The sequence below is a fragment of the Entelurus aequoreus genome, linkage group LG08 (genome assembly GCF_033978785.1).
Source record: "Entelurus aequoreus isolate RoL-2023_Sb linkage group LG08, RoL_Eaeq_v1.1, whole genome shotgun sequence".
NCBI lineage: Eukaryota > Metazoa > Chordata > Actinopteri > Syngnathiformes > Syngnathidae > Entelurus > Entelurus aequoreus.
The window spans coordinates 20,132,156-20,370,781 of record NC_084738.1 but is presented as its reverse complement, the minus strand read 5'-3'; the positions used below and the strand labels follow the sequence as shown (position 1 = coordinate 20,370,781).

The 238,626-nt window shown below is 39.0% G+C and overlaps 9 protein-coding genes across 18 annotated transcripts; 3 read left to right on the top strand and 6 right to left on the bottom strand.

Moving 5' to 3' along the window:
- Nucleotides 1-4,175: 4,175 nt before the first annotated feature.
- Nucleotides 4,176-29,526, bottom strand: LOC133655592 (actin-binding LIM protein 1-like). 6 transcript variants are annotated; one of them, XR_009827017.1, is made up of 20 exons: nt 29,015-29,521; nt 22,434-22,577; nt 19,910-20,093; nt 19,710-19,819; nt 17,748-17,874; nt 15,993-16,086; nt 15,764-15,851; nt 15,630-15,688; nt 15,499-15,555; nt 13,349-13,426; nt 10,569-10,736; nt 10,346-10,375; nt 10,153-10,273; nt 9,955-10,017; nt 7,912-7,959; nt 6,149-6,207; nt 6,042-6,075; nt 5,721-5,795; nt 5,513-5,593; nt 4,176-5,442 (listed from the first exon to the last, which is right to left on the bottom strand). XR_009827017.1 is itself a non-coding variant. In XM_062055887.1 (20 exons), the coding sequence occupies exons 1-20, from the start codon at nt 29,334-29,336 to the stop codon at nt 5,329-5,331; spliced, it is 2,007 nt and encodes a 668-aa protein (XP_061911871.1). In that variant the 5' UTR covers nt 29,337-29,514; the 3' UTR covers nt 4,176-5,328. The 6 variants fall into 6 exon arrangements, 5 of the variants coding, with proteins under 5 accessions (XP_061911871.1, XP_061911869.1, XP_061911867.1 ...); XM_062055887.1 differs by lacking the exon at nt 15,499-15,555 and adding an exon at nt 5,935-5,942 and having other exon boundaries at nt 29,015-29,514; XM_062055883.1 differs by lacking the exons at nt 4,176-5,442; nt 5,513-5,593 and having other exon boundaries at nt 5,731-5,942.
- A 142-nt stretch (nt 29,527-29,668) lies between these two features.
- On the bottom strand, nt 29,669-43,641 carry LOC133655593 (major facilitator superfamily domain-containing protein 1-like). Of its 2 annotated transcripts, XM_062055888.1 has the most exons (13): nt 43,490-43,641; nt 43,073-43,173; nt 40,390-40,499; nt 40,250-40,305; nt 36,323-36,466; nt 36,094-36,252; nt 35,900-36,015; nt 33,836-33,936; nt 33,638-33,749; nt 33,428-33,565; nt 31,297-31,436; nt 31,114-31,225; nt 29,670-31,051 (listed from the first exon to the last, which is right to left on the bottom strand). In XM_062055888.1, the coding sequence occupies exons 1-13, from the start codon at nt 43,500-43,502 to the stop codon at nt 30,923-30,925; spliced, it is 1,431 nt and encodes a 476-aa protein (XP_061911872.1). In that variant the 5' UTR covers nt 43,503-43,641; the 3' UTR covers nt 29,670-30,922. The 2 variants fall into 2 exon arrangements, with proteins under 2 accessions (XP_061911873.1, XP_061911872.1); XM_062055889.1 differs by lacking the exons at nt 40,250-40,305; nt 43,490-43,641 and having other exon boundaries at nt 29,669-31,051.
- A 6,496-nt stretch (nt 43,642-50,137) lies between these two features.
- mfsd1l (major facilitator superfamily domain containing 1-like) lies at nt 50,138-56,503 on the bottom strand. The gene is made up of 13 exons (XM_062055866.1): nt 56,292-56,503; nt 55,723-55,823; nt 54,739-54,848; nt 54,613-54,668; nt 53,455-53,598; nt 53,206-53,364; nt 51,633-51,748; nt 51,452-51,552; nt 51,270-51,381; nt 51,061-51,198; nt 50,837-50,976; nt 50,642-50,753; nt 50,138-50,575 (listed from the first exon to the last, which is right to left on the bottom strand). The coding sequence occupies exons 1-13, from the start codon at nt 56,311-56,313 to the stop codon at nt 50,435-50,437; spliced, it is 1,452 nt and encodes a 483-aa protein (XP_061911850.1). The 5' UTR covers nt 56,314-56,503; the 3' UTR covers nt 50,138-50,434.
- On the top strand, nt 56,502-66,078 carry LOC133655586 (crossover junction endonuclease EME1). Of its 2 annotated transcripts, none has more exons than XM_062055869.1 (8): nt 56,502-57,364; nt 57,429-57,550; nt 60,019-60,111; nt 60,179-60,270; nt 60,342-60,405; nt 61,355-61,470; nt 61,658-61,847; nt 65,493-66,078. In XM_062055869.1, the coding sequence occupies exons 1-8, from the start codon at nt 57,004-57,006 to the stop codon at nt 65,646-65,648; spliced, it is 1,194 nt and encodes a 397-aa protein (XP_061911853.1). In that variant the 5' UTR covers nt 56,502-57,003; the 3' UTR covers nt 65,649-66,078. The 2 variants fall into 2 exon arrangements, with proteins under 2 accessions (XP_061911853.1, XP_061911854.1); XM_062055870.1 differs by having other exon boundaries at nt 56,505-57,364; nt 60,345-60,405; nt 65,493-66,073.
- Nucleotides 66,079-66,318: 240 nt separating this feature from the next.
- Nucleotides 66,319-87,179, bottom strand: LOC133655585 (SPRY domain-containing SOCS box protein 3-like). 2 transcript variants are annotated; one of them, XM_062055868.1, is made up of 8 exons: nt 87,036-87,179; nt 83,226-83,393; nt 82,008-82,146; nt 74,453-74,645; nt 74,199-74,386; nt 74,029-74,131; nt 71,503-71,628; nt 66,319-67,522 (listed from the first exon to the last, which is right to left on the bottom strand). In XM_062055868.1, exons 2-8 carry the CDS (start codon nt 83,264-83,266, stop codon nt 67,062-67,064), a joined length of 1,251 nt encoding a protein of 416 aa, XP_061911852.1. In that variant the 5' UTR covers nt 83,267-83,393; nt 87,036-87,179; the 3' UTR covers nt 66,319-67,061. The 2 variants fall into 2 exon arrangements, with proteins under 2 accessions (XP_061911852.1, XP_061911851.1); XM_062055867.1 differs by having other exon boundaries at nt 83,226-83,332; nt 87,036-87,159.
- nubp2 (nucleotide binding protein 2 (MinD homolog, E. coli)) lies at nt 86,662-92,750 on the top strand. The gene is made up of 7 exons (XM_062055871.1): nt 86,662-86,799; nt 88,594-88,709; nt 88,784-88,982; nt 89,049-89,206; nt 90,033-90,143; nt 90,215-90,284; nt 91,121-92,750. Exons 1-7 carry the CDS (start codon nt 86,784-86,786, stop codon nt 91,258-91,260), a joined length of 810 nt encoding a protein of 269 aa, XP_061911855.1. The 5' UTR covers nt 86,662-86,783; the 3' UTR covers nt 91,261-92,750.
- On the bottom strand, nt 92,723-103,920 carry atp6v0cb (ATPase H+ transporting V0 subunit cb). The gene is made up of 3 exons (XM_062055872.1): nt 103,639-103,920; nt 98,268-98,451; nt 92,723-93,028 (listed from the first exon to the last, which is right to left on the bottom strand). The coding sequence occupies exons 1-3, from the start codon at nt 103,709-103,711 to the stop codon at nt 92,824-92,826; spliced, it is 462 nt and encodes a 153-aa protein (XP_061911856.1). The 5' UTR covers nt 103,712-103,920; the 3' UTR covers nt 92,723-92,823.
- A 2,900-nt stretch (nt 103,921-106,820) lies between these two features.
- tbc1d24 (TBC1 domain family, member 24) lies at nt 106,821-117,675 on the bottom strand. Of its 2 annotated transcripts, none has more exons than XM_062055863.1 (7): nt 117,565-117,675; nt 114,171-115,233; nt 111,160-111,318; nt 111,014-111,077; nt 110,831-110,926; nt 109,396-109,642; nt 106,821-107,639 (listed from the first exon to the last, which is right to left on the bottom strand). In XM_062055863.1, exons 2-7 carry the CDS (start codon nt 115,151-115,153, stop codon nt 107,485-107,487), a joined length of 1,704 nt encoding a protein of 567 aa, XP_061911847.1. In that variant the 5' UTR covers nt 115,154-115,233; nt 117,565-117,675; the 3' UTR covers nt 106,821-107,484. The 2 variants fall into 2 exon arrangements, with proteins under 2 accessions (XP_061911847.1, XP_061911848.1); XM_062055864.1 differs by lacking the exon at nt 117,565-117,675 and adding an exon at nt 117,398-117,558.
- Nucleotides 117,676-124,611: 6,936 nt separating this feature from the next.
- On the top strand, nt 124,612-155,311 carry LOC133655977 (alpha-1,6-mannosylglycoprotein 6-beta-N-acetylglucosaminyltransferase B-like). Its single transcript, XM_062056667.1, has 17 exons — nt 124,612-124,637; nt 124,740-124,858; nt 124,924-125,050; nt 125,131-125,267; nt 132,271-132,335; nt 134,617-134,790; nt 134,862-135,032; nt 135,095-135,264; nt 135,329-135,460; nt 138,718-138,851; nt 148,345-148,469; nt 148,544-148,699; nt 148,768-148,914; nt 148,987-149,103; nt 152,125-152,199; nt 152,319-152,479; nt 155,095-155,311. Exons 1-17 carry the CDS (start codon nt 124,612-124,614, stop codon nt 155,309-155,311), a joined length of 2,253 nt encoding a protein of 750 aa, XP_061912651.1.
- Nucleotides 155,312-238,626: the final 83,315 nt, after the last annotated feature.

Here is a 238,626-nt window from a genome sequence, read left to right as displayed (position 1 = left end):
CGACCACTCTTCTTGACAAAATTGGTGCAGTTCAGCTAAATGTGTTGGTTTTCTGACATGGACTTGTTTCTTCAGCATTGTCCACACATTTAAATCGGGACTTTGGGAAGGTCATTCTAAAACCTTAATTCTAGCCTGATTTAGCCATTCCTTTACCACTTTTGACATGTGTTTGGGGTCATTGTCCTGTTGGAACACCCAACTGCGCTCAAGACCCAACCTCCGGGCTGATTATTTTAGGTTGTCCTGAAGAATTTGGACGTAATCCTCCTTTTTCATTGTCCCATTTACTCTCTGTAAAGCACCAGTTCCATTGGCAGCAAAACTGGCCCAGAGCATAATACTACCACCACCATGATTGACGGTAGGAATGGTGGTCCTGGGATTAAAGGCCTCACTTTTTCTCCTCCAAACATATTGCTGGGTATTGTGGCCAAACAGCTCCATTTTTGTTTCATCTGACATCACATAAACGAAGATAAGACCTTCTGGAGGAAAGTTCTGTGGTCACAACTGTATATATATATTTAGATATATACACACAGACAAAATGTATATATTTAAAAAAATAGCTGTTTAATTTACAAAGTTCTTCACAGACTTTCCCTACTAAACTAATGGTTCTCAAATATTTTCTGCCATACCCTCTCCTTAATTAAAATTTTGTTAAGAAGCTGACAATATGTATTAATGTATCTGTCAAGCTAATTGCTCCAATCTAATTCTAAGGCTATTAAATATCTTCATTACTTAACGCAGGGGTCGGCAACCCAAAATGTTGAAAGAGCCATATTGGACCAAAAATACAAAAAACTAATCTGTCTGGAGCCGCAAAAAATGAAAAGCCGTATATAAGTCTAATAATGAAGGCAACACATGACGTAAGTCTATATTAGCTATAATAGCCTACTATCAAAATGACTATGTGTCGCAGGCTGAAGCAAATCTTCGTTGACAAAATGTTGAAATTTAATATTTATTGTAAACATTTATACAACTTTAAAAACCATTAGTAAATCAGAGGCTACTTAGAAGGTGAGATAGCTCCTGGAAATTACTGTCTTTTAATGGCCAAAGGTATAGATATTGTCTGGAACAACATGGCACACACACAACTATCTGAAATGCAGCCAATATTACATACAGATAATGTGTCATGAGACATGCAAAACTAAATGATATACAAAGAGGATACAACTAAAGGAAATTAAATTAGCTCAAATATACCTACAAACGAGGCATAATGATGCAGTATGTACATACATACAGCTAGCCTAAATATGCCCGATTAGCACTCCAACAAGTCAATAACATCAACAAAGCGCACCTTTGTGCATTCACTCACAGCATAAAACTTTTGGTGGACAAAATGAGACAAAGAAGGAGTGGAAGATTTTACATGTAAACAAACTGTTGTGTCACAGTCCACACTATGGTGATTTCAAGAACCACCGAAATTAGTAGGACAACACGATGTTCACCAAGTACTCATATTAAACATATTAAACAGTGGGCATTCTAACAATTGGGAAGGTGTGTGTCATGTTTGTTCTCAAACAAAAACCATACTAAAAAAAAAATATATTTTTCCCCATCTTTAATCCTTTTTCAAAAATGCTCCAGGGAGCCACTAGGGCGGCGCTAAAGAGCCGCATGCTACTCGAGAGCCGCGAGTTGACTGGTCAGCCTGTTGATTAATTCAAGCACTGCTGTCACCTAGGGGGAGTCTTGTGTATTGTTCAAGCATGACTAAATACAGGCACTCTCCCTGCCTCTCACACCCCTAAGTAATTTCTATGTCAAACTTTACTAATATTTATGTTTTCATTTATTTTACCTGACTAAAATACCGTCTTCCACTTTGCTACTGCAACATCTTCCCGACTTGCTACTCTCTATTATTATCAATTGCTTCTTTTATCCAAATTCATTGAAATATAATCTCCCTCTTTCTTACTTTCATATTCTTTTTCTATTATGATCATTTCAATGTCGGACTCCAAAGACATGCACCTGGGGATAGGTTGATTGGCAACACTAAATTGGCCCTAGTGTGTGAATGTGAGTGTGAATGTTGTCTATCTGTGTTGGCCCTGTGATGAGGTCTCGACTTGTCCAGGGTGTACCCCGCCTTCCGCCCGATTGTAGCTGAGATAGGCTCCAGCGCCCCCCGCGACCCCGAAGGGAATAAGCGGTAGAAAATGAATGGATGGATGGATGTTGGACTATTCTTTTTCTTACATTTTTTGGTTTGTGTGTGTTTTATTTGAAGTGGAGAGATAATGATCCACTGTAAAAATTGGAGAAATAAAATCAAGAGCATTGTCATTTTTATCAATGTTGATGCTCAAAGCATAAATGCTATTGTTTGCATTTGTTCAGCTTAATCTCTTTATTGCTTTAGCTGACCCTTTGTTTTGGAGACCGCGGTGCAAATCTTTTCAAGTCCGCAATAACAGGACACAGGAGATGCAGGAAAGATGACAAGCGTGTCAAAACACACTTTTTCAAATGTTGGCGGTATCATTACAGTACAGGTTGCTGAAAAATACTCAAAAACATGTGACTTCATACAAGGGAGGAGAAACCCAAGCAATGTACCAAATGTGAAATGTGTATGTAGAAGATCCTCCAAATTTGGCTGGATGATATAGAACAGGGGTGTCAAGCTCATTTTAAATGGGGGGCCACATGGAGAAAAATCTACTCCCAAGTGGGCCGGACTGGTAAAATCACGGCACGATAACTTAGAAATAGAGACAACTTCAGATTGTTTGAAAAAAATTAATGTTGTTGTTTTTTACACTTACATGTTGCGGTTAATATTATTCTATCTTTATTTGTCGTTATTTATACTTTCAGAATAAATTATTTGATAATGTTCATCAGTCAACTCATTGGTGTTAATTTTCAATCTATCAAGATAAAAAAATATCAAACTCAAATTACAGGAAGTTATTTATGTCGTTTGCTAATTTTCCTCGACTGGTACACTAACATCATGTGGTTTATTTTTTTTAAACATATGTAGCATAATCTACAAAGATACAAAGAATTGTTATTGCGACATCTAGTGCACACATTTAGAATAGCAGTTTCTTTTATAAAAAAAATTTCGGCCCCTTTTTATACTTTGCGAACTCATCCGGCGGGTCAGATAAAACCTGTTTGTGAGCCTGATACGGCCCGCAGGCCATACGTTTGACACCCCTGGTATAGAAGGACTATACTGCAAGATGTATTTTCTAACATACAGTATAGTGAGTGTAATTTAAGTTTGTTCAAATAATCTGCAGACAGGATAATGGCCTTGAAAGAGGTATCCCTGCACAGTATAAAGCAGATCTGAATAGCTGTCATCATACTCTTTGAGGTCCACATGAAAGTAAGGACAAATGCATACTTTTCATTTTAAAAGGTAATGTCTAACCCAGGACAAAAATGTGCAAATAAACTCACCTAGAGCAAATATAATGGAAAATACACATATCAGCCCTTTTTATTAATGGCGCGTGAAGTTATTGTGAAACAGAGGTAATTAGTCTTGCCTATTTTTATACCTGCTATGCTACTAATATGGTGCATGATAAATGATTATCATAATAGCTGACACAATGTCCTGAGTCCAAATATAGTGGCCATCATGTGTTCACAAGTAGTCATATACCTTTAAAACAGTTTTAGAAAAGCCAACTGAAAAAGCCTACTTTAGTCTTTGCTTTGAACTTTTGTGAAGGCAAGTACAACTGTGCCATTGGAGATGGAGACTTTGAGATCTCCCAGATTGCTTTAACATAACATTCCATGCACAAAACATTTCTATGAGTCAGCTTTTAGCTCAGATAATTTAATCCTTGGAATCCTCGTGCACTAAGCGAGTTTGCATAAACGTTTCTAATGTTTTTGTCGCTCTGGCGCCCTCATCAGTAAGATTAAAACATAGCACCATTTCGAGCACTTGCTGTGTTTTACTGTGTGTTTTCTGACATGTATTTCTGCAAATTAGAGTAAAATAAATGTGCATGAACAGCACTGAGCTTAATTATCCAGAACTAGCTGAATATATGCTGCAATTTATAGTTGTCCCTCATTTATCGCTGTTAATTGGTTCCCAACATGACCACTATAAATAATATAATTATAAATCAAACCTGTTTATAAACTTTTAAATATGCTTTGTTTTTACATTAAATGACATTCTTTAGTCACCTTTTAGACACTTTAATTGCAATATAGTAATGCTGTCTGAGGCTGAGCCAATCAGTGCTCACGATACTGAACAGCACGCTCTGATTGGTTTGGTCTCATCTCGTGGTCAACTATATTGTTGTAAAGATATTAGTTTATTTAGTCATTTTTAAGCTTGAAAATGCTTGATTTATGATTAACATTTTTTAATATAAAAAAACCCAAACCAGTGAAGTTGGCACTTTGTGTAAATGGTAAATAAAAACAGAATTCAATGATTTGCAAATCCTTTTCAACCTATATTCAATTGAATAGACTGCAAAGACAAGATACTTAACGTTCGAACTGGAAAAGTTTATTTTTTGCCAATATTAGTTCATTTGGAATTTGATGCCTGCAACATGTTTAAAAAAAGCTGGCACAAGTGGCAAAAAAGACTGAGAAAGCTGAGGAATGCTCATCAAACACTAATTTGGAACATCCCACAGGTGAACAGGCTAATTGGGAGCAGGTGGGTGCCACGATTGGGTATAAAAGCAGCTTCCATGAAAAACAAGGACGGGGCGAGGGTCACCACTTTGTGAACAAATGCATGAGCAAATTGTCCAACAGTTTAAGAACAACATTTCGCAATGAAACATTGCAAGGAATTTAGGGATTTCCCCATCTGCGGTCCGTGAAATGAACAAATGTGTTGCTGCCATTAAATTCGAAGTTAATGATTATTTGCAAAAAAAAAAAAAAAGGTTCTCAGTTTCAACATTAAATATCTTGTCTTTGCAATCTATTTAATTGAATACAAGTTGACAAGCAAATCATTGTATTCTGTTTTTATTTACAAATTACACAATGTGCCAACTTCCCTGGTTTTGGGTTTTGTACTTGTATTAAAAAATATTTTTAAATATCCCCCAAAAAATCTGCGACGTTGTGAAGCCGCAATATTTGAAGCGCGATGTGACGAGGGACGACTGGAAAGGAAAAGACTGTTGCTAATCCCCAAAATAGACAGTCGAGATGTTCACCGTGAATAAAACGGCCTGTAATCGTTGTAATAAATAATTTTTAGGCAAAAAAAAAGATATGAATAATTTCTGATCCAAGTGCAAATAAATAAATATACATTCATAAAACACGCATTTAGAAAAGATTGGCTTTTTTCTTCATGTCGTTACGTTTCCAAAGTGGAAGTCTATCAAATTGTTGTTTCGCCATGCCAAATATTTCAAAGAAGGAGTCAGGAGACAGGTGACGCTGAAATGGAATAACAGAAAAAGCAATAAGCATACAATATATTGGATAAACTAGGGGTATGTCATTTTACCTCAAGTCTTGTTCTGTCAACCTCTCTTGGAAGCTTCACACGCCCCCTGCTGGTAACCGTGAGCATCTCATATGGATACACCTTAACAAACCAAAATACTGTGTTAAAGCCCAAACATGTACTGTATATTTTCTACATGCATGGTTAGTAATTGCAAAAAAAAGAAGAAAAAAAAAAAAGGCTCCTGCATTAGAGAAAAAATACTTGCTTTTGGCTCCAGCAAGTTAGGTAATGACACTCCTCTGTCTATTCGTGCAAATGGATGTGGGCTCTCATGGAGCAGCTACAGACACAAGCAAGCAGGGTTAATGCTAACATTGCACGAGCAACACAGTCATTAACAGTGTAGAATGCACGCTTAAGCCAGATGCAGTCAGAATATGCATTCATACTGAATGGAGCCCACTAATCCTCTCACATACCTTGAAATCTACAGGAAAAAAAAGACAAGACAAAACACTTACTTGCAAGATCATTACCAGGAAAATAATTATTTCAAAATAGAAAATACAGGCATTTTCATGCATACCTCTAAACGTGTCACCACTGCTTGCTGATTGTGGCTGAACACAAGGAAATGTTGATGTAATTTTGATAAATCATGTAAATTAACGCCTCGAGAGGACATTCACTTACCGGATTGAGGCCATTGCAGCCATATCCAGGCAAAGAGGATGTATGGGAGGAATTTGGATCTGTGTCAAAGTCAGATGGCAGATAGATTAATTCAGAATTACATTTGCACAATACAGAATTCATATGTATTGCTGACATTTTAAAATGTTCTCCGTTTGTTTATTTAGATCCCCCATTAGCTTCTGCAATAGCAGCCGCTAAGTCTTCCTGGGATCCAACATTTCAAAAATTGATACATGTACACTAATAGACACACTCATACATGAAGAATACAACACAATAATTACATACAGTCTTTATGCTAGTATGGATCACACAATGGCCATGAAAATATATTTGTTGTTTACAAAAAAGGTACACATTATTTGCACGTAATCCAGTTAGAAAAGAAAAATAGACCAAAAGAACACGGAAATCATTTTAATTCTTAAGTAGATATATAAAGTCGTAATCTTTTACAAAAAGTTACGGAATTTCTTCCCATAAGAAATTGAGGAAGTAAATTCCAACCCACCATTGCTCTCCAGTGCAACTCTTCTGCATTAAAATTGTGCGGAAGAGGTGTTAAAAAGCGACTTTCTGCCAACTGACGCATGAAATGTTGATTAATATTTATTTTTTTAAAAATGGCAGTTTGCTGCAAAGCATTATTGGCTTTTTTGTTGTAATAGTTTCCCATAATAACATTAATAATATATTAACTGGTCCTACACTTTACAGTCTGTTAACCAAGCCAGCCAATGAATTTGCATATCACTCGTCCTAAGTGGGCAATTTAGGACAACACTAGCAGTAACTTGCACTTTGCTTAACCCTTGTGTAATGTTCATATTGTTGTTACTCAGCCAGTGTTTGTGGGTCTGATGGACCCGTTGCATTTTGTGGCTTTTAATGCCTCACAATCAAACACTTTTATGTTAAAATACTGAACAAATGTTTACCTTATCCCTATAAACATCTGTGGGTGTGGGTGGGTGCATGTGGTACACAGAACATCAATTTCCACACTTCTATTAGCCCCGGGTCCAGTGGACCCGGACATCTTATATGTAATAGAAATGTGTAGGGGGGGTGTATGGTGTGTGGTCATTAAATATGTATTCTGATATATGTTCTTCACAGAAAATGAGCCAAAGTCAGCGAGTCTCAGTTTGAAAAATTAATTGATTGAATCATTTTTCTTTGAATAAAAAATGAAAACGGGTCCCACAGCCCTGAACACCACACAAGGGTTAAATTCATTTCTGTGGTACAGTATATGACCAAATAACAGAACAATAATATAAAAGTGACAAAACTAAAGATTCATCTTTTGAATTGTCATGACACTATTGAGTATACATTTTTACAGTGCTTTATTACTGCCATACATTTCAGCAACATGGTATTATTTTGATTGTTCCAATTTAACATATTGACAACATTGACAACAAAGAGCTTTACCTCAGAAACCTGTTCAATGACTTTAATCTTCAACTCAAGTGAGCCAAGTTAACAGACATGACGTAAATACATTAAATCCTGTGCATTTAAAATCGAAATTCTTTTAAAAACTGCAGCTAAAGTCCAACATGCGTGTGTACTTTCTTACTATAAACCAGGCACAGCAATTGTAAAGCATTTACAAGTTCATAAGACTGTCAGCAACAAGAGGGTGAAAGGTTGTCAAAGGTTCAGTCATTTTCGCCAATAAAATTTGATAAGTTCATGCTGGAAAAACATGAATAATGCCGCAGATTTGTGTCAGAAAATTAATTGAGTACCTTGCTGTTTGTAAATTGGAGGCCTTTTGTACATGTTGAAACCTTGATCTGCAGACAGAAAACAACATGGAATAAGCAATAATTACATGTATCTTTTTGGGGAAAATACAATACATTAATAATAAAAAATAAAGATTCAAATATTGACTTCTTTATTATTATTGACCACTAGATTACACCAGGTATAGATTAAGCTAAATCTCTTATTTAATGGCCATACTTATGTTTTAAAATTTAAAGCAACTGTGTATAAAATGTACATATTAGGGTAAAGGAAAATTGCAGGGATAAAAACAGGTTTTCCCAAACTTCCTTACAAGGACCCAAAGGTATCAAAATTGACCTAAATACAAGATAATTTTCCCTATAAAATCTCTCAAAAACTGGGCTGTCTTTTATGATGCTAATGGTTACCATGGAGGCAGAGTCAACAAACAACTGTCAAGAATTAAATGAAATTCACAAATGACCATGGCGGCCATTTCCTACAGGCAAAACATGAGTGGTGCTTAGGGCCGCACGATCTGTGGGGGGCCCCGCTTTACATGAAGAAGCGCATTTAAAATGTCAATTAATGAATGACAGGGCACTTCATATAAAATTTTACTGCAAACATATTCCTAGCCCATTCCTGCTTCACTATTGATAAGAACTAGGGCTGTCACCGATAACGCATTAACTATAATTTCCTTTAATGGCGCACATTTTTTTGATGCACGATTACCGTGCGCGTGTCCTGTCTGACCCTAGGTCCATTATGTAGCGTGGGAAATTTGTATCTGCGCTCAGTTACTGTTGAGCCATGAGCAGGGAACAAATAACAAGCAGAAATGGACAAAGAAAAGGGTACATTTTGGAAAGCCCAGGTCCAAAGCCATGGTAAATGAGCCATGAGCCATCATCACTACAGCAAATGCCAGCAGGAGTGCTTTCATCCAGAGAGGTGGTGCTTCACTTTTGCGTTTGGATTACAATTTACTGCATTGATAACAATAAATGTACATTGTTACTGTAACTGCTTTAACAAGATGGGATACAAGCTCAGCAGAAATGTAAGATGGAAGGCAGGAAGTCGAGAGGCATTTTCTTTTTCTGTCTGTCGTCAAAACATTTCAAAACACTGCTTCTCAAACCAGTCATACACTTCCGGCCTTAAAGAACATTAACAGAATGTTTAACAGGCTGAATATTACACTTTCTTAAGACATTGTCATGCAGTGATATGAATACCATTAACTTGTACAACATATAATGTACAGAATATCAGAAGCATTTATTCAGGTAGAAATATTCCAGATTACATCACCAAACATCTTTGAAAAAACAAACAATGATCGTAGCAATCCACATCTTGTGTTATTAATGCTCGAAACTGGTATCTAAACATGGAAGTGTAGCTCCTCACCTCTGAATGCAAGTGCTCCTACAGCAGGAGTTTAAATTCTGTTGGGGATACACCAACACACTGCAGGTATTTGTTTTATTGTCATTAAAAGCGTGATTATGTCCATTTTGTGTTGATTTGTTTAAAAAAAGCAGAATGTTTAATAAACACATTTTCACTCATAGTTTTAAAAAATAGAAAATTGTCTTATTAACGATGAAAAATTGTATCTATTCAGGATTAATTTCTAGTTAACTATGAACAAAATACGATTAATCGCGATACACATTTTAATCGTTTGACAGCCATAATAAGAATAAAATGGCACCATTCTCTAGTGGCGTACAGTTTTAGCGCTGGGCTGGTATTTTTGACATACATGGATCAAATATTATGTTCAATTTGTTATTTTACGCTAAAAACATGCATTTTTGAACAATGTACTTCCAATGATTTTGTTGTAGTACAAAACATGCATCAAAATAAACTCAAGTTTGACAAAAAAAAGTATAAAAGTTGTTTGACAAATAAAAAAGTGTGAACATTTTCTGTAATGGGGGACTTCAAAATACAATTCTGCTTAGAGTCTGACCCTCAGTATGGGAAACCTTGAAGTAGAAAGGTGAAAAAAGGGGATAGCAGAGGCTTGCCTGCCTTACCTTTGTTGTCAGGGTGATGGGAAGAGAGGGAGAGCAAGGTGTCGTTGACAGAAAATAAAGGGCCTATTTGTTATTCCAGGAAAAAAGTGAAGGAATGGAGTGGAGGATGTAGAAGAGAAGGTGGTGAGATAGAGAACAGGTGAGTCACAGGTGAGCAGAGGGGACAGTACAGACCAAAAGAACCTTGGCTCTTCTTACCGGGCCGGTGGAAGTGCTGAGGGGATCGGATGGGCGTGTAGCTGTGATGACTGTAGGACTGAACACCGAACGATCCGTGACTTGCCGACTTGGGAATGCTCTTTCTCATCTCAAAGCTCTCCTTGACAAATACAAAGAGGACACACATGGAAGATGAGCACACAGATTATTCTTAATTAATTAATATATTTACCTCTGTGGTCTCTGATACATTTGCTGGAGACTGGAAAGAAAAGATCACCAATTAGGATATTTTCAAAAGGGTTTATCTTGTTACACTTTTTGTTTCAAATGAACTCATCAGTTTTCTCCTTACCGCTGTGACAAGATTGGTTCTTTTGCAGCAATATACTTGATACATTTTCTTTTCCACTTTCAGTGCCCCTGAATGACTTTTCCACGTTGAACAACATTACCTGTGCAGAACTCTGTCTGTCCTGAGGTTGTGTGGTGCCTTTGCCGTCCGAGCTGAGGACGTCACTCTTATAGGACATCATATCAGGATGCTCTATGTCATAAATAGCCTTGACTCTGGGAATTGCTGCTAAGTCTCGGTAATCAATGATCTCATCATCTACTTTAGCCTGGGAGTGGGAGAGTGAGGGGTAGGGGGAAGGAGAGAGAGGAAGGGAGAGGATGAGGACAGAAGAGGATTGAGAAGAGGAGCAGAATTATGGGTTAAGTCAGGTGAAAGGTAAAAGGCTGGTACTGCACTAAAATCCCACAATGCCAGGTTGGTCAATGGGGGTTTAGGTGAGGTGAAAGCTCATTCAATGACACAGACTACTGTACAACCGTTTTTATGGCTCAAAACACAATTTTGTTTGTGGTCCCATTTCAGTCTTTAATAATACTTGTGTGAACACACTAGTGACTATAGGGCTGAATGCAGCCTAATGAGTGTTGTAATATGTATTTCTGGTCTTGTCATCCTCGTCCGACTGAAGGGTGACACGGCAGTGTGGCTGGATCAAAAGAGACATCGGAGACGCAGTACTGACCTAAAAATTGATTTATTACAAGCGAACGTCATTATACAGGACTGCAGTTCCTGGAGGAGGCAAGTCAAAAATGAGGCACTCCTAACTTAGAGAAGTCAAACTATCAGTTTTATAGTCCTCCTTCCTGTCTCTGGGTGTGTGCTAAGTGCTAACTCAGGACAGCACACCCTGACCATAAAAGGAGATGTTCTTATTTAAGTGTCTGGAAAGACAACAGATTTAGGTCGTATCTTGGATGCTGGTATGAAGCTAAACATGTAGTCTCTTCTCACAGATAGGGCCATCACCTTTGCATACCAAGGTCCAATTGTATTGCCTTTTCTTCCGCGAGAACTAATCCAATCCACACACAAATGTCAATACTAAAGATCCCTATGTTATTATGTGCCAAACTGAAATACCTACTATTTAAACTGGTGATTTGCTTTGTCAAAGATTATTACAAATATTCACCATATGCAGAACATAATATGAGTTCATTGAATCCCTTCAATTGTAAGAGTCGTCCTCGCCACATTGCGCTTCCAGGTTTGCGGCCTGTGGGTATTATTTCATGTCTAGAGGGCTTTCGTAATTCTAAAACTTTATTTAGAAGGTTGTAAATGTTTTTTTAAGCTCTAGCTATAAAAATATTTCATTAACAAATAATAATTTGTACTCTGTGGAAATGTATTTACCACAGCCAGCCAACCAATTAACAGCGATAAACAGAGGTTTACTGTGAATCAAGGGTCTTCAGGGAATGAGCACGGAGCCCCTATTAAAATTGTGATTGTGTTTTAAATCAAACTGGTCCTAAAGATTGCTTGTTATTGTGCAATATTATACTAAGATATTCAAACAGTACAGTATAATGCCGCAAAGAGCTCACTGACAACTGGCGTGTTAATTGCTGGCTGGAGACTAGCGCTTTAATCATTTGCTGGCAACTGGTGCACAAATTGCTGGTTGCCAACTAGCACGCTAATCACTAGCTGGCAACCACGCGCTAATTGCTGGCTGGCAATTAGGCCACTAATTGCTGGCTGGCAATTAGACCACTAATTGCTGGCTGGCAATTAGACCACTAATTGCTGGCTGGCAATTAGACCACTAATTGCTGGCTGGCAATTAGACCACTAATTGCTGGCTGGCAATTAGACCACTAATTGCTGGCTATCTTAAATGCTAACATGAATACAATAATATAATTATTCATGTTCAATCACCAAAATGATTCCGTAGCGCGGCCACCGCTGCTGCTCACTGCTCCCTTAACCTCCTAAGGGGTGGAACAAGGGGATGGGTCAAATGCAGAGGGTATTTTCACCACACTTAGTGTGTGTGTGACTATCAGTGGTACTTTAACATTAACTTTAATTTAATGTTTTTACAGTGGGTAGGGTGGCCGTGCCACTGTCATTTCTAAAAACACTACTAAGTATTGGCTTGGAAAATTGCAGCGGGAATATAAAAAGTATATATATTAAAAAAGTCTAATCAATTAAAAAGTTCACGGACCCCCTGTTAAAGACCTCTGCTGTAAATTACTATTGACAACCAGAAGTAGATTTGGCTGTAGGAGCCTCAGTGTGTGCATAAAAGACACAAAAGCAGTTAATGTAAAATAGGTTATAGGTCCAAGGGGGACTAAACTGCAGTGAAGCCAATTCAAAACTGCTATGCCGCTTCGGCAACAATTAAGGAAGTAAAATAAACACTAAAAATGGGCAAAAACTATGAAAAAAATAATGTTCTTTGGACTTTATATATTTAGGGAAAAAGTTCAGCTACAATAAAACCTTGACTAGAACTGTTGTTTTAGAAATATGGCAATAAATCTATCATGATGACAGATTTTGAAGCGGTGTTAAATTAGCAATTATCTCTACAGGCTTTTGTACGATAGCAGCCGCAATGCCGCTAAACCGAACTAAAACGATTACAAAGGACATGTTGACTCATCGCTGAATAAAAGTTTAACAGAAACAAAATGTAACCATGAAGCAATTCAGCCCATTATTATGAAAAAGAACAAGTAACAGCTGCAGAGCACGACGACCACCGTGATGATCAGTTACTGAAGTGACCAGACGCCATCATCATGTGGCCCGCCAGTGGTGGTAGCACTACTGTTTATGCCAGGGGCTGGCCCTGACAATATCAACTGATATATTGCGTTGAAGGTCTGATTCAAATAACGTCATGTGACTTACACATATGTTGCGACTGGGGCTTCCAGGTATACAGGAGTTTGGTCTGGAGCAGGAGCTTTCAGATGACGATAGAGTTGACTGAGGAAGAAAATAAACTTTTTTACATTAGATGTCTCCTTCGATGAACAGCATCATTGCACACAACAATGAAGTCCTCATGCCAGACATTTTATTGTGATCCCAGCCAAGCATGCTGCAATGTGATAGGCGCACACTACATTAGGCACACCTACACAAACTAATGATATCCAAAAAAAGCGCTTCATTCAAAATGATGCCATTAAGATAATTATGCTGAGGAAAGAATTATGTGGTTGTAGAAAATTGGGGGCATATTTAGGTAAACAGAATGATTCAGTATTGGATCTCATTGGATAATGCAGGTGTACCTAATGCTAATGAATGTATATACTATAAAAAGCATGTAGAAATATGCTGATTATGCACATTCACACATAAACATTAAATGAGAATGAGACCACTTTGATACAGTTTGTACATCAGGAATATTTAACCAAATTGTTTTGGGGGCCACATTTCGCAAAAGCTAAGGACCCTTCAGTATTAGTCTTATTTTGTATATTCCGGAGAACCAGCATTCTCTACAATAGACATTTGATTTTTGTCTATTTATTTTGTCAGAGTTACAGGAGCGCTCTGTTGTTTTTAAGGATTTTCTGCAAAAAAGTTAGTCAAAGATCATCTCTTTGACAGCACTCCAGTGTTTTTAAGGATCTGCTGCAAAATTGTGAGTCTCTCAAGTTTTTTGAACTGAACTCCCGGGCCACAAGTTGAATAGCCCCAATGATGAAAAAAAAAGACCTAAAACGGAACCGTGAGAAACACTCAAGTTGAACAAATGACTACTGACTACATCAGCAACATCTTAGTTACATAAATCGTATTACAAAAAAAATGTGTAACTGCCAAAAAGAGTGGACTTAAAGGGGTGCCTTGAGGAACGCCTCAGTTATGTAAATCACAAGTTAAGGACCCCAGTGGTCTAGGTTTGCTTGCAAGGTTAAAATGTCAATGCAAGGATCTGCCAATGTGTTTACAGTGATCCAAGTTCCTCCATACAACAGGAGCACTCTCGTGTTTTAGGAATTTGCTTAAAGATTATGTGTCTCCCAAGTTTTGAACTGAACCCGCCAGTCGGTATGATGTCATTCCAGAGCCTTTTGAAAAGCTCTGTTGTACATTAAAGATGCTAAAATTAATCAAATATTGCTCAATATGCTAAGCTATCGGGACAAAATATCAACATTGTAGCTTTGTGTTTTGGTGACAAAGCAATTTAATGTCATATTTAATCATCTACGTTTATTTGGTTTTTATAACGTCCAGAGGACCAATAAAAAAATGACCTGCCGGCCAAAAATGCCTCTTGGTCATACTTTGGACATCCTTGCCTTAGCCCAGTCCTTCTCAACTAGTGGCGCGGGACCCCATGGGAGGGTGCAGTGCGATGCCAGGGGCCATGTATCATGCTTCAAACCCTGCAACATGCTCATTGTAGCCATTAATCCTGACTTCCTCATTTTTATTCATAAAAAAAGTAAATCAGCACAAATTGTTTTATTCATTTTTGTGTTTTTTTATATTGTGCTGCTGATTTAATGTTGCTGATCAATTTGAATTCATTATTGTTTGAGGTTTTGTTTTATTTTATTCTTCAGCTTAAAATGGCTCAAGTCTGTCAAAAAATGTTATAGTTTAATAAGCATTACATTTATTTTTCAATTCTAGGCAAATTGATCCACTTTAAATCTTTTCTGTTACAGACTAAAAAACTATGTAAATAAAGTTATTCTTTGTTGTAATTTGATCTATATTTATTTCATATTTTTTGCTTTGCATAGGTGTACATATAACAATTTTATAGCCAAATGGTACTATTTATAGTCACAGTGGAGCGTGGGGGATGTGCATGACATCTTTTGTTCTTCTTCGGTGGTGCGTAGAGAAAATAATTGAGAAGCACAGCCTAAATGTATGTGAACTATAACTCATGCATTTGATCATGTGATTGTTGAATGAGAGCATATGGGAGCTAACTCGTGCAGGGCAACTTAGTGTTAAAATGACAATGCTGCTGGATCTCAAACTGTGAGATTACAAACAGCACACAATCACCGTACAGCATTAACCTTAAGTTCACTCGGGGGGTAAAAGAAATCAAGACAAGGTGCTTTGGCTCTTCTAACCTAAGAGGAAGTAGATTAGACTGCATCAAAGCCCATGTTGGAAGATAAAGATACTTCAATCAGTATGCACTTACCCTGTAATTGTCATTGTTTCTGCTTCTTTCTCTGCAGTGTGGGTGCCACACTGTTGATCCTGTTCAAAATAACAATTTGATTAACTTTACAGACTAAAGTGTTGCATTTATAGCAAAGCAAATGGACAGATTACCTTGCAGATACAGTTCTTCTCCCTCTGTGAACGTTATATCACATCGGCTGCATCTTGCACATTCCGGGTGATAGTGTTTGTCCCCTGCCTTTAAAAAAAAAAAAAGAATCATTTTACAAAATACAAAAAACAGTCGCTATACGGACAGATAAGAATGACAATCAATACCCGATAGCATTGTTTATGTTCAATAATGCATCCATCGATACAGTACATTCTCTTCTCTCACCTCCAGGACTTTGCCCGTTATAAACTTCTGACACGCTTCACATTGCACGCCGAACTGAATCTGGTAGTCTCTCTCACAATATGGGACACCATCCCTGAAAAACACAACATGCAGCATGAATATGTTAAAAATGCAGTTACTTCATCGGGCACACCTACACATTTTAAATAATATACAGGAGTTTCATCAAAAATACAGCATTTTCCAAACTAACAAGAAATGTATGGTATTACTGTACATACATACATACATTTGCAACTAACAACACAAGCATTTTTTAATAAGACCTTTAAAAAATGGCTGCTTGAGAGTCAAAATTGTAATCGTAGTTTATAGGCTGTTTTTATTTATTTGTGTAATTTGCAAGGTGATTTTGTGGCAGTGAGTGTCCACAACAACACTTTTTGCACTTAAACCTTGGAATTTTACAATTTGATATTGTTCATCTGTGTACTATGTTTTGAGTGTCATTGTCTAAATTTTAACATCAACTTGACGAGGGACTGGAGATGGAAACTAGCCATTGCCTATAATCTGTCAAATTGTCATTATTATGTATTGTCCCCTTTTAAATAAACAAAATCTTGTAGAGCATTACAATATACCCCATCAGGCATTCTCCAGTTATGTCACTATGTTGTTGACCCAAATATAAGACGACCCTCAACATCCCCCTCTGTTGTTTAAGTGGATCAACCTTAGTATTGCCACTATATCACTGGTGTATGTGGGTGACAGGAAAAATAGCAGAAAAGCTCTGACTTGTTTGGGGAGTGCTGCTTTGCATGTATAAACAATCTCCCCAGGATTCCTAAAATGCCTGAATTCATGGTGGCGTTTTTAGAAAGTTGGGGCAAAAGTTGCGCTGTATTGAGACTTTTTTTTTTCAATAAAATGTAACAAAGTTGTGATTTTATGAATGTGTTCTCAATGTTTTAAGTGTTTCTTGTAACCTTAAACCCAAAAAGCACAGGATTTCAACCAAAAAATCATGTATGGATGTTGTAGTTGTAGACACCAGATGGCAGTAAAAGCACATACTCAGAGCTCATTGTCAAATAAGTAAAAAATGTATCAATTAGTTATAATTACAGCAGTGCTTCTCAATTATTTTCTGTTAAAACATTGTTTTTTAAGCCTATAACAGTGAAGGTTTAAAGTACAATAATTTGCCTGAAATAAAACAAAAAAGTAATCCTTATTTACACTGTAAACATTTTTTGGCTGATTTGAACCATTTAATACTGATTTTTTAAAAATGTTTTACATAAGTTCAATAAATAATAATACATTCAGAAGCACAACACAGTATATAAAACACTTTAACCTACAAAAAAAATAAAAATAGAGAAACAATTTGTGCTGATTTTTTTTTTTTGTTTGATCAAAATGAGGGAGTCAGTATTAATGGCTATGATGAGCATGTTTTGTTGTGCACAGCTTTTGAAGTGGGGTTTGAAGCATGATACTGATAAGGCATGCTCCCCAAGGTCACACCCACCCCCTATTTGAGAAAAACTAATTACGGGAAGAAACACCACCAAAGGCTTTCTTACTGTCCGCTGTCTGCTCAGTCTTCCACAAATTGCAGACATTCTCCGTGTATGTTTTACGCTTAAAAAGTGTTTGACCATCTTGAACACTGGACTTGTTTCTCATACAGTATTCAGGTCATGAAAGTGTCAACTGTCTTGTATTGATATCAATATAATCATTATAAATTGGTATAAAAAAGGGACATATTATTGTATTTACTTGCTGATGTATTCTCCACTGAGCATTCTTTGGCAGATGTTGCACTTGAAGCAGCCAAGGTGCCACTGGCTCCCCAACGCCAACAAAGCCTGGCCGTTCTTGATGTCTCGGCCGCAGCCGTTGCAGTCTGACAATGGACACAAATATGTTATTCTTGTGATGTCTCGTGTGTAATATGGTTATCGTAGACTTTTGAATAAAATCAATTATTAAAATACCACAAATAAATTCAATAAAAAACAAATTAACGGACAGCAAATATTGAATTAGTAAAAAAGAAGTAAACAGGGATTCCGAAGCTTCTGCACTCAGTGTTCAAAGAAAATATTCATGTGCAAATTTAGATGTGAAAGTGACTTTTTCTTGTCTCATTCAGTCCAACAGAATTGCCTCCTTAATCCCTGCGGCATTGTATGTACAGTTCCAAGTGACTCAAGGTCAAGCTGAGGTCAGTCTGTAATAAGTCACTATTTTGACATGTTGCCTAGCTTAGAGGATGGGTGTGTGTATGTGTGTCAACACAACTAAATATAGTCCAGGAGGGGTGACTTAATGCAAAAATATCAACATGTTTGTGTTCCAGGAAAAAGAGATTATGCCAGATGTGGACTTCAATTTCAATCTAAGCAGAACATGAACAAAATAATTCAAAAACAAAAAAGGGCAGCTGGCTTTGGTATCACTGCATAATCCTTCTGATACGGATTGAAATATCAATTCATTTTAGAAGGATATTAAATTTGTTATAATACCAACTTCTTTAATTTATGTGACAACATGTGCACAAATACAGTTCAAAGTCTGTTCACAATGTTCCCTAAAGGGTGAACGTAGCTCATGTGACATTACATATTTTTGTTTATTACACTCATACTCTAAAGCAACTTTGTATGAAAAATAATTAGGATAAGCGTCCCGAGTGCCGCTGGGATAGGTTCCAGCACCCCCATGACCACGAGAGGAACAAGCGGTAGAAAATGGATGGATGGTGTTGAATTTATAAAAAAAAAAAAAAAAAAGATATTACTGATGTAATTATGTAACTCATAAGTGACCTAACTAGTGACTGTAAGATAATGGTTGTATTTAGAATTCATTGATTTAAGATGTTAAATCACCAAAAAAGATTCCCGGGGGCGGCCACCGCTGCTGCTCACTGCTCCCCTCACCTCCCAGGAGGTGATCAAGGGTGATGGGTCAAATGCAGAGAATAATTTCGCCACACCTAGTGTGTGTGTGACCATCATTGGTACTTTAACTTTAACTTAATGTGTTACAAATTGAGAACAGGAAGTGAACATATGTGTAGGTGTAAATAAGCTTGGTTTTCCTACTCCTTTTCGGACAGGTTGTAAACGGAAATGAAAGTATTTGAAATATGTGATGTATCATATCATGCTAAAATCGTATGCATGTTCAAAATAAACTTCCCCCAACTAACTTCATCCAACCATTTTGATATATATTTTTTTATTTTGGTAAAAAAAAGAACATAAAACAGGCATATGTAATGATATTTTCTAAAAAAAATTTAAATAAATGAATACAAAAAAACAGTCATATATATTTAAAATCAAAACTTTGTGTTATAGGTGACAAAATATAATATTAGTTATTAGTATCAAAACTTCAGCTTTTTCTCAATACATAACCTCTTTTTGTTCTTTTTTGTAAACTTTTTACTGTTTTATTTTTTTCTCGAGTTGCGGGCCGCAAATGGCCACTGGGCCGCACTTTTGACAGTCCTGCTCTATAGCCTCAAATGTGGGATTTTTAATTATGCAGATGGAAAACATGTGTTACCACGGCAACATCATCACTTGTATGCAATGCCTTTACGACTGTATTACCAATTGCATTGTAAATGCTACCTGCTCGGAATTTAGAATATCCAAATAATCGCCCTCTGCTGGCTCATATCAACACTTTTTGAGAGAGAAAATGATATTAAAATGTACTTACTGTTAGAATATCTGATACCAGTAGGGGGAGGAGACAAAGGGCTAACACACCGTTGGCAGATGCAATCTTTCCCACTGAAGGTGACACAATCACCAGCCGGAAATGGTTTCCTGTACGGTGAAAGTACACAATTATAAAAACTTTGACTAGGGTACACTGTATTTATATATACTGTATGTAATTTGTGTATTTATTTTTACTTGCAAATGGTGCACACAAAGCAAGCGGGGTGGTACGTCTTGCCCAAGACGGAAACCACCTCTCCCTCCACAAATCCCCCGCAGCTGTTGCAGAGGGTGCCATGAAGTCTCTGGTAGTCCAGCGGACAGAGAGAGTCTCCGTTCTTCAAGAAGAAGCCGGAGCGCGCCAAGTCGCAGCCACACACTGCACAAACACACATGGAGTGTAACAACAAAGGAATTTGGATCTCCTAGAAACTTTTGGAAGTTCTCCATTAAGCCTTGAATATCAGAATGTTTTACCTCACTTGAACACAAAGCACTCTCCTTATGTTATATGATAGCACCAAACCCAGTTTTGTCCATCTGAACCCTGCCACAACGCATCCAAATGCCAAGGACAGTTATGTGCTCGTCTATTTCCATCCAGAGAGAAACTTGTCATGTGTGTAACCGTTATTTGCAAATATTTCCAAAGCTATTGTTAAATTACGGCAATTAAAGCTGAATAAATATTTGGTAGTCAAGATTTTACGGACCACTGAGACTAAATCAGCTGTATTATTTGCTAATTCCCCTTTAATTTGAATCCTAATTTATTTACCACAAAAGCAAACAATTTGAACGATGCGCTTTTCTCTTTGTTGATTAAAATCCTGGGAGCATTCATGAGGCATTCCATTTTCTGAAAGTACATTTTTATTGTTTTTATCTTGTGAGGTAAACACAGCGCAAGGGCAACAACACTAGAAGCCTGTCAGGGTTAATTAGGTGAGGACAATGGCCTGCTGGCTAAACATGAGTCGCATGAAGCAGTAACTCCTGTGCATCGTTGTCTGGTAACCGCGAGGGAGGAGGGGAGGGGACGGACATGTTTTCAGTACATGGAATGGCAGCAGTGCATGCTCACTTTAAAGCCACAATATGTAGTAATATTACCGTAAATAACAGCTTCAAAACCAATTAGGATGATGCACAAGTTCTAAAAAAAGGGGTATACTTTATGATCAACGTTATTGCTCACTCACTTATTGATCTGTAACATTGGTGGACCGCCGGGACACATCTCATGTTGTTATTTACCAAAATGTTGTACAATTAAACAGTTTGTTACGCATGTTCATTCGTCAGCATAGTTTCTCCAATTCCAATAATGATCATAATAATTAGTATCATTAATAGATAATTTTTATGAATTAGTATAAATAATGATCATTATTATAATTATTTTTTACTATATAATTAATACCAGTACACATTATAAACATAACAATTATTAATCATTTAAACAATATTAATATCAGTAAATAGTTGTGATTATTTGTTTTTGTTTTAAGTTGTAGAATATAATCAAAAACGGATCAAAGAAAAGTATGTACATATTTATTGTGAAATAAAATTACAAAAATATGTTCCTATAGTATTAGTTTGGTATTATAACAATAATTACTATAATTGTTGCAAATAATTATAATATATAATAACAATTACAATTATAATATAATGTAACATGTAATGGTTATTTTTGTTACATTATACAATCATACAACTAAATTAACACAAATTATTACTGGTAGTATACATCAGTGGTCCCCAACCACCAGGCCGCGGCCCAGTACCGGTCCGTGGATCGATTGGTACCGAGCCGCACAAGAATAAAAAAATAAAATAAAATAAAAAAAGTTGTTTTGTTTTTTTTAATTAAATCAACATAAAAAACACAATATACACTTACAATTTATTTATTACAATTTATTTATTTATTTATTTACAATTAGTGCACCAACCCAAAAAACCTCCCTCCCCCATTTACACTCATTCGCACAAAAGGGTTGTTTCTTTCTGTTATTAATATGTCTGGTTCCTACATTATATATCAATATAAATCAATACAGTCTGCAGGGATACAGTCCGTAAGCACACATGATTGTATTTTTTTCTGACAAAAAAAATAAATAAATTAAAATAAATTTAAAAAACGCCGGTCCGTGGGACAAATTTTCAAGCCTTGACCGGTCCGCAGTTACAAAAAGGTTGGGGACCACTGGTATACATCATAACAGTTAACAAAATACAATATTAATATTAATATTAATAAACAATTATAGTTATTCATTTTTTATTTTAAGTTGCAGAAATTAATCAAACAAATTATTATTATTGTAAAACAAAATTACAAAAATGGTTGTCCTTTAGTATTACCAGACAATAAATTACTGTAAAGGGTGACCTGGGACATTTAAAATGATTTAATGCTATTGTTCATGTTACTATGGCTTCTACTTCATACTTCAACTAAAAAGCTTCATTATCATATTGCCCCGAATCTAAAACGATGTCTTATATTCAGTGTCTAGAAATTGAAATTCAACTTCGACAGGTAGCACCAAGGGAGTCAGAGCTTTTCTTCCTGAAACCCACACACACATGGGTTCATTTTATATTCGGTGTCATCTTATATTGGGGCTGATACAGCATAGAGCATAGTGTACTATTTACAACTGCTCAACAGTTTTGGGAAGTATATTATGAATGGTTTTCTGACCCTTGCAGGTGAAGCATCTGATGTGGAAGTGACTTGACTGGACTCGCAGGACCTCCCCTTTGCAGACCTCCCCACATTTCATGCATCTGATGACCTTCTTGACTGCAGGGGTATGAGGCTGACGATCGCTCCGGGTGTGAAGCACTGCGGTGGAGGGTGGAACACACTGTAAGTCATTAATCATTCGCTTATCATCAGCATGTCATTATAAAAACTGCTGAGATCCCAGTTATCTGTAAACAAGAGACTGATGGATATTCCTGAGCGTGATGTGTGTTCCCAGCAGAGAGTTAGCGCCTCGCTACAGGTCAAGGGCCCGGACCCCTGAGAGGGAAACGTTATGTCACAATGCAGCACGTGGTCCAGGCACATTCTTCTTCATCTATCTCTGTCATGCTAACTGGCAGCCAGGGAGAGTGGACGCTTGTACAATCTAATCACAGGCAACTGGACGGGCCGCGCCTGTGATTGGAAGAGGAGACGCGGGGAAAGAATGTGACACACTGACAATGTGTCCCACTGTGTGTGTGGACCGCTTATTGAAAAAGGTCCTACTTTCTCGTGTATTGTATGATAACAAAACAAACTTTTATTTCAGCAGGGATTTTCTTCCTGTTGGACGCATCAGTGCTTACAACAAATTTGCGTGACTCAGCCTCGTGAAAGCTAATGAAATTGAGACAAGAACCATCGGTATGTGGCCCCAAATCTGCCCCGCAACAGGGGAGATTTGTCACCATGGTAACAGGCATGTGCATAGAAACAAACAAGATTACCAAACTACGGTAGTCTTTCCAAAGGTTGAATGAAGTCTTTGAAGATATCCTTGGAAGAGAGGCACTGGTCATCGTAATCTTTATGATTATTACCTTAGGCTTTCAACACACTTTGCTTCGGATCTGCAAGGAAACTCATAACATTTTGGTGAAAATCTGGATAAATGTGCAATGTATTCAATTATTCAAAAGTTCATGAACGATCACACCCATTTGAAATGGTCATAATAGACATGTATGTATGTATTTTGTTTAATAATATGTTGCAGTGAATTACTATGGAGACATTTATGAAAAAAAATATGATTCGAGGATCATAAAAATGTTTATTATTATTCGTGTGAGCCAGCAGGCAGAAGCCAATGACTTCTCCCCAAATGAGTCAGAGCTTTTTTTTTTTTTTTTTACTTTTGTTTGACTTTTATTCCTGCCACTAACACACCAAAGAATGCATTTCCCCACGAAAATAGTATGCGTTAGACAGGTCGTCATATCTCGGGGTGGAGAGATATATGCATGCAACCCAGCCGGCAGAGGCAAATGACTTCGCCTCAAACGAGTCAGAGCTTTTCTTCTTGCCACACAAACACCCCAGTGAATGCATTTTCCCACGAAAATTGTTTACGAGAGACAGGTCGTCTTATAGTTGGGGTGGAGAATACATGCAAGCCAGCATGCAAGGCAAATTACTTCTCCCCAAACAAGTCAACGCTTTTCTTCCAGTCACTCACACACACCAGTGACTTTGAGACCCACTCAAAAAAGCAGCTCAAATGTTAACAAGTTAGCAAACACTGAAAGAGATAAAATGCTAATTTTAAAGGCCTACTGAAACCCACTACTACCGACCACGCAGTCAGATAGTTTATATATCGATGATGAAATCTTAACATTGCAACACATGCCAATACGGCCGGGTTAACTTATAAAGTGCCATTTTAAATTTCCCGCGAAACTTCCGGTTGAAAACGTCCATGTATGATGACGTATGCGCGTGACGTCAATGGTTGAAACGGAAGTATTCGGACACCATTGTATCCAATACAAAAAGCCCTGTTTTCATCGCAAAATTCGACAGTATTCTGGACATCTGTGTTGGTGAATCTTTTGCAATTTGTTTAATGAACAATGAAGACTGCAGAGAAGAAAGCTGTAGGTGGGATCGGTGTATTAGCAGCTGGCTGCAGCAACACAACCAGGAGGACTTTGACTTGGATAGCAGACGCGCTATCCGACGCTAGCCGCCGACCGCATCGATGATCGGGTGAAGACCTTCGTCGCTCCGTCGATCGCTGAAACGCAGGTGAGCACGGGTGTTGAGCAGATGAGGGCTGGCTGGCGTAGGTGGATAGCTAATGTTTTTAGCATAGCTCTGTGAGGTCCCGTAGCTGAGTTAACTTCAATGGCGTCGTTAGCAACAGCATTGTTAAGCTTCGCCAGGCTGGAAAGCATTAACCGTGTAGTTACAGGTCCATGGTTTAATAGTATTGTTGATTTTCTGTCTATCCTTCCAGTCAGGGGTTTATTTCTTTTGTTTCTATCTGCAGTTAAGCCCGATGCTATCACGTTAGCTCCGTAGCTAAAGTGCTTCGCCGATGTATTGTCGTGGAGATAAAAGTCACTGTGAATGTCCATTTCGCGTTCTCGACTCTCATTTTCAAGAGGATATAGTATCCGAGGTGGTTTAAAATACAAATCCGTGATCCACAATAGAAAAAGGAGAAAGTGTGGAATCCAATGAGCCCTTGTACCTAAGTTACGGTCAGAGCGAAAAAAGATACGTCCTGCACTGCACTCTAGTCCTTCACTCTCACGTTCCTCATCCACGAATCTTTCATCCTCGCTCAAATTAATGGGGTAATCGTCGCTTTCTCGGTCCGAATCGCTCTCTTGTAAACAATGGGGAAATGTGAGGAGCCTTTCAACCTGCGACGTCACGCTACTTCCGGTACAGGCAAGGCTTTTTTTTATCAGCGACCAAAAGTTGCAAACTTTATTGTCGATGTTCTCTACTAAATCCTTTCAGCAAAAATATGGCAATATCACGAAATGATCAAGTATGACACATAGAATGGATCTGCTATCCCCGTTTAAATAAAAAAAATTAATTTCAGTAGGCCTTTAAGATAATAGTGACCAATAAGGCAGTGCAAGTTAAAACTTAGAAGCAGCTAAGAAGTATATTTTGCAAAAATACCAAAATCATAATAAAAAAATTAAAAAATCCTAAAAATGTATTTCATTTTGTTTTAAAAATATTTTACATTCAGGGTTGTTTTATATTCCAAAAGATATGGAACATTAGTGGGTTTGATATTTTTATGCCTTCAATAACAGTTCCTCTGAGGCGGTATTTGTTTTTAGAATTAACACTGATGGCAGGATGTAATACTCTCGTATACGCCATAGGTCACCCAACCCTTTGCTTTAAAGTGTATTTAAGAAAATATGGGACACATGTTTGCACAAAGAATAAATAACATATGCAAGATTACCGGTCTTTCCAGATATTGAAGCTGATCTGCTGTCAAGTATTAGCAAACGTTAAGTTTAGAATGACGGCAAATGGACAGAAACCTGAGATGAGCCCTTAATCATGTACACTACCATTCAAAAGTTTGGGGTCACATTGAAATGTCCTTATTTTTGAAGGAAAAGCACTGTACTTTTCAATGCGGATAACTTTAAACTAGTCTTAACTTTAAAGAAATACACTCTATACATTGCTAATGTGGTAAATGACTATTCTAGCTGCAAATGTCTGGTTTTTGGTGCAATATCTACATAGGTGTATAGAGGCCCATTTCCAGCAACTATCACTCCAGTGTTCTAATGGTACAATGTGTTTGCTCATTGGCTCAGAAGGCTAATTGATGATTAGAAAACCCTTGTGCAATCATGTTCACACATCTGAAAACAGTTTAGCTCGTTACAGAAGCTACAAAACTGACCTTCCTTTGAGCAGATTGAGTTTCTGGAGCATCACATTTGTGGGGTCAATTAAACGCTCAAAATGGCCAGAAAAAGAGAACTTTCATCTGAAACTCGACAGTCTATTCTTGTTCTTAGAAATGAAGGCTATTCCACAAAATTGTTTGGGTGACCCCAAACTTTTGAACGGTAGTGTATGTGCATGCATAAGCACTTCAGTACATGAGAATCTATATGAAGTAATTTGAAGAAATTATTTAAAAATTATTCTAAGAAAAGGAGGAAGGAAGGGAGGCGGTTATGAGTCACAAAATGATAGTGTTATTGTGAGGCAAGATGGGAGTACGGAATAACACAGGAGATTTCTGTGGAATTTATCAGGAAGGCATGTGGAAGGAGGAGGTAGTTTTAGCGGAATGAGAGCATTTTTTCCCTACTTATCACTGCGAGTGAAAGTAGCCTCCCTCTGACTAAGTAGTTAAGTCACAAAAGAACATTCATGTGTGCCTTCCCGCTCTCAGGAAATAGAATAATGGAAGGGTTTTTGTTTTGGTTTTTTTCAATGCAAATGTGACATTGCTGCTCTATGTTTAACTCTGACAGCTGAGCTTGCACTTTTACACACTTGGCAAATACAGTGTGTATTTTCATGCTTTTGTGTTGATCATTTCTTGGATTGTCTCTCTTAAAAATGCTGAATGATAAATTTTGGAGTGGAGAATGACAAATTGCTTTTACTCCTTTTTTTTCCTTACTTCCGTAAACGTTGCAGAATTGCATACATCTGGAAATTCAATTTTAGTAGTCTAAACCTAAATAAATTATTATTTTTTAACAGAAAGTGACCTAAACTGCATTTTAATAGTCTCTTTACATAAGGCAACATCTATAAATGACCCTATAGGAGAAAATGCTACTTCAGTGAGGCAATGAGAACTTGAGAAATATGAAAAAACATGCCCATTGGACATTACTACAGGAAACAATACACTTAATGTGTCAATAAATGCTAGCAGTTTTCAAAAGTTTGACACATCTTCTCATTCAACAGCATGAAAACATGTGTCCAAACTTTTGACTGGTACTGTATGTAGGAGCTACACAAAAACAATCACCCACACAAACACACACACACACACAGGAGAGGGGGGTCTACCTTTCTGTTTCATGCTGGTGCTGTCTCTGTCTTTTGGAGAGGCCAGGATTAAGTGCAGTGGATCAGAGCGAAGAGAAGAACAAACTCAACTCCTGCTTCATGATAAAAAGGGGCGGCCCAAACATGCAGAGGGCAGGAGTGTGTGCGTGTGTGTGTGTATACGTGCAAGAGTGTTCTAAATGAGGACTGTGGGTACAACCAAAACATGACATCATCCACTGACTAGTAACTATGTGTCCTTTTCTTCAGCTTTGCACATACAGAAATAGATACATTGTACAGATAAACTAAGCTATTTTTTAAAATATTTGGACTCTCTCATGTACCGTAGCTAAAAAGGTAATCAAAATAATAAACCAATCCCAATATGATGGAGTTCATCTTTTTTACAGTATTGCAAAGTACAACCACAATAATAAAACTACTGCTAAAATTTAAGAAATGTAAGCATTGTTATTTTTCTACTCATGCACACAGTATGAGCGAGTATGGCAACGTATAGATTAAATATTAAATGTTTTTGCATGCCAATGTAAATTTACAATACCAAAATACTAGTCCTATATTTAAATTTGAGGTATTTTTCCTATTTATATGTATATGACCTGTGTTTAATCTTTGTTGTAGTTGTTGATTCTGGCTTTTGGTGTGACCCCAAAATGCAGCGACAGCAAGGGGACGTGCAGGAAAAAGGTCATTTTAGTAGAGTAAAGCAGGAAGACACATGGCTGCAGCTGTGGATCAAATGCTTAGGCAAGGCAAATTAAGGAAAGACATAATCACCAAAAGGCACACTATGAACAGTCAACAAACACCCAGTGTCGTAAGAAAGGCGACACTGGCAGATAAAACCTCCTGATTAGTGATCAGAGGCAGGCGACTCCCCTAATCACTACTTAAGAGCAGGTGTGGAGATAAGCACTCACAAGCAAAAGTGAAGTCACTACTCAAAAGCAGGTGTGGAGATAAGCACTCGGAAGCAAAAGAGAAGTCCCAGCGAGACAGAGCAAAAACAGAAGGAGAAAAACCAAAATAAGAGCACTGGATAGGAAAAAACACTTAAGACAGAAAAAACAACACAAACGTCATGATGGTTCATGACACGCGTGTGCGTGTTTTATATTTTTCGGCACAAACTTGACAAAAATGTGTTTAAAAACAACAAACTTGGATGAAACTGACCCACAATCTGCGCCTTTGTGATATCAATTGTGGTTTTAATTTAGCCAAAACGTGCAGTAGCTCAAACAAAAGACTGTAAAACAGGTTGTCCTATGTTCAGATTCTACCAAATAACACATGTAAACCAACGAACGATTTATCCCAAAGCGAATCAGAGCTTTTCTTACTGTCACTCACACACCGGTGACCCGGCAAGATACAGCTGCAACCCGCTTAAAAAAAAGAGTGTCTCCTAGGTTATTAACAAGTCATTTTTTAAGACAATGATGCTAGCTAAGAAATACGAGATTGTTTTGTTTTTTTTGGGGGGGGGTGTATATATCAGTTGTGAACACCTGATTCTTCTAAAATTACTCATTTTGTCTATGAAAATCTTTCAACTTTATAAGAGAGGTCATCTCATCTTATATGCGGGTCAATACGATCTAACATGAATTCCTCATAGGCCTTTTTTGTTGTAACATCGAAAAAACAAGTGAACTATAGAGAATATAAAGTGGTAGTGGAGTGTGTGTTGTGTGTAAGTGTGTGTGTACCTGACACATCCGCAGGTATGGCCGCCAGCTTCTCACACAGAACATAGTCGTTGGGGTTTAGAAAAGGCAGCTGCTCCATCATGCAGTTCTTGGGGATCAGGTAGAGAATCTCGGCTATTTGTCCATCCTCGATGATCGACATGCGCCTGACCGAGTTCTTCCTCTTGACCCGGTCCACAATCACCATGTCGCTGCCGCGGCTGTTGCCGCGGCTGTTGCCGCAAATCCTGCCCAGGCTGTTGAGGTTGAGGCGGGTTGACATCTCGTCCAGGGGCTCAGCCAAACAGTCCAGGCTGCACAGCCCCTCCAGGCGGGAAACCATAAGCACAGACTCTGGAGATGATGAAGCCGTCAGGTATTAGGTTGCTCTTAAGGCTCCCTCGCCGTGTGTGCGTGGCCCATCGAGCGGCGCACAACCTGTAAGCAGATTAAGGTAGGTGTATTTTTAGTGTTTATCTTCACAGTGAACAGAGGATTTTTGCAAGTCTTGCAGTAAGAGTCGTCCAAGTATGTCACTAGAAAAGATACACAGCCATCTAACTACAGGACAGTGGGGACAACCCTGTAATCAATTTGGAGCTTTTTTCTGCATGATTACCACAGAACATGGACCAACTACATAATGCATCTCAAAGAAGCTTTGAACGATCAACTGAAAAACATTAACTATGATTGTTTTGTTCTTTTTTGGCAAATGCCTAGCTCAAAAAAGTCAACAACCTGGGCCCTGGAGAGTAGTAACACAAATAATACATTAAACATAAACTTTTAATTATTCACTCGAAGTGATACAGCATGATGAGCAGCCAGCAAAAAACAATGTCGTGTAAACAGCCTGAAGAGCAGCCATCAAAAAACACGGAGATGTAACCTCTGCATTTTTTGCAGTCTTATACATTTTAATCCAGGGGCTTTCAAATTGTGAGGCACTGCTCCCCTCAGGGCCATGCTAAGATTTTGGCAGCTTTAGAAAAATTAAGAAAATATTGCTGTCAAACCTCCTAAGCTATTGTCAGTTATGTTTAAAGGCAAAAGCAATTGATTTTTAGTCCCTATAATGAGAGGGTAACATTAGAAGAGATGAGCGGAAAACTCCTCCGGGGGAGGCCCCAAATGAATTATGTTCTTTCAGGGGAGGCTCACTATGCCATACTTTGAATAGCCCTGGTTTAAACAAACGTCATGGCTCCGCCTAGTGGTTGCTATGTATAAAAATAATGGTGAAAATACTGTATAATTACAACATTTAGGCACATACACGCTGGAATAATAATAATAATGACAATAATAATAAATAATAATTATGTGCACACATGATAAAAGTATATTACTACATACACTACTGTTTTTCCCCTTAATGTATATAGTCGTTATTTGAATTTGCAAGATACTGTATCTATTGTATATCTTGCATATGTGCATTCATTCTTAAACTGAAGTACAAGTAGCACTGGTGGCACAAAGGTTCCATTTCATATTTGAACCAAATCATACTTAGATAAGATAACAACATTGCACTTGCAAAGCAAAATATTTATGAAGTGGTAAGGTACTGTAAAAAAAAGTTTGAGAAACATTTATATACAGTAAGAGTTACAGTGATGCAAATGTAGCTGTTTTTTAAACAATAAAATCCTTGACAATGCCAATAAACAATAAAATAGTTCAGTAAGAGACTTTCAGTTAGTCAGTCATTTCAAAAGTTGCTTTTCTCATGAATATTTTCAGTAATATAGGCAAATTGTTACAATAGGATTACATTTTCTAAGTAAACAAGTAAAAATATATTTTAGTATAAATAGCAACAAAAAAATCTAAAAATACTCAGAAGCAACCACATTATTCTGGTTTTGATATAAAATATTGTTATCAAAAAGGAGGTGAAGAGAAAAGTTCAAACTTGAGAAGTCATGAGTTCATGGAGTGGGATGGGAGTGCTTCATCTCCCTCATCCTCACTTTCCTCTTTGAGTGTCTCTCTGTCAGACTCTCTCTCATACTGTCCTGCTCTTGTTGTCCTCTTGTTCAGTGTCCCACCCTAAACAAAACACACATTATTTAACATTTAAAACAGACAAATGGAGGTGAGGGATGTGTGACCTGTCTGTGATCGATGATGTTGAGCAGCGCTGAGGTGACGATGCAGCCGACGGTATTGGCCAACATGAAGATCATCATCCTCTGCCAGCGCCACAGTGGAATCTTAGCGTCACTAAAGTATAACAGCAGAGATTTTGTAACATTGCCAAGCATCCACACGGCGCAGCCCGAATGTTTTCCTACCTGGGCTTGGTGCCTAAAATCTGCCCCACGACAAGGTTGGAGACGCCAACCCCAAACATGTGAACTGAACTAGCGAGGCCCCAAGCTGTGCCGATGGTGGCTTGTGGCACGACGAGAGGGAGAGACGACCACATGCTCACCTGCAAAATAATGTCAATTATAACCTGATTTCCAATTCAATTTATAGTCCTTCCAAGTATTTGGTGAGCTTGTTTGTGATTGTTGCTGTCTAAAATGCCTGATTTTGTGGAAGCATTTTCTAAAAGTTGTCCCAAAAGTTGCCATGTTTTAAGGCTTATACTTTTCAATAACATTACATCTGCTTGTAATTTTATGAATTTGTAATTTGTGTTTTATGTATTTTTTGTAACCCCTAACAACACAGAATTTCAAAACATCTAACAATTTATTTTTTTTCCACCTTAAAATAAACCTTTTTGAACACTAACAGAAATGTATCAGTCCCTCCAGGATCTTGCGGGCTGTTTTTGATATGCCGAATTCGCATAAGTTCTTCCAAAAAATAGCCATGGAAAGTGCAGGTGTTTTTTATGGTGTTTGTTGCAATAAAATTGCATGAAATAGTGAACCTTGTCATAAATTGTTGTGATTTTCCCTCTGTAAATAAAACATGATTTGCTGAAGAAAAACTAATTAACCAACACATTTAAACGTAATGTCTGAGAAAAGCAACATGTACCAACATGGCACACAAAAATGTGCAAAATAGGTGCACACAATATATACATCTTCCATCCATCCATTTTCTACCACTTGTCCCATTCGGGGTCACATATTTACACAAATACATTATTATACACATAGGTATATACTGTATATACATCTATATAATACATATATACACATACACTACCGTTCAAAAGTTTGGGGTCACATTGAAATGTCCTTATTTTTGAAGGAAAAGCACTGTACTTTTCAATGAAGATAACTTTAAACTAGTCTTAACTTTAAAGAAATACACTCTATCCATTGCAAATGTGGTAAATGACTATTCTAGCTGCAAATGTCTGGTTTTTGGTGCAATATCTACATAGGTGTACAGAGGCCCATTTCCAGAAACTATCACTCCAGTGTTCTAATGGTACAATGTGTTTGCTCATTGGCTCAGACGGCTAATTGATGATTAGAAAACCCTTGTGCAATCATGTTCACACATCTGAAAACAGTTTAGCTCGTTATAGAAGCTACAAAACTGACCTTCCTTTGAGCAGATTGAGTTTCTGGAGCATCACATTTGTGGGGTCAATTAAACGCTCAAAATGGCCAGAAAAAGAGAACTTTCATCTGAAACTCGACAGTCTATTCTTGTTCTTAGAAATGAAGGCTATTCCACAAAATTGTTTGGGTGACCCCAAACTTTTGAACGGTAGTGTACATATACACATACAGTATATATATTACATATACACACACACATATGCATACATGTATATACACACACATACATACATACATACACAAACGTATGTACATACACACACACATATACACACACACATATGTATATATATATATATATATATATATATACACACACATATATACGTTTGTATGTATATATACACAGACATATAGACATATATAGACATATATATATATATATATATATATGTCTATATATATATATATATGTCTATATATATATATATATATATATATATATATGTCTATATATATATATATATATATATATATATATATATATATATATATATATATATATATATATATATATATATATATATAGACATATATATATATATATATACGTGAAAGCCTAGAGGGACTGGATTTGTATATATTTGTATATTTTGCTAATATGGTTGACATCATATTAGTGTAAACAACTCAATCTCATTACAATATTTTAGTTTTCCAGCTGTGGTACTAGTACCAAAGGTACAGTAGTGCGCGGCCTCCAGATCTGTACAGAAATATAAAATTGTTGTACAAATAAATAATTGTATGCACCAATGATAAGCATCCTTTACTGAAATATTTATGTTTAACTTACATCATTTGCAACATATTTAAAGTGGTAGCAAAAGTAGTTGTAGTAGCAGAGCAAAATACTGTATTTTCATTTCAGTGTGTACAAAACAGAACTCACAGAAGCACAAGGATAAATGACTCCAAGCCAAATAGTGCAGACAAGAGGAGGGACAAATGTGAAGGCTAGAAGTCCAAACACGGGCAGAGCGAGGATGGCACAGGACATGGCAAAAATCCCACGCAGACCCACGCAATCCTGAAACACACCAGGAACCATATTAAATGTATTGTTTATACATTTAGATTGGCGCCAAGAGTCCCAACTTACTATAAGAAAGCCGATGCCAGCAGAGAGGATGAGTGAACTGTCGTAAACGGCCCCTGCGATGTAAGCAGCCTCCTCGTGAGTGTAACCATTGTATTTATCTTGAATGAACTTACTGGACAGGAAACAACAGTTTAAGGTAGAATGTTTTACTCTTCCAACATCAATTTGTTGTTTGCTTTCATTCTTGTTGCTGCCTACCTGGCATCAGCAACAAAGGGGAAGATTCCATTGTAAAAGAACATGATGGTGAGAACCAGCAGCCAGTATCTTAGCGACAGCAGTTTTACGTCCTGAATTCTCTGTAGAAGAGAAGTAAAAGTAAAAGTAGGAGACGTTGTTCCGGAAGGAGCCCTAGAAAGGCACCTGAAAGTCACGACTATCTTGCAGCATTGATTTGATGAATGTACACACCAGATTTAATGTCAATTGGACGCACTGGTGGCGCTGTATACAATATTATAACATTTCATGGGTGCGACTGAGAAGGCTTTGCACATGCAAAATTTGATGAGGTTTTTCAGTATTATAAACATGTCAAAAAGGCCATTTAATGGTCGAAATAATCATGGTTAACACGAAATACTCTAAATATAGTACAGTTGTTCTTTGCCACATCGTGCTTCAAAACTTGCGGCTTCACCACATGGCAAAATTGTATTGAGGTTTTTTTTTTTTTTTTGGAAAGCATAGTCTACAATTTTGGGGGACCTAAAGAAGCATTTTCAAGGATAAAATGGCAAAATATATTAAAATGATCAGTTCAACAGTAGCATTTTTCGACTGTAGGAGACCTAACTAATCAGAGCATACTGTTTAGTATTGTGGCCACTGATTGGCTCAGCCTCAGGCAGCATTCCTGTACTGGATTAAAAAAGTAAGTAAATGGTGGTATTTCATGTCGAGATTGCTCTCATGTTTGTTCTTTTTAGAAGCTCATAAATATTTGTTTATGCTCTAACTATGAAAATATTAGATTTATAATGAATGATTACGCCTTCCGCCCGATTGTAGCTGAGATAGGCTCCAGCGCCCCCCGCGACCCCAAAGGGAATAAGCGGTAGAAAATGGATGGATGGATGGATTACTACTTTGCAGAAATGTGTTTATCGCGGTCTTTTCCGGAACTAATTACAGCGATAAACGAGGGACGATTGTAGTTCAAAATGGATTGATGTTGGAAAAAGGTTGGATCAGTCCCAGGACACAAGAGGTACAGAACTGGGCAGTAAAACTCCTTCAGAAAAAGGGGTCGAATATTTTATATTTAAATTATATTTTTTTGCAAATAACTATCACAATAAAACGAAACTGTTTGCAAAGTGTTTGTTTATAAAAAAAAAAAAAAAATTTTATACAATTAAATGGATCAGATAGCCATGTCACTAGGTAAAAAGGAAAAAATATGTTTGTTTAATGCGGGAAGTCCGAGAGGGACAAGAAAATGGATGGATGGCATATGGTAAATGGGTTATACTTGTATAGCGATTTTCTACCTTCAAGGTACTCAAAGCACTTTGACACTAATTCTACATTCACTCATTCACACACTGATGACGGGAGTTGCCATGCAAGGCGCTAACCACGACCCATCAGGAGCAAGGGTGAAGTGTCTTGCTCAAGGACACAACGGACGTGATTAGGATGGCGGAAGTCAGGGATTGAACCAGGAACCCTCATGTTGCTGGTACAAATTTTAAAACAATTACAGAAATTAATTATTTTTAAAGGATTATTGGCGAAACTAACAATTGTTTTTGATGAATACATAACAGTCAATTATCATTCGCCCGTTGTGCACACACAAGGATTCACGCTATGCTCTTCTCTCGTGTACCAGCTTAAGGCTCGCATTGTTAAGTTAAGTTAAAGTTAAAGTACCAATGATTGTCACACACACATTAGGTGTGGTGAAATTTGTCCTCTGCATTTGACCCATCCCCTTGATCACCCCCTGGGAGGTGAGGGGAGCAGTGAGCAGCAGCGGTGGCCGCGCCAGGGAATCATTTTTGGTGATTTAACCCCCAATTCCAACCCTTGATGCTGAGTGCCAAGCAGGGATGTAATGGGTCCCATTTTTATAGTCTTTGGTATGACTCGGCCGGGGTTTGAACTCACAACCTACCGATCTCAGGGCGGACACTCTAACCACAAGGCCACTGAGTAGGTTATAAGTCAGTATCTTTTGTTGTGTACTTTAGCTTGTTTTCACATCTTAAATGGAAGTAGAATTACTTTTATACGTTTTTCATAAGAGTGTTGTACCACTTTGCGAGACTCCTCCTGGATGGCACCATCAAGACCCAGCTGCCTCGTTCCCACCTTGTCCAGAGTGCTGACTATGATGGCAGACGTAAAGCCCAACACACACAAGAAGGCCCCTATGAAAACCAAAAGTCATGTGACATAAGCACCTAATCATGGTACTGTTTTATGACACAGATTCCTCCACTACTTACCTCCCCACAGGGTCCACTGCAAGCCAAAACTTTCTTCAAACCTTTGCGTAAAGAAGAAGTTGAGCACAGATCCCAAGCGAGAGAACGCTAATGTCAGCCCAAAAGCGAAGGCCAGTTCTTTCCCCTTGAACCAGAAGGCAGTGATGCAATTCTGAACAACTAAAGAGGATCCAAATAAACATATTACATATAGCTTTCAGCAAGTGTGGTTTTAACATTACACACTTACTGCTCAGAGATCCGTTGCCTGATCCGAACAGAAATCGTCCTGTGAGCATGAGTGGCAGCAGGTATGGAGTTCCTCTGAAGTGGGAACCCAGGGCGAACAAAGAGGAACCCGAAACGCACAAGAAAGAGAAGAGGAATACCCCGACTGTGGAAAGAGAGAAATAAAAATCTAACCAAGTTGTCTACGAGCACAACCCGCGCCAAATCAAAAGTGTCCAACCTTGTCCACTGAGGGACGCATCCTGAAATATCAAAGAATTTGGAGGGCCAGTTTTGTTTTCTAATTGTATTTCTAAAATGTGGCGCAGGACAACAAAAAAACTGATTTTGGATTCCCCTGCACTTTAGACACTCCTGCCCTAGAATTAGTATGCCTTCTAGTAGCTGTGACCAGTATAGAGCTTTGCATCATTGTTTTTTCTCACAGATCTCATCTTGAACCTTATAGTAAGAGGTGGGTAGTAAGGCGCTTTTACATATAGTGCATCCGGAAAGTATTCACAGCGCTTACATTTTTCCACATCTTGTTATGATACAGCCTTATTCCAAAAGGGTGTGAAGTGAAGTGAATTATATTTATATAGCACTTTTCTCTAGTGACTCAAAGCGCTTTACATTGTGAAACCCAATATCTAAGTTACATTTTTAAACCAATGTGGGTGGCACTGGGAGCAGGTGGGTAAAGTGTCGTGCCCAAGGACACAACGGCAGTGACTAGGTTGGCAGAAGCGGGGACCGAACCCGGAACCCTCGAGTTGCTGGCACGGCCACTCTACCAACCGAGCTATACCGCCCCCATTTGAATTCATTTTTGTCCTCAAAATTCTACAGACAATACTTCATAATGACAACGTGGAATTTTTATTTGCAATTTTTTTATTTTTTTTTTAAGTAAAAAAAAAAATCACATGTACATAAGTATTCACAGCCTTTGCTCAATACTTTGTTGATGCACCCATCCATCCATCCATTTCCTACCGCTTGTCCCTCTCGGGTCATGGGGGGGCCTTTGGCAGCAATTGCAGCTTCAAGTCTTTTTGAATACGATGTCACAAGCTTGGCACACCTATCTTTGCACAGATTTACCCATTCCTCTTTGCCCATTCCTTTGTTCAGCACCTCTCAAGCTCCATCAGGTTGGATGGGAAGCATTGTTTTTTATCCAGGATGTCTCTGTACATTGCTGCATTTATCGATCCCTCTATCCTAGGGGTGTCCAAACTTTTTCCACTGAGGGCCGCACACGGAAAAATTAAAGCATGTGGGGGCCATTTTGATTATTTTTCATTTTCAAACCATAACAAAATATATGCATTTTTTATTTATTTTACCTTTAGGGATCACGGGGACCATAAAGGGTCTCAGTCATTAAAATGTTAAAAATAAGTCAGATTATTATTTTTTTTTAATTATTTAATGCTTACAGTAAATCTCTATATCAACTTCAAGTTGATATAAAGTAATACAAATTAAAAAAAAATGTTTTATGGCTTTTCTGTCAAAAACAACTCAGTTTTTTTATAAAACTGAAATATGCAGTATTTAGTAATTAGAGCCCTAAGATCAATAATGCAGGACACCATTGATTTGAATTATTTCATATTTTTGAGTAATCACAGTGAAAAGATAAATAAAAAAATCCCTAAATATATTTGGGATCCAAAAGGTGCCCCACTCATAAAGTGATACATTTTTATTAGGTTTTTCTTTTACTTTCAACACTTAAGTTACGAGATCAACTTCAGATATATCTGTCGATTTTATGCTGGAACTATTATTTTGTTTGTTTTATGCGCTTTTGTCAAAGAAAACTTTGATGTTTTTATATGGCTACTACACAATATTTGCAATACTTACCACATAAAACATTTTAAAGTGAAATATTTGAAGTAATTGGAGCCCTGAAAATAATTCATTATAACATGGATTTTTTGTCGTTATTTTTTTTTTTTGAGCAATGGCAAAAAAAGAAAAATGAAGAAAGACAAAAGAAAAAAAACCAGCCTGCATGGCAGCTTTTTCTCGTTAGATTTCACCTCATTCCACTTTTTTTAATGTTCTTTTTTATTTTTACAATATTATTTCCAGAATGTGTGGCGGGCCGGTAAACAATTAGCTGCGGGCCGCAAATGGCCCCCGGGCCGCTGCTCTATCCTGACTGGTCTCCCAGTTCCTGCCGCTGAAAAACATCCCCACAGCATGATGCGGCCACCACCATGCTTCACTGTAGGGATGGTGCTGGCCTGGTGATGAGCGGTGCCTGGTTTCCTCCAAAGATGACGCCTGACATTCACGCCAAAGAGTTCAATATTTGTCTCATCATACCAGAGAATTTAGTTTCTCATGGTCTGAGAGTCTTTCAGGTGCATTTTGGCAAACTTATTTGGTGGAATGGCTTCTGTCTGGCCACTATACCATACGGGCCTGATTGGTGGATTGCTGCAGAGATGGTTGTCCTTCTGGAAGGTTCTCCTCTCTCCACAGAGGAATGTTGAAGTTCTAATACAGTGACTATCGGGTTCTTGGTCACCTCCTTGACGAGACTAAGATGAATGCAGCAATGTACAAAGACTTCCTGGATGAAAACCAAAACTTCCCATCCAACCTGAAGGAGCTTGAGAGGTGCTGCAAAGAGAATTTCTGCGAAACTGGGCAAAGATAGTTGTGCCAAGCTTGTGGCATCGTATTCAAAAAGACTTGGGGCTGTAATTGCTGCCAAAGGTGCATCAACAAAGTATTGAGCAAAGGCTGTAAACACTTACAGTATATACATGTGATATTTGTTTAGTTTCTTAGTTTTAATACATTTGCAAAATGTTTTACACTGTCATTATGAGGTATTTTCTGTAGAATTTTGAGAACAAAAATGAATGTATTCCATTTTGGAATAAGGCTGTAACATAACAAAATGTGGAAAAAGTGAAGCGCTGTGAATACTATCCGGATGCACTGTAACCCTCAGAGTTTTTACAAAGGTTGCTGGAATGACTGATCGACCTCCCCCCAGAACGACGGCCATGACCAGGATTTGACAAATACAGAGGTAAAAAAAAATGGTGTTCCAAGAGGAGCTTTGAAAGGCTAAAATCATGGGTTTTCCCAGCACCATATAAATAATATTACTTTGAGCAACACAATGAACAATCCACTGTTTTAATTACTATGCTTAAGTTAGGCGTATTAAACAATTTCAACATCATCAAAACATAAGTTTGGGTACTTTACTTAAACTCGGACATGGATTTTAACTCATGACCTTCTGCCTTGAAGCGCATGTCCTAGTCACGCGGGCCACGAGGGCTACTGTAAGATAAATTTATCTTAATATTCTAAGTGACAGAGCATGATGTGTCTAGGAATATTTTGGGGCTTAATTGTCATAAGAATGGCCTTGTCATTGAATATTTGCATTTGACATGCGCTTCTTCACACAAAACGTCCGCACCCTGCGGTTAGCGAAGCTCTATGCACAGCGAACCGAACGGGCACCCTCTCTCTCACACACCAACTATGGTTGCAGTGCAAATACCATTAAAAAACAGCTACTGAATAAATCAAAAGTTGAGTGAGCGAGGAATGCTTGAAGAACGCACTACTGACCTGATAAAGTCCGAAAGAGAAAGAGATGATAAAGTATCATCCGCTCACAGATGCTACCTGGTGGTTGTTACAGCACACTGCATCTAGCCCTGGATAATCCCACTCCTTAATGCTTCAGTCACACGCAGGATTCTCACAGGAGTGAAGGCAAAAATACAACCTTACCTACTCTACTCAGTACTCTTACTTGAGTGTATTTTTTGACTACACTACCCACCTTTGCTTATAGAACAAAAAGATGAAACATTGCGTAATATATCCCTGTACTCAATTAGGTTTTTTTTAGAAATTAAGTGACAATTTGTAAAATAATGTGAAGGCATCTTACAGCGGTTTCCCAATTTGTCAATAAGGAATCCAGCTAGGATCACCACTACTGCATTCCTGATGATGAAAAGTAATAAAGCCAAGTTTACGGTTCACACACAGCATTGCGTTCAAGGCATGTCAATGTCTGCGTGCACTTACGTCCATGCACAGATAGCATAGAGAAGATTGTACTGCTGAGGGGTCATCCCCAAGCCCACCACACAGTCCACCGTCCCATTGATCACTGTCACATTGGGACATGTCAGGTTCTGAGAGAATGAGGACAACGATAAAGGTTATTATCGCGTGATTAAATTGTTAAAGGGGAACTGCACTTTTTTTTTCCACAATCCCTATGTAAAACAAAAGAGCACGTTTTTCTTTTTTTTTATGCATTGTAATTCGTAAAATACGGCAAGTAAAAGGTGGCTCAGAATGCAGCTAATGGGAGTAGTCTATTTCACCCATAAAGCCCTCCAAAAATACATCCAAACTGCCAACAATACTCCATTTACATGTCATGACCTGAACACTAACCAAATATTAGCATTATTGTTATTGAACTATTTTTAGCAGCGCTGTGATCACAGAGAGGTAACTAGCTCACGCAGCTACAGTATTGAGATACTGAGCTGCTGCTGCTGCATCGCCTCTGAGTTGGTGAAAGTTAATTCTAGATTATAAATCATGCCTCTCACTTACATAGTAGAATGTTGTTGCCACAACCCAAGACGTTGGTCCACTTTGACATTCAACTTATACCCGACGAGAAAGACACAAAGAGGCGCTCGATTGTGGCACTTTTCTTTAAACCTGTGTGAGGATTATCCTCAATGTTTCAACTAAACAGGAAGTAATAAACATACCATCAGTCGGCATCCCAGTAAGAGCAGACATTGTACAGTAAGGGCCCGATTTACTACGATCTAAATACCTTGAGCTAAACAGAGTGTGCAGTCAATAAAATAGTGAGTACTATGTTGCTTGTTGCGTGTGATCTACTAAGACTGCGTATGTAATTGAAAAGTGGCGCAGACCGCCTTATTTAAATAAAGATTTTTCGTGTACTATACGAGACATCACCACCGAGACACTTGATCATTTCCTGCACATTCATGTTATCATTTTGCTGTGTTTTCAAACAAGCAGGGGAGGGACATCTACCACTTTTTATGGGCATTTTAGAAGCAGTTGTGCAGTGCATCTTTGACACCACTTTTTTTTTCTCTTCCTTTAACCTACCGCTGAAGGTGCATGGGAGGGAGGCTGCACTAATGTTCTCAAGACGTAAAAATTGCAGACTTCCAGAAGTTTTTTGTCATATAACATATTGTCCCATTTACTCTCCGTAAAGCACCAGTTCCATTGGCAGCGAAACAGACCCAGAGCATAATACTACCACCACCATGCTTGACGGTAGGAATTGGTGTTCCTGGGATTAAAGGCCTCACCTTTTCTCCTTCAAACATATTGCTGGGTATTGTGGCCAAACAGCTCAATTTTGGTCTCATTTGACCTGATCTGATATCCCTAACCTCCTTGTATTCTTTCGTAGCCTCCCTGAGTTAAAGAGGATATCTTTTGTTGGACCTTTTTTGTGCTCAGTGTGCCCTGGTCTATCCCCCCGCCAACCACTGAGGATCCTGTTTGGTCTGTGATACATGGTGTGCGCTTCTGCCCTATCAGCTCAATTTTTGTTTCATCTGACCATAGAACTTTCCTCCAGAAGGTCTTATGTTTGTCCATGTGATGTCAGATGAAACAAAAATTGAGCTGTTTGGCCACAATACCTAGCAATATGTTTGGAGGAGAAAAGGTAAGGCCTTTAATCCCAGGAAAACCATTCCTACCATCAATCAATCAATCAATCAATCAATGTGTATTTATATAGCCCTAAATCACAAGTGTCTCAAAGGGCTGTACAAGCCACAACGACATCCTCGGTACAGAGCATGGTGGTGGTAGTATTATGCTCTGGGCCTGTTTTGCTCCCAATGGAACTGGTGCTTTACAGAGAGTAAATGGGACAATGAAAAAGGAGGATTACCTCCAAATTCTTCAAGACAACCTAAGATCATCAGCCCAAAGGTTGGGTCTTGGGCACAGTTGGGTGTTCCAACAGGACAATGACTCCAAACACACGTCAAAAGTGGTAAAGGAATGGCTAAATCAGGCTATAATTAAGGTTTTAGAATGGCCTTCCCAAAGTCCTGACTTAAACATGTGGACAATGCTGAAGAAACAAGTCCACATCAGAAAACCAACAAATTTAGCTGAACTCCACCAATTTTGCCAAGAGAAGTGGTCAGCAATTCAACCAGAAGCTGCCCAGAAACTTGTGGATGGCTACCAAAAGCGCCTTATTGCAGTGAAACTTGCCAAGGGACATGTAACCAAATATTAACATTGCTGTATGTATACTTTTGACCCAGCAGATTTGGTCACATTTTCAGTAGACCCATAATAAATTCATAAAATAACCAAACTTCATGAATGTTTTTTGTGACCAACAAGTATGTGCTCCAATCACTCTATCACAAAAAAATAAGAGTTGTAAAAATTATTGGAAACTCAAGACAGCCATATAAATCCCTTTCCTACTGTACTTACATGTATATAAACCATTGATGGAGGTTTTTGGAGCGCTTCACAGGTGGAATAGCTCTAATCATATTACCTCCATTGTTAGCTGACTCTTGCTAGCAATTATTTATGATTTATAATGCATTAAAAAAGAAAGACATTTGTGTGCTTGTCTTACCTAAAGATTGTGAATGATGGGCAAAATTCCCCCCCAAAAAACGCAGTTCCCCTTTAAGGTAAAGTGGAAACATCCCCATACCTCTTGAAACTGATCCTGCAGAACACTGGGGATGTCAAAGCAGAAGTAGGAGCCAAACGACAGCAGGCAGTTGAAAAACAGCACCAAAAAGCGATAGCGTTCTAAAAAAAAAAAAAAAAAAGACACAATTGTGACCTGTGATTTGCTGTAAAATGAAGATTACATGGAAAACATTTCTCCTGTCAGCACAGTCAGCCTGGACTTCATTTCATTGTCAGTGTAGTTCAAGTTCAACAGAATTGCAGACAAAAAGCATTAACATTAGCATGTACCCAGTCAGACATTAAACAAGCTAAACATGCTAAACGAGTGATGATGTCATGTCATTGATTGACCCACTTCTAGAAGAAACAGTAATGTCTGGCAGTTGAGTCCACGACAATTCAGTATTAAAAACACAAAAGTTGTCATACTTACCGTCCAAAGCCATGCTAGGAAGATATACTTAAAACACAATAACTGTTCATTTACATGATTGTGTGTTGTTTTTCGTGGACATAACAGGATACAATTGTGATGACTGCGTGTCAGCAGCCCGATTAAAAAAAACAGATCTACAAAGCATGTGGATGCAGCGTCACAATGGAGCAGTGCGTGTACAAGTCTGCGCAGGCGCGGACTGAGCTCAGGCAGCGCTCACGTGAACTTTTTCAATAATAAAACTTTATTGACAATTCTAGTTGTACTGTTTTGCTTTCTGTCGATGTGTATCAGACTAAGTGTTATCCGTGGTAAAATAGTTTAATGAGCATCTAATAACTTTTTTTATAGTGTAAATAGGGTATTTTTTAGTTGCTTTGGTAATATGTTCAATACACAGGCGCAAATCGTCTGTAAAAAAAAAAAAAAAACAGCATGAAAATAGGGAAAAACATGTTTTCATGGTTTATTACAGCCAGGGGTCCGCAAACTACTCACAACAACAAAAAAATAGACAACATTAATATTGGGAACATTTTTCAACCCGAGGTAGTAAAAAAAGATAGTTAAAAGATAGATATAAGGTAGTTAATAAAAAAAAGTTTTTATTTTTATTTTTTTAACTTGGGACTTCCTGCCAATCAAACTGCTTAACCTACTCATTGACCTAGTGGTTAGAGCAGAGGTGTCCAAAGTGCGGCCCGCAGCTAATTGTTTATCGGCCCCCCACACATTCTGCAAAAATAGTAAAATTGATAGTATTGCAAAAATTAAAAAAAACATTTTAAAAAAGTGGAATGATGTGAAATCTAACGAAAAAAAGTTGCAATGTTGACACAAAGCTGCCATGCAGGCTGTTTTTTTTTTCTTTTGTCTTTATTTATTTTTTGCCATTGCTCAAAAAAAAAAGAAAACAAATCTCTGTTACAATGAATTACTACTTAAAAAATGTCACTTTAAAATGTTTTATGTGGAAAAAATATTGCATAAATTGTGTGGTTGCCATGAAAAAACAACGTTTTATTTGACAAAAGAGCATAATACAAACTAAATAATAGTTCAAACGTAAAATCGACAGATATATCTGAAGTTGATCTCGTAATTTAATAATTTAAGTGTTAAAAGTAAAACAAACCTAATAAAAATGTATCACTTTGAGTGGGGGACCTTTTGGATCCATAATATATTTAGTAGGATTTTATTTAACATTTCACTGTGATTACACTAAAAAATATTAAAGAATTAAAATCAATGGTGTCCTGCATTATTGATCATTTAGGGCTCTAATTACTGAATACTGCATATTTCAGTTTTACTATAAAAAACAAAGTTGTCTTTGACAGAAAAGGCATAAAACTTTTTTTTTTACTTTATATCAACCTGAAGTTGATATAGAGATTTACTGTAAGCGTTAAATAAAAAATGATAATAATTTGACTTATTTTTTACATTTTAATGACTGAGACCCTTTATGGCAACGACCCAGCTCCAGGCTGGGTCGTTGCCTTAGATCAGACAACCAGATGACCCTGAAGGTCCCACGGTCAAACCTGGTGACAAGGGGAGACCGTGCTTTCTCAGTGATGGCACCTAGGTTGTGGAATAAGCTCCCCCTGAGTATTAAGTCCGCCACCACTCTGGACTCTTTTAGAGCACGGCTTAAAACTCACCTTTTTACCGCAGATGACTTTTAATCTATGTTTTCATTGTGAGTCTTAAATGTTTAGTTTAGATTCCTTTGTGTGTCTCAGTCTCTGTTTCTGTTTTTTTGTTTCTCCAGTCGGGCTGCGCCCCGGGCTGATGTAACAGTTGGTTGGGGGGCGCATAATAAATGAAAATAACATAACATAACATAACATGGTCCCCGGGAGCCCTAACGGTTAAAAAAAAAATCCATATATTTTGTTAAGGTTTGAAAATGAAAAATATCAAAATGGCCCCCGCATGCTTACATTTTTCCGTGTGCGGCCCTCAGTGGAAAAAGTTTGGACACCCCTGGGTTAGAGTGTCCGCCCTGAGATCGGTATAGGTTGTGAGTTCAAACCCCGGCTGAGTCATACCAACGACTATAAAAAAATGGGACCCATTACCTCCCTGCTTGGCACTCAGCATCAAGGGTTGGAATTGGGGATTAAATCACCAAAAATGATTCCTGGGCGCGGCCACTGCTGCTGCTCACTGCTCCCCTCACCTCCCAGGGGGTGATCAAGGGTGATGGGTCAAATGCAGAGAATAATTTCGCCACACCTAGTGTGTGTGTGACAATCATTGGTACTTTAACTTTTTACTGTAAGGTCGGCCGCCGCCTCCTTCCTGAAGCTTCTTTTTGGAACTACCTCAAAAAATGTTTGTTTTTTTATTTTTAAAAAATCTGTCCTTTCTAATCCATTTTCTACCGCTTGTTACTCTCTGTGTCTCCTAGCCGCTCAGGCAAATCATATTGTCGAAAAATGCATTTTCCCATCGATAACGTGACATCATTGCGCCGCAGTGTAAGAAAGTGCGCGCTCTTTCAGTCAATTAGTGCGCAATATATATATATATATATATATACTGTATATATAGTCAAGGTTTCTGTGGTTTATCCGTTATACTGTGCTCAATACCATCAGACAACATGGAGAAAATTATAACTGGGGATCTGAACACAGATATTCAACGCAAAGATGCGCCTGTCTTCAGATCCTTCAGCAAGTTTTGTAATCTGCACGGTCTTTCCCAGCTAATAGCGCTACCCACAAGGGTGTGTGATTCCACCCAATCAACCATAGATCTCATTCTCACTTCAGACCGGCCTAAAATAAAAAATAGTGGGGTCATGATCTGTGGTCTTAGCGACCACTATCTAACCTTCTGCACCCGTAAAATAGCTAAACCTAAAGCCAATGGCCACATAACAGCCCAATCCAGACCCCTCAAAAAATACTCCAATGACAATTTCAATTTAAAATTAGATGAGTGGGACTGGTCCCCTGTGCTCGCGAGCAACCTGGTCGATGTCGCTTGGGATCGCTTCAAAACGGCGTTCCTAAAGATACTAAATGACATGGCTCCCGTGAAAACAGTCAGGATCAAAGCCCGCTCGGAACCATGGATGAATCCGGACCTATTAGCTGCCATAAAAGACAGAGACAGGAAATACTCTGAATACCAAAAATGTAAAACAGAAGTAGATAAACAACCCAATAATATCAACCTCAAATTACTCCTTTCAACTCTCAAAAAGCAATGCAATAAATTAAGAAATAAGTCAACCAACCTGACTAAATCCTTAAAAAAAAATTACATTAACGACAAAATAGAGGAAAACACGAATAAGCCACGTGAGCTCTGGAAAATTCTCAACAACCAGCTTCCTGGTTGCAGCCAGAAACTTAAAACAAGACTCACCAACATCAGCATCAAGGAGGGTGACTCCCTCATTACAGACAAAATGGAGGTAGCTAGCAGACTTAACGCCTTTTTCACCAGCATAGCTGCAACTCTTGTCAACAAGCTGTCCCACCACTCTGGTCGCTTTGGTGTAGAACACATTAAAGCCTTCTACAGAAAGCTAGGAGTATCCAACAATGATTTCAAATTAGAAATGGTCACAGCTGATGAGGTGTTTAAAAAATTGAGCGCGCTCCACCCTAACAAGGCCACCGGCCTTGATAATATTCCCTCCAGATTCCTCAGGGACTCTGCCTCCATCATTGCCCCGATCATCACGCACATAATAAACCTATCAATTACACAAGGCCAAGTACCAAAAGATTTTAAGATAGCAAGAGTAACTCCCCTCTTTAAAAAAGGAAGCAAATTGGAACCTGGCAACTACCGACCTGTTTCTATTCTCAGCTCCATTTCGAAAGTAATGGAGAAAATAGTTTATGAACAGGTCGATAGTTACCTTGCCACTAATAAACTCATGTACAAATTCCAATCCGGCTTCAGAACTAACCACTCCACTGACACATGCCTTCTCTATCTGACCGACCACATCAAACATGAGGTGGACGCGGGCAAATACTGCGGCATGGTCATGCTGGACCTTCAGAAGGCCTTTGACACCGTTAACCACGCTATACTGTTGGATAAGCTCAGAGCAATCGGATTTAACAAAACCTCTTGGAGCTGGATGCAGTCTTACTTGGAGGGGAGGGAGCAGGTGGTAGAGGTGAACGGCACCGTGTCCCCCCCCCCTCTCGGTGAGCTGTGGAGTCCCCCAAGGCAGTATATTGGGACCTTTACTGTTCCTAATATACATAAACGACATGTCATCGGCATGTGACTGTGAATTGTTTTTGTTTGCGGATGACTCTGCCCTGCTGGTATCCGGCAAGGACAAGTCACAGGTGGAGAAAATCCTCAGTGCTGAGCTCTGTAGAACCTGCACCTGGCTCGCTGACAACAAGCTATCCATCCACTTGGGTAAAACAGAATCCATCCTGTTTGGGTCCCACATCAAACTTAAGAGAGTCAATCACTTCACCATAAAAGTAGGTGACAGTGTCATCACCAGGAAAGATGAGGTCACCTACCTAGGTTCCATTCTAGAGGCTAACCTTTCCTGTGATAAAATGGCAACCAAGGTAATCAAAAAGGTTAACCAACGAACGAGATTTCTCTACAGAATTTCCTCTCTGGTCAACAAAAGCACCTTGAGGATTCTGGCGGGAACTCTCGTTCAACCCTTTTTCGATTACGCATGCACCTCCTGGTACCCTAGCACCTCCAAAACCCTCAAATCTAAACTCCAAACATCTCAGAACAAGCTAGTCAGGTTACTTCTAGACCTCCACCCCAGATCCCACCTCACTCCTACCCACTTCTCTAAAGTGGGCTGGCTCAAGGTGGAGGACAGAGTTAAACAACTTGCACTGAGCCTAGTCTATAAAATCCGCTACACCTCCCTGATACCGAAGTACATGACAAACTACTTCCTTAACGTAAATGACCGCCATAACCACAACACCAGGGGGTGCTCCACTAACCACGTTAAACCCAGATTCCGAACTAACAAAGGTCTTAACTCATTCTCTTTCTATGCCACATCAATGTGGAATGCGCTCCCAACAGGTATAAAAGAAAGGGCATCTCTATCCTCCTTCAAAACCGCTATAAAAGTTCACCTCCAGGCAGCTACAACCCTAAACTAACACCCTCCCCGGATTGCTAATAATCAAATGTAAACAATCAAATGCAGATTCTTTTTCTTATGCCTTCTGATCTCTCTCTCTCTCTCTCTATGTCCACTACTTGATGTCCATATCCCCCCCCCCCCACCCCCCCCCCCCCCTCCACACTCCTGATTGTAAATAATGTAAATAATTCAATGTGATTATCTTGTGTGATGACTGTATTATGATGATAGTATATATGATAGTATATATCTGTATCATGAATCAATTTAAGTGGACCCCGACTTAAACAAGTTGAAAAACTTATTCGGGTGTTACCATTTAGTGGTCAATTGTACGGAATATGTACTTCACTGTGCAACCTACTAATAAAAGTCTCAATCAATCAATCAATCAAAAAACCGGGGTAGAGCGGAATATACGTTAGGTCAGGAAAAAACACAAGAGGCTATATCATCCCTACAAGCCTGTTTCGCAGATTTCCCAGGCTTGTAGGGATGATATAGCCTCTTGTGTTTTTTCCGAGTCAAAAAGTTTGGCGTCCCCTGGTTTATTCAGTGGGGAGATGTTCTGTTTAGCGCAATTGTGCACACAATTCCAAGTAGATAAGAACGTATTAGTTACAACTGGGTTTTCTACTGTTTAAAAGTTTTACACATTGAAATGTTATGAGAAAAAAAAAATATATTGACTGTTATTGACTATGAAGCTATTTTACATAATTATACAAATAAATAGCAAAGGAGAATGAGGAGGTGGTGAGCCGCAAGGCAAAGCTCTCCAATTACCAGTCGGTCTACGTTCACAACTTCACCTATGGTCATGAACTTTGGGTTTATGACCCAAAGACAAAATCACAGGTAGAAGCGGCCGAATTGAGTTTCCTCCGTAGGGTAGCAGGGCTCTCCCTTAGAGATATGGTGGAAAGCTCTGTCATGCGGGAGGAGCTCGAAGTAAAGCCGCTGCTCCTCCACATCGAGAGGAGCCAGATGAGGTGGTTCAGGTATCTGATCAGAATGCCCACGCCTCGGATGTCTCCCTGGGAAGGTGTTTGGGGCACGTCCGACCAGTAGGAGGCCACGGGGAAGACCCAGGACACATTTTGGGAAGACTATGTCTCCTGGCTGGCCTGGGAACGCCTTGGGATCCCCCGAGAAGAGCTGGACAAAGTAGCTGGGGAGAGGGAAGTCTGTGCTTCTCTGCTTAGGCTACTGCCCCCGCGACCACACCTCGGATAAGCAGAAGAAAAAGGATGGATGGATAGATAAATAGCTCAGATATATGTTGTTTCTTTTTTTTTTTTTAGCATTTTTGAACTACTTTGGATTGCTTTTCGCAGGTTTCAAAACATAAAATCTGCCCCAAGTCTTCCATTTTTCAACAAATGTCATAGCTCTACCTAGTGGCAAAGGTATATGCTGACATATATAAACACAACAAATTAGTCAGTCTGGATGAATAAATAGTGCTTAAAATAGCATCTCTGCATAAAAGTTCGGTAAAATAATACCATCGCAAGTTTTTTTTTAAATAGATGTATTTTTGCAAGAGTTATGGTTGCAAGAAATGTGTACAATACAAAACATTAAGTCCGTTTGTGCCTACAATACATGTGTGTAGTGTCCTACTTGGCCCAAATTATTTGGGCTACAAATGTTATGACAAATCCCTTCTTCAAAGACATATTTAAAACACTGGCCACGGTTTTAAAAAATTGTCTTTAAAAGCCAGATTATTAAAAGAAAGATAAAAACCTCTCTAAAACTGGCATCGCGCTTAAAAAAGGCGGTACAATGAAACTTAAGACCACTTGGAGAAGTTAAGAGTTGATGGAGTGGGATGGGAGTGCTTCATCCCCCTCATCCTCGCTTTCCTCTTTCTCTTCTTGGTTGAGCGGCTCTCTGTCAGGCTCTCTCTCCGCCTGCCCTGATCTTTTGGTCATCTTGTTCAGCATCCCTCCCTAAACAAAAACATCAGTGCCAAATAGAATACGATTGAAGGAGAAAAATAGTGGCAGATGTGTGACCTGTCTGTGATCGACCACGTTGAGCAGCACTGAGGTGATGATGCAGCCGACGGTGTTGGCCAACATGAAGATCATCATCTTCTGCCAGCGCCACAATGGAATCTTAGTGTCACTAAAGTAGGCAGAAAATTTGAAAAAAAAAAAAAAAAAAAGTCAAAAGACTGCGAGCGCTTACTGATGACAAATATTTCCTACCTGGATTTTGTGCCTAAAATCTGCCCGACGACCAGATTGGAGATGCCGATCCCAACCATCTGGACGGAGGTAGCAAGGCCCATGGCGGTGCCGATGGTGGCTTGAGGCACCACGAGAGGGATGGAAGGCCACATGCTCGCCTGCGGTACAGCGCAGGAATTCAAAGTACAAACTCCTCTCACAAATTGTGTTCCGATATAAAAAGGCAATCAATTCCAACTCACGGCAGCAAAGGAGTAGGTAACTCCCAGCCAGATGGTGGAGACCAGAGGAGGGACGAAGGTGAAGGCCAGGAGTCCAAACACGGGCAGCGTGAACACGGCGCAGGCCACGGCGAAAACCCCCCGTAGACCAACGTAATCCTGAAACACCGCAACTTTTTGTTTTGTGCTTTAAATCAACACTTCGACTGGCATCAGGAGTCATGACTTACTATGAGGATGCCGACGATGGCAGAGAGGACGAGGGAGCTGTCGTAAACGGCCCCGGCGATGTAAGCCGCCTCCTTCTGAGTGTAGCCAGTGTATTTATCCTGAATGAACTTACTGGACAGAGAATCACATGACTTACTCATCAAGTCTTCAAAAGCACATTTGCTATTTTATGGTTTACTACCTGGCATCGGCAATGAAGGGGAAGATTCCGTTGTAGAAGAACATGATGGTGAGAACCAGCAGCCAGTATCTCAGCGACAGCAGTTTTACATCCTGGATTTTCTGCGGACGAAAATTCAATACAGGGTGAATAATCACAATGTGGGAAGACGGTTTTACAGAGACTGGAAGAGTTTTTGTACCACTTTGCGAGACTCCTCCTGGATGGCACCGTCAAGACCCAGCTGCCTCATTCCCACCTTGTCCAGACTGCTGACTATGATGGCAGATGTGAAACCCAACACACACAAGAGAGCACCTGCAAAAAAAACACCAAAAAACAAAAGGTCTGCTATTATGCAAAATTTATTTTTAATGATGCTCTAACAGAAACATGTTTATGAACACCAAACATAAAAATAACCAAAAAAATCCAGAAAAAGGCAGGCTTTGCTACACGTCATAAATAAAGCCTTGCGCTCTGCCATGTATCTGTCAGCCAGTTACAGCCTGGGAGCTGTAAGTTGTATAATTTTGTTCTTTGTCATTAAATAGGCTAATCGAGCACGATGTTGTTAGGACCCATAGAAGACAGATTGTTTTTAATGTATTTTTTGCTGCGGAAAATTAATATGATCAGTCAGTTCTTATAATATTTATTGGTTTTTGAGTAATAGGTAGATAACTAACTCCACTTGCAACGGCCCTTTTCCATTGCCAGACTGGATATGTCGCCCTGTTTTTGGTGTGACATCGTCTACAGATCTGGAGCCCATTTCCCCGCATAGACAGTGTGGATAAAAGCATACAATTATTATTTTTCATCACTTATTGCATGTTTTAGTCAACCTGGTCCATGATTATTTTCAAACTAATATGGTTAACTTCATGACAAACGTACAAGTATTAAAGAATTGCCATTTTCAGACATCCCTGCTCTTCCATCTTTTCTTCCACTTTCAGCATTTCCTCAATCATCTTGAGGAAAACATCAGTAGAAGAGGACGCAAAACAGAATACGAGCGGCTTACCCTCTTTTTCTCTCATTTCTGTTTTTCCGCAGTTTTTAACTAAGTCTTTCTCCCCTCGATGAAGCTTCTGATTTTCAGGTTTGCATTTGGCTTGAGTCTTTTTCAATGTTTTACATCTGAAATCAGACCAAAACCCTTAAAATGATCGCTAAAAATTACACTCTTCTCGCTTGGTGCGTCCCATTTTGCGTGGAGAGGTCCATACATTCCTCATATTGCCATCATTTGGAAATGTATGCAAGCTGACCCCTTCTTTAGTTGTATTGCTACAACTTGCAGACATATTTGATAAATCCTTAAAAGAACATGATTTGGGATGACTATGCAATATGAAAATTGCCTCCAAAAATGTGCTGAACCTTGTTAGAAAATAAGCATAAAGTCACTATTTTATATATTTTGCAGGGATTTTTACATGTAGACAATATTTGTAGGTCCTTAACTGTGAAATAAGTGCCAATGTTGCCAGCATTAGGGGCCTTTTAGTAGAATGTGAGTGTAAAGTTTAACGCACATACTTTAGCTATTCTAGTGTCGTCTTGTCCCGCTCCATTACCTTACGTTGTCGTCCATGACATATTTAATTTATAACGTTTCACAAAGTGTATATGTAAAGGGGCTACTACATTTTGGACAACACAGTTTGTGGGACCTCTGAGACTTATCAAAAAACTGTTGATATATAGTCTAATATTGCATTTTTAAGCACAGAAACCTCATTTTGATAGATTCCTCCACTACTTACCTCCCCACAGGGTCCACTGCAAGCCAAAGCTTTCTTCAAACCTCTGCGTGAAGAAGAAGTTGAGGACGGACCCCAAGCGAGAAAACGCTAAGGTAAGCCCAAAAGCTAAAGCCAGTTCCTTCCCCTTGAACCAGAAGGCAGTGATGCGGTTCTGGACGACTAAACAGGAAGTTGATAAGAAAGGAGTTAAACAGTAGTTACTCAGAATGGAGAGTATGGCAGGAAAGTAACGTAATGCACGGCACTTACTGGTCAGAGAACCGTTGCCTGATCCGAACAGGAGTCGTCCTGTGAGCATGAGCGGTAGAAGGTAGGGAGTTCCTCTGAAGTGGGAACCCAGGGCGAACATGGAGGAACCCAAGACGCACAGGAAGGAGAAGAGGAACACCCCGACTGGAGAGACAGCAAGAAAAATCAAATACAGAAAAAGCAAATTCATAGCAAACCTTGGATATCATAAAAATATGTACACACTTTGAGTAGTTCAATATGTGTATTATCTATGGATGTTCTGATCAAGGTTCTATGCTGCCTATTTCAATACCACCATATGTATCAACTGTACATTTTCCAATGTATGTATGGTGAGTGCTATTGACAATTATACAATATCAAAACAATATTTAAACCACTTCCTTATTCTCTTTTATTACATACCTTTTTTTCGAGCACTTGCCATGTTTATTTTCGTTCTCCAGTGATAATGATACAGTCTATACTAAGAAATGCAGTTTATATGCCGTAATGGAGGTGATTTGTTATTCGCTTAGGGGAGCGGCTCCCCACTGTGCTGCTAACCGCTTGTCAGCCGGAGGACTAAAAATAAATGTCAGCCAGAGGGGATTGGCGAATGTGATTGGCTTTAAAAAGGCATTCACAATGGCAATCATATACTTTGTGGACGACCAATCAGCACATCCCTGGTATTATTTCATTTAGAGTTTTTTAAAAAAGACAGAAATTGACATTTATTTTAAGAGTTTTAACAAGCAAATTGCTCTGGTGATCTAGTGGTTAGAGTGTCTGCCCTGAGATGGGTAGGTTGTGAGTTCAAACCCCGGCCGAGTCATACCAAAGACTATAAAAATGGGACCCATTACCCCCCTGTTTGACACTCAGCATCAAGGGTTGGAATTGGGGGTTAAATCACCAAAAATGATTCCCGGGCGTGGCCACTCCTGCTGCTCACTGCTCCCCCCACCTCCCAGGGGGTGATCAAGGGTGATGGGTCAAATGCAGAGAATCATTTCGCCACACCTTGTGTGACAATCATTGGTACTTTAACTTTAAGGGTCCAAAAGTATTTGCACACTTCTCCTGCACCGGTTTGTTACGTTGAAATTAATAAGCATGACAAAAAATGTAAGCACAACCCCATTTTGTACTGTGAGATTGAAATGGCCTTACAGCGGTTGCCCAATTTGTCAATCAGGAAGCCAGCTAGGATCACCACCACCGCGTTCCTGATGATGAGAGAAACATGATTAGTTTAACACTCTTGAACACAATTTACGTAACAGTGCATGCACTCACGTCCACGCATAGATAGCATAGAGAAGATTGTACTGCTGAGGGGTCATCCCCAAGCCCACCACACAGTCCACCGTCCCATTGATCACCGTCGCATTGGGACATGTCAGGTTCTATCAGAGGGGGCAACGCAGTAATTAGTGTTATCATTTGATTATATAAATAGAATATATAAAGGGAAAATATCCAAATCCATTTCTATTCTTTATAAAGTAAGACACATGCTGAATAAGAAATGTCTGCATGTTATATTATTATTTTATTTTTCCATATCTAACATATTGTGTTGAAGTTTGGGGAAATGTTTATAAAACAAACACACCAAATAATTAAACTTAAAAAAAAAAGGGAAATTAGAATAATACACAAAGCGTGCTACTATGAACCTCTTAACATTTTCAGATATTGTGTTTTAAAAAAACAATGGACATTTTTTTTCGAGTAAAGAACAACAGCCTTCCAGCTTGTATTCTTAGGTTTTTTAAATTAAGAGGAAAAAATTGTAATTTATGGGGGATATTGATTTTTGAAATATGTAAAAATACAAATGTATTTCAGTTTTAGGAGTTAAATGGTGGCACAATCTCAGTGATGAGTGGAAGACATGTAGTTATTTCTTAAGGTTTAAGAAAGCCTTGAAAGGTGAAATAAAGGAAAATTACAAAATATAGCAAAGATTACTTTCATCCTGTTGATTTTTTCAACGTTGATGTTCCAGGTAATCTAATTATCAGTGAATGTATAGGATAGAAATAAACTCATTTCATTCATTCATTCATTTGATCACATTTATAATCTATTGGAAAGAACGTGATAGAAACAGGAACTACCTTTTTGATTGATTGATTGATTGAAACTTTTATTAGTATATTGCACAGTTCAGTACATATTCCGTACAATTGACCACTAAATGGTAACACCCGAATAAGTTTTTCAACTTGTTTAAGTCGGGGTCCACGTAAATCAATTCATGGTAACCATACTAACCCCTTGAAACTGATCCTGCAGAACACTGGGGATGTCAAAGCAGAAGTAGGAGCCAAACGTCAGCAGGCAGTTGAAGAATAGCACCAAAAAGCGATAATAACCTGCAAAATGTCAAAATGGAGATTTCTGTATTAGCAATACAGTCACTGTCAAACACATTTATGGTACATTGATTCACTAACATAAAGACTTAGTCTCCTAAGTATGTATTTCAGAATCAGAATAGTTTTTATTAATATATTATTATTTAGATCCATTTTTGTCTGAAATAATGACTGACTTGATCAGATATATGTTGGCATCACAAACAAATGAGGCAACATTGCATTGAGGATTTATTACTGAACGAAAGGTTGCCATTCAGTCATTTTGGTCCCTTTTACAGCCGCGAAATCTGCTGATTTAACCATTGTTGTGAGCCAATTCTAAAGGAAAAGCGAGAAATTCGCTAATTTCACAAATCAGAATCGAGTTTTGTGGATAAAAACGTTAACAAATTGGAACAATTTCCCTTGTGGAGCTATAAAGCTCGTCTTAAGTATAAGTTGAGTCTAACAAACGTACGGTACCTTTCTCTGCGGGTTGTGCCATGCTGACGAATGCTTGAAGAAAAGTCAACACATTTGGTTTTGTTTACATGCGGACAAGCTAAATTAGCATGGGAGTTGTTTTTTTTTAAACAACAACAAATCTGTCAAGTATGCGGATGGATATTTTGTAGTAACATGGCTGGGCAGCACTTTTATATATCTGTTAAAACCGCGCAGGCGCAAACATGGCTGTTTTGGTCACGCGGTACCTTTTTCTCTTCGCCGAACTTTATTGACAATAGTATTTGTTTTAACACAATTATGCCTCTTTGATGAAGAGTATCAAACTATTGGTGAATATTAGTGGATTACCCTTTGATAGTTGGCTTTTATAAGTATGTTGGTATAGTTTTTGATAGGATTAAGTGGTTTTATGCTGGTTTGGCATGCTTGTGAATCTGGGCTACCCATTAAGTAAGACTACTTATTATGTTGAAGGGGGCAGGAAATATATAATTTCCTTCATCCGGTTCCTTCTCAAGCATGGGTGCGTAAATATGTGTTTAGTTGCTAAAGTTTAATTGTCTATTGATCAATAAATGCACATCAATGAACGAGATAAAAATAAAATAAAAAAATCCCAGCTTTTGGACCCTCACCGGACACCGTCACCGGAAAATGCTGCGTTCAGGGACAAGCGGTTGCACACTAATGTTGCACAGAGTCGCTGGGAAGTGTTAAACGGCTAAAAATGACCACTTTGCCCACTCCTAAAATATGGGAAATATCAGATTCTGATAACGACGGCGACGAAGGGGCTCGATGCGATTTAAAAGGTAGCAGTTGTGTAAAGTTCGCTTTAGCTCCGCCGCGATCTGATGGCTGTGAGCGGCCGAGTCCGTCTAAAAAACGCCGCTCCAAGCAGGAGCTGGAGGCGGACAAGGAGAAAGCGAAGGAAAGGAAGGACGCTAGGGAGAAGAAGCGAGCTGCTAAAGTGCTAGAAAGGGAGGAGAAGAGGAAGGAACTGCAGAAGAGGAAAGAAGCTGCAGAACATGTCAACAGTTTGAAGCCAGAGAACTTCATTAAATGTTTGACCGTCTGCATAGATCCAGGTATGATGCCTTCAGGTGCTGACAGAAAGTTTGCATTTTTGTTTTAAACTATCTTTCTTTTCAGTTGTTCTGCAGCAAGAAGGCTCTGACATTCTGCTGGGCACCTTGTCGTCAAATGAGTGGAAATACAGAATTGAACAACAGCAACTTCCTAACAGCATCACCTGGACCAGAGATTTACCTCAGGTAAGTTTATCTCATTTGTGCTTACATTGCATTTATGCTTATGTCACTGCTTCCTATAATTAGACCTCAACGTAAAATATAATCTTTTGAATTTTCAATAAATATTTTTTTCACATACACTACCGGTCAGATGTATTGCAACCCCTCATCTACAGCAATACGAGTTTTATTTAGTTATATGGTCTCTTGGGTAGTTATGATTTAAGTTACGAGCAAACATTTGAGTTACAAGCATTAGTTGGCGTAGCGAATGTCACAGTGAAGCCGGTAAGATCCGACCAAAACATCTGGTCTTACTCGCTAGCATTAACTTACAGCTATGTTTTTCAACCATGGGAAGGAAGGAAGTGAGTGTCAAGGACAGTGATGACAAGAAGAAGTGGATAATATTTATTGAATTAAGGAGAGAAATCATCAAAAACACGACCGAGTGTGTTTGGTCAAACGTGTCACCGCTAGTCTGCACCAGACTGAAACATAATGAGGCTAACGCCAGCCAAGAATGTTAAACATAATATTCAAACCACGGACATTTATCCATGAAAATATGGAAAAGCTGCTGATGGTGTGTTTGACTGCAAAACAGCTGCAAGGAGATCTTATAAAAGTCCACTCCAAGGTAAATCTGTACATTATTATTATTAAATGACTTCAAAAAAACACTGTAGTTGTTAGTAGTGCATTGTTTTCATGTTTATTTAAAAGTGTGTTTTTCTTTTTAAAGGGCATGTTACATGTTAAAATTGTGCTGTTTTTCAATTGAATTAATTTAAATTCATTTCAATAAGAGACGTTGATTTGAGATACAAGTGTTTTGAGTTAAGAGCTCCGTCACAGAACCAAACAAACTCGTAAGTTGAGGTACTACTGTACATACCTGTATTTCACTGGTGCGTCAAATATAACCATCATTTTAATGCTGAATATCCACAGCTGTCAATGTTATTGTTTTGTAAACTCGGCTACTGTGAGGACCGCAAGTATTTGGACAGTGACCGTTTTTTTTTTAAATTATTTTGCCTTTTACAGTAAACACCACCACAAAGAATTAGAAATAAATCAGCATGCAAATAAAGTGGACACTTCGGCTTGAATTCAAGAACTGTGAATATAAATAAACTAGGGCTGCAACAACTAATCGATTAAAATCGGTTATAAAAATAGTTGCCGATTAATTTAGATCTATGCTATGCGCAGAGGCTTTTTTTAAAAATTACTATTTAAAAAATGTTTTATTTATTTATTTTTTATTTTTTTGATAAACCCTTATTTATAAACTGCAACATTTACAAACAGCTGAGAAACAATAATCAAAATAAGTATGGTGCCAGTATGCTGTTTTTTTTTCAATAAAATACTGGATAGGATAGAAATGTAGTTTATCTCTTTTATCCGATTATTAATCAATTAATCGAAATAATAATCAACAGATTAATCGATTATCAAATTAATCGTTAGTTGCGGCCCTAAAATAAACATATCCAAACACACTGACAAAGCTTAACCTATTGTTACTATAACAATCTACAAGGTTATTATAGTTAGCTTCTCTTTCTTCCCTTCCATTTATCTGCTTTCTGTTGTATTTCAAGTTATCATTACATGTATGTATTGTTGCATTTGAACAATTGTATTGTTAAAAATAGAGGTAATTATTGTTATTAGTCATTATCAATAGTGTTATTTCTATTGGTATTTGTGTTGCTCCATTTGTAGTGTAATAATGTTCATTGTCATTTCTGTATTATTTATTTCACTAACTGCTTCTTTGCTATCACTTTTACTATCATATTTGTACATATCATATTTGCTGATGTTGTTGTTGTTATTATTGTTGTTTGCTGTCTCTCTGTCTTATCCCCCTCTTGTCCCCACAATTTCCCCCTCTGACTTCCTTTTTTTCTCTTTCTTCCACCTCCTGCTTCGGCCCGGCTGCACCAAATACTATAAATCCATTTAATAAAGTCAAATACAAATAAGGCAACAAGATAAGTATCCCACACTTCTCTTTTGTAAAGTAAATTTGTACAGCAAATATGGGCATCTACATCAACTGTATGATTTGCCTGAGTAGCTGGACAGGACAAATAAATAAATAAATACATAAAAATATCAATATCATCATACACAATCTCAACACAGTCATGTTCACTTGTTTTTTTAATGTTATTTTTTAAATCTACATTTGTCAAATGACTAATGTGCTCCGTGTCGAAATGCTATTAGCATAAATATTTCATGTATTTGATAATTCTATGCTTAAAACTCACTCCGTTACTAAAATGGGTCAATGTTGCCATGGCAACCTAGTCCAAATAAAAAAGTGGCCTCACCCGTTTTGAGTTGTTCAATGTGTGCATTATCAGATTTAGAGTGGGGTTGAGGGGAGACAGAAATGTATTTTGAGAGATTTATAACATGCAAATTGCTGAAATGGTCGCTTTTATGAGCATGTGTATCCTCCGCAGGGTGAGGATGGCGGTGGAACAGTGGAGGAGGACCAGGTGGTGCAGGTGTTAGGTGCAACGGAGTTCTTGGACATGCTTATCTCTGTGAAAACAGTAAGTTGCCTTAAAAATGGTATTTTGTTGAATATCACATTTAATGTTTCAATATTGTGCATGACAGATGATTGACAGTAAAGGGGAGGATTCCACTCTATGTCAGGATGCTGCCAAGGTGGTTTCTCTCTTAGTAACAGACGCTCGGTCCAGTTACAAGTGGGTGTGTCTACCAGTGGAGATGTCACATGTCTAATTGAATAATTTAATCATTCTTTAATTGCATTCAGCAGGAGGTGTGGTTATAAAACAGTACAGTCCAAATATGGCGGGGAGAATGTGGATGTCGAAGAGGTGAGTGTACGGTAGCGCAGTGTTTTTCAACCTTTTTTGAGCCAAGGCACATTTTTTGCGTTGAAAAAATCAGGAGGCACACCACCAGCAGAAATTGTTAAAAAACGAAACTCGGTTGACAGTAAAAAGTCGTTGTCGCGATTGTTGGATATGACTTTAAACCATAACCAAGCATGCATCAGTATAGCTCTTGTCTCAAAGTAGGTGTACTGTCACCACCTGTCACATCACGCCCAGACTTATTTGGAGTTTTTTGCTGTTTTCCTGTGTGTAGTGTTTTAGTTCTTGTCTTGCGCTCCTATTTTGGTGTCTTTTTCTCTTTTTTTGGTATTTTCCTGTAGCAGTTTCATGTCTTCCTTTTGAGCGATATTTCCCGCATCTACTTTGATTTAGCAACCAAGAATATCTCAGTTGTTTTTATCCTTCTTTGTGAGGACGTTGTTGATTGTCATGTCATGTTCGGATGTACTTTGTGGACGCCGTCTTTGCTCCACAGTAAGTCTTTGCTGTCGTCCAGCATTCTGTTTTTGTTTACGTTGTTGCCAGTTGAGTTTTAGTTTCGTTCTGCATAACCTTCCCTAAGCTTCAATGCCTTTTCTTAGGGGCACTCACCTTTTGTTTATTTTTGGTTTAAGTATTAGACACTCTTTTACCTTCACACTGCCTCCCGCTGTTTCCGACATCTACAAAGCAATTAGCTACCGGCTGCCACCTACTGATATGGAAGAGTATTACACAGTTACTCTGCCGAGCTCTAGACAGCACCAACACTCAACAACAACACATCATTTGCAGACTATAAATTACTGGTTTGCAAAAAAATATTTTTAACCCAAATAGGTGAAATTAGATAATCTCTCAGGGCACACTAGTGGTTGAAAAACACTGCTGTAGCGGCTAGTGCTCAATGCTTAAATGCTCTAAAAGTCTTCCTCTGGTCTCCGTCCAGGTTCTGGTGTACCTGCAGTTGCATAAGAACGTGTCTGTGGTCTTCCTTGACGGCTGGCAAGAAGTCACCGATCACATCTGTGCCGTCACCAAGTCCTTGTCCAAGCGGCCGTCAAAGTACGCGTCTACCGCGGTTGGAAGCTGCATGTTTCGCTGCGAGATAGAATAGAATAGAAAGTACTTTATTGATCCCTGGGGGAAATTCAGCACCACAGTTCACTCACAATAGACAATAAATACTATGCAGCATTATTCACATGTGAATAATATAAATATATTATGTCACCTTTTCCCGTCTCGCCAGGTTGCTCTCGGAGAAAGTGGAGCTGCCGTTCTGTGTGGACGGCTCCTGGGGCAGCGGGGCCCGCGTGGAGAAGGACGGCTCCGGGTTGAAACACGTGTGGAGCAAACAGATCCAACAGCTGAACAGAGTGAGTCCGGCTGTGGCGTCTTGTGTGAGCGCCGCCTACCCGTCGCCTCAACTGCTGCTGCAGGTACGTCCGCACCCCACTGAGTCTTTGAAACTGTTTTATATACTTTTATCTCTTAAAAACTATATGAGCCTAATAAAGATATCATACATTCTTGCGAGAATTAAATAGACTGGTATTACTGTATGGACCCCAATATAAGACCACCCCCTTTTTTTTCTTCAATTGTTTTAAAAATACATGTTTTCCAAAGTATAACTAAACATTTTTACATAAAGAGAAGTATAACTGTATGAATATAGGACGACACATTTTTCATGACCCGCTCTTGCAAATAGGTATCAAATTTTAAGACAAAATCAACAGTATTCCAAAGAAAGGGATGTATTACCGTGCTGCCCCGAATATAAGACAATGTTGAGTGTAAGACAACTCGTTTTTCATGTCTGGTTTTTGAGGAATTATCTCTTAAAAATTAAATCGACAGTATTACACAGAGAAAGGTATTATCGTATCAGTCCGAATATAAGACAACCACTTATTTTCTTGATGTTTTTGGGAAATTATCTTTAAAAGACAAAATCAACAGTATCACACAGATCCGAATAGAAGACAATCACCTATTTTTGTTGAATTGTTTTAAAAATAAATGTTTTCCAAAGTATAAATAAACTGTATCACATAAAGAGAAGTGTAACTGTATTGACCAGACTGTAAAACCACACTGAATATAGGACGACAACTTTTTCATTACCCGGTTTTGCAAATATTTATTTAATTTTTAAGACAAAATCAACAGTATTCCAAAGAAAGGGATGTATTACCGTGCTGCCCCGAATATAAGACAATGTTGAGTGTAAGACAACTCCTGTTTTTCATGTCTGGTTTTTGAGGAATTATCTCTTAAAAATTAAATCGACAGTATTACACAGAGAAAGGTATTATCGTATCAGTCCGAATATAAGACAACCACTTATTTTCTTGATGTTTTTGGGAAATTATCTTTAAAAGACAAAATCAACAGTATCACACAGATCCGAATAGAAGACAATCACCTATTTTTGTTGAATTGTTTTAAAAATAAATGTTTTCCAAAGTATAAATAAACTGTATCACATAAAGAGAAGTGTAACTGTATTGACCAGACTGTAAAACCACACTGAATATAGGACGACAACTTTTTCATTACCCGCTTTTGCAAATATGTATTTAATTTTTAAGACAAAATCAACAGTATTCCAAAGAAAGGGCTGTATTACCGTACTGCCCCGAATATAAGACAATGTTGAGTGTAAGACAACTCCTGTTTTTCCATGACTGGTTTTTGGGAAATTATTTCTTAAAAATGAAGTCGACAGTATTACACAGAGAGCGGTATTATCATATCGATACGAATATAAGACAACCGCTATTTTTCATTGCCGTATTTTTCGGAGTATAAGTCGCTCTGGCCGAAAATGCATAATAAAGAAGGAAAAAAACATATATACACTACCGTTCAAAAGTTTGGGGTCACCCAAACAATTTTGTGGAATAGCCTTCATTTCTAAGAACAAGAATAGACTGTCGAGTTTCAGATGAAAGTTCTCTTTTTCTGACCATTTTGAGTGTTTAATTGACCCCACAAATGTGATGCTCCAGAAACTCAATCTGCTCAAAGGAAGGTCAGTTTTGTAGCTTCTGTAACGAGCTAAACTGTTTTCAGATGTGTGAACATGATTGCACAAGGGTTTTCTAATCATCAATTAGCCTTCTGAGCCAATGAGCAAACACATTGTACCATTAGAACACTGGAGTGATAGTTGCTGGAAATGGGCCTCCATACACCTATGTAGATATTGCACCAAAAACCAGACATTTGCAGCTAGATAGTCATTTACCACATTAGCAATGTATAGAGTGTATTTCTTTAAAGTTAAGACTAGTTTAAAGTTATCTTCATTGAAAAGTACAGTGATTTTCCTTCAAAAATAAGGACATTTCAATGTGACCCCAAACTTTTGAACGGTAGTGTAAGTCGCAATGGAGTTTAAGTCACATTTTTGGGGGAAATTTATTTGATAAAACCCAACACCAAGAATAGACATTTGAAAGGCAATTTAAAATAAATAAAGAATAGTGAACAACAGGCTGAATAAGTGTACGTTATATGAGGCATAAATAACCAACTGAGAACGTGCCTGGTATGTTAACGTAACATATTATGGTAAGAGTCATTCAAATAACTATAACATATAGAACATGCTATACGTTTACCAAACAATCTGTCATTCCTGATCGCTAAATCCCATGAAATCTTATACGTCTAGTCTCTTACGTGAATGAGCTAAATAATATTATTTGATATTTTACGGTAATGTGTTAATAATTTCACACAAGTCGCTTCTGAGTATAAGTCGCACCCCCGGCCAAACTATGAAAAAAACTGACTTATAGTCCGAAAAATACTGTACATGGTTTTTGAAATATGTATTTTTAGGACAAAATCAACGGTATTACACAGAGGGTAGTATTACCGCACTGAGCCAAATATAAGACAACCCCTATATTTTAAGATAAAATTAACAGTATTACACAGAGGTATTCTATCAATCCAAATGTAAGACAACTACTTTTTTTTTATTACCTGTTTTTATGAAATTATCCTTAAAATACAAACTCAACAGTATTACACACAGGATAATGTATCGATCCGAATATAAGACAGCCACTATTTTCCGAAATAAGTGTTTTTCGGACAACATCAAGAGAGGGAAGTATTACCGTACTCACCCAAATATAAGACAACATGGATTGTAAGACTACACCTATTTTTTAAGACAAAATCAGCAGTAATAATTTTTTTTTTTTAATAGACAACAGTATTACACAGAGATGACTTGTCGTATTGAACTAAATATAAGATGACCTCTCCTTTGCACGACCATTTTTTTTTTTTCAGAAAAAATATTTTTTAAAGTTCAAATAATAGTATTACGCAAGGAGAGGGATTACCGATTACCCTCTTTTTCAAGACCGGTTTCTGCAAAAATATTTGTCATTGATAAAATCAACAGTATAGCATCATGCTATTGATTTGAATATAAGACAACCACTCATTTTCACAACTCGTTTTTGGAACATGATATATTATGTATTTTAAGTAATAACAGTGTTACACTAAGAGGTATTACCGTATTGACGGCCGGAATATAAGACGCTGAATAAGACACTTTTCTACGACCTGTTTTTTTTTTATAGTCAACAGTAGTCCCCAAAAAGATACTACCGTATTTAACCGAATATAAGACAACTTCTCCTTTCTAAAACCTGTATTTGGAAAAAAAAAGTTTTGAATTAGAAATAATATTACACAAAGAAAGGGATTACTGTATTAAATATATTATTTAAAGTAATAACACTGTTATACTGTATTGTCGACCGGAATATATGACAACTCCATGTTTTTCTATAGGCAACATTTCACGGGGAGATGTATTACTGTACTGACCCAAATATAAGACAATGCTGACTGATGATAGAAATAAGCCCTGTTAGAAAATATTTAAGTAAAAAGAAAGTATCATATCTGTAATGATTCGGATATAAGACTACTTCAAATGTTTTGTGTAAAAAAGAAAAATCTCATTGTGCAGATGTCCTGAGTAAAATATTCAAAGCCATGACACAAACATGAATTGTTTAGTGACTTCCTGTGTTGTGTTGCAGGCGTACAAAGCCTCCAGCTCGGAGGAGGACAAAAAGAAGCTGCTGGCCGATCTGGTAATAAAGGGCGAAGGAAAAGACCGGCGGGTCGGGCCGGAGATATCTGCCAGACTTTATCGCTGCTTCTCTACTCAGAACCCTGAGCTGGTCCTGGACTAACTGGAAACTCTGCTCTTACGGCTGCTGAACGTCAAAGTGGATTATTTGGCGCTAATGTAAATGTACACACGGATCATGTGACCAGGAAGTCTAATAATCATGAATGATTTAATAATACATGTGGAGCAGAGCTTGTCTTTAGGCTTTTATTTTCTTGGATTGCCTGAGTAAGAAAGTTGATAACAAACTTGGCAGATACAAAAAGTATAGTATCAAAAAGCTTTTGTTTTTGGTCTAATCTGTCAAGTATGCCTTATACTGTACAATTATTACAAAACATGAAGATGTGGCCTAGCTATAACCGTATTGACCCGGATATAAGACTGTCTATTCCAGGGGTCCCCAAACTTTTTGACTCTGGTATATATATATATGTCTTAATTAGATTATCCAAAAAATAGTGCTCGATACCGTGGTAGAGCGTAATATGTATGTGTGGGAGACTATTTCATCTCTACAGGCCTGTTTCATGAGGGGTTTACCTCAATCCTCAATCCTGAGGTTTACCTCAACCCTGAGGATTGAGGTAAACCCCTCATGAAACAGGCCTGTAGAGATGAAATAGTCTTGTGATTTTTCTCCCACACATACATACATACATACACATACACACATACATACACATATATATATATATATATATATATGTGTATGTATATATATATATATAATATATATATATATATATTCCTCGCGCACTAATTGACTTAAAGAGCGCACTTGCTGCATGTCACGTTATCGATGGTAAAATGCATTTTTAGACAATATGATTTGCCTGAGTGGCTAGGAGAGGATAGAAAAAGGACTAGTAAGGACAAATTACAAAAAATAAAAATAAAAAATAAATGTTTTTTTTTTTTTTAACTTGGGACTTCCCGCAGGCCGGATTTTGGACGCTGGGGGGCCGTATCCGGCCCGCGGGCTGTAGTTTGGGGACCCCTGGTCTATTCCTTTAGAATTTTTTTTTTTTTTTTTTAAACTGCAAACCCACCGGCAGCCACGACTTCTCTCCAAGAAAGTGAGCTTTTCTTCCTGTCACATTTTTTTTCTTAAAAATATTTTTTGGGTCGTCTTATATTCGGGTCAAACCGGTAGGTAGTATTTGACATCGTCTTATTTCCAACAGGAAACGCAGAGTTTAAAAAGGTGCAGTTCATGTAGGTTTTGAGTTCAAACCCCGGCCGAGTCATACCAAAGACTATAAAAATGGGACCCATTACCTCTTTGCTTGGCACTCAGCATCAAGGGTTGGAATTGGGGGTTAAATCACCAAAATGATTCCCGGGCGCGGCCACCGCTGTTGCTCACTGCTCCCCTCACCTCCCAGGGGGTGAACAAGGGTGACGGGTCAAATGCAGAGGATAATTTCACCACACCTAGTGTGTGTGTGAGACAATCGTTGGTACTTTAACTTTATGTCCAGCGGCATCGTTTGCTCTGGTAATCTTCTGGCTCAGAGCCGCAGCTAGGGGGCGTCGGGGGGCAGCAGCAAGTACAAGAGGATGTAGAACAGGGACACGGCTGCAGGGCGGCGTCAGGGAGCGGACTGGTGCGGGCCCTGGAAGGGGGGCGTGTGTCGTCGCTGTGTTGCTCAGAAGCTTCCATGTTGCTGCTGCTGGCGCTTGCAACGGTGTTGGAGATGGAGAAGACCCAGCCGAGCTGCGAGCGCAGGAGGGTGCACAGCCCCGGCGGTAACTCCAGAGCGGCTGCTATGTCAGGGCAGGCGGGGAACATTTGGCGAAGCCGCGTGCAGCAGAGGTACTGCAAGGAGGTGGGCGTGTAACAGGCGCGGATCACCTTCATGCTGCTCTTGGCTGCCGTGGAGCACACCATGGGGTACAACTTCTTGTTCTGCAGCCTGGTGGCAGCCACACCTGTGCACAACGTGCCAGCCAAGAATGTTAAATTATTATCTAAATGCAGTACATTTATCAAGAAAGTATGAAAAAGCTGCTGATGTAGTGTTTGACATAAAAGCAGCTGAAAAGAGATTCCTTAGAAGTCTTCTCTTCAAGGTGAATGCTGTACAATATTAAAATGACTTGATAAAACTACTGTAGTTATTAGTAGTACATTCTATTGTATTGTTTGCATACAATATTTATTTAATTTTTTAAAGGGTATGCTAATGTCAAAATGGTGCCGTTTTGGGGGCCCAACACCAATTACCGTATTTTTCGGAGTATAAGTCGCACCGTAGTATAAGTCGCACCTGCCAAAAATGCATAATAAAGAAGAAAAAAAAACATAAGTCGCACTGGAGTATAAGTCGCCTTTTTGGGGGAAATTTATTTGATAAAACCCAACACCAAGAATAGACATTTGAAAGGCAATTTAAAATAAATAAAGAATAGTGAACAACAGGCTGAATAAGTGTACGTTATATGACGCATAAATAACCAACTGAGAACGTGCCTGGTATGTTAACGTAACATATTATGGTAAGAGTCATTCAAATAACTATAACATATAGAACATGCTATACGTTTACCAAACAATCTGTCACTCCTAATCGCTAAATACCATGAAATCTTATACGTCTAGTCTCTTACGTGAATGAGCTAAATAATAATATTGGATATTGTACGGTAATGTGTTAATAATTTCACGTATAAGTCGCACCCCCGGCCAAACTATGAAAAAAAACTGCGACTTATAGTCCGAAAAATATGGTACATGGATTTCCATTGATTTGACAAACAAGTGTTTTAAGTTAAGTCACATAACCAATTAAGCTTGTAAGTTGAGGTACTGCTGTAATACTTCTACATCCATGGTGGCCATTGCAAAAGTACACCGCACATACTGCTCTAATGTAACAATATTTTTTATCCTTGTACAGAACTTGCATCACAATCTTCCCTCCCCACTTCACGTTTCAAGTTTTGATTCTTTACTTTCACACGTTTAAAAAAAAAAAAAAAAGTCATTACACTTCCTCTATGTTTTTATCAGTGAACAATCTGCATATATTTATATACATAAATATAAATGTATCTTCAAGCATAAAATGTCTAGATTACCTAAAATCAGGGGTGTCCAAACTTTTTCCACTGAGGGCCGCACACGGAAAAATTAAAGCATGCGGGGGCCATTTTGATATTTTTCATTTTCAAACCATAACAAAATATATGGATTGTGTTTGTTTTTTACCTTTAGGGCTCCCGGGGACCATAGAGGGTCTAAGTCATTAAAATGTTAAAAACAAGTCAAATTATTATTTATTTATTTATTTAACGCTTACGGTAAATCTCTACAGTATATCAACTTCAGGTTGATATAAAGTTTAAAAAAACAAAAAGGTTTCATGCCTTTTCTGTCAAAGACAACTTAGTTTTTTATAATAAAACTGAAATATGCAGTATTTCCCCCACTGCCCAAAACATTCAGAACGCAATGTTTGATGTGAAGTAATTAGAGCCTTAAAAAGATCAATAATGCAGGACACCATTGATTTTAATTCATTATTATTTTTGAGTAATCACAGTGAAAAGATAAATAAAATCCCATTAAATATATTTGGGATCCAAAAGGTGCCCCACTCAGAAAGTGATACATTTTTATTAGTTTTTTTTAAACTTTCAACCCTTAAGTTACGAGCTCAACTTCAGATATATCTGTCCATTTTACGTTTGAACTATTATTTTGTTTGTTTTATGCTCTTTTGTCAAATAAAATGTTGATGTTTTTGTATGGCAACCACACAATATATGCAATATTTCCCACATAAAACATTTTAAAAGTGAAATATTTGAAATGATTGGAACCTTGAAGAGGTCAATAATTCATTATAACATTGATTTTTTTTTTTTTTTGGAGCAATGGCAAAAAAAGAAAAATAAAGAGACAAAAGAAGAAGAAAAAAGCCTGCTTGGCAGCTTTGTGTCAACATTGCAACTTTTTCTAGTTAGATTTCACCTCATTCCACTTTTAATGTTTTTTTAAAATTTTTGCAATAGCATTTCCAGAATGTGTGGCGGGCCGGTAAACAATTAGCTGCGGGCCGCAAATGGCCCCCGGGCCGCACTTTGGACACCCCTGCCTTAAATGTAAGATACTGTATTGCACAGCAGGTCATCAAAGAAGTTGCTATATTTTCACAGGTTAGTATTCTAGTGTGTGTGACGTTATTGTACAGTATGTCTTAAATGTATTACAGTAAAGTATTGGTCTTATTTTCTATAATGTCTACTGTACAGTAGTCCCTCGTTTATGGCTGTTAATTGGTTCTGGACATGGCTGCAATAGATACGTTTCCGCTAAGTAGGAATCATATATAAGTCATACTTCCATAAAACAACTTTCTCAACACAGTTTTTAACATCATGATAACTCCAGGGTCGAGACCAGTGATTCTCAAACTGGCACGCGGGCTCCATCTAGTGGTACGCTGAAGATTTGACTCATTTAAGTACAGGGTTATATTTTCCTATATTAAAACGCAGTGTTACTGTTCGAATTGTGTGTAATGTTGCAGTGGCCAAAATCGAAAATATATTTGTTAAATAAAACCTCTGCCTTGTTTTTACTAAATACTAAGGCCCACTACTCTGCTGTATTTTAAAGGTGATACTTGGGGGGGGGGGGGGGGGGGGAATGTTTTCTCAGGCGGTACTTGGACAAAAAAGTTTGACAACCACTGTGTTAGACGTTAAATAACACCCTTTAGTCACAATTTTACACTATTTTCATCCAATATTATAATGCTGCCTGAGGCTGAGCCAATCAGTGGCCACAATACTGAACAGTGCATCTTTATTGGTCTGGGCTCCCCTAGTGGCCAATACAGTACTACTGTAGTGTTGATATTTTTAGTTTATTGAACCATTTTGTGCATGAAAATGCTTAATTCAGTCCAAAAAAGTTTGTTTTTTTAATACTGGATGTTATGAAGCCGCAATATTTGAAGCCGGACGTAGTGAGGGATGAGTGTAAAGGTGCCAATAAGGGGGATAATTGCTGTCTCGAGGGCTCTAATCGTGTTAAAAACATATTTAGAATTTCACCAGTAAATTTGTGTTTCCTCTAACAATGAACATTTTTCATTTATCAATAATCATATTTCACAGAAATTCACTTTTACACACACACACCTCACTTCAATGCGTTTTCTTTATTTTCATGACTATTTACATTGAAGATTGTCACTGAAGGCATCAAAACTATGACACCTGTGAAATGAAAATCCTTTCAGGTGACTACCTCTTGAAGCTCATCAAGAGAATGCCAAGAGTGTGCACAGCAGTAATCAGAGCACAGGGTGGCTATTTTGAAGAAACTAGAATATAAAACATGTTTTCAGTTATTTCACCTTTTTTTGTTAAGTACATAACTCCACATGTGTTCATTCATAGTTTTGATGCCTTCAGTGACAATCTACAACAGTGGTGCCCAACCACCGTGGACCGATTGGTACCGGGCCGCACAAGAAATTAAAAAATAAATAAATAAATGTTTTTAAAAAAAAAAAATCAAATCAACATAAAAAACACATTAAATACATTATATATCAGTATAGATCAATACAGTCTGCAGGGATACAGTCCGTAAGCACACATGATTGTATTTCTTTATGCCAAAAAAATAAATAAAACATTTTTTTTTTTTGATGGGACACATCTTCAAGCGTTGACCGGTCCACAGCTACAAAAAGGTTGGGGACCACTGATCTACAATGTAAATAGTCATGAAAATAAAGAAAACGCATTGAAGGAGAAGGTGTGTCCAAACTTTTGGCCTGTACTGTATATATAACATTTAACACTTTTTGGATCATCTTGCTGCTGTAACAGTAATTCCTGAAATAAGGGTCAATAAAGTCTAATTTTAAAATGTCCCCTGGAAGACCACTCACCTATGCATCGTCGATTCTTGTAGAAGGTCAAAGTACCGTGCCAGGTGTCCAGGTGCATTCCAATGATGGAGCCTTGGCCGAACTGCGAGGAGAACTTGGTTTTGTCCCCTTTGTGCTGGAAGAGACCTTTGAAGAAGACAGAATCTTGCAGAACGCTGCAAACGTCTACGCAAGCATGCCAGCACTTTACGGTACAAAACCAGTGACGTTGGCATACTGTGTAATTCGTAAATAAAAACAGAATACAATGATTTGGAAATCCTTTTCAACTTATATTTAATTGAATAGACTGCAAAGACAAGATATTTAATGTTCTAATTGAGAAACTTTTTTTTTTGTGCAAATAATCATTAACTTAGAATTTAATGGCAGCAACACATTGCAAAAAAGTTGGCACAGGGGCATTTTTACCACTGTGTTACATGGCCTTTCCTTTTAACAACACTCAGTAAACATTTGGGAACTGAGGAGACCGATTTTTTAAGCTTCTCAGGTTGAATTCGTTCCCATTCTTGCTTGATGTACAGCTTAAGCTGTTCAACAGTCCAGGGTCTCCATTGTAGTAATTTAGGCTTCATAATGCGCCACACATTTTCAATGAGAGACAGGTCTGGACTACAGGCAGGCCAGTCTAGTACCTGCACTCTTCTACTATGAAGCCATGATGTTGTAACACATGCAAAATGTGGCTTGGTGTTGTCTTGCTGAAATAAGCAGGGGCGTCCATGATAACGTTGCTTGGATGGCAACATATGTTGCTCCAAAACCTGTATGTACCTTTCAGCATTAATGGTGCCTTCACAGATGTGTAAGTTACCCATGCCTTGGGCAATAATACACCCCCATACCATCACAGATGCTGGCTTTTGAACTTTGCGCCTATAACAATCCGGATGGTTCCTTTCCTCTTTGGTCCGGAGGACACGACGTCCACAGTTTCCAAAAACAATTTGAAATGTGGACTCGTCAGACCACAGAACTGTTTTCCACTTAGCAGCAGTCCATCTTAGACGGCGGCGTTTCTGGGTGTTGTTGATAAATGGCTTTCACTTTGCATAGTAGAGTTTTAACTTGCACTTACAGATGTAGCGACCAACTGTAGTTACTGACAGTGGTTTTCTGAAGTGTTCCTGAGCCCATGTGGTGATATCCTTTACACACACGCTTTTTGATGCAGTATCCCCTGAGGGATCGAAGGTACGTAATAGTAATTAAGTGCAGTAATTTCTCCAGATTCTCAAAACCTTTTAATAATATTACAGACCTTAGATCAGGGGTGTCAAACTAATTTTAGCTCAGGGGCCGCATGGAGAACCATCTATTCCTACGTGGGCCGGACTGGTAAAATCATGGCATAATAACTTTAAAATACAACTACGGCAACTTCAGATTGTTTTCTTGGTTTTACTTTGGCCTAAAATAGAACAAGCACATTCTGAAAAAAGGACATATCACATATGATCCTCTTGACAAAACAATTCAAGTTAGTTGAAAAATCTGCGGAAAAAAATGGTACAGTTTCAAAAACTCCATGAAGAACACAATGAATTTAGACTTAATCTCAGTGTATCTACAAAGCAATTCAACTTTAAGTCACAGCCCATGTAGGATTGAACAAAAAACATAAGAAAGCATAAATAAAAACTCCTCTATGTATCAACTACCTCATTTGTCTTTCCACTGTTCACTTTCTTTGAATTTTCACAGAAGAAACTAATTTTCACAGAACCATATCAATGTGTCTCATGCAGCATTTTAAGTGGGGTTACCAATTGTTTATTTTACTCCTGTGTGTTTTACGTTGGGTCAGGGGGGAGGAGTCCCAGCCCCGTTACTGTGTACCTCTTGCTTGGTATACTTGCTCGCCCCAATATAAACAATTTGCTTGCCTAACAGAATTGCTATTGCGACATCCAGTGGACACATTTAGAAAAACAGTTTATTTAATTTTAAAATGCAGCTCAATTTTACACTGACTCATCTCGCGGGCCGGATTGAACCTGTTCGAGGGCCTGATCCGGCCCACGGGCCGCATGTTTGACATCCCTGCCTTAGATGGTGAAATCCCTAAATTCCTTGCAATAGCTTGTTGAGAAATGTTGTTCTGAAACTGTTGGACAATTTGCTCACGCATTTGTTCACAAAGTGGTGACCCTCGCCCCATCCTTGTTTGTGAATGACTGAGAATTTCATGGAAGCTGCTTTTATACCCAATCATGGCACCCACCTGTTCCCAATTTAGCCTGTTCACATGTGGAATGTTATAAATAAGTGTTTGATGAGCATTCTTTAATTTTCTCAGTCTTTTTTGCCACTCGTGCCAGCTTTTTTGAAACATGTTACAGGCATCAAATTCCAAATGAGCTAATATTTGCAAAAAATAAAGTTTAGTATCTTGTCTTTGCAGTCTATTCAATTGAATATAGGTTGAAAAGGATTTGCAAATCATCGTATTCTGTTTTTATTTACCATTTACACAACGTGCCAACTTCACTGGTTTTGGGTTTGTAGATGTAGGATTCTCACCTGTGTAGGAGAGCCCCCAGCTGTCTTCATCGTGACCCAGCAGGCTTCCAAAGTTATATTTGAATTTCTCCAGGTTGACCTCGGAGGTTCCTACTCCCACCATCTATGCGAACAACGCAAATCAGATGTGGAAAAAAGCCGCCAGATTGCAATGGCCGCCTCCTGTATACCATGTCCGTTCCATAGACGGGGGACGTCATCTTGACTTCCCAGAAGTGTTGCCCGTCGCTCAGCTCCCTGGTGCCTCGGATGGCGGCGGTGCCGCAGCTGTAGTCTGAGTGGAAACTCACCTTCCTGTCGTCGCAGCTGAGGAAGGCGCCTGACGACTTGACGTTGCCGTCCCACACCCAATGGAAGCCTGAGAGCGACATGTTTGTTATTTAGGGCCGCCCACTGAGACCAGGTCATCTCGTGCTCTTCTGACCGTGGTCCTCCTCGCCGCACAGGCATTCTGTGGTGATGCCCGAGCCTGGGCTCAGCTCGTCTTCTTGGACGCACTGGCAGAAGGACTCCCCGACCACCGGCACCAGGCTGGGCGGGACCTCCGCCGCCTCCTCCGCCGCCTCCCTCGTCACCTCAGGGACAGTCTGGGAGCACGTCAGCTGATCCGCCTCAGACTTGACGCAGAATAAAAGTGTAACCATGATCCAGAGAAAGCAAGACTAAAAGACTTTTCTCACTCCTCGAGACCGTAGGTTAGGATATTTTGGAGGCGTTCTCTTATTGGTTGAGAGTCACATTTAGACCCCTTCCAAAAATACTGAATATGTCTTTCACACAAGGAGCTTTCAGCAAGCATCTTATCGTCGTAAGGTATTTTAGAGTAGTCCGTGTACAGCATCTATCAATTTACTAGTCACTGAAACGGGGTCAACATCACAATATTGGTCTAAATGTCGGTAGGGCGTGAGTTCAAACCCCGGACGAGTCATACCAAAGACTATAAAAATGGGACCCATTACCTCCCTGCTTGGCACTCAGCATTAAGGGTTGGAATTGGGGGTTTTGGGTTTTGTACATGATTTCTTGTATAAAAGTTTTTCTTTTTAAAAAAACATGTTACATTTTAAAATTGTGCTGTTTTGGGGACCAAGCATTGATTTCAATTCATTTCAACAGGAGACCTTCATTTGAGATACACGAGTTTTGTGCCCTGAGATGGGTAGGTTGTGAGTTCAAACCCCGGCCGAGTCATACCAAAGACTATAAAAATGGGACCCGTTACCTCCCTGCTTGGCACTCAGCATCAAGGGTTGGAATTGGGGGTAAAATCACTAAAAATGATTCCCGGGCGCGGCCACCGCTGCTGCTCACTGCTCCCCTCACCTCCCAGGGGGTGAGGGTGATGGGTCAAATGCAAAGGATAATCTCACCACACCTAGTGTGTGTGTGACAATCATTGGTACTTTAACTTTAACTTAAATCAGTGATTCTCAAACTTTTTTTCACCAAACACAACCATTGACATACAGTAACGTAGTACGCCCAAGTATTCATTAAAAACCTGGCAAAGGCTTTATTCAACAATTATATTTAATATTTTGCCCACTGTAACATTACACACAGTTTGAACAGTAACACTGTGTTTGAATATAGGAAAATAAAACACTGTAATTTAATCAAGGGATTTATTTTTTGGCATACCACTAGATGGAGCCCGTGTACCACTACCACAGAATCTCACTGTTCTAAATTGTTGGCAACGCAGGTGAATATGTCCAAATTTAGTGTAAGCATCACTTTGTGGCCCAGTTTCTCCTTTAATGAACCACAACTACACCGTGCCGGCAGCACTCATGCAGCCCCAGACTAGACAAAAATGACTAGGAATGTCCCCATACAACTTTTTCACATCTGATACGACACCGATATTGGCGCCTTGAGTGTTGGCCGACACCGATACGAATCCGATATACGGTATCAGCACGGATCATAGTACATACTTTTATTATTTTGTAGAGCGGAATGTTAGAAAAGGTTTGATCAAGTGGAATTAAAAAGGTAGGTATGAAAAACAGTAATCTTATGACAGATCTATGCTTTTGAATTAAAGTGTAGCCACAATAATTCATGACGTTAAGCTCATGGTGTAGGAAGTTGAATGATGCGGACACGTTTGTTACTGGATACTTTCTAATACGCTTCTCCCTTGGAGACTTTGGATGTGTAGGTAATATGCAACTATAATTTGATACTTGTTTATATTGACAAATGGTGTTTGACACTGCAATATTGTTCAATTAAGGACACTCATTACGTATGTCTGGCTTGTGTGCTATTGTTTACTTAGCTGTTGTGTAGCCTATAGCCCAGTGGTCCCCAACCTTTTTGTAGCTGGGGACCGGTCAACGCTTGAAAATGTGTCCCACGGACCGGGGGGATGGGAGACTTTTTTTTTTTTTTTTTTTTCATAAAGAAATACAATCATGTGTGCTTACGGACTGCATCCCTGCAGACTGTATTGATCTATATCGATGTATAATGTATATAGTGTGTTTTTTATGTTGATTTAATTTTAAAAAAAATAAATAAATATATATATATATTTTTTTTAAATTTCTTGCGCGGCCCGGTACGAATCGGTCCGCGGGCCGGGCTGCGGCCCGGTGGTTGGGGACCACTGCTATAGCCTACCATGTTTACCTATTGTAAATGACCTGACTAAAATACAAGACAAGACCAAACGTGCTGCAGGACTGCTTGTATAAGAACTTAAATCTGAGATTTTACATGCAAGCCGATATCATTCAATACTTGTTTTTTAGCTGACATCGGACCGATATCTGTTGACGCATGTTCAGTGCATGTTCAATCAATATACAAGCTATACACCAGGGATACTCAACTAAATTTTTCTAGGGGCCACATTTTTTAGAAAACTAATGACAGTGGCGCCAAACTTCTCCCTTCACTATAATTCTTACAAACCCCGTTTCCATATGAGTTGGGAAATTGTGTTGGATGTAAATATAAACGGAATACAATGATTTGCAAATCCTTTTCAACCCATATTCAATTGAATGCACTACAAAGACAAGATATTTGATGTTCAAACTCATAAACTTTTTTTTTTTTTTTGCAAATAATTAACTTAGAATTTCATGGCTGCAACACGTGCCAAAGTAGTTGGGAAAGGGCATGTTCACCACTGTGTTACATGGCCTTTCCTTTTAACAACACTCAGTAAACGTTTGGGAACTGAGGAGACACATTTTTTAAGCTTTTCAGGTGGAATTCTTTCCCATTCTTGCTTAATGTACAGCTTAAGTTGTTCAACAGTCCGGGGGTCTCCGTTGTGGTATTTTAGGCTTCATAATGCGCCACACATTTTCAATGGGAGACAGGTCTGGACTACAGGCAGGCCAGTCTAGTACCCGCACTCTTTTACTATGAAGCCACGTTGATGTAACATGTGGCTTGGCATTGTCTTGCTGAAATAAGCAGGGGCGTCCATGGTAACGTTGCTTGGATGACAACATATGTTGCTCCAAAACCTGTATGTACCTTTCAGCATTAATGGTGCCTTCACAGATGTGTAAGTTACCCATGTCTTGGGCACTAATACACCCCTATACCATCACAGATGCTGGCTTTTCAACTTTGCGCCTGTAGCAATCCGGATGGTTCTTTTCCTCTTTGGTCCGGAGGACACGACGTCCACAGTTTCCAAAAACAATTTGAAATGTGGACTCGTCAGACCAAAGAACACTTTTCCACTTTGTATCAGTCCATCTTAGATGAGCTCAGGCCCAGCAAAGCCGACGGCGTTTCTGGGTGTTGTTGATAAACGTTTTTCGCCTTGCATAGTAGAGTTTTAACTTGCACTTACAGATGTAGCGACCAACTGTTGTTACTGACAGTGGGTTTCTGAAGTGTTCCTGAGCCCATGTGGTGATATCCTTTACACACTGATGTCGCTTGTTGATGCAGTACAGCATGAGGGATCGAAGGTACATGGGCTTAGCTGCTTACGTGCAGTGATTTCTCCAGATTCTCTGAACCCTTTGATGATATTACGGACCGTAGATGGTGAAATCCCTAAATTCCTTGCAATAGCTGGTTGAGAAAGGTTTTTCTTAAACTGTTCAACAATTTGCTCACGCATTTGTTGACAAAGTGGTGACCCTCGCCCCATCCTTGTTTGTGAATGACTGAGCATTTCATGGAATCTACTTTTATACCCAATCATGGCACCCACCTGTTCCCAATTTGCCTGTTCACCTGTGGGATGTTCCAAATAAGTGTTTGATGAACATTCCTCAACTTTATCAGTATTTATTGCCACCTTTCCCAACTTCTTTGTCACATGTTGCTGGCATCAAATTGTAAAGTTAATGATTATTTGCAAAAAAAAAGAATTTTTTATCAGTTTGAAAATCAAATATGTTGTCTTTGTAGCATATTCAACTGAATATGGGTTGAAAATGATTTGCAAATCATTGTATTCCGTTTATATTTACATCTAACACAATTTCCCAACTCATATGGAAACAGGGTTTGTACTTTGAGAACCAGTATTCTATGTCGCAGATATTGTTTTGGTCTGTTTCTTTAGTCAGAGTTACATATTTCATCAAAAATCTTGTTAGTCTTCTGCAGTGAAATGGGTTCCCGAAGCAGATTTTTATACTATTTAAACTAAACTTGGATTTAATTAAATTAATATTTTGGACCTAATTGAGAGTTATTTTGGATGCAAAACATTTTTTTGTACATAAATCCGCAAACATTTCAGCCACAACTCACACTGGTGATAGAACCCAATACATCTAGCTTACAAAGCAGGCAGCTTAGTCATGTGACATTTGCTATTACATCCTAAACAGTGATGGAGCTGGAGGTAAAATTCCACATGAAGCGCCTTGTCATTTGTTAAATTGACATTTTTAGCGTGTAATGTTACACTGGCCAAAAATATTAAATAAAACAGCGGCCTTGTTTTTAATGAATACTTAGGCCTACTACGCTACTGTATTTATATTTGAGAACCACTGCTCTGAAGTATAAAAACACTTCTATAGTACTGTCCCTGCAGAAGATATTGCAGTAAAAATGGTATTGATGTAGGTTGTTTTCGAACATGCAGAACAATTTACATGGACGTACATCACATGTTTACAGTTACCTGTACACTATTCAAACGAAAAGGAGTAAGAGGAAGCGGATCTTTTTTTAATCCTGCCTCTTTCCTCCGTGTAGCAGTTAGTGCTAGTTTGGTGCTAGTTTGGTGCCTTCCTGTGTTCAACATGTACCAGTTATTTTAATAGTAAAAGGATAAGGATGCATAACCGTTGAGACCTTATTCAGTGATGAATAATAAATAGATAAATAAAGGAGTGTGGTTTACATAAATAAAATATTTGCTCAGTAAAAAAATGTTAAATAAGTACAGGATTTGTAAAAACATTAGCATCAATAAATACTGAAAAAATAGAAGAGGAATTAGTAAATACTGGAGTATAACTATAACAATAAATAAATAAAAAGTATTATAGTATTGATAAAATGGACACACACAGTACAGTAAACCAATGTTTTTCAACCTTTTTTGAGCCAAGGCACATTTTTTGCGTTGCAAAAATCCGGAGGCACACCACCAGCAGAAATCATAAACTTAGTTGACAGTTTAAAGTCATTGTCGCAATTGTTGGATATGACTTTAAACCATAACCAACCATGCATCAATATAGCTCTTGTCTCAAAGTAGGTGTACTGTCACGACCTGTCACATCACACCGTGACTTATTTTGCGTTTTTTGATGTTTTCCTGTGTGTAGTGTTTTAGTTCTTGTCTTGCGCTCCTATTTCGGTGGCTTTTTCTCTTTTTTTGGTATTTTCCTGTAGCAGTTTCATGTCTTCCTTTGAGCGATAATTCCCGCATCTACTTTGTTTTAGCAATCAAGAATATTTCAGTTGCTTTTTATCCTTCTCTGTGGGGACATTGTTGATTGTCATGTCATGTTCAGATGTACATTGTGGACGCCGTCTTTGCTCCACAGTAAGTTTTTGCTGTCGTCCAGCATTCTGTTTTTGTTTACTTTGTAGCCAGTTCAGTTTTAGTTTTGTTCTGCATAGCCTTCCCTAAGCTTCAATTACTTTTCTTAAGGGCACTCACCTTTTGTTTATTTTTGGTTTAAGCATAAGACACCTTTCTGACACCTCTCTGCATTTACAAAGCATTTAGCTACCGGCTGCCACCTACTGAAATGGAAGAGTATTACACGGTTACTCTGCCGAGCTCTAGACAGCACCGACACTCAACAACAGCAACACATAATTTGCAGACTATAATTACTGGTTTGCAAAAAATTATTTTAACCCAAATATGTGAAATTAGAACATCTCCCTCCCACGGCACACCAGACTGTATCTCACGGCACACTAGTGTGCCGCGGCACAGTGGTTGAAAAACACTGCAGTAAACAGATGAAATAGAGAATGGTCAATAAGATACAGATACAACATGTGAGGGTTGTACTCACTTTTGCAAGATAGGGGGAGAAGGGGCCGGTTGTTGTTGTTTGTTTTATATTGCCACTAGAGTGTGCCGTCTCTCAAATTGTTGGAAGGAAATTTACAGAAATAAGTATCAGAGCTCACCTACATCGTCTTCTCTAGAGTAAGACGACAACTTGTGGCGAGATGACTTTTTGTTGTGTTTTTCATGACAAATTGTAAATATCCATCTCGTCAGTATTTGTCTTAAGTCTTATAACAAAACTATTGTTCCCCTAAAAAGTGTGAAGGGAAAGCTATTGTTTACATCAGTGGTTCTCCAACTTTTTTCACCTCAGAAAATACTTGGCTCTCCAATTACCACCATAATGGCCAACATTAAATATAGAGTAGCATAGTAGGCCTAAGTAATCATAAAAAACAAGGCCGTCGTTTTGTTTAACAAGTATATTTAATATTTTTGGCCAGTCTAACATTACACACAGTTTGAACAGTAACACTGGGTTTAAATATTTAATTGATTCTTTGGCATACCACTAGATGAAAAAGTTTGAGAAGCACTGACATGTATAGTAGGCTGGACTAAACATGTGTCCCGTGCTCATTTAGTCTGCGGGTGCATTAAGTTATGCATTTGTCAACTTGTCAATACAATACAATGGGGACGGCATGGCACAGTTGGGAGAGTGGCTGTGCCGGCAACCTGAGGGTTCCTGGTTCGGTCCCCACCTTCTACCAACCTAGTCATGTCCGTTGTGTCCTTGAGCAAGACACTTCACCCTTACTCCTGATGGGTCATGCTTAGGGCCTTGCATGGCAACTCCCGTCCTCAGTGTGTGAATGTGTGAATGTGGAAATAGTGTCAAAGCGCTTTGAGTACCTTGAAGGTAGAAAAGTGCTATACAAGTATTACCCATTTACCAATATAGGAGTTTTCCTTTTAAAATAACATTGTGACAACTGACCCCATCACCTCTTCGTCACAATAGGTTGGAAAAGGAGTGGGATAAACATTCCAAGCTTCAATTTAATGCAGGAATGACTAATGAAAGATGCTTGGATGATCAGCAATTCTCACTATAGACCAGTGGTTCTTAACCTTGTTGGAGGTACCAAACCCCACCAGTTTCATATACGCATTCACCGAACCCTTCTTTAGTGAAAAATACAATTATTATTTTTTTCAAATTCAAGACAAAGTTACATGTTTTTTTTTACTGGCGCACAACATGAATTGTGCATGAACATCACCTTGTTCAAAGAACAAAACCAACACAGTGCATGAACTCACAACAAATTACACACCTGCAAATCAGATGGAAAAGTAGAGGCAACATTGTTTGGTGGTATCCATAATACGCCGATAGGGAGAAGTTTTTATTTACACGATGAGTCGGGTGTGTCTTGACCCGCCGAACCCCTAAGGCCGACTCACCGAACCCCTAGGGTTCAATCGAACCCAGGTTAAGAACCACTACTACAGACTAAAAAGTGTGACATAATAATGCCTTGTGTTGGTCTACCTGCGTTGTTGTCCGCCTTTCCCGGTCGTCTTCTCCGCATGTCGTCGTCATAACCGCCAAGGAATCCGTCCCGCGCCGCATTTCAGTCCAGGCCAAATGTCGAGCCCGGCCGCTCCGTCCTCTCCTCAGCATGGAAGCTCTGAGTAACCAGCAGACCATGAAGGCACCTGTCGACCTACTTTCTCTGTGTTTTATTCTCATTGTTGTATTGTTCTTTATCCTGAATCAACTGTATGGATTTTTTTCCCCTCTACGTTTAGCCAGCATATGTGAGGGGAGCACCATGTGTCACAATTGGCAGCAGGACGCATGCGTATTTGTGCCACCTCTAAAGCCAACCTTCTGCTTTGCTACTGGGGCAAGATGTCTGCTAGTGCAAGTGCACATGTGCAGGAATGAGGTCAAGCGTGCATGAACAGCCATACTTTTAACTCTTTATGTTTGCATTTTGGTATACAAGCTATATGCCGAGCAATACATGCATGTCTTGCTCGGACAGCAGCTGGTGGCTTCTTTGCTTAACAGGTGCAGAAGATAATTGCCAACAATTTAGATTAGTTAGTCTGGAGCCAGTTTCTCTTTAAGTGGGCTTTGGCCTAAATACTCTAAATGCATCATCTGGACAGCTGACTCGTGAGCAGGGAATATGGGCGAGGTAAATAATATAATTCAAAATAGTATAATAAATGACTTTAAATAACCAAACCAAATTTGTATGCTAAGCACATGTTGCACTACATTGCATTATACATGAGACTAATGTCTGGTTGGCGGGCAGCACGGTGGCAGAGGGGTTAGTGCGTTTGCCTCACAATACGAAAGTCCTGAGTAGTCTCGGGTTCAATCCCGGGCTCGGGATCTTTCTGTGTGGAGTTTGCATGTCCTCCCCGTGACTGCGTGGGTTCCCTCCGGGTACTCCGGCTTCCTCCCACTTCCAAAGACATGCACCTGGGGATAGGTTGATTGGCAACACTAAATTGGCCCTAGTGTGTGAATGTGAGTGTGAATGTTGTCTGTCTATCTGTGTCAGGCCCTGCGATGAGGTGGCGACTTGTCCAGGGTGTACCCCGCCTTCCGCCCGATTGTAGCTGAGATAGGCTCCAGCGCCCCCCGCGACCCCAAAGGGAATAAGCGGTAGGAAATGGATGGATGGATGGATGTCTGGTTGGCTTGAGCCGCATTTTAAAAGAGCTTTTAAATATTTAGAAGCAGTCCTACCTCACTGAAGTCTTCTTGTCGCCTGTCTTGCAGTGACTCATCGGACTATCCGGGTGCCTCTACTGTGACAGGTGATCTTTACACGGAGGTGGCCCACTTCTCAAGCTCTGCGGGCCAGACGTAAACATTACTTGGCCACGCCTCCGCCGTCACCTCATTGGATAACACCTCAGGGGCGGAGAGGTTGCGTTTGAGTGACTCGTTTTCAATAGGTGCACACGACTGCAATATTTCGGTTAGGTTAAATTAGATTTTAATAAATAAACTAGATGAGGCAATTGCGTGTGAATGCTCCAATGCTGAAGGTGAACTTGAAATCTTGGAATTTTTTAAAACATTTTTTTAGAATTGTTGAAGTAGAGCAGTGTTTTTCAACCTTTTCTGAGCCGAGGCACATTTTTTTTCATTGAAAAAATCCCAAGGCACACCACCGGCAGAGAACATTAAAAAATGAAACTCAGCACCCGATATCGACGGTAAAAAGTCGTTCTCGCAATTGTTGGATACAAATTCAAACCATAACCAAGCATGCATCACTATAGCTCTTGTCTCAAAGTAGGTGTACTGCATACTTGCCAACCTTGAGACCTCCGATACCGGGAGGTGGGGGGTGGGGGCGTGGTTAAGAGGGGAATATATTTAAGCTAGAATTCCCCAACTCAAGTATTTCATATATATATATATATATATATATATATATATATATATATATATATATATATATATATACATACATACATACATACATACATACATACATACATACATACATACATACATACATACATACATACATACATACATACATACATACATATATATATATATATATATATATATATATATATATATATATATATATATATATATATATATATATATATATATTTATTTATTTTATTATACATATAAATAAAAGAAATACTTGAATTTCAGTGTTCCAGTAGATGGCAGTATTGTCCTGTTTAAGAGTGTCACAACATTGCTGTTTACGGCAGAAGAACTGCTTTACGGTAGACTAAACGTGACTGCTGTTGTTGTGTGTTGTTACCACGCTGGGAGGACGTTAAGGAAACTGCCTAACAATGAACCCACATAAGAAACCAAGAACTCGCCCTCGATCATTCTACAGTTATGACATCATTCGGCAGGCAAGCTGTTTATATTGTGGGAAAGCGGACGTGAGAACAGGCTGTCCCAACTCAGGTCCGCATTGAGCTGGAGGGGGCGTGGCCTCCAGCTCCGGCTGAATACCGGGAGTTTGTCGGGAGAAAATTTCTGCCGGGAGGTTATCGGGAGAGGCTCTGAATACCGGGAGTCTCCCGCTAAAAACGGGAGGTTGGCAAGTATGGTGTACTGTCACCACCTGTCACATCACACTGACTTATTTTGAGTATTTTGGTGTTTTCCTGTGTGTAGTGTTTTAGTTCTTGTCTGGCGCTCCTATTTTGTTGTTGATTGTCATGTCATGTAGTAATGTACTTTGTGGACGGCGTCTGCGCCACAGGCTGTAAGTCTTTGCTGTCGTCCAGCATTCTGTTTTTGTTTACTTTGCAGCCAGTTCAGTTTTATTTTCGTTTTGCATAGTCATCCCGAAGCTTCAATGCCTTTTGTTTATTTTTGGTTTAAGCCAGTGGTTCTTAACCTGGGTTCGATCGAACCCTAGGGGTTCGGTGAGTCGGCCTCAGGGGTTCGGCGGAGGTCAAAACACACCCGACTCATCGCGTAAATAAAAACTTCTCCCTATCGGCGTATAACGGATATGGCAACAGCAGAAGTCAGACTGATTTGCAAGTGCGTAATTTGTTGTGAGTTTCTGCACTGTGTTGGTTTTGTTGTTTGAACAAGGTGATGTTCATGCACGGTTCATTTTGTGCACCAGTAAAAAAACATGGTAACACTTTAGTATGGGGAACATATTCACCATTAATTAGTTGCTTATTAACATGCAAATTAGTAACATATTGGCTCTTAACTAGTCATTATTAAGTACTTATTAATGCCTTATTCGGCATGGCCTTATTATAACCCTAACCCTAATCCTAACCAACTAACTCTAAATTAAGTGTTTGTTACTTAGAATATGTTCCCTTCGTGTCCAAAAAACTCTAAATTAAGTCTTTGTTACTTAGAATATGTTCCCCATACTAAAGTGTTACCAAAAACATAACTTTGTCTTGAATTTGAAAAATGTTTTTATTTTTATTTTTCACTAAAGAAGGGTTCGGTGAATGCGCATATGAAACTGGTGGGGTTCGGTACCTCCAACAAGGTTAAGAACCACTGGTTTAAGCATTAGATACCTTTTTACCTGCACACTGCCTCCCGCTGTCATCTGTACATTGTGATCACGACAAATCATGTTCCTGACGTCTACAAAGCAATTAGCTACCTGCTGCCACCTACTGATATGGAAGAGTATTACACAGCTACTCTGCCGAGCTCTTAAAGATTAAGATTAAGATTAAAGTACCAATGATTGTCACACACACACTAGATGTGGTGAAATTTGACCTCTGCATTTGACTCATCCCCTTGGGGAGCAGTGGGCAGCTTGACAGCACAGACAATAATTACTGGTTTGCAAATAATATTTTTAACCCAATTAGGTGAAATTACATAATTTCCCACGCCACACCAAACAATATCTCACAGCACACTAGTGTGCCGCGGCACAGTGGCTGAAAAACACTGAAGTAGCGCACACAATTCCTGAACAAGCTGTCTTCAATATTTTGAAGTTGGAACAGTTGAATCAGATGAAAAATGTGGGAGTTGTGGAACTTTGAAGAACGTCCTATTCATGCATTTTCCCCATTTAAAATGAATTGGCCAATTTTCAAACTTCCACAACTACCACATTCTTCAACCCATTCAAACCATTCCACCTTCAACACATTCCACCATTCTGGAAATTCAAACTACCCTTTTTCCAAGTTCCGATTTTCCCAAAATTCCCTAATACCATTTACTACTTCAACACTTCTTGCCCGATTTAAACAATTCCAACATCAGCCAATTCAGCTCATTTAGGACATTCGTGCTCCTAATCATTTTCAAAAAATCCCACTTTTCCCAAATTTCCAGAAAGTTCCCATTGAAATGAATGGGACATTTTTCCAAGTAGCACAATTCCCACATTTTCAACCTATTCAAATCATTCCAACATTAACACCTTCCACTCATCCTGGAGATTCAGACTAACACGTTCCCAAGTTCCAAACCAAATTCCGGTTTTCCTGGAAATTCAAACTCTTCATCATTCAAACCATTCCAACATTCAAACTATTCTTACATTCATACTAACGTCATGTCGACTCCAGCATTGGAGCATTCACACGCAATTCCTTCAGGAATTGCCTCATTTAGTTCTTCATGCAGTTTCCATTTTAAAATACGAGCATCTTCAGAGCACATGAACGCACCGTAAGGCACTCTCATTGGTGGAGTTGGTGTTGCCTGCGCCATGTGATTGGCCAAGTCAGGCGACCATTTACGGAAGTATTCGGCTACTACTATAATGCGCATGGATGCAGTTTAATTGTTAAAATAACAGTTATGGAACAAAACAATGGTAAGTTGCTATTAACTTATTGATTTGTGTAAATATTTTGTGTTCCAGCAGTTAATAACATGAAAATAAGACGCAAAACTTATAGTGTGTACAGTAAGTTAAGAAATCGGGTAGTGTTAGCTAACAGTAACAGGAAATGTGTTTATATATATATATTCCTGTCAACCCAACGGATAAAATTAGCGTCATTGGCTGTGACACACTTTCACAAGGACTCTAAATAAACTTCAACCTACTTTTGTGGAATTTGTGGTGTCCGGTGACAAAACGTGGACGCAGCTGACGTGACGGTGGTGCTTCACTGCCTTCTTCAAACATTAAAAACAGGGGTGTCAAACTCGTTTTATAGTGAGGACCCCACTCTAGTTATGGAGGGCCACTTTATATGTATAATAGCCTCGTTTGCATAGGCAATTGTGTTTATTATCATTTACCAACAGTTTGATGGATAACTTGCTTTGAAATTGAAAGTCACGGTGACAAAGCAGATATTTATGTTTTTTTGTTTTTTTGTAATAACCCCCAAAATAATGCTTGGTCTATTTTGTTGCATGTAAAATAATAATAAAAATCAATATTTGTATTAATTCCGCTTGTAAATCGATTACAAATTTTCGAGAATCGATACAATTAAATTTTTTCCGACCAATTATGCTTTTATTAAATAATCTTTTTTTTGTCATTTAAATTTTATTGACATCCAGCATCAGACATTCCTATCCATTAAATCATATTTGCATACGTCATATATCTATTGTCTGCCCTAAATGGCAAAATATTTAGACAATAAATAGAAAAAAACAGCTAGCAAACAAAACGAAGTAATAATAATATTTACAGATAAATCAATTAAGTAAATAAATAAAAAATAATAATCAGAAACAAAATACAACAATATAAACAGATAATAATAATTTCAAAAATATATATAGACCTATAGGGAGTAATCTTTTTTTTTTTTTTTAAACAGTACAATCACTAATTTGAGAAAATAAAATCAGGCTTATGGGGGCGTGACATAATTGACCCAGTTTTCCCAGTATGAAGTAATTTCTCCAATTTATAATTAATAAAAGCAGTTATCTTCTCCATTTGATATATGTCCATTGTGATTTCCATCCATTGCTTCAAAGTTGGGCTCTCCTGGGATATCCATTTCCCAGTAATGGTCGTTTTACAATAATCCTTTTTTGGATTAAAAACATAAAATAAATATTATTGATACTGTTGTTTAGCAAATTTAGTTTTTCCTTTTTTTAGTATGATATTTTTATGTTTTCTCAATAGCTTTGTAAATTTTTACCCTGAGTATTTTGAAGCTCGGATTGGGTTGGAGTTCGGTTTGCTCTATTTTCTTTAATTAGATTAACATTCTGGAATTTTTGTAAATAAAAAAGATAAAAAACACATGGAAAAAAAGACGTTTTTAACACTGTGCGAATAAATCATATGTCAGCAGCCAATAGGAGCTTTTGTTTCGAAAAGGTTTGAGTAAAATGTATATACCAAATAATATATTGCAAGAAACGTGTTGAATCGAATCACCATCCGAAGAATCGGAATCGAATCGTGAGGTGCCCAAAGATTCCCACCTCTAATATAATTGCAGTATTTTTTTTCTGTCAAAATTAAAATAACAAATACATTTTGCCAAAAAGTACTTTAATACAGCATATTATTTCCAGCCTTTTGCAGGCCACATCTGGCCCCCGGGCCTTGAGTTTGATACCTGCGCATTAAAACATATTATTAATGATGGAAATAATAAAAACACAACCTGTGTTTATCTTCCAGATGGCAGCCTGGCCCAAGTGCGGCACATCGTCTTGGTTCTGTCAGGAAAAGGAGGCGTGGGGAAGAGCACCATAACCTCTGAGCTGGCTCTTGCCCTGAGGCATGCTGGGAAAAAGGCCTGTAATAGTTCATTATTTCACTCCAGGTGGTAACTAGCCATTCAATAACAACTAACATCTAAACCTCACAGGTTGGCATCCTGGACGTGGATTTGTGCGGCCCCAGTATTCCACGCATGCTGAGCGTGGGTCGACCCGATGTGCACCAGTGTGACATGGGGTGGGTGCCAGTCTACGCCGATGCGGAGAAAAACCTCGCCCTTATGTCCATTGGCTTCCTATTGGATGACCCGGATGAAGCTGTGGTGTGGAGAGGCCCCAAGAAAACAGGTATCTACAGGTATAGATATGATGGCTAATAGAACTATACCTAATCCTAGTCTTTTGCCCCTGTAGCTATGATTGGCCAGTTTGTGTCAGATGTGGCATGGGGCGAGCTGGACGTGCTGCTGGTGGATACGCCACCGGGCACCTCTGATGAACATTTGGCCATCTTGGAGAACATCAAGAAGCACAAGCAAGTGGATGGAGCTGTTTTGGTCACCACACCACAGGTACACAGCGCATCTCACATGGCGTCTTCTGACATTATGACTATGTTTACACTGCAGGCGTAAGTGGCGGGAATCCGATTTCTTCCTATACTGCAAGTGAAATGTGATCCGTATCACATTGTGGCCTCGACGTCACTTGCATGCACTCTTCAATAAAGTAAAAACAAAGGAAGTTGACCGGATTCTGTAAATGAACAAGGAAGTCGCTACTACTACTTCCACAAAATAAAAGTTGCCACCATTGATATGGACCGCCACATCTAAAAATAACTTTTTTTTTTAATGTGAAAAGCAATTCAAGAAATATAATGTATGAATGGATGTATATAGTTAGATATATTTCGGAGGGTTCTAATCTTTTTATGGCTGTTAAGTAGAGGAAGCACGGACATCAGCGTGGATCAACGTTAGCTTTATTTTTCAACTCACATGTAAGCAAATGCGCCACAGCGTCAACTGCGGTCCTATAACAATCGCTATTTCTTCTGAATCAAAATATATATTCCTATATTACATGTAGCATATTATTTGCGCACTTTTGGTCTTTACCCTCGCACAAGAATGATGTAGCTAGCCCAAAGCTGACTAAAAAGTCACATATTGGTCTCATTCAGGTCTCATTGTGTTGAGACTGAAGTTTGAAGAGATCAGATTACAAATCGGATCTGGACTGCTTTCTGATGTGGTGTGAATCGGCTGCAAACAGATCAGATTTGAAGCATTCTTGGAGCGTTTGGACTGGCAAAAAAAGTTGCTCTGTGTCACTTGTGGGGAAAAAAAATCCCATTTGGTGTGCAGTGTAAAGGGGGCCCATGTTGTCTTACAGGCGGTTTCAACAGGGGATGTGAGACGAGAGGTCACTTTCTGCAAGAAAACAGGAGTGCGGATCCTCGGCATCATAGAGAACATGAGCGGCTTTGTTTGCCCGCATTGCTCTGTGAGTTCGCTTTTTTAGTTCTTTGTCAGAGCATTTTTTTAAATCTATTTGTTTTTCTTTCTTTTTTTTAGGAATGCAGCAATATTTTCTCCAAAGGTGGTGGTGAGGAGTTGGCCAAACTCACAGGCTCAGTTTTCCTTGGTGAGATGTAATGTCAGCTTCCAGCCACTAAGTGTCACTACTCTTTAATTATTAGCCACACTTTTAACAGTGCAGCAGTTCTCAAATATTTTTTGTTGTGCCCCCCCCCCCCCCTCTCCACGCAACTACAAATAGTATCATTTGTCTATAAAATGGGTTATAAGTACACCTCTGCAAAACATTAAAGAAAAAATAAATATAGATCAATTTACAAATAACTTTAAAATTCATCGATTTGCCTGACATTCCCCCAGAATATACTTTTTTTTACAAACTACAAACATTTTTGACCCACTTAAACCATTTGATACTGACAAATTCAATTAAATAAACTCAATAAAAATTCAAAGTACCAATGATTGTCACACACACACTAGGTGTGGTGAAATTTGTCCTCTGCGTTAAGACCCATCCCCTTGTTCTTTAAATTGATCAGCATCATTAATCAGGAGCACAATATATAAAACACTTTAACCTACAAAACAAAAAGGAATAAAACAATTTGTGCTAACTTTTACTCATCAAAATAAAGAAGTCGGGATTAATGGCTACACCAAGAATGTTTTGTATAGTGCACATCTTTTTGAAGTGGGGTTTGAAGCATGACACTGATAACGCATCCCAAAGGTCACATGCGCCCCAGAATTTAAGGACGGCAAGGCAGCAACAACTTGGAAATGTGTTAAAAGTACATATACGATGTATATATGTTTAAGTCTGATGCTCAGGAAGACCAGTAGTTATCCTTTTAAGTACAATAGAAATATTTTAATTATACGACGCTGTAAGAAATTAGCATCACCGTACTTGTTTTAAGTCATCACTATCCCATTCAGGTTCCGTGCCCTTGGACCCGAAGCTCAGCACCTGCATAGAGGAAGGCAAAGACTTCCTAAAGTCATTCCCAGACAGCGCCACCTTCAGTGCCATTAGCAGCATTACGCAGACTCTCCTCAGCAGCCTGCAGGCCGCCTAAGCAAGCGTCGCTCAACACTGCATTGTTAATAATTGATGGACCACGACTACTGTGCAGATATGTCAATCTTAGGTCTTGCTCACTAATAAATGTATAATTCATTTATGTATTGTGTTGTAGAATTAAAAGGTCACATTTAATTACTGCAAAGTGAAAATATAACTTTAGATACCGGAGACAAAAGCCATTGAAAAACTTAAGATTCGATATAGTACGGTAATTTGATTACATTTTCACAACTGAATTATTTTTTCAAATATATTTTATTTTATTTTCAAAAGAGCTATTATCATGGCTATATATTAAGTTTTGCTACCAAGAAACATTCTAATAGAACAGGTGCAGCTACAGTGCTTAAGGTGAGAATCACTGCTGTGTGAAATCTAACAGATACTATAATTGTGTGGAACAATTGTACTGGGAATAGCCAAACCTGAACAAGAACACAAAAGGAAATATTTAACAAGCTTTGACTGTGTTGGGAAGCCACGCAAATCTAAGTTGGATTCTTTAATTTGCTTGTGGACACATGAGGATAATAGCAGTGGGCAGTACAGGATTGTAATGACAATTGAACAGCTCCAAATGATCCAAACAGTTTTATGGGGGAGAGTAAACTGGAAAACATTTCCTGCAACCCTTCAGCTTTACATCCAATAATAGTAAGGAAACACTCAAATCCATGCAGGACAGCTGGAATGTAAGGAATAGAAGAAGAGGACAAGAGAGAGCGCGCTGAAGGGGAGATGCAATGTTTGGAAAATATGCTTGAGACCCAAAACTGGGCACACACCCCTTTAATGCAAACATCAGTACTACAGCAACACACACAAGTTTGGAGAATGTTTGCGTCATAGATTTTGAATACAGCTACACACACCTGCCACCCAGACAGCGACACACTAAAAGGCATTTGTAATGATTTGAAGCAATTACATCCAGAATATTTCCAACCACTTAGCACAAATAACCCACAGTGCAGAAAATCTATCTAGTTATCTTTACGTTATTTATATATATATATATATATCCTGGGAAGTTAAAGACTTGATGCATTTCAACAATTTAATGGACATTTTTTTATAAATAAAATCAGTGGCGGAAAAAAAAAAAGAAAAGGTCCATACATTTGTACAAATAGATCCTCAAGATTTATGCAACTCCCAGTTTGGAGGAGGAAAAGCTGCACGGCCCTTTGGTCAGCTCTATAAGACAGAGCTGCCGCAGTCAGCCTCGAGGCCCCAAATAAGTGGTGTGGGGGGAAAGGAATCTTTATCATACAACTATTTTGAAACAAACTTGCGCGCACACACACACACACAACAGACAAATCACTACATTGCGCATTTACAAGTTGACTATCAAATTTGTACACATTGAGACCCTATCATGGGACATTTTCACTTCATCTTCTCTTCTTCCAACTAGTGTTGCAGACATTTTACAATTTTTTCTCTCCCCCCCCCCCCCCCCACACACACACACACACACAATTTACACTTTTTATTCCCCGGCAGCGACACGTCAAGAACAGATCTTGTAGTGGAGATGTTGGGGCTGGGTTTATTTCGTGGACAGAATGAGGGCGACGATGAGCCCGTAGAGACCCAAGACTTCGGCGAAAATCAAGATGAGGATCATGCCCACAAAAAGCCGCGGCTGCTGAGCCGTGCCCCTGACGCCCGCGTCACCCACTATGCCGATGGCAAAGCCGGCCGCCAGCCCGCTCAGGCCCACGCTCAACCCGGCTCCCAAGTGGAGGAAGCTCCTTGAAGAGAGACAAGATATGCAGGAGGTCAAATCAGCCATTTTGAGAATTAGCAGTAACAGTAATATTGAGGGTACGGGTTGTGGGGTTAAACGTTATGACTGCCACAAAACTGACATTAAATTCATAATGCAATATAAAGCGTTCTGAAACATTTAAAATATGTATAAACATTCATCCAGAATTCGATTCATAACATGCAGTATGTCATTCTGCTGTAAGTTATTTACTGTAAATGCTTTTCTTATAGCCGGGGCATTCATTACCTGAGCTAAGAGGACGAGGGGTTTATTGGAAGCAGGCGATAATTGGAGTGATGCTGTTATTTCCTAAAGTTTGAAACTCATTACTTCTATTTTCAACTTTAATAATGGTTTACAATGCTCTAACTAAAATTATTCCAATACAAATGGCTAATTAGAATTTATGTGACACCGGCGGAATCAAATATAACAACATATCCCTTATACCTGTTTTTAATATACAGAAGCTAAAGGAACATTATTTCAGGTCATGTAGGGTGATTAAAACATTTTGGGAAGAGATACATTATGTAATTGAAGGAGTTACTTCTTAAAAAAATAAAAAAATGTAAAAAAATAAAATCACACTGGATCCAATTTTTTTTTCTGTTGGGATTATATCCAGATAAGCATAAATATAGTAAAAATTAACAAACATAACTTGGTGTGTAGTGACTGCAAAGAAATGTCTTGCATTGATAATGAAAGTCTAGCCAAACATATTATTATTAGGCAATGGATGAATCAAAAGTTAGTGCTACCTTCGGCAAGAATAACATACATTTTAAAGAAGATATTGCATATAAAAGTGAACTGATAGGCGTTTGATCTGTTCCCTCGTTTTCTTGTCTTATGTTTGTTCAAATAAAAAAAATGTTTTGCATATAAAAGTGAACTGATAGGCGTTTGATTTGTTCCCTCATTTTCTTGTTTTAGGTTTGTTCAAATAAAAAAAAATGTTTTAACTAGAACTATTTGTTAAAAGAGAAGATTTCTTGTGTTTGTATTTATTTTGTCTTATTTTTGTTGTTGATGTGCTACAAAAATTGTAAAAAAATAAATAAATAAAATAAGTCTAAACATTGATGAGGAAAACTAGTTTATAGAGTGCATGAGAAAGTTGTTATCTTGGAGCAACAGAAGCAATGGTTGTAATAGCAGTTAGGAGCAAACTGCTCAGTTAGCATTACTACTATGGTTGAGTTGATTCAAATATTGGCTGCACTACTCAAAGGTGTGTTACACTTGCACAGTTATAAAAGTTTTTTTGAAATTTTGTCTATCATCCACAATCTTTATGTGAGACAAGGACACATGTTTTTATTTGTTTATGTATTCTAGATAAATGCTAGCTAGAGTCAGCTAACAATGGAGGTAATGGAATTCGCTCTATTCTACATATTAAGCGCTCTAAAAGCCTCCATCAAGGTTTTTTATAGGTGGGTTGAAATCACGTGACCTGGAGGCACATCCGGGTAATTCCAGGTTTTAGGCAATGGTCAAAGCCCCATTAGGCTACTGTTTATTTATCTGAATCAGTGCAGATTTGGGCATATTTTAAAGGTTTAGAGGCAAATATAAAAGTGATCATGAAAAAATATTTAAAATGGGATGGAGTGGATTTTTACACTCTTAAGGAAAATATATTCTTTAAAGATTTAAATCATTTATCGTCACCAAGAGGTTACTGCTACCTCACTTCACCTGACACTTGTGGTATTTACAAAAGAGAAGATTGGAAGCACATCATGTCTTCACAACTGGAGAGGGCCACAAATTAAGCATTAATCCATGAAAGACAAAGTTGAACTTATGTTTGATTGACATAACGATTGCTGAGCTGCTGTGATCGTGACGCTAATGAGAAAAATTATACATTTGTTTGCAGTTTAATTCCTACGACAAATATTAGTCTCATCTACAATTCATGTCTGCAGTTGTTTTTATGGTTTGAAGTTCATATTTTGTCTCATTTAGCTATAAACGTCCCTGTTGTTCAGCAATGTTTGCTGGCGATATCAAGATTCATTATATGAATGAGCCCACGGTAGATTTATTCATCTACTTTATCAATACTAATTAGGATATTTTCTTTAAGCTAACAAATATCACCAAGGACGCTGTAATGTGGTCATCTGTGTCGAATAAAGCACTTAGTTTTCCCGCACAACAACAACTAAGCTTTTAGTTTCTGTTGTGAAAATCGACAAAAATATGGTGTATTCGACCAACAATCACAATATTTATTACTAAGACTTAACATGACGTTAGTTTATTTGCACAACCAGATCTTTCTAGTTATATTTAGGCACAGCAACCACAAAAGAACACAAACTAATGCGATCTATTGTCACTTCCTTACGTTTAATTCTGCTATCAAACACTAATATAGTAGAGAACAAACTTGATTGCATCACAGAAAGTTTCTCAAATATTTTACAAAGTGATTGCTATAGACACGAGCATGGTCCGATTGTAGTCCACAAGATGATGAAAGTGATATTTTTAAGAGCCATTTACTTCGACGCACGTTCGTTATTTCCTGACTTTATTACCATTATGACCCACTTCTTTCGGGACTCCGTAAAAGCTATTTCCAATCTCTATTTGAACGACGAACACCTAAGAACAGAACAGCAATGCGGCATTTTCTGATCAAACTACACTCTCACTTGTTTGATGCTACGCTCAACCTGCTTGACCATCATGTGAATTAAGCCGTGAAGAAGAAAAATGAATGTAACGTCATGCAACCCTAATATGTAATATTTACATATTTTGCTCATTTTAAGCATACCGTGGCGCATTCATTTCACAGACGCATCACAACATTCGCTTTTTCCTTAAACAACACTTCTGCTCATGACAGATTTCATGCGAGACAACAACGGCAGCTAGTAGCAGTATTGCAAAGTGCTAAACAAGAAATGAAAACTTCGAACATAATAAAACAATCACTTACTCTACAATGCGTGCTCTCACTGGGATGTCGACTGATGCAATGTTCAATTCCTTTCCATTTAGATAAAATAAGTTATCATAATCCTCACAGGTATACAAAAAAAAGGCGGGCGCTAACAGGCGTCTTTTCGTCTTTCTCACCATTATTGGGTTTAAATTGAATGTCAAAGTTGAACAAATTCTCGGTTTATAGCAACAACCTTGTAGTATAAAAGTGAGAGGCAATGCATTAGCTAACTGTCTCAATATGTCAATATTGCAGCATAAGCTTATTACCTCTTGTGATCACGGTGCCGCTATAAGTAGTTCCTTAACGTTATCGCTTATAATAACAATATAGCTAATACTTGGTTAATATTTAGGTCACGACATGTAAATGGAGTATTGTTGGCAGTTTTTAGATGTTTTAAGACAGTTTTATGGGCACAATCGATGACCCCCATTAGCTTCATTGTTAGCCACCTCGTAATCAGAATGCATAAAAAAAAGACAGACATGTGTATTCGTCTCTTACATAGGGACTGTAAATGATATGCAACATTGGGCAAAGCTATTGGGGAGCTTTTTTATTCCATTATTTACAGACCAGACATAAAATTACACATTTACCTCATGTATGCTTTTTGTACACAAATGAACAAGTTTACTGGTTTTAAAGGGGAACTGCACTTTTAAAAAGACTTCTTTTGGAATTTTGATTAGCATTCACAACCTCCTATGTAAGACAAGAACACGTGTGTAGAGTGCCATATAGGCGGAATAGAGCAAATATTACCTCCATTGTTTGTTGACTTGTTTTTTTTAACGTTGATTTACTTGTTAAAATAAAAAAAATTTAATTTAAAAAATGTGTTCTTGTCTTGCATAAGGATTGTGAATGATAAGCACAATTCCAAAAAAAATGCAGTTCCCCTTTAACAACAATACAAGGGTAACAGTTGTGCAACCAATATATTAAAGCCCACAGAAAGGAGCTAAATGCTGACCAGTCATGATAGCACCATCTTGTGGTGTTATTAAAAACACAAAGCAGCCGGCGACTCCTGTGGTCTTTCTTAGGGTTGGGTATCGTTTGAATTCGAACGATTCTGATTCAGATTCTTTGTTTCGATTCCGATTCCTGACGATTCTCGATTCCGATTCTTTTAAGAGGCAGGGTCAAAAAAAAGTTTAGGATATTTTAAATGAGCTAGCTAACCTACAGTCTTTCTGAATGAAATAGTCTGACATTCTCCATCAATTTTAATTCTATTAACTTTTTATGAACTTTACAATAAATTCCTCACAGGGCTGTTTTCAGCTAGAATATAAATATCAAATCTATGAACTTGAATATAAATATTATAAATTATGAATACATTTTCCAAGGGGTGCACTTTCCTCAAGAGAGCTTTATTTTTGAAAACCTCATGAAAACACATTTACACACACAAGTGTATGATGCTGCGGGTACTTAAAAATGTTACCGTGCTCCCACTGATGGGCTAACCTGGTGCAGAAAAGCAAATAAACAATAAGAAACAACTTGCAAAACCCAGTCCAGATTAGCAGCAGGTACAGTATAAAATCAGAGACAGTTCTTGTCTAGGAAAATGACCATATCCGCCTTCTCAGGCAGGATGCGTGAGCGTTCTGGACAGATAGTGTCTCCTGCTGTGGAAAATACACGTTCGCTAGGTGTGGAAGAAGCTTGTACGCATAAATAGGAGAAAGCTAGATCTGACAGCAAAGGATAAGTCTTTTGTTGGTTCCACCGGACCACCACCATGTAGCAAGGTCGTCAGACATTAGTATCGGTGGAACGTCCTGGTACATCTGCAGCTCTCTCTCCACTCGTTTCTTGATGGACATGGAGCTCTGTTATTTCGCGGTTATTTCATTTTTTTTTGTAAAGTAAAGCCACACTTTCGACCGCCGACGCCCGCTATCCATGCTTGAGCTTGACTGACTCGCTATGCTAACACTTCCGGGGGTGGGCGCTTCTTCGTTGGTGTTCAGCGGCTTCTTCTTCCGGTTCGGCGGACATATTTGTTTCCGGTCGGCGGACTAAATTGGCGTGACAGCATCGAAAATAGGAATCGAAATTTAAACTTTTGAACGATTCCGGGAGAATCGGAAAGTTAGTCCCGGTTCCAATCGATACTCGATACCCAACCCTAGTCTTTCTTGGTGGTGAATTGAATTAAGGTGTTGATTGGCGCATTTTCAATAGTATGTAGTGTATGATGTGTGTTTTGTGGGAAAGGAGTACTCACTTGTAGAGTGTGACCTGCTCGGTAATGTTGTTGGCAATCAGCACTGCTACAACGAGGCCATAGATGGCGATGATACCCGCCATGACCACGGGGATGATGGACTTCATGATGAGCTCTGGCCTCATCACGGACATGGCGGCGATGCCTGTGCCGCTCTTGGCCGTGCCGTACGCTGCTCCCAAGGCTGGCAGAGAGAGGGAAGCAGAAACACAGCGATGTGAAGTAACCATTTTAGTTTCAATTCCCCTCAAAAAGTTGGTCATAACGACATCTGGGAAATTTTTCACCGCATCAGCCTGCGTCTCGTTTCCTCTATCAATTTTACTGTCAAAACTTAATGGACTCTACAGTGTGCTATAAGGTGAAGAATCGACTTGACAAAGATGAACTAGCAAAGTGCCACAAAAATACACATGCATGGATGAGCGAGAGCTGCTTCAACACAATTTTGTTATTAAATGGTGCCAGTGTCAGAGCGACGCTACAACAAAACCAGAAATAAGGTAGCGGGGTATTGATCACATTTTCCATCATCTTTTTAAAGCAGCAAGAAAGCAAACATGTTTCTATTTACTAACGCAGGCTGCATCATTTGCTTGGCATATGTACAAAAGAAGGTGGTTTGCAGTTTCCTCTTAATTTTATCTGAAAGGCCCCCAGAGACGTCTTAGTGAAGCAGCCCCAGGCCTGCTGTTGCCGGTTAACTCGTTTATAGGGACAACGTGCTGAGAGCAAGCTTGGACGTGTAGCAGAGTCGATGCTAAGATTAGCAATAAAGCTTTCTAACAAATGACGCACACCAAGCCGGCCAATCTATAAAATGTATGATTAAATTGATGTGGTCGGTAAAAGGCTGTCCGTTTAGAAATGAGTAGGACTGGCAAATAATAGGAATATTGCCAAACGTGTCCCTGAGGTACCCTTTTTTTTTTTTTTTTTTTTTAAACCGAGGTACCACGATCATAATAACCTTGAACCAAAAGAATAGTCAAGATATTCATTATTATCCTGCAAGGTGATAAATTAGCTCAAAAATCTCTGCCACTCATTATTTCTAGGTATGTGTGTGAATGACAGGAGACAACACGGAGTCCTTAAACAAAACATTTGTTCACGGTCTATGAAATGAGTCACGTCTGGCAGCTCCTGCAGTGGTGTGCAACTACAACCTCTGGATTTTTAATCCTAATCCCTTCAGATCAGGCTGAGAGCTTTTACATTTTTTACTCCGTGGCAATGATTTGCTATGTGGGAAGCCCCTGTGACGTCAAGGCACGGGTGGTGCCTGGAGCTACACAGGCGGCCGGCTGTAGATTGGTCGGTAGTGCAGAGGCGGTTGAAAAAAGGGAAACACTGGTCCAAATGTAAGAATCAGTAGTAAAAAAAAAAAATTGTGCTTTTATTTAACGACGAGCTGCCGGCTGTGCAGGGATTAGGCTGCAGCATTTATGAGTTACACTGAACGCTTGCGTCTGACGCGATCTGAATCTGCTGCCACATGCATATTTTGTTTTAAACAAATAAAAAAATAGATGCTGCACATCTTTGATGGACTTGTCAAATAGCTAAATAACTGATCGCCAAGACTGTTGATTGCGTGGATTTGACCGCATCATGAAGCCAATGAAAAGAAATGGAGTGCAGTTTTTGGCTGCAACCACCAGAGGCGCTATTGATTCAGCCTCAACAAGTTAGGATCTAAGCAGCTGTGTCTGTCTGTCTGTCTGTCTGTGTGCCATTGACTAAATCAGTGGTTCTTAAACTATTTTCACAAAGTGCCACCGCAGAAAACACTTGGCTCTCCAAGTACCACCATAATGACCAACATTAAAATACAGTAGTGTAGTAGGCTTAAGTATTCATTAAAAACTAGGCAGAGGTTTTATTCAACAAGTATATTGAATATTTTGGCCACTGTAACATTACACATGGTTTGAACAGTAACACTGTTTAAATATAGGAAAATAAAACACTGAACTTTAATCAATAGGCATCTACCACAACACAGAAAGTAACGTTACCTTAGCTGTGGATGTATTGTGAGATTAGCTTGACATGAAAAGATTCCAAAGAAATTTTGACATGTAGGGGCAGAATCTTTCAGAAACTATTCCCAGCTGTGCCAAAAGTCGTGTCACCAAAGTGAGAATGAACGCAACACAACCTTATAATAAATCTAAGTGTAATAAATGATAAATAATAATGATAAATGGGTTATACTTGTATAGCGCTTTTCTACCTTCAAGGTACTCAAAGCGCTTTGACAGTATTTCCACATTCACTCACACATTCACACACTGATGGCGGGAGCTGCCATGCAAGGCGCTAACCAGCAGCCATCAGGAGCAAGGGTGAAGTGTCTTGCCCAAGGACACAACGGACATGACTAGGATGGTAGAAGGTGGGGATTGAACCCCAGTAACCAGCAACACAGATTGCTGGCACGGCCACTCTACCAACTTCGCCACGCCGCCCCTTGTAATGAAAACAAACATAAAACAAGCATTGTTAAGTGTTACACATCATTGTCAATAAACTTCAAAACTTTGCTATCATTGATAAATTGCCATTTTTGTGTGCGTTTGTTTTCTTCATATCAAGGGGGTTCACTCGTTGCTCTCAGCACCTGACCGCGTTTATTAAAAAGCAGAATTAAATGGAGTGAATCGTCTTGTCAGCCATTTGCAATCTTTGTCTCTGTGGGAGGAGGTAGGACAGCGACACACACACACACAGAGAGAGAGAGAGAGAGAGAGAGAGAGAGAGAGAGCGAGCGAGCGAGCGAGAGAAAGCGAGAAAAGTGAGAAGCACCGCAAGGTAATCAAAATTAAGAGGGAAACAAAGTTGATTGCAAAGCCAAATGTCCACTAATTATTGAAGTCCATTTTGTGCTATGAGATTGAGAGTAAAATTTATTTGTACTGTTTGGTTACTTATTTAAGATAATAAAAGTTGGCGTTCCAATTACAATGGTAAAAATAGTAATTCAAAATCAATGTTTATTGCCTTTGAAATACATAGTGGCATTATAATTATATATTATGATTACATTCATGCTTTATTTGATCTCAAAATGACACTGACAATGTTGCAATAATTGGCGTAGGGCTGGGCGATACATCGAGTTTGCAAAACATATCAATATATTTTTAAACAAGAATATGAATTAAGAACATATTTGTAATATCGATATAATTTTTTGGGGCGGTATAGCTCGGTTGGTAGGGTGGCTGTGCCAGCAACTTGAGGGTTCCAGGTTCGATCCCCGCTTCCGCCATCCTAGTCACTGCCGTTGTGTCCTTGGGCAAGACACTTTACCCACCTGATCCCAGTGCCACCCACACTGGTTTAAATGTAACTTAGATATTGGGTTTCACTATGTAAAAGCGCTTTGAGTCACTAGAGAAAAGCGCTATATAAATACAATTCACTTCACTTATTTCACTTTAAAATTACCAAACGCCACTTATTTGTTGTGTTCCTTGTTTCCCCCGCTTCCCTCCACGGGATACTAAACCCCTCCCCTTCCTCCTTCCAAGACGTGCTTGCACTATAAGAACATGTTTACTATGATGGGTCACGATTGGTTTGAGTATGGCCAATCAAAGGCAACATAGGGCGTGTCATCGAACCAGGAAGGGAAATCACAACAGACATCCCAAATGACGACAAGAGAGTTGTAGAAGAGAAGAGGGAATTTTCAAGCGAGTGATTTATATATTAAAAAAACTAGTGGAAGATGGCAGAGGGATTCTCTTCCTTAGATTTTTCTTTCAGCGATGTAGACGACGTCCAGGAAACCCACAATGCGTCTATTTAGCACATTTGGACAAATGTATGCGTCTGGACAATACATTCATTTGAGTTGTTTACCATGTAAACCCAAATCAAAACTGGAAGAGGTGGAATACACATTTAAGAACACACATGATTGTGGCAGACATGTGATGACTTATGCTACACAGTATAGCCTGTCTAAATGCTACATTTCATTTTCATTGGTGTTTTACAACAAGACAGTAGCTGACATTTTGTTCATTATTTCTACCCTTTATATTTCAACATTGAATAGTTTAATCATTTTGAAACAAACAGCAAGATCATAGTCGCACAATTAAGTCAAGTCACCTACTTGGCGCTGACCAGACGTGTGGTCTAGTAGGACCACAGAACCGTATGCGTGTGACAGTCCATTACATCGTCGACTTGGAATTAAAAAGTGCCTGTCTGCAAATGTATTTTTTTATCCGAGTTTGATACATGTTGTATTATTTGCACAGCTATGTTATTTAGTTTACGTAGAAATAATATTTTTCTATTTTATTTATGTTATGCAATTTTGTGCTACCCAGTTTCTTTTCTGTGCTGTTAATACCCATCTTGACTAACTGGGTTAATAAAAGTGCCACTGACTGTCATTCACTTCAATTTCAGTAAATTTCCCTCAAAAATGAATATCTTTGTATAAATATTTTAACTGGAAAATATATCGAGATTTATATCTAATAAAAAAGTAAAAATATATTGAGATATACTTTTTCGTCCACATCAGCCCTAACTTGGCGGACAATACATCGTCCAGCAAAATGGACTACCTGCCCAGGCCTATCAAATATGTAATGTATGTGCATTAAAATGGAAACTTCACTAGACAAGTCAAATGGTTACTCCAAGTCAGAAGGCACGTCATGTGACTATCATGTGACCAAGTGTCATCCCTTTCCAACAAGAAGGAAGTCACCCTTTGGAATTGATTTTCAAATGGTTCCCTAAAGACAACGTTACGTCCAAAGATGGAATTAAATTTAATGGCAGGTAACACTAAAAAGTAAACGGGCAGGGGGGGCAATGCGTAAAAACGGTGTCAAATAAATAAATAACACCTCCTAACTGCTTGTTAGCTTCATTGCATCCCAGGCCGTGTTGCAATCACCGCAATGAAGCCAAAAGGCTGGATGGTGAACTCCTTCAACATTTTTGGTTTACTTATCAAGCTACATCAAGTCAATTATACAAATACGTCATAAAGCACATTAATTCATATGACGTCATCGAGCTAGCCTGGCACCTTTAGCACAATGGCTATAACCACGTTCACAATGAAAATGTAAGCGCGACCATTATTTAGACACCGTTCAAATAAACCAAAAGCGGTTTAATTGTTTTTATAAAGACGTCATCTACAGGAAGTAAAAAAATGGCGTTTGCAACAAGGTGACATTTACGAGCTAGCTTAGAGGGAAGAGCTCGCCGTTAGCGTGCCAAATGACGGATGAAACACATATATAGCCCCGTAGCCATCTTTGATGGAAAAAATATATATATATAAATTAAATTAATTTGTGGAAGATGAATAGAGACTGATAGTTACCGCTAAACACCATGGCAGCAGAGGCACCCATCACCGCGAAGAACGGGGAGTATTCGGGACTTGCGGCCGACATTCTTCCTCACGCAAGAAGGTAAATATATACTTGTATAAAAATATTAACTAGGAAATAGTCAATAACGTCGACTAAATGGGGGTAACCCGTAAACTGGGAATGTGAGGACACGAAGGAAGCTGCGGCTAACTAAACTAGCATTTGAGTGGACACGAGATCGAGTCACGACTCGGCGATAAATACTCGGCACAAAATGGCGACGGGGGGAAAAAAAATCACCTGACTAGCCTGGAACATACCAAGTCTCCTCCTAAAGAGGGTACGCTTGGCTAAACATCCACGTTCAATCCACTCTTCTACACAACGCACGCTTTAAATTTCACATTTATTGATTGTTTCCATCTACTTTGGGGGGAACATATACGTTGTTTGTGTGCTTAATTTACCGAAGCCACCCCCTTCTTTGAGTAGTCCACTTGGTACGGTCCGCTGCGGGCTTCCTTTTGATGGAAGGTTCAAAGATTTGACGCCTTTACTGGCAAAACATGACCCAATCCATTCAATTGATAGTCTGTCATGTTTAAAAAACACATAAATATGGATATACGCAATACTACATGTATACACACCGCCGAAGTAAACAGTATGATATTGTAAGGTCAAGTGCATGTGTCAGCTGGGTTAGGATCCAGCATCCAGCTCACCCGGTGACCATAACAAGGACAAAATGGATGGATGGGTGGATGGATTGACATTTTGCACCAGTGCTCGACTGTGCATTTACATCGAGCTGTGACATGCTGCAAGGCGGGCCACAAGAGTGAGAGAATTGAAGGCAGCCGTGTGCATGGATGGAGGGGAGGGGGCGAGTGCAGAGAATCCCCCCTTCTCAAACACCAGGTAGCAGGCGAGGGAGAGAAAAAAGGAGAAAAAAAAGCACCACCTCCTCTTCCTCAATCTATCCCTCCATCCTTCCTCCTCTGCAGTCCAGTCATCACTAGGAAACCCCCACCCCCCTCTTAAAGTGACACGTGATGCCATTTCTACACCTATGGCATATTGGGCCTCTGTACAGAATTGCATTGCAAGGTTCATTCAATATGTGGTTAGGATGATCATGCACACAACATTTGTTTGTGTAAATAGTCCTCGTTAAAAGAAGCTGTTTGCAGCCAAATGTGACAAATTCTCAGTAGGGCAGTGAGGTAACAGCATTGCTCTAAATGCAGCATAATCTTGTTTTTTTGTGTAAAACTCTGGATTGTCTCCTGTCGCCATTATAAGCCCTTGTTTACTAACATGAAGGGGCTGGGGGCTGGTGGAGAATGGACTCAGTATGGGTTAAGACATAAGCATCTTACTGAGTGTGGTCTTCTAGAGATGCACCAACCAGACCAACACCCCAAGCATGGAGGCTAAATATAGACGTGCATGTGTGATTAGCCGAATCCTGAATGAACGGCACAGCCTTGGCAGGCCGGAGTCAATGCCACTTATCGTAAAGAGGGAATTACTACGGCACTTTGTCGGATGCTTGCAGGATGCAAATGAAGTAGATGTTTTAACAATGATTTAAATGGATGCGTTAACTGTCATGTCTTATACATGAAAATTATAATCAGACACATTTTTTTAAATAAAAAAATGGACTGTTCTAATAAATAAAAACTATTTGATTTAAAATGTAAAATGATTTAATAATTAAAATAATTTAGAAATATTTATTGAAATATTTGTATATATTTTTTACATTTGTTAATGATTTTTAATTGTGTCAAAAAATACTTTAAAAAAGATGCTCTATTTTCATCACCGTCGTCCAGTTTGGCATATTCAATGTATTTTTGGCCTTAAGTAAGCATTTACAAGTGTTATAAAAAACATCAATACTACAGTAGTATTGACCGATTACCAATCATTAGAGTGTCCGCCCTGAGATCGGTAGGTTGTGAGTTCAAACCCCGGCCGAGTCATACCAAACACTATAAAAATGGGACCCATTACCTCCCTTCTTGACACTCAGCATCAATGGTTGGAATTGGGGGTTAAATCACCAAAAATGATTCCCGGGCACGGCCTCCGCTGCTGCTCACTGCTCCCCTCACCTCCCAGGGGGTGATCAAGGGTGATGGGTCAAATGCAGAGAATAATTTCGCCACACCTAGTGTGTGTGTGACAATCATTGGTTCTTTAACTTTAGCACACTCTTCAGTATCAGACTCACTGATTGGCTCAGCCTTAAGCAGCATTACTATATTTCTTTGTACTTTGTGAACACTTGTAGTTTGGATTAAAACAAGTGTAAAGGTGACTATGTGGGTGTGTAGATGTTTAGAGGGCTTCCATAATGTTCAAAAACGTACTTAGAAGGTAGTTAATAGTGTTCTTAATGTTCTATGAAAATATTTAATTTATAATGAAGTATTTCTACTTTGCGGAAAATCATTTATACAGTCATGCTCAAAATTAATTAGTGATAAACGTTCTACATTGTGACAAAAAAAAAAAATCCTTCCCTTTACTGAATAGAAACGCCCCCCCCCAAAAAAATTTTTTTGTCAGGGATGTAAACATATGTAAAAAAAATAATTCAATAATGAAATAAAATATGGTTAAAAAGCTGAATACATGTATCTGTATAAAGAGTATAAAAGCAAAAACCAGTAGATTACGATATATTTTTTAAAACAATATTTCCTATTTTATAAGATACTGTCAATATACTGTATTTTCAAAATGTAAAGATGTATACAAATAAAGAAATATAATTTTAATATATTTTGCCACTTTTTTGTGAGATACACCGCCCCTCAAAACGTCCTGTGTAAAAAATTCCAGTCACACAATTCAAAGTCAGAAGCTTCCCCAAAGACAACAAAAATAGACAAACCTATGTGACTAATATTTTCCCCAAATGTCCATTTATTCTGCTTAAAAAGTGTATTAAAACAAGAAGGTATTTAGATCCTATATTGTTTTAAAAAACTATATAGTAATAGTGAAGGAAAAATGAGCCGAAACAAACACAAAGATGAGGATTAGAGGGTTAGATTCCTGGTCAGCTGACTTCAAAAGGCATCTGGCATACTTCTGTAAGTCTGAAGACGTGATTTTGGCAAAAAAAAAAGAAGAAAAAAGTGAGCCAACAAGACAAGAAGACAAGACAGCATGAATCTGTACATTCACATGGAAATTACACCTGTGATGTTTTAATTGCCATTTAATCATACAGATGAATATGAAAAAGTTGTGTGAGAACATTTTGCCACCATTGTGGAAACTTTTTTAAACTCATAACGGACGGAAAGTGATAAGATACGTCACATTGTTTGTTAACCAAAAACACACTTCACAAATGATAGAAAAAAGCGCAAACGAGGCTTGCTAGTTAGCTGTCAATTGACAACCTTGGCATGAACAAAGTGCAAAATTGCAACGCTCCATTTTACTACATTGTTTTCACAAGCACACATCACATATATGAATTTAAAGCTCATAGGTATATGTACCACAAAGTGACAAAGTTTTAGCTGACTTGGATGAAGAGATTAACGCAACATCATAACAATATCTGATATTTAGGACCGTGGTGGTTGTTTTACTCACAATACCACTGTGCACCTGAATGCACCACAGCTGACAAAACTGTACACTCACGCTGGAAATACAACATACAGGTACAAAAAACATAACATTTTTTAATGATGAAATGAGGTTAACAAATAACATTTTGTATTCATTTGCAGGACGGTTTCAGGTATGTTTTGTAAAACACATTTCCGGACTTAGATTATGTTTGAGTAAATGCTAATCGCTGTGTGAAGTGCATGCCATTAAGTGGCCATGGTGTCCTGGAAGCCCCACACTTCCAGCAGGGACACCTGGAAGCTCTCGGCGCACAGGGGCGGGTTGTCGAACGTGGTGCACCGACCAGTGCGCCCGTGGTTTAGCTCCGAGTCAATGTACAGAGCGTTGCCTTCGCCGCCACCTGATCGGCGATAAGAGGGCACAAGTAAAGATTAGTAGGGCTGTGAATCTTTAGGCACCACACGATTCGATTAAGAATCGTTTGATTCAAAACGGCTCTAGATTCAAAATCAATACTTATTTTAAAATAAAATTGTGTGCCGGTTCTATGATTGACTACATTCCTCCATTAAATAGATAAACAGCTATGATATATTTCTATATAACTTAAAATAAAACAGATTTTGTTTAATAAAATTCTACCCAAACCCATTTAATAAAGTCAAATACAAATAAGGCAACAAGAGAAGTGTCCCACACCGTACAGCAGATATGGCCATCTACATCAACAATATGACTTGTCTGAGTGGTTGGACAGGACAGATAAACATATATACAGTCGTGGTCAAAAGTTTGCATACACAAGTTGTGAAGGACATAATGTCATGGCTGTCTTGAGTTTCCAATAATTTCTACAACTCTTATTTTTTTGTGATAAAGTGATTGGAGCACATTCTTGTTGGTGACGTAAAACATGCATGAAGTTTGGTTCTTTTATGAATTTATAATGGGTCTACTGAAAATGTGACCAAATCTGCTGGGTCAAAAGTATACATACAGTAATGTTAATATTTGGTTACATGTCCCTTGGAAAGTTTCACTGCAATAAGGCGCTTTTGGTAGCCATCCACAAGCTTCTGGTTGAATTTTTGACCACTCCTCTTGACAAAATTGGTGCAGTTAAGCTAAATTTGTTGGTTTTCTGACTTTGACTTGTTTCTTGAGCCATTCTAAAACCTTAATTCTAGCCTGATTTAGCCATTCCTTTGTATGACCACAGAAATTTCCTCCAGAAGGTCTTATCTTTGTCCATGTGATGTCAGATGAAACAAAAATTTAGCTGTTTGGCCACAATACCCTGCAATATGTTTGGAGGAGAAAAGGTGAGGCCTTTAATCCCAGAAACACCATTCCTACCGTCAAGCATGGTAGTGGTAGTATCATGCTCTGGGCTTGTTTTGCTGCCAATGGAACTGGTGCTTTACAGAGAGTAAATGGGACAATGAAAAAGGAGGATTACCTCCAAATTCTTCGGGACAACCTAAAATCTTCAGCCCGGCGGTTGGGTCTTGGGCGCAGTTGGGTGTTCCAAAAGGACAATGACCCCAAACACACGTCAAAAGTGGTAAAGGAATGGCTAAATCAGGCTAGAATTAAGGTTTTAAAATGGCCGTCCCAAAGTCCTGACCTAAACGTGTGGACAATGCTGAAGAAACAAGTCCATGTCAGAAAACCAACACATTTAGCTGAACTGCACCAATTTTGTCAAGAGGAGTGGTCAAAAATGTAACCAGAAGATTATGGATGGCTACCAAAAGCACCTTATTGCAGTGAAACTTGTCAAGGGACAAATATTAACATTGCTGTATGTATACTTTTGACCCAGCAGATTTGGTCACATTTTCGGTATACCCATAATAAAGAACCAAACTTTATGAATGTTTTTTGTGACCAACAAGTATGTGCTCCAATCACTATCACAAAAAAAGAGTTGTAGAAATTATTGGAAACTCGAGACAGCCATGACATTATGTCCTTTACAAGTGTATGTAAATTTTTGACCACGACTGTATATATATTTAAAACATTTAAAAAACTGATTAAGAATTGTTACAAACAAGAATTGTGATTAATTCAAAAATCTATTTTTATCTTTTAAACTCCTAGTAAAGAGTGTTGCGTTTAAAGTGGCTTCTCCTTCTTTCTCCTTCACTCACCTACAATGATGGAGTCAAAGTTCCCCGCCATGAACATGGAAGTATTCTTTGAGTTGAGGTTAAAGTGGCGGGCGGACAGGAAAGGTGACAGCTCGCCAAGCGGCTTCTCTGGCTGCGGCAAGATATTGCTGTCCGAGTTTTGCCCCTCCGAGGCGCCCGTGTCCTCATGGCTCTGATTTTTGACGGCGGAGGCTAACTCGGGATGGCGGATCACCACCCACTCATAGCGCTCCATCTCTGGCTTCAACTAGCAACAAAGGGGAAGGCTTCAGTAACAGCAAGCACTCATAGAACACGTCATAAACCCGCATGGTGTGACCTGATAAACAAACATGCATTTTAACACAGTGTACACTAGATGTCATCTTTACACTGCTACTTCAGGTGTCAGGTGATGCCCCACTGAAATACAACCGGATCAGGTTACGGCAGTTTCCTATACGGACGTGCCTGAATATGCGAGGATGTCTGCTCGTGTGCAGAGAGCTCAAAAGTCCACACGGAGAGTGTGTGTAAATAATTCACACACACAGGGCATCTGAGAGATAATATGTTCTATTTATATCATGGCAACGTTTGAAATGCACCACAACAACAGACAAAACTGGTAAATAGTTGTTTTTTTTTAAAGCTGGGAAATACAGGACAACATAGTAAATGTGATTCACCAAATTTGAGGCCAATGATGTTAAAGTCATTGTGCCATGTAAAGCAATAGCACCCTCTGCTGGCAATAATCCGGCATTGCAAAAAAAGACCCTTCCTCATACAGGGTGGCAAAAACTAAAATCTTTAAGATAAAGTATGCTTTGTACGCAATATCTGAAGAGCATGGAAAAAAGCATTTCACTGTGGTGTACTCTGCCTGTGACGAATAAAACTTAACTTTTGGCTCGTGAGTTAGCATAAAAATAACAATTTTTGATAGATGTTTTTTTACCATCCATCCATCCATCCATTTTGTACCGCTTATTCCCTTCGGGGTCTTTATATTAAAATACTATTAGTAGAAAATGGATGGATGGATAGTATTATTATTCAACCTTATTCAATACATCGATGTATATAAATGCATTTGTATCATTTTATAATAAAATAATATAAATAAATCAAAAATTAAAATAATCATTGCGGTTTCAATCAAAACTAAAGAAAATACCCTTTTGTAGCACAGCCAAAACTAAAATATTTAAGCAAAATAAACTTTTTTTTGGCTTGTGAGTAAAGAAAAATAATATATATTTTTAAATATTATATATACTATTTTAATATTATTACTCATCTTTATTCAATCATTTTTGTAGTTATTTTAGATATTTATTCATTATTAGATTATTATTATTTTTTAAAAATAAATATTTCTACTATCAAATTAAAAAAAAATAATAATGATAAAAAGCCATTGCAGTTTTAATAAAAACTCAAAATAACTCACCCTAAAGACGAAGCACTCCCCTGTGCCGAAGAAACTTAGCTTATTGCCACCTCGCTTGCGTTCTTCCCAATCTGTTGACAGGAAGGCTCCACATACCTGAGGCCAAAAGAGCGGAGCCATCGTTCTTTCTGCAGCGTTTTTAACAATTTTTGCAAACCCCAGTTCTTTTATTTGCTTGCTTACATCGCCATCTGTGGTTCGGATGAGCAGCAGAGTGGGCTCGTAGCCTTCACAGTGCGAGTAGAACCTGGGTGAAGATGTCACAGTCGATATTCACTAGTAATTCAAGGCAGTATGAAAATGCACATGAGTGATGTAAAATAGTGCACCTGCTCAGGCTGCAGCCGTGTGTTGAGGTGGTGAAGAGGAGCTGAGGTTGGCACAGAGCGAAGCGCTCGGGGATCCACGACCAGATGTCTCGCATCTCCTTGGCGCTGACAATCTCTGAGGAGAAGGTCTCTGGGTTGAGTGCCAGCTGCACGTTATTCCTGATGATGCGAGAAGGAATATATAGCATCTTACCAAGGGACAATAGACTACCAGAATATACTTTAGAGTAGTCAGTGTACAGCAGTATGGATTTGCTACCCACTGTAAATGAGTCAACACAGCCATCATTGTCAAAATAGCTGGCAACACAAGTGAGCACCATGGTAATTGTATCTTGGTAACAGTCAAACGTGATGGGATGGGGCTGCATGAGTGCACTGTTAAGTGCCAATGATTGTCACACACACACACTAGGTGTGGCAAAATTATTCTCTGCATTTGACCCATAACCCATGATCACCCCCTGGGAAGTGAGGGGAACAGTGAGCAGCAGCGGTGGCCGCGCCCGGGAATCATTTTGGTGATTTAACCCCCAATTCCAACCCTTGATGCTGAGTGCTAAGCAGAAAGGTAATGGGTCCCATTTTTATAGTCGGGGGTAGGAACTTGCAACCTACCGATCTCAGGGCGGACACTCTAACCAGTAGGCCACTGAGTAGGAGCTGCAGTTCATTGAGGTAAACCATGCACAAGTCCAAGAAGATCCAGTACCTTGCCAAAAAAGCGGAAGATGATGGAGTGACAAAATATGCCTCCTCCAGACCTGTACCCACTTAGAATTAGGAGGACGGTGAAGGAGTGCAAGGTGTCTAACATCCAAAATCTCAGGAATGATGCAGTGCGAGATGGTTCGCACACTGAATATCGATGATCAGTTGTGTTGCAAGCTATTCATTCAATAATGTCAGTCTTATGCCTCATTTTCAGTGCTTAGTACATATTTCCTGCTATACAAGCTGCACAAGGACTACTCTAAAGCACAGTACATCCCCACCTATTCGTGGTTCAGCATTCACAACACCCGCATATTCAAAAGTTTTCTTTTCATCGCTTTAAATTGTAAATATTTAGATTTACTTATCTGCAGGGAGCAAAAGAGAGTGCTGCAGCTATAAATATAGCAGAGGGCGCTGACTCAAGTCAATTCAACATTTTCTAGCAGGAAGACACTGAGTAATGATGCATACCTCATGTTTTGCAAGTACAATACAGTTTACGGTAATTGTTTAATGTGTAAAGCTACATTTAAAATGTATTTACTGTGAGTCATATTATAGGGTTTAGAGCACAGCTGTCAAATTCAAAGGCCGGGGGCCAAACCTGGTCCACCACATCATTTTATGTGGTCCACACATTATCTCATGTGATCCGGCACATAATTTATGTGGCCCATCATGTCATTTCAATGTAGTATGGCACATTATTTCATGTGGCCCACCATGTCATTTATATGTAGTCTGGCACATTATTTCATGTCCCATCATGTCTTTTATATGTAGTCTATGTGGCCCATCATGTCATTTATATGTAGTATGGCACATTATTTTATGTGTCCCATCATGTCATTTATATGTAGTCTATGTGGCCCATCATGTCATTTATATGTAGTATGGCACATTATTTCATTTGTCCCATCATGTCATTTATATGTAGTCTATGTGGCCCATCATGTCATTTATATGTAGTCTATGTGGCCCATCATGTCATTTATATGTAGCCTGGCACATTATTTCATCTGTCCCATCGTGTCTTTTATATGTAGTCTATGTGGCCCATCATGTCATTTATATGTAGTATGGCACATTATTTCATGTGTCCCATCATGTCATTTATATGTAGTCTATGTGGCCCATCATGTCATTTACAGTATATGTAGTCTATGTGGCACATCATGTCATTTGTATGTAGTCTGGCACATTATTTCATGTGTCCCATCATGTCATTTATATGTAGTCTATGTGGCCCATCATGTCATTTATATGTAGTATGGCACATTATTTCATGTGGCCCACCACATCATTTATATGTGGCCCAGCACATTTTCATGTGATCAGACAAATTATTTCATGTGGCCCAACATGTCATTTACAGGTTATGTGGTCTGGCACATCTATTTATCTGACCCACCACGTCATTTTATGTGGTCCAGCACACTATTTCATGTGGCTGATCACGTCTTTTTTTGTGGCCCAGTACATTCATTTATGTGGCTAGCCACGCCATTTTATGTGGTCCAGCACATCATTTCATGTGGTTCACCACATGATTTGTGGTGGTATGGTACTTTCTTTATGTGGCCACCACATCACTTTATGTGGCCTGTGAAAAGATGGAGATAATAAAGCACTTTTTTGCTAAATGTATTTGTTAATTCATTTTTGCTCGAAAAATGTATGCATGCAGTTGCCTATGTTCTACACTTGCATATTAACTGATCATGAAACAATAAACTCCAGGCATTTGTTTTGTTATCCAAAATAAATACTTAAATATCTGCATGTTGCTTTGACTTATGATTTTAAAGCAAGTTATCCATCAATCAAAAAATATCTGAAAAATATACATCAAAAACAGTTGCCTATGCAAAACAAGACTATTTTACGTTTAAATACATATATTTGCGGTTACAGTCGGCCCTTTGAGGGCAGCCATAATTGCGACGTGGCTGTCAATGAATACAAGTTTGACAGCCCTGGTTTAAACTATCAAAAATATATATTTTCTTTGGCTTTTAATGGCCCTTTATCCGCGGCTTTTCGGCATTTGTGGAGGGTTATGGAACGTAAACCCAGCGAAGAGATCTACTATACGTGTATCCTGTACGGGAAGACGATGCAACAGACAATGAATATAGATGGTAGAAGAGAGGATAGAACCCACCTAATGCTGAACCAAAAGGGGAAAGGAGTGAAGATGAGATGCATGGAAGGAGGCACAAACCAAATAAAGATGAAAGAGAATGTGAGTGAGTGAAACCAAAGAAATATGAACGTAAAAAATTTGAGAGCACCTCTTCTGCTTGACAGTGATGCCTTTTTGCTGCAGGGACTTTTCATTGGTGAGCTGCAGCAGAGTGATTTCCTTGCGACTCAACAGACGAATGGAGAAGGCTTTCTCCAGGAGTTTATCAGGCGTGACGACGGAGGCGATTCCTTTGATAAATGCCTGAATGTCCGACCTGACTTTGCTGGAATCCTGCTGCTGGTTCGCCGGCCCTGCCGCCGCCGCCTTGTGCTTACGGTAGAACTTTAGTAACGCTATGGCCACACGGTACAGAATCTTGTAGCCCTCCACCATGAAGACATCCAGCACACGGACCATATGGCTGAAGGGCAGGTCGCCGATCACCCAGCGCTGCCAGTCCGAGTACACCTTCAGCACGTCCTGCGCCGTGGCCACGATCAGCTTGTGAGCTGGCGCGCAGTACTTGTTGGCAAGGTCCCCGAAGGTCATGCACCCCGACTCGTAGGCCAGGAAGGTCTGATCAAGGAGCCGCTTGCCTGGCTCGTTGCACGCCAGCATGCGGCTCACGTGCTCAAAACACTGGGCTTCGTCGGCACTGAAGTGCAGGATCAAGGACGTGATGGCCGGAAGGGACGGGCAGTAGGAAATGTCGGGAAACTGGCCAGCCACACAGTTAATTATGCGGTGAGCGGAGCCTACTGCGTCTGCTTTCAGACAGTAGTGAGGCACGGAGGCCCCATCCACAAACTCCGGCAGCGGGATGTTGGAGGACGGCTTTTTAGTGGTGGCGCTTCCCATTAGGTCTCGATACACCTCAGCATCCGGCGTCACTGTGCGACAGGGAATGCTTTTGATCAACTGCTGGTACACCTGCGCCCGGAGTTTATGATTCTTAGCCCAGTAACCCTGGCGAGCCATCTGCTTGAACTCTCTCAGGTCCTTGCAGTCCACCTTGGTGGGACCGCCGCTTTTCGACAGATCCCCCATCTGATTCCAGTCAACAAAGGTGCCATAGTCCTCTTCAGCCATGGTGGGAAACTGTGACGTTGGGATTGAAGGTGTTAATGAACTCCTCCTATTTTACATAGCAGCCCATGGCAGCCACTGGACTGAAAACAGGAGGGTGAAAGGGAGAAATTAGCACAAAAATATTGTATTGCGATATAGCAGCATGCCATGGTAAAAATGTACTTCCTAGTTGCTCCAAAACATTATCCCAATCTTTAACTAAGTTCTCATGTATACATCCTTGATGCTGTACTAAAGCTTGTCACATGGTTCGAGGCATGGGGGCATGTCCAAAGATCAGTGGCAATATACTGAAAATAACCTTCAGGTTTATTCGTTAACGCTGCTCATTTAATTTAATCTGTTACATTTTAACTACTTACATAGAACCTTTTGCACATTCAAATGTACCAATAAGATGAAAATGTCTTTTTTCCTGTATCATTTTTTTTTTGTTTCAACCAGACTAATTTGACGTGCAGCCACAGCCAGCATATAATTCAATTAAACAAGAGGACCCACCCTACGTTGCTAAGGAAAATGCCTGCACATAATTCCAAACAGTGACTAAACATAACATGTCAAGTCTACAGGGTGATCCAGACGAAGATGTTTGAATTTCATGCAGTTAAAAATAATATGGAAATAAAATCTTGAGTCAATGTCAAGTAGTAGCTGCATATTATAGTACAATACAAATAAAAGCAGATCTTGCCCCAAGTGGAGGAGTTCAAGTACCTCGTAGTCTTGTTCACGAGCGAGGGAAGAGTGGATCGTGAGATCGACAGGCGGATTGATGCGGCATGTTCAGTAATGCGGACGCTGTATCGATCCGTTGTGATGAAGAAGGAGCTGAGCCGGAAGGCAAAGCTCTCAATTTACCGGTCGATCTACGTTCCCATCCTCACCTATGGTCATGAGCTTTGGGTTATGACCGAAAGGACAAGATCACAGACGGGTACAAGCGGCCGAAATGAGTTTCCGCCGCCGGGTGGCGGGGCTCTCCCTTAGAGATAGGGTGAGAAGCTCTGCCATCCGGGAGGAGCTCAAAGTAAAGCCGCTGCTCCTCCACATCGAGAGGAGCCAGATGAAGTGGTTTGGGCATCTGGTCAGGATGCCACCTGAACGCCTCCCTAGAGAGGTGTTGAGGGCACGTCCGACCGGTAGGAGGCCACAGGGAAGACCCAGGACACGTTGGGAAGACTATGTCTGGGAATGCCTCAAGATCCCCCGGCAGGAGCTGGACGAAGTGGCTGGGGAGAGGGAAGCCTGGGCTTCTCTGCTTAGGCTGCTGCCCCCGCGACCCGACCTCGGATAAGCGGAAGAAAACGGATGCATGGATGGATGGGATATTTGTGGAATATATATAGTTCACTGATCCCTGCTACCTCACCAACCTGCTTCATGCAGCCTCCGCTCTTCTGATGCCAACCTCCTCTCCCCACCACTCAGAACCAAGCTCCGGACCTGTGGTGATAGAGCCTTCTCCATCGCTGCTCCCACCCTCTGGAACTCTGTTCCCAAACCCATTCGTGACTGCTCAGACCTTTCTACCTTCAAAAGCCAGATCTGCTTTTAACCAGTGATTAGTGTTCTGTGTCTTGTAATGTCCTGTCTTGTAAATGTACAGTATTATGCATTTTACAATGTACTGCTTTTATATTTCCTGTATTTTATATTATTACTTTGAACTGTTTTATATTTTAATTTTTTATTCTGTAAAGCGTCTTTGAGTACTCTGAAAAGCGCTATACCAAATCAAATGTATTATTATTATTATTATTATTATAAGTGTCACAAAAAATTGCAAATAAATTAAAAATTTAAGAGTTTACAGTATATTAAATAAATTATTTTTCACTTGGTTGCATGTGTTACAGTGCAAAAAAATATCCAGATTTAATTAAAATTGACGTATAAGTGTCACAAAAAATTGCAAATAAATTAAAAAATGTAAGAGTTTACAGTATATTAAATCCATTATTTTTCACTTGGTTGCATGTGTTCCAGTGCAAAAAAATATCCAGATTTAATTAAAATTGACGTCATCAAATCTGACTATTGCTTTTCCATTCATTATTGCCGAGTTAGCATTAGCTAGCCGCCGCTGCAATACAGAACCTAAAACAATACCAGCCGTACTCACAACTAACGACAACTCGCACAGAAAACGAGACAAACAGCCCAAATTAAAGAAATATTCTAAAATAATTTCAATGTAAAAAACGAGGTAGATAACGCTGGCTAGCATACATGCTAACCTACCTCCACATTATTCTGCAGGGCGAAGCTATCCCGTCTGAATTTGTGAGAAAGCGACATTCGCACATCTCGCTGCCGGTGTCAGGAATAAGCCAAAGTGCTTATTTATGGCACCGAATGTCGGTGAGAATGTGTTAAATCGGTATCACTCATGCTGATGTTGCCCCTACCTGGATGCATGAAATGTCTTGAGACGTGAAGCGACATCCATTCACGGGAAGCACTCGCGCATGCGCTCTTGCTCCAAAGCCACACAGCACAAACAGACTGATTAGAATTGGGGAAAAAAAACTCTTAAATGACCCCCTGAGGTACATACTAATATTTAGTATCAGAATACAAGAAAATGAAAGTTTTATTTTAATATAAGAATGCATAAAACATATTGACTTGTTTACCTCCAGTGGTGGCAGCAGGACAGGAAGAACCCTAACAAACATGTCTCTGTGCTGTGGTCAAAGCCATCACCAAGACACATGACACTTATTACAGATAATTACATTGTGGAAGCCTCGTTTGCCTTTTGCAACAGGCTTGTGTGCACACAAGCAGTTACTCACTTGCACATTTTAAAACGTTTTGCACCCAGATAACACCCTTTGCAATGGAGAGTGCAATGTGCATGCATTTGGGGTTTGTTAGTAATTGTGAAACATTTGAGGTAAAATAAGAAGTAGGTATGTGTCAACATGAGAGTGTGTGTGTGTGGGTGTGAGAGAGAGCAGGAGAGAGAGAGAAACAAACAGATGGGTCTAAAGCCAGTAAGCCTTTAGGGCCTAGCTTATGCAGGTTTATGCTCATCAAATCTTTCACTCCCACACATTGCGTGACATCACCGCGTCTTCCTACCATTTCATGTAGTAGTGCACAAACACAAACACTTTGTTATTGAAACATTTGGAGTGCCTTGTCCAATAAAGTACTTTTTTCCTATAAGTTTTACTCACTAAAAAACCCCCAGGCTCAAAATCTTTCATCCCATTTGACTTAGAGAAATCGGTGCTCTCTGCCAATCAGAGTTCAGCGTGCTTAATGGTGCTTACATCCAGGAAAAGAAGGTGTGCTATAATGGATCTGTGTGACCTTTGCAATTATCTCATGTGGTATATATTTTTTAGATATTCTAAATTTCTAAAAGACCAATTGCAATACAAATAGTCAAATATCCTCTATATACAGTGTGACAGGAGCGCTCTCTGGTCAAAGATCCTCTAATTGACAGGAGCGCTCTGCTGTTTTTAAGGACCTATTGCGAAAGTAATAGTCAAATATCCTCTAAATCAGTGGTCCCTAACCTTTTTGTAGCTGCGGACCGGTCAACGCTTGAAAATTTGTCCCACGGACCGGGGGGAAGGGTATGGTATTTTTTTTAATTTTTTTTTTTTTTTTTATAAAGAAATACAATCATGTGTGCTTACGGACTGTATCCCTGCAGACTGTATTGATCTATATTGATATATAATGTATATATTGTGTTTTTTATGTTGATTTAATAAATAAAAAAATAAATATATATAAATATTTTATTTTTTATTATTTTCTTAAATTTCTTGTGCGGCCCGGTACCAATCGGTCCACGGAGTGGTTGGGGACCACTGCTCTAAATCAGTGGTCCCCAACCACCGGGCCGATTGGTACCGGGCCGCAAAAGAAATAAAAAAAATAAAAAAACAATTTTTAAATTTTTTTTTTGATTAAATCAACATAAAAAACACAATATATACATTATATATCAGTATAGATCAAAACGGTCAGCAGGTATACAGTCCGTAAGCACACATGATTGTATTTCTTTATGAAAAAAGAAATTTTAAAAATTTAAAATAAAAAAAAAATAAAAAAAAACATTTTTTTTTTGTTGTTAAATTTCACCCCCCCGGTCCGTGGGACAAATTTTCAAGCGTTGACCGGTCCACAGCTACAAAAAGGTTGGGGACCACTGCTCTAAATGACGGGAGCGCTCTGCTGTTTTTGAGGACCTATTGAAAAAGTAATAGTCGAAGATCCTCTGTATATGACAGGAGCACTCTCTAGTCGAATATCCTCTTTGCAATAGGAGTGGTTTGCTGTTTATTAAGGAGCTATTGCAAAAACTAGTCAAATATCATTTGACAGAAGCGCTCTCTAGTCAAAGATCATCTATATGATAGGAGCGCTATGCTGTTTTTGAGGACCTATTGAAAAAATAATAGGCAAAGGTCATCTATGACAGGAGCACTCTTAAGTCAAAGATTGTCAATAGGATGGGAGCTCTTTGCTGTTTTTAAGGAGCTGTTACAAAATTTACAGTCAAATATCTTTTATATGGCAGGAGCACTCTCTTGTCAAAGCTTGCCTATTTGACCAGATAACTCTCTGGTGAAAGATCCATAGTTTATATGAGAGGAGCGCTGTGCTGTTTTTAAGGACCTACAGCAAAAATTATTGTAAAAATCCTCTATATAAGAGCAACACTCTGCTGTTTTTTAAGGACCTACTACAAAAATGATAGTTAAAGATAATCAATATGACAGGAGCGCTGCACTGTTTTTAAGTACATACTGCAAAAATGATGTTCAAAGATCCTCTATATGACGGCAGCATTCTGCTGTTTTTTAAGGACCTATTGCAAAAACTCTAGTCAAAGATCCTCTATATAACGGGAAAGCTCTGCCGTCTTTTTAAGGATATTTTGCAAAAATAAAGATACTCTACATTACTGACGCGCTCTGCTGTTTTTAATGACCTACTACAACGTTGATAGTCAAAGATAATCCATATGACAGGAGCGCTCTGATGTTTTTAAGTACCTACTGCAAAAATTATGATCAAAGATCCTCCATAATAACGGCAGCATTCTGCTGTTTTTTAAGGACCTATTGCAAAAACTCTAGTCAAAGATCCTCTTTATAACAGGAAAGTTCTGCCATTTTTTAAAGAACATTTTGCAAAAATAAAGATACTCTACATTACTGAAGCGCTCTGCTGTTTTTAATGACCTACTACAACATTGACAGTCAAAGATAATCGATATGCCGGGAGTGCTCTGATGTTTTCAAGTACCTACTGCAATATGATTGTTAAAGATCCTCTATGACAGAAGGGATTTGCTGTTTTTAATAATCTACTGCTTTAACTGTAATCAAATATATTCAATGTGACATGAGAGCTCTGCTGTTTTTAGTCATAAATTGCATTGTATTGTATTGTATTCTATTCTATTGCATTGTATTGTATTCTACTCTATAGGACTGCATTGCATTATATTGTATTTTATTGGTCATATTGTATTGATTATATTGTATTCTTTTGAATTGTAATATATTGTATTGTACTTTATTCTAATCTATTGCAATTAATCACAAATTATTTAGCCCTCAATCAAAAGTACCTCAAAGGGCTTCACAAGCCCAGACGACATTCCCTGATCTGGACCCACATCCGGGCGAAGAAAATTGCATTGTAATGGATTGTATTATATTGTACAGTACTTTATTCTATTTGCGGCATCACTACTTCTTGGCACAACAAAGCTGTAAAGTCCTGCTTAGCGATCAACTTGGGCTATTGTTCATAAAAGTAATATTATTGGTATATGACATCACACTTTATAGAGTGCATCTTAAAACAAACTACATCATTATTTCACACACACGTCATAGTTTAGATTTCAATTGGCAGCTTTTTACAGTACAACCTGTCATTATGGCGCCCTCTGTAGGAACCTTATAGTATGCCGTGGTTATACTATCATGCCAATACTTTGGAGGGACACTAGATGCACAACTTAATAAAATTGCTTATGATCTGAATAAATGTATATTCAATGTATTTGTGGAAATTATTGATTGCTTTGTTGAACAGTTTTTCTCTATAGCAATTTATATCCATTTGTAAATGCAAAGCTATACGTAAAAAACAAACAAACTCTCCAGCACATAACAAATCACACATTTTTTAACTTGACTTCATTTAGTATTTTTTTTCCTCACCAGCTATTTTTGATAAATCCTATGCAACTATAAATATGGGTTTACATGCTGTGTTATTTTTATTCATACTTATTTTTATTACTATTGTTAATTGTATGAACGAATACATTCTATTACACTATTATTTTTCTGCAACTATTTTTTATTTTGCTATTATGTTATCTTAAGGCGCATAGTGCAGGAACAGGGGTTAGTGCACGTGCCTCACAATGCAAAAGTCCTGGGTTCGATCCCCAGGCTCGGGGTCTTTCTGTGTGGAGTTTGCATGTTCTCCCCGTGACTGCGTGGGTTCCCTCCGGGTACTCCGACTTCCTCCCACTTCCAAAGACATGCACCTGGGGATAGGTTAATTAGCAACACTAAATTGGCCCGAGTGTGTGAATGTGAGTGTGAATGTTGTCTATCTGCACACTAAAAAAATGTTGGGTTAAAAACTAACCCAATTTTAACCCAACTGCTGGTTCAGAAAAGGACGAACCCCTTATTTGAGTTATTTTAACTTAACATTTTAGGTTAACTTTTTCAACCCAACTTTTGCGTTGAATTATTTAACCAAAAAGTCGAGGTATGATAACTCAATGTTGGGTTATTCCCAACCAAACTATTGGGTTGAATTATTTAACCCAAACGTTGAGTTATGTTAACTCAATGTTGGTTGATTCATAACCCAACTATTGGGTTTAATTTATTTAACACAAAAGCTGAGTTATGCTCACTACAAAGTTGGGTTCTTCCCAACCCAACAATTGGGTTGCGCAATTTAGCGTGCCATGATCCAATAGTTGGTTAAAAATGATACATTTTACTGCTGATTTGTGCTACTCCTTCCCAACTACTGATCAAAATTATTTTAATTCCATTAAAATATACTCAAAAGCAAGATATGAGTGACATTTTTTTTTTTTTTTACAATAATTGCCGTGTATGGTCATAGTAGTCCTATATAGCATGCTCAAATATTTCATGTACATAAGATGTGTGATTGTAAATTATGTCAATGAGATTAATCCATAATAAAATTCCCTTCAAGAAAAAAGTTAACTTTTTAATAATAAAAAACCTTTTACCCAAAAATGCGTTACTCATTGAAAAACAACCCAACAGTATTTCATCATTTTGAAAACCCAGAAATTGAGTTAAAATAATACCCTTGTAACCCAAAAAATGGGTTATAACCCAGAATTTTTTAATGTGTGTGTTGGCCCTGCGAAGAGAAGGCGACTTATCCATGGTGTACCCCACCTTCCGCCCGAATGCAGCTGGGAGAGGCTCCAGTCACCCCCGCAACCCTGAGAGGGCCCAGCGGTAGAAAATAGATGGATGTTATCTTAAATATATTTTATACATACATATATACATACACTATATTACCAAAAGTATTTGGCCACCCATCCAAATCAAGCACTTAGGCATGGAGACTGTTTCTACAAACATTTGTGAAAGAATGTGCCGCTCTCAGGAGCTCATTGATTTCAAGCGTGGAACTATCATAGGATAGTGCAACCTGTGCAACAAATCCGGTCGTGAAATTTCCTCGCTCCTAAATATTCCAAAGTCAACTGTCGGCTTTATTACAAGAAAATGAAAGAGTTTGGGAACAACAGCAACTCAGCCACGAAGTGGTAGACCACGTAAACTGACAGTGAGGGGTCAGCGGATGCTGAAGCGCATAATGCAAAGACTTTCTGCACAGTCAGTTGCTACAGAGCTCCAAAATTCATGTAGCCCACATACAGTACGCAGAGAGCTTCATGGAATGGGTTTCCATGGCCGAGCAGCTGCATCTAAGCCATACATCACCAAGTCCAATGCAAAGCGTCGGATGCAGTGGTGTAAAGCACGTCCCCACTGGCCTCTAGAGAAGTGGAGATGCATTCTCCGGAGTGATGAATCACGCTTATCTATCTGGCAATCTGATGGACGAGTCTGGGTTTGGAGGTTGCCAGGAGAACTGTACATTTCGGACTGCATTGTGCCGAGTGTGAAATTTGGTGAGGAGGAATTATGGTGTGGGGTTGTTTTTAAGGAGTTGGGCTTGGTCCCTTAGTTCCAGTGAAAGGAACTTTGAATGCTCCAGGATACCAAAACATTTTGGACAATTCCATGCTCCCAACCTTGTGGGAACAGTTTGGAGCGGGCCCTTTCCTCTTCCAAAATGACTGTGCACCAGTGCACAAAGCAAGGTCCATAAAGACATGGATGACAGAGTCTGGTGTGGATGAACTTGACTGGCCTGCACAGAGTCCTGACCTGAACCCGATAGAACACCTTTGGGATGACTTAGAACGGACGCTGAGAGCTAGGCCTTCTCGACCAACATCAGTGTGTGACTTCACCAATGCACTTTTGGAAGAATGGTATAAAATTCCTATAAACACACTCTGCAACCTTGTGGACAGCCCTCCCAGAAGAGTTGAAGCTGTGATAGCTGCAAAAGGTGGACCAACATCATTTTGAACCCTATGGGTTAGGAATGGGATGTCAAGGCAAGTGGCCAAATACTTTTGGCAATATAGTGTATGTATATAAAATAACATAATAGCTAAATATTATATCCAATATTAATATATATATATGTATATATACATGTATACAATATATAACATATTTGCGTTATTTATCTTATATGTATACCAGTTATTTTGTATAATTTCATAGCTATAATGAAGACATCTGTGCCTGCATGCAGTATGGGAAATTTGAAATCAGCACGATAGCATCACTTCACAGCGCATGCAGGCTTTCGTCTGTCTCGCTGGAGTGAAAGAAACATTGTCGCCCTATAGCGTGGGTCCCATTGTGCCGTGAATGGACCGCAACGCCACAGTGGGTATTGTCTTTCTTTTCAAGGGGAGTCAGGTTACCATGGTGACCACAGGATGCCCACCCAATGGGTCGCCAGAGAGAGAAAAGGCCACAGCCATTGAAGGAGGGAAAGAGAGCGAAAGCGGACAAAAAAGGAGTTTTTATCCCCAAGTTGATTTTCTTTTTTTTTTTCTGTTTGTTTTGCAATCAGGCCCGATGGTTTCCTGGGAGTTAGGGAAGACCTCTGGAGGTGAGGACATGCAGGTCTTGTCTATTCTAATACAACTGATCTTTATAGTGCATTGATACAGTATGAACACAAAATGCCTATTTGCCAGTAGAATATACAGTGCATCACAACAGCATGTATTTATGCTTACTCAGCATGTTGTACTATTGGCCTGGCAGTGAGATCCTGAGACAGCTGCAAAAAAGGAGGTCATGCGTGTTGCGCTGCGACCACGCAGGTAAGATTAGTGGTTGCATTTGTCAGATCCGAAACATAGAACTAAAATCGCTGAAAGCTAGAAATGAGTGCATGTCATTCCTCTATGTGTTGTGCCCTCTAGTGGCTGCCTTCTGTTATGTCTGGGCCTGTCTGCTTTCACATTGCTGCTGCAGAACCTCTGGGTACCTCAAGAAATGTCCACATACGAACCTGCTGGGAGGTCACCTGCGGAGGATCAGGGTACAAAAATCTCACATGTGGATAAGACTTTTTATGACGAAATAAGTCACATTTATCATTCTCAGGTCAGCAGAGTTTGGGCTTACGCAGGCTGACCCTTCGCTTGGAGGCTCTTAGTAATCACGTGGAGAGGTTGAGCCAACAGCAAAACATGAAAAAGACCCCAGAGGATCTTCATCTGCTTCTACAGAGGTGCTAGCACAACCCTTAGAAAAACTAATGTGTCATTTATGCATAAAACTGAACAAACACATGTTCAATTGGTTTGCCAGCTTTAGGCAGGATCAGCAAGCCTTGGCCCGCTTGGTCAAAAAGGAGCTGGAGAAAGTGAGCCGTAGGCTGGACCAGTTTAACCATTATAACCTGCCTCACATATCTACCACACGTGAGAATCATGGGACAAATGCAGGTATTTGATTGCACCTCAATGATAAATTCCCCTGACATCACTCTTATGAAAACGAATGGTTGAAAGTGGCTCGTGGCACAGATCTCGTGGTCCAGAATAAGGAAAATATGATGTTTCCTTTTAAATAATTGTAATATTAGAGCACAATGAAAGAACTAATCAGAACTGTACATAAATGCTTATTTTGAAAATGTAATTTTGTTTATAGATTATATGCAATCTGTTGTTGAAGTTCCCACATTTTTGAGTGTACATAAGTGAAGGTTGTTGCTGAGCCCGACCTGGACATAATATGGACTAGACCTGGTTTTAAAAACCCTTTAAACAATCTAATTTCATTGACAACCAGGTCTAGTGAAAATAAGGTCTTTTCTAAAAAAAATTATAAAATAAAATAAGATAAATAAATTAAAAACATTTTCTTGAATAAAAAAAGTACAACAATATAAAAACAGTTACATAGAAACTAGTAATTAATGAAAATGAGTAAAACTAACTGTTAAAGGTTAGTACTATTAGTGGACCAGCAGACGCACAATCATGTGTGCTTACGGACTGTATCCCTTGCAGACTGTATTGATATATATTGATACATAATGTAGGAACCAGAATATTAATAACAGAAAGAAACAACCCTTTTGTGTGAATGAGTGTGAATGAGTGTAAATGGGGAGGGAGGTTTTTGGGGTTGGTGCACTAATTGTAAGTGTATCTTGTGTTTTTTATGTTGATTTATTAAAAAAAGACAAAAAAAAAACAAAACAAAAAAACAACTAAACTTTTAATTCAAACCATCAGCAGACAAGAAAGGTGTGATGATAACCATAGAACAGGGGTGTCAAACGTAAAACAGGTTTTATCCGGCCCGCATGATGAGTTTGCCAAGTATAAAAAATAGCTGCTTTTTTTTAAACGAAATAATCTGCTGTTCTAAATGTGTCCACTGGATGCCACAATACCAATTCTGTTAGGCAAGCAAACGGTTTATAGCGGGGCCAAGCAAAAGGTACACAGTAAAGGGGGACTGTGGCTCCTCCTCCTCGACCCACATGAAACTTAAAATCTGCCGTTTTACATTTTCTGCTTCGAACACATCGTCATTTGTTCTCTGTCAAACACGAGAAAAGTGAACTTAACCCTTTTGAATAGTTTTTACCTCCATTTCTTACGGTTTGTTGTGTTAGCACTGGATTGATATGTGGACATGACAAAGGAGGTATTTGATACCTCGAAGAGTTTACATGTTGCGATTTTGTTCAATCCCAGAAAGACTGTGACTTAAAGTTTAATCCTGGCTTTGTAGATACACTGAGACGGAGTCTAAGCTCATTGTGTTTTTAAACTGCACCAATTTGCTCAGAATTTTTAAAAAATTTGAAAAGTTTTGTCCAGAGGATTATTTTTGATCGGTACGTTTTCAGAATGTGCTTGTTCTATTTTTGGCCAAAGTAAAACAAAGAAAACGCCCTGAAGTTGCCTTTATTTTTAAGTTATCATGCCATGATTTTACCATTCCACCCACTTGGGAGTAGATTTTCCTCCATGCAGCCCCTGAGCTAAAATGAGTTTGACACCCCTGCCATAGAACAACAAATGGCACCGGAAAATAGTCTGGCTCAGTACGATATGAGAAATACAAATAGCTTAATATAATCCAGCAATGCCTATAAAATGCCACTAGGTGACAGTATTTCATCTTGTGCACTCGGGGGGAAGATTTTACCAAATTTTAGTTGTATTATCCTGTTGTTCATTCTTTTTTCACACTCATACGACAGGAATGTTAAAAATTAGCTTATAAAAGTAATACAAGTAATTTAATGCTCAGAGTAAATACTGTCATGACCCGAATGTAAGGCAGTTTTCCCTAGAAACAAGTCAACTGCAGAGAGTGCCAGGTGTTTAAGTTAAAGTTAAAGTACCAATGATTGTCACACACACACTAGGTGTGGTGAAATTTGTCCTCTGCATTTGACCCATCCCCTTGTTCACCCCCTGGGAGGTGAGGGGAGCAGTGGGCAGCAGTTTATTTGTACAAGTTCATTTTGATAACAAGGCCTACTTATAGAGACCATCATTCCTACATTTTTACTTGCTTTTGAGTTAGAGGAATATAGATCGTAACGCATGAAAAAACAACAGTCAGACAGAAAAATAACATACCAGGAAAAAAAAAAAAAAAAAAATTAAATAAAAAAAATCCAATTTTGGTAGAAATTACGTGTGAATGTTGAGAAGCCAAAGCCGAACTGAAATGCTAACAGTTAGCACTCTATCCAGATGGTAGGGCTGTGAATCTTTGGGTGTCCCACGATTCGATTCAATATCGATTCTTGGGGTCACGATTCGATTCAAAATCTATTTTTTTTCAATTCAACACGATTCTCGATTCAAAAACGATTTTTTTCCCGATTCAAAATGATTCTCTATTCATTCAATACATAGGATTTCAGCAGGTTCTACCCCAGTTTGCTGACATGCAAACAGAGTAGTAGATTTTTGTAAAAAAGCTTTTATAATTGTAAAGGACAATGTTTTATCAACTGATTGCAATAATGTAAATTTGTTTTAACTATTGAATGAATCAAAAATATGACTTATTTTATCTTTGTGAAAATATTGGACACAGTGTGTTGTCAAGCTTATGAGATGCGATGCAAGTGTAAGCCACTGTGACACTATTGTTCTTTTTTTTTTTTTTTTAATAAATGTCTAGTGATAATGTCAATGAGGGATTTTTAATCACTGCTATGTTGAAATTGTTACTAACATTGATACTGTTGTTGATAATATGAATATAATGTTCTGTGTTGTGTTTGTGTCTCCCCTCAATTGCTCTGTTTATTGCTGTTCTGAGTGTTGCTGGGTCGGGTTTGGTTTTGGAATTGGATTGCATTGTTATGGTATTGCTGTGTATTGTTTAGTTGAATTGATTAATTAAAAAAAAAAAAAAAAAAAAAAATACATTAAAAAAAAATAAATAAAAAATTTAAAAAATAAATCGATTACAAAAAAAAAGAGAATCGATTCTGAATCGCACAACGTGAGAATTGCGATTCGAATTCGAATCGATTTTTCCCCACGCCCCTACCAGATAGCTTCAAGTATCAAAATAGATTACCCTTGAGTTTATAACTGCAAAATGAGCTAAAAAGATAGCATATAAATATGCTGATGTTAGCATGCTTTAAGTAACAACATATTTGACAGAGGCATTTACCTGCAGAATTTGCTAAAAGATTGCATGATAACATTAACATGCTAACAGTTAGCATGCAGGAAGTAGCAAGATATTTGACTCTGAGGTGTGTACTTGCAAAATGAGCTAAAAAAGAGAGCATTCTACCATGCTAATGTTACATATTAACAGTTAGCATGTGTTAAGTTAGCACACTAGCCAGATAGCTTCAAGTGACACACTATTTACTGGCGGGTGTATACCTGCAAAACGCGCAAAAAAAAGCTAGCTTAACTACTTGCTAACGTTAGCATGCTTGAAGTAAAAATATTAGCATGCCTGAAGTTACAAAATATTTGACTCTCTGAGCTGTGTACCTGCAAAATGAGCTAAAATAGATAGTGTGCTAACATGCTAACAGTTAACATGAGTGATTTAACACAATATTTGACTCTGCAAAATTTGTTAAAAACCCAACATGATAACAAAAATATGGTAATTGTTAACAAGCTTGAAATAACATATTATATATAAAAATACATGTATAAAAAGCTAGCACGCTAACTTAAGCGGTACCATTTTTAAGTAAGTTTAAGTTTGTGTGTACCGTGGTTAAAAAAACACAGTACATTTTATGGTAAAGTTATTGTGACTTGAGTTTTTTATTGAAAAATCTACAGACTTTTTTTTTTTTTTTTTACAGTGTTATAAAATATTTTCTTCCAAAAGAACAACGTTTAAAAAAGTCTGGTTGTCCTGTATGCCTTGTGATGAGGTGGCAACTTGTCCAGGGTGTACCCCGCCTACTGCCCGAATGCAGCTGAGATAGGCTGCAGCACCCCCCGCGACCCCGAAAGGGACAAGCGTTAGTAAATGGATGGATGGATGTCCTATATTTGGTGTTGAGATACTTATACATGCAAACCAACAGGGCGGCTCCAAACAAGTTCTGTCAAACAAACTTGTTTTCCTGTCCATCCATCCATCCATCCATTTTCTACTGCTTGTCCCTTTCGGGGCTGTCATTCACACAAAAGAGTGACCTGTCAGCACATGCAGGGTCATCTCATATTGGGGTCCATACAATAATTCACTTTACATTATGGCCTTAATTGGAAACCATATATCATAATGCAAGACTTAGAGGTTACATTATAAAAACTACTCCAGCTCACATCAGAGCTTGTGGGTTTTTCCACTTTCTAATCCACTAATTGGCCAATTTCAAGCTCCTCTGTGGTCGCCTGCAGTTTGTCACCATGGCCCAAAAAGCCCTCTAGTCCAGGTTAACCACAGGGTGGCCAAAATAACAAGCTGTGATCGTGGATGTTGTGAATGGAGGAAGGGGGGTTTAACTAGACCCACCTGAGAGGTGTCAGGTGAGAATCAGGTTAGACTTGCAAAGTAGGCGCTCCTGATTTGTACAATTCAGAAATTGTCCACACGCTTACAGGACACACGTGCACAGAAAACACGCATAAAATATGAGAGTTGTCCATTTTTTTACAATGTTGTTTTACACTGTAAAGGAGTGTTTACATTGGCAATTGTAAAGGGAACTGTAGGGTAGGACGCAGGTGTGTGTGTGTGTGTGTGTGTGTGTGTGTGGTAGTTCTGCTTGATTGACATTAGCAGAGGTGGTGGTGGTGGTGGGGGTAGCTTACGGCAAGTCAGCACAATGCTTCTACTCTAATGCCATGTTTATCATGTCAATTCCAATTCAATAGCCACTTTATTAGGCACAACCCGATATACTGTGGAGATGTATAAAATTGCCTTTACAATAATAAGAATGTTAAGTTTTGACAGTGTCCATCAAAAGTTGGCAGTCATATTTACAAATTGATTAAATACCCTGTTCATCTACTCTATGAAGTAAATGCGTATGATATTAATTCTCACTAAACACAGCGTGGTAATGTGCCTGCACTACAAGGTTCCAAGCATAAATAATAATATGGGCTCTAAAATAGCGAGATAACTTATGTGATTACTCACGAAAAAGTATTCACGTGTGTACGCAGATTAATCACGCAATTTATTTTGACCATATATGGTCATTTACCTTAACCCGGGTGTCAGCAACCCGCGGCTCTAGAGCCAGATGCGGCTCTTTAGCGGCGCCCTGGTGGCTCCATGGAGCTTTTTCAAAAATGTATGAAAATGGAAAAAAAAATGGGGTGAAAAATGTTTTTTGTTTTAATACGGTTTCTGTAGGAGGACAAACACGACACAAACCTTCCTAATTGTCAGAAAGCCCACTGTTTAATATGTTTGTGCTGCACTGATACGAGTATTTGGTGAGCGCCGTTTTGTCCTACTAATTTCAGCGGCCTTTGAACTCACTGTTGAGTGGACTGTGACTCGACAGTTTGTTTGCATGTATAACTTTCTCCGACGCTGCCACAGAAAGACGTGTTTTATGCCACTCCTTCTTTGTCTCATTTTGTCCACCAAAGGTTTTATACTGTGCGTGAATGAGCTTTGTTGTTATTATTGACTTGTTATGGAGTGGTAATCAGGAATATTTGGTCACTGCATGACTGCAAACTAATCCATGCTAACATGCTATTTAGGCTAGCTGTATGTACATATTGCATCATTATGCCTGGTTTGTATGTATATTTGAGCTCCTTTAATTTCCTTTACTTATGTCCTCTGTGTATTTAGTTTATGTTTGTTTCATGACACATTATATGAATGTAATATAGGCTACATTTCTGATAGTTGTTTGTGCGCCATGTTGTTCCAGATCACAGCAAACATTACCCAGCTTGCAAAGATTGTAATAAATCCATTAGAAGAAGACAGCCTGCCGTTTCCTTTAACTTGGACACACACATGTATACCTTTGGCCGTTCTAAGACAGTCATGTCCAGGAGTTATCTCACCCTCTGTGAAGTTTTACTAATGTTTTGCAAAGTTGTAAAAATGTGTAGAATAAATATTAAATTTCAACATTTCTGTCAACAAAGATTTGCGTCAGCCTGCGACACATAGTCATTTTGATAGTAGGCTAATATGGCTAATTAGCCACTTACATCATGTGTCGCCATCATTATAACACTTAAATAAGTCTTTTAATTGTTTGCAGCTCCAGACCGATTACTTTTTTTTATTAGTGGTCTAATATGACTCTTTCAACATTTTGGGTTGCCGACCCCTGCCTTAACCGCAAGACAAACTTCAGTTAGGAATGTCACCAAGTTTTGAGCAAATAAAAGAAGTACACTCTAGTAAAACATTTAAATTTTTTTCCTGGAGGACATTCTGACAATAAAATTGCATTTGTGTCAAAATATTGGGCTCTTTAAAAAATAAAAGAAAAAAAGATTTAAACTATGCAAGCGAATAATAACCTGTGATTAATCAAGATTAATCCAAATTCAAAAAGTGTGATCATCTGATTTAAAAACATTGTAATTTGACAGCACTAATTTTTTTTTTTCCTGGATGACATTTTGACAAAAAAAATTGCATTTGTGTCAAAATAACAGGGTCTTTTTTTAGTTGATTTAGATTAATCAGGCACGTAATAACCTGTGAATAATCAAGATTAATCTAAATTCAAAAGTGTGATTCATCTGATTTAAAAACATTATCTTTTGACAGCACTAATTTAAATGTTTTTTCCTGGATGACATTCTGACAAAAAAAATTGCATTTGTGTCAAAATAATGGGGTCTTTTTTTAGTTAATTTCGATTAATCAGTCACCTGTGATTAATCATGATTAATCCAAATAATTTTTTTTGATTATTCTTATTCACACAATTAATCATTTGACAGCACTAATATTAATAAATATGTTTTATGTTCCCGCCAGGACCCACAGAGAGGTGTGTGGTGCCAGTGGACACTGCATATCCAATGTGTGCAGAAAAAGTTGAGGTGAGAAAAAGGAGTTTCATCATGCATTGCACTGAACTGTAATTTGAATACAATAATTATGCAAAATATTTAAGTTTCAAACTTACTACTTTTCAAAAACAGATCTCCGAGTTAGCAAAATAGTACATTGGAAGTGTGTAGATGCTGGAATTTAGACAATTTAAAAGTGCTTTTTTAAAGTCCCCACTGGCAACACACCGTTTTGCGTGTATGTAGCTTTAATGCAAATGATCTCTGTTGTTGCTAAGTGTTATTATGCACTTTTTATCCACTTTTTACATATACACTGTAACTCAGCACAAAGTAATACATACCACATATTACATACAACAACGTAACAATAAGGAGAGTGACAGGAGGACACAGACGTTAGCAACACTAGCATAGCTGTGTTAGCTACCGTGCTAACATTACACTTATATTTGAACCACATCGTGCTAGGTTAGCCTATTAGCTGAATATAAAACACCAAATGATCAAACCTACAGCTCCAAAGTCCATACCTGACTGATGGTTAGCTCCACGCTACATTTTAGACGTGCAGTGAAGCCTATTTTTTTTGTACAAAGCTGTCAGTGTGGCGTCATCTAGCTAAGAGTGGGTCAAATATGAATTGAGAAAAGAAGTTCTTAATTTGAGACGTGATAAAAACTGATCACGTGAGCGCCTTTTTTAATGTTTTGAATTTGGAGCTAATTTGGAGATGATAGATTAGGCTCATGTTTGGTGCTCCTTAACAGACTATACAATTTTACAAATAAAGGTACCAGCTGATATTTTAAAGGGTATAATTTTTGTCCCTGGGGGGTGTATCTTTTTGAGAGACATTTCTGTACCCTTCAGTCCAGGTCCATTTGTGTACCTTGTCTTGGAAGACGTTTCGCCTCTCATTCGAGTAGGCTTCATCAGTTCGTGGTCATAGACTTAGATTGGTGTCGCCTCTCATTCGAGTAGGCTTCATCAGTTCATGGTCATAGACTTAGATTGGTGTCACCTCTCATTCGAGTAGGCTTCATCAGTTCATGGTCATAGACTTAGATTGGTGTGCCGTCAGGGCCAGCAAGGCCTTCTCTGCTGGCCTAACAAAAGCAGAAATCATCATCACAATTAAAGATAAAAGTAATTTTTATTTTACTTTCCCTAAATATCTAAAAGTATTCATATTCTCTTCATGTCATATTATGCCCTTTCTAGTGCTGTTGTTTTTAGGTTATAGAGTTCTTATCCAATCAGAATTCAGCTAGCTTATGTTGCCATGCTGTACCAAACCTGCCCGAGGCCTTCAGAATCAACAATGCGGGCGTCCGTGCACTGTAAGTGAACGGGGACAAACATTTGACAGACAGTTGCGATAGCCAATCAGATCACGAGTTGTTGTCAGTAAGGCCTTCTAGCTGGCCAAAGGAAGATATATATTGTGATGTTATGAGCTTGGTAACATAGGAACTCCATTACCCAGCATGCCACAGTAGTGAAGAGCATGCGCAGTAGCCCCGTTTAGGTTGTTGAACGTAGCCATGCCGGTAGCGGGATGTTTTTGATAAGCACGCTGTGGAGTAAACTTTAAGAACTCAGCCAACACGCCTCGTCTGCATCTTTTATGATTAGACAAGAAAACACATATTTTGCAAGGCCATTTTCAAGAAGGATATTTAAAGAGAAACAACATTTTGTGAGACCATGTCAGCCAACCCCGGAAGCTCAAATGGGTTCTACAAATTGTGAGTTCATATATTTTATTTCTTTATTTTTTTCACGTTTAATGTTTTTGGCAATTTAAATTTTGACAGTACCACATAAGATATGTTTTAATTGCTGATGGAGTTTATTGATTTTTAAATGCGCCAGAAAATAACCCGTTTTGTACACAGTTGATGTGATTTAATACCCAGTAGTGCGTAAATGTGTTCCTGTATAGTATTTCTCCAGCAATGGTCATGTGGTGACATAAATGATGGTATTTTGAGAGGTAATCATTGGACACAGGACATCACTGAAGGCCTAGGTGGGAAACGCACGGCCCGCCACTGTATCTGACCAATCTAATCTGTGACCAATAACTCAAAGATGACGTTTTTGTTGTTAAAAAAAAGTACATATGTCTGTTTTTGTCTGTTTTGACACTTGGTGTAAAATGTTTGGACAACTTAATATAAGGGTATACAGCTGGCATCTTAAAGACCAATATTGTACTTTTGAGAGAACATTCTTTATATTCTATTTGTCTTGTACCTCTATTTTTTGCATCATTAAGGACTTTTACCAATCATCTATGTTTAAGTTCCTGCAGGCCAAGTGGCAGTCAGACCCCTGCTATGCCTTCTATGGTGTGGATGGCACCACATGCTCCATATTGACTTACCTCAGCCAAATAGAGACCTTTTGCCCTCCTCTACCTGGCCACAAGCGCCCTGCTCCCCCATGGCGTCAGAAACCTTCGCTCTATACAAATAAGGTAAAGTACTGTATGTCTGCCGTGGGTCAAGCTGCTTGCGTTCTCACTTTTTGCTTGCATTTCACACTCAGGCTGAGCTACGTTCCACGCTGAGTCTGCTTTACGAGGCCATCAGCAACAGCAGCGGTCCTGCAGTCACGTTCATGCGGTCCAGAGTGGAAATGATGTCAGAGCGCTGGGAACAGGCGGCTGCCGTGATGAGGCTGCACAACAAGACGCATGCATCTCAGATGAAGGTAGAAGTACATCCGTGTTAAAATGAAACGACATACTGTACATACAGTATTTCTCCCAACGTGTATAGGTGCTGCTTTATCCTGGTGCCCTTGCTGGGGATGCAGGCCAACGTTTCCAAGCCATGATGGAAAGAGGTGGTCCTCTTGGAGAGTTGGTTCAATGGGCAGATCTCAGCGCATGTTTGACCATACTGGGTCACAATGTGACCCTCAGCGACTCGCAGCATCACCTCCACGAGTAAGCATGTCTGTCCGCCAAACCCAGCGTGATTGAAGGAATGATCATTTTCCACTTCGTCCAGCCTGATAGGTGCCGCTCCGGGCCGAGGCAGCTGTCCTATCAAGGGTCCGATGACCTTTGACCTCATCTATACCGACTACCACGGCCTCGCTCACCTTCGAGGAGCCATGGGACTGGCTTTCCAGCATTACCAGTGAGACCACAATGTCCTAAATCAGGGGTGTCCAAACTTTTTCCACTGAGGGCCGCACACGGAAAAATTAAAGCATGTGGGGGCCATTTTGATATTTTTCATTTTCAAACCATAACAAAATATATGCATTTTTTATTTATTTTACCTTTAGGGGTCCCGGGGACCATAAAGAGTCTCAGTCATTAAAATGTTAAAAATAAGTCAGACTATTATTTTTTTTTAATTATTTAACGCTTACAGTAAATCTCTATATCAACTTCAAGTTGATATAAAGTAATACAAATTAAAAAAAATGTTTTTATGGCTTTTCTGTCAAAAACAACTTAGTTTTTTTAATAGTAAAACTGAAATATGCAGTATTTAGTAATTAGAGCCCTAAAAGATCAATAATGCAGGACACCATTGATTTTAATTATTTCATATTTTTGAGTAATCACAGTGAAAAGATAAATAAAAAATCACTAAATATATTTGGGATCCAAAAGGTGCCCCACTCATAAAGTGATACATTTGTATTCGGTTTTTTCTTTCACTTTCAACACTTAAGTAACAAGATCAACTTCAGATGTATCTGTCGATTTTATGCTGGAACTATTATTTTGTTTGTTTTATGCGCTTTTGTCACAGAAAACTTTGATGTTTTTATTCACAATATATGCAATATTTACCACATAAAACATTTTAAGTGAAATATTTGAAGTAATTGGAGCCCTGAAAATAATTTATTATAACATGGATTTTTTTTCATTATTATTATTTTTTGAGCAATGACAAAAAAAGAAAAATGAAAAAAGAAAAAAGAAAAGAAAACAGCCTGCATGGCAGCTTTTGTGTAGACAGAAAAGGGACAACAGACGCATTTTGGCGTAAAAACTAACGATAAAGGTGAAGTTATAACACTGAAACGTCCTCAGGAAGAGGTGCTTTAAAACAGTGGTCCCCAACCACCGATTGGTACCGGGCCGCACAAGAATTAAAAAAAATAAATAAATAAATAAATACATTTTTTTTAATGAAATCAACATAAAAAACACAATATATACATTGTATATCAATATAGATCAATACAGTCTGCAGGGATACAGTCCGTAAGCACACATGATTGTATTTGTATTTTGTCCCACGGACCCCCCACCGGTCCGTGGGACAAATTTTCAAGCGTTGACCGGTCCGCAGCTACAAAAAGGTTGGGGACCACTGCTTTAAGACATATGGCTAGCGGCTAAAGTCCAGCCACAGTCTGCAGTGTTTTTAGCTACTTCTAAATCACTAATCCTCGCCTCTATGGCGACAAATAAATTAAGTTTCTTACAAGTATCCTCCCTGCAGGACGAGGAATAGCTAAACATGTTTCACTACACACCGTAGCTCACCGGCGTCAAAATGTAAACAAACGCCATTTGTGGATCTATACCTAACATCCACTGTAACGATACCAAGTACAGGAGCGTATCTAGTTTGATACTACTATGATTACGTCAATATTTTTTGGCATCACAACATCTTTCGTTTAAAAAAAAATTATATTATGTTTATAAACTCAGGAAATATGTCCCTTGACATGACTTGAATATGACCAATGTATGATCCTGTAATGAATTGGTATCGGATTGATACCCAAATTTGTGGTATCATCCAAAACTAATGTAAAAGCATCCAAACAACAGAAGAATAAGTGATTATTACATTTTAACAGAAGTGTAGATAGAACATTTTGAAAGAAAAAGTAAGCAGATATTAACAGTAAATGAACAAGTAGATTAATAATGAAATTTCTACCACTTGTCCTTAATAATTTTGACAAAATATTTGAATGGAAAATGACACAATATGTTACTGCATATGTCAGCAGACTAAATTAGGAGCCTTTGTTTGCTTACTTACTACTAAAAGACAAGTTGTCTTGAATGTTCACTATTTTACATAAGGACAAACTTGCAATAAGAAACATATGTTTAATGTACCCTAAGATTTTTTGTTAAAATAAAGCCAATAATGCAATTTTTTTGTGGTCCCCTTTATTTAGAAAAGTATCGAAAAGTACCAAATAGTATCGAAATAATTTTGATACCCGTACCGGTACCAAAATTACACTGGTTTTATCATATTTTTTCAAATGAAACAAAACGAAATAAAATAAAAAAAATCAGGGATAAGCTCCAGCTTCATTCAAACCTGAATAGGACAAGCAGCAACATTTCATAAAAATAAAAATAACACACACTAAAATAAAATAATACACAATTAATAAAAAAATAATACTAAATAAAAGACCAGTACACAACACAACACATTACAAGCCAGCTGGGATAATGGCTCCACCTCCCCTTAACTATGAACAGGATAAGCAGTTTCGAAAATTAAATTAAACTAAATTAAATTAAACCAAACATACTGGATCGTTTCGGATTGGGTCAAATTAAATGAAAATAATTTAATCAAATTGAATTGGGGCCCTGCGATGAGGTGACGACTTTCCGCCCGAGTGAACCTGGGATAGGCTCCAAGCCCCCCGGGACCCTGAGAGGAACAAGCGGTAGAAAATGGATGGTATAATTGAAGTCAATTGAATTGCGAATTTAATTTACAGATGGGCATTGTTAAAGCACAGTATAAAAATGCCTTATCTTCCAATGTTAACTAAAAAAACAACAACCCCAACAAACTGAGGACATAACAAAAAACAGCTAAGATGCGCTGCCAAGACACATCACGAGGGATACATTGTGGTTGTCTATGACCATGTATTTGTAGTTCCTTCCAAACGTTCATCAAAAAACATCTTCTATAGCAGTACTTCTCAATTACATTTTGTAATGACCCCCATGGGGGACAGATATTTACACGACTCGCCTGAATTTGTTGACTATTAGAATGAGAACTTGATAATATAGTATTTATTTATTTATCCGAACAACACACTGTGTGTGTTACATTATCTTTATTTTCCACTGATGCCTTTTTTTTTCATTCCTGTCATAATCTTCTTCATTTCTTCGCCTCTGTTAGCTTGGTACGCATGTGTTCTTGTGTACTTACTACTCCTACTGGATTGAACAGGGAGCCTGTTGAATAGATTGAGCACTGCTGCAAGCATAGCTGCAAGCTCGTGTATCGTTCCAACACGAATACTAGAGCGTGGACACAAATTATGAAAATCTCCCCTGCTGCTCGTGACCTTCCAGTGGGCCCCAACCCACTATTTGAGAAACACTGTTCTATTATACTAACATTGTTTTGTCATGTTTGCACTTTAGGTGTCGCTTCAGAATCCTGGATTCGTTTGGCACTGAGCCGGCCTTTAACTTGGGAAGTTATGCACGCAGTCAAGGCTATAAGACACTGTGGGGCAGCTGGGGCCTCCACCCTTTGCAGTACATGACCATGTTCCGTAAGTGTGTATGGGCACACAGAACTTATTTCCACCTGGGCGATATGGCCGAAAATCTATATTGCAATACATATCCCAATATATATTTTGGCATATAAAGGATAATAGAAGCATTTTAAAATGGGTTACAAAGGCTCCTAATTTAGCTGCTGACGTATGCAGTAACACATTGGGTCACTTGTATTATTTTCTCAAAACTATTATTAATCTATTTATTAATTTACTGTTAATAGCAGGTTACTTTTTGTTGTAACATGGTTCTAACTACACTTCTGGTAAAATATAATGTTTAGATACATTACATTAGTTTTGGGCGATTCTTCAAATTTGGGTATCAATCCAAAACCAAGTAGTTGCAAGGGCAGTCCTGGCCATACCATTGTTCATAATTAAAATGTTCAGCACCATGGCATGATTACATTTTTGATCATAACTGTAATTCGCCAATATCATTTACTATTTGAATTATTTCCTTATTTCTTTATTTTTTATTATTTATCATTTATTTATTTCCTTTATAACACACATCATTTATAGTAAAGTCAAAAGTGCAAATTAACTAAACAAAAAAACAACCTACTTTTGTTTCTTGAGTTTGTAAGCAATAACAAAAATGCCAAAAAAATATTTTGTGGTAAATTATATTTATCTAATCACTGCAGTATTGACCATATGCTTGGTATCGTTACTGTCGATATTCATATCGATCTGAAGGCTACAAACGGAAAAATCGAAGCTTTTTGATACTTTTAATTTAAAAAACCAATACAATATATAGATTTTAATTTTTTAATTTTTTAGGGCTCCTCATAAGTTTGGTGCTAGGGGCCCGGAAGGGTCTCAGTCATAAAAATGTTGAAATTAATTAATATACTATAATTATGTATTTTTTTTTTAACGCTTAAATCTCTAAATCAAATTCAGATATGTCGATGTAAGTTTTAATTGTATGTTTTATGAACCTTTTGATATGGCGAAAACATTAACAATACAATATTTTTCCCAAACAAAATTTTCAAAGTGGAATATTAAATAGGCCTTAAATACGAGCGGTAGAAAATGGATGGATAAGTCAAAAACAACAACACTGATTTGGAGTCATTATTATTTTCTCAGCAATAACAGTTAAAAAAAACAAAAACATTCTCAGGGATCCAAAATATAATAGTGTTAAGTTATACATTATCACGTGGGATCTGAGCTGAGGATGTCATTGTGGCTTCTGCAGCCCTTTGAGACACTTGTGATTTAGGGCTATTTAAATAAACTTTGATTGATTGATTGGTGATCATTGTGCCATTTGCGGCCCGCAGCTAATTTTTTAGCGGCCCACGGTACAATCTACAAATACTATGAACATATTTATAAAAACATTAATAATAATAATAATAATACCTGGGATTTATATAGCGCTTTTCTAAGTACCCAAAGTCGCTTTAAACGTGTGTGTTTATTACACAAAAACAACTTTATTAGGAAAATAAACTAAGAAGTTTTTAGGGTGGTTTTGAAGGTAGGGAGGGAGGGGGCACCTCTGATGTGCCTGGGGAGAGCGTTCCAGAGAGAGGGGGCAGCCACGGAGAAGGCCCTGTCGCCCCAGGTTCGGCGCCTGGTCTTGGGGACCTCCAGGAGGCCAGCATCACTAGACCTGAGGGAACGGGACGGGACGTGTGGCTGGAGGAGGTCAGAGAGGTAGGGTGGAGCCAGGTTATGGAGTGCCTTGTAGGTGGTGAGGAGTATTTTAAAGGGGATTCTGTATTTGACAGGCAGCCAGTGGAGGTCATGAAGGACAGGTGTGATGTGCTCTCTGGAGCAGGTTCCGGTGAGCAGGCGGGCAGCGGAGTTCTGGACATATTGCAGTTTGTTGAGGGTTTTGGAAGTGATGCCGTAGAGCAGGGGTGTCAAACGTATGGCCCGAGGGCCGGATCAGGCCCACGAACAGGTTTTATCCGGCCCGCGGGATGAGTTTGCTAAGTATAAAAATTACCCTGAAATTTTTGAATGAAGGAAACAGCTTTTCTAAATGTGTCCACTAGATGTCACAATAGCAAATCTTTGTAGATGATGCTACATATGTAAAAATATAATAAAAATAAACCACATGATGTCAAGGAAAATGATCAAACTACATAAATAACATCCTGTAATTTGATTTTGATATCATTTTTTTTATCTTGATAGATTGAAAATTAACACCAATGAGTTGACTGATGAACATTATCACATAATTTATTCAGCAAATATACCGTATTTTTCGGAGTATAAGTCGCACCGGCCGAAAATGCACAATAAAGAAGGGAAAAAAAATATAAGTCGCACTGGAGTATAACTCACATTTTTTGGAGAAATGTATTTGATAAAACCCAACACCAAGAATAGACATTTGAAAGGCAATTTAAAATAAAGAAAGAATAGTGAACAACAGGCTGAATAAGTGTACGTTATATGAGGCATAAATAACCAACTGAGAACGTGCCTGGTATGTTAACGTAACATATTATGGTAAGAGTCATTCAAATAACTATAACATATACAACATGCTATACGTTTACCAAACAATCTGTCACTCCTAATTGCTAAATCCCATGAAATCTTATACGTCTAGTCTCTTACGTGAATGAGCTAAATAATATTATTTGATATTTTACGCTAATGTGTTAATTTCACACATAAGTCGCTCCTGAGTATAAGTCGCAACCCCCGCCAAACTATGAAAAAAAACTGCGACTTATAGTCCGAAAAATACGGTAAATAACATCCTGTAATTTGATTTTGACATCATTTTTTTATCTTGATAGGTTGAAAATTAACACCAATGAGTTGACTGATGAACATTATCACATAATTTATTCAGAAAATATAAATAACGACACATAACGATAGAATACTATTAACCGCAACATGTAAGTGTACAAAAAACCCCAACAACATTATGATTTGTACAATTTCAGAATGTGCTTGTTCTATTTTTAAACAAAGAAAACAATCTGAAGTTGTCTTTATTTTTAAGTTATTGTGCTGTGATTTTACCAGTCTGGCCCACTTGGGAGTAGATTTTCCTCCATGTGGCCCCCGATCTAAAATGAGTTTGACACCCCTGCCGTAGAGGATGCTGTTGCAATAGTCTAGCCGGGATGAGATGAAGGCGTGGATGAGGGTTTCGGCAGCAGAGGATGTGAGGGAGGGCCGGAGACGGGCAATGTTTCTGAGGTGGAAAAATGCAGTTTTGGTGATGTAGTTTACGTGGGGGAGGAATGAGAGGGTAGGGTCGAAGATTACACCTAGATTGCGGATGTGGGTGGAGGTAGTGACAAGAGAGCCGTCGATGTTTAATGAAAAGTCCTGAGTGGAGCGAGTGAGGGAGTCGGGGCCAATAATAATTATTTCAGATTTGTTGCAGTTGAGTTTTAGAAAGTTTTTTTGCATCCAGGTTTTTATGTCTGTGAGGCAGGTGGTGAGGGTGGAGTGGGTGGCTGGGGTGATGGTCGTGGTGGAAAGGTATAGTTGTGTGTCGTCGGCATAGCAGTGAAATTGAAGGCCGTGGTGGCGGAGGATCTGACCGAGGGGCAGGAGGTAGATGGTAAAGAGTAGGGGGCCAAGTACTGAGCCTTGGGGGACGCCATTAAAAAGTGGAATAAAACCCCAAACAGGTGAAAATATAATGAGAACAAGTGGTTATGTTGACTGTAATAACACAAAACTGCCATGCAGGCTGTTGTCTCCTTTATAATTGTCATTGCGAAAAAAAAAAAAATGAACCAAAATCAATGTTGGAATGAATTGACAATTATAATAAAATATAGCACCTAAAAATATTTTATTGGGAAAATATTGCATATTCTTTGTTTGCCATAAAAACAAAGTTTTCTATGACAAAAAGAGCATAAAACAAACAAAAAAAACCATAAAGAATATTAAAAACGTAAAATCAACTGATAGTTCTAAAGTTGATGTAAAGATTTCAGCGTTTAAAGCAAAAAAAAAAAAAAAAAGTATGACTTATTTTTTAACACTATTATATTTTGGATCCCATAGAATGTTAGTGTTTTTTTTAAACTGTTATTGCTCATAAAATAATAATGAATCAAAATCAGTGTTATTGTTGTTAACCTATATAAGGCCTATTTAATAATGTTCTTTAAAAATTTTGTTGAGGGAAAATATTGAATATCTAATGTTTTTGCCATTAAAAAAATGGGTTTCTTTGACAAGAAGGGCCTAAAACATAAAATTAAAACTTAAATTGACAGATCTGAATTTGATTTAGAGATTTAGGCGGTCACAAAAATAATAATAATGTATGAATTATTTTTTAACCTTTTTATGACTGAGACCCTTCCGGGCCCCTAGGACAAAACTTGAGGGGAGCCTAAAGGTTAAAACAAGTATATATATTGTATTGGTTTTTCTAAATTAAAAATATCAAATGGCCCCCAAAAGCTTAGATTTTTCAGTTTGGAACTGAAAGTGGAAAAAGTTTGGACACCCCCGATTTAGACGATATAATGACACATTCAAGCTATGTACTGCAAGTTTTACAGCGACAAGCCGAAGAAGGCGACCTCAAAACAATGTAGCGTCCTCACTTGCAAGCAAGCAGCTAATGTCCCTCCACAGTGCAACTTCTATATAACAAAATCTTCAGCTCAATGGCCCGCGGGCCGCACTTTGGAAACCCCTGGTCTAAATCAGGCAACACTATTTCCACCATGCTATTATGGTAAATAGTGATTGAGATCTTACGTAGGAACTAGTGTTCTCCCGATACCAATATTTTGATAGTGGTACCGGTACCAAAATGTATTTCGATACTTTTCGGTACTTTGATACATTTCTGAATAAATTGGACCACAAAAAATTGCATTATTGGCTTTATTTTAACAAAAAAATCTTACGGTACATTAAACATATGTTTCTTATTGCATGTTTGTCCTTAAATAAAACAGTGAACATACAAGACAACTTGTCTTTTAGTAGTAAGTAAGCAAACAAAGGCTCCTAATTTAGTCTGCTGACATATGCAGTAACATATTGTGTCATTTTCCATTCTATTATTTTGTCAAAATTATTAAGGGCAAGAGGTAGAAAAATTATTATTAATCCACTTGTTCATTTACTGTTAATATCTGCTTACTTTCTCTTTTAACATGTTTTATCTACACTTCTGTTAAAATGTAATAATCACTTATTCTTCTGTTGTTCGGATGCTTTACATTAGTTTTGGATGATACTACAAATTTGGGTATCAATCCGAAACCAAGTCATTACAGGATCATACATTGGTCATATTCAAAGTCCTCATTGTCATGAGCCGTGGCCCGGATCATGTTTTTGTTATTTTCTGCTGGTTTTGGACTCCCTTAGTTCCTGTTGTTGGGCACCCTTGAGTTTGTTTAGTTACCATGGCTACTTATTTTCACCTGCCTCTGGTGTTCGGGACGCTCACCTGTTTGTCATCAGAGGTGGTATAGCTCGGTTGGTAGAGTGGCCGTGCCAGCAACTTGAGGGTTGCAGGTTCAATCCTCGCTTCCGCCATCCTAGTCACTGCCGTTGTGTCCTTGGGCAAGACACTTTACCCACCTACTCCCAGTGCCACCCACACTGGTTTAAATGTAACTTAGATATTGGGTTTCACTATGTAAAGCGCTTTGAGTCACTTGAGAAAAAGCGCTATATAAATGTAATTCACTTCACTTCAATTATTTAAGCCTGCCTTTGCCAGTCAGTCGGCCTGGCTTCTTTGTTTGCTTCATGCTCTCGCCACGTAAGTTTGGCTTGTCTCCTAGCCTGTGCTAAGTTAGCTTCGAATGCGATTGGCACATGTTTTCTTTCGACTTGTTTTCTGTTCTTGGTGGTGCTTCGGTTTTTGTCAAGATTAAATCATGTTCCTACCTGCAAGTCCTGTCCGGAGTGTTCCGTTTGCATCCCGGAGGAACAAACCTCGCAGTAAGTTGCGACCCACACGTGACACACATATGTCCTGGGACATATTTTCTGAGTTTATAAACATAATATAAATATAAAAAAAAACTAAAGAAGATGTTGTGATGCCAAAAAATATCAATGTACTCATAGTAGTATTGACTAGATACTGTATGCTCCTGTACTTGGTATCATTACAAGTACAAGTCAGGTGTAGATTCACCCATGGCATTACTTTTTAGAGGTGGTATAGTACCGAATATGATTCATTAATATTGCGGTATTATACTAATACCGGTATACCGTACAACCCAGTAGATACATTCCATTAGTGATGCACCTGAAACCAATAGCATCTTTATCCCCTTACTACTATTACGAGGTGTCTGGAATTACTTTACCACAACATCTGATACCACCTTGTGTCACAGTCAGACGTGGCATCTGTAAAGCTGAAATACGTTCCACACACATACTGTATCAATCCATGATGAGTACACACTTTTAGGCATTCTCAAGATTAATGGCGAGCGAGGTTAAATCTACCGGGTGCCCAGACTGACCTTTCATTCTCTCTCCTCTCCATGTCACCTTTCCCATCCTGCCGGGGGATGGAGACAAGCTGGACGGAGCTGAGAGACGCTCTCCATCCCTCAGCCGAGCACATGTTTATTTGTCCTGCTGGAGAGAGAGAGATACGTGTTAGCGCACAGCTTATATGGCGAGTCAGGGAGAGGAAGATAGTTCTTTTTGATGAGGACGCTTGAAGGAAAACTGTGCTTCTGTAGTGACGATTCCTCGTCTGACAGCTTGGCTAGAAAGGCCCACACACGCCACAAATGTTAGCAAAAATGGAACGTGATGGTCGCACGCACACGTGTGTTGTTGGCACATTCCTGCATCACTTAGGTAAATACTCATCCCTCGCACCTCCGTCGGTGTGTCGGAGGACAGCTGCCTGCAGGAACAAACAGCCGGTGAGCGTCTTATATGTGGAGAGTCCTCATTTCTGGTTTTGTGCGCCATGCTTACTGCATTGCTCACCCAAACCTACTTTAGATTTTCGCATGAAAAAAAATCACCTTCTACTGAATCACCTTCACGAGAGCGAAAAAAATATTTATTTTCAATTTTGTTGAACAAAGTGTTTATTATTTTAGTTGAATTGCGCGCTGTGTTATCTCTGTTTACTTACTCCACGTACAGTAGGAACAAACAATGAAGTTAGCATAGGGAGTTTGACAAATATATTTTTTCTTTATTTTTCTCAAGCTGCTGTAAGTAAGTACATTTTATTTATAAAAAGCTTTTCACAGATAAAATCACAAAGCGCTGTACAAGACATAGGTGAAGTAAAACAACAATTCAATTAAAACAACAGGGGCAACATCATAAAAAGGATACCAAGTGGATTAAAATTGATTGTTAAAAGGTGCATTAACTAAAAGCTTTACTAAAAAGAGAAGTTTTCAAATGTTTCTTAAAAAGTTTCAACTCAGTCAAGATCATGGAGGGACTGGTGCAAACTGTTCCAGAGTCTGGGAGCTATATAATGGAATGCCAGGTCTCCACGGGTTTTAAAACTACTTTTTGGGATCTTTAGAAGACCCTGGCCTGAAGACCGGAGGCTGGGCCCTGAAGAGTAGGGGCATAACGAGTCAGTGATGTACTGAGAGGCTCCACCATGCAATGCACGGAATGTCAGGACTAAAATTTTAATGCGGAATTTAACTGGAAGCCAATGAAGACTGGATAAAACGGGGGTGATATGGGCTGTTCTGGGTGCACCGGTCAAAAGTCTGCCAGCCGCATTTTGTTTGAAAAGTCTGAAGTCTCTTTAGCGTTGACTTTCTCACTTTTGTAATATTTCTTAGACGATAAAAACAGTTTTTGGTCAGTTGACGGCAGTGACCCTCCAAAGACATTGACTGATCAAACACAACTCCAAGGTTTCTGAGGCTGCTTCTGACAGATGCACCCAGAGCACCAAGGGAGTTCTTCTGTCGCTCCCATGAAGTCTTCTAATCTTCTAAGAAGGCTCGTCTCACTTTGAAAACCTTTAAACAACACCCATTTAAGTAAAAGTACAGTTACAAAATTTTGATTTTAATAATGGTTTTGCATGCATGAGAAAAGTATGTAGAATGGAAAATGTACCTCTCTCTGACTATATTTTCATTCATTAATAAGTAATATGGCACAACTCAGCAATGACAGAACCCATGTCGTAATAGTGCTAAGGTGCAAACTGCTCAGCCAGCAATAATGCCGCTGATGAGTTAATTGTAAAAACAGCATGACGAGTGTAACACGCATGAGTTTTAAGTAGCGCGACCAACATTTTAAAAAGGCCTTGATCTACGGACTTAATTGGTTCTTGAACGGGTTTCGTATTTAGAAAAGTTTGTTTTGTTTGTTATTTCATTCATTCAAGGTCAAACAAAACAATCGACATGACATTACAATAAATCATGAATGAAAAGGAGCAGAAATAAGTAAAACTTATATCTTCCCCCATTCACATTTGTTGTTCAACTCAAAATACTATTTAGGCAACTCTTCTATATTCATAACATATATTTTATTACACAAAACAAAATAACCAAACATGGAATCAATAATTGACTCCAAATCATATCTTTTCATCAAATTATTTTAAAATACAGTAGGATATTTACATTATTTTGTTCCGCTGTCAAGGTTGTTCTATAAACTAACACCTTTGATTGAAATGCTTCTTTCCATTGTCCCTGTTTTACTGTAGATCTTGATTTATTAAAGAGCTCAGTTCCTTTGAGATTATAATTACTTTCTCTTTGTATTAAACGAGCTCTGATCGCCCAGAATTACTCTCAGACAAATAACAACACCACCACGAAAACAAAAGACATCACGAAGTCAGCAACTTCAATACAAAACAAACTAAATATCTTTATGCACAACATCTACTTACATTTGACCAAGTTTAGTGATGAAGCTTACGTGTGCGGATTTCTATCATCGTTGCTTCTTGTCTAGAACACTGTCCGTCGCTGAAAAGGTCCTGCATGAAACAATGACTTTAGCACTTGCTCGATGCAGAACATTCTTACTTTGTTGTCCAGTCATTGTTAAAAGTCTGATCGTCGCAATTTATTATTATTTTTTTAGAGTTGAATGCATAGTGTTCTTCTATTTACCCCACTGCTGCTTCATCATGACACATTGCGGGGTAGGGGGGTGGCGAGAGTACTGCATACGTGAGAAACCCAAGTTTAAATGGTTTCATCAAGTCTATTTGGGTAATGTTCAGCGGGCCAAATGAAAAGCTTTGGCAGGCCGGATGTGGCCCTCATGCCACCAGTTGAACAGAACTGCCCTAAACAGTATTTGACCTTTGATCTTTTCTTTGATGTCCAGATATCCCCAAATCAAATGTGACGTTTGACTTCCTCTTTGAACTTGCAAGAAATGTCCTAAACACATGACCGCATGTGACCTTTGACCCCACCGATCAACTTTTGACAGGAGTATATTTCTTCATCTCTCTCACCTCTAGTGTTATGACGTGAATTTGTATTTGTCTATGCAGCACATACACCTGATAATTCCTTCCTGGGCTTTGTCAGTGAGGAGGCAGCAAGGGCGCAGGAATCTGACCTCCCTAGGAAGGAGAAGATGGCAGTCATCTATGGCAAACAGGAGTACATGTGGCAGGTACTGCAATGTTGAGTTTTGCCACAAATACTTCATAGATCCTGATATTCTTTTCTCGTGTGTGAATATTTCAGGGAAAATCTGAATATGTACAGGTGATTAGTGAAGAGATGCAGACCCATGCTACTGTCTACCAGCCTCCAGGACATGTCTCCACCTTGCCCAGCTCTGTGATTAACCACGGCCTGCTCTCTCAGCAACACTTCCTGCGACTCCTCCGCAGGGCAAAGGTCAGACACATGATGACGGTGCCACCTCTAAAATGACATTTATAAGAACATACCCGCTGTCCTATCAGGTGTTTGTAGGTCTTGGTTTCCCCTACGAGGGTCCTGCTCCCATCGAGGCCATCGCTCTGGGCTGCGTTTTCCTCCAACCGCGTCTATATCCGCCTCACTCTTCGGACAATAATGAATTCTACAAAGGCAAACCCACAACAAGACAGGTCCATATTTAAGTAGAAAGCATTAATGTATTTGATATATTATAACAAAAAGGAGCATCTTTCGAATCACAGATCTCCTCTCAGCACCCGTATGCTGAAGATTTCATTGGTAAACCTCACGTATGGACGGTGGATGCCACTAACAAGACCCAAGTGCGGGAAGCCGTCAGGGAACTTCTCCGGACAGAGGTAACACGCTGTGTGTAGAGTCCCGCGATCCGTGGGGGGCCCTGGTTTTTATGGCGCCAAAACACTGCCAGCAAGATTTGGTATAAGGGGAAAAAAACTGACATTGTAAAAAAGTTGTATTGGCATTGGCATTGGCATTTACGAACATTGAAAAAAGACAATCATTTTGGTGGATATTTTTTCGCATCATGACATTTTCCAGTATTCATATTTTTGTACCCTGTTTTTATTTTTGTGTGTGTCACATGTTTTTATTTTCAACATTTGCTTCTCTTTTTTACGGTTTCGTCCACCCACATGCATCCGCTCACCAAGTCAAAACACTGCCAATAGTTTGAAAACGTTAAAAAACAAGCAAAACTGTAAAAAGGGAAGTGAATGTGAAAAAAAACCCTTAAAAATAAAAACCTGTAAAACACACAACAATATAAGTGTACAAAAATATGAATATTGGCAATGAAAACATGTCATGATACAAAAAAATATCCACCAAAGAGATTGTATTTTTTCAATGTTTGTATCTATTTGTCTGAATAATGTATTGCAAATACAAAAGCACAATAATAAACATACAGTTAAATTATTTCTAAAAATTATTAGGGTATGCTGTAGTTTTCAATATCATTAGATAATGAACTGTGTGTATTGTATACCTTAAAGTCAGATAGCTATAGTTATTCAAATATTTTAAATTCAATGCATTAAACTGCAAAATGTGCATGATTACATTTGTATTGTAATCCTTATCGTGTTTTTGGCCATGACCGATTAGCCCCATGGCACACATTTTGTCACAAACTCTGCCCGACAACAATTGTGTGAGATACCCCCCCCCCCCCCCCCAAAAAAAACAAAAAACAAACAAACAAAAAATATATATACTGTATATATATATATATATATATATACATATATATATATATATATGTCTTAATTAGATTATCCAAAAAATAGTGCTCGATACCGTGGTAGAGCGTAATATGTATGTGTGGGAAAAAATCACAAGACTATTTCATCTCTACAGGCCTGTTTCATGAGGGGTTTCCTCAATCCTCAGGAGATTTTAAAATCTCCTGAGGATTGAGGAAACCCCTCATGAAACAGGCCTGTAGAGATGAAATAGTCTTGTGATTTTTTCCCACACATACATACACATATATATATATATATATATATATATATATATATATATATATATATATATATATCCAAAACCAGTGACACGTGGCACGATGTGTAAATCGTAAATAAACACAGAATACAATGATTTGCTAATCCTTTTTAACCTATATTCAATTGAATAGACTCCAAAGACAAGATACTTAATGTTTGAACTGGAAAACGTTATTTTTTTGCAAATATTAGCTTATTTGGAATTTGATGCCTGCAACATGTTTCAAAAAAGCTGGCAAAAGTGGCAAAAAATACTGAGAAAGTTGAGGAATCAAACAATTATTCGGAACATTCCACAGGTGAACAGGCTAATTGGGAACTGGTGGGTGTCATGAATGGGTATAAAAGCAGCTTCCATGAAATGTAGTAAAAGAGTGCGGGTACTAGACTGGCCTGCCTGTAGTCCAGACCTGTTTCCCATTGAAAATGTGTGTCACATTGTCAAGCGTAAAATACGACAACGGAGACTGTTGAACAACTTAAGCTGTACATCAAGCAAGAATGGGAAAGAATTCCACCTGAAAAGCTTCAAAAATGGGTCTCCTCAGTTCCCAAACCTTTACTAAGTGTTGTTAAAAGGAAAGGCCATGTAACACAGTGGTAAAAATGCCCATGTGCCAACTTTTTTGCAACATGTTGCTGCCATTAAATTCTAAGTTAATGATTATTTGCAAAAAAAAAAAAAGTTTTTCAGTTCGAACATTAAATATCTTGTCTTTGCAGTCTATTCAATTGAATATAAGTTGAAAAGGATTTGCAAATCATTGTATTCTGTTTTTATTTACGAATTACACAACGTGCCAACTTCACTGGTTTTAGGTTTTGTATATATATATAATATATATATATATATATGTATATATATTTTAGGGCTGCGAATCTTTGGTTGTCCCACGATTCGATTCAATATCGATTCTTGGTCACGATTCGATTCAAAATCGAGTTTTTTCGATTCAACGCGATTCTCGATTCAAAAACGATATTTTCCCGAATCAAAACAATTCTCTATTCATTCAATACATAGGATTTCAGCAGGATCTACCCCAGTTTGCTGACATGCAAGCAGAGTAGTAGATTTTTGTAAAAAGCTTTTATAATTGTAAAGGACAATGTTTTATCAACTGATTGCAATAATGTACTGTACATTTGTTTTAACTATTAAATGAACCAAAAATATGACTTATTTTATCTTTGTGAAACTATTGGACACAGTGTGTTGTCAAGCTTATGAGATGCGATGCAAGTGTAAGCCACTGTGACACTATTGTTCATTTATTTTTATTTTTATAACTGTTTAATGATAATGTCAATGAGGGATTTTTAATCACTGCTATGTTGAAATTGTAACTAATATTGATACTGTTGTTGATAATATTCATTTTTGTTTCACTACTTTTGGTTTGTTCTGTGTCGTGTTTGTGTCTCCTCTCAATTGCTCTGTTTATTGCAGTTCTGAGTGTTGCTGGGTCGGGTTTGGTTTTGGAATTGGATTGCATTGTTATGGTATTGCTTTGTTGGATTGATTAATAAAAAAATAATGATAATAATAATAAAAATAAAAATAAATGAAAAAATGAATACAATAAAATAGATTTTTAAAAAATGAGAATCGATTCTGAATCGCACAACGTGAGAATCACGATTCAAATTCAAATAGATTTTTCCCCACACCCTTAATATATATATATATATATATATATAATATATATATATATTTTTTACATGCTACATTAGACAGTTAATGTGTCTTGGCAAAATAGAGTGCTGTTTTTTTTTTTAAATGCTGGTGCCCCACTATTTTGTTTTTCAAATGAAAACAGCACTGATTAACATAGTTTCCTTTTGCAGGTGAAGCCTCTAACGCCAAGAGAGTTCTCTTGTGAGGGAATGTTGGAGCGGCTTCATCATTATATCACTCAGCAGGTAAAAGCTGTAGCCACATAGCCGCCATTGTACCAATAATAAATCAATGCTTATGTCATTATTTTGTGCTAAAAGGTTACATGTAATTAATCTGATATTTATGATCTTGCTCCCTCCAGAGTTTCTGCACTGCATCTGTCACCACGTGGCTGCCAGAAAGTGCTCTAAGGGTGCACCTGGGTCCCCTCGGTCAGTCGTGTGTAAGTGTGTGTGCACGGTCCACCCTGGTGTGTGAGCCCTCGCTCTTTCAACGCCTTAACAACCCTGAAGTGTTCACCAGGTGAGAGATGAGCTCCATGCATGCATATACTGTACCTTGTCATTTCTGCATTTATGAGTCCTATGCTGTAAAAATAATGCACTGTACATGAGCTCCATGTGGTTTACAAATTTCAGAAAAGTAAATCAATAAATACATTTTAATTTAAAAAATAAAAAGCTAAACTTGTATTGTTTTAAATCTTGATTTGTACTGTAGCACTTTAAGATCTATTTAAATGAACAGTGTGAAACATATAATCTCTATTATAAGTATACATCATTTCTGGCAGACGTTGCTTCCTACTCTGTTCAGCTGTCCTCGAACGCACCGTAAAAACACCTTTGTCACATTGAGTTGAATATCTTAGTTGCTCAGACAGCAATCTGTTTATATAAGTTTAGATTGGGTATGTTGTTTCTTAATGAGGAAAGATGTTAATGACTCGTTTTCATGTTTAATGGCGCCAGTTAGTTTGTGGGTTTAACAAAGTGCAGTTATCAATCTTGTTTTTTCGATAATTTGAATTAAAAAGGGTAAAACAAACCATCTGGAGTTTTGCCATGGTCATCATTATTGCTGTTTATCGTTACATCCCTACAATACAGTCTTGTTTTCCCAGTAAAAAGTCCCAACACCTTGCTTACAAAAATAGTAGTTTGGATTGGACTTCTTCTCCCACATGCAACTGTGATTGGATAACTTGTCCCACCCGACTAGAACAAAATTATATATGATTGGATTCAGTCTGTCAACATGTTCCTCTTGTTTCTATTCATCAAGTAAATTGTCAATTGATTGTGTAATTGTTTTCGTCAACATTTGTTGTGATTCGCTATCGACCTATTTTAGTCAGGGAAAAATAAGTTGTTGGCGATAACTAAGACGAACATATTTTCACAAAATTAACACTGATCTAAAGTCCCATGTGGGTTGATTTTGAAGTGAAATTTACCAGCGAGCCCAGCAGGCGAAGTCTCCTCACTCATCTTTGCACTGACGTATGCACAATAAATTGCGTGACTAATCTGCATATATACATGATTACAGTGTCGGGCCTAGTGTTTCCCACCTAGGCCTTCGGTGATGACCTGTTCTCCAATGATTACCTCTCAAAATACAATCATTTATGTCACCACATGACCATTGCTGGAAAAATACTATACAGGAACACATTTACGCACTACAGTGCATTGAATCACCTCCAACAGTGTACAAAACGGGTTATTTTCTGGCGCATTTACTGTAGGTAGATAAAATAGAATAGAAAGTACTTTATTGATCCCTTGGGGGAAATTCAGCACCACAGTTCGCTCACAATAGACAATAATAATAAATAATATAATATATACAATATATTACATATATAATATATAAATAATATAAATATATTCTACATATACTACATATACTCTACATTTAAAAATCAATAAACCCGCATCAGCAATTAAAACATATTAAGTTAAAGTACCAATGATTGTCACACAAACACTAGGTGTGGTGAAATTTGTCCTCTGCATTTGACCCATCCCCTTGTTCACCCACTGAGGGGAGCAGTGAGCAGTAGCGGTAGCCGCACCCGGGAATCATTTTAATGATTTAACCCCCAATTCCAACCCTTGATGCTGAGTGCCAAGCAGGGAGGTAATGGGTCCCATTTTTATAGTCTTTGGTATGACTCGGCCGGGGTTTGAACTCACGACCTACCGATCTCAGGGCGGACACTCTAACCACAAGGCCACTGAGCAGGTGGCTCATATCTTATGTTGTACTGTCAAAATTAAAATTGCCAAAAACATATTAAACGTGAAAAAATAAAGAAATAAAATATCTGAACTCACAATTTCTAGAACCCCTTCGAGCTTCCGGGGTTGGCCGACATGGTCTCACAAGATGTAGTTTCTCTTTAAATATCCTTCTTGAAAATGGCTTTGCAAATATATGTGTTGTCTTGTCTAATCATAAAAGATGCAGACTAGACGTGTTGGCTGAGTTCTTAAGAGTTTACTCCACAGCGTGCTCATCAAAAACATCCAGCTGCCGGCATGTCTACATTCAACAACCTAAACGTGGCTACAGCTATGCTCTTCACTACTGTGGCATGCTGGGTAATGGAGTTCTTATGTTACCTAGCTCATAACATCACAATATATATCTGCCTTAGGCCAGCTAGAAGGCCTTACTGACAACAACTCGTGATCTGATTGGCTATCGCAACTGTCTGTCAAATGTCTGTCCCCGTTCACTTACAGTGCACGGACGCCCGCATTGTTGATACTGAAGGCCCCTGGCAGATTTGGTACAGCATGGCAACATAAGATAGATTAATTCTGATTGGATAAAAACTCTATAACCTAAAAACAAAAGCACTGGAAGGAGCATAATATGGCATTAAGACAATGTGAATACTTTAAGATATTTAAGGAAAGTAAATAAAAAACTACTTTTATCTTTAATTATGATCATGATTTCTGGTTATGTTAGGCCAACAGACAAGGCCTGCATGATTAATGCAATCATTTTTTGTGATTAATCACATGAGTTAACTCGTTATTTTGATGCTATTACATATTTTATTATTATTTTTCAATATGTCATGTATTACAGTCATTGTTTCATTCTTTCCTGTCACACAGGCTCGGAATCGGCTGTTCTGGCACGATGGAGGAAGTCAACCACATATTCCCCGCCTACACGCCCTGGGGTCGACACTGTCGCCTTCAGCAGGAACCGCTGCTGTTCAGCTGTGCCGGGTCCGACCCTTCCTACCGCCGCCTTTGCCCGTGCAGAGCTTATCGACCCGGGCAGGTGGCACTCAGCCCCGAGGACGCGCCGGCAATGAAAGTGGTTTGATTTAACCCCGTCGATATTTCCTTTTGTGTGGGTTTGTTTTCACTTTTACCAAAGAGGACGACTGCACTGCCAGGCAAATAGGACTTACTTGAACTTGAACACAGGATTAAAAACACATTTTTTGTGTCCAATTAGCAATCATTTGGGTTCCTGTGACTTCATGAGATGATTCATGGCAAGAAACACAAAGTTTCAACTCAGGAAATTACATTTCGCTGTTATCTGCTCATACTTGATGATCGAAGAATGACACGTCTTAACTCAACTTATGCCGTCTCTTGATTTGGAGTTGAGCCCCTCTTTTTTTAGTCGGGGTCACTTTTGCACGGTTCATTGAGACCCGCCTGGCTACAAAATGATGAGTCTGGGCCTCTTTGGAGATAGTGTGACAGGCGAAAACGATGAGGCTCATTATCGCTGTGAATCACAAATAACCTCAGGGCGCCTTTGGGTGGTCACTGCCATATGAGCGTGATTACATTGTCATATAAACCTCCAGTTCCTGACTGTCTTGGCTCTGTTTAACTTCATACCCTCCACTATAGAGGAGGCAGAGCCGCGATGTTTGTCTTTCAAACATTGTCTGTCACTCAAGGCAGAATTAATTATGTTTTCTTGACTGAAATTACACGTTTAACCCTGAAGAGATCCTGGACATATGTTGTGCCGTTCACTTTTGTTTTTTCAAGCTGTTTTGGCTGGGTTGAATAAATATTGGTGGAATTTGCTTTCTTAAAATATTTGGAATTTTCATATGGGTTTTTTTTAAATAGTTTGACATGGCAAAGACAATTATCCCACGTTTATTTTAACATGAACTAATACAATCATTTATGATAACATGTCAATGTTTTGCCAATGTTTACCTTTGTCCACTAGATGGGGCTATTTTTTCCCCCATTTAAAGCATGCAGCAAAATTGTGCACCTTTTACTGTTTTTACAGGGTTTCTGAAAAAAAAAAATGCTATACATGTTTTTTTTATCATTTAATGTTGTATAATAGCGTAATAGGAAAAAAGTGTATTTTTGTTTCAAATAGTGCATTTATTTCATGATATTGCCCCCTAAATAGTTAGAATCCTGAAAATATAATTTTGATACAGTATATTTTCTGCTAAATTAATATGGCCTACTTTCAAGCAAAAACTATTTTGGAATATATATTTTTTACTGCTTTGGCAAGCGGACATTTTTGGTCATTGGGACCTCTAGTGTGAGTAATTGTTTTTATCATAAATACATCCATCCATTTTTCTACCTCTTGTCCCTTTGGGGGTCGCGGGGGGTGCTGGAGCCTATCTCAGCTGCATTCGGGCGGAAGGCGGGGTACACCCTGGACAAGTCGCCACCTCATCGCAGGGCCAACACACAACATTCACACAGTAGGGCCAATTTAGTGTTGCCAATCAACCGATCCCCAGGTGCATCAATACAAAACTAACTAAATATCTTTATGCATAACATCTACTTAGATTTGACTAAGTTTAATGATGAAGCTTACACATGCAGATTTATATCATTGTTGCTTCTTGTCTAGAACACTGTGTCAACCACTTAAAAGGTCCGGCATGAAACAATGACTTATGCACAGAATTATCAATGTTGCATGCCAATCATTCAGTCATCAGGACTTGATCATAAAATTAATAAGCAAATACTCTTTGAAAAAAATTTGAAATGTATATATTTTTTCTTGTTAAAACGAGTGGAAAAAACATACTGGCCTTTAAAAAGTTTGAAATCCCACAGACTATGATTACTATTTGTGTGTGTGTGTATATATATATATATATATATATATATATATATATATATATATATATATATATATATATATATATATATATATATATATATATATATATTTCCGGCTGAAGTACAGTAATTCTAAAAGATCAACTAATTAAAAGCGTAAAAAGACAATTGATTTTTATGTACAGTTTTGGGTCGTAAGGACTTTAGTGCAAGGTTTTTTGTGTGCAAACAACTGTTTTACGGCCAAGTACTGATCTATATATAATGACAACAACAATTATAATAATAATAAAACAAATAAAAATGATAAAAGTGTCCTTAAATGAAAAGACAAAAGAAGAACCCTTAAAAAAAATCCTGAATCCAGACAATGATTCGAATCCCCCCAAAATCTAATTTTACTGACAAGCTAACTAGCTAGCTAACTAACTATACCTAAATAAAATAAACATAAGGAAACCTTATGTCTTTCATCCTTTTTCCTAGTCTCTGTGGGTGGAGGCAGGTCCGCTAGCAAACAAGTCAAGCCCTGTACGGTAAACGTAAGGCAAGATAGTAGAAATGATCCAGATCAGGCCCAAAATCGAATCACTTGCTCCTTTGTCGCATTTTTGACATTTTCTTAAAGTTCCATCGAAATCTACCCATAACTTTTTGAGTTATGTTATGTTGAGTAAACTAATGAACTACCTAATGATTAGCTAAAGTCCAAAAATTACATAATTTGCTCAAGGAAGTAATAAGGAAATACTGCTTGATTGTATTTATTATTTATTTTTATTTCTTTTTTATTGACATCCAGCATTACACATTCCTCTCCATTACATCATATTTGGATACATCATACATTTTTTGTGTGCCCTAAATATCAAAATATTTTTTTTGTTTATATCCTAAGGTTGCCTCCCCCCTGCCCCCCAAAAGGACAAAAACAGCAAAAAAACAAAACAAACCAAAGTAATAATAATATTAATAAATACATAAAATCATAATAAAAAATAAGATATAAGCAGATAGTAAATAAAAAAAATAAAAAACTATAGACATATAGGGAGTAATCTTTTTTTAAACAGTACAATCACTAATTTGAGAAAATAAAATCAGGCTAATGGGGTGTGATATAATTGACAGTTTTCCCAGTATAAAGTAAATTTCTCCAATTTATAATTAACAAAAGCCGTTATTTTCTCCATTTTATATATGTCACGAAGTGGTGGTGACAAACCCCAAGATGCAGAGATGACAGGCTTGGCACAAGAAAACATGGTTTTAATGTTAAAAATAAGCAAGGAAAACACAAACCAGGAAACAGCAAACAGCAAACAGGGACAGGAGTCAGGATCCAGGGAATAGCTCACAGCATTCAAGAAACAAACAGTATACAGCAAACAATACTCCAGCACTGACTGGAGGGCAAGGCAGGTATAAATAGCAGCCGACTGATTGACACCAGGTGTGGCCAGGTGTCAATCAGTCGCAGCTGAGGGGAACAGCGCTAAGGAGGCAAGCAGGAAACTGAACAAAAATAAGAGCGTTGAAGGAAATAACACAAACGGAGGTAAAACTAAAACATAACCAAAACTGTCAGTGACAAGCCTGACAATATATGTCCATTGTGATTTCCATCCATAGCTTCAAAGTCGGGCTCTCCTGTAATATCCATTTCCTGGTAATGGTCTTTTTACAAGCCACTAGAACAGGGGTCGGCAACCCAAAATGTTGAAAGAGCCATATTGGACCAAAAAAACAAAAACAAATCTGTCTGGAGCCGCAAAAAATTAAAAGCCATATTACATGTGTCATGAGATATAAATTTAATTAAGAGGACTTAAAGGAAACTAAATTAGCTCAAATATAGCTACAAATTAGGCATAATGATGCAATATGTACATATAGCTAGCCTAAATAGCATGTTAGCATCGATTAGCTTGCAGTCATGCAGTGACCAAATATGTCTGATTAGCACTTCACACAAGTCAATAACATCAACAAAACTCACCTTTGTGCACTCATGTACAACGTTAACAGTTTGGTGGACAAAATGAGACAGAAAAAGAAGTGGCATAAAACACGTCCTAGAAAGTCGGAGAAAGTTATGCATGTAAACAGACTATACGGTGAGTTCAAGGACCGCCAAAATAAGTAGGACAAAACGGCGCTCGCCAAATACTTGAATCAGTGAAGCATATTTAATATAAACAGTGTGATTTATAACAATTACGGAGGTTTGTGTCATGTTTGTCCTCCTACAGAAACCATATTAAAACAAAAAAATTGATTTTTTTTCCCCTCATCTTTTTCCATTCTTCATACATTTTTGAAAAATCTCCAGAGAGCCACTAGGGCGGCGCTAAAGAGCCGCATGCGGCTCTAGAGCCGCGGGTTGCCGACCCCCGCACTAGAAGGATATTCATTAAGTGTTGCTTGATTGTATTTAATATAAATATTTTAGTTTTTTTTTTTTACAAAAACAGTAAATAAATATATGCCTATACAACCACCCCAAAATGTATTGAATACTGTATTTGGCATATATATTTCATGCTAAAGACAAGATACAATTGTCTTAAGTGGAATAACATATCAACATATGATATATTTACGGCAGTTTTTGAAAAGCTGATTTTTTTTTTTGCCACTGGGGAAAATGATTGAACATATTTCAAGGATATGTTTTCAAGGTTTATAGGAACAAGCCCTCGTAAAGATTGGAGTATGATATGAAGCCTGAAGGGTCACACAGCCTTCTTCCATCGCCACTCACTGCTGATGAAAGAAACAAACGATAAGGCCAAGATACAGCCCACAATAAACCCAGTAAGTGATGGGGTGCTGGCCCTACACGGCACAGCTGTTTTAGCCCAAACGCCGTCAGCAATCGCCACTATTTGGAACAGACGGAAGGGTTTTTCTCAGAATCGACGCACGGTTTTATTGGCAAAGCGGCCAACTCCCCGCCCCCCTGGACCGTGACAACCAGTTATGATGTCAGCGGAATCGAACGGGCCCGTGTAAACAAGAGATCTGATGACTTTGGAGGATTGTGGCGCATTTATATGGCTTCTTTTACTCGTGAATTCGGTTTAGAAGATGTTGAAAGATTACATGGCTGTTTTAGATTAAAAAGAAACATGGGACTTGTTGGTCTTTTTAATTTGTATTCGTTACATTCATAACATAAAAAAAGTTTCGGTAACACTTTAGTATGGGGAACATATTCACCATTAATTATATGCTTATTAACATGCAAGTTAGTAACATATTGGCTCTTAATTAGTCATTAAGTACTCAATAATGCCTTTTTCTGCATGGCCTTATTATACAACAACCCTAAGTTTAACCCTAATCCTCTAACCCTAACCCTAACCCTAACCAAATAACTGTAAATTAAGTCTTTGTTGCTTACAATATGTTCCCCTAGTGTCCAAATAACTCTTAATTAAGTCTTTGGTACTTACAATATGTTCCCCATACTAAAGTGTTACCAAAGTTTCAAGATGGGTTGTTGTTTTTTTTAGAGTTCATGTTCATATCGCACATGTAAAGTAAGTCAATATCGTGTCTCCATTCCATCCATTAGCTGGCTAAATTGGCCCTTTAGAGCCACATCCAACCAATGGTGTACTCATACAAGCACTAGATGCCCCTTCTTTACATCCAGAAATAACTGTCAGAAGGTTGGGAAAATAAGAGATGATTGATGGCGCGGCCCAAAGAGGAAACACCAGCCACTGTGGAATGTTCACGCTTTGGTCAATAATGTGAATTTTTACAGTTTTAAGCCTCCAAGGGACTACTTTTCTTTTTTTCTCCTTATAGCTTTTAGCAGCGGAATGTGGTGGCAAACTACAGCGTTATTGCCAAGAAAAATGACGGATCTTGTTGAAGAAAGACACAGGCATTGATGTCCAGGTTCGTTTTGGAGGTTACTGTATTTTTCCCCCATAGAAAAAAAGTCTGAAAAAGAAAAGCCGTCTTATATTGAGAACGTAAAGATTTACCCTATTTTCCAGACCATAGGGCGCACCGGATTATAAGGCGCACTGCCGATGAATGGTCTATTTTCGATCTTTTTTCATATAAAAGGCGTACCGGATTATAGGGCGCATTAAAGGAGTCATTTTTATATATATATTTTTTGTACATGTAAAACACTTCCTTGTGGTCTACATAACATGTAATGGTGGTTCCTTCGTCAAAATGTTGCAAAGATTATGTTTTACAGATCATCTTCAAGCCGCTTTCTGACAGTCGCTTCAGGATGCTTCTGTTTTGTGGGCGGTCGTATTTATGTGGCTCACCTTGGACAGCGTCTTCTCCCCGTCATCTTTGTTGTAGCGGTGTAGCGTGCAAGGACGGGAGTGGAAGAAGTGTCAAAAGATGGAGCTAACTTTTTCAATGACATTCAGACTTTACTTAAATCAACAACGGAGCAGCATCTCCTCATCCGCCGGAAATGTGTCCCGTGAAAAACCGTCAGACCGGAACTCTCTAATAACTAAAGGTCCTTGGGTGAATAATATAAACTCACTACACCGGTATGTTTTAGCGCTTTCCTGGCAGGTGTATATAAGAATTTTATACTACTTTATATTACAAATGGCAACAGCAGAGGATGAATGCCCCATAACAAGAAGATAGAAAAAAAGAAGAAGCTTATTGACTACGTTGTCGTCACGGACTACAAAGGCGGATGCGCGCAATTTTTTCAGGATTTATGCAGATCCCAAAGACAGATCAGCAGGTACCAGAAGGTAAGAAAAGTTGCTTTTGCATAATATTGTGAAACAAAACAACAGATATGTCTTACCTTATACACACCATAATAATACTCGAATGTTGAAGCATAGTACAATCCATCAAGCGGTGCGACTTCATAGCTTTACAAAGTCGTACTAAAACATGTTGATAGCTTTTTGAGCGCCGTGTGTAATCCATCCATCCATCCATTTTCTACCGCTTGTCCCTTTTGGGGTCACGGGGGGTGCCGTGTGTAATGTTCTATATTTTCAATGGAACATATACATTTTGGTGTTGTTTACTTGAGTCATATTGCAGTCTACACGTATCTCTTATGTTTGACTGCCATCTACTGGACACACTTATCATTACACAATGTACCAAATAAAATAGCTTTGAGGTCGGTAAGCAAAACCAGAATCATTCCGTACATTAGGCGGCCCGGGTTATAAGGCGCACTGTTGAGTTTTGAGGGAAAAAAAAAAGGATTTTAAGTGCGCCTTATAGTCCGGAAAATACGGTAAATATGCAAACCAGCAGATGGCATCAAACTTCTACCCAAGCGAGTTACAGTTTTTCTTCCTGTCACTCACATACACCATGGACCTTACCGTAGAGCAGTGTTTCTCAAACTTTTTTTTTTTTTCCACAAAGTACCACCTCATAAAACAATTGGCTCTCTAAGTACCACCATAATACCCTTTAAATCCGTCCCCTAGGCGGTAAGCATCATACATACAGCATGACATCACATTAATGGGAAAAATACTTTTTGAAGTAATAAATAAAATTAGACATCTTGAAAAAGCCACACAACACGCACTCACTAAACAAAGTAGATTAAGAAGAGAGCCTTTATAACCACTAGAAGAAAGCAGCTGCCTCCATTATTATTATTAAAGGTTGTTATTGGCGTGCCAAGAGTACGCTGCAGTACAACAACAGACCCCCTTATGGGAGCCAATAAAAAGCCCACAACAAACACTTGGCCGGCCTGCAGCACTGTGTAAGGCCACAGAGGCTGCCTTTAATGACGCTCGTTGACTAATAAAGAGAAGAAATAAAAGTCAAAGAAATACGGAGCTGACTCAATCCGTAGTGCAGAGGTAGCAATGTGCACAACGTTATACTCCAATGATTTAAGTATTTCCGACGCCTCTTTTTCCAAACGTCAGGTTTGTCACACCTGAGTGACTTGAAGGCAGACATGACGTGGCAACCTACCTCTCATGTGTGTACATTTGTAAGTCTAACAGGTTGCTAATGCTATTGTCTTTATGTATGTATTCAACTACTATTTTCATCCCAGGGGAAGAGGAGATGGTCATCAGAGCAAAACAACAGTGACATAAAATGAAGGATGCTTCTTCCACTTTCCCGCAACATACAAATGATGTATTATTGACTGAAACTAGCATGGAAAAATGTGCAAAAAACATGTAAACACAGACTCAAGCCATTCATCCATCTTTTTCCGCTTATTCGAATTCGGGTTGCGGGGGCAGCAGCCTAAGCAGAGAAGCCCTCTCCCCAGCTACTTCGTCCAGCTCTTCCCGGGGGATCCTGAGGTGTTCCCAGGCCAGTTGGGAGACTCAGTCTCTCCACCGTGTCCTGGGATGCGCCCTAAACCCCTCCCCAGGGAGGCGTTCGGGAGCCATTCTGACCAGATGCTCAAACCACCTAGTCTGGCTACTCTCAATGTGGAGGAGCAGCGACTTTACTTTGACCTCCTCACCTATGGTCAATGACCCAAAGTTCATGACCATAGGTGATAGGGACTTGGATCCTTTCGGCTTAGCTCATTCTTCACCACGATTGACCGATATAGAGTCCGTATCACTGCAGACGCCGCACCGATCCGCCTGTCGATCTCACGATCCACTCTCCCCTCACTCGTGAACAAGACCCCGAGGTATTTGAACTCCTCCACTTGGGGCATGATCGCCTCACCAACCCGGAGATGGCACTCCACCTTTTTCCGGGCGAGAACCATGGACTCGGGACTTGGAAGTGCAGATTTTCGTCCCAGTCTCTTCACACTAAACACATACTCATATTGTTCAATTATTGCCAACATTTATGCTGCCTCTGCATTTTTTGGCTGATGGCTGAGGCGAGGTAAAGATTAATTATATGTGATTCAAATTAATTCAATTTTAGCATTTCTGTAAACATTTGTATATGTATTTGTCACTAATATATTATTTTAATTTGAATTCTTTAGAGTTAACATCACTAGTTGTACTAGTACCACAATTTGAATATCTCTCTCTCTCTCTCTCTCTCTCTCTCTCTCTCTCTCTCTCTCTCTCTCTCTCTCTCTCTCTCTCTCTCTCTCTCTCTCTCTCTCTCTCTCTCTCTCTCTCTATATATATATATATACAATTATTTCATATGTATTTGTCACTATGTTATTTGAATTTGAATTGTATATAACATTTGTATATGTATTTGTCACTAATATATTATTTTAATTTGAATTCTTTAGAGTTAACATCACTAGTTGTACTAGAACCACACTTTGAATCTCTCTCTCTCTCTCTCTCTCTCTCTCTCTCTCTCTCTTCTCTCTCTCTCTTTCTCTCTTTCTCTCTCTCTCTCTCTTCTCTCTCTCTCTCTCTCTCTCTCTCTCTCTCTCTCTCTCTCTCTCTCTCTATATATATATATATATATATATATATATATATATATATGTACACTACCGTTCAAAATATTGGGGTCACATTGAAATGTCCTTATTTTTGAAGGAAAAGCACTGTACTTTTCAATGAAGATAACTTTAAACTAGTCTTAACTTTAAAGAAATGAACTCTATACATTGCTAATGTGGTAAATGACTATTCTAGCTGCATATTTCTGGTTTTTGGTGCAATATCTACATAGGTGTATAGAGGCCCTCTTGTGCAATCATGTTCACTACATCTGAAAACAGTTTAGCTCGTTACAGAAGCTACAAAACTGACCTTCCTTTGAGCAGATTGAGTTTCTGGAGCATCAAATTTGTGGGGTCAATTAAACGCTCAAAATGGCCAGAAAAAGAGAACCTTCATCTGAAACTCGACAGTCTATATTTGTTCTTAGAAATTAAGGCTATTCCACAAAATTGTTTGGGTGACCCCAAACTTTTGAACGGTAGTGTATATATGTGTGTATACATATATATATATATATATATATATATATATATATATATATATATATATATATATATATATATATATATATATATATATATATATATATATATATATATATACACACACACACGTATTTATACAATTATTTCGTATGTATTTGTCACTAATATATTATTTTAATTTGAATTCTTTAGAGTTAACATCACTAGTTGTACTAGTACCGCAGTTTGAATATATAAAATTAATTCCTTATTTTAATTCTTCACCATATTTTTTTTAATTCAACACAGCTGCTTATATTTTATTTAGTTGCACCTGACTAGCAACGTCCTTTTAAAAAAAAATTGGCCAATAGGGCAGTTAGGACGAAGCCCCATGAATTCTGCCTAGCAACAAGTGGTCAGCACAAGCAATCTGGTTTTTTTTATGTTGTTGTTGGTTTTTTTTTAAACACTGTCTGGTAGTTGAATGTTTTTCTGGTCTGGGCTATTTTTATATCATAAATACGATACTTGTCTTCGAAAGAGAACATGTCATAAAAAGAAGCAGGGCCAAGGTATAGTAATAGTAAGTGTGTTTTCCTATAGAAGAAGCCACTTTTGCATTTCCGTTGTTGTATAAGCACTATAGTAATGCTCTTAAATATTGCTTTGTCACTGTTCAGCCATTTGTGCAAAATTATTACTACTTAACGACCAATAGAACATGTATTCTTTTCATGGTAGATTGTTTCTCTGTGCGGCACCAGAGGGCGCAATTGCACCTGCAAATGTAAACATGACTTATTTTTTACCCTTTCTAAAGAACTTTAAAATGTATTATGCATCTGCAGATTGACTGACAGTCTATTCAGGGTCTCGGGGGTCACATTTATACAAAAATCGAAGTACATTGTGAGGAACCACGGTGCGTCTTTGTTTCCCTTGCAAGCTTTTGTCATCTTTCATCCCACACCTCCAAACCGCCTTCATTTTCTGGAGGCCCATAAATCCACTCTTATTGTCCCATAAATGGCTCCTTTAGGGGTGGGATTTATAGTACGGGGTGGCAATGGGGTGTGCAGGGCCCACCTTTTGATGTCCTCCCTACTTAAGAGGCGCTGCGGACACGCCTGCACATATGCGGCGCGGTGCTTTCGCCACACACAGGCAGCGTGCACATGCACATTAAAAGATATTAAACGCCATTTCTGCTTTCAGTCAAGAGTCATGGGACGTAACAAGCCGGCAAGGTGGTTCGCGTTAAGCTCTGTCACTTCCTCTAATGTAATTAAATCCGGCCCGGTGCAGGGGGTCTTTAAAAGACTTGTTCCCCCCCCCCCCCTGCACGCCCGATCCTGACCTTTTAAAAAAAGACCTTTCTTGTGGTATTAAGATGGAATAACACCGACTGTTTTAATCCGGGTGGTCATGTGGTTGTTCTTTTTAATTCATGTGGGTTTTTATTATACATGAGCATATTTCATCAGCAAAATGATTAAGAGTGCTGTCACTTTGACATGCTGTAAAAGGCCTTCAGAGTTGGACGACAAAGTGAGGGAAAACGTTTTTTACAAGGAAGGTGGTCCACCCCAAGACGTTTTACGCAAAGGCAGAGTGTCTTTAATGCTTTCTGGAGTGGAAGATTTAGTTTGAGATCGGAGACAAGCGCATCGATGCCACTGAACAAAAAACTTTATGGCGCTTTGGCCTTGTTTAGAATTGGGATCAAGTGGATTGAGCTTATAATAGCCTTTTAAGAGACTATAATTCTACTTCTTACAGAAAAAAATACAAAATTCATAGTAGTAATAGCTACATGGGGTACAGTCGTGGTCAAAAGTTTACATACACTTGTAGAGAACATAAAGTCATGGCTGCCTTGAGTTTCCAATACTTTCTAAAACTCTTATTTTTTTGTGTTAGAGTGATTGGAGCACATACTTGTTGGTCACAAAAAACATTTATAAAGTTTATTATGGGTCTACTGAGAATGTGACCAAATCTGCTGGGTCAAAAGTATACATACAGCAATGTTAATATTTGGTTATATGTCCCTTGGCAAGTTTCACTGCAATAAGGCGCTTTTGGTAGCCATCCACATGCTTGACGGTAGGAATGGTGTTCCTGGGATTAATGGCCTCACCTTTTCTCCTCCAAACATATTGCTGGGTATTGTGGCCAAACAGCTCAATTTTTGTTTCATCTGACCACAGAACTTTCCTCCAGAAGGTCTTATCTTGTCCATGTGATGTCAGATGAAACACAAATTGAGCTGTTTGGCAACAATACCCAGCAATATGTTTGGAGGAGAAAAGGTGAGGCCTTTAATTCCAGGAACACCATGCCTACCGTCAAGCATGGTGGTGGTAGTATTATGCTTTGGGCCTGTTTTGCTGCCATTTTTCTGCATCCGGTTGACATACTCCAAATGCATTTTATAATTACTGTGTTCACCCAAAAGCTATGTTTTTTTTAACCCGAGAAAAAAGAAAAGAAAAGAAAAAAAGACGGGTTGTCTTATATTTATAGATTTATAGGTGCACACCAACTGGTGGCGGAGAATGTTACCTCAAAAGTTGCTAAATGTAAACTGATCAATGAAACAGAGTCATATAGTTAAAACATCCATCCATTTTCTTCCGCTTATCTGAGTTCGGGTCGCGGGGGCAGCAGCCTAAGCAGAGAAGCCCAGACTTCCCTCTGCCCAGCCACTTCATGATTTTGGCCCAAAAATGTTTTGATTGTCTTTCATAATACTTTTTCCCAGAAAGGGGTTTAAAAAAGAGGGGTCGTCTTATCTTTGAGTCAATACAGAACTTTAAAAACACCAGTTTAGCTTATAGGGTGGGCGATTCTGTTGTTTAATATTTATCAAATGATTTGTATGAATATACGTGTATATACGGTAAACAGTATGTGGAAAAAAAATCTTTAGCTAGTGCTAGAGGAGTAGTGTCTTTGATGGATTTCATACTGTTTGCGCTGATTACTCAATAGTGACCACTGGTGGCTATATTTAGACTTAGACTTCCTTTTATTGTCATTCAAATTTGAACTTTACAGTACAGATAATAACGAAATTTCGTTGCATTAGCTCGTTGTAGAGCAGGATAAAAGAGCAATAAGGTGCAGATATGCACTACCGTTCAAAAGTTTGGGGTCACATTGAAATGTCCTTATTTTTGAAGGAAAAGCACTGTACTTTTCAATGAAGATAACTTTAAACTAGTCTTAACTTTAAAGAAATACACTCTAAACATTGCTAATATGGTAAATGACTATTCTAGCTGCAAATGTCTGGTTTTTGGTGCAATATCTACATAGGTGTATAGAGGCCCATTTCCAGCAACTATCACTCCAGTGTTCTAATGGTACAATGTGTTTGCTCATTGGCTCAGAAGGCTAATTGATGATTAGAAAACCCTTGTGCAATCATGTTCACACATCTGAAAACAGTTTAGCTCTTTACAGAAGCTACAAAACTGACCTTCCTTTGAGCGTATTGAGTTTCTGGAGCATCACATTTGTGGGGTCAATTAAACGCTCAAAATGGCCAGAAAAAGACAACTTTCCTCTGAAACTCGACAGTCTATTCTTGTTCTTAGAAATGAAGGCCATTCCACAAAATTGTTTGGGTGACCCCAAACTTTTGAACGGTAGTGTAAATAAATAGATTACCGTACAGATAAATATATTGCACTTATTGCATATGCATCCACGTTTATGGATGTATGCTATATTATTTTTATATTCCAGCGAGTTAATCCGTTTTTGGGGAGGAATTGAGGGGATTATTATGATGCGTTCAAGAGTCTTATGGCCTGAGGGAAGAAGCTGTTACACACATCTGGAAGTTCTGCTACGAGGCTGCGGAACCTCTTTCTAGAGTCAAGCCGTGAAAACAGTCCTTGGTGGTGGTGGGAGGAGTCTCTGCAGGTTTTCTGAGCCCTGGTCAGGCAGCGGCTTTTTGCGATTTCCTGGATAGGAGGAAGAGGAGTCCTATATGCAGAACAACAAATGACGTCCATCTGAGGTAAAATAAATCATCAATACTTTTTTAAATAATACATTCCATTACATGAGAAGGTCTGTTTGCTCGTTAGGTATCCTTTAGGCATTAGTGTTACTGAGACTTTTTTGCTAATTCATTTTTTTCAGGCTTCCGATTGGCTAAAATCCCAGTTAATGGCGGTTTGTGTTGCTTTGACAAACAAATGCTTTTTCATATTGTGAGATACTTTTTAAACACAATTTTAGTTTATGCAATGGGAAGAATTCTCTGTTTTTAAAAAAAAAAAGTAAAATGTGAAAAATGACTTTTTATGTTGTTAAATTGTGGGGCGACAACTGACTCAATAGTGACAACTAGCAGGCACGGAACCACATAAGCGTTAAAGATAAATCGCAATGGCAAGTTTGCATTTGATAATAAATTCCAGTCCTTTAAAAATTTCGCTTTTTAGCTTAGCTTTGTTATTTCATTGTTTTGCTCTCTTCCAATGAAAAGATGAGGCAGGCGATAGCGACACAGCCAGGTGTAGGACAGTTACCACGGTGATGACAACCACCAGTCCAGGTGCATATGCAGATGCAACGGCAAGGAATGTTGATGTGCGTGTGTGAGATGTATGTGATGCTGGTATCTGTGTGTGTGTGTGTGTGTGTGTGTGTGTGTGTGACATGAGGGACATGCTATTGAGCGCGCAGGTGTGTTGAGTCTTGGGAGACGGTTCTAGAAGGAGCAGTAGAAGGGGAGATAAACCTTGATAAGGGTGGAGTCTGACCTTTGACACCTGGCAACGAGACAGTCTAAACATGCCTAATGCAGTCAGGAGATGACATCATGGCGGCGAGCTAATTTTTAAATTGGAACCTGCTTACGAGATGAACCGGTAAGATCATTCCTTCGTTGTTTTTTTGGAAATTGAACATTCCTCCTGCGTTGCACCTGCGAGACGGCGACTCTTCCATTCTCATGCATTCTCACCTGGGAACATTCCACTCCCACCTAAAGCTGTTCCCTCCCTTGGAAGCGGGATCACTCGCCACTTGGTGATAACCACCACAAAGGAGGCCTTGGTGGCCCCGACTGGGCCTGAGCGAGGTGCACTGCCACTGGGGAGCGAGGGGAAGTAAAGACCCCCGCCCCCACCATCCTGATACCTCCACCTGTCCTGATTCCTCGCAGTCGTCCATCATTCCCATCTCCCCACGTGATGAAAACCCTGTCAGTGCGGATTAGGGAAGAGTGGCGAGCATCATCAGCGATTAGGTTGTGCCGTTGCATCACTCCCATTGGCCAATTTTAAACATTTTAACATGTTCCCACTAATTACAATATGACACAATATGATCTTCTGCCATCAACCAACAAAACCATTAACTTTGACTCCATCGTCAAACTGGGCTAAAGTATTGGGACACCCTGCAATTACACCATGACTGTAACAACTGATGACTTATGGACAGTTAGTTGCAAAGATGACTTTTCTTAATGGCCATCACGTGGAGTGCGTAAACGGACAAAAACTAACCGAAGACGCACAAAAAGATGCGCATTTTCCTCTCCCATTTGGGTATTTCTGCCGCCGCCATGTTCACTCCCAATAAAAAAATATGACTCCCAGACTTGCAGGGAAGAAGTGATGTTGCAAAGAAGACTTTTCTTGATGGCCATCAAGAAAAGTCTTCTTTGCAACTAACTGTCCATAAGTCATCAAACAGTTGTTACAGTCATGGTGTAATTGCAGGGTGTCCCAATACTTTAGCCCAGTTTGACAATGGAGTCAAAGTTAATGTTATTATCCATGTTTGTCAACTGACCTTGCTCAAATTTGACACACTACACACTGCACTACACTCCCCTGCAGATGTGTGCATTTCATGATGATTCAGCTAAGCTCCCTACTTTGATACATATATTTTTATTTTTGGCGCGCATTGAGCTGTGTGAGAAATCTTATCAGGAATAGAAGGGTGAGCTTACACCAGAGTTATTCAACAGGCACACGGGGGCCAAATCCAGCCCGGGAATGACACCGTACCGACCCACAGTTTAGTTCAAAACTTGGGAGACATACATTTTTGCGGCGAATTCCTAAAAATTGTAGAGTGCTCGTGTTGTATGGAGAAACTTGGACTACTGTAAACACATTGAAAGATCCTTGCATTGACATTTTAAACTTGCCAGAGGTTCACACTTGTGATTTACATACCGTATTTCCTTGATTAGCCGCACGGGCGTTAATTAATTTAAAACCTCCTGTCACTTCTGCGCTTACCAGAAGCCTGCGGGATGGCCAGGCATGCGCTAATTATTTTAAAACCTCTTCTCACTCCAGCGCTTACCTTATCATGAAAAGCACATTTAATAAAAAAACATTATTATTGTCTTACCTTTAGGTATAAATGAGTCCATGCCAGCTCCTTTTGAAGAAAAGCATCGATATAGAAGTCTTCCTTATCTTTCTTCAGTTTTAAAAGTCTCTGTCTCGATGGAGAGCTTCCTTTTAAGTATTACCTCCTGCTTCGATTGAAAGTCCAGTTTAGAAAACTGTTTTATTTTAGATATGTAATCCTCCATGGTAAAAGTCCAAGCAAACAATGACTGCGCACTCTTGCTGCCGGTTGTCTTCTTCTGCAGCACTCTTCTGCAGTACCAGCAGTCGCAAGAAGGATCACTAGCGCACTGTACCACCAGGAGGCGGGAGTCATTTATTGACTCATATTTGACCCGGCGGAAGTGCCAAGCATGCGCTAATTATTTTGCGAAACGAGTTTGACCCGGCTGTAATTCGAGGCATGCGAATACCATATTCCCGGCGCCAATTCAAGGAAATACGGTAACTGAGGCGTTCCTCAAGGCACCCCTTTAAGTCCACTCCTTTTTGGTAGTTACACATTGTTTTCTTTCGTAATATGATTTATGTACCATATTTTCCGGACCATAGGGCGAACCAGATTATTATTACTGCCGATGAGCGGGTATAGTCAGGTCTATTTTCATACAAAAGACGCACCGGATTATAGGGCGCATTAAAGGGGTCATAATATACAGTATATATTTTTTTCTAAATGGAAAACACTTCCTTGTGGTCTACATCAGTGGTCCCCAACCACCGGTCCGCGGCCCTGTACCGGTCCGTGGACTGATTGGTACCGGGCCACGGCCGCACAAGAAATAAAAAAAATAAAAAAATAAAAAAAATATTTTTTATTTTTTATTTTTTTATATATATTTTTTAATTAAATCAACATAAAAAACACAATATATACATTATATATCAATATAAATCAATACAGTTTGCAGGGATACAGTCCGTAAGCACACATGATTGTATTTCTTTATGACAAAAAAAAAAAAAAAATTTCAGCTGGTAGCCCGTGAGTTCAGTTAAAAAAACTTGTGAGGGACTAACATTTTTGCAGTAGATTCCCTGAAAACACTAAAGTGCTGTCATAGAGATGATTTTTGACTAGCTTGTTTGCAGAAGGTCCTAAAAAACAGAGGAGCGGTCCTGTAATTCTGACAAAATAAATAGACCAAAATCAAATGTTCACTGTCGTGGACGCTGGTTCTCCGGAATATACAAAATAAGAATAATAGTGAAGGGAGAAGTCCGGCCCTCCGGTTCATGGCTGTCTGGAAATGTGCCCCCCAAAACAAATAGTTGAATATCCCTGGCTTACACAAATACATACTCCTCTCTCTTTACCGTTTTCTAGGAAGACTCTTTACAAAATGTTGAAATGTGTATGTGGATGTTTTTGACCATTTTTTTCACTTCAAACTCATCAAAGCCGACTTTTGTTCGAGATTCCAACAGTGCAGAGTCTTCCCAAAAGTGTACCCATACAGTTGGAAGCATATTAGCCTAAATTGTCTTGGTAAAATAGAGAATTAAGATTTAGGGCATGCCATCAATTCAGGGGTGTCAAACTTGGTTTCATTTTTAATAAAAGTGAATATAAAGTATATAAATGTACATATATTATCGCCTCATATTTATTATTATTTCTTCCGGATGGATAACTTGTTTTGAAATCATAAGTCAAGGTGTCAAGCAGATATTTTGGTTAAGGGGTATCACGATCCAATATTAATACTGAGATCGGATATCGGCTTACTAAAACAAGTAGGGCCGATCGGAGGATATCGGCTTGCATCTAAAATCGCCAATATAATGTCTGATACAACCAGTTCTGCAGTGCATTTACGTATACAAATCTCGACAGCCATTTAACATCTAAATGTCCTCCAATAAAAACATTTAGTATTTTAGTCAAGTCATTTACAAAAAGTAAACATGGTAGCCTATAGGCTACTATGAGCTAGCAGCTACACAACAGCTAAGCACACAATAGCACACGTGCTAGACATACTGTACATAATACGTTTCCTTAATTGAACACTATTGCAGTCTAAAGCAGCACATTTGTCAATATAAACAAGTATTAAATAAGTACAGATGTGTATTACTTACACATACAACGTTTCCAAAACAGAAGCACATTAGAGAGTATCCAGTAACAAGCTTGTCCGCGTCATGACCTTGATTTCATGAATTATTTTGGCGATTAGGTGTCGCCAAAACACCAATTACCACTCAACTTCAATTCAAAGACAGCATAAGTCGATTCCAGATAGTTAATGATAAATAGTGTATTGTTTTTCATACCCACAAATGTTTGACTAATTTCACTTGATGAAACCTACCTTTTCTGACATTCCAATCTATCAATATAATACAATCTGAAATTGTATTAGACTAATATCAGTATCGGCCAAAACTTAAGACTCGAAGAAGTGAAAAAGTTGTCTGGTATGGGATGCTGGTAACTCTGATTTGTTTGCATTTTGGTATTCTTGTCCCCTTATATAAAGACATAAAAGGCTATTCCCCCCTTTGTGCTCGACCATTTCCAAAGTCTAATTTATGATGGCAGTTCTCGTGCCTTTCTGCATCGTGATATCTGGAAAAATCATTTTTCATCCGCTAGGAATCTGGACTTTTATTACATTCCGCTTTAAGTACTGGCCGTATTCCTGTCTCGGTCGATATAACCTCTCCTGTCGTTGAACAAGTTAATCAGTGCTTAGGCACACTCCAATGAATAACTCCAGATTGTAGGTTGCTTCTACACGTGATATTCAAATGGGAACGATCCCTGGTGATTACATCACCGACTTACCAAGCGTAACGAGGCTTCATTGCAAGCTGAGGTCTGGTAGTAATTCTCAGGTCAAGGCTAGTTTTGCTTTTGGAGTCGGGGGGCCCAAAGCGACCTGGAGGAGGAGATCAGAAAGTCACTTTTAACTTTCACTTTTTACAACCAGCTACATTTCAGTTACTTAGCACACTGGAAAAAGTGATATTTTTTTCCCCAAGATATTTTTTCTTACCAGGAAAGTGTCACCTGCAGCTCATCTTGCATCCATCCTTTTTCTATACCGCTTGTCCTCAATAGGGTCACTTGTAAGATGGAGCCTATCCCAGCCTGTAGCTTTTATTCTGGAAACAAAATGAAGTATTTATCATTATCAATTATACCGGGCGGTATAGCTCGGTTGGTAGAGTGGCCGTGCTAGCAACTTGAGGGTTCCAATATGACATATTGTACTTAAAATAAGCAAAATTGTCTGCCATCCATCCATCCATCCATCTTCTTCCGCTCATCCAAAGTCAGGTCGTGGGGGCAGCAGCCTAAGCAGAGAAGCCCAGACTTCCCTCTCCCCAGCTTCTTCTTCCAGCTCTTTCTGGACATAGTCTCTCCACCGTGTCCTGAGTCTTCCCCGTGTTCTCCCACGGGTTGGACGCGCCCTAAACACCTCCCCGGGGAGGCGTTCGGGGGGAACCAGATGGCTGAACAACCTCATCTGGCTCCTCTTGATGTGAAGGAGCAGTGGCTTTACTTTGATCTCCTCTTGAATGACAGAGCTTCTCATACTATCTCTAAGGGAGAGCCCCGCCACCCGACGGAGGAAACTCATTTCGGTCGCTTGTATCCGTGATCTTGTCCTTTTGGTCATAACCCAAAGGTCATGTCCATAGGTGAGAATGGGAACATAGATCGACCGGTAAATTGAGAGCTTTGCCTTACGGCTTAGCTCCTTCTTTTTGCCACGACGGACCGATACAAGGTCCGCATCATGCAGACGCTGCACTGATCCGCCTGTCGATCTCACGATCCACTCTTCCCTCACTCGTGAACAACACCCCGAGGTAGTTGTGTCATCCTCAAGCTCGGGTCCTCTACCAGAGGCCTGGGAGTTTGAGGGTTCTGCGCAGTATCTTGGCTGCTCCTAGGACTGCGTTCTTCTGGACTGACGCTTCAGATGTTGTTCCTGGGATCTGTTGGAGCCACTCTCCCAGTTTGGGGGTTACTGCTCCGAGCGCCCCCACTACCACGGGGATCACGCTAGCCTTGACCTTCCACATTCGTTCTAGCTGCTCTTTCAACCCTTGGTACTTCTCAAGTTTCTCATTTTCCTTCTTCCTGATGTTGGCGTCAGCTGGGATTGCCACATCTATCACCACCACCCTTTTCTGCTCTTTCTCCACCACCACTATGTCTGGTTGGTTAGCCAGAAGCTGTTTTTCAGTCTGGAAGCTGAAGTCCTACAGAACCTTGGCCCTGTTGTTCTCAGCCACCTTCTGTGGTATGAGACATTCACTTAGCAATTCATCATTCGGGGCCATTTTTTCGATGTATTCTCAAATTTTCGATGTTTCATCCTGGACTGTGGCCTTGACGCTCACTAGCACTCGGTCTCCATCTTTCCGCTTAGTGTATTGCCTCAGGGTGCTGGACGTGGGGTGGAACCCTCCGTGCATGGTGAGGAGGGTTCCACTTGATATCTATGGCTTCTATCTCCGCCTTTGGCCAGCTTATGATACCAGTGGCTCGCACAAACATACATACATACATACATACATATATACATATATACATATATACATACATACATACACATTTCCTTTTAATTGTCATGTTTTTTTAATTGTTTTTGTTTGACTTTAAGTACCGAAAAACAAGTTGTGTCGTACAATAAATAATACAATAAAAAACGGAATAAGTAAAAAATAAATATCATAAATAAATAAAAAAGCAGAAGACTCCAGCTGGCAACATAGAGGAAAATATCGACTATTCCAATGATGGCGGCCATTAGGGAAGAGCACTAAAGAATTGTGGGATGCGGAGGGTTACTTTAGGTCTGAGGCTGGCACAGAATGGTGTCTTACTTCATGGTGAGAGAAACCCCAAGAAGAGCGGCGTGGGAGGGGGCGGGATCCTAAATCGATTTCATGGCGGCTGCAGAAGGAAGTGGGTGACAAGAGGGAGTCCACTGTGGATTTGTATGGCGAGGGAAAAACATCGGATGAAAGAATGAGGCGAGCCGACTTGCATCAAAGAGACGAGCCGCATGAGAAAAAACCATTCTGATGTTGACAAAAGCTGCAAGCTGTTGTGTGGAGAAAGAATCTGGAACATCCACATCCACCAACTACTGAATATAAAACGACATTTGTTGTTTGATAACTTGCTCAACCTTTGAGATGATATTTTTGACGAGGTGACATTTTTGCAGCTCACTGGACTGTGTGTGTGTGAGTGACAGCACCATGGGACACATTGTTGGTTAGATGGCATGTAGACCCCAAATATGAGACAACTTTTTCAGACCTATCTAAAAACTGTCTTATGGCTTTTCCCGGGTAGAGTACAATGCGCCATGTCGTCTTATATTCAGGTCAACTGGAATGTGAGGGAAATTAAACCTTTAAAGACACGAGACCTTAAAGAAATCTCACAAGACTCTCGTTTAGCAAACATTAGCGGAATACATTTTTGTTGTGCTTTTTGTTTTGCAACAGTCTCTGCTCGCTCTTTTCCTTCCTCTTGTTGGCATGAGCAACAGCATCGCTTTTACGGCGCATGTCAAGGGAACTGTCTGCTGCTTTTCAAAGGCCTTTGTGTCCACTCTTTCTTCTTCCTTCATTTGGTTCCCCCCAAAACACTTTTCCCATAGCATGGCTGTCTCCCACACCCCCTCGGACCCCAACCTGCTCCGTTACTCTCATCTGTCTATACAGATATTAAATTGGCCTTTTATCAGAACTATAGGGGAGTTGGGTTTGCAAATTTAATTGAATGTTTTTGAATCACACATTTCAACTAAGTATAAGATTAAGGATATAATAACTATATCATGTTTTACACTTATTCGATTTTATTCTGAATGAATGAATGAATGAATTGAATGAATTTATTTATTCCGGCAGACAGACATATATAGCAACACTTCATCACTCTTTGTAATTTGACAGACATGCAAAAAAGCAAGAATGCTTATCCATGTCCCGCCCCTAATTTACAATCAATTTATATGCTGGTTATATATGTTGGTTATATAGTCCAAGTTTCAACAGCAGATTTGATGGATACATGACAATTTCAGAAGAAGTATAACATATGATAATGGATGATAATGACAAGTCAGTATACATACACCAATATGGATATAATAGCATTGAGTAACCATGAGATTAGCTCCATCTTGCCTGGGTATCTTTCGTCTTCTGAAGCCTTGTCTGGTGTGTTATTTCCCTTATTCCACAGTGAGTTCCTTTGCACCTGTGTCCCACAGTTGAGATAGTCCAAACAACTAGTCATGTTTTTGATAGTTTCCCAACACCACATTTTTTACCGCAAGGTTGAACACTCTTAGGCTAGAAGACAGTTTAATTTCTCCGCTCACATTGTCCCACAGTTTCACCTCCGCTATAGAAAACGTTTAAGCCTTGAAAGTGGAATTTACCATGTTATGTTTGAATTTCAGGACACCCCTGAGTTCATGTGGACCATCTTTGAGTGAATTCTAATAATTATATTGAAAAATATTATACTTTTTAATAAAAAAAAAACGACTTTATATTTATGTGAACCAGACAATGGTATATACTGTAGTCAGAATAATAGAACTAATAATATAACTAGATATAATTGGGTGAATATTGAGCTATCCTAAAAAAAAATACTGTATAACTACATTTTATAACAGTATATTAGATTTGCATCAAAAAAGTATTTTAGATTTATTTGAATCATTTGAGTAGAAAACAGATTTTACATTTAATATTTCTTTAGTCCAAAAATGTATTAAATTCTGTATAATTTAATCAGAAAATGTAACTTTTTTTAAAAGTAAAAAATATGTTTTAACACTATTTAAATCAAAACAATTAACAAAATTCAATATTTATGAATCAGACAATTCAATCATATTAATTTATTGCTACCAGCATTTTTAAATGTAATTAAATAAAATGTATTTAAATAAAATATGTATTTGATGAATACATTTAATCTTTTAATATATTTAGTTTGAGTCAATGTAATTTAATACGAAAATTAAACTGGATTCATTTATTTATTATTTTTTTTTAAATAATTTAGATGTTGTACTGTATATTTGAATCAAACAATGGAACAAAATTAATATATTTATTAATTTATAATCACAATTTTTTCTTAATACTGGTATCAGACCATTTTACTAAATTATATTTGTTTCTTAGACAATTAGTTTATTTGTAATTTTATATATTTAAATTCCAAAATGTAATCACATGTTTTTTAGTCAAAGAAATAGCTTAATTTGATATATTTTAATTTGAAAATTTAACCAGATGTAATTTTGTTTTTAAATAAAAATACATTTAGACTTCACATATATAATGTGAATATTGACCAAAACTAAATATTTGTGAATCAGACAAGGATACAACTTAAATGCATCGGTATTGGAAAAGATTACTAAATCAAATAAGTTTTTGTCAGACAAATAATTACCTCCGCCAGAAATTGTTGCCCTTTGGTCAGTGTGTCAGTTAGATAGTTAGTTCGTTGGTTAGAAGAATACCTGAATTTTCGTAAAACTTTCATCATCATCATTTCATGTCTGAAAGTGGATGAGGTACAACTGAATCGACTTTGGGCCTGAGCCGTATCATTTCTACTATACTCACCGCGCTCATACTACTTATAGCGCTTTTCTACCTTCAAGGTACTCAAAGCGCTTTGACACTATTTCCACATTCACCCATTCACACACACATTCACACACTGATGGCGGGAGCTGCTATGCAAGGCCCTAACCACGACCCATCAGGAGCAAGGGTGAAGTGTCTTGCTCAAGGACACAACGAACGTGACTAGGTTGGTAGAAGGTGGGGATCGAACCAGGAACCCTAAGGTTGCTGGCACGGCCACTCTCCCAACTGCGCCACACCGTCCCCATGTGTGTATTCTATCTGCCCCGCCTCCACCCACAGAGACAAAGATAGTGGATGGCTCAAGAGGCTTTAATCAGTTTTTTTCATCACTTCAAAAGATATGGACACATTTTGAGTCAACTTTCAGGAAATGTCAGAAATTAAATAAGGAACAAGTGATTACATTTTGTTGGGTGCAATCCAGTCAGCTGAAAATGATGTAAAGCGCCACTCTACATAGCAACCGACACCGTGGTCAAAGTTGAAATTGCTACAAAACACATTTCTACACTCTACTGCCGTCCGGTGGCTAAAGTGGATAGTGCAACGACCCAATTAGTCACGTTTCATGTGTCAGGTAAACCGCAACAAATGGGGTCATATGAATCCTCTTCTTACTGTAAGGCCTGGCGGAGGTCTGTGCTCACAGAGTGCTTTTCTAGTTTTTATTTGAGTTGACATATTTGAATCAGTAAATGTCGATCATGTCATTATTTTTTATTTTATTTTATGAGTCAGAGCTAAAGAACATTTACGGACATTTGTACAGTGCCATAATAATATACCGTATTTTTCGGAGTATAAGTCGCTCCGGAGTATAAGTCGCACCGGCCGAAAATGCATAATAAAGAAGGGAAAAATCATATATAAGTCGCACTGGAGTATAAGTCACATTTTTGGGGGAAATTTATTTGACAAAACCCAACACCAAGAATAGACATTTGAAAGGCAATTTAAAATAAATAAAGAATAGTGAACAACAGGCGGAATAAGTGTACGTTATATGACGCATAAATAACCAACTGAGAACGTGCCTGGTATGTTAACGTAACATATTATGGTAAGAGTCATTCAAATAACTATAACATATAGAACAGGGGTCACCAACCTTTTTGAAACCAAGAGCTACTTCTTGGGTACTGATTAATGCGAAGGGCTACCAGTTTGATACACACTTAAATAAATTGCCAGAAATAGCCAATTTGCTCAATTTACCTTTAACTCTATGTTATTATTAATAATTAATGATATTTATCTTTGTGGAAACACTGATCATCTTAATGATTTCTCACAATATATATATATATAGAAACAGATAAATATCAATATGCAACACTTTATTTTTATATTTTCTCTAAGTGCACATTTTTCAAATTGAACATTTTCAAATGATCACTTCTAAGACAGTCTTGTGAAATCACAATATCCCATTTTAACTAGCTAGCCACTAATATTTTTTAACAAATCATGAATTACTTTGCACCATGTTTGTACAAATAATAACTCATGTAAAATGCAAAAGTCAACTCTCAAATTTTTAAATAAATCATGTCACACTTTGAACTGGACACCAAATCTGTTATCTGTTTCTTTGTCAGTTAGTGAAGACCAAGTCTTTAAAATATTTTCTTGGATTTTCAAATTCTATTTGAGTTTTGTCTCTCTTAGAATTAAAAATGTCGAGCAAAACGAGACCAGCTTGCTAGTAAATAAATACAATTTAAAAAATAGAGGCAGCTTACTGGTAAGTGCTGCTATTCGAGCTATTTTTAGAACAGGCCAGCGGGCTACTCATCTGGTCCTTACGGGCTACCTGGTGCCCGCGGGCACCGCGTTGGTGACCCCTGATATAGAACATGCTATAGGTTTACCGAACAATCTGTCACTCCTAATCGCTAAATCCGATGAAATCTTATACGTCTAGTCTCTTACGTGAATGAGCGAAATAATATCATTTGATATTTTACGGTAATGTGTTAATAATTTCACACATAAGTCGCTCCTGAGAATAAGTCGCACCCCCGGCCAAACTATGAAAAAAACTGCGACTTATAGTCCGAAAAATACGGTAGTCAAACATAATGGTGCACCTGGTTCTCCACACGTCTTCTGTGAACACTCAGGTATCCTGCGGAATCTTCCGGTCATGAATCTGTGAGGAGAGCAGAAAAAAAAAAACTTCTTATTTTTTGTTCTTTGTTTTAGCCAAACAACTGACAGAAGTGAAAAGTTTGGAGAAGATGAACGTTGGATAGAGAGACAAAGTGTGGAAACAAGAGACGTGTGCCGTGTGGTCCCCATAGTGGGGGCCAAGTGACGCCATTTGTTCCTCGCATGTGTTGTGGCCGTGTCCTCGCATGTGGTTTTAATCCACGGACGCACTCTGGTGCATTGACACCACCATCCCTCCTTCTTACCTTCCTCCTTCTCCAACATCAAACCCGTACCTCTTTTGAAGGCAAGCGGGTCTCCTGACTTGTCATAATGCGAAACCTTTCAAAGCTTTTCCTTTCACGACAGGATGGATCACTCGTCTCTCTCATCCTTGACTGCTTTGAGACGGTCACGCCAAAAAACATCTCTGAGATGCGAGGTCATGTGAGTCAGTGTTTGGAGGCGTGCAAAAACCCGCGAGGAGCCAGAGGAACATGTTTTTTAGGAGCGTCAAGAGACCCTCAATCTGACGAAGACGTGAATGTTCTGTCCTCCCTCCTCGGAATCTTGTTCTGCACTTGAAAGTATGTTTTCACACCTCTAAGGGCAAACACACATCCTTAAGTTTCTCCATTTTGCTTTCATTTCCTGTCTTTGAAAGTGAAGTGGAGGTCATGGCGGCAGAGCGTCGGTCCCGCCGTCAACAACGGGATATAATTACAGGTACAATAGTGAGACTTTCAAAGCATAAGATGCTCTTCTAAAACCTGACCTCACCGTGTATTGGTTTCTCACGATGATGATGGTTATTGAGAGTGATATGTTCAGGGTCACATCGAGTCTTCTAATGGAACTATCATGATGGACCACATTTGCTTCTAATTGACCTCCAGCATCTCCCACCCTTCCTCAAACACATGCAGCCTTGCACCTTTGGCCCCCCTTTTTTCTTTTTTTTTTGTATAAGAACTCAACCGACCATCAAACCACTCACAGCTGGGACCCACAACCGTGACCTGGGACCAGAACACTAAGGAGACCTCGGTAGAAGACGCTGTGGCTATAAATCTGAAAGGTGGAAAAAGTTCCCTAAGTTCCCCTTCAAAGACAGAATAAACTCCCGAGTTGAACATGTGGTAGAAAAATTCAGTCAGCCCTGAATATAAGACGACTCAAAATGTTAATTACTTTAAAAAAAATAGTTTTCAGTATCACCGAAATGCCAACAGCCATGTCTTTTTTTGCTAACAAATATCTGATCCCGAATATAAGACACTCTTTTTAACTCTCGGGGGATGAAGTTTGACTTTTTTCCCTTCAGTAAAATTGTGCTGAACGCCTCGGGATCCCCCGGGAGGAGCTGGATGAAGTGGCTGGGGAGAGGGAAGTCTGGGCTTCCCTGCTTAAGCTGCTGCCCCCGCGACCCGACCTCGGATAAGCGGAAGAAGATGGATGGATGGATGGATGCATGTGTCTATAATTTTGCTGTAGGACTACATTATACCTGATATTTCCTAAGATGTTTTTTTCTTGTCAGGTTAAAACATTTCAATGTCCAATTCTTTGACAGGTGTACAGAACACTGGTAATTATTCAACAATACCCCAAAGCCAAACAGAACATAAAAGTCCTTCCGTCCATTTTCTATTTCCAGCTTATCCTTTTTAGGGTCGTGGTGCTACGCTGGAGCCTATCCCAGGTGACTTCAGGCAAGAGGAGGGGTACACCCTAGACTGGTCGCCAGCCAATCGCAGGGAACGGCAAACAATCATCATGTACACTACCGTTCAAAAGTTTAGGGTCACCCAAACAATTTTGTGGAATAGCCTTCATTTCTAAGAACAAGAATAGACTGTCGAGTTTCAGATGAAAGTTCTCTTTTTCTGGCCATTTTGAGCGTTTAATTGACCCCACAAATGTGATGCTCCAGAAACTCAATCTGCTCAAAGGAAGGTCAGTTTTGTAGCTTCTGTAACGAGCTAAACTGTTTTCAGATGTGTGAACATGATTTCACAAGGGTTTTCTAATCATCAATTAGCCTTCTGAGCCAATGAGCAAACACATTGTACCATTAGAACACTGGAGTGATAGTTGCTGGAAATGGGCCTCTATACACCTATGTAGATATTGCACCAAAAACCAGACATTTGCAGCTAGAATAGTCATTTACCACATTAGCAATGTATAGAGTGTATTTCTTTAAAGTTAAGACTAGTTTAAAGTGCTTTTCCTTAAAAAATAAGGACATTTCAATGTGACCCCAAACTTTTGAACGGTAGTGTATGTACACACATACATACATATACATACATACATACATACATACATACATACATACATACATACATACATACATACATACATACATACATACATACATACATACATATATATATATATATATATATATGTATATATATATATATATATATATATATATACATATATGTATATATATATATATATATATATATATACATATATGTATATATATATATATATATATACATATATATATATATATATATATATATATATATATATATACACACACACCTACGTACACACACATACATATACACGTTTACACACACACACACACACACACACACACACACACACACACACACACACACACACACACACACACACACACACACACACACACACACACACACACACACACACACACACACACACACACACACACACACACACACACACACACACACACACACACACACACACACACGCCCGCGAACAGGTTTTAACCGGCCTGCGGGATGAGTTTGCTAAGTATAAAAATGAGCCGAAATTTTTGAATGAAAGAAACTGCTGTTCTAAATGTGTCCACTAGATGTCGCAACAGCAATTCTTTGTGTCTTCGTAGATTATACTACGTATGTAAAAAAATAAACCACATGATGTTAGTGCACCAGTTGAGGAAAATTAACAAACTACATAAATACCATCCTGTAATTTGATTTTGATATTATTGTTTTATCTTGATAGATTGGAAATGAACACCAATGAGTTGACTGATGAACATTATCACATAATTTATTCAGAAAGTATAAATAACGACAAATAAAGATGGAATACTATTAACCGCAACATGTAAGTGTAAAAAAAACCAACAACATTATGATTTGTACATTTTCAGGATGTTCTATTTTTAAACCAAGAGAACAATCTGAAGTTGTCTTTGTTTTTAAGTTGGGGCGGTATAGCTCGGTTGGTAGAGCGGCCGTGCCAGTGACTAGAGGGTTTCAGGTTCGATCCCCACTTCCGCCATCATAGTCACTGCCGTTGTGTCCTTGGGCAAGACACTTTACCCACCTGCTCCCAGTGCCACCCACACTGGTTTAAATGTAACTTAGATATTGGGTTTCACAAAGTAAAGCGCTTTGAGTCACTTGAGAAAAAGCTCTATATAAATGTAATTCACTTCACTTAAGTTATCGTGCCGTGATTTTACCAGTCTGGTCCACTTGGGAGTAGATTTTTCTCCATGTGGCCAACGAACTAAAATGAGTTTGACACCCCTGGTTTAAGCACTAAGTTTTTATTATGCTAATTATCTGCTGTTTCTGTGCCAAACTGGTGTGTTATCATAACTGGAACTGTTCATATGTTATGGGATGATGCAAAACAAAATTCGTATGTAAAATATGAAATTGATTACAGCAGGAATCTTTTTTTATGCTCCATAGAGTAGTTTTTGTTAGCTTTCTTCAGGGAATTTTCAAACATGGTTTTTAGATCATGTGATGAAGGATTTGTGCAATTGGCGTTTATATACTCTATTTCATTAATATATATATATATTTTTTTCTGTTCCCTATACTTTTTTGTATTTCAGATCATATAATAAAATAAGACAAGTGAAGTGAATTATATAACGCTTTTCTCTAGTGATTCAAAGTGCTTTACATAGTAAAACCCATTATCTAAGTTACATTTTAAACCAGTGTGGGTGGCACTGGGAGCAGTTGGGTAAAGTTTATTGTCCAAAGACACAACGGCAGTGACTAGGGATCGAACCTGGAACCCTCAAGTTGCTGGCATGGCCGCTCTTCCAACTGGCAATATATTAATATATTGTTGTGTTGGTGCCCGGGTATGGGGGTAAGTCTGTTTTGGGGGTATGTGTGTTTGTGTGTGTTGGGGTGGGGGCGCAAGGGATGGTTCGCCCAGGGCGTAAATCTAGCCAGGACCGCCTCTGCTCCAACATGCATATTTTTGGAATGTGGGAGGAAGAAAACCCACACATGTACAGGTAGAACATGCAAACTCCACGCAGAAATGTCCAAACGGAGATTCAAACCCAAATCGTGTGGCCCCTTCATGTTTAAATTTTTTCCATTTTTCAAAGGGTATAAAACCATTTTGGATTCATATTCTACTTTTTTTCCCCCTCAAATCGCCTGATCAATTACAGCACTAAACAAAAATACTAAACATGTAATGTTTAGTATACATGAAATGTAACATGTTTTTTTTAAACCCTTCGAAGGCTTTTTGATCAAAGTTGTCAATTAGTATATATCAGTGGTCCCCAACCACCGGCCCAGGGATACATGATTAATCTGCGATTATACGTGGTTAATACAATGATTTTTTTTATGACTAATCGCATGACTTAATTCATTATTTTTGACAGCCCTAATTAGAAGACGTACAAACTTGATAGTGCACGCAGAGCTGATCTTCTAAGCTTGTGTCTCCTAAATGAGCAAAATATGGAGCGCAATTCATTGAGCGTGTTTGTTTTCATGAATATGCAAACTGTATGTTGATTAGCAGAATGCCCACAATATTGGGAAGAGGAGACACAAATATAACCATTAAGCACTCTCATTGTTACTTATCAAGACTGAAACTGTTCTGCAGCCTCTGTTTTGCGTCTATATTTAGCACTTTTGAAATCTGTTTGCAAACTGGCAAAGTTATAAACAAATGACTGCGATGGCAGGCGGTGTCGAAAGAAACTCTTTTGTGATCCTGTAGACCAGGGGTCCCCAATTTTATTGACTCGGGGGCCGCATTGGGTTAAAAAAATTTGGCCGGGGGCCAGGCTGTATATATATATATATATATATATATATATATATATATATATATATATATATATATATATATATATATATATATATATATATATATATATATATATATATATATATATATATATATATATATATATGTATAAATACATATATACATTGTCTTTGTAATCTGTTTTGTCATTTAACATCAATTAACATTGATGTTCATCAACATTTAACATTGTCACGTTATCAATGGGAAAATTCATTTTTAGACAGTATGATTTGCCTGAGCAACTTGGAGACACCAAGAGTAACAAGCGGTAGAAAAAGGATTAGAAAGGAAAGATTAAAAAAAATAAATAAATAAAACATTTAAAAAAAAAAAATAAAAAAATAAAAAAAAATTTTTTAAACTTGGGACTTCCCGCGGGCCGGATTTTGGATGCTGGGGGGCCGGATCCGGCCCGCGGGCCGTAGTTTGGGGACCCCTGCTGTAGACAATTAATATCAATATTAGACATATCTGGCCAGCAACTCTACTTTTGAGCGGATACATGACTTTAATGCTATTCCTTTTTCGTATATAGGGGTTATATAATGAATTTGTATCATTAATATATGAAAAGACTTCTTGCGACATGCAGTTTCTTCATTCATTATTCCTGGGGCTGTTGCAAAAACAACGGTCCAGTGGTCTCCAAGAGTGCACCTTTGGCGTGCTAAAAATAAGTTAAATTGTTTGGATTGGGATTCTATATTGCAGAAAGAGTGGTACTGATTATAGATGTATGCTGCATGTTCAACAAACGTTGCAAAACAGCACAGGTGAGAGAGCATGAAAACTTAAATGTGGAGGGAAGCGAGTGTCTCTATGGTGACAGCCGGTACAGTACCTGCAAAATCCTCATTTAAATATGGCGGTCTGCACTTGTTATCAATTGTATACAAAGTCTGAGTAGATCACACACAACACGCCTACTAATATTACAGTCTGCACGCGCTATTTAGCACTTGCTTTTTGGATCCCAGCTTATCAAGCCATGTTTGTCAACCAAATGTGCTTGCCAGTTGCCTAAAAGTGTGTACTAAATTTTGTGATGGTTCGGCTGTACACCAATAAGTTATACTAGGTTTTTTTTAAAAAGAGCGTATTAAGGGCTTCAAAGGGGTGCCTCAGGGATCTCTTATTTATCTTGTACATCAATGATCTCGAACAACAGATCTCTGATGCTAATATGCATTTTTATGCTGACGATACAATTATTTATTGCTGTGGATCATCTGTTGAACAGGCTGTTAATTCTCTGCAGAAAGCCTTTGTCGCTGTGCAGAATTCACCCACTGACTTAAAACTGGTTCTCAATGCTGACAAGACAAAACTTATGCTGTTTTCCAAACATAGGAAGGTGCCTCAAACAACTCCAGGTAGTTTCCACTCTTGAAGGGAATGTCCTAGAAGTGGTGCATGACTATAAATACCTTGGTGTTTTAATTGATGACTCTCTCACTCAGAGGTGGGTAGAGTAGCCAGAAATTGTACTCAAATAAGAGTACTGTTACTTTAGAGCAGTGGTTCTTAACCTGGGTTCGATCGAACCCTTGGGGTTCGGTGACTCGGCCTCAGGGGTTCGGTGGAGCCTCCGCCGCGGAGGTCAAGACACACCCGACTCATCTTGTAAATAAAAACTTCTCCCTATCGGCGTATGTTCCCTCTAATTTTCCATCTGATTTGCAGGTGTGTAATTTGTTGTGAGTTTATGCACTGTGTTGGTGTTATGTTCCCAGATGGCTCAGGGTCTCGGGATCGTAGGGGAACGCAACGTAAAAGTGTATAAACCAAATTAAATGTAAATTAAAGACACCAAAGCCAAGAATTGAAAACAAACAAACCACCACTACGTGGAACGTAACAGTTGGTTTTGTTCTTTGAATGGTTCATTTTGTGCACCAGTAAAAAAACATATAACTTTGTCTTGAATTTAAAAAAAAAAAACTCTTAACTTTTCACTAAAGGGTTCGGTGAATGCACATATGAAACTGGTGGGGTTCGGTACCTCAAACAAGGTTAAGAACCACTGCTTTAGATATTTATTACTCAAGTAAAAGTAAGGAGTAGTCACCCAAATAGTTACTTAGGTAAAAGTAAAGAGTATGTTGTGAAAAAACTACTCAAGTACTGAGTAACTGCTGAGTAACCTGTTCGTTTAATGATGACGGCACCAAATAATGCACAAAAACATAAAAATAGCAATGAGCAAATTCAGAGCCAGGAATATCTCCTAAGCAACTAAATCAATAATATATATTAAATAATAATACATTAACATACATTTTTTTAAGGCAAATTGAGCCACAATAACTTAACAGCACCATCGGCTCAGTAGGCAGAGATTACAAAGGAAAATAACAAGTTAGCCTTTACGCAAACCATAAACTGATAGGTGTGGGCTGCACCTGGGAACACACTGCACTTCTGATTGGTGTTTGTAAGCATGCGTGTGTGTTACAGATGCACGGTTTGCTGACACAACCGCGGATAATCCGCGGGTCGGGCGGATGCATGACGAAAAAAAAAGATTTTAAATAGATTCAGGTGGGTGGCGGTTGAACCAATTCAGAAAAAACAAATACATAGTTAAATGTTGTTACCCACATACGAAAAACGAGCAGCACTCTTTGAAACAGGCAATTATTCATCAGGCACTGCTTCAGCTGTCACGCCAAATTTCTTCCCACCTACAAAAACCTTCCCCCCTCCATTTACTGCCGGGGCTGCGTCCAATAGAGTCACAAAGTTGCCGGGGGTCCTTAACCCGCACGCGACTGTCCTGTTTCGCGCCTGTACAAAAAAAAAAATCGATTTCTTCAGATTCCAGCAGCTGTCAAAGACGAAGTATCCTTCCAGCGACGGGCAGTCAAAGCCGAAGTGCTATCGATCGCTGTCAATGACGTACCACGGAAGTAATATGTGGGGGGGGGGGGGGGTTTGTAGGGGGAAGAAATTTGGCGTGACACAGCACACCACAACACAACACAACAGAAGAAGAACAAAAAAATAAAAAGATGGCAACGCCGGCAGCAAACGTGGTACGCAACAAACTAAAAAAGGGAATACTAAAGACCAGGGAAAAAAAATAACAATAATAGTCAACACTTTCTTAATGGAAATGACAATAATATTATAATAATGATAAATAATATTATCACGCATTAATATCTCTTAGCCTCTAATGCGTGGCCAAGAGATATTAATGCGTGGCACGCATTGAATGTCTCTGCTGCATTGGATCAGTCTCCTTTCTTTAACAGGAATGCCTTGCATCGTCTATATTAGATATATAACAACGGGTGGGTGGCGGGTAGCGGGTGGTTGTGGTTTTTATAAAATGTTAGTTCGGGTGGATGGCGGGTGGATGACGACTTTTGTGATGCGGTTGCGGATGAAATAATAGCCTATCCGCGCATCTCTAGTGTGTGTGTGTGCGACTGTGCGTGTGTGTGTGTCTCTGTCTGTCTATGAAGCTGCAGTGCGTTAATAAATGTCCCCACACGATGTACATTTGGCAGCGATTCATAGCAGGGAAGCTAACATCAGCCTACGGTGACAGCCAAAATATCTTCTAACGTTACTTACCGCGATGTGCTTCCTCAAATTTGATGTTGAGTTCATGTAAACTTAAGCTTGTTGTTGTTTGCCGCTGAAACTTTATGTGCAGTTAATCATGTGACCGCCTGGCTCTGTTTGATTGGTGAAACGGAATCAAACGTCACCAGTGACTGCATTTGATTGGTGAAACGGAGTCAAACGTCACCAGTGACTGTATTTGATTGGTGAAACGCAGGCATGCGATAGATCCTACTTTGAGGGTCTGTCTGACAAACCAAAACAAACAAAGCGTGCATTAACAGATCGATAAAAATCAGTAGCGAGTAGCGAGCTGAATGTAGATAAATGGAGCGGAGTAAAAGTAGCGTTTCTTCTCTATAAATATACTCAAGTAAAAGTAAAAGTATGTTGCATTAAAACTACTCTTAGACGTACAATTTATCCCAAAAGTTACTCAAGTAGATGTAACGGAGTAAATGTAGCGTGTTACTACCCACCTCTGCTCTCACTTTTAAACTTTTTATAAATCAACTGGTTTTGATTGATTGATTGAGACTTTTATTAGTAGGTTGCACAGTGAAGTACATATTCCGTACAATTGACCACTAAATGGTAACACCCGAATAAGTTTTTCAACTTGTTTAAGTCGGGGTCCACTTAAATTGATTCATGATACAGATATATACTATCATATATACTATCATCATAATACAGTCATCACACAAGATAATCACATTGAATTATTTACATTATTTACAATCAGTGGTGTGGAGGGGGGGGGTATGGACATCAAGTAGTGGACATAGAGAGAGAGAGAGAGAGAGAGAGAGATCAGAAGGCATAAGAAAAAGAAAAAGTATCTGCATTTGATTGTTTACATTTGATTATTAGCAATCCGGGGAGGGTGTTAGTTTAGGGTTGTAGCTGCCTGGAGGTGAACTTTTATTGCGGTTTTGAAGGAGGATAGAGATGCCCTTTCTTTTATACCTGTTGGGAGCGCATTCCACATTGATGTGGCATAGAAAGAGAATGAGTTAAGACCTTTGTTAGTTCGGAATCTGGGTTTAACGTGGTTAGTGGAGCACCCCCTGGTGTTGTGGTTATGGCGGTCATTTACGTTAAGGAAGTAGTTTGACATGTACTTCGGTATCAGGGAGGTGTAGTGGATTTTATAGACTAGGCTCAGTGCAAGTTGTTTAACTCTGTCCTCCACCTTGAGCCAGCCCACTTTAGAGAAGTGGGTAGGAGTGAGGTGGGATCTGGGGTGGAGGTCTAGAGGTGTAGAAAGTAAAACTTAAATTGGGTTTTTTCTTCCGTTATAAGAGATGTTTTTCTTTTGGTGTAAAAAAGCGCCACATGTTTATCTGTGCTAGATTATGGTGATCTTTTTTGTATGAATGCTACTCATTCCTGTCTTCAGATGGTGCACTGTGTGTGGTAATCTGTAAATGTCCTTGCCTATTTCTGTTGTCTGCACTCCATGTTCACTCTCTCTCTCGTTCACAGTATGGAGTGCAGCTGACGCAAGGCAGCAGCACACACCTGACTGTAATTAAAAACAGCCTATTTAACCAGGCTGCTGACAACCGGTGAGCGCCGGAACTTTGCCATTGCTTCCATACGGTTGGTCGTGCCAAGAGGACTCTCTAGTTCGTGTACCTTTCACCTCAGGTTGGCCCGTATTAATCCTAGCCTTGTCTAGCGTTTTATTTTTTGTACCTAGTCTTATTTCTTCTCTCATGAAGTATATTTTTCCTAGCCTTGTCTAGCGCTTTTAGTTTAGTGTGTTTGTTTTCTCTCAGTAGTTTTTTTTACATGGTGTGTTGTGTGTTTTCCACCATCGCCTTTTGTTTTTGCTACCTTGTGCTTCCGCCTAATAAAAAGGAAGAACAATTGTAAACCCCAAACTCGTCTCTGCATCCTTGGGATCCACATCACCATACCCTAACAGAAAGTTCCGGCCAAACTATGGAACCCGCAGAGACAGACCCCTGGAAAAGAGCATTGCAAGGCCAGGCTCAAAGGATCAACCAGCAGGGGGACCAGCTTGACCACCTGAGCCGAGGTCTACAGGGGATGTCGGAGCGTCAAGACGCCATGTTGGAGCGAATCAACATGCTGTTAGCCACCGTCGTACCCACCTCGACCACTGTGCCTGACCAGGCATCCACCCAGCCTACACAACCCGCTAGTACTAGCAACATACGGCTTTCCCGACCCGAACGTTTTTCCGGGGAAAAGGAAGACGTAAGACAATTCCTGACGCAGTGTGAACTTCATTTTGAGCTAAACGCTTCCGCTTTCACCTCTGAGCGGGCTAAGGTAGCGTTTGTGATCTCTCACCTGTCTGGCCGTGCTGGCACCTGGGCGACTGCAGAATGGAACCGTCAGACCACCTCCAGCTCCACATACGCGAACTTTTCCAAATCCTTGAAGCAAATCTTCCAACGACGACTCCCAGGTAGAGAGGCAGCGAGATCCCTTTTCCGGCTGCAACAAGGTTCACGACGGGTCGCGGATTACGCGATCGAGTTCCGCACCATGGCGGCCGATTGTGACTGGGGTCCCTCAGCACTATTGGACGCTTTCTTCCTGGGTCTCGCGGACGAGATTCGTCACATGATGATCCCGCTGTCACTCCCGACGAATCTGGATGATCTCATCGAGCTGGCGGTGCAAATCGACTTCCGCCTATTGGAGGAGAGGAGGGATCGACTAGGAAGACAAGCCCCACCTTGCAGCCAATCAGCACCTGCTAGACCTGCCATCTGCAAGACGGAGCAACTCGAAGACAACCCCCCTTCATGGCAGATGGATGAGCCGATGCAACTGGGAGGCCGCCGACTCACCGCCGCCGAGAGGGAACGTCGCGTTCACCTCCAACTCTGCCTATACTGTGGGGCCGCTGATCATCTCATCTCCCGCTGCAAAGAACTGCCGCGCCCCGCCGCACGGCCACGAGTGCGCCCTCACTCGCCAGAGGACACGTCCACCAGAGGTCGTCGTTCTCCTTCGTTGGCCGCAGGCAGAATGCAGCTAAAAGGTACTCTTTCTTGGTCTAACCAACAAATAGACATTTGCGCTCTCATTGACTCAGGAGCAGATGATAACTTTTTGGATTTTGAATTCATGAGACTCCATAAGATTCCTGTTGTCAAACTATTTGTGCCCAAGAGGGTGTATTCTCTTGATGGGCGCCTATTAGCCAGCATAACCCACCAGACACTCCCACTCAACCTGCGCTTGTCTGGAAATCATTGTGAGAAAATAATTTTTCTTGTTGTGCCATCACGGTCCGCGCCCGTCATTCTAGGGTTAACCTGGTTACATAAGCATAACCCGCACATTGGCTGGCCTCGTTCGGCCATTATTAATTGGAGTGTAACCTGCCACACACATTGTCTTCGTTCCGCAGCAGGATCTCGTACACCGCCACCTACCGCTGTTATAGAGAACATAGACTTGACAAACGTGCCCAAGCACTACCATGACTTAAGGGCGGTGTTTAGCAAGGATAGAGCACTCTCACTTCCCCCCCACCGACCCTACGATTGTGGCATTGATTTGCTAGCCGGGGCGGCGTTACCATCGACCCGTATGTACAAGGTGTCTAACACCGAACTCAAAGCACTAGAAGAATACATAAACACATCTATAGCTGCCGGCCTCATTCGCCCTTCGACCGCACCTGTAGCCGCTGGATTTTTTTTTGTCGAAAAGAAGGACAAGTCCCTACGGCCTTGTATAGACTACCGCACTCTTAATCAGATTACTATCAAGAATCAGTATCCTCTACCACTCCTTGATTCAGCTTTTACTCCATTACAATCAGCGAGGTTTTTTACTAAACTCGATCTACGTAACGCTTACCATCTTGTTCGCATCCGAGAGGGGGATGAATGGAAGACCGCATTCAACACTCCTCTCGGACATTTTGAGTATCTTGTCATGCCTTTTGGACTTACTAATGCACCTGGCGTTTTTCAGGGTTTCATTAATGACATTTTTCGGGACATGACAGGTCGTTTTCTCTTTGTTTACTTGGACGATATATTAATTTATTCATCTACATTTGACGAACATGTGCAGCAGGTTCGGTTAGTCCTTCAACGATTGCTCGAGAACAAACTGTTCGTCAAGGCGGAAAAATGCGAGTTTCACTCATCCTCCATTCCATTCTTAGGTTTTATCATTGAGGAGGGTAGACTCAGACCGGATCCCGCTAAGGTAAAAGCAGTAGTAGATTGGCCCACTCCGGTTTCCAAGAAGCACCTCCAGAGATTCTTGGGCTTCTCTAATTTTTATAGGCGATTTATTCGTAATTTTAGTCGCGTCGCTGAGCCACTTACGAGGCTAACCTCTACTAAGGTTCCGTTTGAATGGGGACCCGAAGCCAATTCCGCGTTCTTGAGGCTGAAAAGGTCGTTTACTTCTGCCCCTGTTCTGTGTTACCCTGACCGTTCTCTCCAATTTTTTGTTGAGGTGGACGCTTCTGATTCAGGTGTAGGGGCCGTACTCTCCCAGAAATCTACCACCGACCAGAAGTTGCACCCCTGTGCTTTCTTCTCTCGTCGCCTATCCCCTGCTGAGAGAAATTATGACATTGGCAACAGGGAGCTTCTGGCGGTCATTTTGGCCCTTCAGGAGTGGAGACATTGGCTGGAAGGGGCGGAGCAACCATTCATCATCTACACAGACCACAAGAACCTGTCCTACTTAAGGACCGCACAGAGACTGAACCCCCGCCAGGCCAGGTGGCAACTATTTCTGACCCGTTTTAACTTTAACATCACTTTCCGACCTGGTTCTCAGAATGGGAAGCCCGATGCCCTGTCCCGTGTCTACTCTTCATCCTTTGAGAATTCTTCACATGAACCAATTGTTCCCCATACCCACGTCATTGGGGGACTCCAGTGGGACATCGAGCGGCAAGTCTTGGAGGCCCTGAAGTCGGACACATCTCCTCGGGGCTGCCCACCAGGCCGGTTGTTTGTGGTTCCTCGGCTCCGCTCCAGCGTTCTGGATTGGGCACATGGGTCGAAGATCGCTTGCCATCCAGGTATTCGTCGCACCAGTTTTGTCCTCTCCCAGCGTTTTTGGTGGCCATCCATTCTGGCAGATACGAAGGCGTTTGTGGCAGCATGTCGGATCTGCGCCCGGAACAAGGCATCCCACCAGGCTCCAGCAGGACTGTTACACCCATTACCCATCCCCTCCCGCCCGTGGTCACACATAGCTGTGGACTTTGTCACAGGACTACCCCCCTCCGAGGGTAATGACACTGTCTTGACCATTGTGGACCGGTTCTCGAAGATGGCCCACTTCGTGGCCCTCCCCAAGCTGCCGTCAGCTCTTGAAACTGCCCAATTATTAGTGCTCCACGTTTTCCGGCTGCACGGCATCCCCACTGATGTGGTATCCGACAGAGGACCACAGTTTTCCTCGGCCGTCTGGAGGGCATTCTGCAAATCTCTGGGGGCCTCCCCTAGCCTGTCCTTCGGCTACCACCCTCAGAGCAATGGACAGACCGAGCGGACCAACCAAGACCTGGAGGCAGCCATCCGGTGCACTTGTCATCAGCAACCTTCGACCTGGTCTGAGAATCTCCCATGGATCGAATACGCTCACAATTCCCTCATTAGCTCCGCCACCGGCCTGTCTCCATTTCACGTCGCCTATGGGTTCCAACCACCAGTTTTTCCTTCTACCCAACCCAGTGCCGACGTCCCATCTGTTACTGCACACCTACATCGGGCTCACCAGGCTTGGCGCAACACCAGGGCGGCGTTAAGAAGAACATCGGCCAGGAATCAACTCTTAGCCAACCGCCATCGCACACCAGCCCCACACTACCTGTTGGGACAGAAGGTCTGGTTATCGTCTCGGGACCTACCATTGGCCACCGAATCTAGGAAACTGGCTCCCAGGTTCATTGGACCATTCCCCATTGCCAAGATCATCAATCGTGTTGCAGTCAAGCTCCATCTCCCTAGATCTCTCAAGTGCCATCCTGTTTTTCACGTGTCCCGCATCAAGCCTGTCTCATCCAGCCCGCTCAGTCCTCCGGAGGTACCGCCTCCTCCACCCAGGCTGGTTGATGGTCACCCAGCATTTACTGTAAACACCATCTTGGATGTGAGAAGAAGGGGAAGGGGTTTCCAATACCTGGTGGACTGGGAGGGGTACGGCCCAGAGGAACGGTCATGGATTTCTAGATCGCTTATAATTGACAAGGACTTGATCAAGGACTTTTACATTCGATTCCCAGACAAGCCAGGTAGGTCGCCAGGAGGCGTCCGTTGAGGGGGGGGTACTGTGGTAATCTGTAAATGTCCTTGCCTATTTCTGTTGTCTGCACTCCATGTTCACTCTCTCTCTCGTTCACAGTATGGAGTGCAGCTGACGCAAGGCAGCAGCACACACCTGACTGTAATTAAAAACAGCCTATTTAACCAGGCTGCTGACAACCGGTGAGCGCCGGAACTTTGCCATTGCTTCCATACGGTTGGTCGTGCCAAGAGGACTCTCTAGTTCGTGTACCTTTCACCTCAGGTTGGCCCGTATTAATCCTAGCCTTGTCTAGCGTTTTATTTTTTGTACCTAGTCTTATTTCTTCTCTCATGAAGTATATTTTTCCTAGCCTTGTCTAGCGCTTTTAGTTTAGTGTGTTTGTTTTCTCTCAGTAGTTTTTTTTACATGGTGTGTTGTGTGTTTTCCACCATCGCCTTTTGTTTTTGCTACCTTGTGCTTCCGCCTAATAAAAAGGAAGAACAATTGTAAACCCCAAACTCGTCTCTGCATCCTTGGGATCCACATCACCATACCCTAACACTGTGTTTACCATGCTTCTTTGAGGTTCATCACAAACTGTAGAAGCCATGACACACCACTGTGACTTGTACTTTCGGGTGGAATGACCTTCTCCGTCCATTAGGAGACAGTGTCACTGGTACATTTTTATTTACAAGGCTCTACTGGGACTATTGCCCGAATATATTTGTGCGTTGATTTCACAGAGAAGTACGGACTCTTATGCTCTGAGATCCAACGATCAGCTGTTGCTTTCTGTCCCTTTTGCTCGTACTGAGCTAGGGAAAAAAGCTTTTGTGTCTATGCAGCTCCTTGTGCTTGGAACACAAAGAGACTCCAAGCTGACTGAATTTGTATCCTTAAATGCTTTTAAATCTAAACTGAAAGCATTTGAATGAGCCTCAGTTATCTGTGACTGTCATTTTAATGTGTAACGTGAATGTGATTTTATGTGTCACTTCTCTGCCTCTTGGCCAGGACTCCCTTGAAAAAGAGGTTCTTAATCTCAACTGGATTTTTTTCCTGGTTAAATAAAGGTTACATTAAAAAAAAAATTAAAAAAGAAGCTGTATGAGAAATTTCAAGTTAATCCGACTTGTAGGGTTTAATAATGGTGCATTTGTCAGAAAAATAATGGCACAGGCAAAACAGTGGGAGTGCATGTTTGGATGAAATTTCACCCTTTCGTGAAAAAGTTATCTTCCACAAACATGACCCATTTATTCATGTCAAACAGTTCAAAGAGAGGCGCAAGCAAGACTTTTGGAAAAAAGCTGCAATTTTGTTCCACAATCATTTAACCTGAGGTCAAACAACTCAGTGAGATTTTCCATTTATTTGCTTTTCAAATGAGATGGGCCACCACTTCTAGCAGATCGATTACCTCAGCCAAGCATGCATCAAATCACTAAGCACACTTTCAGTCGCAACCAAATTATTCAGAGTGCCGCCTGCCTTTTGGAGGTTAGACCTTTACGGATGGTTCAAGAACAAGGCGCGCACGCACACACACATTGCACACACACGTTGCATAGCTCAGACAACCAGACTGACTGCCCATGCAATGCAATGTGATTGGAGAGTAGGAGGAAGAGTTAACAGCGCTGTGATGGCTGCGGGCTGGAAACCATTTTTAAAGAAGAGTGGCATTTAATACAAACTCTTCCTGCGTCTTCATTAGAAAATGTGGCCTGTGTGAGCATCACTGCAGTTCTTTGCTAACTAACACAGTTAGGTCCCAATTTACTAAGGTCTATATATAATTGTGTGTACCATTAGCATGTGTGTAGCGTGTCATCTACTAACATTGCGTGTGCAATTAAAAAGTGGTGCGCATCGCCTTGTTCAAATATGTATATAGACGTTCGATCTTTTATTTTTATTTTATTCATTTTATCATGCTCATGGGAGAGAGGCCACACTTATTATTCTTATTCTTGTTCTTATAATTATTATTATAATGGTGACCCATGACCTCCCTGCTTGGCACTCAGCATTAAGGGTTAGAATTGGGGGTATATTAACGTTGTTGCCCTAGGGTAAACTGGGTATAACACATGGCACACTGACAAAGCTTAACCTATTGTTACTATAACAATCTACAAGGTTAAGGTTGCTTCTCTTTCTTCCCCTCCATTTTTCTGCATTCTTTCGTATCTCAAGTTATCATTACGTATATGTATTGTTGCATTTGAACAATTGTATTGTTGATAATAAAGGTAAAGTACTGGTATTGTTTATTATCAATAGCACTATTTCTATTGGTATTCATATTGCTCCATTTTTAGTGTAATAATGCTCATTGTCATTTCTGTAATTTTTTTTTTTTTTAAATTTTCGCTAACTGCTTATTTGCTATTACTTTTACCATCATATTTGTACATGTCGTATTTGCTGATGTTGCTCTGTTGTTGTTGTTGTTGTTGTTTTTGTCTCTCTGTCTAATCCCCCTCTTGTCCCCACAATTCCCCCCTCTGTCTTCCTTTTTCTCTCTTTCTATCCCCTCCTGCTCCGGCCCGGCTGCACCAAATGATAATATAAATACATTTAATAAAGTCAAAATACAAGTAAGGCAACAAGAGAAGTATCCTACACTTCTCTTTTGTAAAGTAAATCTGAACAGCCGATATGGGTATCTACATTTGCTATATGATTTGCCCGAGAAGCTGGGCAGGACATTTAAAAAAAAAAAAAAAAGAAAAAAGAAAAAAAAAAAAAAAAAAAAAAGAAAAAGAATGGGGTTAAATCCCCAAAAATGATTCTCGGGCGTGGCCACTGCTGCTGCTCACTGCTCCCCTCACCTTCCGGGAGGTGCTCGAGGGTGATGGGTCAAATGCAAAGAATAATTTCGCCACACCTCGTGTTTGTGTGAAAATGGGACCCATTAACTCCCTGCTTGGCACTCAGCATCAAGGGTTGGAATTGGGGGTTAAATCACCAAAAATGATTCCCGGGCGTGGCCACCGCTGCTGCTCACTGCTCCCCTCACCTCCCAGGGGGTGATCAAGGGTGATGGGTCAAATGCAGAGAATAATTTGGCCACACCTAGTGTGTGTGTGTGACAATCATTGGTACTTTAACTTTTAACTATATGTATTGAGGTTATACAGCTTGGCAGACAGCTAACAATCCAAGACGTTCCGATAAAGTTCCAAAGCAGATTAATTCATGTAGGCTCTTTATTGTTGTTGATCTTGCACGCTACTTTAGTCTTGTACTTTACTTGACTTTTGTCTTGCACTTTACTTGTAAAACTGAAACACACACAATGACAAATGCAGTGGTGTGCCGGCAGGGCCAGCAAGGCCTCACTGCTGGCCTAATATAACCATAAATCATGATCATAATTAAAGATGAAAGTCATTTTTTATTTACTTTCCCTAAATATCTCAAAGTATTCATATTCTCTTTATGTCTTATTATGCTCTTTCCAGTGTTGTTGTTTTTAGGTTAGAGTTTGTATCCAATCAGAATTCAGCTAGTTTATGTTGCCATGCTGTACGAAACCTGCCCACGGCCTTCAGAATCAACAATGCAGGCGTCTATGCACTGTAAGTGAACAGGCACATACAGGTGATAGACAAGTGCGATAGCCAATCAGATGACAAGTTGTTATCAGTAAGGCCTTCTAGATGGCCTCATGTTGAACGTGACATTTACGCGTCCTGTGATCGGATACTCACCAGGACCGTTAGCGGATTAATTTGAGAACACATAGAGTTGATAGACGGTTGCGTTAGCCAATCAGATCACAAGTTGTTGACAGTAGCCTGTCTAGGTAGCCTGATGTTAACAAGATTGTGATGTGTCCTCACATTACGTGTGCTGTATAATATATTTGCATTTTCTCGTCCCAGTATTGTGGGCGTTTTGATGATCAGGATATATTTTGCATATTAATGAAGACAGAGATGCAAAATGGACAGCACGCCCTATTCTGCTCACTTAACAGACGCAATCCACTCTGCACACGGGCACGCTATTAAGTTTGCACATGTTTCAGTACACGCAAACCTTTAGTAAATCAGGGCCTTAATGTCTTTGCTTTTTAAAGCAGGTACCAGAAGGTAAGAAAAGTTGCTTTTGCGTAATATTGCGAAAAAAAACACCAGATAATATGTCTTACCTTATACACACACCATAATAATACTCGTATGTTGAAGCACATCAAACGGTGAAGCCTACACTTATCTCTTATGTGATAAGAGATAAGTGTTACACTTATCATTACACCATGTACCAAAAAAAATTGCTTCGAGCTGGGTAAGCTCAACCAAACTTATTCCTTACATTAGGCACATCGGGTTATAACAGACCTGCGGTCCGCGGGCCACATCCGGCCCTTTGTGCGTCCCTGTGCGGCCCGCGTGAGGCCAATCATAAATTACAAAATAAATTTTAAAAAGTATCTATGTCGAGTGTGCAATACAACGGGGCTGCTTTTGTTTTGAAAAGCGTTATTTGTATTACTTCCGTGTGGACGTATGCGCGTGCGTGATTGTGAGTGAATGTGAAAAGCTGCAATCACAAATTACAAAATAAAGTTGAAAAAACATCTATGTCGTGCGCGCAAAACAACTGTACTGCTTTTATTTTGAAAAGTGTTATTTATGGGCGTATGTCCGTGTGTAACCTGTGAGTGAAGGTGCACAGCGACAAGTGATGCACGGTTTACACCCGAGACGCTAAAAAGAGAAAAGTTGATGACGAATGGCGTGTTTTCAACAAGACATGGACTGCCAAGCAACGTTCCCGCTAAAGGTGCGCGCCTGCGCAATTGCGCACTGCTCAAGCGTCCTCTGCGCACAGCAAATATATGCCGCGCACCAAATCAAATCCCATCTGAATTCTAAACAAAATAAACACATTTATTCTGTGTAATTTTGCAATGCAACTTTGAGTGACAGTGACAACAAGCGGCACTAACGGTGTTCGTCAACACCGTTCAATTGAACACCGTTCAATTATTGTGACGTCTATCGAGATGCTTCGAGGACACGAATTATATCGATCACTTTATTGAGCAAAACTGTTTATATTCGGCCATAACCACACCAAAAACATGAGTAAAACACTTGTATTTCGAAAAACTAGTCATTTTCTGCCGTACAAACCAGGCCAAAACCAACTTGTCATCTGTCACCAACACGCATAGCACTAAACCACTGGTGCGTTTATGGCCACACAAAAAGTCGGACAACTCAAACACCACACAAAGTTACACTATGACTCCTCAGTCATACGTGTGCTTATTCTACTGTCCTTTATTATTAATGTTAATTTATTTATATTAATCATGGAATGCTGTTACTAGAGAAAGTTACAGGAATGCACACTTCATCCTATGCTTACATTTCATTGTGCAACATGAGGATGCATGTTTAAGGGGAACTAAATGATCTCTGAAAGGGGTACAAATGATTTCCAAAGCAGTGCTTTTGGTATAAAGTTAAGTTAGGTTAAATGAAAGTATTATTATTATTAATTATTATTATTATTATTATTATTATTTATCTTACGGTATATATCAAAAATAATATTGAGCAAAATTTAATTGAAATATTGTCGATGTGGCCCTCCAGCAGTGCTCGGGTTGCTCAAGCGGCCCCCGGTAAAAATTAATTGCCCACCCCGGGTTATAAGGTGCACTGTCGAGATTTCAGAAAAAAAAAAGATTTTAAGTGCACCCTATAGTCCAGAAAATACGGTATCTGGGGATTGCCTCTTTATATGAGCAGGCTTTATGGAGTCTAAAAGGAGTGGTATTATTTAAAAAAAAAAAGGTATAACCAATAAAGGCTTGACATATCTCACTTTTCTAGTTAATATCACATGTTACCAAATGATACATTCTTGAGTCATTTGCACATGATTAAATTCTACAGAAGAATATTAATTTCTTATATTTATTTACCAAGAAAATATAGTTTTTCTTCTGTGCTGCGTATGTGCCTCTTGAGACCTCACTGTAGGCTTTGTAAGGTCATGTTACCTCTAAACTAAACAAAATCGATGCTAATCCACCCTTTTCGCACTTTTTTTTTTTTCCAAATAGGAATTGATAAGAGAACCGTTAAGGAAGTGAATCGTAAAGCAGAATCGAAAGTGAAATTTTATGAATTCCGATCACTACCCATATGCCTCAGTCGTTCTCTAATTTTGCTGATGGACACAGAAACAATTAAAGGAGAGTGAATACAAAGGCGGGGATTTGATTTATCGAGGGTCACAAGCCAGCGGCCTGCAGGCGGTGGTCGTCCACATCACTTTGAAAAGCTGCGAGCGGCTTTTTCCAGATGGTTGAGCTTTTTCGGCACACGTGTGAGAACAAAAAGGGATTCCAACCCACCCTGGATTACAACAGGTGCACCAGCAGTAAAACGCACAACTAGAGACACACTAAACTACGCCATAGCCCTTGGAATGTTCCTCCAAATGTCGCACGCAATGTGCCGCCTGGAAGGTCCCCGAATCTCAGCAGCCGAAGTGCTGGGAACTTAGTGAACGGGAGCATGAAAAAAGGGGAAATCCATTAGGTGCTGCCTTGCCAATTGTGCAGTCACACCTCAACTCCAAGCATCGTCGGCCCCTCTCGTCCACTGCCAGTTAATAGCCAAACAAATATTTCATGCATCAAAAATGTAAATGATCGTATAAACGAGACGTTTCTTGGCTAACGGGTGAAAAGTAAGCGCAGGTGGCGTACAAAGAGTGCGAGGAAACAAGTATTTTTACAAGCTCCAAAAAAGCCAGTTGTGTTCATTGCGTGCCTCGTTCTGGGTTGTGTTTTTTTTCCCCGGCCCATTAAAAGCAGGCCTACTTGCAGAAAAGTATGTGAGGCTCAAGCTCAACGCTTTATGTGGTGTTCTCCCCAAAAGAACTTCCACTGGCATACAAAACTTTGGCAGTTTTGGAGTTCAATCTTCTTTCCACACAAAGAGTCAAATTTCTTACAAACTCTTTGAGTCAACACTCACGTGATCGACATTTTCCAATCCACTCTGGGAATTGTTTTGAAGTTAGTGCCCACCGCTCACATCTGTGCCCCCACTTACCTATGTTGATCAGACTCCACCTTTCCAGTATTGACTGTCGTTGACCCCTTTGGGCCACCATAGTTCAGGTGTTGATGACATGTATCTCCCTTCTAAGACCTGCAAAGGATTCATGTGAACGATGCAACTTCCTGTGGCCCTTGTGACTTGTACAAAACCTAAAACTAGTGAAGTTGGCACCTTGTGTAAATGGTAAATAAAAACAGAATACAATGATTTGCAAATCTTTTTTAACCTATATTCAATTGAATAGACTGCAAAGACAAGATACTTAACGTTCGAACTGGAAAACTTGGTTATTTTTTTTTGGCAAATATTACCTCATTTGGAATTTGATGCCTGGAACATGTCTCAAAAAAGCTGGCACAAGTGGCAAAAAAGACTGAGAAAGTTGAGGAATGCTCATCAAACACTTATTTGGAACATCCTACAGGTGAACAGGCTAATTGGGAATAGGTGGGTGCCATGATTGGGTATAAAAGCAGCTTCCATGAAATGCTCAGTCATTCACAAACAAGGATGAGGCGAGGGTCACCACTTTGTGAACAAGTTGTTTAAGAACAACATTTCTCAACCAACTATTGCAAGGAATTTAGGGATTTCACCATCTACGGTCCGTAATATCATCAAAAGGTTCACAGAATCTGGAGAAATCTGCAACATTGAAAACCAACACTCCATGCCCGTGACCTACTGCATCAAAAAAATGACATCAGTGTGTAAAGGATATCACCACATGGGCTCAGGAACACTTCAGAAAACCACAGTCAGTTACTACAGTTCGTCGCTACATCTGTAAGTGCAAGTTAAAACTCTACTATGGATAACGAAAGCCATTTATCAACAACACCCAGAAACGCCGCCGGCTTCGCTGGGCCCGAGCTCGACTAAAATGGACTGATGCAAAGTGTAAAAGTGTTCTGTGGTCTGACGAGTCCACATTTAAAATTTGTTTGGGAAACTGTGGACGTCGTGTCCTCCGGAACAAAGAGGAAAAGAACCATCCGTATTGTTATAGGTGCAAAGTTCAAAAGCCAGCATCTGTGATGGTATGGGGGTGTATTAGTGCCCAAGACATGGGTAACTTACACATCTGTGAAGGCACCATTAATGCTGAAAGGTACATACAGGTTTTGGAGCAACATATGTTGCCATCCAAGCAACGTTATCATTGACGCCCCCGCTTATTTCAGCAAGACAATGCCAAGCCACGTGTTACAACAGCGTGGCTTCATAGTAAAAGAGTGAGGGTACTAGACTGGCCTGTCTGTAGTCCAGATCTGTCTCCCATTGAAAATGTGTGGCCCAATATGAAGCCTAAAATACCACAACAGAGACCCCCGGACTGTTGAACAACTTAAGCTGTACATCAAGCAAGAATGGGAAAGAATTCCACCTGAATAGCTTCAAAAATTGGTCTCCCCAGTTCCCAAATATTTACTGAGTGTTGTTAAAAGGAAAGGCCATGTAACACAGTGGTAAAAATGCCCCTGTGCCAACTTTTTTGCAACATGTTGCTGCCATTAAAGTCTAAGTTAATGATTATTTGCAAAAAAAAGTTTCTCAGGTCGTACATTAAATATCGTGTCTTTGCAGTTTATGCAATGGAATATAAGTTGATAAGGACTTTCTGTTTTTATTTACGATTTACACAACATGCCAGCTTCACTGGTTTTGGATTTTGTAGAATACTCACAATTGTGTGCGAGGGTAACAGGACTGAGTGAAAACTAAGTGTTCACTTCTTAATTGTGAATTTTTATATATATATTTTTCCACAGAAAATTCACTTAAGGTATAGTTGGGATAAGAAATAACACATTTACAGTGGTACCTCGACTTATGAGAGCCCCACCATACACATCTTTTGAGATATGAGCCGCTTCTTTGCTGATTTTTTTGCTTTAGGTTGCGATCCAAATTTTATGTTGGAGCTCTTAACTCAAAACGCTTGTATCTCAAACCAACATCTTTCATTGAAACAAAAGGTGAAATCTATTTAATTGGCGCTTGGCCCCCCAAAACAGCACAATTCTAACATATAACATGCCTTTGAAAAAGAAAAACTAACTTTTAAATAGGGCTGCACGGTGGCACAGGGGTTAGTGCGTGTACCTCACAATAAGAAGGTCCTGGGTTTGATCTGTGTGGAGTTTGCATGTTCCCCCCGTGACTGCGAGGGGGGTCCCCTCCGGGTACTCCGGCTTCCTCCCACCTCCAAAGACATGCACCCGGGGATAGGTTGATTGGCGACACTAAATGGTCCCTAGTGTGTGAATGTGAGTGTGAATGTTGTCTGTCTCTCTGTGTTGGCCCTGTGATGAGGTGGCGACTTGTCCAGGGTGTACCCCGCCTTCCGCCCGGATGCAGCTGGGATAGGCTCCAGCACCCCCGCTACCCCGTGAGGGACAAGCAGTAGAAAATGGGTGGATGGATAACTTTTAGATAAGAAATATTGTATAAAACAATACAATAGTAGTTCTATTAAGTAATATATACATAATGTACAGTATTTACCTTCGAGAGTTGACTGCTACAGTAGCTCCTTCCAGCTGTTTCTCCATCAAACACACCATCAGCAGCTTTTCCATATTTTCATTAAAACATGTCCACTGTTTAGATATTATTTTAACATTCTTGGCTGACATTAGACTCATTATGCTTCAGTATGGTGCAGGCTAGCTCAAACGAATACACTCAAATTGCTTCACCAAGTTGGCAACACGCCGTGTCATGTTTTTGATGATTTATTTTTTTAATTCAATGAATATCATCCACTTCTTATCAACACTGTCCTTCATACTAACTTTCTTCCTTCCCATGCTTGGAAAACAAAGTTATATCCATCTTTATCTATCAGCTAATGCTAGCGAGTAAGACCAGATGTTTTGACTTTAAAATAATATTTAAAGGTTGGACATATCTTTGACAATATGGAGAAGCTGCTGATAGTGTGTTTGATGGAGGAGGAGCAGGATATACTGTAGAAGTCCACTCTTCAAGGGTAATGCTGTACATTATTAATTCATTACTTCATAAGAATAAAGTTGTTTATGGTCCATTCTTTTGTTTTTGATACAATATAGGTTTTCCCTAGAAAAATGGTGGTGTTTTAGGGTCCCAGAATACAGGTTATATAATTACGAGCATTTTGGGTTCCGAGCGCCGCCACAGAACATTAAAAATTGTATGTCTAGGCACACTGCCTGAGTTACTGTAAGAGACCACCGGCATTGGTTACGTCAATGTCGCCCCAGAAATAATAGGTTTTAGTATCCACTGTTATTCAACTTTGGTTTTGTATATTTTGCACATGTAAATATTGCACACATGAATTGATACAACAGAACCTTCACGTCTCCCTGCAATATGGCTAAGCGGCGTTATCTTATTATTTACGACACCAAAACAGGTGCTGACATTCCATCATCCCTGCTGCCTTCTCCATCACGTTTCCCTTCTCACCCCTTCTCCATTTTAATTGTAGATATAAAAAAAAAAAAGGCCAAATGTTGCCCCCTTTGATGGAAAGGGGCATTCCTGGCATCTCTTAGATGTTGGTGCAGCTTTGTGGTAACCCAACCTCGGTTGAAAGCATTTTCCTGGGAAAAAGGGGCAATGGACGAGGCTGCGGGGACACCTGCAGCTCTGGGGCAGCAGTGACTACAGATGCCTCCCAGACTACACTCAACACCAAGCTAGACACACACACACACACACACACACACACACTAGCGAATGTTGGCCAAGCCTTCACGTCCACACAAGGTATGGTATTCCACTCTCTGGTCCATGATGTACTGGCCGATGAGTGGTGAAAAAAAGAACAGCTGCTGCCATTAATACCCTCTCATCATTTTGTCCCAGGCATTCAAATAGGCTGTAATTGGCCTAATGATGCCTGTCAATGACACAGAAAAGAGTAACAAATCATACCGGGGGCGATTGCTTTGTTGACGAACTGATGAAAACAGGACACAAATGATGTACAAATAAACAGCATGTGTCATTTTTGTGTTACCTTATTAGTGACCCGGAAGCTGACCAGTTGAGCAGAACACCCGAGGAAATATGTAAATTAATTATTATTGGTTGCAAAACCAACAGGGATTTATATTGGCTTAGAAACATATTGTCTAAAACAGGTCCTGAACATTAGAAAATGCCACACATTCAGTGGGCCATTTTAAATATTCCACTCCGAATATTTTCGGAATTTCCAGAGATTGTAGGTCCTTGATTCTCTGACCATATTATTAGATCAGTCATACTGGAAATACGCAAACATTGGAAAGAGATGTGCTGTTTACCATTCACAGTCCTTATGTAAGACAAGAACACATAATTGGTTCTTATCTAGTTTGCACTTTGTCTGTGTTATTATTATTAGTATTATTATTGGCTTTTATCTAGTTTGTACTTTGTCTGTACTATTACTATTATCATTATTATCGACTCCTCTTTGCCTCATTCGTTTTATTTTCCTATTTTATTGATGCTAGATCTGTGTTGTTGTTGTTGTTGGGGAGAAGTGTTGTAAATTAGCTTTGGCTACAAACATGGTACAAATCTGTCCCTATTTCAAATAAACCAGAAAAAAAGAAAGAAAGACATACGCTTGTCTTTTTTATGCATTCAAAATTGTAAATAAATAGCTAAATAACAATTGAGTCGACAGATCGAGGGTCCTCTATTGCGCCCATTATAACCTCTAAAAAACATTTCGAAACAGCCAACAATACTCCATTTACGCTTTCGTGACCTGAATATTAACCAAATATGAGCGACATTGTTATTACAAGAGCTAACGCAGACAGACTATTTTAGCGGCGAATTGATAGCAGTGAAGTAATGCTGACTTATGCCGCTATTGTTGACACACTAAAACCCGGCGGCTGCTTTTGCTTCGTCTCAAACTTGCTAAAAGTAAATTCTAGATTATTATTCATGCATCGCTCACCTGGTAGTAGACAAATGTGGCCATGGATCGACATTCATATCCTCAGAGATGGTGGAAAAGACCCTAATTTCTGCAACTTTTTTTCAACTCTTTGTGAGGATTGTGAATGAATGTTCATCTAAACGGAATTATGTTGGCATCCCAGCAAGAGTGGAAATATTACAGTAAGTGTTTTATTATAATTATTATTTTATTGATGCTATAGCGTTTCAATAAAGCTGCATCCATTTAGCAGTCGGCTTCTAAAACTCCTTGTGTTCGGATTTAGAAATATAAGGTTTTGGATAATAGTTTTTCCTAAAGATATAGTTGTTGGCTCTCACAAAGTCTGCTTGATCAGCATTGTTGTTGATTTGGAACGGATCTGTGCTTGCTACTTTTACGTCACAGATCATGTGACTGGCTCGCTCATTAACTCTTAAAATGGCTCGGGAATCTCTGTGAGATTTATAATACAGTATTTTGATCGTTCTATTTATTCGCAAACTTTGGGAGTCCTTTGGTATCATGAATCAGATATATAGGATATTAAGTGATGGTACACGGAAAGTGTCAGAATAATTGTATCTAAGGTATCACAAAACTTTGTGTTTCAATGAGTTCCCGGTGAGCAGAAGGCTTGTAAAACTCCACTGTGTACAATGGGAAGCGACATGAAGGCGTCGGTTTCTTTCTTCTATTGTAATCCACAGGAAGATTTTGTCTTGACCCAAGATCTACAAAGCGGAGAGGAAGCAGGGCCTGACTCCCCTCCAGGCACCTTTTCTTTGAACTGTTTTACGACCTTTTCTTTGAACTGTTTTGTAACCAAAGGCGATGGCTATTTACGACCCCCCTCCCTTAGAAACAGCTGTTGCCATGTAATCAGCGAAAGTCCAAATAAAAGAGGAGGCGTACAATCTTTCATCAGAGAGTGGGACAAAACTGTGCAAGGGTACAGTGTCTACGCGTTGTGGGGCAGTATAGCTCGGTTGGTAGAGTGGCCGTGCCAGCAACTTGAGGGTTGCAGGTTCGATCCCCGCTTCCGCCATCCTAGTCACTGCTGTTGTGTCCTTGGGCAAGACACTTTACCCACCTGCTCCCAGTGCCACCCACTCTGGTTTAAATGTAACTTAGATATTGGGTTTCACTATGTAAAGCGCTTTGAGTCACTAGAGAAAAGCGCTATATAAAAAAGAAAGAATAAAAAAATAAAAATAAAATACGCGTTTCTCCTCAATTGAGCTAAATTGAATTCTGTCTCTGTTTAATTCCTTGCTTCTTGTCTTGTTTAATATATGTCATCAGTGTTTGAACCTGGCATAAAGAAACACCAAAAACATAAACAGGTAGCCAGACTAGGAGTTGGACTGACACTGAGAGACGCTGGGATGATACAATTTACCAGGTAGACGATGGTAAGTCAAGATGGCACAAAAAACATCTTACAGGCAGTTTAGAAGAGCTGTTCATGTGAGTCTCGGGCGGGAACGTCTGGAGGAAAGAACTGCCATCTCTCAGCAGTACACCTGCAGCTGATAAAGGGTGGAAACAGTCAGACTCGGGTGCGTCTAGTAGCTCCGCCTCCAGTCCAGGTGATAGCTACAAAGAGAGGGAAAAATAGACAAATAAAAATACAGGCGCAGGATGAATGAAAAAAAGTGCGGCATAAACGAAGAATGTAACAGATTAAGTTTGTATTTTAGATATTTTAGTTCAAATCATGAAAAATGGGAGTAAAAACACAAATGTTGTGTTGGTATTTTTGTTCAATATATTTTGGTCAGTAAAGTTGTTTTCTGTGTTAGAAATATTTTTCCAACAATGTCTACGAATGTTCTAATTCATTCAGGTCATTGTAATTGCAGTCCAGTTGGGATTTTTCCAACAATGGAACTTTGGTAAATGATGATTTTTTTTTTGTCTTAAAAGATGGAGTGGATACATGTCGAGTCTCACTCCCGCAGTTGGTTACATCTCCATCCTTTAATAGTTCATAAGTCACACCAGTGAGTGATTATATTATTCCTGAGTTGACACAGACAGGAAATGCCAATTCACTCGATGAAACGGAGTGCCAGAGACCTGGCTGCCAGGCCTAACTCCTCCAATGGAGCTGACCGCCAGTTTAGCATGTCTAACCTCCTGGAAGAACACTCTCTCTGTGGACTTCAAAGCAATCATTTCCACACTTGAGGCAAAGATTGATCATATTCACACTACGGTTTCGAACCATTCTCAAAGGATTATCTCACTCGAGGAAATGCTACCTTGCGAGACGAGCGCCTGCTAGCGTTGGAGAAAAAATGTGCTATGTCAATGGAGAATGAGACTAAGTGTGCAGGCGAAAGTTAGCGACCTCGAATCCCGAGTCGGCGGAAGAATAGCCGAGTGGTCAGCATACCGGAGTCCGTGGATGGGCAACATCCAACTACATTTTTTGCAGAACGACTAAAGGGGTTTCCGGCGAGGATTTCTTGGAATCCCCTCCGGAGTGTGACAGATTCCACAAACCATTTGTACAATCTTAAATTTTAGAAGACCCGGAAATTGTAAATTTTGTACTTTAAAAAGAGCTGATTGGTGTGGTCATTGTAACCGACTTTGTGCACTATCCTTAATGCTCTCTTTTGTAATGTGCAAATTGTCTGCAGGGTGCATTTGTAAGCACATCTCAACACAATACATTGAATACGGCAACACCGGTGAACAGTACAGGATTAAACATGCATTCTCATTTAGAACATGTAAATCCGCCCCAAAAGCCCAATTGTTCTTGCCAGTTTAGAGCATGTGTAGCTTACGTGAGCTTTCCATTAGAGTTTGTGGTCAAGTGTAACGCCAAGGAATTTATTTTCATACACTCCTTTAAATCGCTACATCATTAATCATCAATGTTACTTGTATGTTTATTGTACGGTTACTAAGAAGCTTATATTTACCTTTCTCCTATTTGGTTTACTCAGTCTGTTCGTGACCACATCCAACAGCTGCTGCAAATCTTCAACTCTTCAAAGTACATTTGTGTCCTCTGCAAAAACAAAAAGTCGTGATATTTCCGATGCTCTGCATGTATGGTTTGTTACGGTTGGGTCGCATGTTTACGCGTGGATCGTTCTCCCGAGATGCAGACGGAAAACTCCGGAGTCAAGGTACAGGTAAGAAAATGATTCAATGTCCATAAATCATGCGGGATACAAACCAAAAGAGCACTAAGGATGCAGATAGCACGGCAAGCTAACGGAATAGCAAACAAGTGGTGTTTAGCATATGAATCCAAAGGTAAATCAACAATGTAACTTGTTGCATAGAAGCAAAAAAGGAAACCAGACTGAGTGTGGTAAACAGCGGGAATAAGTAGCTTTCTGGTTAGTGCCCAGGAGCAGGTGAGCGTCCCGGACACTAATTAGAGGCAGGTGAAACTAATCTGCAGTCATGGCAACTAAAACACAAACCCAGGGGTGCTCAAAACAGGAAGTGAGGGAAACGAAAACTAAACAAACATGATCCGGGCAGCTGATCATGACATGGTTTATGTATAAAATAAACAGTTTTGGTCCTAACAATGACCCTTGTTGGACTCCACTGGTAATGTCTAAATGATCTGACTTGAAGTCACCCAGTTGTACAAATTGCTGTCTCTTTTTGATGTAACTCTTTAAACACATTTTCTTTATTTGACTGCACATTTTCCCTGTAATCCTAATTCAACACACATTTCCAGATTTCTTGGATATGCTTCATGCAAGTCATCGCTGCCATCTTGATGTCTCTAAATCATCCATCCTCCATTTTCTATTGCTTGTCCCGTTTGGGGTCGCGGGGGGGTGCTGGAGCCTATCTTAGCTGCATTCGAGCAGAAGGCGGGGTACACCCTGGACAAGTCGCCACCTCATCACAGGGCCAACACAGATAGACAGACAACATTCACACTCACACACTAGGGACTATTTAGTGTTGCCAATCAACCTATCCCCAGGTGCATGTCTTTGGAGGTGGGAGGAAGCCGGAGTACCCAGGGGGGACCCACGCAGTCACGGGGAGAACATGCAAACTCCACACAGAAAGAGCCCGAGCCTGGGGATCAAACCCAGGACCTTCTTATTGCGAGGCACGCGCACTAACCCCTGTACCACCGTGCAACCATATCTAAAAGTTAGTTTTTCTTTTTCAAAGGCATTTTATGTGTTACAATTGTGCTGTTTTGTGGGGGCCGAGCGCCAATTAAATAGATTTCACCTTGTTTCAATGACAGACGTTGATTTCAGATACAAGCGTTTTGAGTTAAGAGCTCCAAAATAGACTTTGGATCGCAACCTAAAGCAAAAAATTTAGCAAAGAAGCGGCTTGTATCTCAAAAGATGTGTATGGTGAAAACATGCAAACTCCACACAGAATGATCCCGAGCCCAGGATTGAACCTAGGACCTTCGTGTTGTGTGGCACACGCACTAACCCTTGTTGCACCGTGCTAAATCAGTGATTCTCGAACTGTAGTAGGACTCGATCTAGTGGTACTTACAAAAAAAAAATCACTTAACGAAGTGATTATTGTTTCACTTTTCAATATTCAAACTGTGAGTAATGTTACAGTGGCCAAAAATATTAAATATGCTTGTTAAATAAAACCTCTGCCATGTTTTTAACGAATACTTAGGCTTACTACGCTACTGCATTTTAATGTTGGTCATTATGGTGGTACTCGGAGAACCAAGTGTTTGCTAGAGTAAAGTTTGGGTCCCCTTGATGACCCAACTTTTCTGACATGTCTTGTATATTCATAATAGAAAAATGTAATATCCATCCATCCATCCATTTTCTACCGCTTGTCCCTTTCGGGCTGTTATTTAATTTTACATGGTGGCCAGATGACAGATGGCACACACTCTCACACACTCGACCTGCTTATTACACACAAATGCTTCCTCTACAAAAATACTGTATTGAGGTACAGTATGTAAGTAAAGTTGCATGCAAATATCCATTTACTTGCTCTTATCTTTTAGTGTTATCACACACACACACACACACACACAATACTCCGTTCCGTGCTTCGCTTCTGAGGTCAGCGTGAGGCAACGTTCCAATGAGGGAACAATAACTGAAATTGAATACATACTGTAAACCATATCTGATACCAGGGTGGCTGTTTGCTGGGGTGAACGTTGTGGGAGTATTCCCTAAAAACACTGGAGGCCAGGTGAAATGGAGCCTAATTCCCAGGAATGCCGCTTCCGTGTAGACTTGTCGATAAAAAATACAGCTTATTGTGATAGAGGGGTTCAGCCCTCAGGTAGAGTAATGAAAAGAAAACTGGCAGATTTCCCAATGGAGGGGAAAAAGGCTTCCACCTTTCACCCTGCTTACAATGAGCCATATAGATCGGTCCTCTACTGTGTCTTTTGAACTAATTGTGTTTATACGGTATGCAGCATGTATGTTGATGCATATTTATGTGAAGATAGCTTGTTCACAATGTTAAACCGTGCAAACATACACTTACTGTATATACAATGTCAGGGAGGGCAAATGACTGAGAGCCACAACAGGATATAAAGGCTGACTGTTCAGTACATTTTTGCTGTATTTTGGCCATAAATTTTGTTATGTTACTCCATCGTACAAAAGAGGGTTTTTTCAAAAATTGTCAATGTCCAGTTCTTTCACAGGAGCCTGATACACCGGCAGTTATTCCATAAAACCTCAAAGCCAAACAGAACATAAACGTCATTCATTTTTTAAAGGGCATAAAAAACATTTTGGATTATTTTTTTTTTTCTGTCTCTTCTGAAATCTCTCAATCAACATCATTTTAACCCCTTGAAAGCAGTTTGATCAAATCATGATTATTATTTGCATATAATTAGTTATTTCACTCATTTAAACCCGTGACATTACCTGATCAAAATGCCTTCAAAAGGGGCAAAAAAAAAAGAAAAAAAAGAAGATATCTTTGTTTAGAAAGAACATTTTGGATAATTATTATATTTTTTTTCCGTCTTTTCTGAAATCTTTTAGTCAACATAATTTTAACCCTTTGAAGGCAGTTTGTTGAAAATATGATTATTATTTGCATAAAATTAGTTATTTCACTCACCTGTGACATTACTGATCAAAATGAAAATGCCTTCAAAAGGGGCAAAAGAAAAAAAGAAAAAAGAAAAAAAAAGATATCTTTGTTTAGAAAAAACATTTTGGATTATTATTTTTTTTATGTCTTTTCTGAAATCTCTCAATCAACATCATTTTAAACCCTTCAAGGCAGTTTGATCAAATTACGATTATTATTTGCATAAAATTAGTTATTTCACTCATTTAAACCTATGACATTACCTGATCAAAATGCCTTCAAAAGGGGCAAAATAAAAAAATAAAAAATACAAAAGTGATATATTTGTTTAGAATTTTTGTTTTGGATTATTATAATTTTTTCTGTCTTTTCTGAAATCTCTCAATCAACATAATTTTAACCCCTTCAAGGCAGTTTGATCAAATTACGATTATTATTTGCATAAAATTAGTTATTTCACTCATTTAAACCTATGACATTACCTGATCAAAATGCCTCCAAAAGGGGCAAAATAAAAAAATAAAAAATACAAAAGTGATTTCTTTGTTTAGAATTTTTGTTTTGGATTATCATGATTTTTTCTGTCTTTTCTGAAATCTCTCAATCAACATAATTTTAACCCCTTCAAGGCAGTTTGATCAAATTACGATTATTATTTGCATAAAATTAGTTATTTCACTCATTTAAACCTATGACATTACCTGATCAAAATGCCTCCAAAAGGGGCAAAATAAAAAAATAAAGAATACAAAAGTGATATCTTTGTTTAGAATTTTTGTTTTGGATTATTATGATTTTTTCTGTCTTTTCTGAAATCTCTCAATCAACATCATTTTAACCCCTTGAAAGCAGTTTGATCAAATTATGATTATTATTTGCATATAATTAGTTATTTCACTCATTTAAACCTGTGACATTACCTGATCAAAATGCCTTCAAATGGGGCAAAAAAAAGAAGAAAAAGTGATATCTTTGTTTAGAAAAAACATTTTGGATAATTATTACATTTTTTTTTCTGTCTTTTCTGAAATCTTTCAATCAACATAATTTTAACCCCTTGAAGGCAGTTTGATCAAATTAGGATTATTATTTGCATAAAATGTGTTATTTTACTCATTTAAACCTGTGACCTTACCTGATAAAAATGCCTTCAAAGGGGGCAAAAGAAAAAAGAAAAGAAAAAAGAAAAAGTGATATCTTTGTTTAGAAAAAACATTTTGGATTATTATTATTATTTTTTTGTCTTTTCTGAAATCTCTCAATCAACATCAATGAAGGCAGTTTGATCAAATTATGATTATTATTTGCATAAAATTAGTTATTTCACTCATTTAAACCTGTGATCTTACCTGATAAAAATGCCTTCAAAAGGGGCAACATCTAAAAAAATTTTTTTTTTAAATAAATAAAAGTGATATCTTTGTTTAGAAAAAACATTTTGGATAATTATTTAAAAAAATTCTGTCTTTTCTGAAATCTTTCAATCAACATAATTTTAACCCCTTGAAGGCAGTTTGATCAAATTAGGATTATTATTTGCATAAAATTTGTTATTTTACTCATTTAAACCTGTGACCTTACCTGATAAAAATGCCTTCAAAGGGGGCAAAAGAAAAAAGAAAAGAAAAAAGAAAAAGTGATATCTTTGTTTAGAAAAAACATTTTGGATTATTATTATTATTTTTTTGTCTTTTCTGAAATCTCTCAATCAACATCACTGAAGGCAGTTTGATCAAATTATGATTATTATTTGCATAAAATTAGTTATTTCACTCATTTAAACCTGTGATCTTACCTGATAAAAATGCCTTCAAAAGGGGCAACATCTAAAAAAAATGTTTTTAAAATAAATAAAAGTGATATCTTTGTTTAGAAAAAACATTTTGGATAATTATTAAAAAAAAATTCTGTCTTTTCTGAAATCTTTCAATCAACATAATTTTAACCCCTTGAAGGCAGTTTGATCAAATTATGATTATTATTTGCATACAATTTGTTATTTCACTCATTTAAACCTGTGACCTTACCTGATAAAAATGCCTTCAAAAGGGGCAAAAGAAAAAAAGAAAAGAAAAAAGAAAAAGTGATATCTTTGTTTAAAAAAAACATTTTGGATTATTATTATTATTTTTTTGTCTTTTCTGAAATCTCTCAATCAACATCAATGAAGGCAGTTTGATCAAATTATGATTATTATTTGCACAAAATTAGTTATTTCACTCATTTAAACCTGTGATCTTACCTGATAAAAATGCCTTCAAAAGGGGCAACATCTAAAAAAATTTTTTTTTAAATAAATAAAAGTGATATCTTTGTTTAGAAAAAACATTTTGGATTATTTATTTTTTTTACTGTCTTTTCTAAAATCTTTCAATCAACATAATTTTAACCCATTTAAGGCAGTTTGATCAAATTATGATTATTATTTGCATAACATTTGTTATTTCCTGTGACCTTACCTGACAAAAATGCCTTCAAAAGGGGCAAAATAAAATTAAAAAGAAAAACTGATATCTTTGTTTAGAAAAAACATTTTGGATTATTAGTAAAAACAACAACCGTACATTTTATGGTCAAAAACGGGCAGTTCGGTTGCCAGAATTTTACAGTAAAAATAGTGGTAGAGTTTTTTCAATTTACAGCAATATGCTGTTCCTCACATTTTACGGATCTTTGATTAGGGTTTTTGTAGTTTGTCCGTGAAAAAAACAGCGGAGTGCTCCTGTCATATGGAGTGGGGGTATACGTTATCTTCCTATAAGGTGTGGTATTTATTCTGTGCATGCAGCAGCGTGGGAGAAAAAGCGAGAAGGTAAAGACACGCTGAGCAAAGGTGTCAAGACAAATACGCAAAAGGAGCGAGCGAGAGGAATCTTAGCTGCTGGACGGAAGCCCAGGAGGAGACGGATGTGAGAAAGCAGCTGTCGTTGACGGCTGAAGGCTTGGCAGACGTGTGGTAAGACCCGCCAAGGCTTACTTTTGGCACTGACAGGAAGCCATCACTTGCTGACTAAGGGAAACGCACACATGTGTAATGTTGGATCATCAGCTTAGCCCCAAATGCACATGCCTCATGGTTTACGTCTGCACAGATTCTTGCACATATGATCTATGTACTTCTGCCAAATAAGTTTTTTTTGTTTTGTTACTAGTTTGGGATATTTCCCATTACTGCTACTAATGGACTCAAAATTAGGTACACCTGCACAGATCCAATCAGATACAATATTTAAAACAGTGTTTTTCAACCTTTTTTGAGCCAAGGCACATTGTTTGCGTTGAAAATATCCGGAAGCACATCACCAGCAGAAATCATAAACTCAGTTGACAGTTAAAAGTCATTGTCGCAATTGTTGGATATGACTTTAAAGCATAACCAAGCATGCATCAATATAGCTCTTGTCTCAAAGTAGGTGTACTGTCACCACCTGTCACATCACGCCATGACTTATTTAGAGTTTTTTGCTGTTTTCCTGTGTGTAGTGTTTTAGTTCTTGTCTTCCGCTCCTATTTTGGTGGCTTTTTCTCTTTTTTTGGTATTTTCCTGTAGCAGTTTCATGTCTTCCTCTGAACGATATTTCCTGCATCTACTTTGTTTTAGCAATCAAGAATATTTCAGTTGTTTTTATCCTTCTTTGTGGGGACATTGTTGATTGTCATGTCATGTTCGGATGTACATTGTGGACGCCGTCTTTGCTCCACAGTAAGTTTTTGCTGTCGTCCAGCATTCTGTTTTTGTTTACTTTGTAGCCAGTTCAGTTTTAGTTTCGTTCTGCATAGCCTTCCCTAAGCTTCAATGCCTTTTCTTAAGGGCACTCACCTTTTGTTTATTTTTGGTTTAAGCATAAGACACCTTTTTACCATTTCACCATTTACAAAGCAATTAGCTACCGGCTGCCACCTACTGATATGGAAGAGTAAAAAAACTTCAAAAAATCATCAAAAATCAAAATCAAAAATTTCAGTAAAAAACTGTAAAGTTCTATTCTGTTTTCTTGAGGTGGTCTGTCATAGCTTTTTTAGAACTCTTTCGGACCTTGTGACTTTTGGTATTAGTGTTCCTGAAAAAAAGGGACCCAAACACATACTGTACAGCAGGTTTTTACAGCTAAATGTGTACATATAATTTATACACACATACACCTTGGCCCCCCGGACACATTTTTCTCTCTCAGTGTGGCCCCCCGAGTCAAAATATTTGCCCAGCTCTGATGTAGGGCCTACTCACTTTGAATGAAATAAGTTTATTTCGGTCATATAACCAACCATCAACCATTTTGTGTGATCAGTTTAACAGTACAGATTATACATATTTAACAATCATACACATTTACACACAAAAAGAAAAGAAAAAGAATGACCGAAAAAGGAATAAGCTGAAGCCAAAGCTTATATTTGTCTATCTTATACCGTCACTGAAAATAAGATTACTTGGAACATCAACATTCAAAAAAATAAATGGGATGAAAGTAATTGTTACTATATTTTATAATTTTCTATTATTTCACCTTTGAAGGCTTTCTTAAACCTTAACAAAGAACTACACGTCTTCCACTCATCACTGAGCTTGTTCCACCTTTTAACTCCTAAAACTGAAATACATTTGTATTTTATATTCGTTCTTACTTCACCTATTTCAAAAATCAATATCCCCACTTTTGACGTGTTTCTGTGCATCAATGTAACCACGAGTTAATTAACATAAATACATTCATTAAAATGTGCTTTGAGGGTTGTACAATACTTATGAAACACTGGAAGATGAGACGACAATAAATCTTAAAATATTAAACCTCATTGACCTAGGACGCCCCTTCTTATTTTTTTTGTAAAATACTTTTTTTGGTCTTTTTTGTAGGATCTCTGTGTTACCAGGTCGTTGGTGTGTGTGAGTGACGGAAAAAAATGCTCCGAAGTAGCCTGGCGTCACCAGTCTCTCGACCCCGAATATATGACGACCATTTTATTTTTATACCTTTTTTGCCTTACATTCTGGCCAATACTGTTTTTGCCTTACTTTTTTTTTTAATATCATTTGTATTATATTATTTTTTGTATCACCATATCTAAATGCAATTCATCTCCACAAGTCAACATTTGGTTTTAAATGATCGTCCTCAGCTGCAGTTAATATCCGACATCTTTGGGGCGAAGAGCAACATTTGCGCACTTAAGCCGATCAATTACGTCGAGAGTGAAGTGCTGCTGAAAAGTGCTGACCACAGTGCTGATGGCAGCTCAACACCTGCTAATGCCTAGCGGCTTGCTACCACGTTGGACACGTGTCATTTGACGCCGCTGCTCATGCAGCACACCAACAGGCCTGTGGACACCGTAAATGACTCTAAAGTTGTTGAAAGATGAATAAACATGACTAAAAGGAGGTGGAAAATGCAGCTGGACATTACTAATACTGTATACATGTCATGATACTGTGAGCAAGTTTGACATCCAGGGAGTTTTAACCAGTGTTTACGGCGATGCGTTCAAGGCTGTTGGGATTTTGCTTTGCAACCTTCAATGCAAAAACGTAGATTTATATGGTTATAGTTATTTAATAATTCAATGTTTGTATGCATTCTATTTTCTGTGCATTTATTGGACCACAATGGAAACAAGCCTTTCGGCTTTTTGTGCCATCCATTTGCCTTTTTAAAGCATTACATGGATTCAATTCTTTAAGATGTCAATAAACTTCTCAATCAATCATATCATTTACCATAATTTCGGACTATAAGGCGCACTTAAAATCCTTTCATTTTTCTCAAAAAATCGACAGTGTGCCTTATAACCCGTTGCGCCTAATGTACGAAATAATTCTGGTTGTGCTTACCGACCTCGAAGCAATTTTATTTGGTGCATGGTGTAATGATAAGTGTGACCGGTAGATGGTAGTCACACATAAGAGATACGTGTAGACTGCAATATGACGCCAGTAAACTAACACCAAAACTTTAAATGTTCCATTGAAAATAAAGAACATAACACACGGCACTCAAAAATCCATCAAAATGTTTTAGTAAGACTTTGAAGCCGCGCCGCTTGATGGATTGTCGGCCCATTGCAGCTACCGTAGTCACACATACAAGTATTACTATGGTGTGTGTATAAGGACCGCAAAATGGCACCCATTAGTAGACATGTTATCTGCCGTTTTGTTTCACAATATTATGCAAAAGCAACTTTTCTTACCTTCTGGTACATACCTGCTGATCTGTATTGTGCGCGTCCGCCTTTGTAGTCGATAAGCTTCGTCTTTTTCTCTATCTTCTTGTTATGTGACATTCATCCTCCGCTGTTGCCATTTCTAATATAAAGTAGTGTAAAGTTCTTACTTATATCTGTAAGTAAACTCGCCATGAAAGCGCTAAAACATACCGGTGTAGTGAGTTTACATTATTCACCCAAGGAACTTTAGTTATTAGAGAGTTTTTCAAGGGACAAATTTACGGCCTTGTTGTTGTTTCCGGATGAGGAGATGCTGCTCCGTTATTGATTTAAGTAAAGTCTGAATGTCATTAAAACAGTTAGCTCCATCTTTTGACACTTTTTCCACTCCCGTCCTTGCACGCCACACCGCTACAACAAAGATGACGGAGAAAAGACGCAGCCGAAGGTGAGCCACTTAAATAAGACCGCCCACAAAATGGCGCATCCGGAAGAGACTGTCGGAAAGCGGCTTGAAGATGATCTGTAAAACATAATCTATGCAACATTTTGACCAAAGAACCACCATTACATGTTATGTAGACCACAAGGAAGTGTTTTACATTCAGAAAAAAAATCATAATATGACCACTTTAATGCGCCCTATAATCCTATAGTCCGGAAAATACGGTAAGTACGGGAGTACTTTAATTTAGGAGTGTCTGCGATTTACTGTAAGAGTGTATTGAGATAAGCAAATTGTTATGCTTTACGTTACAAGCAAAAATGTGAGAAATAAGCTCCGCAGCCATTATTTGCTGTAGCAAGTGTCAGAGTGAACCCTGTAATATCCCACCAAAACATCTGGTCTTTGTAGCGAGCATTAGCTTATAGCTAGAGATCAACTTTACTTTGTTTTTTCAACAATGGGTGAGGAAGAAAGTGGGTGTGAAGGACAGTGCGTAAAAGAATAAGCACTACTAGTCAGCGCCATATTAAAGCGGAATGAGTCATCAGCCAAGAATCTTTAAATAATATCTAAAAAGACGGACATTTATACATTTATAAATCTCACATTTGACATCACGACCTCTCTAAGGAGTAAAGGCAAACATCTATTCTTGTTGTGGTCGGAAACTTCGCATTCCGAGCTGAACTTTCCAAAGTCAATAAAACAGTTTCTTATTGTGGTTTGCAGTGTTGTTCCCAATGGAAAGATGGTTCCAATATTAAAATGTTTCATGCCACAATGATATTAAAGATCTGTCATTTAAACAATGCACAGAACATAGCAAGCAAGACACATGCACTACTGCACCTACAATAATGTAAACAGTCTCTATACACACACACACACACATACAGTACATACATACACACATACATATAGTGTATGTATGTATGTATATATATATATATATATATATATATATATATATATATATATATATATATATATATATATATATATATATATATATATATATATATATATACACACTACCGTTCAAAAGTTTGGGGTCACATTGAAATGTCCTTATTTTTGAAGGAAAAGCACTGTACTTTTCAATGAAGATAACTTTAAACTTGTCTTAACTTTAAAGAAATACACTCTATACATTGCTAATGTGGTAAATGACTATTCTAGCTGCAAATGTCTGGTTTTTGGTGCAATATCTACATAGGTGTATAGAGGCCCATTTCCAGCAACTATCACTCCAGTGTTCTAATGGTACAATGTGTGTGCTCATTGGCTCGGAAGGCTAATTGATGATTATAAAACCCTTGTGCAATCATGTTCACACATCTGAAAACAGTTAAGCTTGTTAAAGAAGCTACAAAACTGACCTTCCTTTGAACAGATTGAGTTTCTGGAGCATCACATTTGTGGGGTCAATTAAATGCTCAAAATGGCCAGAAAAAGAGAACTTTCATCTGAAACTCGACAGTCTATTCTTGTTCTTAGAAATGAAGGCTATTCCACAAAATTGTTTGGGTGACCCCAAACTTTTGAACGGTAGTAGTATATATATATATATATATATATATATATATATATATATATATATATATATATATATATATATATATATATATATATATATATATATATATATATATATATATTAATAAATAGAGTTAAACGAAGTCCCTTCTGTCTGTGTCGTCTCCTTCCTCCTGTACACCATAATAGTACTATGATATTGGTATTGGCCAATACTGAAGGCTCCAATATCGGAAGTGAAAAGTTGCATTGGTACACCCCTATAGTAAAAACTAGATAAAGTGCACAATAGCTCTTCTTGGGCCCACATAGATCATTAGCATTAAAGCTGCAGACACGCAAAACTTAGGTTGCACGTCTAATTGCTAGCATCAAGGGTAAATGTTGGACAAGGCACTTTTAATGTACTATTGTTCTTTACTGAAGTAGTATTATATTGGAGCTTCAACTATGGGAAACTAAACAATTGTGTTATTATGTTTCAGTAGTGTATATGAGAGTGTTTCAGTAGTGTGTGAGAGAAAAACATTTCAGTAGTGTATGTAAGAGGTAATTCTGAATAATGTCCCTAACGGCCCCTCATATTATTATGCTACATAATGCACGCTTCCCATTTGCACTTATTTATATAAAATAGGTTAACTTATGCAAGGTGTGGTTATCAAGGCTGGTACACAGAAGGAGTGAATGTTTTTTTTCCAGTCCTTGATGTCGTTCTCATGAAAGTATTTCATTATCCCTGCGTCTGGATATCCTACTAGCGACGTTTAATTGGCACTCCGTGTTGGTAACGCTGCTCTAAGGTGACGGTGCCAAAGTAAATCGCTCTCTTCTCGTGCCACATGCGAGCGGCGGCCCGGCTTGGCACGTAGCCTCGCTGCTCAGGAAACAGAAGCAGAGGGCAGGAAGTCGGCTTTCCGATGTTTTATTTATTTTTATTTTTTTTTACATGCATGTACGGCCTTGCTAAGCCGTGACATGTACTCTGTGGAATGTGTGAAAAAAAGGGTTCCACCATGTGGAGCGGTTGGCATGGCGGCACATAGAGCTCCTCTGTATGTTAAACAGCACGGCTCAGCGAGGTGTTTTACTGGACGCCGAGTGGCACCTGTCATCAGAGCGTGCCCTCGTTTGACGGCAAAGGTGATTTTATTTGCTTTGATACGCGGATATGCCGCCCTTATTTTCACAGGTGGTGTTGCAGCTTACTTGCCTGCCTGACACAAGGCCTCTATTCTACACCTAGAAAGTTCTGCTCTCTCAACAGCATACCAAACTTATTATTGTTATTTGAACATAGATTGGAATATTAAAATGAAATATCGCAGCATTACGAAAAATTGATATGTTAGGGATGTGGGAAAAAATCGATTCGAATTCGAATCGCGATTCTCACGTTGTGCAATTCAGAATCGATTCTCATTTTTAAAAAATCGATTTTTAAATTTTTTTATTATTTATTAATTACTTTATTTATTTTTTTATTTTTTTAAATTAGTCAATCCAACAAAACAATACACAGCAATACCATAACAATGCAATCCAATTCCAAAACCAAACCCGACCCAGCAACACTCAGAACTGCAATAAACAGAGCAATTGAGAGGACACACAAACACGACACAGAACAAACCAAAAGTAGTGAAACAAAAATGATTATCAACAACAGTATCAATATTAGTTACAATTTCAACATAGCAGTGATTAAAAATCCCTCATTGACATTATCATTAGACATTTAGTTTATGAGATGCCACTATGACACTATTGTTAATTTTTTGTAATTTTTTTTTTAATTAATGTTTGTAATTATAATATCAATGAGGGATTTTTAATCACTGCTATGTTGAAATTGTTACTAATATTGATACTGTTGTTGATAATATTCATTGTTGTCTCACTACTTTTAGATGGTTCCGTGTCATGTTTGTGTGTCCTCAATTGCTCTGTTTATTGCTATTCTGAATGTTGCTGGGTCGGGTTTGGTTTTGAAATTGTATTGCATTATTATGGTATTGTTGTGTATTGTTTTCATTAAAAAAAAAAAAAAAAAAAAAAAATTGAATCGAGAATCGTGTTGAATTGAAAAAAAAAATCGATTTTGAATCGAATCGTGACCCCAAGAATCGATTTTGAATCGAATCGTGGGACACCCAAAGATTCACAGCCCTAGTTACAAACAACATTACCAATCAGTGGTACACAGTGGTAAGGTACACTATATTGCCAAAAGTATTTGCCCACCTGCCTTAACTCACATATGAACTTGAAGTGACATCTCATGGAACATTCAAAGTTCCTTTCACTGGAACTAAGCGGCCAAGCCCAACTCCTGAAAAACAACCCCACACCATAATTCCTCCTCCACCAAATTTAACACTCGGCACAATGCAGTCCGAAATGTAGCGTGTCCACTGCTCTAGACTCCAGTGGCGACGTGCTTTACAACACTGCATCCCACGCTTTGCATTGGATTTGGTGATGTATTGCTTAGATGCAGCTGCTCGGCCATGGAAACCAGTTCCGTGAAGCTCTCTGCGTACTGTACGTGGGCTAATTGAAAGGTCACATGAAGTTTGGAGCTCTGTAGCAACTGACTGTGCAGAAAGTCTTTGCACTATGCGCTTCAGCATCCGCTGACCCCTCTCTGTCAGTTTACGTGGCCTACCACTTTGTGGCTGACTTGCTGTTGTTCCCAAACTCTTCACTTTTCTTATAATAAAGTTGACTTTGGAATATTTAGGAGCGAGGAAATTTCACGACTGGATTTGTTGCACAGGTAGCATCCTATGACAATTCCACACTGGAAATCACAGAGAGCGGCCCATTCTTTCACAAATGTTCCTGAGTAGCTATATAAACATAATTTAAATGTTACAAAAAGGAATAAAGATTTTGTGACGGTAAAAAATATAGATGTAATCATAGTAGACTAAATACGCTCTTGTAATTTATATAATTTCAGTGGATGTCAGGTGTAGATCCACACATGGCATTTGTTTACATTTAGGAACGGTGTCATTAGCGGTAATGCTGGTGAGCTACGGTGTGTAGTGAAGCATGTTTAGCTATTCCTCGTCCTGCAGGGATGATACTTGTAAGAAACTTACTTTATTTGTCGCCATGGAGGCGAGGATTAGTGATTTAGAAGTAACTAAAACACTGCCGACTGCGGATGGATTTTAGCTGCTAGCTAGCTATCCATGTCTTTAAATTTTTGGTAATTTCCCAACCAATATTCTCCAACACAAATACAACGTTGGAACAACGTGCTTTTTGACGATGTTTATTCAATGTCAGGTTGTGACATTGATTTGATCTTTGAATTTTGGTCATTTCCCAACCGACAACGTGGATCCAACATTGGACATCAACGTTGTCTCAATTTACAAATACAACTATTTTGCAACATCGTTTCAAAGTCAGTTTTAAAGGACATGTATGTATAATCAACGTTGTATCAATGTCTTGTGCCTGCTGGGATGGATAGATAGATAGATAGATAGATAGATAGATAGATAGATAGATAGATAGATAGATAGATAGATAGATAGATAGATAGATAGATAGATAGATAGATAGATAGATAGATAGATAGATAGACAGACAGACAGACACTAGGTCAGGAAAAAACACAGAGGCTATTTCATCCCTATAAGCGTGTTTCGCAGGTTTCCCTGCTCTTCGGGGGATTTTATAGATAGATAGATAGATGGATAAATCCTGTTTTTGTCTTTAAGAGGAATTCACAATCCCAGCAGCTTTAAAAGGGTGGGAAAACAAGGGCATGCAAAGAAAAAAAATACAATAATTAAAAATGTCACAGTAAACTTAAGACACTTAAAATAAGGAAACACTGTTTATAACAGTGGTTCTCAAACGTTCTCTTTTTTTTTTTTTTGCCAAGTACCACCTCAGAAATGTTTTTTTTCTCTCCAAGTACCACCATAACGACCAACATTAAAACGCAGTAGCATAGTAGGGCTAGGTATTCATTAAAAACAAGGCAGATGTTTTATTCAACAAGTGCATTCAAAATTTGAACAGTAACACTGTTTGAATATAGGAAAATAAAACAATGTTTTTTAATCAAGGGACTCTTTGAGAATCACTGGTCCAAGTATTATCATATCCACTCTATATTCATTTTTGCTCATTATGTTAAGGATAATTTGGAATTAATCATGGACCAGGGTGACAAAAACACACATTTAAGTGATCAAATAAGTTTTATATGACAGGCTCCAGTTCTGTGAATGACGTCACACCAAAAGGCGGCATATCGAGTCTGGCAATGGAAAGGTTGCGTTCCAAGTACAGTACTATCTACCCGTGACTCAAAAACTACCCTATTTTCCGAACTATAAGGCGCACTTAAAATCATTTTTTTCCCTCAAAACTCGACAGTGCGCCTCATAACCCGGTGCGCCTAATGTACGGAATAATTCTGGTTTTGCTTACCAACCTCAAAGCAATTTTATTTGGTGCATGGTGTAATGATAAGTGTGACCAGTAGGTAGCAGTCACACGTAAGAGATACGTGTAGACTGCAATATGATGGCAATATGACTCAAGTGAACAACACCAACATTTTATATGTTCCATTGAAAATATAGAATATTTCACACGGCGCTCAAAAATCTATCAAAATGTTTTAGTACGACTTTGGTAAGCTACGAAGCCGCACCGCTTGATGGATTGTACTGTGCTTCAACATACAAGTATTATTATGGTGTGTGTATGAGGTAAGACATAATATCTAGTGTTTTGTTTTGCAATATTATGCAAAAGCAACTTTTCTTACCTTCTGGTACCTGCTGATCTGTATTTGAGATCTGTATAAATCTTGAAAAATTGTGCGCATCTGCCTTTGTAGTCGGTGCCGACACAGTAGTTGATAAGCTTCTTCTTTTTCTCTATCTTCTTGTTATAGGACATTCATCCTCCGCTTTTGCCATTTCTTATACTAAGTAGTGTAAAGTTCTTACTTATATCTGTCAGTAAACTCGTGAAAGAGCTAAAACATACCGGTATAGTGAGTTTACATTATTCACCCAAGGAACTTTAGTTATTAGAGCAGACCTGGGCATTCTGCGGCCCGCGGGCCGCATCCGGCCCTTTGTGCGTCCCTGTCCGGCCCGCGTGAGGCCAATTATAAATTACAAAATACATTTAAAAAAGTATCTATGTCGAGTGTGCAATACAACGGTGCTGCTTTTGTTTTGAAAATCGTTATTTGTATTACTTCCGTGTGGACGTATGCGTGTGCGTGATTGTGAGTGAATGTGAACAGCTGCAATCACAAATGACAAAATAAGGTTGAAAAAACATCTATGTCGTGCGCGCAATACAACTGTGCTGCTTTTATTTTGAAAAGTATTATTTATGGGCATGTGTCCGTGTGTAACCTGCGAGTGAAGGTGCACATGCAGCGACAAGTGATGCACGGTTTACACCCGAGACGCTAAAAAGAGAAAAGTTGATGACGAATGGCGTGTTTTCAACAAGACATGGACTGCCAAGCAACGTTCCCTCTAAGGTGCGTGCCTGCGCAATTGCGCACTGCTCAAGCGTCCGCTGCGCACAGCAAATATATGCCGCGCACCAAATCAAATCCCATCTGAATTGTAAACAAAATAAATACATTTATTCTGTGTAATTTTGCAATGCAACTTTGAGTGACAGTGACAACAAGCGGCCCTAACGGTGTTCGTCAACACCGTTCAATTGAACACCGTTAAATTATTGTAACGTCTATCGAGATGCTTCGAGGACACGGATTATATCGATCACTTTATTGAGCAAAACTGTTTATATTCGGCCATAACCACACCAAAAACATGAGTAAAACACTTCTATCTCGAAAAACTAGTAATTTTCTGCCGTACAAACCAGGCCAAAACCGACTTGTCATCTGTCACCAACACGCATAGCACTAAACCACTGGTGCGTTTATGGCCACACAAAAAGTCGGACAACTCAAACACCACACAAAGTTACACTATGACTCCTCAGTCATACGTGTGCTTATTTTACTGTCATTTATTATTCATGTTAATTTATTTATATTAGTCATGGAATGCTGTTACACACACTATGTTGAAGTATTACCATTATTATTAATTATTATTATTATTATTTATCTTACGGTATATATCAAAAATAATATTGAGCAACATTTAATTGAAATATTGTCGATGTGGCCCTCCAGCAGTGCTCGGGTTGCTCATGCGGCCCCCGGTAAAAATTAATTGCCCACCCCTGTATTAGAGAGTTCCGGTCGGACGGTTTTTCACAGGACACATTTCCGACCTTGTTGTTGTTTCCGGAGATGCCGCTCCGTTATTGATTTGAGTAAAGTCTTGAATGTCATTAAAACAGTTAGCTCCATCTTTTGACACTTCTTCCACTCCCGTCCTTGCACGCTACACCGCTACAACAAAGATGACGGGGAGAAGACGCTGCCGAAGGTGAGCCACGTAAATAAGACCGCCCACAAAACGGCGCATCCGAAAGGGATTTGAAGATGGTCTGTAAAACATAATCTAGGCAACATTTTGACGAAGGAACCACCATTACATGTTATGTAGACCACACGGAAGTGTTTTACATTTAGAAAAAAAATAACAATAATAAGACTCCTTTAATGCGCCCTATAATCCGGCGCGCCTTATATATGAAAAAATATAAAAAAATAGACCATTCATCGGCAGTGCGCCTTATAATCCGGTGCGCCCTATGGTCCGGAAAATACAGTAGTTGGTATTATGGGAAATTATTAGTTTTTATGAGCAAAAAATGCATTAAGATCAATTGCTGGTGAAATGTCAGTCATCTGGGCGCAATGCGTCCTTTAATGTTGTCGTACCATAAAGGAGACATTGAAAGGAGAAAAAGAGAAGCGTAACTAAATGACTAACTCGTGTCTTCTCTTGAGACAAGTCATGGACATGTTGTGTAGTTAGGTCTGAAGACGGTGAAGCGTGACTGGAAAGTGGAGCCAGATGACAACAAAACGTCTTACTCATTCTTACTCAACTCCTGTCATGTGGTCTCCATGTTTCACCTTTTTCTTCTCACCTCACTCTTTCCTTTTCTCATGGATATTTGTCCCACCCCCCCCACACCCCCCTTTGACCTCCAGCGAGCCTCGCCGGCCGTCTGCACAGATAAGTGGACGTCCCGCCCCTTTTCACACGGCGTCACATGGTAGCAATCAGCACACGCTGCATGCGGACAAATGAGTGTGGTCAATGTGGAGCGCGGTCCAGTGTAAAAGGTGACGCTAAACGCCAGCAGATGGCAGCTTGAAGCGGAACGGGTCGGAACGCCGCAGTATGGTACAGTAGAGGTCAAAGGTGATTGCTACATTGTTGTCAAGCAGGATGGTTTTGCTTGCATTCTCGTTAGTTAGCAGGATTATGCGAAAACCGTGCAAAATGATTTCTACATGGTTGCAAATCTAGTTGATTGACTCTAGGAATTCATTTTTTTGAAATGTCATCCGACTTTTTCACTACCGTAACAAATGCACAATTACATAATGATGATAATGCCACGGTCAGTAACTACAGTTTGTCGCTACATCTGTAAGTGCAAGTTAAAACTCTACTATGCAAAGTGAACGCCATTTATCAACAACACCCAGAAACGCTGCCTGGCTTCGCTGGGCTCGAGCTCATCTAAGATGGACTGCTCTCACAAAGTCTGCATGATTTGCATTGTTGTTGGTGGGGAAGGGATCTGCGGTCCCTACCTCTACGTCACGCGATCATGTGACGTGTTATCTCTCAAAATGGCTCGGGAATCTCCGTGAGATCGATACTATTTTGATCATACCTATTTACTCGCAAACTTTGGAAGTCTTTAGGTGTCATAAATCATATATATATATGATAATAGCTTCAATATAGCGGAAACTTGTTTTTCCACCCAACTGGTACTTTAAGAATAGACTAAAGCTGCAAGCAGCGATGGACGGGACCGACTTTGACGGCACATAAAATCCAAACCGGAGCAGTAATTAAAACTCTTTCGTCAACTTTTAATTAGAAGGGTTCAATCTCTCTCCTGTGCTAGTTTGAAGCCGACACAACAAACGCGCTCAGAGGAGATAATGTTTGAAAAAAGGTGACCGGTTTTTACAAAACTTTTGTTTTGAAGGGGGAATTGCAAACTTCCTGTTGATTTTTGCTGGGGGTTGTTAGTATATGAAATGTATGTCTAAGTGAGACCTACATAGAGGTTTTTGTTTCATGTCTCTACGACATTCCTACTGGAAGTTACAGGCAGTTTTGTCTGTGTTTTCTTCCTAGGAGCAGTTTTGTCTGTGTTTTCTTCCTAGGGGGCACTAGAGCGCAATTTTGAGTATTGGGATTGATTTTTTTTATTAGATCGCAATTTTTGCCAGTCCTGATGTGTGTGTCCAGTTTGGTGAGTTTTGAAGCATGTTAAGGGGGTCAAAAGTGACTGTTTTTACAAAACTCTTGTTTTGAAGGGGGAATTGCAAACTTCCTGTTGATTTTTGCTGAAGGATGTCAGTGTATGAAATCTAGGTCTAAGTCAGACCTACATAGAGGTTTTTGTTTCATGTTTCTCCGACATTCCTAGTGGGAGTTACAGGCAGTTTTGTCTGTGTTTTCTTCCTAGGGAGCGCTAGAGCTCAACTTTGAGTTTTGGGGCTAGGTTTTTTGATTAGATCGCAATTTTTGCCAGTCCTGATGTGTGTGTCAAATATGGTGAGTTTTGAAGCATGTTAAGGGGGTCAAATTACAGCTCAAAGAGGCGGCGGTATAATAATAATAAAACCTTACAAATACAATAGGGTCCTCTGTCCCAAAGGGACATTCGGTCCCTAATAATAATAAAACCTTACAAATACAATAGGGTCCTCTGTACCAAAGGGACATTTGGTCCCTAAATATATCTTTATTGTTATTGTACAACGAAATTGTAAGCAAAACTAATTTATTGCAAATTCATAATAACACATAAAAACATAAGAACATATAAATAGACAAAAATACATAAAATACATAAAAATACCAAGCACACAGCTCACATGCACAGTCATTCTTGTCTTGTGTTCAGCGACACTATTGCGCTCGGGTTAAGACGTGTGGCGAAGCCTGTCTTTTTCTTTCTTCTTTCAAAGCTGTCCTATGTGTAGTTTCCCACACTTGTTTGATAAACAGCCACTAAGGACACATATTCATGTTTTGACATCATGAAAATGTCACTTTTGCATGTTAGGGTGCCTTTAAGGCCAGGAGAACACACACCTCTCAGGTTGCACGCTTTGAAGGGGTTAGACTCATCCCCATTTTCAACAGTAACCAATCAAACCCCCAAAGCTGCAGGATGGATTAAGGCCGGCGAGTTGCTATCGGGGACCACCCTGGTTTTAAATTACACCCTCACTTATTCCCGATCACTCACCGGCTCAATAAAAACACTGCTTGTTTTGTGCGGCAAACACAATGTCCGACACAGTTCAAGAATGCTTAAAGACACTTGTGTGTGTCCTTCGGAGATGCGGAACAAGACATTTCCCGGCAGGGAAGGCTGGAATATATGCTTGGTTTTTAAAAAGATGGAAGGATGACAGATGTGCGAGAGGAAGTGTGGCCGTTGTCACGCTCACTCCGCTCCAGAGGGAGCGCTGTCTCCTCGGAGGACAGCTGCTTTCACTCACAGCCAGGAGACAAAAGGCAGAAAGATCCCACCTTCACCACTGAAAATGTATCATGCAGGCTTACAAAGATTTCGCCATGCATTTTTTTTGTGGACACACACACGTACACACTCGGGTGTTGGGCGACACACAGAATAGAGGATTATGAAAACAGTCATTTAAAGGGAGCTCATCCTGGTGTTTTTGTCACATGACATCCCAACATGTCCTCACAAAGACAGAAAACACACACACTTACACACATGTTGATTGATTGATTGATTGAGACTTTTATTAGTAGGTTGCACAGTGAAGTACATATTCCGTACAATTGACCACTAAATGGTAACACCCGAATACGTTTTTCAACTTGTTTAAGTCGGGGTCCACTTAAATTGATTCATGATACAGATATATACTATCATATATACTATCATCATAATACAGTCATCACACAAGATAATCACATTGAATTATTTACAATCAGGGGTGTGGAGGGGTGGGGGGGTGGGGGGGGATATGGACATCAAGTAGTGGACATAGAGAGAGAGAGAGAGAGAGAGAGAGATCAGAAGGCATAAGAAAAAGAAAAAGTATCTGCATTTGATTGTTTACATTTGATTATTAGCAATCCGGGGAGGGTGTTAGTTTAGGGTTGTAGCTGCCTGGAGGTGAACTTTTATTGCGGTTTTGAAGGAGGATAGAGATGCCCTTTCTTTTATACCTGTTGGGAGCGCATTCCACATTGATGTGGCATAGAAAGAGAATGAGTTAAGACCTTTGTTAGTTCGGAATCTGGGTTTAACATGGTTAGTGGAGCACCCCCTGGTGTTGTGGTTATGGCGGTCATTTACGTTAAGGAAGTAGTTTGACATGTACTTCGGTATCAGGGAGGTGTAGCGGATTTTATAGACTAGGCTCAGTGCAAGTTGTTTAACTCTGTCCTCCACCTTGAGCCAGCTCACTTTAGAGAAGTGGGTAGGAGTGAGGTGGGATCTGGGGTGGAGGTCTAGAAGTAACCTGACTAGCTTGTTCTGAGATGTTTGGAGTTTAGATTTGAGGGTTTTGGAGGTGCTAGGGTACCAGGAGGTGCATGCGTAATCATATGTCATTTAAAGGCCTACTGAAACCCACTACTACCGACCACGCAGTCTGATAGTTTATATATCAATGATGAAATCTTAACATTGAAACACATGCCAATACGACCGGGTTAACTTATAAAGTGCAATTTTAAATTTCCCGCTAAACTTACGGTTGAAAACGTCTTTGGATGATGACGTATGCGCGTGACGTAACCAGTGAAACAGAAGTATCGGTACCCCATTGAATACAATACAAAATAGCTCTGTTTTCATCTCATAATTCCACAGTATTCTGGACATCTGTGTTGGTGAATCTTTTGCAATTTGTTTAATGAACAATGAAAGACTGCAAAGAAGAAAGTTGTAGGTGGGATCGGTGTATTAGCGGAGGACTACAGCAACACAACCAGGAAGACTTTGACTCGGATAGCAGACGCGCTAGCCACCGACCGCACGGATGATTGTGGTGAAGTCCTTCGTCCTTCCGTCGATCGCTGAAACGCAGGTGAGCACGGGTGTTGATGAGCAGATGAGGGCTGGCTGGCGTAGGTGGAGTGCTAATGTTTTCATCATAGCTCTGTGAGGTCCCGTTATACTAAGTTAGCTTCAATGGCGTCGTTAGCAACAGCATTTTTAAGCTTCGCCAAGCTGGAAAGCATTAACCATGTATTTACATGTCCCTGGTTTAATAGTATTGTTGATCTTCTGTCTATCCTTCCAGTCAGGGATTTATTTATTTTGTTTCTATATGCAGTTAAGCACGATGCTATCACGTTAGCTCCGTAGCTAAGTTAGCTTCAATGGCGTCGTTAGCAACAGCATTTTTAAGCTTCGCCAAGCTGGAAAGCATTAACCGTGTATTTACATGTTCATGCTTTAATAGTATTGTTGATCTTCTGTCTATCCTTCCAGTCAGGGATTTATTTATTTTGTTTCTATATTCAGTTAAGCACGATGCTATCACGTTAGCTCCGTAGCTAAAGTGTTTCGTCGATGTATTGTCGTGGAGATAAAAGTCACTGTGAATGTCCATTTCGTGTTCTCGACTCTCATTTTCAAGAGGATATAGTATCCGAGGTGGTTTAAAATACAAATCCGTGATCCACAATAGAAAAAGGAGAGTGTGTGGAATCCAATGAGCCAGCTTGTACCTAAGTTACGGTCAGAGCGAAAAAAGATATGTCTTGCACTGCATTCTAGTCCTTAACTCTATCGTTCCTCATCCACAAATCTTTCATCCTCACTCAAATTAATGGGGTAATCGTCGCTTTCTCGGTCCGAATCGCTCTAGCTGCATTGAAAACAATAGGAAAATACGATGAGGTGATCAACTGACTACGTCACGCTACTTCCGGTAGGGGCAAGGCTTTTTTTTTATCAGAGACCAAAAGTTGCGAACTTTATCGTCGTTGTTCTGTAATAAATCATTTCAGCAAAAATATGGCAATATCGCGAAATGATCAAGTATGACACATAGAATGGATCTGCTATCCCTGTTTAAATAAAAAAAAAAATTCATTTCAGTAGGCCTTTAAAGCCAATGACGCTGCTCCGGCAACTTATGACAGCACATTTGAAAGAAAGTAGACAAGAAGAATAGACCATCTTTGCACAATTTTGGACTGGCTTCCTGTGCACTTAAGATGTGACTTTAAGGTTTTACTACTTACGTATAAAATACTAAACGGTCTAGCTCCATCCTATTTTGCTGATTGTATTGCACCATATGTCCCGGCAAGAAATCTGCGTTCAAAGAACTCCGGCTTATTAGTGATTCCCAGAGCCCAAAAAAGTCTGCGGGCTATAGAGCGTTTTCTATTCGGGCTCCAGTACTCTGGAATGCCAGTTAGAGATGCTACCTCAGTAGAAGCATTTAAGTCCCATCTTAAAACTCATTTGTATACACTAGCCTTTTAATAGACCCCCTTTTAGACCAGTTGATCTGCCGTCTCTCTTCTGCTCTACCCCCCTCTCCTGCGTGGAGAGGTTATTAGGTGACCACATATTTAGCGTTAGCTGTTCACTCATCTGTGCATCAGTTGCTGACCTGTCTCCACTCAAGATGATCCCCTGCTGGTCCCACTACGGACTGGACTGTCACATTATTAACTAGATCCACTTGACGTCCATTGCACCGGTTGCCCAGGGGGCGTGCCCACATCTAAGGTCCCCTCCAAGGTTTCCCGTTGTATCCCATTGGGTTGAGCTTTTTCTTGCCCTGATGTGGGATCTGAGCCGAGGATGTCGTTGTGGCTTGTGCAGCCCTTTGAGACACTTGTGATTAAGGGCTATATAAATAAACTTTGATTGATTGACTTTTCCCAAAAAACTATTATCAAACCCAGCTCACTTCTCTCTAAAACCTCTTTCATACAAAGACCTATACTTCCTGTGTCCCGTGTGATCTCTAATTTGACATTTGATTATAGTCACTTCATTTCTGGTTGTGTTTCCTTGTTTGATGTTTATTTCCTGTCAGCGCTGATATTTTTGTTCCATTTCCTGCATGTCTCTCTGAGCGCTAATTTTTCTCACCTGTTCCTGATTGGCAGCCGGGCACACCTGGTTGCAGTTGCCAATCAAGCGGCTATTTATGCCTGTTCTTCAGTGCTCGAGGATTGATCATTGTTTGAAAAACCTTTATATGCATGACTGCTTCCTCCTTGTTTAAATATATTAAAAGACTCTTACCTTCACATTGATCTCCTGGTTCCTGCATCTTGGGGTCACAACTACTGCAGCCATGCGAGTTCCCAACATAATCCTCGAGCCAGATCGTGACCTCGCGGAAACCCCTGTCGGCGACGTGCAGCCGACGTTCTGGACCGCACAATTGCTGGAGGACATGAAAGCCAGGTTTGCGTGGTACCAACCCACAACAAGCTCCTTCCTTCTCCCTCCGACTCGGCCGCCGGTTCTGGCTCTCCGCCCCCCATTCCATTCCTGAGTGGCTCTTGCATGAGAGGAAGGTGGGGGGGCGTTAATCATTTTGCAATGCAGTCTGCTAAAAATGATGGAAAGCGCCACGCTACATAGCAACCGACGCTGTGGTCAAAGTTGGAATGGCCGCAAAACACATTTTAAGATACTCAACTCTCTCCTGTCATCTGGTGACTAAAGTACGTAGTGCACCCCCGCCCTAACTCGACATGTTTCACGTGTCAGGTAAACCAAGACGAATGGGGCCGTACGAATCCCTTTCCTTCTGTATGTTTACATGCACAAAAAAACTAATTATTGCATGGATTTGGTTGAAACCAGCTTTTTTAAAACACACGTAAAAAGTATCTTACTTTTTAAAGATGGGATCAGCGTATCGAAAAACATATCTAAATAAATCCCCTCCACCAAAACAATTTGGTTTTGTTTACAAAAAAGTGCCAACAAATTCAATAAAAAGTGTCCCTAATATGAATCAGATATAATGAAATGTGTCAAGTTTTCCTTTACTTGATTAATTGATTGATTTAAACTTTTATTAGAAGATTGCACTAATAAATTTAACCCTTGTGTGGTGTTCATATTGTTGTTACTCAGCCAGTGTTTGTGGGTCTGATGGACCCGTTGCATTTTGTGGCTTTTAATGCCTCACAATCAAACACTTTTATGTTAAAATACTGACTTATCCCAAAAAACATCTGTAATGAGGTGCTTCGAGAGGCTGGTAAAGGAATACATTGTCTCCAGACTTCCCCCCACATTCGACCCATACCAGTTTGCTTATCGCCCTAACCGCTCCACAGAGGACGCCATCTCCTCTGCCCTCCACCTGAGCTTAGAACATCTGGAAGGAAAGGACACACACATGCGGATGTTGTTCCTGGACTTCAGCTCGGTATTCAACACCATCATCCCGCAGCACTTGGTGAGCAAACTGGGCCCCCTTGGATTCAGTACCCCCCTATGCAACTGGCTGCTTGACTTCCTCAGAGACAGACCCCAATCTGTAAGAGTGGGCAACAACACCTCCAGTGCCATCTCCCTGAGCACCGGCTCCCCCCAGGGCTGCATCCTGAGTCCGCTGTTGTTCTCTTTGATGACCCATGACTGCTGCGCCAGGTCCACTACTAACCACATTGTGAAGTACACGACAGTAGTGGGCCTCACCCGTGACAACAACGACATGGACTACAGGGAGGAGGTGAAACATCTGGTTGACTGGTGCAGAACCAACAACCTGGTCCTGAACGTCGACAAGACCAAGTTTGCTCACCAAGTGCTGCGGGATGATGGTGTTGAATACCGAGCTGAAGTCCAGGAACAACATCCGCATGTGTGTGTCCTTTCCTTCCAGATGTTCTAAGCTCAGGTGGAGTGCAGAGGAGATGGCGTCCTCTGTGGAGCGGTTAGGGCGATAAGCAAACTGGTATGGGTCGAATGTGGGGGGAAGTCTGGAGACAATGTATTCCTTTACCAGCCTCTCGAAGCACTTCATTACAGATGTTTTTTGGGATAAGTCAGTATTTTAACATAAAAGTGTTTGATTGTGAGGCATTAAAAGCCACAAAATGCAACGGGTCCATCAGAACCACAAACACTGGCTGAGTAACAACAATATGAACTCCACACAAGGGTTAAGCGTATTAATTTACACATCAATTTACCTTCAGGTGGAGGCTGGCAGGTGAGCCTGATTGCAGGAGCAATTTCAGGGACCCTGTAGATGAGAAAGGAAAATGTCGACATTTTTACACTGAAACCAACAGATGAGCCAGAGCTTGTCTTCCTGTCACTCACAAACACCTGAGAAAAAGCAGGCACGTCACAGAAACCCGCTTTTTTGATTTTGGGATACTTTCCAAAGCAAAACAAATCATTACCAGGACACAAAACACAGCTCATTAACTAATAATTTATTTCTTAGATGGAAAAAGTCAGTGGTTCATTGCCTCAAGGGTGAACATGTACAAGCAAGATATAGAAGTGAGGAGCAGGGAGCACCAGAACGGTACTTGATGATTGATCAAGTTCTACCAATGGACCCATCAGTCCTGTGTCACACCTTTCATCTTTTGTACGCCACCAGTCTTTTACAAAAAGGGCGGCTGTCGTCTTTAAAAAAAAAAAAGTACTACATTCTGTCTCCAGTCGCATGTGTTTCTGATTCCCCGGGCTTCGCTTGTATGCCGCACGTCATGCGGTGACGCAGCAGCGAGGCGTGCATATTTACAGCGTGGACACGTCGACGAGATCTCTATCGAACGCTACGTGGTTGCATCACACAAGGACTTTGTCAAGTATTTTGACCGTTTATGTGCGTGGTTTAATTACACACACCTGGGAGTGCTGTAGAAAGACACAGAGGAAGAAGGAAAGGAAATGTTATGTTCTGGCTTCTATTGCCAAGTTTTGGGCCTTTGAAAGAAACATGGACACCCCAAGAGACCCCCCCTCGCCAGAAAGACAACAATAAAAATCTAAACATTTGGCTCTTAGTCTTTATCGCACTTCATCATTCAGGTTGGGTCTTGAGGTCCGAAAAGTGTGATGATAACCACAGAATACAGAATGGAATATGAGCAACATAGGACTATTTTTTGTGCCCT

Excerpts from the sequence above, each read along its gene's own strand:
- LOC133655592 (XM_062055887.1), bottom strand. The coding sequence starts at position 29,336 with ATGGTTTCCCGCCTGGAGGGGCTGTGCAGCCTGGACTGTTTGGCTGAG. Across the intron at positions 16,087-17,747 it reads AGTGGAGAATACATCAGCAA|GGATGGTGTCCCATATTGTG; the intron begins GTAAATACAATA and ends TGTGTTTTTCAG. Across the intron at positions 7,960-9,954 it reads CCATCACCCTGACAACAAAG|ATCAAGGTTTCAACATGTAC; the intron begins GTAAGGCAGGCA and ends TTCTGTCTGCAG.
- LOC133655593 (XM_062055888.1), bottom strand. Across the intron at positions 40,306-40,389 it reads TATGCTATCTGTGCATGGAC|GAATGCAGTAGTGGTGATCC; the intron begins GTAAGTGCACGC and ends TTTCATCATCAG. Across the intron at positions 33,750-33,835 it reads CCCTTTGTTGCTGATGCCAG|TAAGTTCATTCAAGATAAAT; the intron begins GTAGGCAGCAAC and ends TTTCCTGTCCAG.
- mfsd1l (XM_062055866.1), bottom strand. The coding sequence starts at position 56,313 with ATGGCACAACCCGCAGAGAAAG. Across the intron at positions 54,849-55,722 it reads TGCAGGATCAGTTTCAAGGG|AACCTGACATGTCCCAATGC; the intron begins GTTAGTATGGTT and ends CCCCTCTGATAG. Across the intron at positions 54,669-54,738 it reads TATGCTATCTATGCGTGGAC|GAACGCGGTGGTGGTGATCC; the intron begins GTGAGTGCATGC and ends TCTCATCATCAG.
- LOC133655586 (XM_062055869.1), top strand. The coding sequence starts at position 57,004 with ATGACCACTTTGCCCACTCCTAAAATATGGGAAATATCAGATTCTGAT. Across the intron at positions 57,551-60,018 it reads GGACCAGAGATTTACCTCAG|GGTGAGGATGGCGGTGGAAC; the intron begins GTAAGTTTATCT and ends TATCCTCCGCAG. Across the intron at positions 61,471-61,657 it reads TTGTCCAAGCGGCCGTCAAA|GTTGCTCTCGGAGAAAGTGG; the intron begins GTACGCGTCTAC and ends CCGTCTCGCCAG.
- LOC133655585 (XM_062055868.1), bottom strand. The coding sequence starts at position 83,266 with ATGAGTCACTGCAAGACAGGCGACAAGAAGACTTCAGTGAG. Across the intron at positions 82,147-83,225 it reads GACAAGAAGACTTCAGTGAG|AGCTTCCATGCTGAGGAGAG; the intron begins GTAGGACTGCTT and ends CTGGTTACTCAG. Across the intron at positions 67,523-71,502 it reads CAAGAATCGACGATGCATAG|GTGTGGCTGCCACCAGGCTG; the intron begins GTGAGTGGTCTT and ends CGTTGTGCACAG.
- nubp2 (XM_062055871.1), top strand. Across the intron at positions 89,207-90,032 it reads TTTTGGTCACCACACCACAG|GCGGTTTCAACAGGGGATGT; the intron begins GTACACAGCGCA and ends GTTGTCTTACAG. Across the intron at positions 90,285-91,120 it reads CACAGGCTCAGTTTTCCTTG|GTTCCGTGCCCTTGGACCCG; the intron begins GTGAGATGTAAT and ends TATCCCATTCAG.
- atp6v0cb (XM_062055872.1), bottom strand. The coding sequence starts at position 103,711 with ATGTCGGCCGCAAGTCCCGAATACTCCCCGTTCTTCGCGGTGATGGGT. Across the intron at positions 98,452-103,638 it reads TGCTGCCATGGTGTTTAGCG|CCTTGGGAGCAGCGTACGGC; the intron begins GTAACTATCAGT and ends TCTCTCTGCCAG. Across the intron at positions 93,029-98,267 it reads GAGCAGGTCACACTCTACAA|GAGCTTCCTCCACTTGGGAG; the intron begins GTGAGTACTCCT and ends TCTCTCTTCAAG.
- tbc1d24 (XM_062055863.1), bottom strand. The coding sequence starts at position 115,153 with ATGGCTGAAGAGGACTATGGCACCTTTGTTGACTGGAATCAGATGGGG. Across the intron at positions 111,319-114,170 it reads ATCACTGTCAAGCAGAAGAG|GAATAACGTGCAGCTGGCAC; the intron begins GTGCTCTCAAAT and ends TCGCATCATCAG. Across the intron at positions 111,078-111,159 it reads CACGGCTGCAGCCTGAGCAG|GTTCTACTCGCACTGTGAAG; the intron begins GTGCACTATTTT and ends ATCTTCACCCAG.
- LOC133655977 (XM_062056667.1), top strand. The coding sequence starts at position 124,612 with ATGCGTGTTGCGCTGCGACCACGCAG. Across the intron at positions 148,915-148,986 it reads GCAAACCCACAACAAGACAG|ATCTCCTCTCAGCACCCGTA; the intron begins GTCCATATTTAA and ends TTCGAATCACAG. Across the intron at positions 152,480-155,094 it reads AACCCTGAAGTGTTCACCAG|GCTCGGAATCGGCTGTTCTG; the intron begins GTGAGAGATGAG and ends CCTGTCACACAG.